Source organism: Delphinapterus leucas, chromosome X (assembly GCF_059928025.1).
Source record: "Delphinapterus leucas isolate spDelLeu-1000000601 "Yukka" chromosome X, BTC_Dleu_Yukka2, whole genome shotgun sequence".
Taxonomy (NCBI): Eukaryota; Metazoa; Chordata; class Mammalia; order Artiodactyla; family Monodontidae; genus Delphinapterus; species Delphinapterus leucas.
The window spans coordinates 15,677,231-15,965,588 of NC_143150.1; the positions used below are offsets into that span (position 1 = coordinate 15,677,231).

The 288,358-nt window shown below is 43.2% G+C and overlaps 3 protein-coding genes across 9 annotated transcripts; 1 reads left to right on the plus strand and 2 right to left on the minus strand.

Annotated features, from left to right (window-relative positions):
- Positions 1-12,964: 12,964 nt before the first annotated feature.
- On the plus strand, positions 12,965-131,720 carry ARHGEF6 (Rac/Cdc42 guanine nucleotide exchange factor 6). 7 transcript variants are annotated; one of them, XM_022554325.3, is made up of 22 exons: positions 12,968-13,404; positions 14,744-14,827; positions 44,045-44,129; positions 46,303-46,427; positions 48,031-48,232; positions 69,131-69,201; positions 84,717-84,811; positions 88,020-88,115; positions 89,616-89,738; positions 107,722-107,860; positions 110,487-110,546; positions 112,520-112,666; positions 115,678-115,764; positions 116,571-116,649; positions 117,654-117,799; positions 118,859-118,996; positions 120,541-120,561; positions 121,717-121,810; positions 122,928-123,017; positions 125,224-125,323; positions 127,335-127,389; positions 129,283-131,720. In XM_022554325.3, exons 1-22 carry the CDS (start codon positions 13,240-13,242, stop codon positions 129,421-129,423), a joined length of 2,343 nt encoding a protein of 780 aa, XP_022410033.1. In that variant the 5' UTR covers positions 12,968-13,239; the 3' UTR covers positions 129,424-131,720. The 7 variants fall into 7 exon arrangements, with proteins under 7 accessions (XP_089760182.1, XP_022410035.1, XP_022410033.1 ...); XM_022554326.3 differs by having other exon boundaries at positions 12,972-13,404; positions 118,871-118,996; XM_089904056.1 differs by lacking the exon at positions 88,020-88,115 and having other exon boundaries at positions 12,965-13,404.
- A 9,778-nt stretch (positions 131,721-141,498) lies between these two features.
- Positions 141,499-153,697, minus strand: CD40LG (CD40 ligand). Its single transcript, XM_022554277.2, has 5 exons — positions 153,437-153,697; positions 151,468-151,599; positions 147,366-147,423; positions 145,366-145,428; positions 141,499-142,704 (listed from the first exon to the last, which is right to left on the minus strand). The coding sequence occupies exons 1-5, from the start codon at positions 153,590-153,592 to the stop codon at positions 142,328-142,330; spliced, it is 786 nt and encodes a 261-aa protein (XP_022409985.1). The 5' UTR covers positions 153,593-153,697; the 3' UTR covers positions 141,499-142,327.
- A 94,726-nt stretch (positions 153,698-248,423) lies between these two features.
- Positions 248,424-268,545, minus strand: VGLL1 (vestigial like family member 1). The gene is made up of 4 exons (XM_022554216.2): positions 268,344-268,545; positions 256,740-257,159; positions 255,195-255,254; positions 248,424-248,841 (listed from the first exon to the last, which is right to left on the minus strand). Exons 1-4 carry the CDS (start codon positions 268,543-268,545, stop codon positions 248,798-248,800), a joined length of 726 nt encoding a protein of 241 aa, XP_022409924.1. The 3' UTR covers positions 248,424-248,797.
- Positions 268,546-288,358: the final 19,813 nt, after the last annotated feature.

The following is a 288,358-nucleotide window of genomic DNA, read 5'->3' on the forward strand; positions in this document are numbered from 1 at the left end:
TATAGTCACTGCACCTATATAGGCAAGTGAAATATGGCAGAATGTTACCAGTGATTAAATCTAGATGGTGGGGACAAAGGAGATCATCATATTCCTTCAATCTTTCAGTATGTTATAAATTTTGCCTAATAAACTGTGTGTGGGGAGGGGGGAGTTTCATTTTTCGTCCCCCATCCTGACTTCCTGGCTGGAATGCAGACATGATGGCTAGAGCCCAGTCGTTTTTATTTATTTATTTTTTGCTCATCACAATTGCCTTTTTATTTTAATTATGTATGTATTTATTTTTGGCCACAGCTCGAGGCTTGTGGGATGTTACTTCCCCGACCAGGGACTGACCCGGGCCCTCAGCAGTGAGAGTGCGGGGTCCTAACCACTGGACCGCCAGGAAAGTCCCACAATGGCCTTTTTAAAAATAACAGTTTTGTTGAGACATAATTAAGATAGTGTATAATTTACCTATTTAAAGCATACCATTCAATTGCTTTTAGTATATTTACAGAGTTGTGCAACCATCACCAAATCAATTGTAGAATATTTTCTTCACTCCCCCCACCACCACCAAATCCCCCTCATATCCTATTGGCAGTCAATCCCTATTTCCCCTCAACTCTCACCCTGGTCCTAGGCAACTGCAGTTCTGCTTTCTATCTCTGTGGATTTGCCTATTCTGAATATTTCATATAAGTGAGATCATACAATATATGATATTTTGTGACTGGCTTCTTTAACTTAGCATATGTTTTCTGTAAGGTCGGATCTTAACAAACGGCACCGCGAAACAGAGGAAAGCTTCAAGTGAGCTTTATTAGGGAACGCTGCCGGGCGAGGTTCGCTGGTCCGAGAGAAAGGGGCCAGGGAAGTCGCCCCCGGGCAAGGGTTGGGCAAGATTTTATAGGGGCAGAAGGGAAAGGGGTGTGGTGAATCTGGGAGGGCGCAGGGTATTCCTTATTTGGTGGTCTTTTCGGGTATCCTGGGGGACCGTTAGTCCCGCCCCTCGAAAGGTGGGAAGGCTGGGCCGGGTGCAAAGTCCCCAGGTCAGTTCCTGGAACTGGGTGGTCTGGAGAGTTTCGGTCTGATGCAACCTGTGAATCTGATTGTGTTCCCCTGCCTCGGGCCAGTTGGCCTTACATCCCGACATCTTTGGTGTAATGGGGTGGCGTTCTGATCTCTGGCTACTTCATGCTGAATGGGGGCGTCGAAAGGGGAGTCGGGCAACCAGAGGTCCGAGGCTTAGGGGAGACCAGTGGGGGGGTTCTGTAGGAAGCAAGGTGTAAGGACCGAGGAGCATTTGGTTTGTGGCCACCCGGGAGACTTCCTCCATGCGCCTGCGAAGGAGCCTAAGAAAACAGGGAGCAAACGTGAGCAAGATACAGATGAGAATTAAGGGGCCTAAGATTGGTGTTAGCCGGGTATAGAGGGTGGATCGCCACCAATCGGGAATTGGGGAGGCGGACTGTTGGTGTTTGCGTTGGAGTTCTTCTCTTAAGCGATGGAGGGCTTTTACGTTGTCTTCGACGAGTCCTGTTTCATTGATGTAATAGCAGCATTCCTCCTGTAGGAAGAGGCAGGTACCTCCTTTGTCGGCCGTCGGGAGATCCAGGGCTCGTCGATTTTGGAGGGCAACTCGGGCTACTGAGGTGATCCGGCGCTGGAGGGAGGTGATGGAGGCGGCAGAAGCCTCGATGGCTAGCTGGAGTTTCTGTTCTAGGTCACGGGATGTTGAGACACTGTGTGTTTGGGCTCCTCCCCCGATGCCTGCAGCGACCAGGGAGGAGGCGAGAGAGATGCCTGCGACCAGAGGAAGAAAGATAGCTCTTTTTCGTCAGGTAAAGGGCGGCGTGATTAGCGAGGAAAATTCGGCTTGGCTATACAGTGTGAGTTGTGGGACGAGAGTAACGGGGATACATGGGAAGGGGGAGGAAGAATTGATCTCTTTTGTGAGGGAACCATTGCACCACAAAAACATACCTGGTGGTGCTTCAACTGATGTGTTTACCGTGAGGGATGAGTTGCAAAGAAACCCAGTATCAGCTAGATTTGGGCGGCTGCCGTAACAGATGCTGAGAGTTTTTGAATCAAGGAGGCAGCAGGGAAGCCGGGTTCAGGCGAGGGGAGAGATCAAGAGAAATAGCTGGGTTTTCAATGAATAGAAGGTGGAACTCCTGGATGCGGGAGGGGCCCAGGAGGGAGAGAGACTTGCGGCCTAGGAGGTCGACCAGCCGGTGGGAGGAAAACACGGTTAGTGGGTGGGCCAGAGTCAGTTTGAGTGTTTGTTTGGTCAGTTCGGCTGCCGCTGCTAGGGCCCGAAGGCATGGTTGCCATCCCTGCGTGGTTGGGTCTAGCTGTTTGGAGAGGTAAGCCACGGGGCGGTAGGAAGGCCCTACAGGCTGGGCAAGGAGTCCAGTGGCTATTCCGGCCCGTTCATCCACAAAAAGGTGAAAAGGTCTGTTTGGGTTGGGCAGAGAAAGGGGAGGAGAAGATATCAGAGCGTTACGGAGGGTGAGAAAGGCCTGTCGAACGGCGGAAGGAGAGGTGAGGGGTCCTTGAGGGGTTTCTTTAGCGGCTAGATATAAGGGTTTAGCGAGGAGAGCAAAGTTAGGGATCCAGTGTCGGAAAAATCCTATAAGGCCCAAAAGGGAGAGGATTTGCTCCGCTGTTTCCGGAGGCTGGAGTTCACGGATAATCCGGGTGCGGTCGGCTGTTAGACCTTTTGTGGTAGGGGTAAGGTGGAGCCCCAGGTAGGTTACAGAAGATACAGATAACTGATCCTTGGCTGGGGAGACCCGATAACCGCGAGAGCCAAGGTAATTGAGGAGATCTGCAGTATGTTGTCTTGAGAGGCTGAGAGATGGGCTACAAAGGAGGAGGTCATCTACATATTGAAGGAGTGTGCTGGTGGTAAGGAGCAGGAAGTGAGGTCCCGTGCCAGCGCCTGACCGAAGAGGTGAGGACTGTCGCGGAAGCCCTGGGGAAGAACTGTCCAGGTGAGCTGACTGGAAGTATGAGTATCCGGATCCGTCCAGGTAAAGGCGAAGAGGAAATAGGAGTCGGGATGTAGGGGGATAGTGAAAAAGGCATCTTTGAGATCCAGAACCGTAAAGTGGGTTGTGGATGGGGGCATATGGGAGAGCAAGGTGTATGGGTTTGGTACTACTGGGCGGAGAGGAATTATGGCCTCATTGATTATTCGGAGGTCCCGGACCAGGCGATAATCCCCAGAGGCCTTGAGGACAGGCAGGGTGGGGGTGTTGCAGGGAGAGTCAGTGGGGATAAGGAGTCCCTGGTTTAGGAGTCTGCTGATAATAGGTTGTAGGCCCCTAAGGTGAGTCTCAGAGATGGGAAATTGGGGCCTTGATGGAAATTTGGAGAGGTCCTTTAGGCGGATGAGGACGGGGGAATGGTGTGTTGCTATTATGTATGGGCTTACAAGTATCCCAGACCTGGGGACTGATTGGGTTCGGTGTGATTGGAAGAGGGGGATAGGAGGGGGAGGGTTCTAGAGACAGGCCGAGAAGAGGAAGCAGGAGTTGGGAGGAGGGGACCTTAGGGTCAAGTCTAACCAGCTGGAGGGAGGCCCCTAAGTGGAAAAGGACATCTCGGCCTAGCAAGGGAACTGGGCAGGATGGTATGAGTAAGAAGGAATGAGTAAAAGGGAGTCCTTCGATATGACATGGGAGTGGACCGGTCTGGAGTGGGAAGGATGGTTTGCCATCAATACCCATGACCGAGATCTGGGAAGGAGAAACTGGCCCGGAATAGTTAGGCAGGACCGAATCGATAGCCCCCGTGTCCACCAGAAATGAGATGGACTTACCCGCTACCTGTAGCGTTACCCTGGGCTCGGCGAGGGTGATGGGGGGTCTTCGAGTCCGGGCGCCGTCAGTCGTCAGCCAATCCCAGCAGTTCGAGTGGTAATGCCGTTGGGTCGGCCTGCCCCCCGCGTGGAGACGCTGAGGGAGGGCCAGTCGTAGGGCAGTCACTCTTCCAGTGGCCGGTTAGCCCGCAGCTGGGACAGGGCTTAGAAGGGGGTCGGAGATTGGGACACTGGCGAGCCCAGTGGCTTTCTTTTCCGCATTTCAAGCAGGCCCCCGGCGGGGTTGCCTTTTGCGGACCCCGTGGATGCTGTGATCCATGGGAGATGGCCGGCCTTAGGGCGGCTACAAGAGCTTGGGTTTGGAGGGCCACCTTTTGGTGCATCCGAGCCTGTCGGCTGGATTCTGCCTCACGACCAAATCGTCACGACCATTATAGACTTTAAAGGCCATCTTTACCAGATCTCGAATAGGGGTTTGAGGGCCGTCCTCTGCCCGTTTTAATTTCTTTCGGATGTCCGGGGCTGATTGGGTGATAAAATGGGTGGCTAGGACCGCTGCCCCTGCCGGGGTTGTCGGGATCCAGCCGGGTGTAGAGAGTTAAGGCCTCTGTAAGGCGATTGAGAAAGATAGCTGGATTTTCGTTAGGTTCTTGGGTTATCTCTTTTAGTTTTTCAAAATTGACTACCTTATGAGCGGCAGCCTGCATGCCGGCCAGGAGGCATTGGATCGTGAGGTCGCGTTTACGGCGGCCATCTTGGCCATCCTGATAAGTCCAGCCTGGGTCGGTGCCAGGTACGGCAGTCGCTCCGACAGGCATGGAGCTGTCGGTAAGGTGAACCTGATCTGCATGGTTTCGGGCAGCCGTTTGAATTCTTTCCCTCTCGTCAGGGGTCAGAGTAGAAGATAGGATCACAAAGATATCGTGCCAGGTTAGATCGTAAGCTTGAGAGAGGTAGCGAAATTCTTTGATGTAGCGGGAAGAGTCGGCAAAAAAGGAGCCTAATCGCTTTTCTATTTGAACATGAACTCTAACTAATCCTTCCGCTCCTGCTACCTCCCTCAGAGGGCAGAGGAGATTTGAATCTTGGGAGTCGTGAGAGCGTGTATGTGCACTAATTGGCGAAGCAAGGGGCGTGGGAGGAGAAACCGTTGAGGGAGGCGGTGGAACGGTTGGAGGGGCCGGAGCGGGTTCGGGAGGAGGAGGGACCGCTTCAGGGTAGGGTGGAGGTTGGAGAGGAGCTCTGGAGGGGGGAGAGGCGAGAGATTCGGGAGGGTCGGTTAGTGGGGAGGAATCCAAGGGGATTGAGGTTTTGGATGGAGGAGATGTCTGTTTGGCAAGGAGGATTTGAGAGGTAGAACAATTGACGCAAAGGGAGGGGCAGGAGCGCAAATACCAGAAGGCCTGAACTTAGGGGACCTCGGACCATTTGCCCATCCTGCGTCAGTAATTATCTAGATCACGGAGGATGTTAAAATCGAAAGTCCCTTCAGGAGGCCATTTGGATTGATTGTCTAGAGGATATTGTGGCCAGGCCACAGTGGAATAGAAAATAAGCCGTCGGCAACGGAGATCTTGGGAGAAGCCGAGGGCTGTAAAATTGGCTAGGAGACACCCCAGGGGCGTCTTAGGATCTGGATTCGATTGTGAGGTTCCCATGACCCCCAGTCTGTCCCTGAGTGAGTGGAGAGGGAGAGAGGCGTCCCTGGTCGCAGTCTCCAATTCACGGCAGGTCGGAGGGCGGTCAGGCGATTGGGACGTCTCCACAGTTGCCCGAGGCCCGGAGAGAGGACGGAGGAATCCCTGACGTGGCCGCGATTAAGGACAGGGAGTCCGGTGGGCAGGGACTCTGAGGGTCGGAGGGAACAAGGGAGGGGGACTTACCCCGTTTTCTGCCGGATCAGGTGGATGAGTAGAGGTTCCCTGGTTGTCTCCTGGGGGAGGGGAGGAGCGGCCCGCGCGGTAACCTGGGGGGCTTGGTACCCCTCCCGGGTTTCGGCACCAAATGTGAGGTCGGATCTTAACAAACGGCACCGCAAAACAGAGGAAAGCTTCAAGTGAGCTTTATTAGGGAGCGCTGCCGGGCGAGGTTCACTGGTCCGAGAGAAAGGGGCCAGAGAAGTCGCCCCCGGGCGAGGGTTGGGCAAGATTTTATAGGCGAAGAAGGGAAAGGGGTGTGGTGAATCTGGGAGGGCGCAGGGTATTCCTTATTTGGCGGTCTTTTCGGGTATCCTGGGGGACCGTTAGTCCCGCCCCTCAAAAGGCGGGAAGGCTGGGTCGGGTGCAAAGTCCCCATGTCAGTTCCTGGAACTGGGTGGTCTGGAAAGTCTCCAGGTCAGTTTCTGGAACTGGGTGGTCTGATGCAACCTGTGAATCTGATTGTGTTCCCCTGCCTCGTGCCAGTTGGCCTTACATTTTCAACGTTCATCCATGTTGTAGCATGTTTCAGTACTTCATTCCTTTTTATAGACTGAATAATATTCAATTGGATATTTGAGTTGTTTTTACTCTTTGGCTATTATGTATAATGCTGCTATGTATCTTTGTGTGCATGTTCTTATGTGGACATGTTTTCATTTCTCTTGGAGTGAAATTGCTGGCCCATATGATAACTATGTTAACATTCTGTGTCGCTGCCAAACTGTTTTCCACAGCAGCTGCACCATTTGACATTCCCACCAGCAGTGTTTGAGGGCTCCAATTTCTCCACATCCTCACCAGCACTTGTTATTGTCAGTCTTTTTGATCATAGCCATCCTAATGGGTGTGAACTGGAATCTCATTGTGGTTTTGATTTGCATTTCCATGAAGGCTAATGATGTTGAGCATCCTTTCTCGTGCTTATTAGCTATTTGTATATCTTCTTTGGAGAAATGTCTATTCAGATAATTTGCCCATTTTTAGTTCTTTTTGTTACTGAGTTATGAGTTCTTTATATATTCTGGATATAAGTCCCTAGTCAGATATATGGTTTGCAAATATTTTCTCCCATTATGTGAGTTGTCTTTTCACTTTCTTGATGGTGTCCTTTGAAGCGCAAAAATTTCTAGTGTCCATAAAGACCAATTTATCTATTTTTTTCTTTTGTTGCTTGTGGCCTTTGTGTGATATCTAAGAAACCATTGCCTAATCCAAGTTCATGCAAAGAGTCATTTTGAACTATGAGGTGGGAAGCTAAAAATGGTGAAGTAACTAGAGAGTAGAAACCTGGGTCTCTGATGCCTAGGAAGCTGCATGCTAGCCTTGGACTGCCAAATTCTGCATTTGTTTTACATGAGGGTGAGCTAAAGTATCTTATTTAAAAAATCAAGAACCTCTGTTTCCTAAAATACACTATAGAATGAAAGACAGGAGTACAAGAAGATATTTGCAAACACAAATAACTGACATTGGTTTAGTGTCCATAGGGTATGACAAACTTTTTTTTTGGCTGCACCATGTGGCTTGTGGGATCTTAGGTCCCCTACTGGGGAACAAACATGGACCCCTCACACACACCCACCTCCGCAGTGAAAGCATGGAGTCCCAACCACTGGGTGGCCAGGGATTCCTGGTATGACAAATTTTATGTAATTTTATAATAACAAAAAGACAAACAACCTAGTAAAAAGTGGGCAATAGAAATGAGCAAGATTTCACAGAAGAGGAAATATGTGTGGCCAATCAACATATGAAAAAATGCTCGGGAATTCCCTGCCGGTCCCGTGGTTAGGGCTCTGTGCTTCTTCTGGTCGGGGCACTAAGATCCCCCAAGCTGTGCGGAGTGGCCAAAAAAAAAGAAAAGAAAAAAGAAAAAATGCTCAACCTTATTAGCAATCATACAGAAGTAAATTTCACACCCACGAAAATAAAAGAAAATGTAAAAGTCTATAATATGGAGTGTTAGCTATGATATGGAGCAATGGGAAATCATACCCTGCTTTGTGGGAATGCAAATTTGTATAATCATCTTGGAAAACCATGCTTTGAGGATCCCTATGACGCTAAGGATTAATTGTAGTGGGAGTAACTGAATAAACAAGCTGGAAAGACAGTAGCTTGTGGTTAGAAAATGTAGTGTTTGAATTCATGATTCAGGAGGCAGAGAAGTTTATACGATGACAAAGTACAGGGTGTGACCTTGCAAGTGGTTGGCTAAAGTGGAGGTGTGTTCACCGAAGATGATGACGCATGTTAGTCTGGGTCCAATCAGGACAGAGAAACCACAGGGGAATTTTAAGAGGAAAAGTTTAACATCAAGAATTATTAACGATAATAGGGGATTGGATAATAAGAGATTGGCTAGTGAGAAGTAAAGGGAATTCTAGGAATACCAGATATAATATACAATAGCAGACAATATAAAAACAATATATAATAGTCACTACCCATAGAGCGGTGATAACCCCTCTTTCCTTGTACAGCTGATATCCAGGCCTTGTTAGAGGAGTCGCCTGTGGTGCTGAGTCAGTGGAACTTGCTGGACATCCACCCTCTGGAACTTGCTGAAAATGTGCCTCTCTAGGATGTTTCCCGTTCACAGGGGAGGTGTCTCACTAGAGACAATTTGGTACAGAACCACCCAAGGGTAGTGCCAGGGGAAGCTGCTCCCCGCCGTGCATTGAGGAAGCCAGTGCACAGACGGCAAGCACTAGCAAAGGGGGTGGTCTCGGCAGGAGCCCGTGGGGGGAGCACACAGGACACAGCAATTAAAACCCCTTCTTCCTGCCAGGTCTTTCCACCACCATCTACTGATAAAACTTCATATCGCACCATCTGGCAAGGGAAAATATATTGAAAGACCCCAGATCCATTTTCACAGCATAGAGAGGGGCTGAGAGGTACTATATCAATTACAGGTACAGGAGGTCAAGAAACTGAGTGGTCCTGATGTTGTATTGTTGTTCTTGTGAATATTGAAATGACCCAGGTGTTGGCAGAAATTTTGGTGGAGTGTAAGGTTATAAACCAACTTGTTCCTCCAAGTGTGACCTTGGTCCACCTGCCTCAGAATCAAGGGGATGCTTTAATAATATAGATTCCTTTCTCCCATTGTGTATCTTCTGAACTAGAGTATTAGAGAACTGAGCCCCCAAATCTTTTTAACAAGTGCCCCAGGAGATTTAAAAAATCAATTATGAATATTCCAAATTCAGAAAAGTAAAGAAAGTAATATAATAGGTTCCAGTGTACCCAAAAATCACTTTTAACAAATGTTAACATTTGCCTTATTTCCTGTAGGTCTTTTTTTTTTTTGCATTACGCGGGCCTCTCACTGTTGTGGCCTCTCCCGTTGCGGAGCACGGGCTCCGGACGCGCAGGCTCAGCGGCCATGGCTCACGGGTGCAGCCGCTCCGCGGCATGTGGGATCTTCCCGGACCAGGGCACGAATCCGTGTCCCCTGCATTGGCAGGCGGACTCTCAACCACTGCGCCACCAGGGAAGCCCGGTCTTTTTATTTTTAATATAATATTAGCGATTTTGGCTCAGGTTCCACTGTCATGCCTTTCTCCTCCCTCCCTCGCAAGAGGTGATTATTTTTGTACATTGTCGTTTGTAAATCGTGGTTTTAGGTGGTGGAGAGGCTTAGAGAGTTTTTGAGCAGGTATATTACGCTATTAAACAGGCGCTTTGGAAAATCAACCAAAGTGTGCTCTGCCAGAGAGTTCATTAGGATGAGAAGATGGAGGTGGGAAAGCCAATGAGGAGGCAGGTTCAGTGGCCCAGGGTGTGTGGTACTAAGGATCTGAAGTAGAACCACAGACCTTTGCTCTTTTTAAAAAATATGCTCATAATTTATGTTCTACTTTATTTTGGGTGATAGCTATGTATAATTTTAACCTGAAAAAATGTGCAAAAAATACAGTTTGCAAAATAGAGCACATACTGGTCACTTTTTTTTTTTTTAATTTTGGCTGCGTTGGGTCTTCGTAGCTGCACGTGGGCTTTCTCTAGTTGCGGCGAGCGGGGGCTACTCTTCGTTGCGGTGGGCGGGCTTCTCATTGCGGTGGCTTCTCTTGTTGCGGAGCACGGGCTCTAGGCGCGTGGGCTTCAGTAGTTGTGGTGTGTGGGCTCAGTAGTTGTGGCTCACGGGCTGAGTTGCTCCGTGGCATGTGGGATCTTCCCGGACCAGGGATCGAACCCTTGCCCCCTGCATTGGCAGGCGGATTCTTAACCACTGCGCCACCAGGGAAATCCCCATACTGGTCACCAGTTTTGTTTTTTTTTTTTTTTTTGCGGTACACGGGCCTTTCACTGTTGTGGCCTCTCCCGTTGCGGAGCACAGGCTCCGGACGCGCAGGCTCAGCGGCCATGGCTCACGGGCCCAGCCGCTCCGTGGCATGTGGGATCTTCCTGGACCGGGGCACGAACCCGTGTCCCCTGCATCGGCAAGTGGACTCTCAACCACTGCGCCACCAGGGAAGCCCATACTGGTCATCTTTTAACCAATCTGGGCAATATTACTGGAATACAATACGAAGATTATAGAAATTCAAAATTACATTCCAGTTCATAAAACTTGGACTTAAAACATCTTTTCAGAAAGTTCAATGTCTACATTTTAAGGTTACTATGGAATCGATTTCATATTTGGTATTATGTTGTGTGCTTAGGTAAAACGTTTGATAGATTTCTGTATAGCAGGAGGAGAGCAGGTAATGCTGCTCATCAAAATGGATAGACTCTAATATTCATACAATGGAAGAGAAAACTTAGGCTTCTTATTGAATTAAATGAGCCATGGATGCAATTTCATGCAAGTCCAGGATACATTTATTCCACCTTTACTTCTGCCATTTTCTTCTTCCAATCTTGACAAGATAACTTTTGCATAGTATTTTATTTTATTTTGTTTTGTTTTATTTTACTTTATTTTTTCACACTCTTGTGTAAAGCCTGTGCTTTGTGCCACTGTGATCTCCAGTCTTTCAACACCCCACTCTGTTCCCCCAGTTCATCAACTCCTTTCCATTTCCCTGTGTTCCATGGTTAGTCATTTCACCCGTATGCTTGCTACTGTCCTGGAATGCCTTGCTTTCTTGACATTTGACCATACCAACCCTAACTTCCAATCTTTATACTAGTAGAACTGTTTCTTCTGCCTTGAGGAGGTGGAGTTGCCTTTCTGATTATTATTTACAGTAATTTACTATAGCCAGTGTCTAAAATGAGGCGGATTTTCACCCTGATGACCCCAGTGGGCTCAAGGCTATTTTGGACTGGACTGGGTTCCTGAAATTACTCAGGTTTTGTTCTTCACCAAAAAATGTAAGTGATACCTCAATAATACTGCCAGATTTGTTTGTCTATAGAGTACAATTTTGATAAGCAGTCATGAAAACTGGCCAAATGACATATCAAAATATGTTTAAGCAGGTCAGATTTAAGAATTTTATTGATCAACACATGGATTTTGGTTTTATTTCCATTACATAGATTGGGTCATTGGTCAAAAGTCAATTATAACTTCTGATTGACTATACCTCATTTGTTCATAAATATAATTATATCAAACCAAATATTTGGAGGTCAAATCTTTCTTGTAGAACTATTGATAGACACAACAACATGAATGAATCTCAAAGTGATGATGTTAAGTGCAAGAAGCCAGACAAAAGAAAGTTCCATACTGTATGCATCCATTTATATAAGGTTCTAGAAAATGCAAACTAATCTATAGGGATTGAAAGGGGATTGTTCGTTGTCTGGGATTTTGGGGGAAGGGAGGGAAGATGGGGTTGAAAGGGCACAAGAACACTTTTTGGGGATGATGGAAAGATTTATCTGAATTGTGTGTGTGTGTGATTGTATCACGGGATGTATACATATGTCAAAGTTCATTAAATCATACAACTTAAATATGTGCAATTCATTATGTCAATTATATCTCAGTAAAAGTATAATCATTAGCAAGGAAAACATGTTTGTTTTAAGCCATTAAAACATCTACTGTGTACCAGGCATTCTGCTGGGGACAGTGTTCATTAAGGCAGACAAGACCCCTCCTCTAGGGGAGGGTACATTCTGGTGGAGGAGACAGATCGACAAGTGATAATAGTAAAGTCTGGTAAGTGTTACTACAGGGTAAGAAGGGGAAGCCTTGAAAACAGGCAGCAGGATTATCTAAGCTGGTTATTTGGTAGTAGATGCCTAAAACTGTGTTGAAAAGATTCTGAAGCTTAGCAGGATCCCATGCACTAGGAGAGGGTGGTAATGCTGAGTACCATGCATTTGCCCAGATGAGGCTATACTGTTGGCCTTATCATACATTTCCCAATAATATGACTATTTTAACTGGTTATGAAGATGTTTAAGAATAGTTCAGATCTCTTGTTATAGACCAGTTTTTTCCCAGAGCAGGATTTTTAAGGCAGTGTTTCTTATTGGGGAAACATCAACTTTCTAGACTCTAGTGTAGGCAGAGTACAAGTGTTCTTTTGTTCTCAAAAGCTCTGTTTTCAAGTGCTTTTTACCCATTGATGTGACTGTGTCTAAGCCTTTGCTAAGGGTACTGCAGCTGGATTGTGTAGTGGAACCAGGTCCAGAAAAAGAATCACTCAAGAATGCAAGTAAACAGGATGTCAGATGTTATCCTTAGTCTATTTCCCTCAACATAGCTTTTTGGCTGCAAAGTAAAATGCCATTCTTCTAGCTTGTGCTTATACACAGTGATGGCTGACAGCAGGCACAATCTTCCTCTGCTCGGCATGTTGTCACTGTGCAACTCAACATGTTTTGCAAGGCACGATTGTGACATATCATCTCGGTGAGACAGTGTGAGGACATGTGGCCATTTCTTGGAAGAATTTCCCAGCCTACCTTCTTTGAGCCTTGTTGTGCCAGCACAGCTCCCCACGAGGCTCAGATCTGTCTGACCTAAGAGCCAGTTGGCATCTTCCTCCTGACAGAAACCAGATTTTCACTGGGGCTAGATTATATATTGACAGCTTCTTCCCAGACTGGCCCATGAGTATCTCATTTCTAAGGTCCCCTGAAGTGCTGGCTCACCTCTGTTTTCCCAGAGCACTCGCTTCCTTCTCTCTCCTCCCTCCCCAGCAGCCTTCTCACTTCCTTCCTTTACAGCTCTTGCACCCGTTGGTTTTTTGTGTGTGTGTGTGTGTGTGTGTGTGTATGTATTCTTCTTCTTTTTTAATCCCAATGAATTTGTTTTGCAGATTTTGAAAAAGGAACCCAGTGTTATCCAGGACTCTTTTTCCCCCCATTCATTCTATTTCCACATCTTTGAGTGTGAGCTCCGTGGTTTCCAAATCCCATAATTGGAGTGGCTTCCACCGTTGTCTAAGAAAAGTTCTTTTAGAGCTTTGCGCTGCGAGCACGAGAAGAGAACTCGTAAAAAGGAAGACAACAGCAGATGCAATCGCGGATGTGGCTTAGTCCTTGCAGCTGCCCCAGAGAGCTGTTCGGAGTGTACAGTCCTCAGTAATGAATCCAGAAGAACGCATCGTGACATGGCTTATATCTTTGGGAGTATTAGATTCCCCCAAAAAGACCATCTGTGATCCGGAGGAGTTCTTGAAGTCCTCACTGAAAAATGGGGTAGTGCTATGCAAACTGATCAACAGACTTAGGCCTGGCTCTATAGAAAAGGTAAGGGAAATCTGCAGTATCTTTGGGGTTGCTTACCACAAGAGAGCAGCAATAATGTCACTCTGGAGATTTTCGATTGTCTGGGTCACGGGACGCTCCTACTTTAATATCTTTCTAAGACTTCGACTTTCTTTCTGTTTTTGTAGTTGGAAAAAGTCGGAAAATGAAATGTTATCCTTTAGTAATTGGCCACCAAAGATTAGTACGGTAAAAACCTGTTACGCCACTGGTGTGAGGGACAAGGAGAACAGCCATGTCACGAGCTTGCTCTGTCATAGAGATGCATGTTATACCTCCCTGTGTACTGAGGACATGTTCTGAACTTGGGGTACATGTGAGTCTGAGGAAAAAATGGGATGATTTATAAGAGATACAGATGGTGTTTATTGACGGTATGACTAAATTCAGTGTAGATTTTCTTCACAAAGAAATAAAATATCCATTGAAAGAAAGAAAGGCTATTTAGCAACCAGGAGAAATAATCCAAAATGTTACAACACATTCTGTTAAAACAATAGGAACCAAATATATGTTTCAAATGCAACGTGTGTTCAAAGTGAAACTAACCTTACTCTCTTTTAAAAATCCAAAATTGTGAATGTTGGAAACCCATGGTCACGAGGATGTGATTTAAAAAGTGGGCACTGGGACTTCCCTGGTGGTCCAGCGGTTAAGACTCCACGCTCCCAATGAAGGGGGCCTGGGTTCAATCCCACGTGCCGTAACTAAAGATTCCTCATGCCGCAGCTAAGACCTGACGCAGCCAAAAAAACAAAAAACAAACAAACAAACAAAAAGTGGCCACTTTAAGTAAGTTTAAAGGTGGAGCCCTACTATTATTTTCTTAAGGTCAGCAGGGAATGCGGTGCTGAGTACAATTCTTTTGCTTATAATTTCTCAAACTTGAAAAACAGTGATAAAATGGTGGGAAAATGTTGAGAAATGTGATCAAATGTAGAGAACAGTGAAGGGGAAAGTATACTTTTTAATAAATTATCACGAGGAGGACGGAGGGTGGTAATAGGTTGAAAGCAGGAACCAGGATCAAAAAACTTTCAGGGTCTCTCTAATTTGCTATTACTACGCTTTGGCAGAAAGCATGAGAAAAAGTTTGTAAGTAGAGACGGCTTGGGACTAAGGGTTTCGTGACATTTGAAACAAGACCGACCGTTTAGATTTTTGCATCACTTCCTTCAGTGGTTAATTTCTCTTCCTGGATTGACAGCAATGTTGGCCCCGCCTTAAAAAGCCTAGCTTATCTACTTATCAGTGAACGATGCAATGATGTGACCCACATGTGATGACAGTCTCCAAGTGACATTTGACTCTGTTTCCCTAGTACTGTCTGGAGCCCCAAACTGAAGCTGACTGCACCAACAACGTCAATGACTTCCTGAAAGGATGTGCAGCCCTTCAAGTGGAGGTAAGCCCACCCAGGTTGCCTTCCTCGTGGTCATCGTTTTTCACTCTTCTAATGAAGATGGTGTTGTAGTAAAAGTACTTGGTTTATTTTCACTGTGAAACAGAGGAAGCATTTTATGGAAACCATGGTTAAGATCGGTGGTCCCCAGTCGTGGCTTGCTAGTTTGTCTTTTCCAGAAACCAATTCCAAAACAAAACAAAATAAAAATTCAAAATATGTACCTTCTGGATTTCCCTCTGAGCTTCCCCTGCAGGGTGAAAGGGTTCGATCCTTGGTCAGGGAACTAATATCCTGCATGCCACCAAAAAAAAAAAGAAAAAAAGAGCAAAATATGGTACCTTTTATCCTACTGTATAGCACAGAGGACTATATTCCATATCCTGTGATAAACCATAATGGAAAAGAATATAAAAAAGAATGTATGGATATGTATAACTGAATCACTTTGCTATACAACAGAAATTAACACAACATTGTAAAGCAACTATACTTCAATTAAAAACAAAACCAAACCAAAATATGGTACCTTTAAAAAATAGCACCCAAGCCCTGAAAGCAGGCTTCCGGTGCCAGAGCTTGTATGGTGTGAGTCCCTACTTAAGTGGAGCCCAAAGCAGGCCACTGGCTGCTGCAGAGGGTTACTGTAATCCCCCTGAGTTGGGAAGAGTGGAAAGCTTATTGTCACTTTTTCCCACTAACACTTTAGAACAGAGGCCTTGAAAGAACCTGGCCCTGAGGTAGAAATTGTAAATTAAATTACGTTGCATTCTTTTATGTTATGTGGATCCTTACAGTAAGTATAGGGGGTGTTGCTGAAAAGGAGGTGATACTTTCGCCTGTGTGTCAAATTATTTAATGTCTCTGTGCCTCAGTGTTTCTATCTGTAAAATGGACACAATAATAGCTACCTTATGGGGTTGTGGTAAGGATCAAATGAGATACTGCATAATAATTTAGAGCTAAGGCCTCCAACCTCCAAAGATCTATGAAGTAATGTATGTAGAATGCTCAGCACAGGATCAAGGACATAAGAAGTGTGGATGTGCATTAGTAGTATTACTTGTGGAGAAGCATTAGTAGTGGTTTGAGCCTGGATTCGGACATTAGACTGCTCAGGTTCAAATCTCAGTTTTCTCCCACTAGTATGTTTATGACGTTGGGCATGTTACTTTACTATGCCTCTCTGCCTCAGTCTCCCCACCTGTAAAATGGGAAGAATAGCAGCTCCTGTCTCATAGGATTGGTGTGAGATTTCAATGAATTTGTGTCCCGGAAGAGTGCGTGTTACATAGCAAGTCTTCTCCAAGTGTTAGCTATTAGTAGTAGTACAAGTACCTTTGCCCCAGATAAATTTTGCTTCCTTCCGAATTTTTCCTAAAGTTAGCCATAGCATCAAGCTATGCTTGTCTCTGAATATTTTATTCCAGATTTCCCTATTGCCAAATTTTAGCACTCTGTGTGTGTGTGTGTGTGTGTGTGTGTTTGTGCATGGGCACATGAGTGTGTATGGCTTTTGAGGTAGGTGTAACCTAGTCTATATCCCTTATGGAATCATGTCTGCTATGAGCAGATCATGGTATTTTCTTTTTTATTTGATAAATAAAAACATGGTGAGGTTGCCAGTGATTTATGCACTCTGAAGCTGTCAGAAGGTATACCGAGCTTATTTGTGGTTCTAAGAATACTAGATGATACAGAAACATCTCCTGGGGGACTTCCCAGGTGGCGCAGTGGTTAAGAATCCGCCTGCCAATGTAGGGGACACGGGTTCGAGCCCTGGTCCAGGAAGATCCCACATGCCGTGGAGAAACTAAGCCCGTGTGCCACAACTACTAAGCCTGTGCTCTAGAGCCCGCGAGCCACAACTACTGAGCCTGCGAGCCGCAACTACTGAAGCCCGTGCGCCTAGAGCCCATGCTCCGCAACAAGAGAAGCCACTGCAATGAGAAGCCCGTGCACTGCAATGAAGAGTAGCCCCCGCTCTCTGCAACTAGAGAAAGCCCGTGCGTAGCAACGAAGACCCAACACAGTCAAAAATAAATAAATAAATAAATTTAAAAAAAAGAAAAAAAGGAACACCTCCTATGTCTGGCATTGTTGGAGAACGAGTCATTTCACATAAGTGGATTTTTCTGATAACTAATGCTTACTCCATTAATTTTTAGCCACTATGGATACAAATCTTTCTAAAAAAGTATAACATAATTTTCATTTCTTACATGAAAGGCACCAGGCATATTTTGATTTCTTTTTGATAATTCAGGCTGGCCTGAGCATCAGATGAATATTGTAAGGAGGCAATATCTGGCATCATGGTTAAGCACATACCTTCTCTAGTTTGACAGACTTGGGTCAGAGTCTTGACTCTGACTGTGTGACTCTGGGAAAAGTTACTTGGCCTCTCTCTGCTACAGTTTCCTCATCTGTGTAATGGAGACATTAGTAATAACTACTGCATAGGACTGTTTTAAAGATCAAATGAAATAATGCACTTAAAACACACTTCATATGTCACTGCACATAAGACATGCATAATAGCTGCTCACACTGTTATCACTAGGTAGTTTTGTACACAAAATTATGCCTGTAAAAAAAAAAAAGCAAAATTATGTCTGTAAGGGGTGTATAGCAGCCATACCAAGGCACTCCTAGAACCCCGAGGGAAGCCTAATAAAATCAGCACATAAGGAATGAGACTGAAAGCAAAGCTGGTGTGTACTCAAGCAGCCAAGAATACTGACCATCCAGTCTCAAGCTCCCAAGTAGCTAGGGAGACAGACATCAACATAAATATTTGCAAACTTAAAAAAATTAATTATTTTAAAATTGAATATATTTGACATACAACATGGTGTAAATTTAAGGTGTACAATGTGTTACTTTGATAGATTTATATATTGTAATATAACTGCCGTTGTAGCTCACATCACCTAAGTATAGTACAATATTGTTCTCTGTGTTCACTACAGCGGGCATTAGAGCACTACGGCCTATTTGCTACTCCTTGCAAGTTGGTACCCTTAAACAACGTCACTTTTCATACCCTACCCCCACCCCTTGGTAACCACCATTTGACTCTCTGTTTTTTTATGTTTGACTTTTTTAGATTCCACATATAAGTGACACCATACAGTATTTTTCTTTCTCTGTCTGACTTATCTCACTTAGCATAATGTGCTCCAGTTCCATCCCTGTTGTCGCAAATGGCAGAATGTCCTCCTTTCTCATGGCTGAATAACAGTCCATTGTGTGTATATGTCACATCTTTTTTTATCCATTCACCCACTGATGGGTATTTAGATTGTTTCCGTATCTTGTCACTTTAGAGTATCTCTCAGACAGTGCCTAGTATAGGGCATGCTGAATACTTTTTTGTTGACGCTGTAAAACTGTTAATGTATGAAAAGCAAGAAGAGCAGGGCTTGATTATTGCCAAGAACACACTATTATTTATATAAAAAAGAGTGGCAGCTTGAAATGGTCAATTTGGAAATGTAGAAAAATGAAGCTGGAGATGCAGCAGAACACTGACAATTTGAGTGTTGGTTGTGGGGCACAGTGACCACATGAAAGAGCTGTTGCCTTCTGACCCTCTGGGTGGCCAGTTGGCCTCTGCAAGTGACCTCCATCTTTGTGTTCTCATATGGCTACAGTGTCCTAGGGTCTCTAGGGGATCACACAGCTAGCAACTGGTCAGGGAAGTCTGCTGAGACACCTGGGAGACAAAGGTATCTCTGAAGCACCTCCCAGACTTTGATAGTTTCTCTTTTTTTTCTAATTTTCCCCTTTTTCTTTTTTTTTAATTTAACTTAATTTTTAAAAATTATTTTTTATTGAATGAAAAGTCCTTTAAATTCTATAGTGCTTTACAAATTTCAAAAGTTTCACACACATGATTTCATATAATCCCATAATAACCCCTTTTTTTCCCCTCTACCCCTATATTGCCCCTCCCACCTTCCCTCTCCCCACAGGTAACCACTAGCTTGTTCTCTATATCTGTGAGTCTGCTTTTTTTTGGTTTTATTCACTAGTGTGTTGTATTTTTTAGATTCCACATATAAGTGATATAATACAGTATTTGTCTTTCTCTGTCTGACTTATTTCACTTAGCATAATGCCAAGTCCATCCATGTTGCTGCATATGGTAAAATTTTCTTCTTTTTATGGCTGAGTGGTATTCCATTGTGTGTGTGTGTGTGTGTGTATAATATATCACATATTCTTTATCCATTCATCTGTTGATGGACACTTAGGTTGCTTCCATACCTTGGCAATTGTAAACAATGCTGCTATGAACATTGGGGTGCATGTATCTTTTCGAATTCGTGTTTTTGCTTTTTTTGGTTATATACCCAGGAGTGGAATTGCTGGGTCACGTGGTAGTTCTATTTTTAGAGAAACCTCCATACTGTTTTCTACATTTCTACAAACCTACAAACCTAATATACAAACCTACAAACCTAACATACACCTAATATGCAAACCTATAAACCTAATCTACAAACCTAATATATAATGTTTTCTACATTTTCTACATTTCTACAAAACTCTATTTTTGAGAAACCTCCATACTGTTTTCCACAGTGACTGCACCAATTTATTTATTTGTTTGTTTATTTATTTATTTTAAATGTATTAATTGGCTGCATTGGGTCTTTGTTGCTGCGCATGGGCTTTAGTTGCGGTGAGCGGGGGCTACTCTTTGTTGCGGTGCGCGGGTTTCTCATTGCGGTGGCTACTGTTGTTGCGGAGCATGGGCTCTAGGGCATGTGGACTTCATTAGTTGTGGCACGCAGGCTCAGTAGTTGTGGCGCACGGGCTTAGTTACTCCGCGGCATGTGGGATCTTCCCAGACCAGGGCTCGAACCCATGTCCCCTGCATTGGCAGGCGGATTCTTAACCACTGCACCATCAGAGAAGCCCTGCACCAATTTATATTCCCACCAACAGTGTAGGAAGGTTCCCTTTTTTCCACAACCTCCCCAACATTTGTTATCTGTGTTCTTTTTCGTGATAGCCATTCTGACAGGTGTGAGGTGATATCTCATTGTGTTTTTTTTTTTTTTGCGGTACGCGGGCCTCTCACTGTTGTGGCCTCTCTCGCTGTGGAGCACAGGCTCCGAACACGCAGGCTCAGCAGCCATGGCTCACAGGCCCAGCCGCTCCGCAGCATGTGGGATCTTCCCGGACCGGGGCATGAACCCGTGTCCCCTGCATTGGCAGGTGGACTCTCAACCACTGCGCCACCAGGGAAGCCCCTCATTGTGGTTTTGATTTGCATTTCCCTGATGATTAGCGTGATGTTGAGCATCTTTTCATGTGCCTGTTGGCCATCTGCATTTCCTCTTTGGAAAAATGTCTATTCAGGTCTTCTGCCTAGTTTTTAATTTGGTTGTCTGTTTTTTCGATGTTGAGTTGTATGAGCTGTTTATATATGTTGGATATTAACTCCTTATTGGTCATATCATTTGCAAATATTTTCTCCCATTCAGTAGGTTGTCTTTTCATTTTGTCAATGGTTTCCTTTGCTGTACAAAAGCTTTTAAGTTTGATTAGGTCCCATTTGTTTATTTTTGTTTTTATTTCCTTTGCTTTTGCAGAAGGATCCAAAAAAATATTGCTGTGATTTATGTCCAAGAGTGTTATGCCTATGTTTTCCTCTAGGAGTGTTATAGTATCCAACCTTTAATCCATTTTGAGTTTATTTTTGTGTATGGTGTTAGAGAATGTGCTAATTTCATTCTTTTACAAGTAGCTGTCCAGTTTTCCCAGCACCACTTGTTGAAGAGACTATCTTTTCTCCATTGTATATTCTTGCCGCCTTTGTCATTGATTAATTGACCATAAGTGTGTGGGTTTATTTCTGGGCTCTCTATTCTGTTACATTGATCAATGTGTCTGTTTTTGTGCTAGTACCATACTCTTTTGATTACTGTAGCTTTGTAGTATAGTCTGAAGTCAGGGAGCATAATTCCTCCAGCTCTGTTCTTCTTTCTCAAGATTTTTTTGGCTATTTGGGGTCTTTTGTGTTTCCACACAATTTTAAAATTATTTGTTCTAGTTCTGTAAAAAATGCCATTGGTATTTTGATGACAGTATCTTTTGAAACACAAAGTTTTAAAATTTTGATGAAGTCAAATTCATCTTTTTTTCTTTTGTTGCTTGTGTTTTGGGTATCATAGCTAAGAAAACCATTGCCTGGTGCAAGGTCATGAGGATTTACTCCTACATTTTCGTCTAAGAGTGTTCAAGTTTTGCTCTTACATTTAGTTATTTGATCCATTTTGAGTTAGTTTTTGTGTATGGTGTGAGATAGGTGTCCAAATTCATTCTTTTACATGTGGATATCCAGTTGTCTTAACACCATTTGTTGAAAAGACTATTCTTTCCCCCACTGAATTGCTTAATGTAGCTGTGTAGTAAGTTTTCAAATCAGAAAGCATGAGCCCTCCAACGTTGTTCTGCATTTTCAAAATAATTTTGGCTATTCTGGATCCCTTGTGTGCCCATATAGATTTTAGGATAAGTCTGTCCATTTCTGCAAAAAAGCCAGCTGGAATTTTAATAAGGATTGTGTTCAGTCTGTATATTACTTTGGGGAATATTGCCATCTGAACAATATTAAGCCTTCTGATCCATAAACACAGGATGTCTTTCCATTGATTTAGGTCTTTAAAATTTCATTCAACAATGTTTTGTAATTTTCAGTGTACATGCCTTATACCTCCTTGGTCCAATTTATTCCAAAGTATTTTATTCCTTTTGATACTACTACAAATATAATTTTTTTCTTAATTTCATATTTGGGTTGTTCATTGCAAGTGCATAGAAATACAGTTGATTTTTGTATATTGATCTTGTGTCCTTCAACTTTAACTTGTTCATTAGTTCTAATAGTTTATTGGATTCCGTGTGATTTTCTTGTACAAAATCATGTCATCTGTGCACAGAGATACTTTTGCTTCTTCCTTTCCAATCTGGATGCCTTTTATTTCATTTTCTTGACTAATATGCCTGGCTGAAACCTTCTATACAGTGTTGAATGGAAGTGATGAGAGTGGACACCCTAGTCATGTTTTTGATCTTAGGGGGAAGCTTTCAATTTTTCACCATTAAGCATCATGATAGTTGTGGGTTTTCAATGCTCTTTATCAGGTTGAAGGTGTTCCCTTCTATTCCTAGGTTTTGAGTGTTTTTATCACGAAAGGGTGCCAGATTTTGTCAAATGCTTTTTCTGCATCTGTTAAGATGACCACTGATTTTGTCCTTTATTGTACTGATATGTTGTGTTACACTGATTAATTTTCATCTGTTAAATCAATCTTGCATTCCTGGGATAAATACCAATGGATCATGTTGTAGATGCACATAGAGATTTGTGCACATCTGTCATTATTCTTGATGCATCTTTCTTCATAGAAATGGAATTACTATGTGAAAATTTGATACTCTCAAATTCCTCTACAAAAATGCTGACGTTATACTCTTGCCAATAGTGTAGAAAGTGCCTTCTTCATGTCCCTGGTGGCCCTGGATATTATTTATCTTCAATGTTTGCTAAAACGTTGGGTGAAAATGGTATTTCATTTATTGCTATAATTTGACTTCCATGATTCCTAGTGAGTTTGGATATCTTTCATGCCTTTATAGTTCATTTGTATTTCCTTTTCTGCAAAACAAATACATCTTTCTTATTTATTTATTTACAGAATGGAGGGGGCAGGGAGGACACTCAGGCCTCAAGAGAAAATCTTCCAGAACATATGGAAGAATCCTCATGTCTAGGTAGTGTGTCGCTAATGTGACCAGGAAGCCCCTTGACAACACTGTCCTAGCAATGCTAGTTTTGTCTTTGTTCTGCGTTTGAACTTGGCGGGAATCAGAGACAGATACAGTTCTTGCGATCATCTGAGAGTGGCCAGGGTGCTACCTCTCTGATTGCATGGTCCTGGCTACAGCCCCAGGAAGGACTGGTGTGTCTCAGCTCTAGTCCTCTGGTTTTCCTTTCAGCCAGCCTTTCTCCCTGCCTCATCCCCAACAGGTACTTCTGCTTTGTCACCTGCCACCCTTATGACCCACACATTGCCAGGGATACCCTACCCTCTCCTATTCTGCTCCTGGGCCAACCCTACTTTGTAAAAAAGATGTTTTGTTCATGAAGGATATCATTGATTGTATATGAGGCTCAGTTAGTGCTTCTGTCTCTCTTTCTTCCTCCTTCTCTCTCTGCCTCTCTCTCATCAGCTGGTATCAGTATGGCTTTTTCTTTGCCCCCTCCTGTCTCCGTCTCACTGCCTCCGTCTCACTGCCTGCTGTCTGCCTTGTCACTGGAACAGCAGGGGCGCCCTCCGCAAAGTGGGGCCTGTGGGATGGACGATCTGCCATTTCCCAGGGGCTGCTCTCATCATGAGTCAAGGCGAAATCTCCGGTAAGAGAGCTCCGGCTCTAGGAGAGCAAAGCCTCCCTGGAGCCAAGTGCCTGGAGTGAGGCAGAAGGCCAGGCAACAAAGCAGTAGCTGCAGTGGGTAGCAGCAGACCTTCCTTCAGACCCTGAACCTGCCACCTTCTTTCGGAGAAGCCACAGTCCCCTTCCCTTGGCCTCGGTTGACTCATCTGTCAAATGAAGAGACTGGAGTAGTGATTGGTAATGTCTCACTGTTGGACACTGTTTTTAACTGGCCCGTTTCCATCAGTTTCCGCTGGGGAAAGCCTTGTATATTTAGCCGCTCAATTTGAGCTAGTGGGAAGACTAAAGAGGATTTTGTAAGTTGTTGGTCTTTTTTTTTTTTTCTTTCTGTTGAGCCAATCTGACACTCCTACTGGAATTGCCGTGAGGTACATCAAATGACACCCATGACTCTGGCCATCCTAATCTACCGAGTGCATTGTATTTCTGTAAAAACTGGACTTCAAGTAAGGTCGGAAATATTTCCCATCTATCACGAACCTTTTCATTCTCCATCAAAGAGACGATCTGATGTGGGGCCTGTTATCCGAGAGTCCGGGAAGGGCAGCCAGGACAGCTGGGGGAAAGGAGGGATGTGGAGGGCCGCTGGAGAGCGCTTCCTTGCTGGGGTGTCTCAGCGGCTCACCAAAGAGCTTGGGGGGTCCGAGCTGCGTCGGGGGCTGGAGGAGGAAGCGGGCCACCAGGCAGGGCTGCTCTGTGAGGCCGGGATTCCCACCCGAGGCTCTGGCAGAGGCCCGCTACAGGCCAGGCGGCGGCAGCCCGGGGCTCGGGGCCGAACTGGGCGGCAGCAGCATGCGCAGTGTGGCCGCCGCTGCTCCGCGGTTTCTGCTGCTGCCACGGCTACCCGGGCGGCGGCGGCGGCGGCTGCTGCTGCTGCTGCTGCCCTACCCTGCGCCGCTGTCACTTCCAGTTCCTACTTCGGCGATCCAGGTCCGGGTCACTGCTTCCACGCCGCTGGCCCGTCCCTCCAGGCCGCTTTTCCTCCCGAGCTCTGGGCGCCGGGCTGGAGGGGGCCAGCGAGGTACTGAGAGCAGGGTCCGGAGCGGCCGCGAAGGCGGCTTCCCAGGGCAGCCGCTGCCCGTCCGCCGCTGCCCCTCGCGCCCTCGACCGGCTCGCCGCCAGCGCACCCAGCGGGGCGCGTCTCCCGCACCCAGCTTTCCGCCCTCCCAGCGGCCCCGCCGCTCTGGAAACAAGAACTTGAGGGCAAGAATCTGGCTTCCCTTTATATTAAAAAAAAGGGGGGCATTAAAAAAAAAATCCCCGGACTGGAGAGGTTGCGGGCGCTGCACGGAGTTTGGAGACGGGCGCCCCCTCCTCGCCCGCGTCCAGGAGCAAAGTTGCAGCCGCCCCTCCCCGCCCCGGAGAGCCGAGCCCAGCTCTCCAGTTTCGCCCTGGTGGCGGCCGCGCTCGGGGCAGGGTCCCAGCTCCGGCCGGGTGGAACTGTTCCCGCAGCCTTGGCACGGGCTCGGCCGCCCGCTCGCCGGCCCCGTGACTCGGGAGGGCGAGCGGCTTCCCGAAGGCGGCGGCGGCGCGGCTGGACCGAGCGAGCAAGTGGAGGAGCAGCGGGCAGCGGCCGAGCCAGGTGACCTGCCCCGGGGCGAGGGCGTCAGGGGAAGGGAAGCGCGCGAGGGCCTGGGGTGGGGGCGAAGGACCCCGGTTGGAGAGGAGCCGCCTTTCCTCCCCGGGCCGTGGCCGCGGGGTCCGTCCTCCGCCAGGGCCTCGCGGGGCTCTGAGCTCCGGGGTGCGGGGAGCGGGGGCGGGGGCCGCGGGCGGAGAGCTGGGAAGCGCCAAACTTAGGGGCGAGTTGTCCGCCTCTGGCCGCGAGCTTTGCAACAGACCGGATTCCTTCTTTCCCCCGGAACCAGGGCGGTAGTCAACAGTACTATTTTTTTGATACTAACTTGACCTCCCCCCACCCCTCAACCCCCGGCATTTGTACATTTGGGGATATTTTCGGTGTTGAGTACACAGGTCTGTCGCAGGAATGGTCTGTGGATGGGGAAAGTCCTGTGTCTCCAAGGTGTTCAACGTGCCTGTGGTTAATTTCGAGTTTTCATTTTCCAGTCATTTAGGAACCCAACAGGTATGTGAGCGATTTCGTTTCTTAGCTCTGGAGTGGAGAGCCCTTAAGTTTATCTCTGTCTCTTCGAGAATCTTATATTTTAAATTTTGGTTTGATATTGTTTTCGGATCTAGGGGTGAGTCACATGATTTTTTTTTTCTTAATGCGTAGTGGGAGTAAAAATAGAGTCCTAAGGGCATATATTTTTCTATGCAACTATGTATATTTTTGTCAAGAAAAGCTTCACATAAACCAAAAACCATTACAGAATAGGAGACAACTTTTAAGGCAAGATTCTAAGGTGCAAACTGCTTTTCTAACTTATATTTGCCTGGGAACCCCACAATTTGTCCTTGAACTTCCTGTCTTAATTTTTGACATTGACCATGGTAAGAGGAGCTCGGATGACATCATTTGCTCGAGCCACAGTTCTGGTGTTCCGTGACTGAGAGCGCCTGTCTCCAAAATGTAAGGCCTGGACTTGCCCTTGTACTTCAGCTGAGGCATTTCCAAGGATTTCTCTTAAGCAAAGTATTATGCTACATGCCAGGCAGTGCTGCAGTCTCTTCTTACATAAGCGAGCTTCAGGCTGGTGGAGTCTCTGCGTACACTTGGAGCAGTTAATATCAGAGAGTTCTCAGTCTTGGGGAGGGAGGGTGGTGGTTGGTGATTGGAGTTTGGAAAAAAGTAAATTTCCAGTCTTGCCTTTCTTTGCTGCTTCAGTTTTTGGAAAGCTTTCTATTTATCTTATCTGAAACTCACTGTGCCCTTGTAAAGGCTGTAGGAGAGATGGCATTACTTTCATTGGCCAGAGAAACAGAAAAGTTTAGTGAAGCAAAGTCATACAGCTGACGGGTGGTATCATCAAAACTCTCACCTGAATCTCCTGCTCTCAGCCCAGGATTCTGTTTTGTTTGTTTGTTTTTATGAAAACATGACATTTTATACAAAACTGTTTCATTTGGCACATTTCATGGATGGTATGTCTTCCAAGCTATTAATTTTTTCTATTCTTTTTGCCAACTCACATGGCTGGTGCTGTTCTTAGGAGTGAGGACAGGGACAAAGCTTTCCAAAGGAGAGTCTGTGGTTTGTATTTACCTACAGTCTGCCGCCCCTCCGTTCACCTTTCGGGGGTAGCAGGTGCTGAACAGAGTGAGCGACCAGGGCCCAGAAATGTCCGACATTCGTTTGACATCACTAGCCCAAGTATAATATTACTTCAGTCTTTACAAAGAAACTCATTCAGGAGGAGAAATTGGAGAGCGTGAGTTTTGTTCGTTAACAGCAATCTGCTCATCACTGGAACTTAGACACGAAGGAGGAAAAGGAGTTGAGTACCTACCATTTCTCAAGCACCTACGATGTTCTAGGTACTGTGCTAGGTGATTTAAGTATATTATTTTATTTAATCCTCACAACAATCCTGGGAGGGAGGGGATATTGTTCCCATTATGCTGAGGTTTGGGGATGATCCAGACAAATGCCACACACTGCCAGGGCAAAATGGAGCCAGAATGTAATTGTTGATGTACCTTACTTCAGAACTTGTTCCCTTTGCTACGTGCCAGGCTATCGCCCCTGAGGAGCTATTGATAAATACAGGAACGCCTAACCTTGGTTTGCACACATGGCTGCACATTAGAGCCACCTGCGGTGTTTTTAAAAAATACAAATGTTGGGATCTCCCCACACTGAGCTTTTGGGTTAATTGGTCTGCAGTGAGACCCAGGCCTTGGTATTTCTTGTTCTTTTTTTTAATGTTTAAACGAATTTTCTATTGCCATATAGCATGAATTCAGGAAACTGCACAAATCCTAAGTAGAGTTTGATGAATCCTTACAAACTGAACACATCTGTACAGTCAGCACACCGATTAAGAAACACACCATCATCAGCATTCAAAAGCCACCTGCCTTGTGCCCCTTCCCAGTCACTACCCCTCACCAGTGGGCACCACTGCCCTGACTTCTAAGACAATAGATTCCTTTTTTTCTGTCTTGTACTTTATATGAGTGGAATCATATAGTATGTATCTGTTTGTATAAGATTTCTCTCACTCAGGGTAATATTTGTACGAGTTCCCCATGTCATTCTTTCTTTTTTATTGCTAGTAGTATTCCACCATGTGGATGTCCCCTGTTTTGTTTATCCATTCACCTGTTGATGGACATCTGGGTTGTTTCCAGTTTGGAGTTGCTATGAACAATGCTACTATGAATATCCCTGCGCATGTCTTCTGGTGCACATTTCTGCTGGGTTTATGCATAGGAATGGAACTGCTGGGCCATAGGGTGTGTATATGTTTGGCTTGAGTAAGTGCTGCCCCAAAGTTTTCTGAAGTTATTATTTGGTTTTGAAAGCTCCCCAGGTGATTCTAATGCACAGCCAGAGTCGACAACTATTTCCCTGGTTTATCTAGAGTTCAGCCATCTAGCAACCTCTAGTGTCTGCCCCCAAGCTGAGAACCTCCTCAGCATCGGATTGTCTAGGAAATCTCTGCTGGATTGGGCAGTTAGCATCCATTTTCCCATAATCCCTTGTGCCCAGCTACCTTTTCGCTACCTGCCCACTCTCACCATGGTAATCTGTGGACACATTTCCGTCTCTACTAGCCTTGGAGCTTCTCAAAGGCAGGAACCAGAACTTGATCATATAACGCCAGCAATCAGTACAGAACGTGGCACATAGCAGGTGCTCAGTTAATGTTTATTAAATGAATGATTGCTAGAATGACTGAATGGTCGGGGAAGCTCCGGGCTGCAAAAGAGATGCCCCATCTTTGTCCTTAGACTTGTGCACTTTTATTCCTAGGAGACTGCCTCAGACCCTCACTCAGAGCCTAATTACTTTTATTTATTGAAGCCTGTTGGAATTATGGGTAATCTGGTTGCTCATCCCCAAACGGGTTAGAAATAGCAAATTAGATTAAATGAGATAAGGTATGTGGAAGCACTTTGTAAACTGGAAAGCAGCATTTAAATAGAAAGTTGTGATAAAGGGAGAAGAGAAGTTGCTCTAGATTAGACTTGCTGGCGATGGCAGAAAGAGTCTATATCTATGTGTAACATGGAAGCAATGAAATCAGCAGGAGACAAAAACTATAAAAAGCAGACTGCCAAACATAACCATCAGGGCCTTTTTGGTGTGGGATCAGGCAACCCAACACATGCTGTGTGGCCTAGTGGCCAGAATTTGTAACTTTCTCTGCCTTGGTCTGGGTCTGATTCCCGGTCAGGGAACCTTTGTTCTTGAGAAGTAGTATAGTAGCACAGTGGCTAAGAGCTTGAGTCTTGGACTTGAACTAACCTGAGGTAGTCACTTATTAGGTATATGTAATATATATATATAATATATATATTTTAAACTTTTGGCCGCGCCATGCGGCTTGCGGGATCTTAGCTCCCCGACCAGGGATAGAACCAGGGCCCTTGGCAGTGAAAGCACGGAGTCCTAACCACTGGACTGCCAGGGAATTCCCACATTGGGAATTTAGACGAGGATGAAACTTAAACCAGGAACAAAATATCCACCCATTTTGTTTCTCAGGTCTGTGCTTTATTTGGCAAAGATCGCTTGTTTTTGGAAAAACGTTTCTGGAAAATAAAGTCAAAGGTTAAAATCCCCACATATTTTCTAATTCTTAACATCCCTCTTCTGAAGACAAAATAAAGTTGACAGTTTCTGGGAATTTTAGATGAAGAGTGGTGGCGGGCTTGACCTCTCTTGTCATGCGAACAGCAGAAATGTTCATCCTGTCAACATTATTAACCTCTTTCACTCACTAATTGAAGTGTTTTTTTTCTTTTTCCAGACTTGAAATTCTCAGTGCCTCACTTCATAGAAAATAATTTGAATTTAGATTAGAGGGTGTTGAAATGTGTTTAAAATTATTTGTAGGTCATATTTACTGTGTTTACATATTTTATTTGGAAGACTGCATAAAGGCAGTTTAAATTTCAGTGATGTTATAGCCCAGTGATATCCATGGGACACAGACTGGAACCTGTGACTCTAATTTCTGACAATATATGTGTAATCTTAAGAGTTTCATGAACTGGTTATAAGAGTTCCTATTAAGTCTCCAGCTTAATGTCTTGCTGTAGTTCTCAGTGCTTAGTGTGGCCAATTTTTAAGTGCTGAGAAGAATTTGTATATGGTTGCCTTTATAACAACTCAGGATTAGAAATATGTTTGGGGATCCAGTTCTAAAGAGGAACTGGAGAAGACAAAGCAACAGAATTCTTCCGAGACTATGAATTATTCAGTTGTTAACCACAGTAACTTCTTTAGCTACCATTTTTGTGTGCTAATAATAGAAACGGTTTGGATGGATTCCTCTTGGACTTGAAAAATCAGGAAAGCCTTTCACTCTTTTCTAGTCTATGCATAAACTAGGAGAATGTGTAAAAAGGTTATTTTCAGTTTCTCTTATTTACCTGGATGAAATAGTTGGTGTGTCTTTTAAAACAAATGCATTTGTTTTGTAATTACGATAGCTTGAAATTTAAAAATCCACCCCAGAGCAAGATGCTTCCTGATTTAGTTGAATTAAACAATTCAACAAATGGTTTTTTGTTTTTGGTTATGACTGACAAAAACTTTCCCCCTTGCTCCCAGGAAATAAGTAATAAACCTGTTGATTTGGGCATAGTCGAGGGGAGAAAATAAAAATCAATCGCCTCGGGCTTCCCTGTTGGCGCAGTGGTTGAGAGTCCGCCTGCCGATGCAGGGGATGCGGGTTCGCGCCCCGGTCCTGGAAGATCCCACATGCCGCGGAGCGGCTGAGCCCGTGAGCCATGGCCGCTGAGCCTGCGCATCCGGAGGCTGTGCTCTGCAACAGGAGAGGCCACAACAGTGAGAGGCCTGCGTACCGCAAAAAAAAAAAAAAAAAAAAAAAATCAGTTGCCTCTGTACAAAAACAAAACAAAAAGAAACAAAAAAACCCCCCACGATATGTAATACTTAAAAGGGAAAAATATAGTTTCTGAATTGGATTGAATGTATGCTGATAATACCAAAAGGAAGACATTTTATTGCAAAATTTGATCAATTGAATCTTCCTGATGGGAGGTGTCAAAGTTATCTTGTTTTAAATCTAACTCAACTCTAATTTGTTTTTTTTAATTAAATTTATTTATTAATTTATTTATTTTTGGCTGCGTTGGTTCTTCGTTGCTGCGCGCGGGCTTTCTCTAGTTGCAGCGAGCGGGGGCTACTCTTCATTGCGGTGCACGGGCTTCTCATTGTGGTGGCTTCTCTCACTGCATAGCACAGGCTTTAGGCACACGGGCTTCAGTATTGCAGCACGTGGGCTCAGTAGTCGTGGCGCACGCACGGGCTTAGTTGGTCCGCGGCATGTGGGATCTTCCCGGACTAGGGATAGAACCTGTGTCCCCTGCACTGGCAGGCAGATTCTTAGCCATTGCACCACCAGGGAAACCCCTTTAATTTGCTTTTAATGTTGATTCTAATCCAGGCTGTTTCTGGGGGCAACAGAGCACAATACAGCCCTTTATTCAAACCACACAATCTTGGCCACTCTCCCCTACTCCAGCCCCATTCTAATTTGGTCATACGTTATCACTGAGGCGACCCCCCAGGATCAATCTGAGAGGTGAAGACATTGCCAGCACAACATAAGGTATGCAGAGCCATTGGTGATGACCTTGGGGTTAGTACCAAAAGGAAGTACAAGGTCTGGCCTTTGAATTGCAAATGAAGAGTGAGCGCACTTGCCTATTGCTTAGGGCCTTTGCTTACCTACGTTTTTAGAAGAAGTGTATGTCCACTCAGTCCAGAAGCTGCTCCATATCTGCATTTCAGTCTTGGCATTGCCACTTCCTCTGTTGTCATCTGGAAGATGGACTTACAACACCAGACATCTGTCTAATTAGCTCCCCACTTTGTCATACCCTGGCAAACTGGACCCTTCCACACAGAGGGGTGTGTGGGTTCAGAGCTGTGGATCACCCCAGATGACATAATAGTCACGTGTCATTTTTACTGACTTCTTGGCAGAAGATTTACCTTCCTAACTTAGTTCTGCTTAGAGAAAGAGAGTAAAATCCCAGCTTTATACTTTCTTGGGGACTTGAATATTATTACAGAGATCAGACATGTCAGTTGAGGGATTGAATAGGGCAATAGGGAAGAGAAAGAATTAAATTAAGGTGGGAGGAAATGCAGCAGTTTGCAAAGCAGTGAGTGAAAGCGTTATAAGGACTTGTCTCACCCTAGACAATAACATACAGGTTTCCTTATGCTTTGGAAACACATGGACATTACTTTAAGAGGCATCTCGAAGGGGTCAAGCTCTTAACAGCTTTTATGAAGAGCCCGGCCTGTGAAGCAGGCCTCAACACTGAGGAACATTCTGTCTTGTAATTTGTCTGTTCTTCATGGCTAGGTTTCCAGCAAACTGGGGCTACTTACCAATAATTTCTGAGAAATGTATGCAAACCAAGAGAATGCGGTATTTTACTAACAAAAGAAATTTAGCCACTTCTTTGGAGAAATGTGTGTTGTGATAGTGTAAATCAGCATTTTTACTGTAAAATGACCAGTTTGTATTCTTTGATGATATGCTGGTATTTGGGAATGGATTGGGGAAAATCCTGATTGGGGATTAAAAAAATCATCTTCAAGCAAAGAGAACAGAATGAAAAACAACGTTTGACAGTTGGTATACTTGTGGGTGATTTTATTTGCTAGGTTTTATATAGCATCCTTTTTATTTCTTATCTTAAAACAAATTTATGTATTAGTGCCTGGCATATACCAGGTGTTCAGTAAATATTTGTTGAATGGGTAATGAATTTTTAAAAATTTATTTTAGATAGATTGCATATCTAACAGTCTATATGTACATTATCAACAGCTGACTTTATTCATAGAAATGACTCTTTAGTGGATGAAAATAAGGCTAAAAAGAAAGCTGGGTCCTTCCTAATACAGTATTACTCACTTTCTTTATGTCAAGCTGGAGCACCTGTTTCATGTTTTTAAAAGTTAAAAAAAAAAATGAAAGGTATGAGAGATTAGGTGCCACGATGTCATTTGGAAGACCTTCTCTGCCTTTCCAGTGCTCAGGTCACTTCTTATTCCTTATGTTACCCAAACTCTCTCGATTTCACTGGGCTGTCCACGTATGAGATTTGCACATCCAGGACTCTGTAACTTTGATTCTTCCAAATGATCCCAGGTAGTAACTTCACTTCCTTTGGGTGAGGTAAATGCTTTGCCAGCTTTCTTTGCTTCTCTCAATCATATTCTTCAAAAAGAAGCATCTATCTTCCCAAGTGATGGAAAATATATGAGCCCTGATTTATCAAGTTCTACCAGGAAAAAATTACCTTCTCCCTGTCTTTCCTTCTGGGGAAGGTATGGCCAAAGGACAGGTGTTTCTGGTGGAAGAAATAGCTGCTTAAGTTTTTGGTTGAAAGGAAAGAGGAATAGTCAGCAAGTGCTTGTGCACTGTCTACATGGTGAGTACTGAGAATTGTGGAAAAAGGCAGCATGTGTATGGGAAATAGTGGAGTTTCACAGCATGTAGAAGTGGATGGCTAGGTAGCCAAGCTTCCAGAATCTAGAGCATAATACAGAGTTGCGAGAAAGAGAAGCCCTTTGTGTACTGAGGTGTAGTGTTGGGGGAAGACCCCATGGAAGAGAGTGATGGAGGATGGGCTCCTAAGGACTGCTAGGATTCAGACGGTTGAGGGAACTTTTTCATAAGGAGAAGTGTGCATAGCAGAGAGAGGCACAGTGAAGGAAGCAAAGGATTCTGGGGCATACAAAGAGGTGATGATGAGAAACGATGGGCTTGCTAGTTGTGGGACCAGCTTGAGAAGGACTTTGAATGCTGGCTCGAAGAGCGTGGACTTGACCTTGTAGGCAGTTATAGGCTGGGTTACCTTAGGCTGAGAGACGTGGATTTTAACTGAAAGCACCATTCCTGATGGCTTGGCTATCTGAGCTCCCGAGCACCCACCTTCCTGTGTTTGGATGGTTTCCTAGGCACAGATCCTGTTTGGGGTCAGGTGGAGGAAAATTAATTAGTTAATTAATTAATTAGTTGATTGATGTCTGTTAGGCATTGATGGACATCTCTGAAAAGGGCAGACTTGAAAGAGTGACTCACATAGAGACGTAAGCAAAGTGCGCCAAAAGTCTTTGCCGAATGAATGGTTGAAGGTGATCTTGAAAGAAAGAAAGTGGGAGAAACTTTGGTACAACATCCTTCCCACCCGGATTAGCTGGTGGAAGAGGGACTTCAGGTGTGTGATTTGTAGTCTTGCCAATTGCCTATCACCTCTTCTTACTTCTCGTGGGTTACTTTGCCGTGTTTTGCCACATCCCATGTGCCCTGCTGGGACTCAGAGCCTCTTTTAGAGCAAGGGATGAGCAGGTGAATGTGGCTCTTAGTGGCTGTCATTTAAGCTATTTTACAATAAACAGTTAAAAAAAAAAAAGATAGCCCAGCCCAGCCAAACAGTAACATCTCCCAGTTCTTTCCAGTGTCCCTTCTCTATAGTGCTCACATCATGGTGCTTTGGGAGGAGATTTAAAAGGAACCTGTGCTACCTGGGACACGCCAGTAATCGCATGGCAGACGAGTTAATGAAATCCACCACCATGGAGTTTGAAGCATCTTTGGTCATGTCATGGTCACAGGGCTTCAGTCTGCAGATGAGCACAGGTGTATATTATTTTAGATAACAGATGTTTCCTGAAAAGTCACATGGAAATGGATTTTTTTCTTCCTTAATGATATTTCTTTTTGCCTTTACTGTAATTTCGGCAATGCCTTTTCCTCAATTATAATTAATCACCAATTGGCGAGAGCTTCTAAACTTTCATTAACTCATCAAATATTTATCAAGCACCTACTATGTGACAGGCACTCTTCTAGACGTTGAGGATCCAGCCGTGAAAAAGGTTGGAAAGAACTGGCTTCGTGGGGCTTACATTCTAGGTGCAATTTATATTTAAGTTTCTCTGACAGTCCATTCCGTCAAGCCACCAATGAATGACTATTTATCGAGTGTCTCATGTGTTGAATGCTGGACCAGGGCTGGGGGACCCTTTGCACTGCAAACAGTTGGCTTTCCAATGGGAAAGCCAGGGCTAATCTTAACCCTCACAGAATAAATACAGAATATTACAGTGGTAGGTGATTGAGAGTGCATGTGTGCAGCATCTACCCAGACTGCAAGGCTGTAGCTGTTCAGAAGAAAGAGAGGTGAGGGTGAGTCAGTGGAGGACTTTAAGGAAGGCAGCGGATGAGACCGCTGGAGGAGGGGCTCCTGTGCTCATTGCCCTCCTCCCTCCCTCAGCTTTGGGTAGGGCTCATTTAACACCAGTCTCTCCTGTGCATGGAAGTTGTCCCGAAGCGGCTGCTTCTGCTAGGTTCTCGGGCTCCAACCCTAAATCGCAGGAGGCTCCTAGGAAAACAGGGGCTGCAGGAACCCTATCTTCACAGGAGAGTCTCCTCCTTAACTGCCTGGATGGTTAAACAGTCAGGAACTGTCAGCTGTTACACTTTCTGAGCTTATTTTCATGGTCTTCACACGTGTCGCTGGATTCATCACGGGGAGTTCCAAAATAAATAGTACTCGGAGTGTCTAGGGTATTTTTTTCTTTTTAATTCCTCCTTTTTAAATTCCTCCTTTACGTGAAAGGACAAGGAAGAAATATAAGGATGAGGATGTTGATCTGGGACCCCATGTTCAGGCATTCTTCAGTATAAAAATGGATTATTTTCCAAATATGTGTTTTTAAGTTATTGTTAGGAACACAGAACACATTTTCCCATAGAAACAAGGTGCTACGTGGTGATTCTGTTTTCTGGCTGGCCCACAGTGGCTAGTTTAATAACTAATGTGGCTGAACTGTGGATGTCATAGAGACTAAGTGGTGCAGGTGACACTATGTCCCTGGGAAAATGTGTTCCTCATTCCAATTTTCACAACTAAGAAATAAGTCCCCTTCTCCGACGTGGTGGTGGCTTGAAGCTTGGGAAGGACGCCCCCAGCTCTGGCACACAGATGCTCCAGCAGCTGGGGCATCACCCATCCACCCGCATCCCTCAAAACTGGCAGCCAGTGTGGCTCTAGTAACAGAGGCACAGGAGGAGGGGCGGGGGAAGGGCCACAGCGGCCAGCGGGCTGAGAGGCAGCTGGTTCTAAGCCTCTGGCTTCCCACCCTTGGCTTGGCAAATGCTATTGACAAGAGAGATTTCATCTTTCCCTTTCCTTCATGCCTACTCTCTTTTCGGTGAGATTATCCAAAGCCAGTTGTTCTTTCTCTTTTTAATCCTGGGACCATCCCCACCAAGATGCCTGTATCATTCCTCATTCATTCGCCACTTTCCTCAACACTTGCTACTCAACTGAGGATAAATCTCTGTTGTGGAGAAAGCGGTTTTTGCCCTAGGTGAGTGCTAACAAGGAAGAATGGCGATCATAAGGTGGGATACGTTGATGTCAGTGATGCTGAGGAAGCCATCCCGGAGTGGATTTGGGGACTTCTCGATGAGGTGTGAGCAGTGACAATTACGCCAGGTCTTTGCTCCTATTACAGGAGCTCTGGGGAGCTTGACTTCCTAGCTGTGGATGAGATGAGGCCCAAGTCATCTAGAAGCCCGTATTAGTTATCTAAAGTGACTCTATGTAAATCCACAGAGACAAAAGGACATAGATGGTCAAAGCTGTCCACAATTGCAGTTCAAGTTCCACGAGGCAGTGGTGGCAAGTTAAAGCCCGAATTTATATATAGGCCATTTAAAAAATGACATTTTGAGAGATATACCATGTTCTTGGATTGGAAGAATCAACATTGTGAAAATGACTCTACTACCCAAAGCAATCTACAGATTCAATGCAATCCCTATCAAACTACCACTGACATTTTTCACAGAACTAGAACAAAAAAATTCACAATTTGTATGGAAACACAAAAGACCCCGAATAGCCAAAGCAATCTTGAGAACGAAAAATGGAGCTGGAGGAATCAGGCTCCCTGACTTCAGACTATACTACAAAGCTACAGTAATCAAGACAGTATGGTACTGGCACAAAAAAACAGAAAGATAGATCAATGGAACAGGATAGAAAGCCCTGAGATAAACCCACACACATATGGTCACCTTATCTTTGATAAAGGAGGCAGGAATGTACAGTGGAGAAAGGACAGCCTCTTCAATAAGTGGTGCTGGGAAAACTGGACAGGTACATGTAAAAGTATGAGATTTGATCACTCCCTAACACCATACACAAAAATAAGTTCAAAATGGATTAAAGACCTAAATGTAAGGCCAGAAACTATCAATCTCTTAGAGGAAAACATAGGCAGAACTCTATGACATAAATCACAGCAAGGTCCTTTTTGACCCACCTCCTAGAGAAATGGAAATAAAAACAAAAATGAACAAATGGGACCTAATGAAACTTCAAAGCTTTTGCACAGCAAAGGAAACCATAAACAAGACCAAAAGTCAACCCTCAGAATGGGAGAAAATATTTGCAAATGAAGCAACTGACAAAGGATTAATCTCCAAAATTTACAAGCAGCTCATGCAGCTCAATAAAAAAAACCAAACAGCCCAATCCAAAAATGGGCAGAAGACCTAAATAGACATTTCTCCAAAGAAGATATACAGATTGCCAACAAACACATGAAAGAATGCTCAACATCATTAATCATTAGAGAAATGCAAACCAAAACTACAATGAGATATCATCTCACACCAGTCAGAATGGCCATCATCAAAAAATCTAGAAACAATAAATGCTGGAGAGGGTGTGGAGAAAAGGGAACACTCTTGCACTTCTGGTGGGAATGTGAATTGGTACAGCCACTATGGAGAACAGTATGGAGGTTCCTTAAAAAACTACAAATAGAACTACCATATGACCCAGCAATCCCACTACTGGGCATATACCCTGAGAAAACCATAATTCAAAAAGAGTCATGTACCAATATGTTCATTGCAGCTCTATTTACAATAGCCCGGAGATGGAAACAACCTAAGTGTCCATCATCGTATGAATGGATAAAGAAAATGTGGCACATATATACAATGGAATATTACTCAGCCATAATAAGAAACGAAATTGAGCTATTTGTAATGAGGTGGATGGACCTAGAGTCTGTCCTGCAGAGTGAGGTAAGTCAGAAAGAGAAAGTCACATACCGTATGCTAACACATATATATGGAATTTAAGAAAAAAATGTCATGAAGAACCTAGGGGTAAGACAGGAATAAAGACACAGACCTACTAGAGAATGGACTTGAGGATATGGGGAGGGGGAAGGGTAAGCTGTGACAAAGCGAGAGAGTGGCATGGACATATATACACTACCAAACGTAAAATAGATAGCTAGTGGGAAGCAGCCGCATAACACAGGGAGATCAGCTCAGTGCTTTGTGACCACCTAGAGGAGTGGGATTGGGAGGGTGGGAGGGAGGGAGATGCAAGAGGGAAGAGATATGGGAACATATGTATATGTATAACTGATTCACTTTGTTGTAAAGCAGAAACTCACACACCATTGTAAAGCAATTATACTCCAATAAAGATGTAAAAAAAAATGGCATTTTGAAAAAATCAACTATAAACAGGTAATAATTATTTTAGGCCGTGATACCCCAGACTCCCTTTGCTTTGATTCTGTATTATCCAGCAAATTTCTAATTGTAATTTGGCTTACTATGTAGATTTCTCTATTGGGAGAGAGTGATCTGGCCCATAAAATGGGAGTATCCAGTCCTCTTAATGGTTCTTTTTTTTTTTAATTAGTAAATTGGCATTTTGGCTTATGCATTGGCCTTTTGTGAATGTGGTTAATATAAGTCCATTTTCAAGAGACTTGAGAACTGAAGGCCAGATTCTGGACCCTGGAGACCCAGCCGAGATGCTGCCTTTGGGAGCCCCTATTCGGATGATGGACCAACTGGCCTTTTCCTGTGCTCCTTTGGTCAAAGACATCTCTCACTGTCCTGATGCGAAACAGAGCCACAAAGAAAGTAGTGTTGCTTTCCTTAGGTCCTCACGACTGCTCGGCAGTGACAAATCTGGGATGGAGTCAAGGTCTCCTGACCCTCGCATCAGGGCTCTTTTCAGTATACTGATGTTATTGCAGCTACATGCATAAGTCACGTCTTGTTCCCTAAATTGCTGAAATGGAGAGAAAGGAAGGAAATAAGAGAGAAGTAGAGAGCAGGGTTTGCTCCATATCAAATTGAAACAGTTATTATTTAAAACCAGGCAGGGTACACATGCCATCCACTGTATTCTAGTAAGTGGAATACCAGTGGCGAATTGAGTCCAGTTTCTGAGCTGAGAGCATTATTTGTTGCTGACTTGGTGGCTGCTTTTAGTAGGAGCTGAGTGGAAGCATCCCAGGTCATGTCCACAGAGCCAGGAGCACTGCCACCCGGTGAAATATGACTAAGCAGCTCAGATTTGCTTTCTCTGTCGCACAACGTAATGACATTTCCTCCCAAGTTCAGGGGTTAACAGAGGCAGCGTGCTCAGCTGTGAGGATAAGAGAATGTGATTCAAGACGGGCTAAGTTAATTTAAGATCTTATTCAGTAAGAACAAGGAAGAGATGGAATGTTCCTGAAATATTTGGAATTTTTAAAAAAAAATGGGCCTGAAACATAAGCTATGTCCATGTGGTCCCACTGAATCACTTGCTTTGCAGTTGATTAGACTTTAATAGTTGAGTGATGGAGCCTATTGTGATCACTTCAAACCCTATATTAACTTTAAATGAAGTTCACTGAATGGTACTGAAGCCACATGACATTAGAGGCATCACAGGCATCACCCATCACTAGGTATCTGAACTAGCATACGGTATGGCTTCTTCTCTTAACAAGGATGTGGCTGGGGCCGTGACTGGTTACCTCAGGTGCTGAGAGCACGATGCTGAGGAATGGTTTCACTTGGTCCTATAACCATGGGCTGGATGCCGCCCTCCCCCTGCACCCCCCCCCCCGCAGCTAACACCTCACTTATGTGGACGATGGAACCAGATGAACAAATAGAAGTAACTCAGAGCAGCCCTAACCCCCTTCTGGCAAACATGACCAGGTGCCTGCTGGGTCAGGGCTGCCCCTTGAAATGAGAAGGACAGCACATGAGTTAGGCAAAGCCCCTGGGGAGACAGTCTTCTCATATAGGCCATTTTCTCTTTGTCACAATTAGTTGAATTAAGTCATCTTAGAGGTTGTAACAAACTTACTGCGTATGGTACAGATGCTGCAAGGGATTTCATATCGACAGCAGCAAGGGATTTCTTTTTGTGTACAAACATATCGACAGCAGCAAGGGATTTCTTTTTGTGTGCAAACTCACAGATTTCTTTCTCATCTTTTTCATGTCTCATGAAAACATAAAATGTGCATACAGGGCTAAAATGCCTCTTGGAGCACTTTCTTGTGTATTTTTATTGGTTCCATCACTTTCTTGCTTTGTGACTTAACTGCTTTCTCTGAGTCACTGTTTACTTATCTATAAAATGGGGGAAATAATTGTACACACATTACAGGCTTGCTCGGAGAATCAAGGGCAATGAAGACTCCAAGCATGGTGTCAGCATATAGCGCATAGCAAGGGCTTGGTAAGTCAAGAAATCGTAGCTGTAGGACTACCAAGTGGCTGGGGGGAGTGTCTTCTCCTGTGCTTCCTTGCTTTTCTCAGTTTAGGGAAAATGTCATAAAATAGCATACATGTTGAAACTGAAAACTCCTCCAGAAAGGATCTATTTGTAAAGCCATATAAATATTAACTTCTGTGCAGTTTATACTGGCAGATCCCCAATGGTTCAGAATTAACACCTGGTGTTTAGTGGATGGAAAATAGGTTTTGCTGTCATTGTGGATCTCCAAAATGGAAAAATGTGGGGATACATCTAAAAATGAAATGCCTTGTCTGATTTCAGCTGCCGATGTAGGATTAGACCTTAGGCTGGCTCTATGTAAATACTTAAAAAAATCTTGTATGAACTTTAATCCTTGTCTCTCCTATTGCTTACCCAGCGTAAAGTAAATGTTTTTTTGTATTTGTTATACTTGAACCTTGCCTCATCCCATTGCAGGTGTGGGACCTTGAAACCATCGAGCTGTAGTCTAAGAAGCAATCCTTTCTTACCTGTCTGCCTCACAGTAGTGGTAAATGGAGGGAGGGAATCCTGCTGTTCATCTGACCTTCACAGATCCAACTGGAACCAAGCAGCTAACTTCTGCACCAAAATAGGAATCAAGAAAGTTCAGCTAATCTGGGACTCAGTTTCATACCAGAGACACTAAACAGGCGAGTGAGGCTTGCACTGAGTATAGGGAGATGAGTGTCATCGGGACTTTGTATTGTGAAGTCGCATAACAGCGTCATAGTACAAATTTGCATCACCTTTTAACCATCCCACTGCTTTGCAGATAGAAAAGGGGAATTGGTTCTCCATTTTGCACATATAAATGGTTGGGATTAGGCCTAGGCAAGTGGCTTGTATTGGAATCTACTTCTCTTTGCTCTGCCCGCACCCTCTCCATGCTGGGGGAATCTCCCTTGCTTTTTCCCAGTTGGGCGCCAGTGCCCTTAGTTTTTCTCCACATCATCATCTCTAAACTTGGTCTCACACCTCTCGTTTCCACTAAGATGTAAAAGACTGATAATAGCTGAAAGTATTGCACTCCCTCCAAATAATATTTCTATTTTAGTAGGTGACCAATCTCAAGTGCATGGAAGAAAGGTCTGGGGTGGAATGTTCGGTACTGTTCCATGTGAGGCTTGTGAGGGTGCAGTGCCGTAGAGGGCATTCATGGTCCTATCTAACCTTCCATCTGCTTGGAAATCATAACCCTCAGGCATTGCCTTCTCTGCTGGTCCCGAGAGGCCTCTTCCAACTTCTTCCTATGGAGTTCCGAGTGCTTCAGTACAGCATCTGTGGGTAAATTCTAGTGTATTGAGGTTTTCTAAAAAGGGAACTGTGTATAGTGCAGGCAACTTCCCTCAAGCAGACACAGTGCCTCTTGTTGATGCACGTTTCATTTTCTGATCAGTTTATTTGTTCTCAAATTCAGCCAAGTACCAATACAACTGAACACCAGGGAAGTTCAACGTTTGCATTTTAGATTGTAGCATTCAGGAACATATTTGGATCGTAGTGTCATTTAACTCTTTAGTAATATCGACATTCCCCCTTTGCTAGAAGTGTATTAGTGTTTCATTTTTAGATGTGATTGGGCTCTTCAGTCATTTTAAGTTTGAATGCAAAACATTCATTGATTAAATGAATAAAGAGTGTGGGGACTTCCCTGGTGGCGCAGTGGTTAAGAATCCGCCTGCCAATGCAGGGGACACGGGTTCGAGCCCTGGTCCGGGAAGATCCCACATGCTGCGGAACAACTAAGCCCGTGCGCCACAACTACTGAGCCTGCACTCTAGAGCCTGCGAGCCACAACTACTGAAGCCCATGTGCCACAACTACTGAAGCCCGTGTGCCACAACTACTGAAGCCCGTGCGTGCCTAGAGCCCGTGCACCGCAACCAAGAGCAGCCCCCGCTCGCCGCAAATAGAGAAAGCCCTCGTGCGGCAACAAAGACCCAACACAGGCAAAAATTAAAAAAAAAAAAAAAGAGTTCTAAGTCTCAGAAGGGGCACACATTTGCATATATTGTTTATACTGATGCCCCCCCCAAATTTGAAAAAAAATAGATACTCTATATTTTCTTTTTTTTTTTTTTGTGGTACGCGGGCCTCTCACTGTTGTGGCCTCTCCCGTTGCGGAGCACAGGCTCCGGACGCACAGGCTCAGCGGCCATGGCTCACGGGCCCAGCTGCTCTGCGGCATGTGGGATCCTCCTGGACCGGGGCACGAACCCGTGTCCCCTGCATCGGCAGGCGGACTGTCAACCACTGCGCCACCAGGGAAGCCCCGATACTCTATATTTTCATTCGAGAGACCGATTTTAGGTCTTCTAGAATATGTACACAAAGAAGATAAAATTGGGTCTTGACGCGGCTCCCAGAAAACATGAGGATTAGATATGGAGCAAATGTCTCTACCTGACGGGAAGACAGATCCTTCAAAATCCTAGGCTCATTACCAACCATGTCCAACCTGCAAAGGTACATTTTATTCCCATCACCACGTTGGGGAAAAAAAAAGGGTGCAAACTTCTAGACATCCTGGAATGAAATGTTTTTTGAAGGTGTATTTCCATCCAGAAGGTGGGCGTCGGGTTACCTATAGATATATATAGATTGGCATCATTGGCTGGCAGATTAATAGGTTGTGCCTGTGCTTGAGCATACTTCTCGATTCAAATACACGTTTATGAGACTAGAAGACACCTCCATACATTTTAAAACAATGAATACATTTTAATTTTTATATTTTTTAAAATTTTAATTTTTTTTACTGAAATAGGGTTGATTTACAGTGTTTCAGGTGTACAGCAAAGTGATTCAGTTATATATCTATATATCTATTCTTTTTCAGATTCTTTTCCATTACAGGTTATTACAATATATTGAATACATTTTATTTTATTTTTAAAATTTATTTATTTTTATTTTATTTTATTTTTGCCTGCGTTGGGTCTTCATTGCTGCACGTGGGCTTTTCTCTGGTTTGGTGAGCAGGGGCTACTCATTGCGGTGCGCAGGCTTCTCATTGCAGTGGCTTCTCTTGTTGGGAGCACGGGCTCTAGGTGTGCGGGCTTCAGTAGTTGTGGCATGTGGGCTCAGTCGTTGTGGCTCGCGGGCTCTAGAGTGCAGGCTCAGTAGTTGTGGCGCATGGGCTTAGTCGTTCCGCGGCATGTGGGATCTTCCCGGACCAGGGCTCGAACCCTTGTCCTGTGCATTTGCAGGCGGATTCTTAACCACTGCGCCACCAGGGAAGCCCTGAATACATTTTTAAATTAACAATTGTCTTTCAAATAACAACTGCTTGGTGTCTTCCCTAGGGACAGTGGGATATCAGAATGGTGGTTGCGACAGGCCAAGTGAAATATTGTATTTCTTTAATGTTTTGCTGCTGGCAGTTGAGCAATACCAGGAAGGTCAGAGGTCGTATCTGGAATAGTCACCTAAGGCCAGGAAGAACCTATAGGCTTAGGCCGCCCAAGGGTCAAGTCCATGAAGATGAGCTGAGAGGGGCAAGGTCAAGGGGCAGAAAGTTGGGCGACATGGAGTTGGGACCCAGTGGGTGGCCTTTGGGAGGATGGGCTGCAGAGAGGAAGGCCCTGCAGACAGTGCCCTGGCTGAGAACAGTGAATAAACTGTACAGAGGAAAGTGTGTTACAAAGGCTTCCCCTCCTTCTGTAGGTGATGGGCATTGACTGTAACCCAGCACAGAGTTTCCAGTAGCTGGGCTGAGAGTATTGATGGGCTCAGGTCAGAAGAGCAGGTCTGTGCATTTCCTAGTGGGCCCTGGACTCGGCGTGGCTCTCATTTCCCATTACTGCTTCTCTCTGACTCACTGATGGCCCGCCACATGTCATTAGGCAGCTCAGCTGCTGCTTTCATTTCTCCCCCAAAGGTATACAGAGGTTTGGGTCTTGGCTTTTACATTTTTTTTTCTCCTGAGACCTAGAGGAAGTGGCCTTCTGATAGTTTGGTTTGTTGAGTTGAATACTTACAGTGTCTTAACAGTTTCAATTTCCTTTCTCATAGGTATTTGATCCTGATGACCTTCATGCAGGGGTCAATTTCTCCAAGGTTCTGAGCACTCTTTTAGCTGTCAACAAAGCAACAGAAGGTAAGCAGGGCTTGGGACAGATGGGTTCTGGGTGACACATTTGGGTTCACATGTCTCTGATTACCCTAGGAGCCAACTATCTATGGCCAGGATTGTGCGATTGGGGCAGACTTCTCTCCTCCCCCTAAAGAAACCCTGATGGGTGCCAGATACTTTAATCTGTCATAGTTTAGGATTTAAACATAACTGTCACAGAGGTTATTCTAATGCCCTTAATATAATAAGAACCAAGAAACAATTTCATTCAAAGCTATTGAATAGGCAGTGGAGTGTAACAAGACAGAAAATAAAAAGGAAAAAATATCAGTTCCCTTTTTCATAAAGTTTACAAAATGCAGCCGTTACTTCCCTTTCTCCGCCAGAGACATACTTTTTCTCATAGTTTTCTGTATGCCTTTGTCCATGTTAAGGAACCCTTCAGTAACCTTGTGCTGGAAATGAAACCTCAGGTTCATAGTGAGTGAAAAGAACATCATTTATTTAAATGTTTAGTATGCATCACGTTGGCGGAATGAAATATAAATCCTAGTAAATGCGAAGCAAATGATGACAACCTTAAAGTATAACTTCATTCCTTCCGTGATATAGTATCTTACCTACAGCTGGGCAGTAATAACCATAGTTAAAATGTGTTGAGCCCTTACCATGGGTCTCGGCTGTCCTAAAAGCCATCGGTGGTCTCATTCAATCTTTGAAACAAGCCTGGGACCTGTTAGTATTAGGTCCGTATTACAGATAAGGAAAGTCAGGCCCATAGTGGCCCAAGTAGAAAGTAAGCAGCAGACCTGGGATTCAGACCCACATCTGACTGACTCCAGAGCCCTGATGCTCCATCACGGGTCCTGATGCTCAAACCGTTAGAGAGTCAACAGGCTGTGTGCCCAGCACTGCCAGGTGCTACAAAGGAAGTGTAAGACTTGGTCCCTGCCCTGGAGAAAATTACTGTCTATTTAGGGAGACTCAACGTACCCACGTGAAACAATGAGAGAACAGGAACAGACAATATAATCAAGTGCCAAATAGGCTGGAGCATCTAGGAAGCTATCAAGTAATTATAGTTTTAGTCAAAAGAGCTGTATATAATAGCAATAAATGTAAAAATACTTCTCTGAAGTTGTTCTTTTGCTCTCTGGAAGAAAATGCTTTGGAGCTATTGCAAGGCGTATAGCAGAAAGTACAGCTAATTCAAGTAACTATATTTAACACACATGACAACTATCCAGTTCTGGGCAGGGAGGATCGTATAATTCGAACATTATGCCATACAAATTATATGTTCCTTTGCCAAACTCTCCTAGCAAGTTTTACAGTCTCTTCCCTTGCCATAGATATTTATAAAATACAAGGAGGTGAAAGTTAAAACCCACAGCATCAAGGAAATTACTTGGATACTGAGCTTGTCGCCTCGGGAATGTTTGGGCTTTAGACTTTTGCAGTTTATATCTTTTAAGAATAAATGGAGAGGAAAAGAACCCTCATTTGAATTTGTCAGGAAGCCAGCTCTTCCCTTTAGTACGGCTCTCGCCATACTGAAAACACCCAGCTCAGCGCTGGGCTGATTGAATTTCACAAGGTTTCAAGGAAGAGAAGACTCTTGAGTTTGATTTTTTTTAAAAAATAATTCCAGTATCAAGATTGCATCTTTCTCAAACACACATTCTCTCTCATTCTCATTCTCCCCACCCCTTCCCCCAGGCATAAGAGGGATTTTACATTATATGTGCCACACAGACTGTTCCATGTGAGGAAGAAAAGAACCACTCAGTTATAGGCCAAAAAACAAAGCGAGAAATTTGAAATATTTCAAAGTAATAAGAGCCACAAACAGCTGTTTGGTACCCAATATAGTTCTGCCTGGGCTAACAGGGCATACTGTTGCAACGGGTTCAGGAGGGAAGAGTTGTAGGGAAATGGGTTAAGAGAAAATGTGGTTCTGTCGCTGTTTTTCATTCTACTGGAGAGCAATGGCCAGTAAGGTTAAGAAAAAGAAGTTGGCCACCAAAAAGGGAGGCGGGCGGGTGGGGAATGAAATAAGCTCGGCATGTTCATCATAGAGCAGTTAGAATTATGATCAGGTTGCCTTTGATAATGTCCCGTGAAAGATAATATTAAGCTGTAGATGTTTTTCTGACACAAGGGGTTCTCTTTACGGTGCCTTTTCCTCTTTTCACAGATCAGCTCTCAGAAAGGCCATGTGGACGTTCCTCTTCTCTTAGCGCTGCTAATAGCTCTCAGACAAACCCACAGGGAGCAGTTTCTAGCACAGCTCCAGGGCTGCAAAGGCAGTCAAAGCCAGTGGTAAGTCTGGTCCCCAATTCCCCCTGCCTGTTTTAAAATTTGTAAACTTCGATTGCTATCTCGGTTACATCTCCATAGGTGGTGACATAGCCATCCTGTTGTTTGGGGCGTTGTGAGAAAACGAATTTGGAACCTCGCCCCAATTCAGGCTGGCCCATGGGAACAAATCAAAGGCATGTGGGGCAGAGAGTCTGAAAATCGGGGTTGAATCCCCAAAGTCCTGTCCCTTTCTAGAACTGAGCAACTGAGAATGCTATGCAAATGTCAGTCATTAGGGCGACTTCCGGAGGGAAGTTTGCTGTTATTTCCCCTCTCCCCCGGGCTTATTAGGAGAACTAAATAGTGCCTGGCACGTAGAAGGCAATCAATGTATATTACTTGCTCTCATCATTGCCGCTGTCATTTTCTTCTTCTATTTGCATTCCTGTTGAGCCCAGGAAGAGCTCCTATATTGGGATAGCTCGGTTATCTTTGCATTTGGTCTTTTTTTTTTTTTTTGCATTTTTTACATCTTTATTGGAGTATAATTGCTTTACAATGGTGTGCCAATTTCTGCTTCACAACAAAGTGAATCAGTTATACATATACATATGTTCCCATATCTCTTCCCTCTTGCATCTCCCTCCCCCCCCACCCCCCCATGGGAGCTTTCATTTGGGAGGGAGCGCCCTAGCTTCTGCTCTTTTGAGACCTTTATTCCTTGTCAAAATCCACCCACTTGCTTTAAGCCCTCATGAGCTATTACTTCCAAAGTACTTTAATTACTTCCAAAGCACTTAATCTTTTGAGATTGCAGATCTCTTTCAGAAGCTGATGAACACTCTATGGTTCCATACCCCTTGGGCCCTCTCAAATTGTCTGTAAAATCTCCTGTGTGTGAACTTACTGGTCTGTGTTTTGGGTCAAGGCTTATTGTGCTATCAGCTTCTCAAAGGGACATGTGACAGGTTAAGAACTCCAGACTTAGGGAACTGTGAGATATTTGATCTTTGCATATGAATAAGTCTTAGCCAATTTAAGATATTCTTAGTAATTGGAAGGGGGAGGCAGATTTTATGAGAGGAGGTTGGTACCTAATCTTGGTCACGGAATTATGTAAGACTTCGGGTGTTGGGTAGAGGCAGAGTGGGATAGTTTATTACTCTACTTTGTTTCCTGGCTCATTTAAATAAGTATCTTTTGGGACTTCCCTGGCAATCCAATGGTTAGGACTCCGAGCTTCCACTGCAGGGGGCCTGGGTTCGATCTCTGGTCGGGGAACTAAGATCCCCGCAAGCTGAGCAGCGTGGCCAAAAAAAAAAAAAAAAGTATCTTTAGATAATTGGTGGGGGAGAAGGAAATAAAAGCTATGACCCCCTCCAAAATACACATTCTCACAAATGCAAAAGTTTGCCTACAATTTTGAGGGCTTTATTAATCCCCTTCCCCTCATTCCCCCAAGGCCTACCCATGTTAGGCCCATTCCTAAATTAAAAACTCAAGACTGAGATGGACCTGAGGTTTTATCCTTGGTCACCCTACTTTATTTGCCTAAATTCATAGAATATCTGCCCCTGCCTCATTGAGATGAGTGCCTAATCTGGTGTGACTTGTGTTTCTCCAGGAGATGACGGAAAATGGAAGTCACCAGTTGATAGTAAAGGCGAGATTCAACTTTAAGCAGACTAATGAAGATGAACTGTCTGTCTGTAAAGGGGACATCATTTATGTCACTAGAGTTGAAGAAGGAGGCTGGTGGGAAGGCACATTAAATGGGAGAACAGGCTGGTTCCCTAGTAATTATGTCCGAGAAATTAAATCCAGTGGTAAGTCAATCTTTTCAAAGCTTTTTTGACTGTGACTTTTGTACTTTCTTGGTCTTCGGACCAAAAATCTTGTAGTTTTCATTGGTTAACAGAATTGTTTGTACTTGTATGTGTATGTCAAAAATAAGACGAGAACAGAACTGGGAAAAATCTATGATTAGATATCTTGAAACCAAGTTGTACTTAGACTACATCAAGGCAGCAAAACCTAAAAAAGCAAAAGAATTCAAAGCTCAGACAACTGTTCCACCTTAACTATGTCCCCTTCTGTCTACTAATTCTAGCCCGTGTAATATAGTACAAAGCCCTTCCTGCTACTCTAAGGATCACCATGGCAGAATACAACAATAAGAGAGGTCATGTGCTAACTTCCTTTTTTAGCCCTAAGCTCTTCGAGCAGACCTAAGTCTAAATGCCTCAGAGATGTGTAGGAGAAATAATAATCATAGGACTGCAGGAAGCTGTCTGGCCACTTTGATTCTGAAAAAGATTGCCCTTAACTCATTAATGATACCCAGAGAATGCAATCTAATCACTCATCAGTAATCTTTCTAGAACTTGCTTGGGTAATGTACTTCCCTTTTATTATTTAAGAAACTAGGTCCTGGGCTTCCCTGGTGGTGCAGTGGTTAAGAATCTGCCTGCCAATGCAGGGGACATGGGTTCAAGCCCTGGTCCGGGAAGATCCCACATGCTGCGGAGCAACTAAGCCCGTGCGCCACAACTACTGAGCCTGCGCTCTAGAGCCCACGAGCCACAACTATGGAAGCCCGCGTGCCTAGAGCCCATGCTCCACAACAAGAGAAGCCACCGCAATGAGAAGCCCGCACACCGCAATGAAGAGTAGCCCCCACTCGCCACAACTAGAGAAAGCCTGCGCGCAGCAACGAAGACCCACCACAGACAAAAATAAATAAATAAAATAAATTAATTAATTAAAAAAAAAGAAACTAGGTCCTGCCTATATTTAAAAATAAATCCCCCCCCCAAAAATAAATCCCTAGCATTATAAAAAGTCACGATACAGATAAAATAAGGTTCAGTTATTCACATTATTATATCTCTTCACTCTTCAAAGCTATTTACCCAAGGGCTCCTTTTAAGTAGTTAGCGCCTCAGTATACTTTTTCCTTTGGTTAATGTCTTTATTGCTTTTAAAAAAATTAATTTATTTTTTTATTTTTATTCATTTATTTTTGGCTGCATTGGGTCTTCGTTGCTGTGTGCGGGCTTTCTCTAGTTGCGACGAGCAGGGGCTACTCTTCGTTGAGGTGGCTTCTCTTGTTGCAGAGCACGGGCTCTAGGCGCGTGGGCTTCAGTAGTTGTGGCATGTGGGCTCAGCAGTTGTGGCTTACGGGCTCTAGAGCGCAGGCTTGGTAGTTGTGGCACACGGGCTTAGTTGCTCTGCGGCATGTGGGATCTTCCTGGACCAGGGATCGAGCCCATGTCTCCTGCATTGGCAGGTGGATTCTTAACCACTGCGCCACCAGGGAAGTCCCTTTATTGCTTTTTTTAATGCCTCAAAATTAATACTATTATTTAATAAAATTATAGGCTCACTGTAAATAAGTTAAAACTTATAGAAATAGATAATGTAGATAATAAAAATTCCCCTCTCCTTCACCTCCTCCCCCAGATAACCACTGTGAGGAGCTTTTCCCTAAAGCATTTGAGATAAAATTTAGTTTCATGCTTTTCTGTGTTGTGCGTTGGGTGAAGGTGGGGCATTTCCTTTAATGGAATAAGTGTTTAGTAACAGATTTATAATTATATACGTATATGTAGATGTCTTAACAGTTTTTAATTCGCTTGGCCAAAAAGTTCGTTCGGGTTTTTCCGTTACACTGTTATGAAAAACCTGAACGAACTTTTTGGCCAATGCAATATTACTGGGAATTGAGACGTTTCTGTTGAGCCCTGAAGTATTTTCACAGGCTGTGCTTGAAATTTCCTTGGTTTTGATGATTTTCACAGCCGATTTTTACCCCTTGCTGCATCTTTCAATTTGTGTAATCTCATTAGGATCTCTAAATAATTTTACAGATTCACTCTAACTTGGCTTCATCTGTAAAACTAAAAGGAACAGCTCTTGCTTCCTGGCCTGGGAGCCCCAAGCATTGTTTGAGGGGTTGTGGGGGGCAGACAGACAGCACGCACTCCTTATAGTGTCCCTTATTGAGATGCCTTGTAGCCTTATAGCGTATAGTCTGGCCCCTGCCTTGTGGACCAACTGCCCTGAGCTGTTTCTCCTGGTCTTTGGCCCCTTCCCTTAGAGATTTTCCTATACTCTCTTTGGTTTACAACTCAGTTAAGGACTCACCTGGCAGCTTTCTGGCTCCAGTTTGAGCACCTAGGGAACCTAACCCTTAGAAGCATCCTATGCAACTGTCAAGGATAGGTCTGGCTAGCTGGGGCCAGGAAGCCTGCTCGTCAGGGAAGGCCTCAGACTGGAAGAATATGGACCATCTCTCACCTAGTTTATTGCGGTAGCTTCCTAACTGGCATCCCTGCTCCTGTCCTTGTCACCCCTGTAATCTAATTTAAACTCAGTAGATCCAGAGTGATCCTTTCAAAGTGTAACTTGAGTAGTATAATGGCTCCCCATCTCAAAAAGAGTAAAGGGCAAGGTCATTCCCAATAGCCTACAAGGCCCTCCAGGATTTGGCCTCTGGTGGCCCCTCTGGCCTTCTCTTTAACCTCTCTCCCCCTCACTCATCACACTTCAGCCACACTGGCCTCCTGGTTGCCTGTTCCAGACAGGCTCCTGCCTCACCTGCTGTCCCTCCACCTGGAATGCTCTCCCCAGATATCAGCACAGCTGGTTCCCTTACCTACTTCAGGTCTTTGCTCACTCGTTGGCTTCAGGGTAGCACCTTCCCCGGTCACCCAGGAGAAAATTGAACCCTATTCCCACTGCCCCTATCCCCCTTCCCTTTTGTAGGTTTTTGTTTACCATTTCTTTCTATCTAACATAGTGTACATTTACTTATTTATTTCATTTACCATCTGTATCCGACCATTAGAATGTAAGTACCACAAGGGCAGAGATGTTTTTTCTGTGTTGTTGGGCTCAGTAAATATTTGTAAAATCAATGAATATTGTGGGGCACTTCATTCAATTCTTTTTTTTAAAAAATAAATTTATTTATTTATTTATTTTCTGCTGCATTGGGTCTTCGTTGCTATGTGCGGGCTTTCTCTCGTTGCGGTGAGTGGGGGCTACTCTTCATTGCAGAGCGTGGGCTCTAGGCATGCGGGCTTCAGTAGTTGTGACACGCAGGTCAGTAGTTGTGGCTTGCAGGCTCTAGAGCACAGGCTCAGTAGGTGTGGCGCACAGGCTTAGCTGCTCTGAGGCATGTGGGATCTTCTCGGACCAGGGATCAAAAGGTCATTCAATTCTGTTTAGCTTGTTCATTGAGCATCTCCTGGGTACTTGGTGGGGAGGGGGCTATAAAAATCTGTCCTCATGGACCCTGCCCCCAAGGAGCTTACAGTCTAGTAGTCAAGATAGGTGTGTACACAACCAACTGTGACAGGATAGGACAGAGTCACACAGACAAAGCTCTACGTACGAAGCTGTTGGAGGAGTAAAGAAACGATGTGATTAACAATAACCTCAGAGGAAAAAAGCACTTGATTTGGTTCTTGAATGATGAAAAGAGGCTTATGATGGGCAGAGGGTTAGAAGGAGTCACTAAGTTAAAACCGGGAAGTAGGGAAGCATGGAGTGGGTGGTAGGAGGATTTGGGCTGAGGGTCCGGTGAGTGAAGAGAAGGGGTGGGGCCTTGAGCTGGACCTACATTAAGAAGGGTGTCAATGACAAGCTGTAAGCAGGGGGTTGCATGTGGTTTAGGGACATCTTTCTAGTGGTGGTGTTGGGGCTGGATGGCAGGGAAGTGGTGGGGATAACCAATGAGGATGTGAGGAAACCAGTGAAGACTACTGCTGAGGTCCCAGCAATCCAGATAGTGGCGTGGGTGACTTTGGCGACAGTGGAGAGGAAGAGAAAGTGGATGGATGCAGTAGATATTGTGAAAATAGAATCAAGAAAACTGGCTGATAATCAGCTATGAGGAAAAGGGAAGAGGTGAGCATAACGCCAAGTCTAGGGGTCCAGCTTGATGGTGAGCTCCTTAAGGGCATGCGATGTCATCCACTTAGCCAGCCAGCAGAGGACTAGGATATCAGTCTCCGACCTGGGCACCGGTCAGGCACAGAAGCCTAAGACATGCCCCTTGCCCTCATGGGGCCCTGCCATAGTCTAGTGAGGGGAAGATCTCATTAGCATATTGAATGATAACTTCCAAATACAGGGTACTCTGGAGAGTGGTGAGCAGAAGAGGGGTGCCTAACTCATCCTGACATGTAGGTCAAAGGGAAATTATTCATCTTTGTATACCTTCCTATCTCCATAGTGCCTAATGCAGTGCTTTAGACATACATGCTGAACTCCATGAATAGAGAAGATGGGAGAAGGGTGTGTGTGTGCGCGTGCGTGTGCGTGCGTGCTGGGGGGGTAATTGGTACTGAAGATGATGAGTTGTTTTGGACATGTTGAGTGGAGGCACCAACGAGTCATCATTCTGAAGATTTCTAGCAGGTTGGCAGTATGGATTCGGAGCACGGGAGAGAGAGAAGAGCTGCAGGTGAAACTGACAATGGACAGTATGAAGTGGTGGATGATGAAGCGTCAAATACATAGCAGATCATCAGTGGACAGAGAGAACACGGTGGCTGGAGAGGTCGGGAGAGGCTTCCTGGAGGAGATAGGGCTTGAGCTGAACCCTCAAAGACACAGAGACTGTGTGGATAGGCCCAGAAGGACAATCTAAGTTGTAGTGATTGGTTGGGGAGATCAAAAACCATGAAAGAGCTGTGGTAGGTGAGCAGAGCGAGTTTAGGGGACCGTGGAAGAGATGAGCTAGGTGTAATGCAAAGGTCTTGCTGGGAAAGTAGGTGCCAGGTCTTTGCTGACTTGAATTCTTTCCCACCCAAGTCTTGCCTCCACAAAACAGTAAGAAGGCCAAAACCTACCTAGGATGCTGCTGAAGGACAATATAAATTCAATGTTGTGCTGTTTTATGCTTGGTCTAGAAAATACTTGTCAACTTTGGAATTTCTTTCCACGAAGTCCATACTGCTATGTAAGCTCAGGAAAGAAAATTTATTTTTAAAGAGTTAAAAAAATGATTTCTAAGTTAAATGCCTAGCTCAAAGAAACGAAACCTTCAATTTGGAGTTTTAAACTCCTCTGCCATACAACTTCTGGGTCCTTTATGAAGTGGAATCAGGCATGGAACCATCTGCTTACTATTGGGGCAGATGTGTAACACTGAGGTCACTCAAGTAGTCAGGAATTCTGACATACTTGTTCATGGTAGCCTGGGCTACCATTCAGGCTGATACTACAGGTTCTTTAGGATTGTCTTAGAAACCAAATGAAGCAACCCTAGCCCCAGACAGCCCTTAACCCTGCAGATGGCTGTGCCATGGAGAGCTGTGCAGTGTTTTCTTCCCTTGACAAGAGCACTTCATGCTCTGGAAGTTGGCCCTTGGGGAGTGGCCTTTTACGTTTTAGATTCTACTGTAACTTTTGTCTAGAGATAATTATGGCCGAAGCCCTGGGGACATCTTCTTCCTCTCTTCAGGAGGAGGTTGATTTCTGAGGACCTACAGAACCACCAGTGTAATAGTGTAGAAAGTTAAGAAATAGAATATTTGAGTATAATGTTTTACACACACACACACACACACACACACACACACACAAACCTTTCAACATGAGCTTAAGACTGAAGATAGAGTAGGTTTTTGTGACCATGATGATAAAAGCCTCTCACCAAGGATGATGGAACCCGGACACTGGTGACATTAGGAAGCCCTTGTTACCAGTCAATTTCTTGTTACATGAGAAAAGTAAACACGATTTTGACTAAAAATATTTTTTTCAAGGATCTTCATGGAAAATACTTGTATGAATAACTTAGTCATTGTATAAACTACAGAAGATATATTAAGGGCCCTTGCTCCTTTATTTCATTTGAGTCAGATACATTATAAATAAGAAAATTAGCCATTTATCCAATTTTCAGTCCTTTTCTTCAAAGTCAGTGGTAACTTGTAAATTAACTTGTTTATACATCAAAGTCATGTCTGCCACTACATCAGTAAGGTAGTAAATTATATCTCTCTTTTTTAAAAGTTTTAATTAATTATTTAGTTTTGGCTGTGTTGGGTCTTCGTTGCTGTGTGTGGGCTTTCTCTAGTTGCGGTGAGCAGGGGCTACTCTTTGTTGCGGTGTGCAGGCTTCTCATTGTGGTGGCTTCTCTTGTTGTGGAGCACAGGCTTTAGGCACATGGGCTTCAGTAGTTGTGGCACGCAGGCTCAGTAGTTGTGGCGTATGGGCTTAGTGACTCCACGGCATGTGGGATCTTCCTGAACCAGGGCTCAAACCAGTGTCCCCTGCATTGGCAGGCAGATTCTTAACCACTGTGCCACCGGGGAAGTCCCTATATCTCTTTTTTTATTTGTGTCTTTGTTACCGAGAGAGGCTACATGTTTTGTCAGGACTTTGCATTAAAATTTTCCTGGCAAAATGTCCATGCCAAGAAAATATTGAGGCAAGTATGATTGGAGCAGATATTTTAAGCAAGTTCTGTTTTCTGCAACTGATTCAGTTAAGGGATCATTAAATCCTTCTAAAACTTCTTCTCAGGTAAATATAGATGTCAAGTGAGGGGATTAGGTAGATGGCTAATTAAATTTGTATTAAGGCAGATTAAGAAATGACTCTTCCTACTTATTAAAATCCAAAACTAGGATTGGGCTTTATATTTAGACTTCCTGTTTTAATCTTCTGGGTGTATCACATAGATGCTTCATGTCCAGAGAAAGCTAGTTATCACTAGATTTCTTTTTGACCTGTCACCACCAACAGGCATAGGAATCTGTACCTCAGCAAGGGAGGGGAATGGATCGAGAGTTAATGGGAAAGGGATCTTTACATCAGAAGTAGGAGGTTTGGGCTTCCCTGGTGGCACAGTAGTTGAGAATCCGCCTGCCAATGCAGGGGACATGGGTTTGAGCCCTGGTCCGGGAAGATCCCACATGCTGCGGAGCAACTAAGCCCGTGCGCCACAACTACTGAGCCCACGTGCCACGGCTGCTGAGGCCTGCGCACCTAGAGCCTGTGCTCTGCAACGGGAGAGGCCACCACAATAAGCCCTTTGAATTCTTCACTACGTTGACTGATTTTTTTTTTCCACTGATTGAATTGAATTGACCAGTTTTTTAATGGCCTTAGAAACACCATGTAAAAGGTTTATGTTTTCATGTTAGGTCATATCAGGGAGGAAGAAATTTTCCTCTAACCCTTCTTGGTTCTTCTGTCTGGTCTGAGAACTAAGCCAATATGAGATATTAACAGGAGGAAATCCAAGTTTAATAACAAGTATACATGGGAGAGACCCAGGAGAACTGAATAAGTCGCGAAAATGGTGAAACCCTCACCTTAAATGCCAACTTCAGCTAAAGACAAAAGAGGATGTTGGGGGTAGGGGTTTGGGACTTCAAAGGGGCGGGAGGGCAATTGACATAGAGATGGAAAAGCAAATGTTTGGTAAATAAACGTTTGCTGGGCCAGACAGAGACAGTGGGACACAGAGTGGACTCTGATCTCTGAGAGTTGCCCCCCTCATACCCAGCACACGTTCTTTGCATATGTCTCTGCTGATAGCTCTGTTCCAGGAACAGGCCCTCTACCTAAATTCTCTAGCCAGCTAAGGGGGTGGTGAAAAGAAAGACTTCCTGAGTCTTTAGAGCCTTGATTGTTTTCAGCTCAAAATAATCCACATGCCAAAGAGACATTTTGGGGTGACAAATTTTGCTCCCCTCCTGTCACTTTGAACCACCCCCAGGGACTGGACTTGTCTCCTCTGAACGTCCACATTCTTATTCCTTCTCTGCGTGTTGCCGAGGGTGGGTTTCAGCTAGGACTGCACGTGGCGGGAGTAGGCAGTGGTGGAGGGCAAAGGAGGTACAAGAGGCAAGAAACAGTCACTGAAACCTAGTGCTGGTGTTTTTCTCTTTGCATCCACCCCTTGAATTTTTTTCATGGGGCCAGTTGTTTGGAAGGACTACATTTGTTTTTTTTTTTTTTTTTTTTTTTTTTTTTTGCGGTACGCGGGCCTCTCACTGCTGCGGCCTCTCCCGTTGCGGAGCACAGGCTCCGGACGCGCAGGCTCAGCGGCCACGGCTCACGGGCCCAGCCGCTCCGCGGCATGTGGGATCCTCCCGGACCGGGGCACGAACCCGTGTCCCCTGCATCGGCAGGCGGACTCTCAACCACTGCGCCACCAGGGAAGCCCTGGACTACATTTTTAAAGACTTTCTAAGGTTGTCCTTCCAGATGTCTTCCTTCTTCTCTTTGTATCGATTCCCCATCCTACACCAAGGCTGCAGGGACAGCCCGACCTTCTAGCACTTCGCTGAGTGAGAGTGGTGAGAGCAGGCATCCTTGTCTTGTTCCTGATCTTAGGGGGAAAGTATTCAGCCTTAGGTCTTTCACTGCTAGTTAAGATGCTAGCTGTAGGGTTTTTATAGTTGCTCTTTATTGAGTTGGAGAAGTTCCTCTTTATTCCTTTTTTTTTCTGGAAGTTTTTTTTTCTTGAATGGGTGTTAAATTTTGTCCTGTGCTTTTGCTGCATCGATTGCTATTATCATGTGATTTTTCTTTTTAGACTATTAATACCATGGGTTTCATTGATTGATTTTTGAATATTTAACCAACATCCATGAGATGAATTCTATGGTATACAATTCTTTTAAAATATCACTGAATTCTGTTTGCTAATTCTTTGTTATCGTTTTTTGCATCGAAATTCATGAGGGGTATGGGTCAGCGGTTTTCTTTTTTGTACTGTCTTTGTCTGGTTTTGGTGTCAGTGTAGTTAATAGTGACTTTATAAAATGAATTGGAAAGTGATCCCTTCTCTTTTTTTTCTGTAAGAGATTGGGAATAATTGCTATGGCTTCTTCCTTAAACATTTGGTAGAACTCTCCACTGAAACCATATGGGCCTGGAGATTTCTTTTTTCCACAGTTTTAAATTTATAACTTCAATTTCCAGAATAATTATAAGGTTATTCAAATGGTGTATTTAATATTGGGTGAACTGTGGTAGTTTTGGTTTTCTGAGGAATTGGCTCCATTTCATACCTAATTATCAAATTTATGTGTTTTAAGTTGTTCATGGTATTTCTTTATTATCTTTTGGGCATCTCCAGAGTCTGTAATGATATCCCCTACTTCACTCCTCCTATTGGTAATTTGTGTCTTCTCTCTTTTTTCCTCTGTCAGTCTTGCTAGAGGTTTGACAATTTTATTTTATTAAAATTTTTTTTTTCGCTGTAATATTTTTTTTATTGAAGTGTACTTGATTTGCAATATTGTGTCAGTTTCAGGTGTACAGCAAAGTGATTTGGTTATATGTATATATATCTATATTCTTTTTTTCGATTCTTTTCTGTTATAGGTTATTACAATATATTGAATATAGTTCCCTGTGCTATACAGTAAATCCTTTTTTAAATATATTTTATTCATTTATTTATTTATGGCTGTGTTGGGTCTTTGTTGCTGCGCGCAAGCTTTCTCTACTTGCGATGAGTGGGGGCTACTCTTCCTTGCGGTGTGCGGGCTTCTCGTTGCAGTGGCTTCTCTTGTTGCAGAGCACGGGCTCTAGGCGCAGTCTTCAGTAGTTGCAGCACGCAGGCTCAGTAGTTGTGGCGCACTGGCTTAGTTGCTCCGTGGCATGTGGGATCTTCTCGGACCAGGGCTCAAACCCTTTTCCCCTGCATTGGCAGGCGAATTCTTAACCACTGCGCCACCAGGGAAGTCCTACAGTAAATCCTTGTTAACAATTTTATTGATCTTATCAAAGCACCAGCTCTTTTTGCATCTTGTTCAGCCACCCAGGAATCTCCGTGGCAGCCACTGTTTTCTTTCAATTCATGTTTCTCTGTTCTACTTCACATAGTTAACATTTTTTTTCAGTTACAGTGACCAGTTTCTGTGGCCTTTCCTTTCCTCTTCTGTCTTGGCAGGCTCTCCATTACTGTTTACCCTTCCTTTTGGCCTTGCTTTCAAAAGGTGGTCACATCTTGCTGGTTTCTCTAGAACGTTTCATTTTTATCAAGACTGGTTTACATCATAATTGCACAAAACAACCGAGTTCTAAGTAGCATTAAGGGTACATTGTAGAAAACTTGCCTAATAAAAACCGGAAAGAATTTGGTAACTGTCGATTTTGAATATGCCTACGAGTGCAAAACCATGGTGTGCTGGGGGGAACACCATGCTGGGCAGTACAATACTTGGGTTCAATTCCTGACTCTGTCATTTGCAATCTCAAGTAATAGGCTGGGTGGCTCTGCATTGCTCAAATTTACCCAGTAAAGCCTTGTGAAGCCACCATGTGGATCCAGGCAGACCTTGAAGTTGCATGAAGCTTTCCAAACCTGGTTATGCCCCAGTTTGGGGGCATTGAGGAGTGCCAGATTTGGCCCTCATTGTTGCCTTTTTGTTTTATTTACACTTTACCCAGCCCGGCCCAGCTGGACAGTTCACTGTCACAGGAGCAGTACTGCCTTGAGCATTGCCATTTCTACAGCTGTGCTTCTGGCATCTTCCCTGCCTAGGAAACTCTCTACTGTCTTCTCTGCCTATTTGAATTCTAGCTCCCCTCCAGGGACAGATCAAGTACCCCCTGCCCAGCAAGGTCTTCTCTGACCATCCCAGATAAAACTGATGATCCCTCTAAACTCCGGGGGGAACTACTGCTCATGCCATTGACCGGGCCCTTCAGTAGCTTCATCTCTGGACGTCCTGTTGGTTAGGAGCACAGGCTTTTGTCAAGACACACCAGGGCTTCAGTCTTGGCTCTGCCATTTCCCAAATTCATGCCCTTAAGCAGCTGACGTCACTTTCCTGCACCCTAGTGACCTCCTCTACAAAACGAGATCATCTCTGCCTTACAGGGTAGTTGTAAAGATCAAATAAAATGTCTTAAAAGCAGTTAAGTGCCAAATAAACATAAGGGATATTTTAAATATAATAAAAATTAGAAATTAAAGTTAAATGGGAAAATGTTCATGAAATAATGTTGTAATAGGAGGATTACAAAGCTGTAGGCGAAGTAAGAAAGATCTATGTGTGTTTGTGTGTGTGTGTTCACAAACACATGTATAAAAAGAATGGGAACACTAATATGTATAAAATAGATAACTAACGAGAACCTGCTGTATAGCACAGGGAACTCTACTTCACTTCGCTGTACAGTAGAAACTAACACAACATTGTAAAACAACTATACCCCAATAAAAAAAAATCTATTTTAATAGCAAAAAAAAAAAAAAAGAATGGGAAGACGTACTTCAAAATGTTACTCTGGATGATGGTTAGCTCTGGGTGATGGGTTAATTGTTGGTTTTTCTTTTCTATATTTTGCATTTTTTAGGGTAGGAATATAATAGATATAAAACTAGAAAATATTGTTTTTAAAAAGAAAAAAAATCAAGTCCTGATGATAATATTTGGTTATTTATACTCCACCATACATCAGAAAGAGTTGGTTTAAAATTAATTAATTAATTAATTTTATTTATTTATTTGGCTGCATTTGTTCTTCGTTGCTGCGTGTGGGCTCTCTCTAGTTGCAGCGAGCGGGGGATTCTCTTTGTTGTGGAGCGTGGCTTCTCATTGCAGTGGCTTCTCTTGTTGCAGAGCACAGGCTCTATGGACATGGACTTCAGTAGTTGTGGCACACGGGCTTGGTAGTTGTGGCTTGCGACCTCTAGAGTGCAGGCTCAGGAGTTGTGGCGCACAGGCTTAGTTGCTGTGCAGCATGTGGGATCTTCCCGGACCACGGCTCAAACCCATGTCCCCTGCATTGGCAGGTGGATTCTTAACCACTGCGCCACCAGGGAAGTCCCCAGAAAGAGTTTAAAGCAGCATACAATATAGCAAGATAAAAATGGAACATAAAACAAAATGAAGCAAAGGAGAAAATGAGGGTAGGGAAGACAGTCTGTAGTGACACTGTTAAACATTTATGATCGCTGTCTTGTATTTTTATTAAGTGGTTTCTTTTTTTTAAAATAGATTTTATTTATTTATTTATTTATTTTTGGCTGTGTTGGGTTTTCGTTGCTGCGCACGGGCTTTCTCTAGTTGCAGCTAGTGGGGGCTACATTTCTTTTTTTTTTTACATCTTTATTGGAATATAATTGCCTTACAATGGTGTGTTAGTTTCTGCTTTATAACAAAGTGAATCAGTTATACATATACATATGTTCCAATATCTCTTCCCTCTTGCATCTCCCTCACCCCACCCTCCCTATCCCACCCCTCCAGGCGGTCACAAAGCACCGAGCTGATCTCCCTGTGCTATGCAGCTGCTACCCACTAGCTATCTACCTTACGTTTGGTAGTGTATATATGTCCATGCCACTCTCACACTTTGTCACAGCTTACCCTTCCCCCTCCCCATATCCTCAAGTCCATTCTCTAGTAGGTCTGTGTCTTTATTGCTGTCTTACCCCTAGGTTCTTCATGACATATTTTTTCTTAAATTCCATATATATGTGTTAGCATATGGTATTTGTCTTTCTCTTTCTGACTTACTTCACTCTGCAGAACAGACTCTAGGTCTATCCACCTCACTACAAATAGCTCAATTTCGTTTCTTTTTATGGCTGAGTAATATTCCATTGTATATATGTGCCACATTTTCTTTATCCATTCATCCGATGATGGACACTTAGGTTGTTTCCATCTCCGGGCTATTGTAAATAGAGCTGCAATGAACATATTGGTACATGACTCTTTTTGAATTATGGTTTTCTCAGGGTATATGCCCAGTAGTGGGATTGCTGGGTCATATGGTAGTTCTATTTGTAGTTTTTTAAGGAACCTCCATACTATTCTCCACAGTGGCTGTATCAATTTACATTCCCACCAACAGTGCAAGAGGGTTCCCTTTTCTCCACACCCTCTCCAGCATTTATTATTTCTAGATTTTTTGATGATGGCCATTCTGACTGGTGTGAGGTGATATCTCATTGTAGTTTTGATTTGCATTTCTCTAATGATTAATGAAGTTGAGCATTCTTTCATATGTTTGTTGGCAGTCTGTATATCTTCTTTGGAGAAATGTCTGTTTAGGTCTTCTGCCCATTTTTGGATTGGGTTGTTTGGTTTTTTGTTATTGAGCTGCATGAGCTGCTTGTAAATTTTGGAGATTAATCCTTTGTCAGTTGCTTCATTTGCAAATATTTTCTCCCATTCTGAGGGTTGTCTTTTGGTCTTGTTTATGGTTTCCTTTCCTGTGCAAAAGCTTTGAAGTTTCATTAGGTCCCATTTGTTCATTTTTGTTTTTATTTCCATTTCTCTAGGAGGTGGGTCAAAAAGGATCTTGCTGTGATTTATGTCATAGAGTGTCCTGCCTATGTTTTCCTCTAAGAGTTTGATAGTTTCTGGCCTTACATTTAGGTCTTTAATCCATTTTGAGCTTATTTTTGTGTATGGTGTTAGGGAGTGATCTAATCTCATACTTTTACATGTACCTGTCCAGTTTTCCCAGCACCACTTATTGAAGAGGCTGTCTTTTCTCCACTGTACATTCCTGCCTCCTTTATCAAAGTTAAGGTGACCATATGTGCGTGGGTTTATCTCAGGGTTTTCTATCCTGTTCCATTGATCTGTCTTTCTGTTTTTGTGCCAGTATCATACTGTCTTGATTACTGTAGCTTTGTAGTATAGCTGAAGTCAGGGAGCCTGATTCCTCCAGCTCCGTTTTTCGTTCTCAAGATTGCTTTGGCTATTCAGGGTCTTTTGTGTTTCCATACAAACTGTGAAATTTTTTGTTCTAGTTCTGTGAAAAATACCAGTGGTAGTTTGATAGGGATTGCATTGAATCTGTAGATTGCTTTGGGTAGTAGAGTCATTTTCACAATGTTGATTCTTCCAATCCAAGAACATGGTATATCTCTCCATCTGTTTGTATCATCTTAATTTCTTTCATCAGCATCTTATAATTTTCTGCATACAGGTCTTTTGTCTCCTTAGGTAGGTTTATTCCTAGATATTCTTTTTGTTGCAATGGTAAATGGGAGTGTTTTCTTGATTTCACTTTCAGATTTTTCATCACTAGTGTATAGGAATGCCAGAGATTTCTGTGCATTAATTTTGTATCCTGCTACTTTACCAAATTCATTGATTAGCTCTAGTAGTTTTCTGGTAGCATGTTTAGGATTCTCTATGTATAGTATCATGTCATCTGCAAACAGTGACAGCTTTACTTCTTCTTTTCCGATTTGGATTCCTTTTATTTCCTTTTCTTCTCTGATTGCTGTGGCTAAAACTTCCAAATCTATGTTGAATAATAGTGGTGAGAGTGGGCAACCTTGTGTTCTTCCTGATCTTAGTGGAAATGCTTTCAGTTTTTCACCATTGAGGACGATGTTGGCTGTGGGTTTGTCATATATGGCCTTTATTATGTTGAGGTAAGTTCCCTCTATGCCTACATTCTGCAGGGTTTTTATCATAAATGGGTGTTGAATTTTGTCGAAAGCTTTCTCTGCATCTATTGAGATGATCATATGGTTTTTCTCCTTCAAGTTGTTAATATGGTGTATCACGTTGATTGATTTGCGTATATTGAAGAATCCTTGCATTCCTGGAATAAAGCCCAGTTGATCATGGTGTATGATCCTTTTAATGTGCTGTTGGATTCTGCTTGCTAGTATTTTGTTGAGGATTTTTGCATCTATGTTCATCAGTGATATTGGCCTGTAGTTTTCTTTCTTTGTGACATCCTTGTCTGGTTTTGGTATCAAGGTGATGTTGGCCTTGTAGAATGAGTTTGGGAGTGTTCCTCCCTCTGCTATATTTTGGAAGAGTTTGAGAAGGATAGGTGTTAGCTCTTTTCTAAATGTTTGATAGAATTCACGTGTGAAGCCATCTGGTTCTGGGCTTTTGTTTGTTGGAAGAGTTTTAATCACAGTTTCAATTTCAGTGCTTGTGATTGGTCTGTTCATATTTTCTATTTCTTCCTGATTCAGTCTTGGCACGTTGTGTATTTCTAATAATTTGTCCATTTCTTCCAGGTTGTCCATTTTACTGGCATAGAGTTGCTTGTAGTAATCTCTCATGATCTTTTGTATTTCTGCAGTGTCTGTTGTTACTTCTCCTTTTTCATTTCTAATTCTATTGATTTGAGTCTTCTACCTTTTTTTCTCGATGAGTCTGGCTAATGGTTTATCAGTTATCTTCTCAAAGAACCAGCTTTTAGTTTTATTGATCTTTGCTATCATTTCCTTCAGTTCTTTTTCATTTATTTCTGATCTGATTTTTATGATTTCTTTCCTTCTGCTAACTTTGGGGTTTTTTTATTCTTCTTCCTCTAATTGCTTTAGGTGCAAGGTTAGGTTGTTTATTCGAGATGTTTCCTGTTTCTTAAGGTAGGATTGTATTGCTATAAACTTCCCTCTTAGAACTGCTTTTGCTGCATCCCATAGGTTTTGGGTCGTCGTGTCTCCATTGTCATTTGTTTCTAGGTATTTTTTAATTTCCTCTTTGATTTCTTCAGTGATCACTTCGTTATGAAGTAGTATATGGTTTAGCCTCCATGTGTTTGTATTTTTTACAGATCTTTTCCTGTAATTGATATCTGGTCTCATAGCGTTGTGGTCGGAAAAGATACTTGAAACAATTTCAATTTTCTTAAGTTTACCAAGGCTTGATTTGTGACCCAAGATATGATCTATCCTGGAGAATGTTCCATGAGCACTTGAGAAAAATGTGTATTCTGTTGTTTTTGGATGGACTGTCCTATAAATATCAATTAAGTCCATCTTGTTTAATGTATCATTTAAAGCTTGTGTTTCCTTATTTATTTTCATTTTGGATGATCTGTCCATTGGTGAAAGTGGGGTGTTAAAGTCCCCTACTATGAATGTGTTACTGTCAATTTCCCCTTTTATGGCTGTTAGTATTTGCCTTATGTATTGAGGTGCTCCTATGTTGGGTGCATAAATATTTACAGTTATTATATCTTCTTCTTGGATCGATCCCTTGATCATTATGTAGTGTCCTTCTTTGTCTCTTCAAATAGTCTTTACTTTAAAGTCTATTTTGTCTGATATGAGAATTGCTACTCCATCTTTCTTTTGGTTTCAGTTTGCATGAAGTATCTTTTTCCATCCCCTTACTTTCAGTCTGTATGTGTCTCTAGGCCTGAAGTGGGTCTCTTGTAGACAGGAAATATATGGGTCTTGTTTTTGTATCCATTCAGCCAATCTGTGTCTTTTGGTGGGAGCAATTAGTCCATTTACATTTAAGGTAATTATCGATATGTATGTTCCTATTCCCATTTTCTTAATTGTTTTGGGTTCTTTATTGTAGGTCTTTTCCTTCTCTGTGTTTCTTGCCTAGAGAAGTTCCTTTAGCAGTTGTTGTAGAGCTGGTTTGGTGGTGCTGAACTCTCTCAGCTTTTGCTTGTCTGTAAAGGTTTTAATTTCTCCATCAAATCTGAATGAGATCCTTGCTGGGTAGAGTAATCTTGGTTGCAGGTTTTTCTCCTTCATCACTTTAAATATGTCCTGCAGGTCCTTTCTGGCTTGCAGAGTTTCTGCTGAAAGATCAGCTGTTAACCTTATGGGGATTCCCTTGTGTGTTCTTTGTTTTTCCGTTGCTGCTTTTAATATGTTTTCTTTGTATTTAATTTTTGACAGTTTGATTAATATGTGTCTTGGCATATTTCTCCTTGGATTTTTCCTGTATGGGACTCTCTGTGCTTCCTGGACTTGATTAACTATTTCTTTTCCCATATTAGGGAAGTTTTCAACTATAATCTCTTCAAATATCTTCTCAGTCTCTTTCTTTTTCTCTTCTTCTTCTGGAACCCCTATAATTCGAATGTTGGTGCGTTTAATGTTGTCCCAGAGGTCTCTGAGACTGTCCTCAGTTCTTTTCATTCTTTTTTCTTTATTCTGCTCTGCAGTAGTTACTTCCACTGTTTTATCTGCCAGGTCACTTATGCATTCTTCTGCCTCAGTTATTCTGCTATTGATCCCATCTGGAGTATTTTTTATTTCATTTATTGTGTTGTTCATTGTTGTTTGTTTCATCTTTAGTTCTTCTAGGTCCTTGTTAAATGTTTCTTTTATTTCCTCCATTCTATTTCCAAGATTTTGGATCATCTTTACTATCATTATTCCGAATTCTTTTTCAGGTAGACTGCCTATTTCCTCTTCATTTGTTAGGTCTGGTGGGTTTTTATCTTGCTCCTTCATCTGCTGTGTGTTTTTCTGTCTTCTTATTTTGCTTATCTTACTGTGTTTGGGGTCTCCTTTTTGCAGGCTGCAGGTTCGTAGTTCCTGTTGTTTTTGATGTCTGTCTCCAGCGGCTAAGGTTGGTTCAGTGGGTTGTGTAGGCTTCCTGGTTTAGGGGACTAGTGCCTGTGTTCTGGTGCATGAGGCTGGATCTTGTCTTTCTGGTGGGCAGGTTCACGTCTGGTGGTGTGTTTTGGGGTGTCTGTGGACTTATTATGATTTTAGGCAGCCTCTCTGCTAATGGGTGGGGTTGTGTTTCTGTCTTGCTAGTTGTTTGGCATAGGATGTCCAGCACTGTAGCTTGCTGTTCGTTGAGTGAAGCTGGGTGCTGGTGTTGAGATGGAGATCTCTGGGAGATTTTCGCCGTCTGATATTATGTAGAGCTGGGAGGTCTCTTGTGGACCAGTGTCCTGAAGTTGGCTCTCCCACCTCAGAGGCAGAGCACTGACTGCTGGCTGCAGCACCAAGAGCCTTTCATCCACACGGCTCAGAATAAAAGGGAGAAAAAGTAGAAAGAAAGAATTAATAGAAGTAGAAAGAAAGAAAGAACGAAAGAAAGGAGGGAGGGAGGGAGGAAGGAAGGAAGGAGGGAAGGAAGGAAAAAAGAAAGAAAGAAGATAAAGTAAAATAAAATAAGATAAAATATAATAAAGTTATTAAAATAAAAACATAATTATTAAGAAAAAAGAACTAAAACAAAGAAACAAACAAAAAAAACGGACGGATAGAACCCTGGGACAAATGGTGGAAGCAAAGCTATACAGCATAAATCTTGCTCTCAAAGTCCACCTCCTCAATTTGGGATGATTCGTTTTGTATTGATGTATTCCACAGACATCAAGTTTATTGTGGAGCTTTAATCCGCTGCTTCTGCGGCTGCTGGGAGAGATTTCCCTTTCTCTTCTTTGTTCCCACACCTTCCAGGGCTCAGCTTTGGATTTGGCCCCGCCTGTGCGTGTAGGTCGCCGGAGGTCGTCTGTTCTTCACTCAGACAGGACGGGGTTAAAGGAGCCGCTGATTCGGGGGCTCTGGCTCACTCAGGCCGGGGGGGAGGGAGGGGCACGGAGTGCGGGGCGGGCCTGCGGCGGCAGAGGCCGGCGTGACGTTGCACCAGCCTGAGGCGCGCTGTGCGTTCTGCCGGGGGAGTTGTCCCTGGATCCCGGGACCCTGGCAGTGGCGGGCTGCACAGGCTCCCCGGAAGCGGGGTGTGCATAGTAACCTGTGCTCGCACACAGGCTTCTTGGTGGCGGCAGCAGCAGCCTTAGCATCTCATGCCCGTCTCTGGGGTACGCGCTGTTAGCCGCGGCTCGCGCCCGTCTCTGGAGCTCCTTTAAGCAGCCCTCTTAATCCCGTCTCCTTGCGCACCAGGAAACAAAGAGGGACGTAAAAGTCTCTTGCCTCTTCGGCAGGTTCAGACTTTTCCGCGGACTCCTTCCCGGCTAGCTGTGGCGCACTAGCCCCCTGCAGGCTGTGTTCACGCCGCCAACCCCAGTCCTCTCCCTGCGCTCCTACCGAAGCCGGAGCCTCAGCTCCCAGCCCCGCCCGCCCCGGCGGGGGAGCAGACAAGCCTCTCGGGCTGGTGAGTGCTGGTCGGCACTGATCCTCTGTGCGGGAATCTCCCCGGTTTGCCCTCCGCACCCCTGTGGCTGCGCTCTCCTCCAGGGCTCCGAAGCTTCCCCCCTCCGCCACCCGCAGTCTCCGCCCGCGAAAGGCCTTCCCAGTGTGTGGGAACTTTCCCTCCTTCACAGCTCCCTCCCACTGGTGCAGGTGCCGTCCCTATTCTTTTGTCTCTGTTTTTTCTTTTGCCCTACCCAGGTACGTGGGGAGTTTCTTGCCTTTTGGGAGGTCTGAGGTCTTCTGCCAGCGTTCAGTAGGTGTTCTGTAGGAGTTGTTCCACGCGTAGATGTATTTCTGGTGTATCTGTGGGGAGGAAGGTGATCTCCGCATCTTACTCTTCCGCCATCTTCCCGGAAGCCGGGCCTACTTTTCGTTGCCGTGCGCGGGCTTCTCTTTTCGGTGGCTTCTCTTGTTGTGTAGCAGGGCTCTAGGCGCACGGGCTTCAGTAGTTGTGGCACGTGGGCTCAGTAGTTGTGACTCACGAGCTCTAGAGCACAGGCTCAGTAGTTGTTGCACATGGGCTTAGTTGCTCTGCGGCATGTGGGATTTTCCCGGACCAGGGCTCGAACCCCTGTCTCCTGCATTGGCAGGAGGATTCTTAACCACTGGACCACCAGGGAAGCCCCTAGATTTATTTCATTTAGAGTGTAAATATATGCCACAGAGTACTGTGGTGTTTGAGAGGGGCTAGTATAGGATATTCTGAAAACTAGTCAGGCCTGTTTAGGATTTTCAGTTCTAATAAAATTGTGGGTTATTGTACTAGATATAGTATTTATTATATAAACTATATTTCTTTAAATACTGTATGACAGAAGTGTGTGTTTACTTACTCATAGAACTCATCAGAAACCACATATAGAGATGTGGCACTAAAATTATTTGAATTATCTAATAAAATCTTAGGGGGTGTTAAAGCAGCTTAGTGTTTGGCTGTGAAACCAAGAAGTCTTATATAGAGGCAGGGACATGCTGCATATTCTCCCAAATCTTCTTTCTTCTCTAGGCCCTTGGTACCTGAGTAATACCACTTTGCAAAATTCAGAGAGGGTATTAGGTGTAGTGAGAATCTATAACCTAAATGGCTTGTTTTTTTGAATTTTATTTTATTTATTTTTTATACAGCAGGTTCTTATTAGTTATCTATTTTATACATATTAGTGTATATATGGGTAAGATGAACTTTGTAAAATAAAGGCATCTTTTTATAGCACAGCATAATGATATTAAAATGATACATAAAAGAAGAATTTTCTGCTAGTTTTCAGTGTATTAAAGATTCTGATTATTTTGTTTTTGGCACAATAGACAGCCCTAAGAAAGGATGGCTGCTATTATTCTTGTATAGTAAGTTGCAAGATACAAATATACATATTTGGTTAGCATTGTCTTTGCTTATCTGTTTTGAATAAGTTGAATGGAGAGGCAGACTGGAGTGAAGAAACAGCCCAAACTGGAACTGAAATTCTTGCCTTGACCCTGTCACTAAGAAAGTCTAGGGCTTCCCTGGTGGCGCAGTGGTTGAGAGTCCGCCTGCCGATGCAGGGGACACGGGTTCGTGCCCCGGTCCGGGAAGATCCCACATGCCGCGGAGCAGCTGGGCCCGTGAGCCATGGCCGCTGAGCCTGCGCGTCTGGAGCCTGTGCTCCACAACGGGAGAGGCCACAGCAGTGAGAGGCCCGCGTACCGCAAAAAAAAAAAAAAAAAAAAAAAGAAACTCTAGCTTGACCAGCTGTAGTTTAGTAAGATTATACTTTCACTTATTTGGGAATGTACATTTCCATTGAGCCTTCCACTTGACAATATTTATAGTATGTTAGTTGCCCTATGTTATAAACTGTTCATCTTACACCTGTATAATATTAACATAATTTAAATGTCTTTTTCACAGAGAGACCTCTCTCCCCCAAGGCTGTCAAAGGATTTGAAACTACTCCACTTACCAAGAATTATTATACTGTGGTGAGTGTTCAGATGATGAACCAAAACTTTCTTGACTCTCTACATGGAGAACCACTGATGTGTTGAGGCGACACCAGTGGAAGACTGGAGAAAGTTGCATTGCAAGGGTCTCCACTAATGACAGTGGAGCTCTTTTATTTGTAGGCTTGTTACAGATGTCTAGAAGTTTTACAACCACTGTACTGAGAAATTCAAGGGTAGCACAAAGGTTCAGAGCAAGGTCTACTAAACTGCAGCAAAAGAGAAATCAGCTAATATGTAGACATTATGGGGAAATTTAGCAGTTAGATCTAGCCTTACCAGATAGTTAGGAGGTGAATTCCCAAGTTCCTCTAATGCAATATGTTTTAAGTGATTGCATACTGTGATTTTATTTTAGAATCAATCAACCAGTTACGATAGCCTCTGAAATATTATCAACCTTGTTCTTGAGGAGAGCCCAAAGGGAAGACTGCCCTTTGGCACAGAGGGAGGAATGAGATGGCTCTGGCTTGAACACAGATATGTCAAAATATATTAGCTATAAATAGGGCATGTGCAATACTCAAAATAAGTTCCCATTTGAAAAAGAAATCGTATCCTTTTCCTTAATCTACTCTCTGCTTTCCTCCATGTCTCCTTTCCAGACTTGGCCCAGTCAGCAATGAAAAGGTCAAGTCATCATGACCTCTAAGTCTCCCTGTCTAGTATCCCTGTCATCTTCCCCATCACAGCTGAAGTACAGTTTCACTTTTCACCCAATGCTCTATGTGCATTTGTACTATGTGCTCCTTTCATTGTGTCCATGGATAAACAGTTTTTATTTTTATTTTTAAATTTTATTTTATTTTTGGCCACACCATGTGGCTTGTGGGATCTTAGTTCCCCGACCAGGGATCAAACCCGTGCCCCCTGCAGTGGAAGTGTGGAGTCCTAATCACCTGGACTGACAGGGAAGTCCCTAAACAGTTTTTAAACCTCTCTATACATTTGGTTTCAAAAAATGGAATTTCATTCTTCAGTGAATTTGCTCTGTAATGATGACATGAACAGTAGTTGGCATGAAAAATCAAGTAGGAGCTTCATAGGTAACCTGGACAATAATCATAGGGGATAATTTTGTCACTGTTCTTCCTCTAACCTTCCGAGGTTAAAACGTTACCCAACAGAGCTAGGCTCCCTTCTCTCTTCATCCCTGATCACTTTTTCTTTTTAAACTGGCAATATTTTGATGCCTTTTTTTCCTACACCTATGTAGCTATATATCATTACATAGTTGCAATCATACTATATACACAATTTGTGTCCTGAGTTGTCACTTAACATTATATCATTTTCAATTATTTATTTACCTTCTATTTCCTTTTTTTCTTCCAGTTTTATTGACATATAATTGACATGCAGCACTGTGTAAGTTTAAGGTGTACAGCATAATGATGTGACTTACATACATCATGAAATGATGACCCCAATCAGTCATTGAATATCCATCATCTCATAGAGTTACAAAATTTAAAAAATAAAAAAATATGTTTTCCTTCTGATGAGAACTCCTCAGGATTTACTCTCAACAACTGTCATAAAGAGCATACAACAGTGTCAATTCTATTTATCATGTTGTACATTACATCCCTAGTACTTATTTATCTTATAACTGCAAGTTTGTACCTTTTGACCACCTTCACATAATTCCCCCCTGCCTCTGGTTCTGACCACTTTTAGCTTCCAGGCGACCCCCAAGGGTTTAATTTTTAACGGAAGGGCACAGTCAAACGGTAGGTGAAAGTGTTACCGTAGCTGCTTCTCCCTGCGGACCTGGAGCACACCATCGCTCTGCTTTCAGTCTCTCTCTGCCTCTGCTGAGTCTACAAATTTAAAATGCTGGGATTATCCAAGGCAGACTAACCTCTGTGATTCTTATGGGCGTTATGTAGACCCCAAATATACTATATACCAACTCTGGACGTACTGTAGTTTCTTTTTTATTTTTTAATTAATTTTATTTTTGGCTGTGTTGAGTCTTTTTGCTGCCCGCAGGCTTTCTGTAGTCATGGCGAGCGGGGGCTACTCTTTGCTGCGGTGCGTGGGCTTCTCATTGTGGTGGCTTCTCTTGTTGTGGAGCACGGGCTCTAGGGTGTGCAGGCTTCAGTAGCTGCAGCATGCGGGCTCAGTAGTTGTGCCTTGTGGGCTCTAGAGTGCAGGCTCAGTAGTTGTGGCGCATGGGCTTAGTTGCTCCGTGGCATGTGGGATCTTCCTGGACCAGGGCTCGAACCCATGTGCCCTGCATTGGCAGGTGGATTCTCAACTACTGTGCCACCAGGGAAGCCCCTGTACTGTAGTTTCTATCACCCATCTCCTGTTGGAGTTCATGTACATTATTTCCAGTTCCTCACAATTATAAACAATTCTGCAGTGAACATCCTATATGTGTAACTTTGGCAAAGTATATAAAGATCTGTGAGGTGGATTCCTAGAAGTTAAATTGTTGAGCCAAAAAATATATATATGTATTTAAATTTTGATAGATTTCGTCTCAAACCAAACTTAATAAAACAGAAGGTCTTGGAGAGCCCATGATGGCCTGGGAAGGAACTGTAGAGCTGTGGTGTAAATATTGCTGAATTATTGAGACCAGTTAGACATGTTGTTGTAACTAGATATGCATGTGAAGGGATTTGGGTTGATTGCTGGTGTTCTTTTCTAATTCACATTTTTGAGTATTTAGGCAAATTTTTAGCAGCAACTAATTCAAAATATGTTCTGAGTGTTCTGATTGCCCTCCCAATCTGTGTTGAATACCTTAGACAAACCAAAATAATTCTAGCTCACCCACAGTATTTGGAGACCTGGAAAATCAAGTTCACCCACATGTAAGACGTCCCCATCTGATCTTTTTTTCTTTGGTAAAAATGTAACAAATTTTATTTCCCATATGATCTTATATTAACTCTTATCCTCTCTAAGAGTCATTAATTGTAGACATTTTCTGTTGCTAGTACTATAAGGGCAGTAGTGACTGATTTTTACTTCATTTTTTTAAAAACAGAAAGTATTTCATTTCTGACTACATAACATTATGTAAACAATGATTTTTTAAAAAATCAGACAGTTCAGGAAAAGTATAAAGAAGAAAATAAATATCACCTGTAATCCCACCACTCAGAGATGATCACTATTAACATCTTGGTGAATCTCATGACAATCTTTCTTTGAGGTAGATGTCTATGTGTGTGTGTGCGTGTGCGTGTGTGTGCACACGTGTGTGCATATATACATATATATTGCCTATGACGTGTGTGTGTGTGTGTGTGTGTGTGTGTGTTTATTTTAAACAGAAATTATGTATTCTTCATTATTTCTCCTTCATGGAGATTTTTCTATTCTCAGACCCTGACAATACTGTCGCTGACCAGACCTGTTCTTATGCTCTTGCATTCAGCGAGTCCTTGCTAGTCCAAATGCTTCCTTTATTTTGGTCATGTGTATTAGTCAGGGTTCTCCAGAGAGACAGAACCAACAGGATCCATATAAAGAGATTTACTGTAAGTAATTGGCTCCCGTGATTATGGAGGCTGAGAAGTCCCACGATCTGCCATGTGTAAGCTGAAGACCCAGGACAGATGGCGGTGTAGTTCAGTACAAGTCCACAGGCCTGAGAACCAGGAGAGCTAATGGTGTAAATTCCAGTCCTTGGGTAGAAGACTGATGTCCCAGCTCAAGAAGTCAGGTAGAGTGAGCAAATTCTCCCTTCCTCCACCTTTTTGTTCTATATGGGCCCTCAACAGATTGGATGATGCCTACACATATTGGGGAGGGCAATCTGCTTTACTCAGGCTACTGATTCAAAGGCTCATCTCATCTGGAAACACCCTCACAGACATGCCCAGAAATATTATTTAATCTGGGCACCTCGTGACCCAGACAAGTTGACACATAAAATTAACTGTTGTATCCTGTAAACTTGGGCAGGATAGAGACCTCTTGGAATTTGCAAGTCTGCAGACGTTCTCTCCCCTTTTTCAGGTTTCCAAGGGATTGTCTGCTGATTTCATCCCCGTTTAGGCCTCGATATGCTTCTGGTGGCACATCAGTTTTGAAATGTTTAGAAGTTCTCCGGTGTCATCACAAGTGGCATGGGGTACCCAACTCAGACCTGCATCTACCATGAGGCATTTTTTTTTTAAAGCTCAAAAAACCTTGGATTAAAAGGAAGTCATCAACAAAATACAAAATATTTAGCACTGAATGATAATGTAAACAGTACATGTCAAAAAGTAGTTTCCTTCCTTCCTGCCTTCTTCAGAGGGGCATGTTTAATGCATCTAACTGAGGCTTGGCCTCTCCTGGCCCGTTGTTTTGAATGAGAGTTTAGCTCATCCTTTAGGGACATGGCAGCCTAGAGGCTTTTGCTGCTCCTGACCTTGGTTCCTTCATTGTCCTCAGAATTCACTGCCATTTGTTAAACTCTCACTACTGAGGAAAAGCATATCATTTTCTCTGAATTATTTTTCTAATAATCTTCTCATTGGCTCTCTTTGCCTATTGTAAGTTGATGTTACATGCCAGGAGGGATTAAAAAATAAATAATAATAATAAGCACAACAATAGAAAATGGTAACTGTGAGAGGTGATGGATGTGTTAATTAGCTTGATTGTAGTGATCATTTCACAATGTATACATATATCAAAATATCAAGTTGTATACCTTGAATATATACAATTTTTATTTGTCAATTAGACCTCAATAAAACTAAAAAAAAAGAAAAGAAAAGAAAGAGGAATCTATGTAGCTTAGTTGTCAGGCTTAATTTGCATGCAGTGCTTAGGTCTTGGCACCCATGGTCTCACTGGGAAGACAGGACAGACATGATGGTATAAGCCACGTGGCAGACAGTGATGTCAAGTTATAAACTGTCCTAAAATGAGTTGCTCCAAATGTGGTTGGGGGATCTTTTGCATTTGAAAGCCCCCAGGGAGACTGTTAAAACTGCAGATATCTGGTCTCCACATCTGGCTTGTTACATCAGAATCTCTGGCAATAGGTCCCAGGAAACAGCATTTTTAACACCCCCTCAGCCCCCTTCTCTCCATCCCCCCCAGGTGAGCTGATACTCACTAAACTAAAATTTGAGAACCAATAAAGGGAAAGGTTGAATGGGAGAGAGGATTGACGCCATGTCAGGACTTAGATAAGCAGAGAAGAGCTGGAAGGGAAGTCAGGCAGGGGGAACCCTGTGAGCACATTCATCCAGGCAAGAATGTGCGTGCCTGCAGTCTGTCCCTGCAGGTCACAGAATGGACTGCGTTCTCTTCTATCCCCATCAAAATGCCTCTCGGAGGGTGAAATTCTTATTTATTGCAACTGGTGCAGCCCAATGTAAGAATGCAGTCCCTCGTGCTGCCACAAATAGGCCAGACTCACAATAATCCTAATATAGGCACACCTCGAAGGTATTGCCAGTTCAGTTCCAGACCATCACAGTAAAGCGAGTTACATGAGTTGTTTGTTTTCCCAGTGCATATAAAAGTTATGTTTACACTTTACTGTAGTCTGTTAAGTGTGCAATGGCATTGTCTTAAAAAACAATGGACACACCTTATTTAAAAAAATTTTATTGCTAAAAAATGCTCGCCAACATCTGAGCCTTCAGCGAGTTGTAATCTTTTTGCAATAGTCACATCAAAGATCACTGGTCACATAACAAATATAATAATAATGAAAAAGTTTGGGGTATTGCGAGAATTACCAAAAGTGACACAGAGACGTGAAGTGAGCAAATGCTGTTGGAAAAACGGCGCCAATAGACTTGCTTGATGCAGGGTTGCCACAAACCTTCCATTTGTGGAAAACCCACAATATCCGTGAAGCACAATAAAGCAAAACGCAATAAAACGAGGTCTGCCTGTACTGAACTCTGGGGATGAGCATCTAGCTGCAAAGTGAGAGATGACATTTCCCTACATCCAAATAGGAAAATATAATCAGTAAGGGCCAGTATTATTTATTTTTTCTAACTTTCTTCTCCTTTATTGTAACGTGTGGCAGATGTCTTACCAGAACCTCCGTGCGGTCGGAATGGTGGGAAGAAATCTGAAACCCGTTCAATCACATCAGAATCCCAGGAAGCCTCCTGTAGTTCTTGCTTCTGCCACCCATCTTCTGTTTACCCCCCTTTTCTCTCTCACTCATCTATTTACCCACTTGCTCCCACCCTGAATTTTCTCTGCGTTTCTAGTGCTTATCTACCCTTCTAAAAGAAACTTTATTTTTTAGAGCAGTTCTAGGTTCACAGCAAAATTGATCCAAAGGTTGGAGATGTCCTGTATACCACCTACCCACACACATGCACAGGCTCCCCCAGGATCAGCATCTCCCACCAATGTGGGACATTTGTGACAACTGATGAACATACATTGACCCATCATTAGCACCAAAGGCCAGAGTTTACATTACCATTCACTCTTGGTGTTGGGCATTCTATGGGTTTGGATAAATGTATAATGACACGTATCCACCATTACAGTGTTGTTCAGAGTAATTTCACTGCCCTAAAAAACCTCTGTGCACCCTCCCTTTTTTAAAACCACCAGCCTAAACTACCTTACACATCTATCCAGTTATTCCTTCTCTATATCCCCTATTCTTTTTTACCTACCCATTTCCTGCCTAACTCATCCATATCTTCCATCTGAGGTCAGGGAGGTGACAAGAGTTTTCAGAGTTCATCTCTGTTTTGCAGAATCTGTCCATAACAGGGCAAGAGTGCTGCTTGTTTTGTGAAAACCAAGGACCTGGAGGGGGTGAAATTGATCACTGCACTTGAATGTAAACAGGCGAGCTCTTCTGCCATATACGTCAAATATGACAAAAATACCGTAGTGTATTACCTTTACCCATCTTCTAGGAGTTTACCAACATGAACCCGTTTTTGCAGGCATCATACTTATCTCAGAATTCCTATAATATGATGGTTTTGCTTAGATTAAGGTTTCCTGGGGCCATTATAATCCTCCTTTATCGTGGGATGTATCTCTGTTTCCAGCTTTTGTTTATGCATTTTAGCCTCTTAAAATAATTTCTTCAGACCTATATGACTTGTTCCCTTATGGAAAACAGAGTTATAAAAGTGAACTCACTCTAAAGCCTTTCCAGGAAATGGAGGAAATATATTTTACTGGAAAATCAATAGCCCAGGATGGAGGTACAAAAGGCCTCCACCTCTTTTTTCTATGGCTTCTCACCATCTGTTTTATTCTGAATTTAGTCAGAGGTTAATTGAGCAAAAGGATAGTCTGTTGTCCTTGTGAAGATGGAGTCAGAGAGGCAAAGGCAATGTCTGGACACAGTCCATTTTAGTATTTGAGTGGATTTCATCTCGATCAGATTGTACTGCTCCGAAGTTGGTTGGCCTGCCAAACTGTTTGCGTTCTGACTCACCACTGAGGCCTTCTGTTTGGGAACACATAGCCTTCTCTGTCTGCTTCCCTTTTTATCCTTTTACAGTAGATGCCCTGTGGCCTGAAAAATAAAGAACCAGTCTCCGCAGTTCATCAGTTGGTCTTCTGAGATTGAGGAAAGCAATAAAAATCCAAGTGAATTTGGGAGAGAATCCCAGGCATCCACCCTGATGAGCATTTCCACTAATCAAACCACAGCAAGGGCAATGCTATTTGGTGCATCATCATTCAAACAAATTTTGCATTATTTAATGAAGGACTCATTAATCACTTGTGTCAATTTAGCTTGTAAAGTCAGCATTTAGCCACCCTCAAGACTTGCAACAATATGAGTTTAGTGTATGTTTCCATTCAGCTCTCCAGAACTTAACTCAAAGGCAGCAGGGAGTGTCTGCCTTCCTACCTCCGTTTGTCCCATATGAGTGGTTCCAGCACAGATGGAACCCTTAGAAAGTGTGCTGCTTCGCCTAGCAAATAAATCCACTGGAGCAGGACAGTTGGCACCTTTCTTGCAACATCTTAGTGCTTTCTCTTAAAGGAACTACCTGTGATAGCATTTTAAAGGAAGTTAAAATAATAAAACTGTTTCAATGGGGGGAGGAATGTTGAATTATAGCAACCATGGAATTAAAGCAGTGATGTTTAATTGTCTTAAAAATCACATTTTTTGATATAAATAATGTCCGTGAATTTTCTAATTTTAAAATTCCCTCAGGCAATGACTGTTTTGTTTCGTTTTCTTTTTTACTTTGTTTTTCTTCTTTTTCAATGGACATTATACTTTGGGTAGTGTGACAGTTACAGACAACAGTGCTTGAAAGCAAGGTTGAGGATGTGAGATGGCTCATTACCAGACATGGTCTCTTTAGAAAAATGTGAACAAAGGAGATGATGAGATGACTTCATTCTCTCCTGAACATAAGTGGGAAGCCAGGCCACCATCCTCTTTTTCCTCCAATACAAATACTGTAGACAAATGTTGCTAAAACGGTAGTCTGCGTATGAGTTTTACCTCTTAATACAATGTGGTACTCTTGAATTCTAGTGCAGCTCTCTCCATTTTTAAGAATAAAAAAATGAATCCTAGTGCTGAGCATGAGTATAAATGATTATTTAACACATTGCAATGAACAGCAGCCCAGCTGGGCAGAGACCGCTAACAATGGACACATTTGAGTTTGGAAGGACACTACTGGATGAGGACTTGGAGTCAGAGAAAAAACAGAAAAGTTTCTATTAACAGATGAGAAATTTGTGCTTTGACTTTAAAATAACAACTATAATGACACATAATTCACACAGCACAAAAATCACCACTTTAAAGTGTACAATTCACTGATTTTTAGTAAATTAACAGAGTTGTGTGATGATCACCACCATCTTACTTTCCAGCATTTTCATCACCCCAGTAAGAAACCCTGTACCCGTTTGTAGTCACTCCCTCCAGCCCTTGACAACCACTAATCGACTTTCCGTCTCTATGGGTCTTCCCTATCCTGGATGTTTCATATAAATTGAATCATACAATATTTGTTCTTTTGTGTTTGACTTCTTTTTTAGCATAATATTGTCAAGGTTCATCCATGTTGTAGAATGTATCAGTACTTCATTTTTTTTTCTTAAAGAAGGAAAGTATTTTTTTAATTAATTAATTTATTTGGCTGTGTCGGGTTTTAGTTGCGGCATGCGGGATCTTCGTTGTGGTATGCAGGCTTGTAGTTGCAGTGCGCGGGCTCTTTAGTTGTGGTGCGCAGGCTCTAGAGTGCACAGGCTTAGCTGCCCCGCAGCAATGTGGGATCTTAGTTTCCCGACCAGGGATCGAACCTGTGTCCCCTGCATTGGAAGGCGGATTCTTAACCACTGGACCACCAGGGAAGTCCCTTCATTGCTTTTAATGACGGAATAAATCTTCCATATTATGGATGTATACCAGGTTTTGTTTATGGACCTTTGGATTATTTCCACTTTTTGGTTATTATTTATAATGCTGCCGTGAAAATTGATGTGCAAATTTTTACACAGACATATGTTTTCATTTCTCTAGGAGTGGAATTACTGGGTCATATAATAACTCTAACTTTTTGAGGAACTGCCAAACTTTTCCACAGCAGTTACAATTTTTGACTTTCCCACCAGCAATGTATGAGGGTCCCAGTTTCTCCACACCCTCACCAACACTTGTTCTTTCTATTTTTTTCTTTTGATTATAGCCACCCTAATGAGTGTGAAGTAGTATTGTGGTTTAGATTAGCATTTCCCTAATGGTTAACTATGTTGAGTATCTTTTTATGCGCTTATTGGCCATTTGTATATCTTCTTTGGAGAAATGTCTATTTAAATCCTTGGCCAACTTTTAACTGATTATTTTTATTGTTGAGTTGTAAGAGTCCTTTATATATTCTGAATAGTAGAACCTTTTCAAATATATGATTTGTAGATATTTTCCCCATTCTGTGGGTTGTCTTTTTACTTTCTTGATAATGTCCTGTGATACATAAAAGTTTTCAATTTTCATGAATTTCAGTTTATCTATTTTTTCTCTTGTTGCTTGTGCTTTTGGTGTCATCCAAGAATCCATTGCTGAATTCAAAATCAGGAAGATTTCCTCCTCTGTTTTCTTCTAAGAGTTTTGTAGTTTTAACTCTTGAATCCATTTTGAGTTAATTTTTGTATATGGTGTGAAGTAGGAGTGCAAATTCTTTCTTTGTATGTAGTTATTCAGTGGTCCCAGCACCACTTTTTTTTTCTTTAAAGAGGGATTGCACAATCAAAGGGTACATGTGTTTTTTGTGTTTGTTTTTTGGTTGTTTTTATTTATTTAATTTATTTTTGGCTGCGTTGGGTCTTTGTTGCTGCACGTGAGCCTTCTTTAGTTGCGGAGAGTGCAGGCTACTCTTCTTTGCGGTGCACGGGCTTCTCATTGCGGTGGCTTCTCTTGTTGCGGAGCACGGGCTCTAGGCGCGTGGGCTTCAGTAGTTGTGGCACGTGGGCTCAGTAGTTGTGGCTCACCGGCTCTAGAGCACAGGCTCAGTAGTTGTGGCGCACGGGCTTAGTTGCTCCTCAGCATGTGAGATCTTCCTGGACCAGGGATCGAACCCGTGTCCCCTGCATTGGCAGGTGGATTCCCAACCACTGCACCACCAGGGAAGTCCCAGCACCACTTTTTATATACCTTTTTTTTAAACTTTTTATTTTGTATTGGAGTATAGTTGATTAGCAATGTTGTGTTAGTTTCAAGTGTACAGCAAAGTGATTCAATTATACATATACATGTATCTATTCTTTATCAAATTCTTTTCCCATTTAGCCAGAACCATTTTTTGAAAAGACTTTTCTTTCCTTATTGGAAGTTCACAGCACTCTTGTCAAAAATAAGTTCACCATGAGTTCATTTCTGGACTCTCAATTCTATTCCATTGGTCTATATATCTATTTTATACCAGTACTAAACTGTCTTGTTACTGAAGCTTTTTAGTAAGTTTTGAAATTGAGAAGTATACACTCTAACTTTGTACATTCTTCTTTTCCAGGATTTTAAGTGTTTGTGAAGGATTGATGTGAATTCTTTAAAATTTTGGTAGAATTAATCAATAAAGCAATCTCATCCTGGGCTTTAACTTATGGGAAGTTGTTTTGAATATTAATTCAATCTCTTTACTTGTTATAGAGATATTCAGATTTTCTACCTCTTTGTGAGTCAGTTTTGGTAGCTTGTGTAGTTTTAGAATTTTTTTTTTTACTTTTTTAGTGATTGCCCTAGAGTTTGCAATATACATTTAGAACTAGTCCAAGTCCACTTTCAAATAACACTGTATTGCTTCACAGGTACAAGTGCAAGTACTTTACAATAACAAAGTGTTCCTAATCCCTCCTTCCTACCCCTTGTATCATTGCTGTCATTCATTTCACTTATACATAAGCACACATAAGCATTTTATATATATATATATATAAAATCTAATACATTGTTTCTATTATTATTTTGAACAAACTGTTATCTGTTTGATCAATTAAGAAGAAAAATAAAAGTTTTTTATTGAGGTGTAGTTGATTTACAGAAAAATAAGTTTTTATTTGATCTTCACTTATTCCTTCTTTCATGCTTTCTTTCTTTATGTAGATCTGTTTCTAACCTATAACATCTTCTTTCTCTCTGATCTTTATTTTTTATTTTATTTTTTTAACATTTTTATTGGAGTGTAATTGCTTTACATTGTTCTGTTAGTTTCTGCTGTATAACAAAGTGAATCAGCTATACGTATACTTATATCCCCATATCCCCTCCCTCTTGCATCTGCCTCCCACCCTCCCTATCCCACCCGAACTTAATTTTTTTAATTTTTAAAAATTTTAAATATTTATTTATTTGGCTGTGCTGGGTCTTAGTTGCAGCAGGTGGGATCTTCGTTGTGGCATGCGAACTCTTAGTTGCAGCATGTGGGATCTAGTTCCCTGACCAGGGATTGAACCTGGGCCCTCTGCATTGGGAGCACGGAGTCTTAGCCACTGGACCACCAGGGAAATCCCTCTCTGAACTTTAAAAAAAAAAAACCCACTTTTTGCAAAGCAGGTCTGCTGGCCAGAAAATTCCCTCAATTTTTGTTTGTCCTAGAAAGTCTATTTTTGCTTGACTTTTGAAGGAAAATTTCACAAGATACAGAATTCCAGGTTGGTGGGGGTTTTTTCCCCCAACACTTTAACTATTTTACACCACTCTACTCTTGCTTGTATGCTTTCTGACAAGTCACGTATAGTTCTTATCTTAGCTTCTCTGTAGGTAAAGTATTTTTATCCTCTGGCTTTTTTCAAGATTTTTTTTCTTTATCTTTGATTTTTCTGGAGTTTGAATATGGTGTGCTTAGGGGACATTTTGCAGGGGGGGGCATTTATCCTGCTGGGTTTTCTCTGAGCTTCCTGGATCTGTGGCTTGGTGTCTGACATTAATTTGGGGAAATTCTTAGTCATTGTCGTTTCAAATATTTCTTCTGTACCTTTCTCTCTTTATTCTCCTTCTGGTATTCTCATCACACATAGGTTACACCTTTAGATGTTGTCCCACAGTTCTTAGATATTTTGTTCCATTTTTCAGGGTTTTTTTCTGTTTGCTTTTCAGTTTTGAAAGTTTCTATTGGCACATCCTCAAGCCCAGAGCTTCTATCCTCAGTGGTCCAGTTTACTAACAAGCCCATCAAAGGCATTCTTCATTTCTATTAGAGTGTTTTTGATCTCTAGCATTTCATTTTTATTCCTTCTCAGTATTTATTCCTGCTTACAATACCCATCTGTTCTTGCATGTTGTCTACTTTTTCCATTCAAGCCCATAGCATATGAATCATTGTTATATTAAAATCCTGGTCTGATAATTCCAATATTCCTACCATATCTGATTGTGGTTCTAATGTTTGCTCTGTCTCTTCAAACTGTGTTTTTTTACCTTTTCATATGCCTTGTAATTTTTTGTTGGAAGCCAGATGTGATGTACTAGGTAAGAGGAACTGCAGTAAATAGGCCTTTAGTAATATGGTGGTAAGGTATGGGGTCAGGGGAAGTGTTCTCAAGTCCTATGATTAGGTCTCAGGCTTTTGATGAGCTTATGTCCCTAGATTGTGAACTGCAGCAGTGTTTCTCAGTCTTTTTTCCCCTCCCTTAGATAGGACAGGATGGCTAGAGGGAGCTGGAGTAGGGTATTTCTCTTCCCCTAAGTATATTAGGCTCTGATAAAACCCCAATAGGTTAGGGTTTGGTAAAATACTTTCTCTCTTGAGGGCAGACCTTGTTATGAAGAACAGAATGCTCTGGTAAATTTCAAAATGGCTACTTTTCCCTTCCCTCTCCTGAAGCACAAGGGAGATTCTCCTCCTATCTTCATTGTGATGACCTGGTACAGCTTCTGGAGGTAAATGTCACAGAAGTGTGGGTGTGCTCCTCTGTGACTGGACCCCCTAGAGTTTTTAACTCTCAGATGTTTCTGCACTGAGCCCCCAGCAATTCATCAATTACAGTTCAGGTTTTCCTACCCTGATACCACTTCCCACGGAGGCTTCTGCTCATGGTCTTCTGGTCCAGCAAGTTATGATTCTCTATCTGCCTTTCTGTCTCTCCAATTTTAAGTGTACCATTTTTGCCTGTGACCTCAATTCCCTGACAGATGTAAGCAAAGTTTTTTTCTAGTTGTTCAACTGTTTACTTGCTTTTAGGATGGAGTGATGACTTCCAAATGCCTTAAATGCTGGACTGGAAACCAGAAGTCCTCTTTCTTCTTTTTGATGTAGGCATTCACAGCTATTTACAGTCTCTAAGAACTGCTTTAACTTCATCCCATAAGTTTTGATGTTGTGTTTTCTTTTTTATTCATCTCAAGATAGTTTCTAATTTCCTTTGTTGTGCTTCGACTTTCTATAGGGGTAACATTTCTGTTCCATTCCTGGATTAATTGCACAGAGCACTGGTACCTCCAGGCCCTTAAATATACACTTACACCTTTAGAGAGTAGGCATTCCTCCCTGAGGAATAGAGAAACTGAAAGTAGACATGAGTGGCTGGGAGGAGGGGCTACAACTTAAGCCCTAGCTTTTGAAGCCACACTGTGGCCTATGTCCTTGTCAACTAGGAGTGATATTGCCCTTCAGGTGACATCTGGCAATGTCTGGACACATTTTTGGTTGTCATAATGGGGTAGGGGGTGGCATGCAACTGACATCTGGTGGGTAGATGCCAGGGATGTTGTTAAACATCCTACAGTGCACAGGGCATCTGCTCACAACAAAGAGCTATCTGCTCTGAAATATCAATAGTGCTGCCATTGAGAAACCTTTTTTAACCCCTTAAATTGGAGGGACTGTTTCCCAGCTCACCCAGCACCTACCTGTACAGTGTCTCACACTTACCTCTTCACAATGGTCCCTGAGGTAGGTGAGATGTCACAATCTGAGATGAACCTTAAAACTGAAGCAACCTGTCCGTTGGTAGCAGAGCCTGGATGACCACCTTCCAGTCCAGTTGTTTCCTAAAAAACCCACAGCTACCTGGACCTCCAATTGCTTTGTCCACTCCACCTGTCAATAGCAGATCATCTTGCACTGTCTTGTGAGTATATGTCTGGCATATTGGTAGGCTAAGGGGCTTCTCCTGGCTAAGAATGCTTCACATTGTCTTGTGAGCCCGTGTTTAATGGCTCCCTCTGAAGACAGAGTAGAAACTCCCTAAGGACAGGCATGGCCTTTGGCACCAAGGAGGCACTCAGTAAATTTGTGTTGAATGGATTAGGAGATATGAGAGAAAATACACCAAAATATTAACTTGGTGATCTCTAGGAGCCTAGAATAAAGGTTATAGCTGCCTCCAGAAGAGGCTGGGAAATGAGGTGTGACCCCAGGGTTGGTGGGGGCAGAGAAGTTGTGGACCTGTACATTGGTTGTTTTGCCGATAGGATTTTCATTTGGCTATCATTAATAATACTGGTAAGCATCATTTTCCTTGTTAAATTCCTCACATTTCAGCTTCTTTTTCTCTTTGAAATGTTCATACTAGCACTTTTTACCTTTATTAAAAAGCCAGCTTTAACTGCTTAAAAATTCAGCGTCCTCAGATTTTGTCACCTAAAGATTTTCTCAAGAACATAATATAAAAAAATCTTTTTTGATGTTTGACATCAGTTATCATGAAATTATCCTGACACTGAATCTCTATGTCTTGAGGTAGCTGGTCTCAATTTCCTCATCCATAAAATGGGAATGATGATCCTTTGTTAGCTGAGACCTTTGCTGAGGATAAAATGATTTAAAGCACATGAAAGCATTCTGAGTAGTACTGTGTAAATGGCAAGGCCCCTCCAATTATGGGTAATTCTGAAAAAATGTGTTCGTATGAGTTATGCAGTATAACCAGTTGTCATGCAATTATTAGAGTAGTTTACTAGAATGAAACAAAGTGCATTCAGATTTTGTGCTCCTTACTTACAGTGCTAGCTGAATAAATAGGACTTTTTTTTCCTGATAATTTGGTTAAAAGATCTAAAACTCTATTTTACCTTGGACTTTTCTGACAGTTACAATACCTTGACCTTTGTTTCTCCATAGGTGTTACAGAATATCTTGGACACTGAAAAAGAGTATGCTAAAGAACTTCAGTCTCTTCTTGTTACTTACTTAAGACCGCTGCAGTCCAATAACAAGTAAGATTTATATTTTAAACCTCTCGCTAAGCAAAGCAAGATAATGTCAGTAGATGGAGTCATTACTCTTACGTCACTGAATAATTGATTTTGCCCTTTAGAAGAATTTCCACAGATCACAGGTTGCCAAGAACATGGTCAGGGCAACAGAAATTGTGCAAGATGTAGCTTTTGGAGAGCTTGGCTTTCTTTCTCTTCTGGCTGTGGAGGGAATGAGCCGATCTGCCTTTCTGTCTGTCACCATTTTTATCTTGTACGTTTTAGAAGTGATACATCTAGTTTTACCTTCCAGAAAAAGGACTTGCTGGTGTTTTTATGCAGAAAGCACAGACACTGGAAATTCTTGTGCTCGCTCTGACCTTGGCTTGCCACGGCAGAAACTCTTTCCCACGCTCCCAGAATGGAAAAAGCGTGGCATTTTGTGAATCTTCCTAAGAGCAATTCAAGCCAGTATTTCACCAGGCAAAAGTGAATGAGAAAGAGGCGTTAAAAATATTCATACCTTATCCTGGTCTTAGAAATCTGAAGGCCTGAATTGAAAACTTACTTTTCACAAAAGAAAAATATTGACCGTTCATTTTTTAGTGCTTGTAGGCCTGGCATATGTAACAAATAATAGCTAACTGCATTTATGTGTGTTTTTTATTTTAATGGATTAAACTTTACTGGAGATTATGATCTATAAGTCAAATGGTAAATTTAGCAGTCGATACATAGAATGGAGGACAAAAACTTCTTCTTGTACCTCAGTTTAAGAGTTTATTTTTGCCAAACAATTGCCTAAACTGTTGGCTTCAGGCTTAAATAAGTTTAATGTATTTAACTATTTTCTCCCTTTTCCTAAATAATGCTTGCTTAGGCATAATGTCCTGTTAAATTTCCTACTCGGTTATTTTCATGGCACTATGGGAATCTTACTTCAGTATGAAAGGATTTTGTATTCCTGTGTTTTGTCAGAGTTTAAATGATCAACAACAAAGTGGCTTTTGTTATTATTATGTGAAACATGAAGTGCTCTGTGAATCATAGCCCTTAGAGCTGAATGGAACCTCAGTGAATCATTGGGTCTAGTGCCCTGGAAGAAATGACTATCCTCATTGAATAAATAAAAAAAAAACAAAGTCCAGAGAGGCTCACTGTCCTGCCCATCACACGGTCAGTCAGTGGCCAGACTCAACCCACTGCATCTCCTGCCACCGAGTAAAATGTGGTTCCGTGTTCTAGAGGTGACAGGCAGAGGAGGAGAGGGGAACTGAAGTGGTAACCCTGGCAGCGAAGATGGTAAGATTTCAAATGGAGGAGTGACTGATTAGCAATCAAGAAATAGTCAAAGGAAAAGAAAAGAGCCACGGCAGAGGAGATGAGAGACCCGAGTCAGAACTGCACTGTTCCCAAGGAAATTCAAAATGCAGTTCTAGTCACTTCCCATTGGTTCTGCCTTGTAGACCCCAAAGTGATTTGAGCAAAGGGGACTGTTTATTGTTTGATCCTGAAAGGTCCAGATAAGCCCCCAGTCAGGTTCTTGCTGCTATGGGGGAACAGCAGCCAGGGAAGCTGGCTAAAGGGTTTCACTTTTGACACCCATGAGAGGGGTTTTCCAGCTTGTGGTTCAGGAGGGCATCAGAGCAGAGGAACTGGGTGCTTTTTATACTCTAGGGGTTACTGGTAACGTCTTTTTGGGTCTTCCTTTTCTTTGTCAGCAAAAATTACTCTCCTGGAAACCCTCCTCTTGTATTATTAAGGAGAAAGAACATGTGGCAGACATTGGCCTTTTAAGTAAATCTTCAGAAAAGTTTTCTCTCAACAAGTGGTTAGGGGCTTCCCTGGTGGCGCAGTGGTTGAGAGTCCGCCTGTCGATGCAGAGGACACGGGTTCGTGCCCCGGTCCGGGAAGATCCCACATGCCGCGGAGCGGCTGGGCCCGTGAGCCATGGCCGCTGAGCCTGCGCATCCGGAGCCTGTGCTCCGCGACGGGAGAGGCCACAGCAGAGAGAGGCCCGCGTACCACAAAAAAAAAAAAAAAGTGGTTAGGAGCATGGACTCTGGAGCTAGAATGTTTGGGTTCAAATTCTGGCTTCACCGTTCACTGGATTTGGGACTCTGGCTGATTTGCTTTAACCTCTCTGTGCCTAGATTTCCCTATGTGTAAAACAGAGACAGCAATAGTACCTACCTCATAAAGTTGTTGTAAGGTTAAGATGAGTTGTTATTTGTAAAATGCTTACCTCAGTGTTAAGCGCTGTATTAGTGCTGGCTCTTGTTTTTATCACCTATTATTTGGTAGGGGAAGAAAGGATGAGAAAATTCTTAGTACAGAGGCACTGGATTAAAATGGTTCAGTTTGTGTTTGACTCCATTCCATTCCAAAAGCAAACAAACACATCAGTACTATTTTCTTCCCTCCTATTTCCGCTCAAGATTTCCTTTAGTTGATTTATGAATAGCACATGTAATGTCTTTCAATTAACTTTCCCAGCTCCTCTAGAGGAGAGTATTCAAAAGTTTTTACACTTATTCCCAGCTATGATGTATTCTACCCATTTAGATACTTAGATATTTTTTGAGATGTATTTGACATATAACATTATATTAATTTCAGGTGTACGGTGTAATGATTCTATATTTGTATATATTGTGAAGTGATCACCACAATAAATCTAGTTAACATTCATCATCACACACAGTTACAAATTTTTTTTTCTTGTGATGAGAACTTTTAAGATCTCCTCTCTCAGCAACTCTTTCCACTATGCAGTACAGTATTATTAACTATGGTCACCATGCTGTACATTACATCCCTATGACTTACTTATTTTATAACTAGAAGCTTGAACCTTTTGACCCCCATTCCACCCCCCTCCCCCCCCTTTGGCGACCACCAATCTGTTCTCTGTAGATGCTTAGATGTTAAGCACTTGTTATTCATTTACTCCTTGCTTTGTAAAATACCTAAATGTCCCTTATAAACACTCATTTTCTTTAGGATCATTATTCTTGTTATGGAAAAGGGAAATCAAGGAAAGAAGCTTTAGAAAGTTGCTTGAGATCAGAGTTGGTGTCAATTAAAAACCTAAAGTTAAAGTATAGGGATTGCTTCCCTTCTCCCATTTGCCAGTTACTAGCAAACTATCAGCTAACTAGACTAGAGATAGATAACTAGAGTCATCCCCAAGTTCTCTTCACTGAAACTACATATATATATTTTTCAGTCTGAGTACTGTGGAATTTACATCTTTATTGGGAAACTTCGAGGAAGTATGCACGTTTCAACAGACGCTCTGCCAAGCCTTGGAAGAATGTTCAAAGTAAGTGTCGCACGTCGCCATCAGGATAGCTAGCAACATTGGGTTTTTTGGTGTGTTTTGTTTTCTTTTAACTGTTGTCTTAGGTAGGGGCACTTGATATTTATGCAGTTATTATGCATTTATACATTTATTCCAACTTTGATAAATTGCCCCAGTACAGAGAAAATCTACTAGGTGGTGGTACTCACAGAGTCAACCCACTAGTTGCTTATCAGGACTCTACATCTGGTCAGTTATTTCTCACTTTATTTAAAAATCATATTGACAAATAAGGTCTGAATCGACCATGGAGGATGCCCTTGTCATCGATTAGATATTTTTCTTTTGTACATTGCGAATTACTTTTCTAAGTAATTTTTTTTTTTTTTTGGCGGTACGCGGGCCTCTCACTGCTGTGGCCTCTCCCGTTGCGGAGCACAGGCTCCGGACGCGCAGGCTCAGCGGCCATGGCTCACGGGCTCAGCCACTCCGCGGCATTTGGGCTCTTCCCAGACCGGGGCGCGAACCCACGTCCCCTGCATCGACAGGCAGACTCTCAACCACTGCACCACCAAGGAAGCCCCAAGTAATATCTTTATGTGAACCACAACGCAGCATTGATGGCTAGCTAGCTCGTTGAAGTGCAGAATGAACTGTGATGATCATCAGGCAATATGTTTCTGGAGCAAGATTCGTTTTCCAAGTAGTGGATCTCGGAGAATTGGTGACTTTCATCGTCTATAGGGAATTTGGGGCAATTGCCTGTTTCTTGAGCTTAATGAGACACGGGTGGTTGTCCAGGGACGAAGCTGGTGAGAACCCCCTGTAAAGAGACCTGAGGAACCACTGCAAATGCTGATAGGGATCCATATTATTGGTATGGAAAGATGGTGACTAAGTGAGAAGAGCAGATTACTATTTAGATTTGTAATCTTTGCTTTTCATTTTATATGGAAACATGTAGAAGAGAGTCCAAGGAATATGCCAACATTGTTATAATAAATATCTCTGAATGGTGGAATTCCGAGTAATTTTTTTTCTTTCTTGTGTTTTTTTGATTTTTCTGCAAACTAAAATGGGTGCCATGTAATTCTAAACATCTGGATGTCACCTTGCCTAGCAACACCAGGCCACCAAGACTACATAATACTCCTTTGTGATGTGTCATTTTTGGATTCAGTTAGTTTTGTCTGTACTTGAACTTCATGCAAATTAGTCAAGAGTATATTTAGTGTGCCTGGCTAAATTTGAATATTATAATTTGAATAAGCATCTTAAAAAACCCTAGTAATTCCAAATAAGTATCTGACCCTATATATTGGAGCTATGTTTGGTGGCTAGAGTTTAAAACAGTGGCCAAGAACTTGCATTTCATAGATAAAATGGTTATAATATAGAAGTTTCTTTTTAACTTTGGCAAAAGAATTCATAAGGTTTGCGTGTTGCCAGGTTTAATTGGAATCATCTTCCTTTATCCCGTTTCCTATTTTACATTCTGTGTTTCACCTGTTTTGCTTACAGGTTTCCAGAAAACCAACACAAAGTAGGTGGTTGTCTACTGAACCTCATGCCTCATTTTAAATCTATGTATCTGGCTTACTGTGCAAATCATCCTTCAGCTGTAAATGTACTCACCCAGCACAGGTAAATCATTAACATTTTCCCCAAAAAGCTGCTTTGCAATGATATCCTTTCCCAGGACTACCTCATTTGGAAATCCAAGATCTCCCACTGAACTCTTGATTATCCCCATTCATCATACCAGAAATTGATTCATTGTTATATGGATTTATTGTCCATTCATGCAACAAATAATTTATTGAGCACCTACTATGTGCAAGGTCCTATAGTAGCTGATGGGGATACAGTGGTGAACAAGGAAGAGAAGGTCCCTTCCCTCATGGAGCATAGACTCTTGAGAGAAATAGACATGAAATTAAATGTTGTAAACATGTTGTATTAGAAAAGGGTAATTAAAAGGAAGCTGTGAGACTTTGAACATGGTATCAAAGTGTGGAGTGAACGAAGGGTCAGGGAAGGCTTTCTTGAAGTAAAATTCTATTCAGAGCCAATGGTTTAGCCTTCCCCATCCCAGTGAATGTTTTATCCAAGTTGCTGCAGAGCTAAGCTGCCTAGGTTCATCTCTTTTTCACTCTCCCTTTGTCTGGTAGAGGAAGTCTCAAGTAGTAATATGGCTAAAAGGCAGGTATCAGCAGGGAAAGGTGGAAGGAAACTAACCCTGTGAACTGGGTGTCAGGTACTCTAAGCAAAGGTCTCTGATGACAATTATACATGAATATAAATTGTTTCAGATTCATGGAGAACAGCAGCACAGTATCTCCTTTAAGAGTCCTTACAAGGGACCCAGATAAGCTCACATCTCTCCTACCCTTCCTTACACTCTGACGACTCACCCTTGACACATTCACTGATACATTCATCTGGGCCAGAATTCTGTAGGATAGGCTTGAAGACACAGTTTGGACTTTGAAGCCATGTGCTATAGGAATCCAGGTGGGACAATAGGAAGACCAACACACAGAGTCTCTTATGACTGAACTCGGAGACTAGATTCAGAACCGACATGATTCTGGAGGCTGCTCAAGACTGAAAAGATTATTCTTCTCTTAATTTGACTTGTACTCCCAGACCCAGGCTGGAACAGTGGGTGACAACAACCCTCAGAAGTGATGGAAACTTTGGCTTTGTCCTGGTTCATTAGGAGCTTGATTGGCTTTATAGAACTGTTATGTAAGGGCATTTTGAAGGTAGAATTCAGTAGGTCCTACTTGAAGGTGAATTTTACTTCCCTGATGAAAGTTGTGAACTCTTGTGGCATAGCAAATATGGAAGTTGGAGTTTAAAGAAAGAGAAGCCATGACTCTGGATTATTTAGGCAAGTGGCTCAACTGCTTAGAGCTAAAAATAACACTGACAATGTGCCAGGCACATGATGTAAAAGCCTATGAGGGAGTTACTATTATTACCATCATCTCTGCTTTACAGATAAGACATTAGAAGCTTAAGTAATCTGCCCAAGTACTCATAGCTGTTAAGTGGTTGAGTCAGAATTAGAATCCAGGTCTGTCAGACTTCTAAAAAAAAATGTTTTTATTAACACATGTATTTCACCTACAAAGTGAATAATCTGAATGCAAACTTAAAGAATTATCATAAAATGAGCACACATGTACCCACCACCCAGCTTAAGAAATAAAATTTTACCGTTTCTTTTTTAATATAGTAACTTTATTGAGATATAATTCACATACCATACAATTCACCCATTTAAAGTGTACAGTTAGGCTTCCCTGGTGGCGCAGTGGTCGAGAGTTAGGCTTCCCTGGTGGCGCAGTGGTCGAGAGTCAGCCTGCCGGTGCAGGGGACACGGGTTCGTGCCCCGGTCCGGGAAGATCCCACATGCCGCGGAGCGGCTGGGCCCGTGAGCCATGGCCGCTGAGCCTGTGCGTCCGGAGCCTGTGCTCCACAACGGGAGAGGCCACAACAGTGAGAGGCCCGCGTACAGCAAAAAAAAATTAAAAAAATAAAGTGTACAGTTAAATTATTTTTAGTATATTCAGAGTTGTGCAAGCATCACCACAATCAATTTTAGAAGATTTTCATCATTCTCCAGACAAACCTATACTCATTAGCTGTCACTCCCCATTGCCAGCCCAAGGCAACCACTAAAATACTTTATGTCACTATGGATTTGCTTATTCTGAACATTTCATTTAAGTGGAATCACACAACATATGGCCTTTTGTGTCTGGCTTCTTTCAGTCAGCATAATGTTTTCAAGGTTCATCCATGTTGTTGCACTTAACAGTACATTGTTTTTTTAAATTGCCATACATACAATGAAAAATATTTCATTGTATGGATACATATTGTTCTTCCATTCACCAGTTTGTGGACATATGGACTGTGAATGGTGCTACTATGAAGATTCATGTACAAGTCGTTGTGTAGACCTATGTTTTCATTTCTCTTGGGTAGATACGTAGGAGTGAAACTGCTGGGTCATTCCACTTTTAGAGGAACTGTGAGACTGTTTTCCAAAGTGGCTACACCAATTTATATTCCTACTAGCAATTTATGACGGTTTCATTTTCTCCACATCCTCACCAACATTTGTTATCATCAGTCTTTTTGATTATAGCCATTCTAGAGGGTATGAAGTGACGATATCTCATTTTGATATTGATTTGCATTTCCCTAATGACTAACGATGTTGAGCATCTTTCATGTGCTTTATTGGTAATTGGTGTACCTTCATTTGGGGAAACGTCTACTCAGATCCTTCGCCTATTGTTAAATTGGGTTACTTGATTCATTACTGAGATATGATTCACATACCATAAATCCACCATTTTAAAGTGTAGAACTCAGTGGTTGTTAATATATTACGTTGCCCCTACATGTGAAGTGGGTCTCTTGTAGACAGCATGTGTACGGGTCTTGCTTTTGTATCCATTCAGCCAGTCTATGTCTTTTGATTGGAGCATTTAATCCATTTACATTTTAGGTAGTTATCGATATGTATGTTCCTATTGCCATTTTCTTAATTGTTTTGGGTTTGTTGTTGTAGGTCTTTTCCTCTTCTTGTGTTCCCTGCCTAGAGAAGTTCCTTTAGCATTTGTTGTAAAGCTGGTTTGGTGGTTCTGAATTCTCTTAGCTTTTGTGTGTCTGTAAAGGTTTTAATTTCTCCATCGAATCTGAATGAGATCCTTTCTGGGTAGTCACCTTGGTTGTAGATTTTTCCCTTTCATCACTTTAAATATGTCCTGCTACTGCCTTCTGGCTTGTAGAGTTTCTGCTGAAAGATCGGCTGTTAACCTTATGGGGATTCCCTTGTATATTGTTGGTTGCTTTTCTCTTGCTGCTTTTAATATTTTTTCTTTGTATTTATTTTTTGATAGCTTGATTAATATGTGTCTTGGCGTGTTTCTCCTTGGATTTATCCTGTATGGGACTGTCTGTGCTTCCTGGACTTGATTGATTATTTCCTTTCCCATGTTAGGGAAGTTTTCTACTGTAATCTCTTCAAATATTTTCTCAGACCCTTTCTTTTTCTCTTCATCTTCTGTGACCCCTATAATTCGAATGTTGGTACGTTTAATGTTGTTCCAGAGGTCTCTGAGACTGTCCTCAATTCTTTTCATTCTCTTTTCTTTGTTCTGCTCTGTGGTAGTTATTTCCACTATTTTATCTTCCAGGTCACTTATCTGCTCTTCTGCCTCATTTATTCTGCTATTGATTTCTTCTAGATAATTTTTAATTTCATTTATTGTGTTGTTCATCAGTGTTTGTTTGCTGTTTAGTTCTTCTAGGTCCTTGTTAAATGTTTCTTTTATTTCCTCCATTCTATTTCCAAGATTTTGGATCATCTTTACTATCATTACTCTGAATTCTTTTTTAGGTAGGCTGCCTATTTCCTCTTCATTTGTTTGGTCTGGTGGATTTTTACCTTGCTCCTTCATCTGCTGTGTATTTCTCTGTCTTCTCATTTTGCTTAATTTACTGTGTTTGGGGTCTCTTTTCGCAGGCTACAGGTTCATAGTTCCCGTTGTTCTTGGTGTCTGCCCCCAGTGGATAAGGTTGGTTCAGGGGCTTGTGTAGGCTTCCTGGTGGAGGGGACTGGTGGGCAGGTGGATTCTTAACCACTGCACCACCAGGGAAGTCCTATCACTTTTTTTTTTGCCTCATGTATTTTGATGTTCTGTTGTTAGGTGCATTCATGTTAAGGATTGCTTTGTCTTGTTGGAGAAATGGCCCTTGTATCTTTCTGTAATTCTCTCTCTTTATCCCTGATAGTTTTCCATGTTCTGATGTCAGCTTTTTCTGAAATTAATATAGCTAATCCAGCTATCTTTTGATTGCTGTTAATATTTCATTTTCCATACCTTTGCTTATAATCTGTCTGTGTCTTGTAGACAATATATAATTGAGTCTTGCTTTTTTAATCCACTTTGAGAATCTCTGTCCTTTAACTGACATATTTGGACCATTCATATTTAAAGTGATTATAGTTATAGTTGGATTAATATCTAAAATGTTTGTAACCATTTTCTATTCATTTCCCTTGTTCTTTCTTTACTGCCCCCCTTTTACTGCCTTCTGTGGTTTTATTATTATTTTTAATTTTGACTGTGACACCCGGCATGTGGGATCTTAGTTCCTCAACCAGGGATTGAACCTCTGCCCCCTGCAGTGGAAGCACGGAGTCTTAACCACTGGACTGCTAGGGAAGTCCTGCATTCTCTGGTTTTAGTTAAACATTTTATATGATTTCATTTTCTCTTCTTCTCTTTGTCTTTTTCTGAAAAAATTTTAGTGATTTCCCTAGAGTTTGTAATATCCATTTACAGCTAACCTAACAGCACTTTCACATAACACTTACCATTTCACAGGTAATGCAGGTACCTTATAACAGAGTATTCTAAATTTTTTCCCCTCATCTCTTATTGTTCTCATTCATTTCATGTATCCATAACATAAAATCACTCAATATACTGTTGCTTTTATTACTTTGAACAGGTATCTATTAGATCTATTAAGAATAAGAAAAAAGATTTTATTTTAACTGCATTTATTATTCTCTGACACTCTTCCTTTTCATGTAGGTCCAAGTTTCCTTCTCTCTGAAACACTTCTTTTAACAATATTTGATAGGAGGTCTACTGGTGACAGTTTCCCTCAGTTTTTATTTGCCTAAGGAAGTTTCATTTTGCCTCCACTTTTTTTCCTTCTATTTTTATTGTGGTAAATAGCATGATGTCCTCAGAGTTCATCCATGTTTTCACATATGACACGATTTCCTTCTCTTTAAAGAGGTATGCATGTGCATACCACATTTCTTTATCCATTCATTCATCAATGGCCATTTATGTTGTTTCACGACTTGGCTGTGGGAATGCAAAAGTCTCTTCGAGACCTTGATTTCAGTTTATTTAGATAAATAACCAAAAGTTGGATTGCTGGATTAAATGGTAGTTCTATTTTCAGTGTTTTGAGGAACTTCCGTACTGTTTCCACTGTGGCTGCACCAATTTACATTCCCACCAACAATGCACAGAGGTTCCAACTTCTTCACATCTTTGCCAGCATTTGTCTTTATTTATTTATTTATTTTTGGATAATGGCCATCCTAATCAGATGTGAGGGGATGTCTCATTGTATGTGTGTGTGTGTGTGTGTGTGTGTGTGTGTGTGTGTTTACAGTAACTATTACACTTCTCTACTTAAATGTATACAGTCTCATGTAGTAAGGGTCATGTATCTCTTTTCCTCAAACAAATACTAATGTAATATTTAATTGAAGTATAGTTTCTGTACAATATTATATAAGTTACAGGTGTACAATATAGTGATTCACAATTTTTAAAGGTTATACTCCTTTTATAGTTATTATAAAATATCATTGTGGTTTTGATTTGCACTTCCCTGATGATTAGTGTTGTTGAGCATCTTTTCATGTACCATTTGTATGTCTTCTTAGGAAAAATGTCTATTCAAGCCCTTTGCCCACTTTTTTTTTTTTTTTTTTTTTTTTTTGCGGTACGTGGGCCTCTCACTGCTGGGGCCTCTCCTGCTGCAGAGGACAGGCTCTGGATGTGCAGGCTCAGCAGCCATGGCTCACGGGCCCAGCTGCTCTGTGGCATGTGGGATCCTCCCGGACCAGGGCACGAACCTGTGTCCTCTGCATCGGCAGGTGGACTCCCAACCACTGCGCCACCAGGGAAGCCCTCTTCTTTTTTTTTAACATCTTTATTGAAGTATAATTGCTTATCAATGGTGTGTTAGTTTCTGCTTTATAACAAAGTGAATCAGCTATACATACACATATATCCCCATATCTCTTCCCTCTTACGTCTCCCTCCCTCCCACCCTCCCTATCCCACCCCTCTAGGTGGTCACAAAGCACAGAGCTGATCTCCCTGTGCTATGCGGCTGCTTCCCACTAGCTATCTATTTTACGTTTGGTAGTGTATATATGTCCATGCCACTCTCTCACTTTGTCACAGCTTACCCTTCCCCCTCCCCATATCCTCAAATCCATTCTCTAGTAGGTCTGCATCTTTATTCCTGTCTTACCCCTAGGTTCTTCATGACCTTTTATTTTTTCCTTAGACTCCATATGTATGTGTTAGCATACGGTATTTGTTTTTCTCTTTCTGACTTACTTCACTCTGTATGACAGGCTCTAGGTCCATCCACCTCACTACAAATAACTCAATTTCGTTTCTTTTTATGGCTGAGTAATATTCCATTGTATATATGTGCCACATCTTCTTTATCCATTCATCTGTGATTGGACACTTAGGTTGCTTCCATGTCCTGGCTATTGTAAATAGAGCTGCAATGAACATTCTGGTACATGACTCTTTCTGAATTATGGTTTTCTCAGGGTATATGCCCAGTAGTGGGATTGCTGGGTCGTATGGTAGTTCTATTTTTAGTTTTTTAAGGAACCTCCATACTGTTCTCCATAGTGGCTGTATCAATTTACATTCCCACCAACAGTGTAGGAGGGTTCCCTTTTCTCCACACCCTCTCCAGCATTTATTTTTTGTAGATTTTTTGATGATGGCCATTCTGACTGGTGTGAGGTGATCCCTCATTGTGCTTTTGATTTGCATTTCTCTTATGATTAGTGATGTTGAGCATCCTTTCATGTGTTTGTTACTTTGCCCACTTCTAAGTTAGGTTATTAGTATCTTTACTATTGAGTTGTAGGAGTTCCTTATTTTTTTTGGAGATTAGACCCTTATCAAATATATGATTTGTAAACATTTTTTCCTTTTCATAGGTTGCCTTTTCACTTTTCTGATTGTTTCCTTTGCTGTGAAAAAGCCTTTTAGTTTGATGTAGTTCCACCTCCCTATTTTTCATTTTGTTAACTGTGCTCTTGGTATCATATTCAAGAAATCATTGCCAAGACCAATGTTTGGAAGCATTTCTCCTGTTTACTTCCAGGAATTTTAGAGCTTCAGGTTTTATGTTTAAGTCTTGAATCCATTTTGAGTTGATTTTTGTGTGTGGTGTGAGGTAAGGTTCCAGTCTCTTTTTTTTTTTTTTGCATGTGCATATTCAGTTTTCCCATTACCATTTGTTGAAGACTGTTTTTTTCTCATTATATATTCTTGGCACCCTTGTCAAAGATCAATTAAACATATATACATAGATTTATTTCTAGGCTTTCTAATTTGTTCCGTTGATCTAGTGTCTTTCTTTGTGCCAACCATACTGTTTTAATTACTGTAGATTTGTAATATGTTTTGGAATAATGAAGTGTGAAACCTCCAACTTTGTTATTTGGGGTTCATTTTGGTTCCATATGAATTCTGGGATTTTTTTTTTCTGTTTCTGTAAAAAAAAAAAAAGGCCATTGAGGATTTATAGGGATTGCATTGAATCTGTAGATCACTTTCGACGTCTGGGCATTTTTAACAGTATAAACTCTTCTGATCTGTGAACATGGGATGTCTTTACACTTGTTTGTTCCTTCTTTAATTTTTTTCATCAATGTTTTGTAATTTTCAGTGTACAAGTCTTTGGTCTCCTTGGTTAAGTTTAGTACTAAGTATTTTATTCTTTGGATGCTATTGTATCAATAAATGAGATTTCTTTCCTTCTTTCTTTCTTTCTGTATTTTTTTGGATAGTTCATTGTTAATGTATAGAAATGCAACTGATTTCTGTATGTTAATTTTGGATCCTGCAAATTTACTGAATTCGTTTATTAGTTTTACCAGTTTTTTGTGGAGTCTTTAGGGTTTTCTACATATAAAATCATGTCATCTGTGAACAGAGATCATTTTACTTCTTCCTTTCCCGTTTGGATGCCTTTTATTTTTCTTTCTTGCCTATCTGGCTAGGACATCCAGTACTGTGTTGAATAGTGTTGAATAGAAGTGACCAAAGTGGGCATCTGTGCCTTGTTCCTGATCTAAAAGGAAAAGGCTCTGTTTTTCACCATTGAGTATGATGTTAGCTCTGTGCTTTTCATATATTGCCTTCTTATGTTGAGGCAATTTCCTTCTATTCTTAATTAGTTGAGCATTTTTGTTTTTATCATGAAAGGATGTTGGATTTTTGTCAGATGCTTTTTCTGCATCTATTGAGATGATCATATGATTTTTATCTTTTGCCCTTTGAGTGTGATGTATCACATTGATTGATTTTTGTATGTCAAATCATCCTTGCATCCTAGGTATATTTCCCACTGGTCATGGTGTATGATGCCTTCAGTGTGCTATTACATTTGGTTTGCTAGTATTTTGTTGAGGACTTTGGCATCTATATTCATCAGGATATTGGCCTATAGTTTTCTTTTCTTGTGGTGTCTTTCTCTGGCTCTTGTATCAGGGTAATGCTGGTCTCATAAAATGAGTTTGAAAGTGTTTCTATCTCTTTAATTATTTTGGAAGAGTTTGAGGAGGATTGGTGTTAATTCATTTTTTTAAAAAAAAATTTATTTATTTATTTTTTGGCCGTGCCACGGGGCATGTGGGATCTTAGTTCCCTGACCAGGGATCAAACTCACACCCCCTGCAGTGTAAGCGTGGAGTTTTAACCACTGGACCACCAGGGAAGTCCCTAGTGTTAATTCATTTTTAAATGTTTTATAGAATTCACCAAGTGAAGCCATCTAGTCCTGGGCTTTTCTTTGTTGGGAGGTTTTTTGTTTTTTTGTTTTTAAATTAATTAATTTTTGGCTGCGTTGGGTCTTCATTGCTTTCTCTAGTTGTGGCAAGCGGAGGCTACTCTTCATTGTGGTGCGTGGACTTCTCATTGCGGTGGCTTCTCTTGTTGCAGAGCACAGGCTCTAGGCACGCAGGCATCAGTAGTTGTGGCACGCGGGCTCAGTAGTTGCGGCACACAGGCTTAGTTGCTCTGCGGCATGTGGAATCTTCTGGGACCAGGGATTGAACCCATGTCCCCTGCATTGGCAGGCAGATGCTGCTTTTTTTTTTTTTTTTTTTTTTCGGTACGCGGACCTCTCACTGTTGTGGCCTCTCCCGTTGCGGAGCACAGGCTCCGGACGCACAGGCTCAGCGGACATGGTTCACAGACCCAGCCACTCTGCGGCATGTGGGATCTTCCCGGATGGGGGCACGAACCCCTGTCCCCTGCATCAGCAGGCAGACTCTCAACTACTGCGCCACCAGGGAAGCCCCCTGGGAGTTTTTAATTGTCAAGCTAGTCCGCGCTCAGACTCTTGCAGTTCATCACAGTTTCCATTTGCGTGGTCCTACCAGTTACTGGCTCCAGTGGCTTCTCCTCAGGGAAGTTGATCTCAGTTCTAATTCTTTGTGTTTGCCTGTCTTTCTAGATTTGGGGGGGGGGGTGGTTTTCCCTGTGATCTCAATTCTCAGTGGATCTAAGAAAAGTAATTGATTTTCAGTTTGTTCAGTGTTTTTCTTGTTGCGAGGATGGTAATGATAATTTCTAAGCTCTTTGGATGTCAGAGCTGAAACCCAATGTCCTTTTATGGTTTTTTGAATTATTTTATTTTATTTTACTTTTTTAAGCAATTTGTTTAACTTACATTTAGTAAATGTATAGAGTTGTGCAACCATCACCACAATCCAACTTAAGAACATTTCTGTCACAGAAGATCCCTTGTGCCCATTCCAGTCAATCCCTGCTCCCACCCCCATGAATTATGTTTTTAGTGTGAGCTTTGAGGCTTTCCATATATATATCTTAACTTGTCTGAATCTGCTTCATGTTTACAGTAACTTAATTCTAGTGAGATATAAAAATGTTACTCCTGGTATACCTCTATTTCCACTTTCCTTTTTGTGCTACTGTTGTTATACACGTTATGTCTATATGTTATGAACCCAATAATACATTGCCATCATTATTATTATTTTAAATTTATTTATTTATTCATTTATTTAATTTTTGGCTGCATTGGGTCTTTGCTGCTGCACGTGGGTTTTCTCTAGTTGCTGAGAGCAGGGGCTACTCTGTTGTGGTGCGCAGGCTTCTCACTGAGGTGGTTTCTCTTGCTGCGGAGCACAGGCTCTAGGCGCGCGGGCTTCAGTAGTTGTGACTCGCGGGTTCAGTAGTTGTGGCTCACGGGCTCTAGAGTGTGGACTCAGTAGTTGTGGCGCACGGGCTTAGTTGCTCCGTGGCACGCTGGGATCCTCCTGGACCAGGGCTCAAACCCATGTCCCCTGCATTGGCAGGCTGATTCACAACCACTGCACCACCAGGGAAGCCCGCCATCGTTATTATTAATATAATTTTCTATTAATGAAACTGAGAGAAGAAAGGAGAGTGAGGATATATTTATAGCATTTGTTATATTAACATTCTTATTTACTGTTTGTGTGAAGTGATACCTCATTGTAGTTTTGATTTGCATTTCTCTAATAATTAGTGATGTTGAGCATCTTTCCATGTGCCTGTTGGCCATCTGTATGTCTTCTTCGGAGAAGTGTCTACTTAGGTCTTCTGGCCATTTTTGGATTGGGTTGTTTGTTTTTTTGATATTGAGTTGTATGAGCTGTTTGTATATTTTGGAAATTAAGCCCTTGTCAGTTACATTGTTTGCAAATATTTTCTCCCAGTCTGTAGGTTGTCTTTTCATTTTGTTGATGGTTTTCTTTGCTGTGCAAAAGGTTAAAGTTTGATTAGGTCCCATTTGTTTATTTTTGCTTTTATTTCTATTGCCTTGGGAGACTGACCTAAGGAAACATTAGTACAATTTATGTCCGAGAATGTTTTGCCTATGTTCTCTTCTAGGAGTTTTATGATGTCCTGTCTTACATTTAAGTCTTTAAGCCATTTTGAGTTTATTTTTCTGTAGGGTGTGAGGGAGTGTTCTGACTTCATTGATTTACATGCGGCTGTCCAGCTTAACCAACACCAGTTATAGAAGAGACTGTCTTTTCTCCATTGTATATTCTTGCCTCCTTTGTCAAAGATTAATTGACCATAGGCCTGTGGGTTTATTTCTGGGCTCTTTATTCTAGGGGTAGTTTTTTGAGACCAGTCTTTGAAATTTGCTGGTTCTCTCTACTGACCTAGCTGGCCTCTTGTGTAGCTTGTTGTTCTTAATTAAGAGGACCAGCCTTTTCTCATTTGCTTACCACCAAAATCTTCATTGCTTTTGCAAGAGACCTTAGGCTTGAATTTCCCCACACTGTTTTTCAACTAGAACCAATTCCTTTGAGGAAAGCTCACTGTTCCTATAGTTTGTCTGCCTCTCCCCCGGGCAAAATCTTTGAGCCACTGCTCTGGGTGCTGGGCAGGGCGGTAGCCTCTGTTCTTCTCTGTTTACCTTTCCCAGCACAGAACCTCTACCCTGCAAGCGAGCTGGGGTGAGGGTAATTTGGTGCCAGTATTTTCAGCCTGCGTCCTCCCTCTCCGTCCAACCTCTCAGCCACACTCACTAGGCATTCAGCATCTTCAACTCAGAGCTGAAGCAGTTGAGATACGCTAGTGAGATATTGTGTCCTTGGGTTGGGAGTTGAGGGCAGAGGGAGCCCTCTCTTGTCCACACTTGCCTGGAGTGGCTTCTGGCAAACTGAGCCAGGAGGAGGGAGGAGGGAGAGAGGGAGAGAGTAGGTCATGGCTCAAATACCAAGCTCTCCCTGTTCTTACTGAGTTTTAGAATATTTTCTTGAATAAATGTTTTCTTCAGTTACCAGATGTCATTGGAACACTTTCTAGAGACTTTAAATGGTTGTTTTTATAGGTTCCACTAGCTCTGCTTGTTTCCCCGGGGGATGGGTCCACATAGCATCTCATGCCACCATCCCCTTCATGCCTCTCCTTGATGTCAGCCTAAAAACTTTTTCCCACTTTTATATTGTCTCAGTTTACAGTTCTGCCACTTAGAAGCTGTGTTACCGAGGGGGATTCACTTAATCTTTAAGCCTTAGCTTCCTCACTCGTAAAATGAGGATAAAATCACCTACCTTGCAGGGCTGGTGTGAGGATTCAATGAAATAATGTATACCAAGTACCCGGCATATAGCACAAGGTACTTGCTGCCACCTCCCATGTCTGCTTTATTCATCTTCTACCAGCTTCTTGTTGTTTTTTAGAAAAAAAATTATGCAGTATTTCAAGCATACAAAGAACAGAGATAAAATAAAGTATACCCACGTACCCACCATTCAGCTTAAGAATCAAATTGTAGCTGCAATTGGAGTCCTGTGTATACTTTTCAATATTTCCTGCTCCTCCCTCCCTCCCCCGAGGGAACCTCAGTCCTGAATTGGTTTTTATTATTTCCAGGAATGTTTTCATACTTCACTACTTATCTTCAATAAAGAAAAATATGGTTCAGAGGCATTTTTCCTGTGATGGCTATGTAAACATCCTGTGTGGATAAGGGTAAATTTCTTAATGCCAATGAAAAGAGATCCCATCATGTTAGCTTGCCATTTATATGAGCACGTATTCTTTTTCTTCTGATCTGAGAACAGCAATTCTGGATAAGTACCAGAAAGAAAGGGTGTACCTCAGATGGCAGACTTGTAGTGTTTAGAGAATTTTCTGTTGTAATTCTGTGTACTAAAATACTACTGACTCTGCATTCACCCATGTTAGGAGTTTAAAGTATAAATAACAGTAGAGATTCCTTCAAACATTATGATTTAAAGTTTGTTGCACAGTTAATTGAAAGATTCTCAACTTTGGGGGGAAATTATTATACCCTGTTTGCTTGATTTTGGTTAGTGATTTTTTAAAATTGAAGTACAGTTATTTACAATGTTTCAGGTGTACAGCAAAGTGATTCAGTGTACATGTATGTACATCTGTGTACACAGCAAAGTGTACAGTGTACATGTATGTATATCTATATCTATGTATAGATATAGATATATATTCTTTTTCAGATTCTTTTCCATTATAAGTTATTACAAGATATTGAATATAGTTCCCTGTGCTATACAGTAGGTCCTTGTTGTTTATCTATTTTATATATGATTAGTGATTTTTTTGGAGAATTTTATAATATCCCTTGACATGATGGAAGACTCACTGGAGTCCCATAGAACTGAATTTTTACCTTAGTGGTTTATTTACATGTAAAGAATGAAAATTAAATTAAAATACTTGGGGTTATCCTCAGAGGTGCTTCTAATATAATCTCAGCTATTTTCTAGGCATCTTGTCGTAATTTATGCTGACATACTAGAGGCAAAGCATACTTGAGTGAAATTCTCAGAAAATTCAGATTAAAATCCTGTTTTTATGAAGGTTTCAGCTGAAATAGGGACATTGGTGGATTTCTGCTAAAGCTGTAGACGCTTAGAGGTGGGAAAAATCTCTGAGTCAGAGCAAGCCTGTTAGGTGAACTTCTTCATTTCGGCCGGCAGGTAGCAGTACCATACTAGAAATGCTTGTGACGATTGACAGTGAGACCAGACGCAGCCTGAAAATTGTATGACTGTGTGTTGGTGCCTTGTGAAAAGTGCAGTGATGCATTATCTGAATTTGGAGATATAAGCAGACCCCAATCTTGATATGTTTGTTCCCCATATTTACATATATTTGAATGACTGCCCCAGTCTTTTGCTCGGCCCTGGGTGAGGTCTTTTGGGATTTCCCCTCTCTCTCCCCTTCTGGCTTGCTACTGTGGCTCTTATTTCTTCCTGGGAGAAACTTCACCCTTACAAAAATACCCACTTCTCTCCCGTGCTTCGTTGTGGCATCCATCCTTTTCACAAGGGAGAGGAACCCGGCGGCGTGAAAAGACAGAGCGGGGAGAGGAGGAGAGAGTTAGCACCGAGGCAGATCTGGACCTCACTTCCGGCTCTATTGCGGCGACTACCACAAACACCACGTGTTCTTTTCCTCTTGTTAGTTTTATTCACTCTCTGTTTACCACTGTTGTCAGCAATGAAGACTTTGAGAAAAACTCAGAGCTGTGTACTTGCTTCCGGGACGAAGCACATAGGAAAAATTCTGAGGCCAGATTCTGTTCTGTCTTTGAGGAACCAGGGAAGGGAGCAAGTGAGACTGACCACAAACAAAAGGTGGTGGGGAGGAAGCAGGCAGCCTAGTCTCTGGGACTGGATCAGTGAAAAAAGGGCTAAGTGAGATCCACCCAACCCAGTGTGAGCGGCATCCCGGGGATTTTCCACTGGCCACGCCCAGCCTCCCAGTTCCTCGTGCCTCACCTCCCCATTCCAGACCACGGTGATTCCCATGAAAGGCTGGTGGCGAGAGAGTGAGGCGAAAAGAGGGGAAAATCTGGTCCTTTTCTAGCTGCTCTAGTTAGAGTTACCATCGTTCAAAGTGGAAATCTATGCAAAGATTCTGCAGAAACACTGTTATATGAGATGGTTAAGCCCTGTAGCGTTATTATAATGTATGACACTTTCCTTCAGTTTTCCAGCCCAACCTAGAATATACCAGAGCCCCATCCACCATGCATTCTCTAGGGGTATGTTGAGTTTCAAACAACATCCATACATTGAAAACTGCTTCTGTGGTATCACATCACATATACAGAACCTGTTAAACTTGAAAAGCACTTCAAGCAGGCTGTATAAAACGTAAAACTGCATTTGAAAGACAGATTGTGTTTTGGTATACTGACATATATTTGCATTTTATATTTGTGTATGATATTAATTTGTGCATTAAATTTATTTGGCTAAGTAAAATGTGTCTTTGAGGATCTATTTATCATAATGGGCAGTGGCTTTATAAGGCAGTTTTGTTCTTTTGTTGCACTAGTCTAATGTTACTTTTTCCCTAATAGCCAGTGTTTTATTCTGAGATAGTGATCTCACGTTATATTGAAAAAATTTTTTAAATTCTTTTGTAATATTTAACAAGCCTAGAAGTTAGAAGGCTGCATGGAAAGTAATAAAGTACACGTTAGCATTTGCTTTTAATTGTTGTAACCCTTGTATCAATTAGAGTAGGACGTTGAGGATGCAGGTAGTTATTTACTCATGGAAAGGAAAAAATAAGACGTTTACCAAATTGAAAAGAAATTAGGAAAGTGATTTTCTCAAAATTACATACTCAAATGCTCTCTCCAACTTCGAGTTATTTTCCTCATTATATTTTATATGTGATGATCATTTTTTAGTCTAAGCCAAATCTGACCCACAGGCAGGTTAACCTGTGTTTCCCTAGTCGCTTGCATTAAGCACTATTTCTTTTTTAAAAATTTTTATTGAAATCTACTTGATTTACAATGTGTTAGTTTCAGGTATACAGCAAAGTAATTCAGTTATACATATATACATTCTTTTTCATATTCTTTTCCATTATGATTTATTACAGGATATTGAATATAGTTCCCTGTGCTATATAGTAGGACCTTGTTGTTTATCTATTTTATATATAGTAGTGTGTATCTGTTAATCCCAAACTCTTAATTTATCCCTTCCCCACCCCCTTTCCCCTTTGGTAACCATAAGTTTGTTTTCTATGTCTGTGAGTCTGTTTCTGTTTTGTAAATAAGTTCATTTCTATCATATTTCAGATTCCACATATAAGTGGTATCGTATGATATTTGTCTTTCTCTGTCTGACTTACTTCACTTAGTATGATAATCTCTAGGTCCAAAACACTATTTCTTCTAGAAGTTCTCCCTGCATTATTCAAGTCAGCTCAGCTCCCACCCTCCTTTTTTTCATGGTTTAGACCTCAGAGATGGTCCATGCCACTGCTGTGTTCCACATCAAGCATCAGACAGTAGTGATTTCCAACAGACCTGGGTATGAACCTTAACGTAGCTATTTACTTGCTTTCACTCACCCTTTCTGAGTCTCATGTTCCTCGTCTGTAAAATGAAGATAACACCTGTGTTGAAATGTTGTTGTGAATATTAAATAAGAACAAATGCATGCAGAGATCTTAGCATGAAAGATTTTTAGTCTTATAAACCCCAATATTTAAGGTTCACAATTTTAGTAGGAAGTAGGTTTTATCTCTGCTTTACAAATGAGTCAGCTGAGGTTGGTAACTGATCAGGGTCACTGAATCTGTTTTATGATTTCAAGTCCAGGGCACTTCCCTCCCCTTGGCTGCTTCTGGAGCAAGACTGCAAAAACTGACAAAACAGGTAGGCTTGATGGTTAGATGTGACCACTCAGATGAGATCTAGCTTCCGTGACATCCCTGTGATTCTGCGTGACTCAAGGTTGCTGTGTAACAGCTGAAACGATGTCTTTTTCTCTCCTGCTCGCAAAAGCCAAGAAGAGGGAGAGTATCTATAATAGGGGTAACCTGCAACCCACCACACCCCCAAACCCCCTAGTAGGTTTTCACTGATAGCAAGTTTCTTTGAACACAACACAACTTTTTGCAACATGCCACAGTTGGGAACCGCTGTCGAAGATGTGTTCTAGGAGAATAAGTAGATCATTTGGTAGTAGAGGGTTCCTCTTGGAGAGGGATGAGAAGATTGGTGGGGCCAGTGGGAATCCAAAAAGTTAAGACTTGATCTTGCAGGCAATTGGAGGTTCCTGAGTAGGAAAGCAACAGGAGTTAAGTGGTGGTTTGCAGGGTGCTTCACAAGCCGGAAATCCTGGAAGCTGGGGGGTCCATTGGACTATTGCAGTGAACTAGACCGGAGAGCTGAAGGCCTGAGCTGAGTCAGTGGCAGTGGGAATGGAAAGGAATAAACAGGCACAAGAAGGCTTGTGACGGATTAGATATGCGTGGGTGAGCAAGGAGGGAGAGGGGTCAAGAGATAAGGCAGGTTTCCTTCTTTAATTCTATGTTGCAGAGATATAAACTAAAATGATCTTGCAGCCCCAGGACTCAGTATCCTATTGGTGGAAAGGAGACAGTCCAGAGGGTGCTGAAGGGCAGAGAAAACCCAGGCTTAGACTTAGACATTTGCACAACATGGTTCCTAAGATATTAATACAGTCTTTTTTTTTTTTTTTTTGGCCACACCTCGCGGCTTGTGAGATCTTAGTTCCCCTACCAGGGATTGAACCCGGGCCCACGGCAGTGAGAGTGCAGAGTCCCAACCACTGGACCACCAGGGAATTCCCTACAGTCTTTTCTTTTTTTTTAAAGCTGAGTTATTTGGGTAGGCTGCTGCACTGTTTTCAGATCCTAGGCTAAGTGATTAGACATGCAAACATGCTGCTATCTGAATTTAGGACTTGATTCTGGCACATTACAATGGGTGTCCCAGTGATAGGGAGCAGCCGGTGATAGGGAGCTCTTGGTGAGTTACTCCCCTTGGCATCTCATCAGCCAATAACTAGAATGTTTGCAGTGACTAAGAAAAGATTTTTTCAAACCTGACGTTGAGGTCATATGATAGATTGTATGCCCCATGCCTCTGGGTGCAGGCTTCTTAAGGGCAGGGGTTTTGGTTTTCTTCACGGCTGTATTCCCAGCAGAGAACAGAGCCTGTCACTTAGTAGATGCTCAATAAATAATTGTTGGATGAGAAAATAAAGCCAGGGATCATAAGTGCCTGGTTCACCACTGTAGCCCAGTGCTGTGTGCCATGCTGATTGAATTGAGTTGAAGTGCGTTGGACAGCATTTGTGCTGGTGATCCAAAATTTATTTGGTTTTCTATGCTGTGAAATACAGGAAAATCATGTTCAGTTGGTAACTCTTTACATGGAATATTAAGCAGTAACAAAACTATATTCGTTCTTTTGCCAGTGATGATCTGGAACGATTTATGGAAAATCAAGGTGCATCTAGCCCAGGTATCCTCATTTTAACAACAAGTCTCAGCAAACCTTTCATGCGACTGGAAAAGTATGTTACTCTCTTGCAAGAGTTGGAACGGCATATGGAGGTAAGGGAAGGCGAGCTATTTTAAGCTCCTGTACAAAGGATGAGCCTCTGCTCTGGAGGAAGCAGCCAGTACCGCCTCCAAACTAGCCTTACTGAGGAGTTCAGAAAAGACCTGGGTTTCAAAATTTACTTGATCCAGTCTTCCCTCTTCCCGGGCTTTTAGTTTTCCTCTTTATGCAGCAAAATAAGAATGGGACATTCTTTTTTTTTTTCCCCCTCTGAAGATTTTTTTTTTACTTATTTTTTCCAGCTTTATTGAGGTATGATTGGCCAATAAAAATTGTATATATTTAGGTTGTACAACGTGATTTTTTAAAGGTGTACAATGTGATGATTTAATATACACATACATTGTAAAATCATGACCACAATCACGTTAATTAACACATCCATCACCTCACATACCTACCTTTTTTTTTTTAGTGAGAACTTTCAAGATCTTTTCTTTTCTTTTCTTTTTTTTAAGCAACTTTGAAGTATACAATACAGTATTATCAACTACAGTCACCATGCTGTACATTAGATCCCCAGGACTTATTCATCTAATAACTGAAAGATACCCATACTTTACTATTAAATATTCATGATCATTCTCCCTCCCCTCTCTTCTCCCAGCCCCGGTCCTGTTGCTTCCTCAAGTCTCTGCTCACTGGTTGACTTAGGTTTGCTTCTGCCCTCTCATCTGTAGATGGTGGTTCTACAGAGAAATCTTCCACCAAGAAACCTTCTGTTGCTCTGATATATGAACCAGCTTTCTTGTGGGAGCTAAACAAAGCAGAACAGCATCAGAAAATGTACAGAACATTTTTCATTATAGACAGGAATGTTTATCCCTAGAGCACTGTGGTCATTCAGCTTTATGACTCTGGATTACAATGGAAGATTCTGGTATTTCTTTAAAGATGAATAAATGGGTCCAGTCTCAGTTTCTCTGTTTACGCAGCCATACATCTCCATCAAAGCCCCCTCACATTTTTTTGTTTAAAAATGCACAGTTTACTTACAACAGCTGTAGCATAGCTGTAGCATAGGTATCACCTTTTCTAAATATTCAGATTTGCAATGAGGCCTGAGGATTGAATATTTTTGCCTCAAGAGCCTAAATCCTCTTTATTAAAAGCCCATCAGCAGGGGTAGCTTCTTGAGCCGCTCTTGTGTGATGGAGCATGGGGGATGGGGATGGGTGAGGAGGGCCCGAGGGGTGAAGCTGCATTTACCCTACTTGTTCTTCCTGTGTCTGGGGAAAGGTTTTGAGGTTTGAAAGGGTTTGATTATCTTTAAAGAGAAAGGTTGCAGGAAGGTGTTGACCTCTGGATGGCTTTCCAAAAGCTAAACCTGTTCCCCGAACCGTTTGTGGTTTGCCCCTCCTTGTTTATCACAAAAATCCAGAAACGCGTGGCCCCAGTTTCTGGAACTGCTCAGTGCTGAAGTGCAAGCAGACACTTCATTTGAGGAAATAAAATCTCAGGTGCTCCCACTGCCTGCATCCTCTGTCTTGGCCCTTCTTGTCTCAGAGCCCGTTTCCTCTCCTCCTCCGCGTGCTGGTGGTCACCTGCCTTTGGCTGCCTTTCGTTTCCCACCATCAAATAATACGTATCCTGAGTACAGGTTCACCATCTGGTGAGACACTTTATCCAGCTTTCTGATCATTGAGTATGGCTGCTGGCTCATGGCAGAGTAGAACTTGAACTTCTCAATGATCAGCCGATTTGCGGAAGGATACATTTATAAAGGAGTACAACCTTTCTTTTCATAAGCAGTGCTGCTCTTGGCTTGGGTCAGACCCTTAGTCTACTCAGCTCTGTATTTTATCACCCAAAGCTGATCGAACAGCAGATTTTGTCTTCCTTTTACTGCAGCTGAATTCCAGAGGTTAGCTGGACATCTCCCTCAAGGAGCCCTACTTTCCCTTAATAAACAGTTATGCAGATGTGGATCCCTCAAAGCCATTTTTGAACCTGTCCACTTTTCAGGGTTGTGAGTACCGTGGAATTGCAGACCAAATATAATCAGCTTGCTTAAGAAGGAGCACATGGTATGAGACCTGGAATTTTTTCCCGGCTGCCATGTTGAGTCTGCTGAAAGAAGATGGAGACGGTGTAGGAAATGAGATTGGATTGAGTTCTCTCTAACCACCACTATGTTTCTACAATTCCCTATCTCTTGTCATTTACTAACAACATGACCTAATGATGCCCCTCCCACATAATTATTATTTATTATCCTCGGTATAACAGCAAAAAGGCAAATGGGAACTCTTGCCTCGATAACTGTACCTAGTATGTTGTTACCAAATATATAATGTGTTCCCAGCCATCTTAATTTCTTCATCACCGAATCATTAGAGGTGCTGAGATTCCAAATGCTCAAATGCTGTTTTATTTTTTAATCTTCAAGTTAGCATACGGTAAAACTGACTTTTTTCTTTTGGGGTACAGGTCTATGACTTTTAACATGTGTATAGATTCGAGTTACCACCACTACTGTCTCGATACAGAACAATTCCATCATCCCTCAAAATGTCTTCTTTGGATCTCTTTGCAGCCACACCCTCCTCCCACCCCTAAGCCCTGCAATCACTGCTCTGTTCTCCTTTAATATTGTTTTAAAATGTATTCCTTTAATAGGATACGCATCCAGATCACCAGGATATTCTGAAAGCAATCATAGCATTCAAAACTCTCATGGTAGGTGATGCTCTAAAATTATAACTCTCCATTTTGTATGCTTTGTTCCTAAAAGAGTGACTTGTGTGTAATGTTTCTTTCCTTCTGCAAAGGTCTCTAGAGTGGAAACAATAAGCTCTAGTGACCGTATCGCAGTGATTGTTTCATTTACTGTTGTCTTCCAAACATCATGCTTACCTGTGAAAGGTTGCCAGGCTGAGGGTGTAAAGCACTCACATTTGAAGTCTCTGCCACATTAAGCATGGCTGTGTAGGTGGGGGGTTTCCTTTTGTCTCTTTGTCTTTACCCCCGTGTTACTCACCTTATGTCTGTGCAACTTGTCCTTCACTGATTGGCATCAATACCGGATTCATCTACTTATGCCCAAAGGTGTGAGTCTATTCTTTGCATATGAAAAAGAAATCCTTCATCAAATCTAAAAGGAAAAAAAAGCGACTAAAATACAATTGCTGTATATAGAGTGCTATCAAAGTTACCTTTTATCTTGAATCTCGAGCACAATGGCTTAATGTCCTCTTGAACCCACTGAGGTAAAACTGCTTGGTGGCATTTTAGGAGGAAAGAAAAGGTTATTTGGGGTGATTGATTAAGTTGAGCTTAATTTTAGACATTTCTGAAGTCCTCCAAGTGATGGGGATCAACGTTTAGTTATTGATTCTTGCTGTAAGGTTGTGATGCAACATTCACCATCACCTCGTTTTTATTGCTGTCGAAAGATCTGTACCTGATGTGTCCACAGTTAAACAGCAAGTTGAAGACCAGCGTGTAAGGTATCAGGTTAAAATTGCTGTTGTAGGTAAAAAATGGTGGAATATTGGCAGTTTGACATGGTTCACCCTAATGGAACAGCCCACTGAAACCCATGGCATTTATACTTATTTGGATCCCTTTTTTTCCCTATGTAAATTGAGTATAAAATGTCTCATTTGAAAAATGATATTTCATTCTAATCATTTTACATGTTGTAAAACTTGCTTTGATGGTTATAGTATACTTATTCCCATTCTAGGCCTCAAAAATATGTGTACAATGAATTTATTTCCTCAAGTTTCCATTTACCTGAAAGGGGCAGCAGAGATTTTATAGAAAACATGCCCCAAAACACTATGATAGTCATTTGGAAACAGGAACATAACTAACCATATGCTTATTTTCATATTCGATTTGGAGTGAATACTGTTAAATTATTTTAAGATAACTTCACATTTTCTGAAGCAGTGAGATATATATGTATATAGTATATACTCTATACAAATATATAGTAGTCATACCCCACGTGTTATTTCTTAGCTTGTATTTTCAGTTTGTATTTGTGAAATTCAGTTGTATCTCTTTTTCCAATCCTTTTAGGGATAAAAATTAGCTTAGTACTTTTTCATAGCAATCTACTACTGGTCCCAAAACAAAGTATAGGGCAGTGCCTATGTTTCATTATAAGATCAGTTTGATTCACTGCAGCAGAAGGAGTTTAATTTTCTCTTTTTCGATAACTCTTGGAGTCATTTTGTAAAGTGAGATGTCACTTGGTTGGAAACTGAGTTAGAAAAATAAAATTGCCTTGTAACAAAGCACGATTTATGCAAAGGTAGACAAGATGGAGAGGAGCTGGAGCGAGCAGGGACACCAAGCAGCAGATCTGAACCTACTGGTCCTGTTTGATGTGATTCTGCTACTTGTCTTCCCTTACTCCTTGTGGGGAGGGAGAGGCAACCCCCTTCCTTCTATCACTTTATCTTGATGTTTTGCAAAATGAGAAATGGCTCTTCCTTACAAAATGTTTAGGGGCTGGAGGCTAGAGATTTAAGATAGTGAATCTTTCCGTCTGTCCGGAACGGACCAGGTGATGGGACTCGTGGTGAGGAATAGGGACTCAGCGGAAATCTGATAGTCAAGAGCCGCTTCTTACTTTAGCCTTGTTTTAGGTCTGTTTCAGGAGAATTCCTATTTCAGTATGTTCTGCTTTGGTTCTGTAGGGGCAGTGCCAAGATCTCAGAAAGAGAAAGCAGCTGGAGTTGCAGATACTTTCGGAACCTATTCAGGCATGGGAAGGGGAGGATATTAAAACCTTGGGGAATGTGATCTTTATGTCGCAAGTAATGGTGCAGTATGGAACATGTGAGGTAAGAGGTTTCAAATCTCAACACCCTTTCTTCCGTCTTTTATATATTTCTTCCTTTATTTCTTCTTCCATCAAGGTCAAATGCTCAGACTTTTCGCATCAGAAACTGAGCACCTGTGCTTTGCCCAGCCCTCTGCTTGGTGCTGCGGGAGCAGTTAAGAGAAAAGAACAGCCATGATCTCTGCCTTCAAAGAACTCATTAGAGACAGATTAAAACCCAAGCTGCAACTAGAAAACAAACCAAAATAGTCAATGCCAGATCATGCCATCCCTACAATAGATTCCACAGAAGTTCAGAGAAGGGAGAGACCAAGAAAAGACTGTATGCAGATAGGACTTGAGGAGGGGGCCGTGAAGAGGGAGGGGGAAGATTTTGTAAGGGAGAGGTCATTCTTATCTCAGGAGAGAGCAGGGATGTGGCCTTTTGTCTTCAGCACACTGAGCCAGCCAGTTTATTAGGAGCAGAGGAAGCATCCTGGGCAGAGTGAAAGAGCGAATTCATTGGGTTCGAGAGAGGCAGGTTGTGAAGAACCTCGGCTGTCAGGCAAGGATAGTTCAGCTGGACGCAGCAGGAAACCATGCGAGGCCTGAGTAGTAGAGAAACAGGGGTGAAACGAAAGGGGTGTTTCTGACAACCTGGCAGCTGTGTGTGTCAGCTAAACTGGAGCGGATGGGGCTAGAGACAGGCCATCTGGGTTGGAAAGTGGTAAGTACCCCCCAGGAAGGTGGTGGCAGAGAGAACGAAACTTAAGGGGCAAATATGAGATGTGTTTAGAAGGGAAAGCCTGTAGGAAGTGGTGAGCCAGAGGCTAGAGGAAATGACGGATGTCATTTCAGACCTGGTAACTTTCAAGTGATGGTGGGTATCCAGGAGGAGATGACTTGTAGGCAGCTGTTGAAACGGTATAGAAATGTGGGTAGGAGGTCAGAGTTAGAGGCAGAGGTTTACATGCCCCTGACAGATGTGCCTTCTTGGGAAGTAAATATCCAGAGAGAAGCACGGAAGCCTGACGATGGATTATGTCTTTTAGGAAGGGGGCGGGGTAGGGGAAGAAGGTTGATTACATCACCTGGTGTGATTTATGGGGTATTACCATCGTCTTCTCCCTCCCCAAACATCTTCCTCTACTCCCTGACAGGTCTCTGTCAGAGATTCATTACTGTGGTTACAAAAGGGGAAAGCGGGGAGGGATAAATTAGGAGTTTGGGATTAACAGATACACACTACTATACATAAAATAGATAAACAACAAGAACCTACTGTATAGCACAGGGAACTATATCCAATATCTTGTAATAACCTAAAATGAAAAGAATCTGAAAAAGAATATGTATCTGAATCCCTTTGCTGTACACTTGCAACATTGTAAATCAACTATACTTCAATTAAAAAATTGGAAAAAAAAAGCAATCTCATTTAAAGTGCAGATACCCTGTGGAAGGTTAATGCAGCGACTCTAACAGTCTTTCATACCTTTGGGATAAACCTCTTGGGTAAAGCAAGGATGAATCAGTGCCGGAAAAAGACGAAGCAGGGACTCCCTGGCTGTGCAGTGGTTAAGACTACACGCTTTCAGTGCAGGAGGCTGGGGTTCAATCCCTGGTCGGGGAACTAAGATCTCGCATGCTGCACGGCGAGGCCAAAAGATTAAAAAAAGAAAAAAAGACAAAGCAGAAGGTAGAGGAGAATCAGGGGAGTGTGGTGTGTCGTGGAAATTCTAGGAGGAGCATTTGAAAATGGTCAGCCTGCTGAGTGCTGCAGAAGGGTCAGAGGTCAAAGAGTATGGAGACCGGGAAGAAGCCATTGGATTTCTCTAGAAGGCAGTGATTGAAGACTTTGAGAGAGCAGCAGGGGTGCTGTTAGAGAGAGATCAATGGAGAGAAAACGAAGGCAGCAAGTAATTTAGCAATAAAATGTCAAGAAATAGGGTGTTATGTCTAAGGAGCCACAGGGGCAAGTGAAAGCTTATGAAATGGACAGGAGATGTACATATGCTAAAGGCAGCAGAAAAAGCCAGTTAGACAGGAGAGGCAGCTGGAAGCAAGAGCAGGAGATGAGACCAAGCAAGAGAAAGATGTGAGAGAACGCAGAACACTTGTTAGAAAAATTAGCCTTGAAAGTTGCTCTTCTCAAGCGGGAGAAAGGAGACGGAGCCAGGCATGAGGATAATTGTAGCTAAGATGGCCGGATGCACGAGCCCAGTGCAATCTTTGGCATCTACTCACTGCATGTCTGTTTAAGGGGTTCAGGGAAGGCTTTGTGTGTAAAATTTCCTTTAGTGCCATTTTAAAAAGTGTTTCCTTCTTTGTTTTATATGGGTATAATAATTATTGTGTAGTTATTGATTAACGGTAATTTTAGGAAGAGTTTACCATACATGTTAGGGCATAATAAATTTCCTATCACCTGAAAACCCCTTTATTTGGCCACTTTTCAAAGTAAAATCATTTTCACTTTGAGAACATTGAGACTTACATTGTGCTCTGGTTGCAACTTGGGCAGGAAGGCATTAACTGTGTGACTTTTCAGGCTTACATGCTTGGGAAACAAGCATGGTTGTTTGTATTTAACTGTTATGTATAGGAAGGACACAGATAAGCTGGGGGCCTATATCCATTTTCAAAGTAAAATTAAATGCGTTTTATACTTTTAAGTTGGGTATCCTTTTTTTTTAAAAAAAAAAATCACTGTGGTGGCTTCCCTGGTGGCGCAGTGGTTGGGAGTCCGCCTGCCGATGCAGGGGACGTGGGTTCGTGCCCCGGTCCGGGAAGATCCCACATGCCGCGGAGCGGCTGGGCTCGTGAGCCATGGCCGCTAAGCCTGCGCGTCCGGAGCCTGTGCACCGCAGCGGGAGAGGCCGCAGCGGTGAGAGGCCCATGTACTGAAAAAAAAAAATCACTGTGTTTCATTGCCTTATATAAGATCTATGTTACAAAAATGATTCCAGAAATTCTTAATAAGCAAAATGTGCAATTTATATTTTTCATTTAATCTTTTTCCTTCCACTTCAGGAAAAAGAGGAGCGGTACCTCATGTTATTTTCAAGTGTCTTGATAATGTTATCTGCAAGTCCTCGGATGAGTGGCTTTATCTATCAGGTTAGTAGATTTCATATAAAGCAAATAGCAAGACCCGTAATGAAAACAGGTTTCCATCCAGATGCAATATTTCCACTCCAGCATTAAAAGCTCCAGCCAGAAAAGACAGAATGTTCTGTCTGACCCTTCATGTAATTAAACAGTTTATAAGAGCAGATGTTCCTTCTCTCAGAGGCGTATGTGTTAGCATGAGTTTATCCTGAATGTCCACTGCTCTGGTTATAAGCTAGGTTATGAATGTGTAAATAAAAATTGAAGTCTGCAACTAGATGAATGAGCAACAGAATTTTCCAGGCCCACATCATATCATTATTGCTGAGAAAATATAAAGTTGAGGCTTGCCCCTATGGTTGTCTTATTACAGTCACATCACGTGACTCAAGTTTCTGAGATGGAAGACATTCAGCTCCTTAGGAAATTCAACTTCCTTTAGTCTGCTCCCAAAACACGGAGTACTGTAAGTTACTGTTGCCTATATCCTATCTTGGCCTAGCAATTACTAATTTTCATGAAATTCGAGTTTCTACTTTGTTTTCTGATTATCAGGAAAATGTGTTAGAAAAGTAAACTGTGATTAAATCCTGACCTTATGATTTAGGGTGTGTTAGCAAAACACAACCCCCATTTTCCCCTTGCTTTCTTGTCTGATTAAAATTTAAAGTGGGGAAACATATTATCTATTGACAGACCAAAGAAATATGTCTCTCCATAATTCACCAGTGATTCCTAAGAGGGTCAGAAAATCTAACAAATAAGCAGAGACATGTATAACCACAGAATTAATGGGGATATTCTTTTTCTGGTAGGGAAAAATACCAATAGCAGGAATGGTGGTGACTAGATTAGATGAAATTGAAGGGAATGACTACACATTTGAAATCACTGGTAGGTAATTTTCTCTTCTTCATGTAGCTACTTCAAACTCTTTTTGAAATGCAGTGGGGTTTAAATAAATAAGTGCTATTATTTTCTGTTATATAATCCGTGAGCAAGTTTTACATGGGCATGGCAAAGCATATTCCATTTCCTGGGTTAATTAGTCTACAGCGATAGCAGGGAAACCTCCTGGTCATTCAAAAGCCTCGGCTTTGCCATTAGTTTCAATCTTCTCTTGTATAAGAGCTACTTGTTAGAGCTAAGAAATAACAAAACGGACCGATGTAAATGTAATTTTCTCTCCCTTCTGTCGTCTGTTCCCTGGTGGCAGAGGAGCCATTTTATCACTAGCCTATGAATTAGCAAGATTTGGGTGTGTTTTTAAAAAGTGCTGAAAAGCCGTGAAACTTTCTTCACAAATTGAGCAAAATGCCACACCTCCATAATGCTCCGTGACATTTTGGCCTCTTGTCCCTTTTGCCAAACCTGTTTGATATCCACCTGATGGTTGCACTTTTTGCACTGACACGACACGATGGCTAACACTGGGATGCTGGCCGCAGGCTTTACCCCCTTCTTTCCCAATAGGGAGCCTGAGATTTGGTGTTGGCCCAGAGATTGGAACCAGTCTTAGTTGGATCTTGCTTCATCTTTGATATTGGGTAAAGCAATACAATATTCTCATTTTAGACTATGAACTAGATGGACCCTGTGCTTACATTTTTGGATTGTGAGTTTGTTTAGCGTGAAGTTTTCTACTACTTCCAAGATTCTGTAAGTGGTAGAAATCCAGGATGGTTTTATAAATCAGATATGAGCATTTATGTCTTTACTTTATTATCAGAGCTTATCTGTTCCTGATAGAGAAGTTTCAACAGGGTTAGCTCATAGGTATGAAAACGCCTGAAAATAGACACCCAAGTCCTAGCTGCAATGAAGTGTGTTTATGAATGAGGCAAGCTCAAGCTCCTCCTTGCCTTTTGTTTCCAAATGTTCCTAATCGGGTGATGCAGGTAACATAGTAGAGAGAACTGTGGTCCACTGCGGCAACAACCAGGACTTCCAGGATTGGCTGGAGCATCTGTACAGGCTGATAAGAGGACCCACCTCTTGCAGTTCCTTATCCAAAACATCATCGTCATCTTGTAGTGCTCATTCCGTAAGTAGTCCGTCTGTCCTGTCCAGGGATTATTGAGTCTCTTGTCAAATCTTGCCTGCTGAGGACTTACAAGAAGTGGTGAGCATGCCCTTAGCCTTTGCATAGTCTGTATTTGTAGGGTTTGAAGTACAGTCAAACCTCACTAATTCTGGTTTCTTGTTATGGAGGGAGACCCATCCCAATGAACAGAGTTTGACTTAGAGGTGTGCAGCTTTGTTTGACAGTATTAAGGTACTCCAACTAACTGCTAGCAAAGTTTTTCTGGCCAGAAGTCCTGCTAAGATGTTTTAATGATAAACAGGATTTATTTTAATCAGCAACCATTACGTTCATGTTAATAACGTGCTAAGTCAAAGGAAATAGTTTACCTTCGTGAGTACTTGAACATCTGCATGCAATCTCATTTATGCATCACGTTCCCTCAGTAACCTTTAAGGGTGAACTTTGAGCGTTGTCTCCTTCCATTTTATCATAAATTTAGAGTTCATGGAATTTGAATTGATGAGATTTTACTGTACTTGCCGAGTGAGATTGAAGATGTGCTGTGTTGTCTGTTAACACTCAAACCTGTGATGCCCAAATTCCAGTTTTGAGCACAGTGTGTGGTGGAAAGAACAAGGGCTTTTGGCATCAGATCTGGGTTCAAATCTTGGCTTTGCCAATTGCTGGCTGGTTACTTCACTTTGCTAAAGTTTGTCTTAAGTTCTTCTTAGGAAATAACCTATTTAAGTGCCTAATTGAGTGCCACACACATGACCAAACTCATTAAATGTTGACTGTTACTCCACTTTCCTCCCTTAGAGGGGAGAAAACACCTGACTTGAATGAAATTCCAGGACAGAGGGAGGGCAGGATCATGGGATGTGGAGTGAGTTTTGTGCTGTTCCTTAGAGACCCCAGAGTCTTGACTGGAAAGCGCCAGTTCTCCAAGTGGAGAACTGTTTTCCCATCTTTTCCTTTCCGGGGCTGCCTTTGTGGATGCAACGAAGCTATTGCTGTTCTCTCAGTGTGTGGCCCAGGGGGTCGGGTTCAGATGGCAGATTGCCAACATCTCATCAGACATTCTCCCAGTCTTTTAGCTCTACTGGACAGCCCCGAGGACCCTTGGAGCCTCCTCAAATTATAAAACCGTGGAGCTTAAGTTGTCTGCGACCTGCGCCTCCACTTAGACCATCAGCAGCGCTAGGTTATAAAGAGGTAATTTTGCTACATATGGTATAAAATGCTTCAGACAAGCCGATTTCGTAGCTTATTACAAAGAGTTCTGTGGGCATGTGCTAGAATTGATGATAGGTGATACATGTCAGTCAATCTTGAATTGCTAGACTCAGTGATTTTTTAAAATTAATTTTCCATTTCCGCATTGTCCATCTACACATATTTCTTGAATATCCACAAGGTTTCTGTGCACTGCCTGAGTTTCCCTGGTCTCCGCCTGGAGTGCCTCTGGCTTGCCTTTATGATTATATGATAATTCTATAAATAGGTCATGATGTACACACATCTCAAACAAATGCTACTTCATTAGCATTGAATTGCTAACCAAGCAGTCCCAATTCTGCATTTGGAATCATTTTGATCTCTTAAACCAAATCAGTAAAAGTCTTATGGGACCAAGCCATGGGTCTGAACTATGAAAGTCTGAATTATTTGCTGCAGTGGAAAGAGAAAAAGAATTTCGTGAAAGGAGTGTCTTTTAAAAAGAGGCTTTTAAGGGACAACCCTAGAGGACATCTGATATTTGGGTAGAATGCGGATTTCAAGGTTTTTTTTTTTTTTTTGTCTAGAAGTGGCAGTCAGGAAATGTCAGTCACTATCTTCCATAACTGTGTGGAGCATTACCTTTTCCATCCAAACGGTGGTTTTTTTTTTTCCCCTAACAAGTTTCTCATCATTTCAGCTTTCGGAAAAGATCCTCATTTATTAGTAACTATTCTTTAAATAGGTCTTACCGAGTGAAGATTTAAGTCTGTGACAATTATGAGACGCATAAGTGAAGCATGGTGTTTTAAATCAAAAACTCAAAGTTGAGCTAAGTCTGCGTCACTCATCAAAACACACACTTGACACAAAAATATATGCTGCATATATATAATTGTTTCACTTAATTGTTGCCTCCAGTTCTTAGTGCAGTAAAAGTAGGACAATATTTGGATATGGGAGGATTTTTTGATCCTTTCAACCTGACATGATAGGAGAAATAATCCTTGAGCCGAATCTTTATTATGTACCTCTATTCAGAATTTGGCCAGGAAACAGCCCCACAGGTTGGCTTTGGAAATTGACCGGTGATTCCTGCAGTTATCCAATTTTCTCCTCTGATTACCTAAACCAGGAGTGCCACTTCATAGTTACCTAAGTCCCCTTTTTAATGATGGATATTTTGTAATTGTCAGTTACTAAGTTCAAATTAAGGTGAGCTTTGAAGGGTAAAGTTGACTTAATCCTTCACAGAACTAATCCATTAAAACTAAGGCATGATCACTTTGTTTCTGCTGGGAGATGTGTATTTCAGTTATTTTCGGCATTTGTTTTTCTGCACAGAACTGTATTCCTTGGGCTTTTGCATGATGATATTGCATCTGAAACTAATGTGGGAAACATGATGATATTCTCTCTGTGTAATTTATGATAACACTAACATTTCAAATGTTGTTTTAGAATTATTGATAAATGGATTTGGTCATTATAACCATCGACCTCTCACGCTCATCTTCTCTTTCTTTACATATTCACTTTAGAGGATGTCTTATATCTTAAAGGTAAGGGTAGAACGATATCTTTGGCGTACAGTGACATCATATAATGCTGTGCTGTAACCTTTGATGAATGAAGCTTTCCTTTATGCTTGTTTTGTCCCTTGTTACAATTGGTGGCTAAAATATGAAGATACAATTCTGACATGTAAGTACTTTCTTCAGAAAAGTAGGCTCTTGTGAAATATGTGCGAAAATGTCATCTTATAATGCCTCTAAAATGTCTGTTTTCCGTGGGTTTTTTTATATGCTGTTTCTATTTTTCCTGTTATTTTTGTCACATGTGAGTTTTTCATGTCTGTCTGTTTTCAAGTCTAAGTGGATCACTGAGGCTAAGTGGAAGAAATTAAATTCTTTGTTGCAGTTATTTTTAAGGTAGTGATTGTTAACCATGCATCCTGTATATACATTGCATGGGAGATTGGAATAAGATGATCACTGTTTACTTGGGTACTTAATGAGCACCTTTTTAGACCTGCTGGTTATTCATATGGCAAAGGCAAATCCAATAATTCATCTCTCTTTTTTCTACTAATTAAAAATATGACTTTATAGATGTATGTTTAAGCTTGCTGTAGGTACGTTATGCCTAACCCTAAATTATTTATCAGGAAATCCTTCATTTGGCTCTTCTCTCTGACTACAGGGAATTTACTTAGTCTCTCTGCCTTAATTTTCCTGTCTCACAAATGGAAATTGATATTCTTCTTTGTGGGACTGTCGCTAAGGAGAATTTATTTAAATAGTTTTGAAGCTCTTCAAAAAGCGGTCCATACCCCATTAATAGTTACAATTGTTATTTCATTCCCTTAAAGCTGTATCAGTGGGGAATATAAACCAAGTTAGGAAATACTGTTATTTCTCTAGGATTGACATCCATTACTTTCTCTGCAGATGGTACCCTAAAGGCATTTGGCCTCCTGGAGAAGCAGCCGCATAAATTCTCTATGGCAATTGAGAGGATAATAGCATTGCCTCGGTTTCATTTAACCTTTTAGAGTTCATTGGAACCATTTTTATTGTGTATAGTATTAAATCCTGATACCCTCCTAAGTGAGACTGTCAAAAATAAGAGAGAGCCATTCTATTTAATTTCATTTGCTTTTTTAATTTGTGTTTTGGGGAAATTTTTAATTCATAAAGAAACCTCTATCCTTACAGGAATCTGGTAAAAGCCCCAAAACGATGAAGAAGTTTCTTCACAAAAGAAAGACCGAAAGAAAGCCATCGGAGGAGGAATATGTCATCCGCAAAAGTATGTGTTTCGTACTTTTAGAAAGTTGGTTATGGATGAGGAATTTTTTGAAAGAAGAGGATTCGAGCAGTATGTTCTCAGCATCGCCTTTGACATAAAGAAAAATGCATGGGAAGGCTTGGCCGCCACCTCTCAGATTTTGCAATAAGCTGTCTCCTGCTGCTTTTCATGTCGTCTTAGGCAGACAAACCATCTATATAGTTTTCATGTTGAACATTTGGCTCTACCTGGTTTAGAACCACTAAAGGGACCCATTTGCTATGGATACATTTTTTTCTTCCCTCTTAGTTTCTGACACCTGAGATACTTGCCTTTACTGAGATCGACTAAATAGGCCCAAAGCCTGAGATCCTCTGGAATTTTAATGTTCAGTGATGTTCTCTGTTAGTCAAGGAAGCAGCCTGCTGGCATATAGAAACAGGGCTGGGTTTAGAGGCAGGCTGCAAAGTCGGTCAGCCAATCAATATGTACACATTTGCCTCTCTGGGAACAAGGTACTCTGGGACACACATGAAGGAGTAAGTGATGTATCACCAAGGGGTGACAGAGCTGTGTGTATCAGTCCGAAATACAGTCTGGATAAATCTTTGCTGGACTCCAGCTTCTGCTTCCCCTACCCCTCACCTCACCCCTGGATGTGCACAGTCATTTCTAGAATGAGTTGGAGGGGGTTGGGGGAATGAGAGGGAGAATCAGTGGCTAGGCTGGCTGGTTGGGAAAAAATGGGTGGGATTAATGGTGGAAAGCTTCCTAGAGAAAGTGAGCCTTGAAATTTGATGGAAAGGAAGGGTGTGGTGTATGGGATGAGAACTGAGGCCAGCACCAAGCCCAGGGCTGGCCTTGTAGCCTCTGAGGCACTGACAGGACCCTCCAATTTCGAACTCCAAGTGGCTTCTGGAGCAGGCCACTTTCGGTGCTGAACTCACTGGTGCCCCATCCCTTTCCCAAGGTGGATGTGTCTCTGCTCCACCATGCCAGCCGGTCAGCTTTTTCTCCTGCCTTTCATTAAGGCCACCGGTCAGAGAAGCCAGTGCCTAGCACCCGAGTGCACTACATCATTTCGAGGGTCCAGAGGCATGTAGCTCCCTGAGGAGTCACGATTCATTACACTTGACAGGTACGGCTGCTCTGGAAGAGGACGCTCAGATTCTGAAAGTGATCGAAGCCTACTGTACCAGTGCCAACTTTCAACAAGGCCACAGCTCAAGTAGGTTCCCCCAAACCACTTTCTCTAATGAGTGATGTTTCTTTGCTACTGCTCACTGCCTCTTAGAAAAAGAGAAAAGCAACCCAGATGGGCTGCAGGGTGTGTAAAGCAGGTGACTTGCAGCAGAGGGGCGGGCACAGGGCTGCATCTCTCAGATAAGCTGGTTTTAGCTACCAAGCGGTTTGTTTACCCACTGTTTCTTTTCACCCAGAGACAAAGAGAAATGCAAGAGTAAAAAAGTTGGAGGTGATAGAAATGAAAATAAATTTTTTTTAAAGTCACTCTCCTTTGAAGTACGCAGATACCTTCACCAACACTAGTTAAAGAGCCCAGAGAGTTCCTGTGTCTGTGAACTGATGCTAATCTCTTCTTATAGGCAGATTTGGAAAGGAAGTCAAAATACTATCTTTGATCAGCTGCATATTTAAGCAAACAGAGCTTCACCAAACTCAAGTTTCAGAGTTGCTCTGAAAATCTGGAAATGTCGCTGCTTAGCAGGGCCTGTTGAGAGTGTCTACAATTTATCAGGGAGCCATTAGGTGAGGGTATTTCCCCCAACAGCTTTCAGGCTACAAACTGAAAGCGAGATAATACTTTCTGATTCATCCTTGTGTTTTTAGAAAAGCCAGGTCACATCGCTTATGTCCTTGGTCTTTCATTATTATGGGCATTCAGGATACCTGGTGTGAGGGTCCTGCATCTGTGTAAGAGATAAGCTCTCCATAATGTTCCATCTGGACAGCCACTGAGCCCTGGCTTGAGTGTGGGCAGGGCTTCCTCAGTGGACTGCCCTGACCGATGCTTCCAAAGTAACATGTCTCTCAGGTCGTCATGGGGAAAGCATTCTATGTGGAAGTTGACACATTTGACTCTGAAGGGGGGACTGTCACACCTTCTGCTTCTCAGACCAAACCTGCCTCTGGCTTTGGGCATGCCCAGCCCTGATAACAAGGCTCGAGGAGTCAGGAAAAGAAAGTGAGAGCAGTTTTTATTGCAAAAACAAGGAAAGAGAGGGGGGCAAGGAGACGCCAGAAGCAGCAGCCCTCATACGAAATCCGACCTCACCTCCCGCCGCCTCCTGTCCTCACACTGACAGAGACGGGAGATTTGCTCAGAGGTGCGGGCAGGCATTCTGGCCTCAAGAGTCTCATTTCCCCCCACCCCCGTCCTCCCTGGCCTCCCTTTTATGTGTGGAAAGTGTCTAGCATAGTGCTTGGCACGTGGTAAGCGTTTTCGCATCCTGGTGACCGACACCCTCCATCCCTCTGCAGCCAGAAGTCCTGCACCCGTAGAAGCGGCCGCTATTGTTTCTCGCTGCATCCAGTCGGTTGGTTAGTCGGCCAGTCTGCTATGCACTTATTAAGCACCTACGAAGTACTGGGCCCCGAGGAAGGCAGAGACACATCCACCTCGGGAAAGGGATGGAGGTTGAGTGAAGGCACTGAGTGTTCACAACTGGAAGGAACTTGGCTTAGAAGAGAGGAAGCCAGTGGCTCTGAGAGGAAGGATCCAGAAGGGACGGGGAGGTTGCAGGTGCAGGAGAGCTGTCTGGTCAGGTCCCATGGCTGCTCTGTCACCTCTTCCATCCCAGAGCCTGGAGATGGTGAGCGGAGAGCAGTAAGGACGCCTGCATCTTTGCTGCTGTTGTGATCATCTCCCCAACGCCCCCTCTACCCTCCATCAAAATGGTCTTCACCGACCCTGCTTCACCCTGTAGGACGGTAAAGAGAACAAATGGGAGTGAGTGATGCTTCTGAGGCCCTTTAAGCATGCTGCGTCCCAGTGCAGTGCTACGTTCTGCATGATTTTTACTCAAATACAAAACCCACAGGGTGTGGCGTGCCGTTCCCCAGAGACGCGCAGGGAGGAATGGTCACTGGCTGGCTCTTTGCACTGGAAGAGGCAAAACAGGAAAAGATGGGGTCTTGGTTGAGGACAGTTCTCACAGCGGCCTTTTCACATTGTGTTTCTGAATACAAAATGTGCCCCTGGCCCCCAGGATTGAATCAGTGTATTTGGCCATTTCGAATTTCTCCCGTCAGGAGGATTTCGTCAGCAGATGTTGGATGACTACTCTCGGGGCGCCAGGCAGCCAGATGCCGTCAACAAAGACCCCTCAAAAACCACAGTAGAAAGGAGCTAACCCCCAACAAATAGTCTCCCCTAGTAAACTCCCTCCCTCGCCTCTTGCCGCCCTTGTCTGTAGGTGCTCGCAAGGATTCCGTTCCCCAAGTCTTACTCCCCGAGGAAGAGAAACTCATCATTGAAGAAACCAGAAGCAACGGCCAGACCATCATTGAAGAAAAGTGCGTAGAGCGGGCTAAACCTTTTCTGATTTTTCTGGGGGCTGGAAAGAAGGTTCTGGCAGGGCAACGTGGCTGTGGCCAAGCCTGCACGGGAGGACAGTCCCTCCTCATCTGAGAATGTGGCCCTCTTGGCTGACTGTGCAGTTGGGAGCCTGGGGAGGGCTGCCCGCCAACAAAGGGAAGGGGAAAGGAGAGGCAGAGGAGGTCAGGAAGGGACTTCAGGGCACGCAAGAATACCACTCCACATGGGGTTTGGAGGCATTGGGAAGGCCGTAGCACCAATTCCCTTGCCCAGAGGGACGCCTCTCACATTTATTGACTCAGGCACTTTATTTTCACATACTTGACCTCATTTAAACTCCTACCGCAATCCTGGGAGATAAACGTTACTTTCACCACTGTTACAGATGAGGAAACTGAGATTCAGGGAAATTATGTCCCTGACTTAGCTTTGCACAGTAGTGAGGGTGACCTAACGGGGGAAAATTGGGTTAAGTGCTTGTATATACTTGAGTCATTTCTGAAGTCAGGCCTAAATTTGCATAGGACAGCGTGTTTCACAGTGCTTGGCATCGTCAATGTATTTTTCCATCTGGTGTATGAAGTGATACGACCAAATGGTACAGCACTTGGGCTCAAGAGAATAACAGCCCTGATTCAACTCCAGATTCTGGTACTTGTTAGCCATGTGACCTGGAGCAAGTTCCATCACCTCTCTGTGCCTCAGTTTCCTCATCTGTAAAATGGGTATGATAGTAATACTTTCAGAGTTTTTGTGAGGTTAAATGGAATAAGAAGTACAAAGGCTGGCATGTGATAATTACTCAATAAATGATGATCGTTATAATTACTATTATTATAGCTATATTAACCCCTACAATGACTTTATGAGGTTTTCAGGGAATGTGATATTATCCCCATTTTGTATGTGAAGAAAATAAGACCAAGAGAGGATGAGAAGAAAACTGGTTACCTAAGGTTAGAGGACTGGCAAGTCGTAGGGTCAGAACTGGAGCCCAGATCTCCAATGTCCTTGTCCAGGGAGAGAGCCAGAGAGGAAATGACTCTTCCACAGTTCTGCCAAGGCGCTTTATCCTTTTTTGGAATATATGGAATCTTTTAGAAATAATGTCCCTGACTTTGTGTTTGTGTCATGTACGATGGTGTAGGGTCAGATAGGTGAGAAGGGCAATGCCATAGCACAGATAGCGTAGGATAGGCAGGGCCTGGTGACACCTCTCATTACAATATGTCAGGTGATGGTCCTTCCTGCCCCCAAGAGAGAAATCAAAACCTTATGAGGAGCCCTAGTCTCTTTTTTTTCTTGACTTTTCTTTCTTTCTTTTTTTTTTTTACATCTTTATTGGAGTATAATTGCTTTACAATGGTGTGTTAGTTTCTGCTTTATAACAAAGTGAATCAGCTATACATATATATATATATATATATATCCCCATATCTCCTCCCTCTTGCATCTCCCTTCCCCCCACGCTCCCTATCCCACCCCTCTAGGTGGTCACAAAGCACCGAGCTGATCTCCCTGTGCTATGCGGCTGCTTCCCACTAGCTATCTATTTTACGTTTGGTAGTGTATCCATGCCACTTTCTCGCTTTGTCACAGCTTACCCTTCCCCCCCATTTTCTTTTTATTTACTTTTAAAAATTGAAGTAGAGTCGATGTACTGTATTATATAAGTTACAGGTGTACAATACACTAGTCTGTTTTATTTTTTTAGTACTTGTCTAAGCTGGGAAGCAAGCAGCAGAGGAGGAGGGAAGTGTAGAAAACGTGCGGTGACACGGTGTTAGAAAGAGCTTGTGTGATGCTGGTTGTTAGCCCGTAAAAATGAGAAACACAAGGACCATTCATAGCAGTATCTCTTCCGATTCACCAGCAAGGCCACCGCTTTTCAGGATCTGTATTTCTATAAAGCTGCTTTTCTTCTTAAGTATCACTTAACAATATCTCAGTGCCATCTATTAATCTATGAACTTTATCTTTGTGTTCTAGGAGCCTTGTCGATACTGTTTATGCCTTGAAGGATGAGGTCAAAGAGCTGAAACAGGTAATGAAATTCGAAAGTCGTTTTCTCAGATCCTAACGGGCCTGCTCCCTCTTCCCTGCTGTGCACTGGTAGATGCCCTCAGGAGAAGGCCAGGAACAAGGTGGTGAGGTGGGGATTCTTAGTTCCCTTGTGTCAGCCAGGTGGGTTTTGTTGATTTTACCACGTGGCCTTGGGTTTCAACTTCTGAAGCTTGCTTATATACCTATTTAGGGATTTACAATAGGATCACAAACTTAGTTACAACTTCATGTTCCCTGACTTTTGCAAACAGAATTTAAGAAAAGATAAGTCATTCACGAGCATGTAAGTGTAAACAGAACCATAAATCATGATTTGTAGGCTCCTCTGCAGATCTGACCCAGTGCTCCATGAGGGACACTCTCCCTTGGGTTTGAGGACTGACTGTACCTGGTGACAGGGTAAAGGATGGATTGAAGGGAGAGAGACCAGAGGCTGGAAGACCACTTAGGAGGTTATTATAAAACTCAGGGTGAGACGTGATAAAGTCCTGAGCTGAGGAGGGAGAGCCGCTCAGGCTACGGAGGAGGGACACAGATGTAAAGGAAGGCACATCGCAGAGTTAGAGCCTTTGGAAAATGGCGCCATGATGCAGGGATTAAGAAAGAGCCAGGGATGGAAGATGAGTCTTTTTACCTGGGTATCTACTTTGTTTTTTTGTTTTTTAATTGAAGTATAGTTAGTTTACAATGTGGTGCCAATCTCTGCTGTACAGCAAAGTGACTCAGTTATACACATATAGACATTCTTGTTTCATATTCTTTTCCATTATGATTTATTACAGGATATTGAATATAGTTCCCTGTGCTATATAGTAGGACCTTGTTGTTTATCCATCCTATATATAATAGTTTACATCTGCTAATCCCAAACTCCCTGTCCTTCCCTCCCTCAATCCCCCTCCCCTTGGCAACCACAAGTTTGTTCTCTATGTCTGTGAGTCTGTTTCATAGGTAGGTTCATTTGTGCCATATTTTAGATTCCACATATAAGTGATATCATATGATATTTGTCTTTCTCTTTCTGACTTACTTCACTTAGTATGATAATCTCTACTTGCATCCATGTTGCTGCAAGTGGCATTATTTCATTCTTTTTTATGGCTGAGTAATATTCCATTGTATATATGTACCACATCTTCTTTATCCATTCATCTGTTGATGGACACTTAGGTTGTTTCCATGTTTTGGCTCTTGTGAATATTGCTGCTATGAACATAGGGGTACACATATCTTTTTGAATTATAGTTTTGTCTGGGTATATGTCCAGGAGTGGGATCCCTGGATCATATGGTAGTTCTATTTTCAGTTTTTTGAGGAACATCCACGCTGTTTTCCATAGTGGCTGCACCAACTGACATTCCCACCAACAGTGTAGGGGTGTTGGGTATCTACTTTGATATGGTGGTGCCCTTCATGGAAATCAAGAGCCACAGGAGGAAGAGAAGTTTGGGGGGTGGGGGAGATACTGAGTTCACTTCAGGGCGTAATGAGTCCGAGGTGCTTGTAACACATCTAAGTTGGCATTGGGGACTGTCAACCTGGTGCTCATGAGCTGAGATGAGGTCAGTACCAGAGAGACTGGGGAGGCGCCTATGTAGTTATTTGAGTTGAAAGAGAAGAGACACTAAGTGAAAAGTGTGTTGAATTAGAAGAGGGCCAGGGCCAGAGCCCTAGAGAATGCTTGTATTATATCTCAAGGGATGGTCAGCGAGAAGTAGAACAATCAAGAGGCTGCCTTGTCTTAGAAGCTGAGGGAGAGGAGCTTGAGGCAGGAAAGTGTTGTCAGTGGTGAAGGCTGCCAAGAGACTGAGCAGGAGGGGCCCTGAGGCGGGGTCCCTTTGTTTGGTAACCAACCAACCTCTTCCCATCATAGGAGAATAAAAGAATGAAGCAGTGCCTGGAAGAAGAGTTGAAATCAAGAAGGGACCTAGAAAAGCTGGTCCGGAGGCTGTTGAAGCAAACTGATGAGTGTGTTCGCGCCGAGTCCAGTAGCAAGACCTCCATTCTCCCATAACCATCACAGTGCGGCTGGCAGAGGGTGCCCGCAGGGCATCGGGAAATGTCCAGCTGAGTGATCTGACTCAGTTTGCTCACTTCTCTGGTTTTTATTTCGTATATTAGTGTCTCTCTCTCTCTCTCTCTCTCTCTCTCTCTCTCTCTCTCTCTGTGTTTGGTTCAGTGTTTGTTGTTGTTTGGTTATTGGTTGGTTGTTTATTTTTTTTTAACAGAGGTCAAAGCAAGAGGGGGTGAACATCTCCCCAGTCTTTTCCATTCAGTAAGCAAAGGGAAGCTAACGTAGGCAAATGACTTACATGGCCTTCAGATGGCTTTCAATTCATAGTGCCTCTTTACCAGCCATTATCTCGGGTCACTCTTTTTGGGCTGGCTGCTGTCCCAAAGTGGCCGGCCATGGCTTATTAAATGTGAACTTGACTTTCTCCCCCAATGCTTTCCTGTTCCTGGCAGCCCCTCAGTACCTGATTTACTGAAGGCAACACTTCTGGAACTCCGACTGGCGTAGGGCGAAAGGCTAACACAGTTTGCCCAGTGATCCGGCTGCCCTTCCCTGGGCCGTCCTCAATGCACACTTTTTTTTAATGACTACCCTATTTTGTCTATAAGACCAAGAAAACCGTAGTGCCCTCCCTCCTTTCGTGTTGGTTTACATTTTAACTCTGTGGGACAGAAGCTCTGGTCACCCATGCCAACACCAAATCCATTAGCAAATTGCACTGGACAGTCCTCCCCTTCAGTAGCAGAGTTGCCCATCTCTTGCCAGTGCATGATAGGTTTTGTCCCTAATCTTCTGCCTTGTGTGTAAGTTTTCTATTTCCCCAGTGCTTTTAGCCAAGCATACCAAGTGGTGTGTCAACTGGTATGTGTGTGCTTTGCTTTTTAAAAATACAGACTGTGAGCACTTTCTTTTTTCTACATCACATATTCAAATTGCGACTTCTCATCCTTCAGTCTACACTTGAGGAGATGTTGTGCCCTAGCAGACAGCTTTAATTCCCTTGATTGCTCTACCATATATGCTGTGAGAAGCTGTGATAGTCATCAGCCTCTTCGAGTAGGACTCTAAGAATTATTTGCAGAAATGTGCTGTTGGCCCAGTTTGTATAGCCGGAAAGAAGGGGCCGCTCTAGTAGCTGTGTGCTGGCTACTAGTGAAGCTGATTATTTGGAACTGGTTTACTCAAGTTGCTTGTTGAATCAAACCCTCGCCTTTGTAAGCATCTGGGAAATTAGAACTGTGATAAGCCAGGTTTAGAAGAGAGTCACAGGAGGGCAACACACATCCAAATTCAGCACAGTTGAAAGTTGGCCTGGGGCTGTAGGACAGAGCAGTGCAACCTGCCCCTGTCTGTCCCAAAGACGGGAAGTTTGGCCAGGTGGAGGAGATCGCTGGAAAGAGAGGCCAAGGACCAGTGGACTGAGCAAAGTTGTCTCCCACATACATTTGATGGGTGCCTATAAATGCGGGTTTTGTGAATGTTGTTTAGGAACCAAACTTGAAGCTTGAACTCCCCAGCTTGTTAAGCCCTTTTCCTTTCTAGTACAGGGTGGGTCTCAGTTCCCATAACTACATGGTACGGGGCTGTTGACTGCTTGCTGCACAGCAGAAATTACACCGTCCACGGGAAATGGACTGTTCCTGCAGATCAATCTCAGCCAACCACACCCAGCTGTCTTTGGAAGCTGAAGACCGAACAAGATTGCTAGGAACGGCTGTTGTTCTGTTTTTAGCCCAACAGTTTAGAGATGCCGTCCTTCATCTCCAAATGGAAAACAACAGTAACAGCAACACAGATCATAGCATCTGCCCTGTCTGTGGTTAGTCAATGGCTTGCAATAAATGTGCAAACTATATCCATAGGAAACATTTTTGTGATTACAAAGTACTTTAGTTGATAAGGTATATAGGATTGTTTAAAATATTGAAAGGTCTTTATTTTAAGGTGACGTGCCCATATGCATGTTTTGGGGACGTGGCCCTTCTGATGAGAGGCCCTGTGTACTCTGGGTAATGTAGCTCGTGCAGAGTGGTGTCCGCACTCCCACTCGATAATCCTATACGGGAAATGAAGCCATGTTAACCTGACGGCAGTGTCTCCATAGTTGTGTTGTTTACAGTACTCTATAAATGGGTCCCTGTTACTCTGTAGTCAAACTGCCGCCCTTCGAGGCCTTTCAGTTCCTCTTCTGTCATGTCCCTTCTCACACAGCTCAAATTTTCTAACTTGTTTTTATTTTGAAGACTTTTAAACTGGACATTTTCAATAAATAAGAATAACAATGCTTTATAAAGTAAGTCCTGTGTTTCTTCTTCATTTTCTTTTTCTTTTTCTTTTTTTTTTTTTGCTAGCTGGTGTGCAGAAAGATTTCTCATGCTGTGTCAGCTTCCTCTTCTGTTTCCCTCATTAGCTATCCATGCTCATCAGGCCCCTGAACCAGCTTCTACCTTTTTCACTCAGGCCAGATGATATTTGTTCCCCACTTTAAAGAGATAATACACCTCTTGAGAGAGAACCTTCTGTAACTTCTCCATCCCTCTCCTCCTGCCCCCAACCTATAAACTGTCTGTACCTCTTCTCACCATTTTCCTTCCAATATAAGAGAAAGAGATATTCACTTTCTTGTTCAAGCTTATCCCTTGATCTTTAGTCTGGTTTCCATCCCTCTTTGTATTTTGCAGGATTTTGTCAATTTTGACCACAGGTGGAATGCTGGTGTCAGCGGTCAGGATGAAAATATTTGCTCCACCCTCAAGATAGATGCACTGGATATTATCTGTTGCTACTCAGCATCCATTCCTCCCCCCACCCACAACCCCAAGGCTAAAAAAGCACCTAGCCCAGACTCCCTTGCAGCTAGGGTTCCGATACAGTGTGGGTTCTGATACATTTTCAGTTCTGCCAATGAGATGCCTTTGTGCAATGTTTGAAAGGCTTCAGTTAGCAGAGGCTATCTTCCTGGGGCTTGTTGGCTGGCAGGAGGTTCCAGGGATATGTCCGTGGCTTCTGTACTACCTATGGGTGACAGACTGTAGTGGCAACAGCATCTTCTGAAACTGGATTTGGATTACACCTACCGTGTTATGACCTTGAAGCCATAGACAGTGGAAGCCCCCTGACTTCCACTTCTGTAGCTGTCTATTTTTTTATTTTTTTTGGCTGCATTGGGTCTTTGTTGCTGTGCGTGGGCTTTCTCTAGTTGTGGCGAGCGGGGGGCTACTCTTCGTTGCGGTGCGCGGGCTTCTCATTGCAGTGGCTTCTCTTGTTGCGGAGCGCAGGCTCTAGGCACACGGGATTCAGTAGTTGTGGCACGTGGGCTCAGTAGTTGTGGCTCGCGGGCTCTAGAGTGCAGGCTCAGTAGTTGTGGCGCACGGGCTTAGTTGCTCTGCGGCATGTGGGATCTTCCCGGACCAGGGCTCAAACCCGTGTCCCCTGCATTGGCAGGAGGATTCTTAACCACTGCACCACCAGGGAAGCCCCTGTAGCCATCAATTTTATAGGCACCTGATATTACCTTTCTGCCTCAGGAAGCCGAAGCAATAGCTGTAACATGGCACCTCCCATGTGCTAGGCTCTGCGCTGTTTTACATAGTTAAGCTCCTGTAACCCTTGCAACAACCCTATGAGGTATTCACTATTGTTATCCCCATCTTACAAGTGAACAAAGGTACAGTGGTTGAACAATATGCTAGTATGTGTGTAGCAGGGATTTGAAACCCTGGTCCGTCTGCCTCTCGAATCCATGCTCTTGCTACTGCATCTCCTCCTCTGCACTTGGTACTTGCCAAGTCAGCTTCTACCTCGGCCATCTACGCTCCTGAAGTCACTGATGAGCTCTTACTGACAAATCCGGGGAGCGCTTTTCAATACCCATCTTGACCTCTCTGCAGTTTCTGACCCTTGCCTCCTTGATAAATCTCTCCTTCCTGGGCTTTCATGATCCCAGCTTTCCTGGCGTTCATTCAACCTTTCTGACCACCCCAAAGTCTCCTTTGCTGGATCTACCTCCTGCCTGTCCCCTGAATGTTGCTGATCCTTGACGCTCTTTGCCTCTTCTCTTCCTTTCTATAGCCTCTTCCTGGACAACCTTGTCTATTCCTATAACTTTATTCATCAAAGTGTAGATGACTTCCTGGTCCATATTTTTCCATCCTGACCTTTTCTCCTGAGCTCCAGACCCGTGGATGCAGCCACCTTGTGGACATCTCAGCTTGGATGTCCTACAGCACCTCAAACTCAGCATGTCCCAAACTGTACTCCTCATTCGTAGTCCTAGATCTGCTCTTCCAATGTTTCCTATCCCAGTACATAGCACCCCTGGCCACTTAGTTGCCCAAACCGGAAAAACAAGTATTGTCCTTTATTCCTTCCTCTCCCTCAACCCTGTATAAATTTATACATTAACCCTTTATACCTTTAGTCATCAAGTCTTACCATTTTTAACTCTGTTGTAACCCCTGAACTTCTCCCCATCCTCCGTTGCCTATTTTTGATGCTTATCATCTCTCCCTCAGACTAATGCATCTCTTTGCCTCTTGTAGTCTAGCCTCTTGGGTGCCAATAGTCTGGCCTCTTTGGTGCCAGTAGAATGATTATCTAAAAGATCTATGTCATTCACCTGTTTAAAAATTTAATCTCTTGCTACTCCCCGCCACACTCAGTAAAGTTGGATCTCCTTGAATTTCTTTTAAGTCCCGTAATATGCCATTTGCCCTGCCTAGAATCCCTTTCCCATCCCTGTCCATCAAGCAAATTCATTCCTTTCCATTTAGAGTCAGCTCAAGTATCTATGTGAACTCCTGATTTCTAAAACGCATGTACATATGTATCTCTGCATGTATATGTGTACATTTATATGTATGTAGTGTGTATGTATGAATTAGGGTTGCCAGATAAAACACAAGACGCTCAGTTGCATCGGAGTTTCAGCTGTATATCAAATAATGTTTTGGTATAGATCATGTCCCAAATACTGCATGGGATATATTTATACTAAGTTTTTCAATGTTTACCTGAAATCCAAATATAACTGGGTATCCTGAATTTTTTTTTAATTTTTTTTTTTGGCTGCGCTGGGTCTTCGTTGCTGTGCACGGGCTTTCTCTAGTTGCGGCGAGAAGGGGCTACTCTTCTTTGAGGTGTGTGGGCTTCTCATTGCAGTGGCTTCTCTTGTTGCGGAGCATGGGCCCTAGAGTGCATGGGCTTCAGTAGTTATGGCACGTGGGCTCAGTAGTTGCAGCATGCGGGCTCAGTAGTTGTGGCTCGTGGGCTCTAGAGCGCAGGCTCAGTAGTTGTGGCACGTGGGCTTAGTTGCTCTGTGGCATGTGGGATCTTCCCGGACCACGGATTGAACCTGTGTCCCCTGCATTGGCAGGCTGATTCTTAACCACTGTGCCACCTGGGAGGTCCCTACCCTGAAATTTTATTTGCTGAGGCTGACAGCTTTAGTACCTACATGTGTATACATAGGCATCTAAACGCATACATTTCCTAGGAGAAGTGACATCCTAATAGCGATGAACACAGCTGTGCCCAGAACTTGGTTTCTAAACGCTATACTCTGCACTGGAACGAGGGCTCCTTGGAGAAATGGCCGATTCTACGGCTGAGGCAGGAAAGGTACAAGATGAGCCTGGAACATCTTGTTCTGCCAGAAAGTAATGCTCAGAAATATGATAGGGGCATGTTACGAAGACACAGGTGCAAACTTGAAGAGGCTCTTACTGGCCAAATAAGGGAAAATTTGAGCACAAAAATACAGTAATGAATTTGAAAACATTGGAAAAAGTAGAAATCTGTGTGTCCATATCGATAAATAAGTAAGTGGGGAGAAAGGGAAGGCTCTTGTTTACAGTACCATGCTGAGGGTTGACTGGTAAACGTGGAAGGAACTCTGGAGTTGGAAAATCCCCGTTTTGCAGCCATCATAGTAAAGACCGATTCAGGCAAAAATTATCACTGGGTGTTAAAATATAGAGGGAAACGTTGATGACGAGCAAGTTACTTGTATGGTCTTAAAGTGTTTCCCCAAAGAGTGCTTACTAGTTGCAAGGTGGAAAATAGTAACTCTAGATAGAGTGGGGAAATTGGACAGCACTTTAACTGAGTGATCAAAATTCACGTCAACAATGAGAGGCAGGGACTTCCCCAGTGGCGCAGTGGTTAAGAATCTGCCTGCCAATGCAGGGGACATGGGTTCAAGCTCTAGTCCGGGAAGATCCCACATGCTGTGGAGCAACTAAGCCCGTGCGCCACAACTACTGAGCCTGTGCTCTAGAGCCTGCGAGCCACAACTACTGAGCCCACATGCCACAACTAGTGAAGTTTGTGCACCTAGAGCCTATGCTCCACAAGAGAAGCCACTGCAATGAGAAGCCTGCGCACTGCAACAAAGAGTAGCCCCTACTCACTGCAACTAGAGAAAGCCCGCGAGCAGCAACAAAAAACCAACACAGCCAAAAATAAATTAATAACTTAAATAATTTAAAAAAAAAACAGTGGGAGGCAAACGGCCGTCAGGTGCCTCCAGATGTGATATGCTGTGAAGGACACAACATCGTTTATGTAGTTTTCCATCCAGGAAAGCATAAGCTGAATTTAATCATGAGGAAACATCAGACAAACTCAAAATAAGGAACACTTTTTCTTTTAAAGGGGACAGATTGTTACTATATTAGTCTAAAAAGTCAATGTCATTAAAGACAAAGATTGTGGGCTTCCCTGCTCAGTGGTTAAGAATCTGCCTGCCAATGCAGGGGACCTGGGTTCAAGCCCTGGTCCGGGAAGATCCCATATGCCACGGAGCAACTAAGCCCGTGCGCCACAACTACTGAGCCTGTGCTCTAGAGCCCGCGAGCCACAACTACTGAAGCCTGCATGCCACAACTACTGAAGCCCATGCGCCTAGAGCCTGTGCTCCGCAGCAAGAGAAGCCACCATAATGAGAAGCCCGCGCACCGCAAGGAAGAGTAGCCCCCGCTTGCTGCAACTAGAGAAAGCCCGCACACAGCAATGAAGATCCAACACAGCCAGAAGTAAATGAATAAATAAATTTATAAAAAAAAAAGGACAAAGATTGTGGAAATGTTCCAGATTAAAGGTGACTAAAGAGACATGACAACCGAATGCAATACCGACCCTAGACTGGATCCCGTGCTGGAGGGGAAAATGCTATAAAAGATATTATTGGATGACTTACCTGAATTGGAATACAAATGGAAGATCAATATCAATGTTAAATCGACTGAAGTTGATAACTGTACCTGTGGTTATAAATAAGAATATCTTTATTCTTAGGAAATACACGCTGAAGTATTTAGGGGTGAAGGCCGTGAGGTACACAACTTACTCTCAAATGATTCAGAAACCACTTTTTATTTGTACTGTTCTTATTTTTGCAACTTTTATGTACGTTTGAAATAATTTTCAAATAAATTAAAAAAAAACCAAAAAGCTCAAGCGTTGCCTCCTCAGGGAATCCAGACTCCATCATGCTGCACTTTATTTGCTTGTGTCTTTTTCCACACTAAATGTTAATTACCTTAAAAGGGGAGAATAGGCTCCTTTCATCCATGTAAATTCGGGGCCTCATACAGGGTCAAGCCCATAGAACCTACTCAAGAAATATTTGTTGAATGAGCCAACTTTCCCCATAATTTGAGGTCTCTGCTGTTTGTCTGGAAGAATTGTGAAGACTTGCCTTTGTGCCAATAGCAGAAGGCCAGTGGGGTTCTAAGCTTTCAGCAACCTCCAGGCCTGCAGGGTCCAGTCTGACCCAGCTCTTGGCAAGCAGGCAACCTCGGCCAAGCTATAGAGCCAGCCCCTCTGGGCAAGCAACTCAGAGGGAAGTTTCTGTCTGCCAAATAAGCACAAAGGCTCTTCCTAGATTGGGCTTCAGCATGTGCTGTTTGACCTGTACACCAAGATTCTTTCTCACACAAGGCCCTCTGCGAGCTGACTCCTACTGCTGCTCCCCTGGACCTTTTATCCAGCTTCACAATCTCTGCTTTCGTATGCTCTGTGCTCTCCCTCTGGTCCTCCTTTCCTCCCTGTGGCCCCTCCTCCCCTCAACGTCCCTCAAGACTCAGTCTGTGCCACCTGTCCTGGAAAGCCTTTCCTGACACCTACCTTGCCCCGCTTGTCCAAGTTACACGTCCTTCCTGTGTATCCCCTGTTACACTGGTCCTGACCCCTGCTGCAGCATTCACGCTGGGCTTTCAACATTTGCACACCTGTGATGCAACATTCCGTAAGCTACTTGAGGGCAGGGACTGGATCATATCCATCAAGTGCATAGCACAGAATGTATCATCCCAATCAGTGTTGGATGGGTTGGTGAATGGATAAAAAACCAAGTCTTTAACTCCTAGTAATAAGAAATGTGAATCAGGGACTTCCCTTGTGGTCCAGTGGGTAAGACTCCGTGCTCCAAGTACAGGGGGCCGGGGTTTGATCCCTGGTGAGGGAACTAGATCCTGTATGCATGCTGCAAGTAAGAGTCCGCATGCCGCAACTAACAGTCCACGTGCCATAACTAAGACCCAGCGCAACCAAAATAAAATAAATAAATAAATAAATAATGTGAATCAGATCGAAGATGTGTTAAAGGTTTCATGTTGGATTTCAAAGAGGTTTACCATCAGAGAGGTACAGAGGATAAGAGTGAGTGATCAAAAATTATTGGACTTTAAGTGGGGTTACATTAGCATGAAAAATATGACAGATAACTGAGTGGAGCTCCAGGAATGGGGAATGGAAAGCAACTATATATTTAACTGGTTTTCTTGAAAGTTGCTGAATTGCCTCTTGGGGTTACTCAGAGAAGTGTGGTATGGAAGGGGGAAGTTTTTTTTAAAATTTATTTTATTGAAGTATAGTTGATTTACAATGTTGTATTAGTGTCTGGTGTACAGCAGAGTGATTCAGTTATACATACATATACATATTCTTTTTCATATTCTTTTCCATTATGGTGTATCAGGGGAATATAGTTCCCTGTGCTATACGATAGGACCTTGTTGTTTATCTTGGAAGGGGGAAGTTTATAAGCTGATGTCCTCTAGATTGAGAATTAGTGATCATAGTTTTGTTTTTAAACCTTCATAAATATCGTAAAGATGGAACTGCTCAAGCCTACTGAAAAATTTGGCAATCCCCAGCCTCCGATGGTTAATCGTTTTTGACAAGGAAACTATAAGAAAGAGTCTTTGCTACACACAGGCCTGCTCTAGTGTTCGGTATGTACTCTAATCTTGCCTTTTTTCTTTTCCTTTTTTTATTTTTTTTGCTTTCACTTTGCTTCAAATTGGGTGTGGTCTTTGGTCTACGACATGGGCAAGGCCTTTCATGTGTACCTGGACCGCCAGGCATTCATTCACCTTGGTCTCTGAGGTTTCAGTCATTTTAAGATGCCATCCTGTTTACCTATGCCACTGGGTGCAGGCTGGTGTGCTGGGGACCACGTGGAGACCCACCTTAGTGCTCTTTATAGGATAATCTGTTCCAGAGAGCAGACTCTGCTGGGGGCTTTCTGGGAATGGTCTCACCAAATCCTCATAAACTTTGCAAAGGATGTATTCTTAGCATCCCCACTTTACAGATGAGGACACTGAGGCTCAGAAGAGATGAAATGACTTGTCTGTGGAGCCTAGATGTGCTTCACAGAAAAAAAGGACATAATAAAAATCATGTCCCCTTTTTGTGTCTCCCAGACTGCTTTAAAGGCCTAAGGCAGTGCAAATTCTTGCTTTAACCAACACACAGAATTATTTCATGGACTCCTGGGTTAGAAGCAGCTCCCGGCATCAGAGGAAACACCTCCACCCTGTAAGTGCTGTGAGCCTAAGTGCGGGGGGGGGGGCAGCGGGGAGGGGAGGGGAGCCACAAGTAGAGAAAATAGCATTCCCGTCTCTCCTAAGGCAGGAAAGCATTTGTAGCCTTGCTTAGAGGAACTGAGGGTTGGAACTTAATGCACTGAGAGGTATCGGCAGAAGAAATAAGTTAATTATTTGGGTCTTTATTCTGAGGTCGTTAAGAAGTAGGGGAGTGGTGACATCAGAACTGTATTTAAGAATTGCTTCCACTGCAGGGGGCACGGGTTCGATCCCTGGTTGGGGAACTATGGTTCCATATGCCACGTGGTGCAGCCAAAAAGAAAAAGAATTCGCTCTCCCCTCTGGCCGCACATGGAGAATGGATGAGAGGGAACAGGGGTGGAGGCAGAGAGTCTAGGAGGCTGTTGTAATCTTCCAGAAGAGAGATGACAGGAGTTTGGACTAGGATCGTGACAGTGGAGACAGAAGGAAGTAGATTAAGAGGTATTTAAGAAATAAGGTTGATGTGTTGGGCTGGTAGGACTGGACGTGGGAGGGAGGGCAGTGAAGAGTCAAGCCTGGTTTCTGGCTCAGGAAGCAGGGGGGGTGAGGCTGCCCTTCACCGGAATGGGCAACACAGAAAGTGGGTCCCATCGTGGCGGGGGGGGAGATCAAGTGTTCCATTTGGATGCCTTGGATTTGACTCCTGGGCCCACCATTCGGAAATGCGGGCAGAAGGGGACACACTCTAGGGGGCAGGTCAGGACTAAAGGCATAACGTCAGTAGCACAAAGGGGGTCATTGAACCCATGCACTGGGAGAGACAGCCCCCTGTGAGCAGGTAGGACAGGAGGAGGAGAGGGGGAGGGATGGGCCCTGGAGCTCTTGGGAAGGGCAAGGGTGACGTTAGGAGGAAGCCATCTGAGGGGTTGAAGGCACTTGGCTATGTGAAGCTGAAGCTTAGGAGAAAGTTCTGGGCTGGGGCTGCGGAACTGGCATGTAGAGGGCAGCAGAAAGCATGGGAGCAGAGGAGCTCGCCTAGAAAATTTGAGTTTCTGCGTCTATAGCATTCCTTCTGATAACAGATATTGTTAGCCATAGCCACATGGTTACTAGAGGTAGAGATGGTCTGGGAGATAATGATTTCCGAAGAAGAAGAAGGGGGCGTGAAGTGCAGGGGCAAGGTTTAAACAGAGGATGTGAGTGTGTAAAGACTATAAAAGGTTTGTCCAGGCTGGACATGAGTTCCCTTCTTATGACCCTCTTGCCTACCCATGTGTGCTCCAAAGTGGGCGCTCAGCTACCCTGAGGGAGGGACATTCATGGCCTGTGTACTGTCTTCTTCCCTCGGGACTGGGCCAAGCCCTCCCATCAGCTAGACCGGGTCCTGGCCTACCTGTGAGAACGTCATGAGCAGTGTCTGCTCGCTGCCCCCCTTCCTTCAAGTCTCCCGTGCCGAGGGCAACGCTGAAGAAGGATCTTTGCTCCAGAGGACAAGATCGCACTGTGGACACATCCCTGACTGAGTCCTCGAATCCACAAATGTCACGAGAGCTCAGACCAAAGTTCTCTTGTTGGAGAAAGTATCCATACACAACCCAGCAAGTCTGTCTAGCACGACTTCAGCCTTGTGTTAGAAATTCATGCTCTAAAGCCTTCCAAGTCACTCAGCCAGGAAGGGACTGTGCCATCCAGAGGACCAAAGAGCAGGGCCAGCGGCCGTAGAGCTGCCCCCAACTCTCCTCACGCCCCTGTCTTATTGCTACAGTCATATTTTTCTGCTTGGACACATGGTATTTGCCTTAAGAAGGGCCCCCTACCGGTAAGGATGACGAAGCCACTCTGGGCTTCTTACGTGAAAAACCCCTCGACTGGAAGTGACAAGACTGAGAGGCCAATGCTTCCCTTCAGTTTGTCCCAGTTCCCTGTCCTCTCACCTAAGGTGGAACCGCCTTGACAGCTATTAAAAAGATAAGCAACTGCTTCTCTTTAAGCTTCGCTTAGCTGTGATTAATCAAGAAAAAACCCAGCCTTTTTTCAATCCTCTGCAACCTTTCCTGAGCAAGTTTTTCACTGGCTCTGCTTTCCTGTCATCCATCAAAGGCTATCGCAGCCTTCCAGGGAGTGTGCTGTCACCAAGATATTTTGTGGTGCCACAAGCTTCAGAACCAAGTTTCTGAAAGTATCACAAGGGTTGGGAACATTCCCTCCAAGTCATCCCCCTCCCCCCTGGCCTGGGGCTTCAGATGCTAAATAACCACAATACTGTTAAGAGATCTTTATTATTCAAAAAATAAATAACAAGATAATCACCAGTTCACTCTGGAAACAATGGGGACTGCAGGTAGATACAATAGATTTCCTTTAAATCCAGTCATTTCTCTGGAAGGAGTGGGAAGCCTCAGAGCTGCCCCCTCTGCCCGCCTACCCCATCGACAGTGGTGGAGATAGGAACAGAGTTGAAATAAGATACTTGATTAGCAACAGCCTGACTGTGTGTGTGTGTGTGTGTGTGTGTGTGTGTGTGTGTGTAGGAGAGAAAGAAAGGATGCGAATGAGTGTCAGGGTGACTGGCGGGGAGCAGGGTTTTCGGTTCTCCACTGCATTATACTTTCTAAAGTCTGCCCCACCTCCATCGTGGCCGCAGGGACCCAGAATCCACCATAATTGAATGTGAGCTGAGGCTCCGCGTTTCCCTCCGGCATCTTCACTGAGAAATCAAATACATTCTCCACTGAAGGACACTGCAGGCAAAGAAACAAAACTAAACTTGGCTAATTTTCTGCTGTTTACTCAGAATTCGAGCTGTGTGTAATGGCTTTGTCTTTTCACAGGACTCTCTGGATGTCTGCATCAGTGGGGTTGCTGCTTCAGAATATAAGCTCTTATGGAACAGGGCTTTCCTCCGCCTGGTAATTCACTCATTGCAGCCCTACATGCCTCGGGATGTATAATAAATAGTTCTCCATGAGGAGGATCCTAGGGTTATAAATAGGCAGTCCAACGGGCTGCGGTGGGGCGGTCTTAAGTGCTTTGCTGGATTGTGAAGACCGCCAGCGTCAGCCCAGCCGCAACCTGCCAGCTTACACCGTTCAGAGCTTGAGTAAGCCAAACGACGTGAAGCCAGTCCCGTGGCTCACCTGGCTTGGGTCAGTCACGTTGACAAACACCGAAGCACCCGGTTGCAATTCAAAGACTCCTCCCAAGTGAATGGATTGCTGCCCACACGGTTTGGAGGAACTGTGGGTATTTGCAGCTCTCAGTAAGATTCTCTCCGATCCACCTGGGGACTTTAGGCAGAGGCTGGCTATAAATGGAGCTTGACTCGAAGTTTCCCGATTGGAACAGAAGGTGACTTGGGCGTAGATGTAATAGAGTCCTTGTCTTTTCACGGCCAGCTGTTTCCCGTTTTCGAGGGTTACCAAGTTGGTGCTTAGGGTGTAGTATCCTTTGGGGGCCCACTGGAGAACTGTAATGGAGAGGGGAAAAATCCGTGGTCAGGTGGAGCATACAGGATTCAGATTCTAACAGACAATATGGTTTCGTGTTGGATACTGGCTTCACATAGGAGTGGAAGTTTGGGTCGTCAGGGATTCTGAAAGACCCATCCAGCCCTCAGTCTATGGAGGAGGCACGGCTGACTTAAGCTTGGGCAAGTCAATCTCCCTGAGCCTCTCAGTTCCTTACCTGTAACACGGGGCTAATATTACAGCCTATTTCAGAGACATGTGAAGATTAACTCAAGTAACAGAGCACAGTGAGTTTCCTTCTCCCCTTGAGAGCTCTTAAAGCCAGTTTGCCCTTGAACTTAAAAGAATGTGAATGACTTAGAAATCCCAGGTCATAAATTACGCCTGCCAAAATACTCAAAGTCCTTGCTAATACTAACTCGTATCTCGCTTTCCTTGAATTTTCCAAAGTCGAAGACTTGCCGATCTCTCTTGCTCAGCCTCAGCACAGAGAAAAGACCCCATTTCTTCCTACCTGATCATGCTCTTGCAAACCCGATCCGCCTCCCACAGCAGGGACTAAAATTAGGCAAGGAAGTATGAAAATAAACCTGTCATTTCACTGTGTGTTTTGATCTCCCATTGTAGTGGGCGCCACCAACTTGAAAGTGCCTGTATTCTTGTGGCTAAGCCGAAGTACCCACCAACGATGTGCCATTTTTCTCGCCTGAGATGTTGACTGGGTTCAAAGTAGTGTGTGCAGCCGATTTCAAATCTCAGCCCCCACAGACAGCTAGACTGCTGGGGGTGGAGGGTGGGGAGAAGTGAAAGTATCGATGCATTTGCTTCCTTGAGCTTTTATTTGAGCTCCTATTTGGTGCTCTTAGGCCTATCAGGGTGCAAGACCCCACCTGTTAAGACTCATCCTTTAGTAATTAGGAAAGGCATCCTGCAAAGCCTGACATTTCTTGGGCCTCCAGATCACTCTAGAAATGCTTCATTATGATGTTTTCACTTTTGGACCATCTGATTGAGAAAACATGGGCAGGTTCCCTATCTTTGAGTCCACAAAGTTTATATTTGTAAGTCCTTACCTAATTTTCATCCTTGCTGTGAGATGTAGGTCAAGTTTGGAGCAGCGTGACCAAGTAGATCTGAGAGGCTTGTGGGGTAAGAAATGTGACTTTCTTCTCACCTGATCCCCTGCAGACCTACTGTGATGCGGACTGTCAACCATGCTAGGACCAACAGTCATCGTGGGCCTTTCGGCAGAATATGTGAGCATTGTGAAATCTATGCAAGGCAAGCTATTCTTCTAGGAGGTGTCTCTGTTGCTGGCATCCATCCAATCTGGATGAGACTGTATCATGTGGATGACCACCCTGGACATACCAGATATGGTTGTGATATTCTCCCATAAGTGTATTTTATGAGAAAGGGGTACTTGGCAGAATTATTAAATATTGTGGGGTAAGTGTTATTAAAAAGGGCTTTATGTTGCTCTTCTGACAGCTAAACTGCAGTGAAGTAGCTAAGGAATGACACCTTCGTTTCTATAGCGCTTGACAGAATAACTTCCTTCTATATTAGCTGATTTGATGCTCAGAGTCACCCTGTGAAGTGAGACAGGAAACTGCTGCGAAGGTAAAGGGACTTGCCCAAGGTCACCCAGCAAGTGGTAGTCATGGTTCTTAAATCTCAGTGTTCAACAACTTTCTATCCAGTGCTCGTTACTCCTGTACCATGATCCAGGATAACTACGTATGCATTATGCCCACCGAGAAGCCCAAGCCACCTCCAAGATGAGGTCCTATCTCCTTTCCTCTCTCTCTCTGTGTCTCTCTCTATATCTCTGTCTCTCTCTGACACACATGCGTGCACACACACGGGCACACACACACACACACACACACTGCTTAGAACTCCGTTCCAGAGCACTGTGTTAAAGTTTTCAAAGACTGCTCTGATGCTCTTGGCCTGCATTTATGTAGATAGGGGATTTTATGCTAGTGTGCATGTTTCCATCCATTTATCTGATGTGCCATATTGTCCAACACCAGCTATCGTGAGGTACAGATTTGGGGAAAAAAAGTCTAAGGGCTAGAATCATGGCAGAACGCATACGGAAAGAAAATCATTGAGAGTTGAAAAGATTACAGTATGTCGTCTGTTGTTACTTCACTGGAAAATCTAACATCCTGGTACCGATTGATCTTTGCAGAATGATTTTACCTTTAATTTCCCTGAGGTTGGCCCCAGTGAAGCTGGGGCTAATCATACAGGGATTGGCAGATGGCAGGAAATACCCCTTGAGGCCCATTTGCATATAGTGAAGAGGGGTTAGGACGAGGGATGCTCCCAGTTAGCAGGTCACTACGTGCCATCTCTTCTGTGTTATCAGAATAATGGTCCCTCCACCCAGTAATTCATCATTTAGAATCAGCCACAGAGCAAGCACCTAATGAGAACGTCAGGATTGCTTCCCACCTCCTTTTGTCCCTTCAAGTCCCATCTGTGCATTTGAGCCTACTTTGAAGACAAGGGCAAATGCACGAGGCGTGTCTGGGTAGCTTTGTAAATTGGCCCCCGGAGGAAGACAGGAGCCTAATTGTTAGGCTGCCTTGCTTTAGCCTCCTGGCCTTCCCCCTCGGGTGGCTGATGCTCAGATGCTTTGGACTTACCAGATGCTGTTTTACTACTGGCCTCACTGATGACATGTGCCGCGATTTGAGGATCCTGATCACCTGAGATGAAACCAAAGACCAACTGTCAGGCCAAAGAAACACAAAACTGGCCACAGAACGATTTGGTCTAGTTCTGTAGCTGGGTCATAGAGACTGTACTTAAATAGGTTATGTGAAAGGAAGGATAAGATGGCCTTGAAATCCCTTGAAACCAGAGGGAAATGTTGGTTTCTAAAATCTGAACAACTGAGTTGGGTATTTACACCGAGCCCATTCTTCCAATCGCCATTCAGTACTTGACTCCGCTTCACATAGACTGACACAGGCTAAAGAAAATGATCTTCATTAAACACATTTTGAATCTTGATTTTAAGAACAACTCCCATCCATTGGTCATCTTAGTGGGCCCAAAGGTCGTGTCTGCACACTTAGCTAGTAAAATGCTTATGGTGTCTGATTTGGTCAAGCACTGGCCACAGTGTTATATCTACCTCTAATTGTTGCTCATGTAAAAGGTTTGCTCCTTAATTACACGTACTGAATCTCCTAAGTGCAGACACGGTGTGGAAGTTGGTTTGTTTTTTTTTTCCAGTAATGAGCCTGGAGCTGGACACTTTGTAGGTGTCCTATGAATAACGAGTCAAGCTGCATGACCTAAATGACCAGCTTTGTTAAGTGTATCATTTTCCCAAAGACTGCTAGGCAGCACCCACATGAACTGTTTCCTCAAATTTCACAGCAATTAACAGACAACATGGTACCACTCAACATATTTTACAGTCATTCTGAAAGCAAAGCCTTCATGGAAATCAGGTGACCCTTTGCATCCAAACCAATGGTTAAAGCAAGCTCTTTGCCTCAGAAAACAGTATCTGTATCTCTGTATGTATGTATGTATTTCTTTGTGTGTATTAAATTTACGCAAGCCGTACCGTCTTTTACACTGACTTTGTGATATAGCAGTTTATCTAACAACACCCATCTACCAACACTCCATTTTCCCCATACTCAGCTGCTCGGGTCACTCCAGGCATTATTGTATTTGGTTTGGGGTGCTACATTCTAAAAAGAACAGAGAAAGTTAGTGTGTCCAGAAAAGGACCTAAACGAGGACAAGAAAAAGCCTGGAAAGGGTCATAGGAGAAACAGTGGGAGACACTGAGAAGGTTTACCCTGGAGAAGAAAAGGCTCAGGGGCCATGACTGTTGTTTTCAACATATGGACAGCTGCTGTGTAGAAGAGGAATTATATACTTTGTTTAGTATGGCTCCAAAGAGCAGAACTCGATTCAGTTAGTGGAGATTATAAGAACAAATTTCAACTCCAGAGGAGAAAAGCCTTCTCTCGAGTATAGAGTAATCTTATTATTATAATTATTAGGGCTTTTCAAAGATGGCCCAGGCTGCTTTATGAGCTAGAAGGTGTCTAGGCATGTTTGATCAGACAGTCAATGGTCAGTGCTGTTGTGAAGGAGATTCGTGATCCGGGGATGGTGCAGGATTTGAGAACCGTCAAGGTCCCTTCCAACCCTGGGATATTTGGGATGCTCTGACATCAAGAACAGGGCAAAAAACAGCGCTGTCACACTGAATCACTCCTGGGTCTCCGAGGCTCCCCTGGCCGTGTTTCCCCGTGAGAAAACTGTTATCGTTGAGTGATGAATGACACCGCTACCAAATGCTGACCGTCTTGTCATCTCATCCTCTGTAGGTGGTACTAGGCTGTATGGTTGCTTTGATTAAGGTGTTGAAAATAATGTGATTTCTTCATACTTGGTATCGTCAGCACTAAAGGAACACAGGCTTCACTATAAATATGTCCATACAACTCCTTTCTAAATCACAGGCACCAGAGAAGGTATTGATTTGGCAATTGTGTTCCTGTTTTATTTCCAGGGCTACAAGTTCCCTGATCCAACACTGGGTTGTTCAGTATGATCGGCCTAAAGCTTCCTTTTAGTTTTTAAGTATTTATAGAAATGGTAAAGAGCAACCTACCTTTGTGCATTTCAAAGTTTTTTTCTTTCTTCTTCACTTCTTTGCTTTGCATTATACCCTAAAATAAGAATCATGGCAAAAGGTCATTTTGACAGGAACTCTGGCGGGGGCTTTGGAGGGAGGTTTCATTCATTTGGCACCTGCCATTACTCTGTTGCCTGTTTCTGGTGAAGATTATCATATAGACTCAGGTTCTGTCATCAATTCCATCCTACCGATTAGGAGCCCATGGCTTTGACAGATGAGCTGACAGCCCAGTAAGCCCAGGGGTGAACCTGGAAACAGAATCTGGGCTTTATTATCTTCCAGTGCTCTCTCCAGACCAATGACTGCCATCCTGACCCCTCCTATGACCCCAACCTCCCTGGCTTTGACGAGTAAAATAATGCTGAATGGGGAGCAGATTCTACCCTGGGAACTGGTATATAGAATATTATTAACATAAACCATGGTGTGTATCTATTAGAATAAAACTGGTCTGAAATCTCTTAGGAAATGGAAATAGTAAGTTTGACCTTGGGAAGAAATCCCAGACTATGAAAATATCCTCAGACTTTTAAAAAAAATTTTGTTGTCCCTGTCAATGGGCTGAAGAGATTCTCTTGTTGCTGGTTGCCTTGTGTGGCCCGTATAGGAAACTCAGGTAATCTCCCAATGTGGCTGATGTTCCAAGCCAAACGCAGCACTTCTTAAGGGGTTTCTTCTCATTAGCAACTGCAGGAAGGCTAGAGGCACTTAAAGAAGCTAGCAGAGAGTGCCATCTACACAGATTGGAAGGTAATAAAGGCTGCTGTTGCCGTTTTAAAGATTTAAAGATACTGAATAAAAGGCACGGTGGGCTTAACGGGCAGGCATGAGGTCACCCAAGGAATCTGAGGCTGAAGCCGACAGTAGAAACTGAGATCACGTTCCGAGGCTGGGCTTAACGCTGTACTCTGAACACAGATAAGGAAGGCAATAGTATTTTCACGTCTTCTGATAATCAAAGTCCTGTGTGCCTTCCAGTTCCTGGAATCAATTTTCTACAGCGCCCTTCCTTTTCGTTCCTCCCCAATAAGGTATTAGTGTTGTTACTGCTGAGGGGTTCCTTGTACGCTCGGCTTGAGTGCCAGATGTGAGGGTGTAAGTCATGGAGCCTAACCGGGAGCCCGTGCCTCAAAACTCTCACGGGGCCGAGAGCTTCAACTTTCCACTTGAGCTGAAGTGTGGCAGTGTGAAAGTGCTGCAACAGGAAAATGTTTGTGAGATAACAAGCAAACAAATGAATATTTCGTGTCTTTTCAAAAGATGGAGTGTGGTGATCGAGGGTGAGATACTTTTAGGCTAGGTGGTTGCATTGGTGTCAGGGCTTGGCCAACATGAAAATGTGAAGTCAGCAAAGTTTGCCCTTTATGCGCCCGGCCTTGCCTTTCTGTGAACTCTGCCCCAGCCACACTCCCCAGGGCCTTTTTACCCCTCTTGCTTCACTCCCCACCTCAACTGAAAGACTTTTGAAAGTTGACTTTCAGAAAATCTGGAATTAGTTATTTCTCTCTTAGTGGGAACTCCATGTGGCAGGGTTGGATAGCTTGACCTTTAACTCGAAAAGGAGATGCTTTGACCTTATCAAAGACACCTCGGGCATTGGTGAGCAGACAATCATGGAACTGATCATTCTAGCAGGGAGCTGGGGGGAGGGAGAAAGTTTTAATGTGTAATTATACTATTTAAAATGCCGCCTTCATCTACTCTAACATCAGCCCCGAATCCCATCTTCCACCCAGAGTGACAGCTTGGTGCGACCTGCCTCAGGAAATAATGAGTTCCCCGTCACTAGAGGTGTTCAAACAGAGATTGAGTGACCTATGGGTAGCGGCTGTGGGGAGAAGAAGCAGCTCTGGGTTGATAATTGGATCTGATGATTTCGAAGACCCCTTCCTGTGATTCAGGCCTTGGGTTGTTCTGGACCAATCAGACTGTGACCCAGAAAGAAAGGCTGCTAACATTAGCTAAGAATATAAATAATCCAGTTTGGGGGTTATTTTGTAGTTGGCCTGTTGGGTTAAAAAAAAAGTCCAAAATATTGTTTTAGAATGAGAAGTTTCGGGGAATGGATATTGGAACGGGGGTCAATCGTTGGAACAGGACTGGGGAGCTGGAGTACTTTGTGTCTGATTGTCGTGCGCATCGTTGGCGCAGATGACGTTGACTCGGACTCCACCCCACAGCACTGGAGGCAAGGGGCTTCCTCTGTTGCACGGAAGGAGCCCTGACGGACATGCCTCAGAAGGTCTGCCTTTCCAGAGTATGAAACTTGGGAGCTGTCACTTTTTTCATGCAAGCATAAGCAAAGAGGCCAAACTGACTTTCTTCCTTACTTTTGTCCTGGGTAGCTGATTTGGGAAGCTTTACATATCCAACCTGAAATACAGCCGGGAGGAATTGGCAGTACAACTGTAAAACTCTCAGTAAGAAAGAGGGAGGGAGGGAAGACACCAACAGCCACTCTCACTGCCTTTGGGGGTAACTGAAGTCTGATCACATAATTACAGGATGTCAGAGCTGGTAGTGCCCTGGTAGATCATCTCAGCCCTCTCATTGGATGGATGAGAAAAATGAGGCCCAGAGAGGTGAAGTCATTTGCCCAAGGTCACACAGCCCAGCACATTAAATATGCTACTTGGATTATTAAGCGTTGTTCTCAAAGTGGCTTTATTCCCATTTAAATTTGCAACACCTTCCAATACCCTGTAATAGTGGCCAGAAGCCTTGAAGAACTAGAGAAACTCAAATCGTTTTCAGGCCTTGCAAGTAAAGAGTTAGGAGTCTTTCTCTAAAACCTAGATTAGTGTAAAGAACCTAAAAGCCAGCAACAGATTTGAGCTTCATTCTGATCCCCGTAGGTGACCCAGGAATAAGCTTTCAGAGTCCTCACTACTGGATTAAAAATGACACACCGGGGACAGTACAGGAGGACAGGAATAAGCTCAGAAATAAGCTCTCAGGTCCTTCACTCCCAGGTCAATTACACATTATCCACATGTGAGAGCTAACTCCTGTTGGTTTCTCCAGATACCCACCCATCTGGCACAGTGCTGCCCTCAGCCTGGATGTGGCCTCCTAGTCACAACCCCCAAGTCCCCTGAGGGCCCAAGGTGTCTGACTCAGTGTTCTGAGGGGGAAACAGGCAGAAAGGCTTCTTGCTGTTCTTCTTCTGGAGGAAGAGCTCCTAGACCCCTTGTCTACAGCGATGGAATTAATGTTGTGGGCATGTCCTCAGTAAACGGTCTAGAAACTCCTGCTTTAGGTACCTATCATAGGCCACTGCGGTTACTTCATGCTGGGCACCAGTCTGTTGGGCTAGAAGGCTTCAGACTTTCTGCCTCAGGTCTTGATTGGCCCTAGAGGGGACTGACTCCATGAGCAGGTGGTATGATACAGGGTCTGGTTCGAGCGGTACTGAGACGGTCCATCGCCAATTGCCCACACCTCTCCTCACAGTAAAAGGAAAAGATTTCACTTACATGGCACCTGAAATCCCATCATGAGAGAAGCGTTCCTTCATATGTTAGAGTCTATCAGTGTTCAGAAGTCCCCACCGCCCCCAGTAAAGGCAAACCCTTAACCTGTGGCCTGACAACGCTGCAGTGGCCAATGGTTATTGCTTCTCTGGGAAATGGGGATCAGACCCTGGGTCCACAGTGGGAAGGCATCAAGGTTTGGATGGAAAGATAAGAAAATTCAAAAAACAAACTTGGTAGACTTCACCCTTTTCCCTGAGGCATCTGCATGTCTGAGCTCATGTGCATGTGTGAATGTGCCCATGAGAGTGTGTATCTTCCCCAGAGAGAGTCTCTTTTGTTCTTCTTAAGGGCATTCCTTTCAACGAGCACACTTCCAACTTTCCTTTCCCTTTTAACCGTAGGATTTTGGCTTCATTTTTGCTTTTTTGATACACATACCCATATATACATGTATGTACATATGTATGGCGATATGTATCTATAGTATATATATAACACATGTTTAAATTTTACATGGTCACGTTTTAGTGTCCCAACCTAGCAGGTTTTCTCAACCAAAACTTTTCAATGACACTTTTCCCAACAACTGAGGTCCTTACCGTGACCAGGTCTTCAAACCGGCTTCGAATTTCCTCACAGTTCAGTAATGATAAGGACCCCTCTCCTTTGCTGCATCGCTGTATCGTTTTCATGAACACAAAATCTTCATGAAGATTCCTTTCATCTTCTATCTATTTATGAAATAACAGGGACATGAGACATTGTACTTCTGTCTGCCTCTACAATCACTTCATGGCCTCAACGACCTGAGGAGGACTTTGCAGATATAAATGGGGCATAATAACAAGTTAGTATACTGGATTACTGATATCTGGTATTAGCAGTTTAAAAAATCTACAAAAGCCAGCAAAGAAAATGTCATGTGGTCTGCAATGCTAGGTAGAAATCACAGCTATTCTAATGAAATTTCATCACAAAGGGTACTTTTTCCCATGTATTGTAGCAGCAACATTCTCTAATGGTCATATTTCCCTTTGCTTCAGTAATGATTGGTCATTATAAACACAGTCTATAAAATAGTTTTCTGCTGAGCTAATTTGCCCACTTAGTTTTAGTGTTTGTGTTGCAGTGCTTTGGTGAAGGTAATTTGCAATGTGTATCAATGACTTGAGTTCTAATTACATCTCTCTCTTTTTAAGTTTAGTATTTGCAGAAAACATTTTCGTTTTTAAAGAAATCATCTTTCATTCCCAAAGGTAATGAGATATTTTATTTTCCGATGTCTTAGAATAAGTAAATATATGGAATTCACTTGTTTAATCAACTAATTCTGTGCCATTTTCTTATATTCAGATTACATTTTTAGATTCAAAACAAGATCCAGCTAGCCGGTGGCTTTCACTGTCATTAAGAGAACACCCAAGTGCCAGGGTAAATTTGAATCTACCCAGGTCAGTATTTCCCCTATAGAGGCTAGGCTTATGTCCAGGCATTTGATTGGCAGAGCCCAGCAGGCCAAACACAAACAAACAAACAAGCAGACCCAGAGCCCTGCTCTTTTCTCGGCAGTGAACCCTAAAATTTGGGTAACCCAAGAATTGCCTCAATTGTTCCAACTCCACCTTATCCCGATAGAAAAACCTCCTGGTCTTAGTTCAAGATTGGCATCCCGATAATGGCCACTCGCACATCCCTGAGAAAACGCAGTCTCCAGATGCTGTGCATCCACAATTCCCACATCTAGACTTTTAGGAACAGCCAAATAATGGACCAAATTTCTCCTTTTCATCTTTGATTGGTATTTTTTCAACACAGCCAATAATGCTTATGAGTGGAGGTGGGTAAACGCATGGAAACAGGATAACTCCTAATGGTTATTTTTCTTAAGAATGCAGAACAACCTGCTAACTTCCTCCACTCTTTTGTTCTGTATGTCCAACTGTTTAAGAACGTAAAACATCTCAGAGGGAAACTGAGCAGCTTGCAACTACAATCAGCATTTGAAGAATTATACAGAGAACGCCACTTTCAGGGACTTACCCATGTCTATGCTAACCTGAAACTATGCATTTTCAGCTCAGATTGATGCTCTCCTTGTCTAGTTGGAGACTTAGAAGAAAAACAGTTGTCTCCATCAGAAAAAAAAGAGTTTACTTTTTAAGCAAAACCTTAGCAAATCATTATAGCTCATGTCTACGTAGTGCTTATTTTGTGCCCGGCTCTGGTCTTAGCTTGAATTTAATCTATGAGGTGGGTACCATTAACATCCCCATTTCTCAAATGTGGAAACTGAGGCATAGAAATGGCAAATAACTTGCCTGGGATCACAGAACTAGTAGGGGACCGAGTCAATATTTGAACCCAGCAGTCTGACTCCAGAGCCAAGGTTCTTGACCAGAGAAAAGAGTAGAACATCTCACTAACTAGACCACAACCACTACGCCACAAGACCACTTATCTATTTGGGTTCTTACCATTGTCCATCATTTGGGTAGAACTAAAACCAACCAACCCACACATCTATAAGAACCCCAAATTTAGTTAATAAAGGCCTACGGTTCATCTTACCTTGTCCAATCTTCTGTGAAGATACACAGCAAAAAGCGCTGACCCAATCATCTGGGTGATAAGAAAAACAGTCAGTAAATACATAAAAATTTTCATACTGACGGGTGGTCCAGTGGCCACAGAGCGGGGAGAAGGTTGGCTGTACGTTTCGATCATGCTGCGTTCGAGTTGAAATGATGTCTTCTGACCGAGAAGGTGGCAGAGGCAGCATGAGAAGACTGTCAAAGTGGCCACCTTACTCAGGATTAGTTAAGAGCGCACAATCGTCGCAGCCCACACTTCCTGGAAAATGTGCTTCGCAGTCTTCTCTCCCAGCAAAAAAAGTTACGTAAAGGTTTTTTTTTTCTTTTTTTTTTTACCTACCCATATCATTCACTTCCAGGCTTTCCCTTTCGTTAGTAAAGAAGAAACAAGTTTCTTCTTCCATACATTCATTCTTGCCTTGAAATGTCATAGACTTCTTAACAGACAATGGCAGTACTTTCCTATCACTGTCTAACGTTTGGGGTTCACCAGTTTCAAGGAAAGAGCCAAATGAATCCACCAGCAATAGAATTATTTCAATTTCAATCTTACTAATATAAATCGGGAACCTGGTAGATGGGGAAAGAAAGAAACATCAACAAAAGCTTGGATTGATTTTGCGACTGGCTTCCCACTGGCTAACTGCTTGTTAACATTTCTTTCATCTTTAAACCCAACGAAGTCCCGGCGGCTTTTCGAGGCAAGTCTACATGGCATAAAGCAAAAAGGAGTGCTGACAATTAGTAAAGAAAATTTAGCTGGAAAGATAATTCAAGAAAAATACCCTTTTCCAAGGCCAAGAGAAGTAGGGTCTTGGGGTAATTCAGGCCAAAACTCTGGGATTGAAGTTAAAGTAGGAATATTAGCTTGATTTAGCCAAGTTGTCTGTCTACACTGTTCCAGTCCATCAGATAATTGTTGATGCCAATGTATCCGTTTGGACTAGGGAAAATAGGCTGCAGTTAAGAGACCTGAATTCTAGCCCTTGGTGTACCAATAAATTGCTGTGGACCTCGAGCCTATCACTCTCCCTCTCCAGATCTCAGTTTCCTCATATCCAAATGGGCAGTTGTACCCACCTTGCTTATCCTCTAGGTTGTTATGAAATCAAGTAAAGATGTGCATGAAAGATGCTTGAAACCCATTAAGATATAGAAAAGCACTCTCACCCTGGGTTTTATGCTATTTGTTTAGCCTATGATATGAGTTTTCCAAATAATTGTCAACTCCTTACATACTAGCAAAAAACAAATGAACAACATCAAAAACACCCAGCGTCTTGACAACGAATTGAATTATTGAAGTGTGTAGAATTACGCATTCCTGAATGGCTTTTGATGGTCTTATCAGATGGCCTTCGAAATAAAAGTAGCTGTGGAAATCCCTACCCCACATCCCAACCTGGTCTAGAAACCATGATAAGATTGCTTTGGTGATTCCTATAAGATTGTTTTGAGACACAAATAGGAAATGTAACAAACTCCTCTGATAGGCATGCTATCTGCATAGTTACCACCTGCTGTCTTCCCCTCCCACGCCCCAGCATCCTGTCCTGGGCGCAGATCTCACTACATCTGCCAAGTAGGTGGCTTCAATGCATGTGATAAACTTTGATCAGTCAAGTCAGAGGCTTCAGTTCTTAGACAAGGAACCTTAGTTCCACTAAAGGAAAATTATCACAAGAACTAAAAGGGGCTCGAGGACTTCTCCAGGAGCAGCTTCATACCATGACACCATGCCAGAGCTGCAAGGAGCCTGTGACCATCAGATCAGTCCAGCCCCGAGAGAGAGGTCGCTGAAGGGACCAGAGTTGCCGACAACGCCACGTTTGTTCACGTGACCAACTTCAAGAGAGAATTGTCCAATCTCCCTGCCTCCACTTCCTGACTCCTGCTTACAATATCCCCCTGAAACTGCTTCCACCATTATTAGCACAATAGTTTGGGCTGAATACTTTTTATTTTTTTTAACATCTTTATTGGAGTATAATTGCTTTACAATGGTGTGTTAGTTTCTGCTTTATAACAAAGTGAATCAGTTATACATATACATATGTCCCCATATCTCTTCCCTCTTGCGTCTCCCTCCCTCCCACCCTCCCTATCCCACCCCTCTAGGTGGTCACAAAGCACGGAGCTGTGCTTCCCACTAGCTATTGATTTTACGTTTGGTAGTGTATATAGGGCCATGCCACTCTCTCACTTGGGCTGAATACTTTTTAGAGTTAATTTTCAGTGACCTTTCCAGTAGTCTGTTGACCTATTATTTTGTTGTCATCCTTCTGAAAACTCTCCCATCTTGCCTCTCAGAATCCTTCTTCATGTGATTCCTTTTTCCCTTGTACCTCTTAAAACTTCGGTATCTCCCATCCTCATGCTCATCCCCTCTCCTCTTCTCATTCTACATGTTTGCCTTGGATGATTCCCATCCATTTTCATGGTTTTCACTATCACCTTCATAGTGATAAACCTCAAATGTATAACTGCAGCCCCGAACTGTGGATTTGTAAGTGCAGCTACCTCTGAATGCGTCCACTTGGATACCCCAAAACCACCCCATATTTGGCATGCCCCAAACTTAACTCATCTCCCCACTCCACTTCCAACCCAGACTTGTTCTCCCTCCAGGCTCTCCCCATCTCAGTGAATGGTACTACTACACCCACATAATTGTCCAAGACTTGGGAGTCATCAAGGATTCCTTCCTCTCTCTTGCCCAGATTACTCCCCAATCCCAGTGGCTTCCTCATCCCCAAAGCTTCTCGACTGCCACCACTCCTTTCTATCCCCCTGGGCAACATTCTAGTCTAGGCCCTCATCCCCTCTCTCCTGCATGACTGAATTGTATGTTCCTAATTGATTGCCTTGCTTCCCTTCCCGCCCCACCCCATCCATCCTCCATACCACCAGAAGAATGTTAACTCTAAATCTTGTAACTGACCGTATTATCTAACCTGATTTTACCCCCCTAAGACGATGCATTAGACCCAGGGAAGCAGGTTGACAGTTTCCTGGCATGTTCAATGTGAATGGGATTAGCTCCGGAATAGCCTGATGGTCCTATAATCCTTGAAGCCTCCTCTTTCTCCCATCCTTCTTCTGCCTGGTCCTCTAGATTGCCGCAACATTGGCTACCTATCCAGCTTCCACATCTTAGCTCTACTTTCTGATTCTGTATCAGATGTCCTTTGTGTGTCTCTCCCCCAACAAGGAGTGGCCTGGCCCTGGTGTTGGGTCCCCTTTAAAAATCTTCAGTTGCCTAATGCATTCAGAAGTGATTTTTAAACTAGGTTACCAAGAAATCTGTAGACCTGGGGAGTACAGGGAAGTGCCTGCAGATAAAGTCAAATACTGACTATCTTTTTCTTAGTTCAGAGAAAGAATTAAGTGAAGGGATTGAATTGTTTCATTTTTCAGTTTTTCTTGCATAAAATTTTCTCAAATCTCTGTCACCCTTTTCTGCTACTGATTTTCTTCTAGCTGATGATTGATCTGCAACAAATAAGCATCAAGGAAAAAACTAAAAAAACAATGGATCACACACATTCTGATGTGACTAGGCTTGTGGTTGTGATTTTATATTGATAACCTAGAACACAGTCAGAGTTTCTGCTAGGAAAGTTATTTCCAGTACATAAGAAAGAGTTAAATATATCAACATTTTGTTTGTTCTACAAAGGGCCTCTCAAGGACTCTTTTCCCTGAACATGTCTGGAAAACCCTAGCCTAGAGGATAGTGTCTCCATTGTAAGCATAGCGCAGGTTCCCACCCCTGCCCACCTTTCTGTCTTCATCCCCCACCACTCACTCATGCTCAGACTTGAGCATCACCCATGTCCAGCTAAGCTTATTTCCCCAAATGTGCTGTGTTTGTTCAAGCTGTTCCCCTATGAACCTCATGACTCCCTCCTTTTTTATCCACTAATGTTGAAGAGATACCTGCTCTGTGAAATGTGCCCTTCCAGCTGACAAGGTGCCCTCTTCTATGCTCAATCTATCATAGAATTTGACACATTACATCATAACTGACTTGTCAGATTTCCCTACCATTAGCTTCTAGAGGAAAGATAATTACAAATCTCAGAATCCCTGCTTCCTGACACATTGTAAGGAATTAGTAAATCTTTGCCCAATTACTTAGTTTTCTTTTCAGGGGATAGAAGGGGAAGTTGTAAAATATTCTAATCTGGTAGAACAGCACTGACCAGGCTCTCTGGGGATACAAATCACAAAATATTTGTTTTACGTTTTCTTCTATTCCTTTAATTATCTCTCTTTCTTCTGGGGTCAGTTCCATTTGTTTATTTTGGTCCTTCTCCTTCATGTTGATAGTTTTCCTCAAATGTCTGGTGACCCTTAGGTGTCTGGTCATATTTATGAATGAAGATCTATGTTAGCTTTTATGGGTGGATGGCATGGGTTTCCTCTACAATTGCGTTGATCTGTTTCCCCCACAAACCTCTCCCCGGAATGGGAGGGCCGACTGTGGGTTCTGTTTAAGTGGGTAGAGCTTGTCAACAGGCAGGTTTCCCTTTAGGTTATGTGGGTTGAGAGGCAGGAAGGCCGGGACCCCCACAACTGATAAAGCAAGGAGGGCTTTTCTCTGGGGGTGGAGACCTTTAGAGGGTTTCGCTCTTGACTGAGGCTGGTTTTCCTTTTGTTTTCTTTTGCCTATTCGTTGTGGAGGTCTCAGCACACTCCCTAGAGTCCTCCTCGGGCAACTTTAGCCTGAGGGCAAAGGCCCAATGTTGCTGCTGACAAAGGGTCCATGGGGGAAGGGAGAGAGGGAGAAAAGGGGTCCACCTGTCCTAGCTGTTCCACTGCAGCTCTTTATTGAGTTGCCATAATGATTCCTTCCCTGCCCACCCCTGCTCTGCATTTACCAACTCTGAGATTGCTGCCTCCTTGAGAGAACCCACTCTTACTTCTGATTTCTTGAATTGCAATGTTTTCTGCTCCGATTTCTCTGTTAGCCCAAATTCATTGGGTTTCTTGCTTCCTGGTATCCCTCAAAATTTATTTCACATTGATGTCACCTTTTCTCGTTTCCCATTGTTGCTGTGATTTCATTCTGTTTACATTTATTTGTGACTGAGTAATACATTCACATGGTTAAATATGTAAGTGATAGAAAAGAGTGTGCAATGTAGAGTCTTCCTTCTGCCTTTTCCTCCTAGTTCTTCATTGGCAACCAGTGTTGTCAGTTTCTTATGTACCTCCCAGAGGTGCTTTTATGAACCTTCAAGCAAATACATAGATATCCTCTGACACTCTTTTTTACACACAGTAGTATACAATATACTGTCTACATCTTTGTTTTTTCATTTAACACTATACATTGGAGATTACTCTACATCAGCAAAGTGCTCCCTTTTTTTTTTGCGGTACGTGGGCCTCTCACTGCTGTGGCCTCTCCCGTTGCGGAGCACAGGCTCCAGACGCACAGGCTCAGCGGCCATGGCTCACGGACCCAGCCGCTCCGCGGCATGTGGGATCTTCCCGGACCGGGGCACGAACCCGTGTCCCCTGCATCGACAGGTGGACTCAACCACTGTGCCACCAGGGAAGCCCAGTGCTCCCTTTTTTTTTTTTTTACAACTGCATAGTATTCCATGTATGAATGACACACCATAATTTAACTAGTCTCCTCTTGATGAACATTTAGGTTGTTTCCAGTCATATGATATTAAACAATGTTGCAACAAATAACCCTATACTTATTCACTTTTCTTTCTATGAGTCTGGAGTTTGGGGGGTAGGGGTCTGGGCTGGACCCATGAATTTGGGGGTTTTATTTGTTTATTTATTTATTTATATAAATTTACTTATTTATTTTTGGCTGCATTGGGTTTTCGTTGCTACGCGCGGGCTTTCTCTAGTTGCGGCGAGCGGGCGCTACTCTTTGTTGCGGTGCGCAGGCTTCTCATTACAGTGGCTTCTCTTATTGTGGAGCATGGGCTCTAGGTGTGCAGGTTTCAGTAGTTGTGGCATGCGGGCTCAGTAGATGTGGCTCGCAGGCTTTAGAGCGGAGCCTCAGTAGTTGTGGTGCACAGGCTTTGCTGGTCTGCAGCATGTGAGATCTTCTCAGACCAGGGCTCGAACCTGCGTCCCCTGCGTTGGCAGGTGGATTCTTAACCACTGCACCACCAAGGAAGTCCTTATTCACTTTTTTTTGTTTTTATTTTTTTAATTTGATTTACAATGTTGTGTTAGTTTCAGTTGCACAGTAAAGTGATTTAGTTATACTTATTCACTTTTTAAAGTTTCTTTTCAGGCATATCTGTGGGATCTGGAAGGCTAAAAATCACGTATATATATATGCTTTTTAACATTGACCGATCAACATGTTAACCTGAACACATCACAAAGGAAGGTAAGCTAAAAGCTATTGCTGTGGCACATGTATACAATGGAATATTACTCAGCCATAAAAAGGAGCAAAATTGAGTTATTTGTAGTGAGGTGGACAGACCAAGAGTCTGTCATACAGAGTGAAGTAAGTAAGAAAGGGAAAAACAAACGCATATACATGGAATCTAAAAAAATGGTACTGATGGACCTAGTGGCAGAGCAGGAATAAAGACGCAGATGTAGAGAATGGACATGAGGACTTGGGGGGGACGGGGAAGCTGGGACGAAGTGAGAGAGTGGCATGGACATATATACACTACCAAATGTAAAATGGATGGCTTGTGGGAAGCAGCTGCATAGCACAGGGAGATCAGCTCGATGCTTTGTGACCACCTAGAGGGGTGGCATAGGGAGGGTGGGATGGAGGGAACATGGGGATATATGTATACGTATAGCTGATTCACTTTGTTGTACAGCAGAAAGTAACACAACATTGTAAAGCAATTATGCTCCAAAAGACGTTAAAAAATAATAAAATAAATAAAAGCTATTGTTTATTTTCCATTTGTCAGATCAATGCATAGAATATTGTCTGTATTATGCACCCTCTTCAAAGCCAGGCCTTACATTTTAAAGCTTCCAATGCAAAGTCCTGTGTGGCCTTGCCGATTTTGGTTGCACCATGTGGGATTCTCCATGCAGGTCTGAAGCAGAAAGCCAGAGATGATGTGATCTCTGCTGCTTCCATCCAGATGCTACACTTGCAGACGAGATTGGTAAGAAGCATTTTCAGGAGACATTTCCTTCAATCAGTTTATTTGCTCAAATTAACATTCACCGAGTGCCTACTGTGGCCCAGGTGCTGAGCTGGATGCTGGGGATACAAAGATAAAAATGATAGTCCCTACCCTGTCAGGAGCTCCCAGTCTAGAGAAGCCAATGAATACATGAGCAGACAACCAGGAAACAACGTGAGAAGTGCCACAGTAGAGGTGAAGACAGAATGCTGTGGGAGTGTTAAGGAAGAGGATCTACACAGCAGGGAAGTAGGATAGAGGGAATGTCCAGGAAGGCTTCCTAGATGAAAATACACCTGTCATAACTTTGTATCCTGACTTCTAGCACCCCACTGACAAATCCCCATGTCCATTGTCTATCTACTGTCCTTGGCTTTTCTAGTCTGGAATCTTCCACCCCTTTTCCTTCTGCAGCTATCTTTCTAGTCGGCTGTACGCACTCTGACATGCCAAAGGCTTAGGAGGAGTAAGGTAGGAGAGGGTTGGTGATAATCATCTCCAGCATGGATGAATGTGGTTGGGGATGGGGATAATTGGAGTGTTGGCCTCGTTTCAGATATTAGTTTTGAGAGTATGATCAGAATCCTCAACCTCTAGCTGCCTACCTCCACCCCATGTCTCCAAGGTGAATTTTCTTGGCAACTGTCTACTCTCTGTTTCTAACTTTTAGGCACCATGACTCCACTCTCCATTAGTGTAAGAAAAAAAGCTGTATTTGTTTATGTGTTTAAATAGACAAGAAACACAGGTAACAGTGGTTACCACTGGCAATACAATGGAGTTTATGGGGAGCAAGTTTTACTTTTTAATCTATACCTCTGTGCCCTTTGCATTATTTTTATTTATTAAAAAACTAAAAAAAAATTTTGGCCACAGCCTGTGGCATGTGGGATCCTAGATCCCCAACAAGGGATCGAACCCCCATCCCCTGCATTGGAAGCATGGAGTCTTAACCACTGGACCACCAGGGAAGTCCCTGCATTATTTTTATAATGAGCATATGTTACTTTTGTAATTTTTAAAACAAACTTAAAAAAATATTTATTTGGTTGTGCTGGGTCTTAGTTGTGGCAGGCGGGCTCCTCAGTTGCAGCTCGTGGCCTCCTTAGTTGTGGCACGCAAACTTTAAGTTGTGGCATGCATGTGGGACCTAGTTCCCTGACCAGGGATCGAATCTGCATCCCCTGCATTGGGAGCGCGGAGTGTTAACCACTGCGCCACCAGGGAAGTCCCTAAAATAAACTTCTTATGGAAGTAAACTTTTACATACAAGAAAAGTGCACAAATCATAAGCTTAATGAATTTTCATAAAGTAAATACACCCATTGTAATCATCACCCAAATTGTAGACTTGTAGATTTTTAATAGTATCTTGGAAGCCCACCTCTTGTCTCCTTCCAATCACCTCCACTTCTCACAAAGGTAACCGCTATTCTGCCTTCTATCACCAAAGAATCGTTTTGACTAAGAGTTCCAGTTGCTCCTTATCCTCACTAACACTTGGTATCATCAGTACTATTTATCTTAGCCATTCTAATAGGTCTGCAGTATTGTCTCATTGTAGTTTTGATTTGCATTTCGCTAGTGGCTAATGATGTTGATCATCTCTGCATGTGCTCACTTGCTATCCACGTCCTCTTGGATGCTAAAATCTTCCATAAATATGGAACATAATCATTTAAGAAAATTGTTGGAAGATAATAACACCATTAACCAGACTAGGGGATATTCTTTGAGTGTACCAATTCTTCTGAGAGGCAGATTAGGGTGGTGGAAATAGCCAGGTTTTGGTACTTGTTGTGGGACCTTAGGCAAATTATTGAACCTCTTTGTGCCTTGGTTGCTTTGTCCATAAAGCAGGGATAATAATAGCTCTTGCTTCATAGGGTTGGCCTGAGGATTAGATGAGAAAATTACGTAAGGCTCTCTGCTCCATGCCTGACACTGGTTCATCAGTGTCTCTCTGCCCTTCTGGCAAACCCTGGAAAGAAGGCATGAAAGAGAAGGTTGTCCTTGAGGCGGTCAACGGCTTAGTATCTGAGGGAGAATGGATGAGTGATTCCTCTTTCTCTAGGTCTAAGGAAAAATACTCTAGAGTTGTGTCCTAGAGTTTCTGTGCCCTCACTTCCTGCTGCTCCCCCCAACCCACCCCCACCAAACAGCAGGAGAAGCCTGCTTTGAAGGGAATTCTAGAAGAAATTCTAGTCATAACTGGGCTCTCAGATGCTACTGCAACCCTTGTATGATTTAAACACCTACTGCTGTGTGTCTAGCAGAGACACAAGCCCCACAGTGCACTGGGGAAGCATCTCAGTAGAGTGAGTGGAGGGGGTTGCGGGTGTATGCAGGAGAAGGAAGGTGACGGCACCAGCGGGTCCAGGAAGGTTCCTGGAAGAGGTGACATCCGAGCCCTGAAGGAATTTTCTGAGTGAGGGAAGAATGCATCCCAGGTACAGGGAATAGCATGTACAAGGCTCCAGAGGCTGGAGACCAGGGGCTCTTTCTCTTCTTGAGGCTGCATTCTTGGGACCACAGCCTTGTTCTGGGCTCTGCACAGCACCTCAGGTTTTTCCATTGTGCCCTTAAGGTGGAGCATCTCCTTATGAAGCCTTTATAGTAAAAACATCCCCTTTGTTCCAGGTTGAAGGGTCTCAGGGATCAAGTGCTGTACAGGCGTGTACATTTTTGGCACCCATCTTTCTTCAGAAATCAGCCTGATATGCTTGAATATATGATACTTGTCTGTGTGGTTCAAGCTCATTTCTTACCTCCCTCACTGCAATCTCAGACTGCCTTCTGCATTTCCTCCAGAGTCCAGGACTTCAATAGGCTGGCTCCTAGCTCCTATGCCCCAAACCCTTCCGCATAGCCTCTCCCTGGGGCCCCTAATCTACCCCTACCCTAAACCTTCTTCTTGACTTAACTTGTTCAGGGTTCTCTCTTCTCTCTCCCCACCCCTCCCAGCTTCTAACTGCTCTCCTCCAAGCTGCCTTCTTCAGCTCTGACCCCAGGCTAGGGCGGTCCCTCCCTCATCCCTCCTGTGGTCCATTCCGACAACCCACTGGGGCTATTTCTGAAATGAGCGCTTCTGCTCCTGACTCGTGTCCTAGGTCTCCTCACAGGAGACTGTCTTCTTCATGGGGACTGACTCAGGAGCCCTCTAGTTCTCCCACCGTGTCTTCTGGGGCCAGCCTCAAGGTTTCCGAAACGGGGAAACTGAGGCTCAAAGAAAGGGGATGACTTACGAGAGTTAGCAGGCGGCAAGTTAGTGACAGAGCAGAGACCACCCCAGGCCTCCAGACTTCCAGCCAATGCTCTTTCCCAGGAATCAGGTTGCCTCTCAGAAGGCTCAGGTCTTCTCACTGCCATCAGCTCCCATCCACCGCCAGCACCGGGCACCCATCTCTCCCAGTACTTCCTTCCTGAGCCACTTCACTAAGACTGAAGCTGACCCGTCCAGGCTTCTGACTCAGCAGCCCAGCAAAGAACATCCAGCCATGTCTGCATCTGATTAAGGAGACACCAGGGGCAGGAAGCCTATTTTTTCCTCTGGCAGGGTGGAGGGTGCAAAAGAAGGCGGGGAGAGTCAGTGAGATGGTAAGATGTCAGGGACCACGGGGGTGGGGTGGGAGGTGGAAGGGTTGGATCAAAAGATTTAGGATTCCTAGTGAAATACATTTGGGTACAGAAATACATTTACTGACTTAGAAGGACCGCTGTGATGCAATGTTAGTGCAAATATCGTGGCAAAAATAGAATGTTCCCATAGTTCTGCTTGTGTAAAAGTAAGTTGAGAGTGTCTCCAAAGTGCCTATGACTGGTAGTTAGCAATTAGCTGTGTGTTGCCCTCCACTCTCTGCATGTTAATTTTTGCCCAGAAGTTAATAGTTGACAATGACCACAACCCTGGAGAGCTGCTGCAACGAGGCGTTCACCTGTAAATAAATGGAGCTGAAAACTTTCCTCCTTCACAATACCCCACAGTGAACAGTGCCATCTTGTCCAGTGTGGATTTAGAACGGCTCCCACAAGAGCACATCTACATCTAATGCAACATCTAATCCAGTCAGGGATTTTGACATCAAGTGTTTTCTGACTGGGAGGAGCAGGAAGCCCTGGGGCCTCCTATTGTCACAGGGTCACTGATGCCTGGAGACCTCTCTCTTGACGTGGGGGATCCAACCGTATCTGAAGCGTGTTTAAATAAGCAACAGGATTGACACTTGTACTGAGTTGAATAGTGTCCCCCTCACATTCTTGTCCACCTGGAATCTGTGAATGTGATCTTAGCTGGAAATAGAATCTCTGCAGATATTAGTTAAATTAAGATGAGGCCATACTGAATTAGGATGGGCCCTAATCCAACGACTGATGTCTTTACATGAAGAGGAAAATTTGGACTCAAATTGAGGAAAGATGGCCATATGAAGATGGAGGTGGAGGTTGGAGTGATGCGGCCACAAGCCAAGGAACATCAGTGATTGCTGGCTGTCACCAGAAGCTGGAAGAGGCCAAAAAGGAGCCTTTGGAGGGAGCATGTCCCTGCCAACACCTTGATCTCAGACTTCTGGCCTCCAGAACTGTGAGCGAATACATTTCTGTTGTTTTAAGCCACCCAGTTTGTGGCACTGTGTTACAGAGGCCATTGGAAACTAACATGACACTTTTATGGAAGAAATAAATGGCCCCACCTTCTGAAATGCTGCTCCAGTCGAGACATGAGGAGAAAGATGCTCATCAACAGAGGACACACTCTTAAGCCTGGTGACTATGTGGTCCCTCTGGTTATGCTCTACAGTGGTCTATATGTGCGTAGAAAAAAGAGTCTGGAAGGCACCCCAAGATTTGTCTTTGGGTGATAAATTTTGGGAGAATGTTATCCTTTTGCTTTAACTTGTCTATATTTTCTAAGTTTCCCACATGGCTATGTATTACTTGTGTAAAAAATATATATCTATATATACCTATCAACTATTTATCCATCTACCTATCTTTAATCACTAGTACGCTCATACACTCACAGAATCTTTCCAAGTTAAATAGCCCCAGAGTACCTTCATTTCTTGTAGATCCAAGGCTAGGAAATACTCCTGAAAAGCCCTGGCAGTGGGGAGAGTAGACAATAATAAAACCCTGTATTTGTGTGGTATTTGATACTCTTCAAAGAGCACACCTCCATCTCCATCAACACATTCAACCCGTTCAACCGCATAGCCCTCTGGTTGATAAAGAATCTGAGACTCAGAGAATTGTCCAAGGTTTCATAGCTAATAACTCATGGGGCTGTGACTAGCACTCATGGTCCTAACAACTCTTCCAGGAGCAGTTTCTAGAATGTAAGATCTATAAAGACAATGCTTTCTGTCTGTCTTGTTCTCCTAGCCCTTGTATCTCCAGCACTTAGAATGGTGCTGGGTATATGGTAGGTGATCAGTACCTTTTTAGTGAATGGATGTAACAAAAGCAAGCTCCTCCCTAGAAGCATTTTCTGCTACTAGGAACATTTTTGTTCAGACCAAGCTGTTGTGCTCCGCAGACGGCAGCAGGGCTGCTGGAGAGGCCCCACTCTCTCCTCAATCCCTGTCCTTCCATATAACCTGCTCCTCTGACCCCTACCCCCAGTAAAGGGTAGCTAATTTCCAGGGCTGGCCTCTCACATCACCTACAGGGTGGCCTCCAAGGGATATCGTTCAAGGTCAGTCTGTAAAGGGCTCCTTGTCCAAAAAAAATGCCACTCAACATAAAGATCCAGGGTCAAGGGGAGGGCAGGCTTTGCCGAGGGGTGGGTTTGTCAGCCTCAGAATGATTTATTTAGTTCTGGGACAAGGAGTAAATAGGACTGGGACAAGGAATAAGACATATCAAGAAATACTCGGGGCTTCCCTGGTGACGCAGTGGTTGAGAGTCCGCCTGCCGATGCAGGGGACACGGGTTCGTGCCCCGGTCCGGGAAGATCCCACGTGCCGCGAAGCAGCTGGGCCCGTGAACCATGGCCGCTGCGCCTGCGCGTCCGGAGCCTGTGCTCCGCAACGGGAGAGGCCACAGCAGTGAGAGGCCCGCGTACCGGAAAAAAAAAAAAAAAAAGAAATACTGACACACAAGGGACTTCCCTGGTGGTCCAGTGGTTAAGACTGTGCTTCCACTGAAGGGGGTGTGGGTTTGATCCCTGGATGGGGGACTAAGATCCCGCATGCTGTGCAGCCAAAAAAAAATAGAAAAGAAATACTGACACACAACACGGGGACTATAGCCAATATTTTGTAATAACTGTAAATGGAAAGTAACCTTTAAAAATTGTATACCAATAAAAATTAAACTGAAGAAAAAAAGAAATATTGACACAGAGAGAGACATGCTCACATAGAGGAGATGGCAGCAAGGTGGATGGAAAAGGGTCACAGTTCAGAAAGAGAACACGAGAAGTACAGAAAATGTCCAAAAGTGAGTCAAGAAGGAAGACTTCTTGAAACAAATGGGAAAAAGGAAGTGGGGTGAGGCAGGCAGAAAACACTCCCACCGCTGCCTGTCATTGAAGCCCAACCCCCAGTTCTCACATCCCCTCCTAAGGATATCCTCCCACCGCCCTCCACACAGGTGACACCTTCCCACAAGGCCTTGTGTGTGTGTGTTGGGGGGCTCCCAGAGGGCAGGCTGCTCCTTGCCCTGCCTGAGAGGGTGTGGGTGTGGCTACTCTCAGGGCTGAGAAGGGCTGGGTTTCCGGCAGCCCAGAAGCCAGCAAAGAAATTGGAGAAGGGAGGGCGTGGGGTCTTCTGAGCACTGGGGTCAGGGAGCAGAGCTCTGGGGACCCCATAGGCTTTCACAATTCTCCCCTTCCTTGACCTTTTCCCACACAGCCAGGACAAGAAAAGAAAGCTTTAAAAGAATTATGGGGACTTCCCTGGTGGCGCAGTGGTTAAGAATCCACCTGCCAATGCAGGGGACACGGGTTTGAGCCCTGGTCTGAGAGGATCCCACATGCCATGGAGCAACTAAGCCCATGCGCCACAACTACTGAGCCTGCTCTCTAGAGCCCACGAGCCACAACTACTGAGCCCGTGGGCCACAACTACTGAAGCCCGCATGCCTAGAGCCCGTGCTCTGCAACAAGAGAAGCCACCGCAATGAGAAGCCCGCACACCGCAACGAAGAGTAGCCCCTGCTCACTAAAACTAGAGAAAGCCCATGCACAGCAACGAAGACCCAACACAGCCAAAAATAAAAATTAATTAATTAATTATTTTTAAAAAGAGCAAGGTTTTAAAAAAAAAAGAATTATGGGCCAATTAACTGAAGTTAAGGAAGTTGCCTTAAAAAGGAACTCTCACACCCCTGCACCACTGTCTTAATTAAAGACCATTCCTGGCTAATTTGCTAGACAAGAGAGTTCACACGTTTGTGATCTCTCTTGTCCAGCAAAAGTGTTTCGAGAGATCACACATTTCTGTGTCCAGGTCAAACCACGTGTATTCTGGGAAAGGATGTCTTCCAGGCTTTGGAGCTCTATGGGAGGACAGTCGAGAGAATATTTGTCTTCTTCTCCAACACTGGATGCTTCTGCCCCCAGCATTCCAAGGTTTACATCATTAGTAGCCACCAGGTACAAAATGTCAATTACCAATGCTCCTATTTTCATACTTCTGAACAAAAGACCTTTCTCAAAATCTACTCCCAACTGGGAGCAAAATTGTCATTTGCAGCTTAGGACGCATAAGACTTTTCCAGCCGTGGGGTGCGTATCCACAAAGTTGGTGAACAAGGAAAATTACTGCATTTTCAGAGTTAGCTCCTCTGAAACCGGAAATGTGAACAGAGCTGACTTAGTGCTAAGACTTTCTCTTACTCCTGTAAGAAAGAGGAAAGGCTGTGTGCAAGGTAGCAGTGATGTGCAAAAACCACAGTAGAGGTTTTGTGAAGAAGAGCAATTGTGGCTTTTGCACAAGTTATTCCTAAACCGAGGCTGGGGACAGCATATGACACCTTTCAAAGCAGCTTCTGGACTGGTATTTCACTGAAATGTAGAAGATCTCTGAGCAAGACCGGAAAGCCAAAAGTCTACGTTTCATGACCTCTGCAGGAAAGTAATCGTTGCATTATGGAACATTCTAGAATGGCAGGCTCAAACCATGGCCCGGAAGAACTGTAGGCCTTTTTGGGTGGGAGGGGGAGAGGCAGGGAAAATATAATTCCCAATTAGGTTTCTGATAGTTTTCCACTCTCTCCCCACCCCCTCACCTAGTTCTGTGCCTCTTCTTATAGCAATCTCCTCTAGTACAGGGGATCTGATTCAATAGCTGGGAAAAGGATGTAGAGGAAACAGAGAAGAAAAATTAATGTCAATCTCAGGAAGTCCAGAACATTTTTTTTTCCTGCGGTACGCGGGCCTCTCACTGTTGTGGCCTCTCCCGTTGCGGAGCCCAGGCTCCGGACGCACAGGCTCAGCGGCCATGGCTCACGGGCCCAGCCGCTCCGCGGCACGTGGGATCTTCCTGTACCGGGGCACGAACCCGTGTCCCCTGCATCGGCAGGCGGACTCTCAACCACTGTGCCACCAGGGAAGCCCAGTCCAGAACATTTTTAACTCAAAAGTTGCCTGCATATATAAAGAATCTGCATCACATACCCATTGTACTGGGAGTGCCCCTAAGTATATCATGTCCCTAGATGTAGCCCTGGAAAAACGCTTCACAGTAAATATTTTAGAACTAATCTATATTTGGATAAGAAGAAGAGAGAAGTTTTGCCAGGTGAACAGAAGGATATCACTAATGAGTAAATAAGTGAACAGGAAGAGCAAAGAATTGGCCTGATAGAGTAGAATAAATTTCTTCTGTCCCTCATGGGGTTCCCTGGGCTGACTTAAGCCCCTATAGGATAAACTAGGAACGTTTGGGGGGTTTTTTGGCCATTGCTCCTTGCAGTGGAAGGACAGAGTCTTAACCACTGGACCTCCAGGGAAGAACAAGGAATGTTTTAAATAGCTAACTCTTCTAAACAGCATTAGAGGGCTTCCCTGGTGGCATAGTGGTTAAGAATCCACCTGCCAATGCAGGGGACATGGGTTCGAACCCTGGTCCGGGAGGATCCCACATGCCGCAGAGCAACTAAGCCCGTGCACCACAACTGCTGAGCCTGTGCTCTATAGCCTGCAAACCACAACTACTGAGCCCATGTGCCACAACTACAGAAGCCCTCACGCCTAGAGCCTGTGCTTTGCAACAAGAAAAGCCACCACAGTGAGAGAAGCCTGCGCACCACAGCGAAGAGTAACCCCCACTCGCCACAACTAGAGAAAGCCCGCATGCAGCAACGAAGACCCAACGCAGCCATAAATAAATAAATAAATAAATAAATAAATAAATAAATTCAAAAAAAAAAAAAAAAAACAGCATTAGGCCCAGACAGCTTCATAAATGAATTCTTTCAAACTTTCAAGGAGCAGGTAATCTTTTCTCTTTTTAAAATACATTTATTTTATTTATTTATTTTTGGCTGCATTGGGTCTTCATTGCTGTGCGCGAGCTTTCTCTAGTTGCAGTGAGCGGAGGCTACTCTTTGTTGCAGTGTCCGGGCTTCTCATTGTGGTGGCTTCTCTTGTTGTGGAGCACGGGCTCTAGGCACGCAGGCTTCAGTAGTTGTGGCGCACGGGCTTAGCTGCTCCATGGCATGTGGGATCTTCCCAGACCAGGGCTCAAACCCGTGTCTCCTGCATTAGCAGGCAGATTCTTAACCACTTTGCCACCAGGGAAGCCTGGAACAGGTAATCTTGTTACTTTAAAAAAAATGTTCTAGAACAGTGAAAAATAAGATCTCCATTTTTAAACCAAAGCCAGCATAATATTAATATTGAGTTCTGACAAAGGAAAAGCCTAATTTCACACTTCAAGGAATTAGAAAAAGAAGAAAAACTAAGTCCAAAGTTAGCAGAATGAAGGAACTAATAAAGGTTAGTGATGATATAAATGAAATTTAAAATAAATAGAAAAAAATCAACAAAACTAAGTTGGTTTTTTGAAACAAGAAACAAAATTGACTGACTCTTAGTAGACTAAGGAAAAAAAAGGTAAGACTCAAATAAATAAAGTCAGAAAAGAAAGGACATTACAACTGATGCTACAGAAATAAAAAGGATCATAAGAGACTAGTATGAAGAATTATACACCAACAAACTGGATAACCTAGAAAAATGGATACATTCTTAGACGCATACAACCTACTAAGACTGAATCATTAAGAAACAGAAAATCTGAACAGACCAATATGAGTAAGGAGATTGAATTGGTAATCAAAAACCTCTCAATAAAGAAAAAAAAGGAACAATCTGATTAAAAAATGGGCAGAGGATCTGAATAGATATTTTTCCAAAGACGTCCAACAAGCACATGAAAGATGGTCAACATCACTAACCATCAGGGAAATGTAAATCAAAACCACGATAAGCCATCATCTCACAATTGTTAGAATGGCTGTTATCAAAAAACAAGAAATAATAAGTGTTGGTGAGGATGTAGAGAAAAGGGGACCCTTGTGCATTGTTGGTTAGAATGTAAATGATGCAGCCACCATGGAAAACAGTATGGAGCTTCCTCAGAAAGTTAAAAATAGAACTATCATATGATCCAGCAATTCCACTTCTGGGTATTTATCGATAGAAAACAAAAACAATAATTCCAAAAGATATATGCACCCTCATGTTCATTGCAACATTATTTACAATAGCCAAGATATGAAAACAACTTAAGGGTCTGTTGATCAATGAATGGGTAAAGAAGATGTGATAAATCTCCCAAAAAAGAAAAGCCCAGAACCAGATGGCTTCACTGGTAAATACCATTCATTCTCAAACTCTTTCAAAAAATTGAAGATAAAGAAATACTCCCAAACTCATTTTATGAGGCCAGGATAATGATACCTGATACTAAAGCCAAAGACACCACAAGAAAAGGAAACTACAGGCCAATGTCCCTAATGAACATAGATGCAAAAATCCTCAAAAAAATATTAGTAGGGGGAAGGATGGGGGAGGGAGGGATAGATTAGGAGTTTGGGGTTGACATGTACACAGTGCTATATTTAAAATAGATAACCAAAATGGACCTACCATATAAAACAGGGAACTCTGCTCAATGTTCTGTAACCTAAATGGGAAAAGAATTTGAAAAAGAAGAGATATATGTGTATATATAACTGAATCACTCTGCTGTACACCTGAAACTAACACAACATTGTTAAAATAAAAATTTAAAAAAAGAACAAAAAAATTAGCAAACCAAATCCAACAGCACATTAAAAGGATCAAACACCATGACCAAGTGAGCTTTATACCCAGGATGCAAAAATGGTTGAACAAACACAAATCAATCAGTGATGGTCCACATTAACAGAAGAAAGGAAAAAAATCACATGATCATCTCAATAGATGCAGAAAAGAATATTTGACAACATTCAACACCTGTTCATGATTAAAAACTCTCAACAAACTAGGAATAGAAGAAAAGTACCTCACCATAATAAAGGCCATATAAGATGAGCCCAAAGCTAACACCATACTCAATGGTGGAAAGCTGAAAGCATTTCCTCTAAGATCAGGAACAAAACAAGGGAACCCACTATTGCCACTTCTATTCAACATAGAACTGGAAGTAGCCAGATTAGGAAAACAAATAAAGGAAAACAAATAAAAAGCATCCAAATCAGAAAAGAAGAAGTAAAATTATCCCTGTTTGCAGATGACATAATCTCATATATAGAAAACCCTAAAAATTCCATTAAAAATAACTGTTAGGGGCTTCCCTGGTGGCGCAGTGGTTGAGAGTCCGCCTGCCGATGCAGGGCACGCGGGTTCATGCCCCAGTCTGGGAAGATTCCACATGCCGCGGAGAGGCTGGGCCCGTGAGCCATGGCCACTGGGCTTGTGCGTTCAGAGCCTGTGCTCCGCAACGGGAGAGGCCACAACAGTGAGAGGTCCACATACCGCAAAAAAACAAAAAAAACAAAAAAACTGTTAGAAGCAACCCAATCCAAACATGGGCAGAAGACCTAGATAGACATTTCTCCAAAGAAGATATACAGATTGCCAACAAAGACGTGAAAGGATGCTCAACATCTCTAATCATTAGAGAAATGCAAATCAAAACTACAATGAGAGGCTTCCCTGGTGGCGCAGTGGCTGAGAGTCTGCCTGCCGATGCAAGGGACACAGGCTCATGCCCCGGTCCAGGAAGATCCCACATGCTGCGGAGTGGCTGGGCCCGTGAGCCATGGCCGCTGGGCCTGTGTGTCCGGAGCCTATGCTCTGCAATGGGAGAGGCCACAGCAGTGAGAGGCCTGTGTACCACAAAAAAAAAACAAAAAAAACTACAATGAGGTATCACCTCACACCAGTCAGAATGGCCATCATCAAAAACTCTACAAACAATAAATGCTGGAGAGGGTGTGGAGAAAAGGGAACCCTCTTGCACTGTTGGTGGGAATGTAAATTGATACAGCTACTATGGAGAACAGTATGGAGGTTCCTTAAAAAACTACACATAGAACTACCATACAACCCAGCAATCCCACTACTGGGCATATACCCTGAGAAAACCATAATTCAAAGAGTCATGTACCACAATGTACGTTGCAGCTCTATTTACAATAGCCAGGACATGGAAGCAACCTAAGTGTCCATTGACAGATGAATGGATAAAGAAGATGTGGCACATATATACAATGGAATATTACTCAGCCATAAAAAAGAAATGAAATTGACTTATTTGTAGTGAGGTGGATGGACCTAGAGTCTGTCATACAGAGTGAAGTAAGTCAGAAAGAGAAAAACAAATACCGTATGCTAACACATATATATGGAATCTAAAAAAAAAAAAAGGTTATGTAGAACCTAGGGGCAGGACAGGAATAAAGATGCAGACGTAGAAAATGGACTTGAGGACACAGGGAGGGGGAAGGGTAAGCTGGGACGAAGTGAGAGAGTGGCATGGACATATATACACTACTAAATGTAAAATAGATAGCTAGTGGGAAGCAGCCACATAGCACAGGCAGATCAGCTCGGTGCTTTTCTTTTTTTTTTTTTGCGGTACGCGGGCCTCTCACTGCTGTGGCCTCTCCCGTTGTGGAGCACAGGCTCCGGACGCGCAGGCCCAGCGGCCATGGCTCACGGGCCCAGCCGCTCCACGGCATGTGGTATCCTCCCGGACTGGGGCATGAACCCGTGTCCCCTGCATCGGCAGGCAGACTCTCAACCATTGTGCCACCAGGGAAGCCCCAGCTCAGTGCTTTGTGACCACCTAGAGGGGTGGGGTAGGGAGGGTGGGGGGGAGGGAGATGTAAGAGGGAAGAGATATGGGAATATATGTATATGTATAGCTGATGATTCACTTTGTTATAAAGCAGAAACTAACAAACCATTGTAAAGCAATTATCCTCCAATAAAGATGTTTTAAAAAAATAACTGTTAGAACTAATAAACAAATTCAGTAAAGTTTCACAACCCATAACACAGAAAAATCAGTTGTATTTCTAAACACTAACAAGAAACTATTGGAAAAGGAAATTAGGAAAACAGTCCCATTTATAATAGCACTGAAAAGAGTAAAATACCCTTAACTAAGGAGGTAAAAGACTTGTCTATTGAAATTAGAAAACATTAATAAAAAATTAAACAAGACACAAACAAATGGAAAGACATTGCATGTTCATGGATTGAAAGACTTAATATTAAAATGTCCGTGTACCCAAAGTGATCAACAGATCTAATGCAACCTTATCAAAATCCTGATGGATTTATTTACAGAAGTAAAAAAAAAACCCCTAAATATCATAAGGAACTGCAAAGGACCCTGAATAGACAAAATAATCTTGAGAAAGAAGAACAAAGCTGGAGGCCTCATACTTCCTGATTTCAAAATATATTACAGAGCTACAATAATCGAAACAGTATGGCACTGGCCTAAAAACAGACATATAGATAAATGGAACTGACCAGAGAGCCCAGACATAAATCCACATATATACTGTCTACTATCTTTGACAAGGGTGCCAAGAATACACAACAGTGAAAGGATAGTCTTTTCAGTAAATGATGTTGGGAAAACTGGATAGCCACAAGCAAAAGAATGAAATTGGACCCTTATCTTACACCATACACAAAAATCAACTCAAGATGAATTCAGAACTTAAACAGAAGACCTGAAACTATAAAACTCCTAGAAGAACACATAGGGGAAAATCTTCACAACATTGGTCTTGGTAATGATTTCACGGATATGACACCAAAAGCACAGGCAACAAATACAAAAATAGACAAGTGGGACTATGTCAAACTAAAAAGCTTCTGTACAGTAAAGAAAACATTCAAAAGAGTGAAAAGGCATAAAATATTTTCAAACCATATATCTGATAAGGGGTTAGTTGCCAAAATATATAAGGAATTATTACCAAAAAAGAAAATAAAAAGTAACAACTCAATCTTAAAAAGGGCTAAAGACTTAAATAGACATTTCTCCAAAGAGGACATACAAAAGCCAACAGATACATAAAAAATTCTCAATGTCACTAATCATCAGGGAAATGCAAATCAAAACCACAATGAGCCATCACTTCACACCTGTCACAATTGCTATTCTCAGAAAAAATAAAAGGCAATAAGTGTTGATGAGGATGTGGAGAAAATGGAACCCTTGCACATGTTGATGGGAATACAAAATGGTGCAGCCATTATGGAAAACAGTATGAAACGTCCTCAAAAAACTAAAAATAGAACTACCATATGATCCAGCAATTCCACTTCTGGGTACATAGCCAAAAGAATTGAAATAAGGATCTCAGGGAGACATTAGCACTCCTATGTTCATTGCAGCAATAGCCAAGATGTGGAGACAACTTAAATGTCCATCGACAGACAACTGGATAAAGAAAATGTGGTATAGACATATAACGGAATACTATGCAGCCTTAAAAAAGAAGGAACTTCTGCAGTATGGGACAACATGGATGAACCTTGAGGAAATTACGCTAAGTGGAAGTAAGTCAGTCACAGAAAGACAGACAAATACTGCATGACTCCACTTATATAAGGTATCTAAAATAGTTAAAATCATAGAATCAAAGAGTGGAATGGTGTTTGCCAGGGGTTGGGGTGGGGGAAATGGGGAGTTACTAATCAATGGGCAAAAGTGTCAGTTAAGCAAGATGAATAAGCTCTAGAGATCTGCTGTACAATATTGTACCTAGACTCACAATAGGTACGCTTTAAAAATTGTGTACACTTAAAAAATTGTTAAGAGGGTAAATCTCACGTTAGGTGTTCTTACCACAATAAAATAAAAAAATGTTAATTAATTTAAAAAAATTTTATTTTATATTGGAGCATAGTTGATTAACAGTGTTGTGTTAAAATAAAATTTTAAAAACCTCACAAAGAACATGGAAAATTGAACTGCCTATCAGTTTCACACTGAATATTTTCTGAAACTATGCTAAGTAAAATACTAGTAAATGGAATCTAGCAGTATGTTAATATACTCATACCTTCACCAAGAGGGACTCATTCAAGATGCAAAATTAGCTTAATGTTAGAAAATCTATTATTCGAACTCCCTTTAGTAACAGAACACTATTGTGATAAATGGTGAAGAAGCAAAACAATTCAACATCAATTTCTGATAATGCTTTTATTTTATTTATTTATTTATTTATTTTTATGCCTCACCACGCAGCATGCCGGATCTTAGTTCCCCAACCAGGGACTGAACCCATGCCCCCTGCATTGGGAGCATGGAGTCCTAACCACTGGACCTCCAGGGAAGTCCCCCTGATAATGCTTTTAGAAGAGAAAGAACAGTGACAGTCTTCATTCATAAGTTAATTTCTATTTCAGCCTTACTATCTCTAACTTCGGGCATGTCACACACTCTGTGTGCTTCAGTTTGCTAATATTTTAAATAGTGATGATAATATATACTTCTCAGTGTCTGACGATTCAGTTATATATATATATATAAAGTGCTATTACACTGTGCTCAGCTCCCCCTCCATCTCTTACTGCCTTTTTTCTCGCCTGTATAACACTCATTCACACTGGGGGCAGCACACTGAGGTAAGGGATATGCTGTCAATTTTCAGTTTTCCTGGTTTCTTCATTTGCACCAGTGGATGTAGAATGTTTTTACTGCCGCTCTAGCTTGTTTGTTCATGCATGGTCTTGTAAACAAAGTAACACTTCCTGACTACCCCTCTATGCTAACTCCTAGACCCTCTTTTAAGAAGGTCTTTAGGAAGATTGTACTGATTGGCTTCACTGGTTGTATTAACCATTGGTTCCCAGCCCTGTTTGCACATTAGAATCACCTGGGCAGCTTCCCCACGTGATGCTACTGAGTAGCTAGAATTGCAAACTGGTGTAGTAGTCACTTCACTCCAAGTTAATTTTACTACCTTTACATAAATTGACATATACAGTCACTCCTCAGTATCCACAGGGTATTTGTTCCAGAACTCCCCTCGGATACCAAAACCCACAGATGCTCAAGTCCTTTACAGTGATCCCCCTCTGTATCCGTGGATGCTCTGTGGTTCTGCATCTGCGGATAGAGGGGGTCAATATTCGGTCAGTGGTTAGTTGAATCCGCAGGTGTGGAACCCTGCGGATTCCACAGATGAGGATACAGAGGGCCGACTGCACATCATTTGATTCTGAAATCAGCTTTGATTCATTACTAAACATTAACTGAATGACTCACAGTACCTAAAAGTTCATTCATTAGAGTGAATGCACTTTCAGAAAGACAGACAACTTAAAAAAAGAGAGGGCAGAGAGCAAGTAACCATAACTTGGAGGAATCTCACAATTAGGTACAAGAAAGAAGAGAAGTAAGGCAGGGTCAAAGAATAGAGAATCAGGATTGGGCAGTACCATAGAAACCAAAGAGGGGAAAAGATGCAAGAAAGATTAAGCTCAAACTTCTTGTTTCCCCTCAAGCACTGCCCACCTGCCCAGCCAAGGAATGTTTTTCTGGGCTAAGCAGCTTGGTTGGACCCTCAGAACAAGAGCCACACTTCCTGGCTTCAAATCCCAACTCCATCATTCTCTAAGCACACAACACTGGACAAGTTACTAAACTCTCTATGCCGTCATCTCATCACCTGTGAAACGGGCCAACAATGGTCCCTGCTCCTAGGGCTATTGTGAGCCCTAAACAGGGCACCAAGAACAGCACCTGGAAAACAGAACATAATGTGCTGAATATTAGATTGTTGTTTCAAAGATCCCCATTGCAGACCCTCATAACACCATGCGTTCCCCTCCTGTAGCATTTGTCCGAATTGTCATCTTACAGTTTCTTTTGGTGATGCATTGTCAGGTCCACCAGGATAAACTCTCTTTTGAATAACTCAAAGCCAACTGATTTGGGACTTTAATTACATTTGCAAAATCCCTTCACCTCTGCAGTATAGTGTAACCTTATCACAGGAGTGATGTCCCATCGTAGTCACAGATCCTGCCGACGTGCAAGGGAAGGGGATTTACAGAAGGCATGTATACCAGGGCATGGGAACCTTGGGGGGCCATCTTAGAATTCTGCCTACCACCGTGATGATTTGATTGATCTTTCTTCCACTAGATCCTAGACTCCACAAGGGCAAGGGCCATTTCTGTTTGGGGGGATGAGTGAGTGAATGAAAAATGAAAGAGAACTAAGGAAAAATAGTTGTGGGGATATGATTTGATTCACCAAAAACTTTACCACTATGGTCAAGAGGGAGCCCTTATAACTTCACAAAAAGTTGTGGAGAGCTGCAAAACTGTATAACCCAGGTGAACATCAAGGCTGAACCCCTCTTTGGGGTTTGTTGTGTTGCCAGAGGCCATGGGAGAGCTGCCTGGGGCTTCTGTTGGCCAAAGTAGTTCCCAAACCCCAGGGTCTCCACAGCCCCAGCTAGCTCCCTGCCAGCACCCGGAACCTAACACCTGGTGCCCCTAAGATCAGGGCACCCTCTGATCTCAAGTGTTTATGAAGAGATCAAGGGCATCCTGAGCAAGGGAAGGAGGGGGAGAAATGGCATCTAAGGCCAGACCTGAGAACTTCAGAGAATGAATTCAATACCTCACCTAGGAGGCACCCAGGCTTTTCTGCTTGGCGTGAGTGGTTTCGCAGCGGCGAAATGGTCTGAACGGTACCGCACTCTGCTGTCCTGCCGTTCACCTGCCCCATTCCTCTCCCAGCCGCTGAAGCCCTGTCCTGGGCCACGACCCAGGATGGGCCCTGGGGTTGCAGTATTTTTTATAACACCTTGATTCAGATATAATTCCCATAGCATATAATTGGGTGCATTTAAAGTGTGTAGTTCAGTGCTTTCTGGTATATTCACAAATTGTGCAACCATCACCACTCTCAAATTCAAGAACATTCCCTGTAGCAGTCATGCCCCATTTTCCCTCTATTCCCCCCCACTCAATTTTGACTAAGGCGGGAGCCCTGCCCCCAAGGCTCTCCCAGTCCAAGCTTCTTGTCCTGGCTGTGCTCCTGACCAGTTGTGTCGCCGCGTGGCCTTCCCTTTCTGGGTCTCAGTTTTTCTTGACGTAAAATGAGAAGTTTGGACCACAGAATGTTCCCCGAGGGTCTCTGCTGTTCCTATATCCTACCCACCAACTGCTGCTGTAAGTAAGCTGTTTATTTAGGCCGACAGCCCAGCATCCCTCTTGCCCCATTGTGCCTTCACTTTCATTCACCTTACCTGCCATATCCCCCTCTCCTTTCACACCTCCTTCATACCCCTCCCTCCAAGAGGCAGCCCCAGCATTAGCTCCTCCAGGAAGCTCTCTTTTCTCTAAACTCCTATGGCAACTGAATCATCTACCACACAACATGGCCCTTCCTTACACAGAGAAAATCTGTGCTTCTTGTTGATGGCTAGGAAACGGTACCAAATATTTTCACTGCATCCCACATTGCCATTCTCTTTCTTCACCCGGTGCCTTGTATTGCTATGTTTTTGAGATTCTTTCCTCTTTGACCCTTGACAAGATACCGCAATACTTCAGAACGTGGGGTGAGAGTGGGAAGGAAATAGGATGGGACGAACATGGGCTGACTACTTACTACATGCCCAGTCCATGCTGAGGAGTTGATGTGCTTTACCTCATTAGAAGCTCCCAGCAGCCACTTGTGAAAAGAATCCAAGCCGGGAAGGGTCCAGTTAATTGGCCAAGCTAGTAAGCAGCCCAAAGCAGATGAAAATCCAAATCTGTCTGATTCCTGGGTTTGTGCTTTTAACCTCTGTGCTACGATGGCTCTCACTACAGTAGAGGATGCTGAAAGGGATGTAGTCAGATAAAATGCAAATTCCTCCTCTAAGTAGTGGGCGTTGGGTTCACTGACAATGGAGAGGAGAAACGGCAGCCCCAGCCCTCCCCATGCACTGCTGGGCACACAGTAGGCCCTCAGCTCCTGTTTGCTCAGGCCCTGGGCCCTCTGTCAAGATGCTCAGATACTAGAGCAGCTTTATGGGAGGGTGTGGCTGCCGCCCTGGATCTCAGTGGAAAAAAGTTTACTTCAAGAGGCTTAATTGCTGTTAAGAATTCATTTTCAGTTAGCCAGGGATTTCTTTAAAATTGTTCTTAAACCCATTTTATTATTTTTCACAGACACCTCTACATTTTAGAATGCTTCACCCACCGATGCCTGATGGAGCTCTGGTTTTCTGATGAGAAAAGTGATAAGTGCTCATTGTGGGAAACTTTAAAATGCAGAAAAATATAAAGGAGGAAACAAGAAGCACCCACAACCCAAAGATAACCACTGATAACATTTTGGAGTGTTTCCTTCTAGGCTCACCAGCTTGCATGCTCTCTCTCTCAATAAAGAAATAAATATGCATACATAATGCATCACTGGACTCCAACTGAATATGTAAGTTTATGACCCCTTTTTCCCCTGAACACTGTGTGGGCGTGAGCATCTTTCTACTTAAGCTGTTTCCCAATTTGTCCCTATGAGGAACTGATTCTGTAAATCATATGTAGAGGGCCCTGGCTCTCAGAGGCAAATTCCATAACTATCAAATACCAAAGCCTAATAATCAAATGAAATCAGCTCCAGTGCCCAGCGGGTGGCAGAGAAATTTGGAGGTTGTCATGGTAGCCTTGGAGTTCTCTTCCATTCATGTGACACTTAATTCTGTAGCACCAGGCACCGGCACTTAACTGTTTCTTTTGTCCTCAGCAAGCACTAGGTATTAAGCTTCTTGGGTGCCCTGTTCCTCCACCCCTCATTTTTTGCAATAAACAATTGCCGGATTGATTCAAATGTATTTTCGAGACTTTTTTTTTTTTTTGTCAATGTAGTAAGCAGCCCTCACAAAATATTTTGGTGAACCTAGTGATTCACTGGATGATCTGTGGGGACCGGGGAAAGCTCTAAGCGGCAAATCTTAGCCACAAAGGTCATATTCCTTCCCGAGAAATGGAGGCACCAGCTCGCACCCAGCAGCCTCCATGTCCCTTTTCCCTACCTCAGGCCCATGCCCTTGGAGCTGAAATCAGGGGCCTCCGTCTGTACCTTATCCTCCTCCTTTGGCTCAGCTGAGACTGCACTGGCAGACACACGGAAGAATGGGCTGCACCGTGACCTCAATTTAGAGAAACTGACGGGACTGAGGCTGATCGTCTCATTCTGGGGTGATTCAGAGTTTCTCTGAGCCTACTCATCGCCAGCCAAGAGCCCAGCTGAGCCCCTCTCCTAGGCAACCTTTTTAGGATGAAGCATTGCTCACCTCGCTGAGATTCTCCGTTTCTGGAAGACTGAGTTAGGCAAGAGAAAAAATCAACTCATGCTGCCAGCCTGGGAACTTAGCTTTACAATAACTGGACAGAAACCCTTCTCTTAAATAAAATGCTGAAAACACATTCTTTAATGATATTGCCAAAGAAAAGAAAGAGAAAAGGAATAAAATGAATCACAAACCTACCTTTCTAGCATAGCCATTGTTGTCATAGTCCCTTCGTCTTTTCTTCACATAAAAATGTTCCTTGTAATTATAGAACCCACATGTTTGTATCCTGTTTTTTTAAACTTACCTTTGTTTTTTAAGCTTTGTTGAGGTATCATTGACAGTGTTGTAAGATACTTAGAGTATATGTCGTGATGATTTGATATACGTATACCTTGTGAAAGGATTCCCCCAGCTAGTTAATTAACACCTCCATCACCTCATGTGTTTATCTTTACTTACCCTTTCCTAATAAGCATTTTTCTATGTTACCCCACATTTTAATAGCCACCGTTTTAGAAGGCAACATAATAGAATGCTTCCTTTAGTAACATCACACCACTGTGAGACTGTGGTTTTTCTCCTATTGCTCTGCAGTAAGCGCAGAGTTAAGAGGTTTAAGACATGGCTGCTGCTCTCAAAGCGTTTCTATGCTTTCTGGTGGAGATAGTTATTTCTTCAAAGACCCTTAAGTTGGAGCTCCAAGGCCTGAGTAGCGTCAGGTTCAGGATTGTCTACACAGGTACCCCTCCATGAGCAATGGAATACATGTGAGTGCCAAGGGACGAGTCATTTTCAGTGACCCACATCTGCCATCTTCTGTATTGGCACCTATATGACCTAGTCCCAGCTAAAGAGCTGTTTCGACGGCCTTGATGTGGGGCTTGTATATGTGGACGCTTCTCCCACACCTTTTAAGCTGGTTGGTGGGTTTGATGGAGAAGGTGACCTGATGGGTTTATACCCTACCTCCTCTGTGGTAACCAAGTGAGAAGATGCTAGCCTCTTGAAGGGTATCACATTACATCTTAAGGTGAGAAGTGGAAACTCTCTGACTCTAAGTGGCTCAGCTGATGGAGGTGTCATCCAGACTCTGTAGTTCTGATAAGGGTTACTGCATTTTGTCACGTCGCTGAAAACTTCCAACCCTACCTTTTACTTCGAGACCAGTAAACGTTTAGACGTTCTTGCAATCTATAATTTGTGTTTGTTGATTTCCACAAGCATTATCAATCCAAATCATTTGCATTGTGGTCCTCTTGGAAAAAGTATGGACCCTCTAAAGTATCCTGAATTTCATGAATAAAGCATGACCTTCATCCAAAGAATCCTTCATCGCTGGCTGCCCGGATTCAGGAAATAACAAAGCTTCCAGCGACAGTATTCTCAAGTGAAAAGAGCCATTTGAACATTTGGTGGCTTTAGCTATTCTGTCCTCTAAACAGCGTACCACGCCTTTAGTTAAAGCTCAGCTTGGCTAAAAATGAGTGTTCTGCACTCTTCTAGCTAACTCTACAGTATGTTTTTATACTGAAGCCAAGATCATGTGTATTTGTGATCTTGGGACTCTGATCAATAGTATGCTGGACCAGTTGAAATAAACATCTTTCCCTGCGGCACCAACCCAGGCACTGGAATACGGGCAGTGCTAAATCAACTGGAAATCAAGGTTTCAACTTTGAATTATAGAAACATTGTGAAAAACAGATGTTACAGAAGGACCCAGGGAAGCAGCCTTCAATGCCATTCCCTATAACCTATGGAGAGGGAGTCTTGAATACTCATATTTTCTCCTCTCTTTAAGAACATCTTCTGGGCCTCTCGCTGCTAAAAGGTGGCAGCTTGTACCCCATTATTGTAAAAAAGACCTTTTCCCATTCGAATTACCTATTTGGCTTCCTCGATAAAATATTTCAGTCGTTTTGTCCACAGCCATTGTCTTCCTCTAATTGCTCTGACTCAAATGAAAATTGACTTTGTGGTTGGAAATTATGTGACATTACCAAGAAAGCTCAGTCAGTACCAGGACTCTTCTCAAACTCCTGTTTGCAAACCCAAGGAAAGACCTTTAGCAGGAAAGGCCAAAATACTGATATGCAAAACAATTATGCGAGGTAGAACTCAAATGATTAGCGAACCTACCCTTCTCTCCGTTGTTTTTTCAGTCAAAGGAACCAGTTCAAGGAAATTTTTAGTGAGGCTACCTACTGATTATTTGTGTTCATGAAGGACAAACAAGTTCTGGAAAATTAAAAGCCAGACAATATCAAAAGTTTATGTTAACTTAGAAGTTTCGAAATTATTTCCCACCAAACTTTTATTTTTGCTTTTCTCCTTGCTCTGGGCCATCCTTTGCTGGAAGGAGAAATATGGCTTTTAGAGCCAGAAAGCACAATACTAGCTGCACTAAGGATCAAAGCAGAAGCTAAGAGCAGCGAAGGGTCCAGGGAGAAAGTCATCCTGTTTCTAAAGGGATGATGGGGATGGTGGAGTAGGTAACAGGTCATAGACTCATGAGATACTGGGTTGAAAGAGACCTTGGAGCAATGGGTTAAAATGCAGATTCCAACACAGGAGATTCTGATTCGGTTTGTCTGTGTTAGGGCCCAGGATGCTATTGGGAACAGGTATCCCAGATGATTGGGCTGCAGCTGGTTCATGCTGATCCCACCTTGAGAAATCCTGCCTTAGCAGGAAGGGGGTACAACCCATTCATTTTTACAGATAAGGAAAAAGAGGCCCTGAGAGGTTGGGTAATTTGCTCAAGGTCCTTGAGAACAAGATTAAGAAGCCAGGTTTCTCAGTCCAGGGCCTTTGCCTCTCTGCTGTGGTCCTAGAGAGAGTTCTTTTCCTTTATTCTGGGCTCTTCACCTGAGTCTGTGTCAATGGCCAAGGCAATCAGGCCTATTGTTTCCAGTTGCGGCTGGTACCTCTTTTCACTACATGCCTCAGACTAGGTGGGCTGTGCTGGGAAGGGAGGGGCATCCACAAAATGGATGTGCCCCCCTGAGCTTCACTGTTCCCCATAAACTGAGTGAATCACAACATAGACTTTCCTGGGGCCAGAGTCCCAGGCTGTGAGGACAAAGTGCTGAGCTCTGTAGTCACCATTGGTTGAACCAGCTATTTCACATCAGTGACCCTGAGCCCTGGAATATATCTGTCCTCTTGAGGACTTGCCCCAGGATACCTGGCCCCTTGGCATATACAGGTCATTAAAAACTTGGATATTTGGTCACCTTACCTATCCAAAAAGAATAATATTAATTGACTGTATATGTAGTGTAGTAGTTTGCTAGACTGCCGTAACAAAGTACCACAGACTGGGTGATTAAACAACATAAATTTATTATCTAACAGTTCTGGAGGCTAGACATACAAAATCAAGGTGTCTGCAGGGTTGGTTTCTTCTGAGGATTATCCTCGTGGCTTGTAGATGACCATCTTCTCTCGTGTCTCCACATAGTCTTCCCTCTGCTTGCCTCTGTGTCCTAATCTCTTCTCATAGGGAACACCAGTCATATTGGATCAGGGCCACACCCACGACCTTTTTTAACTTAACTACTTCTTTAAAGACCCCCATCTCCAAATACAGTCATAAGTACTGGGGGTTAGGACTTCAACATATGAATTTTGAGGGACATAATTTACCCCATAGCATGTTGTCGTTATTTCTTTTTTTAAAAAATAGTTATTTATTTATTCTGGCTGCTCCGGACCTTAGTTGTGGCATGTGTGCAGGATCTAGTTCCCCGACCAGGGATCGAACCCCGGAGCCCCTGCACTGGGACCGCGGTGTCTTACCCACTGGACCACCGGGGAAGTCCCGTCTTTCTTTGTTTCTACAACAAACAGGAATGAGCAACTGATAGTGGAGTGGGATGGGAGCAGTGTAGAGGAGCGGAAGAGTGCAAACAAATCCAAGTACAGGGCTGCCGAGTGAAGGGGAAAGTGTTAAGTAAGAGAACTCAGATCTCAAGGAGGAAATCCATCAATTCAATACTAAAATCATGCACCATATAGTTCTATTTGCACAAAACCCAACATTTCATAAGAATAGATGAATGTTTCATGAAAACTCTCCACATGCATGAATTGATATTATATTTTACTGAAAATATGTGCTCTTCTGAATCCAGAAAAGGATAATCATGCCTTTTTTTTTTCCAATCTTCTGGAGCTTTCCAATATAAAATTCCCCAAAGCTCTTAACTTTCAGGGAAAAAATGGTAACAGATCATCTCAGAAATTAAAAAAAAGATATAACGGCATCAAATATTTCACCACTGAGAACATAATAGAGATGTTATAGACCTCCTATTCAGATGCTCCTAAGATGTGGTTTGCTATGGCTGATCTTGAAAAATTAGAGGTCTTACCTATCAAGGGTGGACTGGCAAGAGGAAGGAGTCCATCATGAGGGGGGGATGGAGAAAAACAACTAATCTTTGTGAACTGCACTATTTTTAAAAAATATTTATTTATTTATTTAGGATGTGCCGGGTCTTAGTTGTGGCCTGCAGGATCCTTAGTTGCAGCTTTCAGACTCCTTAGTTGCGGCATGCATGTGGGACCTACTTCCACCAACCAGGGATCGAACCCTGGCCACCTGCATTGGGAGCGTGGAGTTTTACCCACTGGACCACCAGGGAAGTCCCTAGGAAGCAATTTTAGGTGGAGCCCATTTGTTTCGTGAATGCTGGGTTAGGCTATTTGAATCCAACTAGCTACTGGGGATGTAGGCTTTGCTCAACCAGAATCCCATTTGGGGAAGGTCTGGAGCCCTAGACCAATAGCCTGATGGGTGTCTCTTTGCAAGGAGCCCTGCCCAGGCAGGGTCATTACAAGGGCACAGAGTATCAGGGAGAATTGGAGGAGGGAGATGCTGAAGGAAGGAGTGAGAGGGGCCACCCAAAATACACTGCCAATGTCACCCACTGTTGTGGTTCAGGCCAGCCTCGGGTTTAGAGTTCTATGGGGGAATTAGAAAGTGAGTGCTGAGTCACTTATGCAGAGTTGCTAGAAGACAGAGGTGGGCAATTCTGAGTTTTGGTGTCACAGAGTATGGCTTCTGGTGGGGCACAATCTAACTAATACTCTGGAATTCAACAACAAACACTGGAAAGGCGAAAGAGAAACACTTGGTGCACGGATGTTTTAACTCGTAGGCTTAACCTTCAACTTGGTGCTTCTGCTTTTTTTATGTGGTGGTCTGTCGGCAGGCCAGTTTTTCATCACAGGATCATTCCTTACTTGAAGCAGCATGATAACTTATGGAGTGTTGCTACATACCAGGTTCTAAGTGCTTTACAAACAATAACTCAGTTAATCCATGAGACAGAGGAGGAAATGGAGGTACCCAAAGATGAAGTAACTTGCTTAAGATTATAGTACTAACAAGAATCAGAGCCAAGAACAGAATCCAGGCAGCCTGACTGCGGAGCCTTTGCTCATGATCACTGCAACTTACTCCTGCTTAGTCACTGCATACAAAAGAAGACAGTGGAGGCAAGCAATCCCAACTTTCCAGAACCATTGGGGGAAAACTTTCCTAGAGAGACTCATTTATCACATAGCTGAAGGCCAGCCCTTTATGTGTGGGAACTTACAAATTATACCTGCTGTTGGCTAGAAATCGTCATAAAATGTTACTTTCCAGCAGAAGACTCTAAATACGTGGTTCCATCTTCTCAAAGATTAAATTCAAGACCAACACGATTCATGCGTTCGCTCCTCATTTGAGCGCTTGTGCTGTTCATGCGGCCATTGAAGCCAACAGTGATGGTATGGAGCTCCAGCTGAATGAGCATTCTGGTCTGTGTAGGATGAGAGATTCCCAGTGCTCTGCCCGAATGCTGTAGCAAACCGGTTGGCATGTCTTCAGCTGGAAACACAGATGCCTTAAGGATGACTCCAGAATCAGGGAGACACGGTGATTCATGTTCAAGTGGCTCTGCCACTTACTAGCTCTGTGATCTTGGGCAAGTCAGTAAACTTCAGTTTCCTCATCTGTAAAAGGGGGATAAAGGTACTTTATATCTTCAGGGCTATGAGAGCCCAGTGAGATAATGCAGGGGAAGCACAGTGCCTGGCTCCAGAGTGAGCCTTGTGTTCATGAACCAATCAGAAGCTTCCTTTCATTCTACACAGGAAACCCACCACTCTTAAGCATTGTGTGTCATCTCAGGGGCTCTGGTCTTCCCAGCTCTGTTTGTTTCTGGCTGTATGCTCAGCTCGTAGGTTGTCAGAAAAGCCTCTTCCAGTCCTGAGCCAAGCAAGCCCGGGTCTGTCTGAAAGGGAGCGATAACATGGGTTATTGGTTAACATGGCTGGAGAATCATGCCTTGTACAAGGCAGGCACTCAATGAGCGGTGACTTGAACGGAGTATGCAAGAAGCCAGCTTGTTGATTCACCTCACCCTGCCTTGGTCGTGCCTCACTTTCTCCACCTGCACATGTGCCTAATAATACTCGCCACCTACACACTTTATTGCTATTGTGAGGGTTATTGTAGGCAAAGGCCATAGAGAGCGGGGGATCATTAGAAGATGTACATCTAACAAAGTGGAAACCTTTGAACTTTCAGCTCTGTGGGGTTGTCGTGTGGAGACCTGTTATCTTCATCTTTCAAACTCCTCTTCAGCCTTTCGATTGCATTAGAAGTGAAGTGTTACCTTCCAGCCCCAAGCTGGTGTGTACAGATCCAGGAGTGCATTCTGGCCTCTGGCGGCCAGTACTCCAGCTTACCTCTCGCCAAAAGTACCTTGAGTGACGATGGTGACAATATAACGGGTGCTCCTTATCATGGCCACAGCCATATGCAATTTAATGTACAGGTGGGACAGAGGGTAGTCTTGTTTGCCCTGTAAAAAAATGTACGGAGTCTGAATTATCAAAGGCTATGGGGAGGTGAACAATTTATTTTCAGGAGAACTTGTTTTAAAATCATTTCAGTTCATTATTCTTTCACTCACTTTCCAAATATTTACTGAGTACCTATTATGTGACAGACACTGTTTTGGGCCCTAAAGGATACAGGAATGAACAAACCATACTTGACAGGATAGGCAAATGGTAATCAAATAAATAGATAAATTATTAAGACGATTTTAGATAGTAATGAGACTTATGAAGAAAATGAAAAGGGGTCATTGGTTAGAGAACGACCAGGGTGGGGGAAATGGTTTAGTCGGGATCATTGAGAAAGGTCTCATCTAGACAAGCTCATGTCATTCTGGGGTTTGGGAACTAGAGGTCACAGAGGTTTGGGTGTCCACCACTAGAGATTCCTTAGCCTAGCTGGGATTCCCTTCAAATTGTAAATACAGCAAATTCCCTGGCGGTCCAGTGGTTAGGACTCCACGCTTCCACTGCTGGGGGCCGGGTTCAATCCCTGGTTGGGGAACTAAGATCCCACAAGCTATGTGGTAAGGCCAAAAATAATTTGTAAATCCTACCTAAGGGAGTCACGCTTAGGACCACCAATACCTTCACGTGAATTTGGTGTTGAATCCTTTCCTCCTGTCCAGAGGGACGAAGCACACATGGGCCAGGGGAGTGAGTGGGGCATAGGATGCGGTGGGGTAGAGAGGGAGCCCTTCGTAGTCTCTGCATCATCATTTCCGCCTTCACATCAAGGTGCTTTACCCCTCAGGAACAATCTTTAGATGACGAGCAACTAGAAATTGGTTTGAGAGGTTTCCAAAGCCGTCGACATTGTGATCACTGTTGCCATATCTGCATTCTTCCCTTCCTATCAACAAACACTGGAAAAGCTCTGATTCATGGCGTCGGGCTTGCCATGCGGGCTTCTTGTTCTGAGTCAGAGTGGAAGAGCTCAGAGGCCTTCGGGTGGTAGGGCTTAGTAATGAGGAAGGAAACGGTTACTAGGAAATGAAGAGTTGCACTCATCAAAGTGATCGGCAACCGAAGAATGGTGACTTGGTTCTTTGTTACATGGTGGAATAGAAAAGAGTAGGTGTGTGACAGAACCAGACCCAGATGACCCCGCACTGCTCAAAGGGCCAATGCCAGCTTCCTATGAAGCTGCCTAGGAAGTAGGTGGGGGACGGCCCCAGTTGTATCTCCATGTTGTTTAATTTTGCTTTTCCTGAAATAAGCAATTTCAATCTTTAATTTCCATGTGGAAACACTCCCCACTCTCCCCTGCCCCCAAAATGTGGGTGTGTAGAAGAATAAGACTTTGCGGGCGGTAATCGGTGACCTGAATTTGGAAGTTTTACTCACAGCAGCTCTCCTCTCATCTGCCTTTGAATTGCTCTGTTTGTAATGGCTGCTCACTAAACTGGCATAGCAGCCAAAGTCAGTTGAACATTCTAGAAACATTTGGAACTCAGAAACAATGATATAGAGCACTTATCATATGCTTAGCTGTGTTGGAATCATTTTCTATATAATAACACATTTAATCTTCCAATAATTCCTTAAGGTAGCTCTCCTCTTACTATACCCATTTTACAGATTGGGAAACTGAGGCCCAAGGAGGTTAATTAACTTACTGACCTATGGATAGCAAGGCAGGATCTAAACCTAGGCAACCCCCTTCCACTGCCTATCTCTTAATCATTATGCTATTCTTGTCCCTCCCACTGTCTGTGACGAGTGTTACCCAGCTCTCAGTGTTTCTAGCTGCTCTTGTGTGTTTTTGTTAAACTCTACCTGTGACGCTCATTTCATGTATTATTTATCTTCTCCCCAGCTACTTCCAGAAAAGATTGGAGGTGGTGACTTAGCCTCTAAGGATTCAACACACCTAGAACAATAGTTCACCAAATGTCTGGCTTATAATTATTTGTTACCCACCCACACATTTCCCCCAAGTGTTTTTCATACCTGCCTCTTCCTCAGAGAATCAAGGCTGTCAACTTCTGAAGGCCAAATGAGCACCATAGTACTATCTGGAAACTATGAGTTGGGTGGGCACCATGCCCAGAGGTGGCCCTAGCAGACACTTTACCTTTCAGAGATGACTGATTTCATTTTCAGAAAAGCTGAGCCAAAGCAAAATTTTGCTGAATACTGGGATGAGATCCCAGAGTTCGGCTATTATATAGAGGAAGAAATCCTACCTGGGGCTCTTAGGCAGGACTTGATGCCTTAGCTGGCTTAGCTGTGTTGATGCCTTAGTTGGCTTAGTTGTACCTGGTTAGCTGGTTGAAGCAGTGTGCTTATAATGATAGGGTCATGAGTTTGCTACTAGGGGCAAAGATATGATGGCTGGGTGTGGTTTGGGTCTTGCTCCTAGAGACACTTGCTGAGGGGGAGAATCTGAAATCTTCAAACCAAAGATCCATGTACATTCCCAGAGGAGTAGGTCAAAGTGAAAATAGAAACCAGAGAGGCACATCCTAACTGACCTTTGTAGCAAAATGGGATGAGATAGTCTCTGGGAGCTAGGTGCCAAACTTGTACTTATTTACAATAATCCGCAGGTCAATTTCAAGATGTCTCCTATAGGGGCTTCCCTGGTGGCGCAGTGGTTGAGAGTCCGCCTGCCGATGCAGGGGACACGGGTTCGTGCCCCGGTCCGGGAGGATCCCACATGCCGCGGAGCAGCTGGGCCCGTGAGCCATGGCCGTTGAGCCTGCGTGTCCGGAGCCTGTGCTCCGCAACGGGAGAGGCCGCAACAGTGAGAGGCCCGCATACCGCAAAAAAAAAAAAAAAAAAAAGATGTCTCCTATAAAAGAAAACGCAACAACAGTGCAACCTCGAATTCTATTTCCCCTTCCTCCACAGAGATGTCCTACCACTAGGGTCGTCCGGCACCTTCTTCTCTCCCTTCTTGACCACACTTTTTTTCTCCAATCCCTTCTTAAAATTCACTGATTCCATGATAGTAACCCATAACAAAGGGTTTTTACCTTGGGGAGGATTAAAACCTTGTCTTCTATTCCACGGAGAGAACAGGAGGAAATAAGCTTGGGAGAAGGGGGTTTGTCTGCTTACCATGGGCTCACTCCCAACATCCCCTCTGGTCCTTTATTCGGTGTCACTTCAGCACGTGGATCATTAATTTCGGGTGTATTTCTTGGCATGGTCACCCATTGCTTCAAGATGCCAGTGTCTGTTTTCCATTGACCTGAGTATTTGCGTTTCCTAACAAAGCCCTTTGGGGCGTCTCACAGACCTAAGTCAGGTTTGAAACATTCGAAAAAGGTGAACGATGTGAAACAAAAATCTAGAGGAGTTGTTTTCGAGTTTAAGTAAGCAAATGTCATACATTCCCATCTGGAACGAAGTTGTGCCTGGCATGGGGTAGCGGCGGTTCCCCGGGTGCCTCGTGGCCTTCGCAGGGAGTCCTTTCCACTGCTGCGCCCTCTAAACTACTGGAAGAGTCTATAGAGCCTGGACTGACTGAAGGGTGGCACTAGTTAAAGATGCTAGTCTTCACTGAGTAAGAACCACTCCCTTCACTGAACACTGAGGGGAAGGCCCCTCATCTGAGCACACCAGGAGGTCAAATGAAAGATGAAAATGGTCTCCATTTAAGGAGCACTTGCTGTGTTCTAGGAGCTTCACATGGATTAGCTCTTTTTATCATCACAGCAGCTCTGTGAGGTAGAAAATGTTATGAATGTCCTCATTTTATAAGAAGCCGAGGATCAGAGGGCATAGGGGGCTCAAATGCACGGAGAGGCCACTGGCTGTGTCTTCTGGCACTGTCCTACACTGTCCCTCAGAGGTCCCCAGTGCATGAAGGTGGGACTGGAATCGGACTGTAGGGACCATTTAACCACCACTTGGATTTCCTCGATTCTAAGATACTATTGGGTATCTTAAGAGGCACCATTGGTTTAGAAAGAGCTCTGGGGAAAGAACATAAATCCCATGGCTTTGGTAAATTGCATGACAGTGTCAAGGTTAGGGTCGTGACTCTACCACTTAGTAGGTATGCCCGTGAGACATCTTGGAGAACTGACTTCACCTTTTTGTGCCTCAGATTCCTCAACTGTCAAAGAGGGGATAATCTAATCCCTGGGGTTATAAATGAGTTAATATAGATAAAGCACTTAGAATGACACCTGGCACACATTAAGTTGTATATAAGTGTTAGCCATCATTATTTTCATCATCGTCGTCGTCATCATGTCACCATCATAATAATCACACATTCTGATTCCAGAAATAATGAAATGTGGAAATGTACTTTTTAAAAGTGACAAAATAGAGAAGATATTGATCTGATTCAATGACTGCTGCTATGGATTGTGTAAGATGTCTTCTAATTTCACCAGCTATGTGTCCTAAGCATTAGTCACGTCTGCCACCCCCAGGATCACTTTTTTCCTAAAGTCCAAGGGAGAAGCTTTGCCCCCTCAACGTTTGCTCTTCAGTCGGATGTCCATTGATCAGCCACTTCTCTGGGTGTGGGTCAGCCATTCTCCCACATAGGCCACTGCTCACTGCTGAGCCTGTCACCACGTGGGGCTCTTGGACAATGGTCCTTCCCAGTGTGCTGGGCCCGAGCTCAGAGCTGAAAGTGGAGCAGGCCCCGTTCCCCTTCTAGTCCTCACGAACTCCACCACGCAGAGTTCTGTAGGAGTATTGGAGGGTTGGGGATGAGGGTGACTAGACAGATTACAAAGACGGAGAGAGGATGCAAAACTGTACACTAAAAGTGGCTTTTGCCTTTGTGGTGTTCAACAGAAAAGCATGAAAGAATTAACCCCTCCATAAGGGTCCTTTGTGGACACGTCCCGGTTCCTAGCCTCACTCTGCCCTAGTGAAGGCTGTGGGCTTCCTTTCCAAATAAGGCCCCCATTTTCAAGACGGGAATGACTATCTTCCTGGAGATTCCACCCCATGATAGCAAACTTTGAGCACCTCCTATAGGCCAAGCACTGCTGTAAGCACCTTATCAGTATTAACTGTGGACTTCAACAATTAGGAAATGTGCACATTTCACACTTTAACATTTCTGCCACCAGGAGGTCTCAAAATCAGTGACGTATGGCGTGTAAGGGGTAGTTTGGTTTCTTCTCCTTTAGTGGCACATAAAATAATGGTCTAGGGCTTCCCTGGTGGCGCAGTGGTTGAGAGTCCGCCTGCCGATGCAGCGGACGCGGGTTCGTGCCCCGGTCCGGGAGGATCCCACGTGCCGCGGAGCGGCTGGGCCCGTGAGCCATGGCCGCTGGGCCTGCGCGTCCGGAGCCTGTGCTCTGCAACGGGAGAGGCCACAGCGGTGAGAGGCCCGTGTACAGCAAAAAAACAAACAAACAAAAACAACAAAAAAATAATGGTCTATCCTACAGATGATGATGTCTTAGTCTCAGTGAGACGTGGAAATTTAATCCTCACAATGACTGCATCATGTAAGGACTATTTTTATCAACATTATACAGGTGACATATTTGAGGCTCCAAGTCACACAGCTAGTGAATGGTAATTGTGAACCTAGGCAGGCGGGTTCAAAAGCCTATACTTTTAGGACGTGATCTGCCCCTCTTGGGATCAACATAGGTCCCCACTAATTATCAAGGACGGTCCAGTCTAATTCAAACTGAGGAAGAGGAACATTTTCCAAAGGTTCTCGAAACCTGTCCAGCTGGCCCTGCCAACTTCCACTGTCACCCAAAGCGAGTGCCTGTGTTTTGTTTCCCCTTCTGCTTTCAGACTGTGCAAACCTATCACAGAGCCACCTACTCCAAGAGCTGGTAGAAGCTTTGAAATGGAAAGTTTTTTTCTTTATTTTCGAGGCTGGGTCAAATTCCAGGGCAGGACTACCTCCTACAGTCTCTGAAAAGGGAAGCTGGGTGAGGATTTACTAATTCTTCTGGGGTGTAGAGGTGACAGAACGGGCAGTGTCTGTCCTTCCAGTGGCATGTATTTGTGATATTATTATTTATTATATCTTATCTATTCGATGTGTCTATTTCATCCGCTCATTTCCTGTGAGCTTGTGACAGAAAGAAGGAAGTTTGACACCAGAAGCAGAGATTTATGTCTTCAAACTGTATCTGCATCAAGCAAATAAGAAGCCAGAATACTTCAAAGTGAGGATGGCCCATCCCAACCCAATTTCTAAAAATCGGAGGGAAACAACTATAGAATACCAAATAATTCATGAATTTCAGAGCAGTCTATTCTAAGCGTTTCCAAATGCTGCCAATTTGTGTACTTTCTTTTGCCAGGCAGACCTTTGTAAAACAGGATTTTCACATCACCAGGCAAGAAAACAAGTTCAAGAAGAAACTTAATATTGTATTATTAACATTAATATACCTAACACAGGGATCATGGGACTTCATTCCTAATATAAAGTGAGTGTTGTGGGGAATGCCTTTAAAAGAATACCTCACTGTTCTCATGTTTAAATATCTTGTGATATATATCATATTTTGTACAAAAATGTAAATAAGTATTACTTTTTCTTGTTATATGTTGTACTTTTCAGTGGCAAGTAGAGTGATTTAGTTCCTCCATTTTCAAATTTTGTAATAATGGCTAAATCAGCATATAAACCATATAAATCATATTTTTCATATAAATCATTTTTTTTAGCACCAACTAATTGTGAAAACCATGTAATGTTTTCTACTATTTGCATGAGTGATCCGTAAGCCCATGTTGGAGTGCTAGCTATAGGTTATAATTTTCAAAATATTTAATGGTTAAATACATTTGAAAACTTCTAAAGGAGACACTGAACTTTCAAAAGGAGAGCTGAATAATATAAATTAGCTTCTATGAAGGTCAGCCTTGAAAAAGCTTGCCCTACCGTTGGTTCTTTCCTATACGGCTGCACTGGTCTTTTCCCTATGTTTCTTTACACTATTAGTTTTGGAAACATTTTACTGCTCTGTTTATCCTTAAAAATACTTTGAGATAATACCCTACAAGTTCTACAAATGCAGCTGTGATACGGAACATCACTTGTGGGCCCGTCAAACAAGCTGGGCCACTTTCGAGTTTCCAAAACTAGTTCTGACATACTGGCCACAGCCTGTCCCACATCTAAATGTGCCACTTCCCACAAGCGACAGAAATTGCCCTGTTAAACTCTAACGACTCCTTGGCAGAATCTAACGCCATCATCCACGCATGTATCCCCTTATGCTTTCATTCTTCAAACTCGTGTGGGAAGACCGAGCGCTCTGGGATGGAATTTCACTACCACGCTTGACTACCTTTTGCTGGGATTTTTATCTTTGTGTATTTCATGACTCATCTCGTGATGAAGCAAAGTTAACTGGAAGTTAGGGTGTCTAATATTTTTCCTTCACTTGAACAATTTCTCACTAGTCCAAGAAAAAGTCTTTCTGCAGTTCTGCCACTTTGAGTTTTGGGGAAATGTGAATTTTAGTAGATTCACAGATATGGGCTACTATCACCACAGTAAATTCTAGAATTTTGGAAGTTTCAAGACCTCAAAAAGAAACTCCGTACAGTTTAGCTATCACTCCCCTACCCCACCCCCGCTCCCAGTCCTGGGCCACCACTAATCTTTCTGTCTCTATAGATGTCTCTATTCTGGACTTCCATATGAATGGAATCATATAGTATGTGGTCATTTGTGATGGGTGTCTTTTCCTTAGCATAATGTTTTCAAGGTTCCTCCCTGTTTTTGCACAGGTCATTACTTCATTCCTTTGTATGGCTGAATTATATTCCATTGTATGAATATACCACACTTTGTTTCAACAAATATGCTTAAATAGAGGGAGTGTGGGACTGGCGACAGGGGCTAGGACAGGTATTAGTAGGCCTGATGGATCTTAGGACAATTGTAAGAGTCTCTGAAAATAGACTGGGCACAAGAATATCATGCAGGGTTTGCAAGTCCTTGCAGATAGACAGAGCCCTTTGGTCTAGGTTATCATCAGAGCACAGTTTCCAGGCTTGCTGTACTAGAGATGCTAATAATTTGCCTGCCCACCCACAGGGAATCTGCCCAGCCCATTGCTCCTGTGACCCTAAATGTCCATGAGACCACACCCTTTCCAGTCTTGTCTGATTACAGCTGGATTGGTGGGCATTTGAGCAATGATGGCCTCTTCATAGGCAGGTTAGTGCCCTATGTAGGACTCCTGTGGCCTGGCTGAAGAAGATGAACTTGAGCAATCAGATTCCCCTCTTGGGAATATGGTATTGGGGAGCCGAGAGTCTGAGCCATCATCTAAGATGGTACCTAAAGGCTGTAAGACAGACTTGGAGCTGGACCAAATGTGAGGGACCATCCCTGAGCAAAAGTTAGGAGGAAACAAGTCAAGAGAAAGAGAAGAATGGAACAGATATGCGGAGAGGAGCAGAGACACCAAGAGAGACAACGTAGGCCTCTGGAAGGAAAGTCAAAAATTGCAGCTGCCTCATTTCCTATCCCAGGTCCCACTGTGGCAGCTCTCTTGGGAGTGCCATGAGATCTGTGTCTCCTCACAATAACTTGTGCCCACCTTTCTGCTCCCTCACACACTTTGTTGTTGAACCAGCTTGAGTGGGTCTCTGTTCCTTGCATCCAAAGGAGCTCTGACTGAAATATTAATACGTGAAGAATGGTATGGATAGAGTGAGGGGCTGGGAGTGGGAATGGAGGAGGGTTGGGGCCGTGAAAGTTCAATAGGATGATGGACATTAGCCAGGCAGCCCTGGGGGGATCCGGCAGCATGAGTTGGGAGATGGAAGAGGTGCCTGGTAACAGGTGATAATACAGAGGGGCAGAGGTGCCTCATGTGCTTCCTGTCCAGAGCTATGTGTTCGTGCACTTGCACGTGTGTACACATGTGTGCATGTCTGTGTGTGGTAGGTGTACGGGGGTGGGGCACTAACAGCAAAATCTTTTTTTTAATTTAATTTTTATTTTATGTTGGAGTATAGCTGACTTACAATGCTGTGTTAGTTTCAGGTGTACAGCAAAGTGAATCAGTTATACGTATACATATATCCACTCCTTTTTAGATTCTTTTCCCATATTGGTCATTACAGAGTATTGAGTAAAGTTCCCTGTGCTATACAGCAGGTCCTTATTAGTTATCTATTTTATATATAGTAGTGTGTATGTGTCAATCCCATCTTCCAATTTGTCCCTCCCCGCCCCATCATTCCCCAGTAACCATAAATTTACTTTCTACATCTTTAACAATACTTCTGTTTTGTAAATAAGTTCACTTGTATCATTTTTTTAGATTCCACATATAAGTGATATCATATGATATTTGTCTTTCTCTGTCTGGCTTACTTCACTTAGTATGATAATCTCTAAGTCCATCCATGTTGCTGCAAATGGCATTAGTTCGTTCTTTTTTATGGCTGAGTAATATTCCATTGTGTGTGTGTGTGTATATATATATATATATATATACCATATCTTCTTTATCCATTGGTCTTTGAATTTGAATCAACTTTGTGTTCTTGGATTAAATTCTACTTAGTCTGTTCTCCATATCTATGAGTCTGTTTCTGTTTCATAGACAGATTCATTTGTGTCATATTTCAGATTCCACATATAAGTGATATCATATGGTACTTGTCTTTCTCTGTCTGACTTACTTCACTCAGTATGACAGTCTCTAGGTCCATCCACGTTGCTGTAAATGGCATTATTTCATTCTTTTTTATGGCTGAGTAGTATTCCATTGTATATATGCACCACATCTTCTTTATCCATTCCTCTGTTGGTGAACATTAATGTGTACAGGGCTGGGGTGGGGCACTAACAACAAAATCTTAAACCGAAGGTGAAATAAGCATATAGACCCTGGAGGTCCAGTGATACAAGTGACGGTCACACTCAGCTGGCAGCATGAGCACTGCCTGGCCCTCCTGCCTCTCGTCTCAGCCACGTAGAGCTGCACACTTCATTTAATCATTGGTTGATGTTAGCAGGGACAAAACCATGCTGCTTAGAACTGCCTCTGGTGAGAACAGCTGTTCTAAAGCAGAGAAAAGCTTGGGGAGAAGGGTAAGGGAAAAGTGTCTGATGAAAACATTTTCCTAGATTTTCTTCTTTAGATATGTATCTATGGAAATGTACACAGGCTGTAGTTGTCAACCTATTAAGGCTTCAAAACAATAACTCCAAACTCCTTAGCTAAGTCCTGGGAAATTTTTAGTAACTGGAAGCAGAGGTGATTCCTCAGTCTACTGACATTGATAAGTTTGAACGCCCAGCTTATTGTTCTGAAGTTAGCTGAAGACACATCCTTGGTGCTCTCATGGGCAGGGCAATGCAGTAGAAGAGTCGAAAATCTGGGCCTGGGGAAGCCTCCTGCTTGTGGAGGCAGGACTTGACATCCTTTAAATTTTTTCTTTTAAAAAACGAAGTGCTAGGGCCTCCCTGGTGGCGCAGTTGTTAAGAATCCACCTGCCAACGCAGGGGACATGGGTTTGAGCCCTGGTCCGGGAAGATCCCACATGCCACAGAGCAACTAAGCTCGTGCGCCATATGAGCCTGTGCTCTAGAGCCCACAAGCCACAACTACTGAGTCCACATGCCACAACTACTGAAGCCTGCACGCTTAGAGTCCATGCTCCACAACAAGAGAAGCCACCGCAATGAGAAGCCCGAACACTGCAACGAAGAGTAGCCCCCACTCGCTACAACTAGAGAAAGCCCACACGCAGCAACAAAGACCCAATGCAGCCAAAAATAAATAAATTAATTAAACAAACAAACAAACAAACAAAAAACCGAAGTGCTTTTCTTTTTCATATTCCACAAGTACTACATGTCCATATGGAAAAAAATCAAAACATACACAAAAATGTAAAGAAGATTTAAAAAATATCTGTGGTAACCCCACACACAGATATAGCCACTGGTCACATTATGCTGTATGGTAATTGCAGCCTTTCTTCCCTATATTCACACCACTCTTACTGGCATTCTGCCAGGAGCAGCCCGGCACGTCTGTGGACTCTGATGCACAAAGCCTGGCAGAGAGAAGAAAAAGTTGAAACAACCCTGCCACCTGCTGCCCGACCCGTTCTCCTAAGCAGCTTTTTGGCTTTTTAAAGCTCTTGTTCTTTTTTAAATGCCTATTGTTTGTATTTTTCTAATTACAAAGATAATATGCCCTGGCTATAAAAATTCAAACAATAGAGAAGCGTATGAAGTCAGACGTGAAAGTCCCCCTTCCATAATCCCACTCCCCAGAGGTACCGCTATGATCAGTTCAGTGTGTATTCACACAGATTTTCTTCTATGCCTTTATATACATACATGATTCATTCATTCCATCATTCAGAAAAGTGTTTCTTTAGGGCCTCCTATATGCCGGGTAAGACACTGGGCTTGGAGCTGTGAAAAAAACAAAACCTCTTCCTTTTTGGGGCTTGCATTTTAGTGCAGGCAGACAGGCAGTAAACAAATCAACAAAAAATTCATAATACGCAAGGTGATGATATGGAGAAAGTAAGACAGGATAAGAGAGCTGGGGAGTGCCCAGCAGGGTGGAAGCGGGTCGCTAGTCTACAGATGGTGGAGAAGCAAGGTTCTCAGAGAAGGTGACACTTGGGAAGGGCCCTTAATTAAGTGGAGGCAACCGATGTGGTTATCTGGGGCAAGAGTGAAGACCTGAAGCAGAAACAGACTTGAGAAACATCAAGGGGACTTACTGGCCGGAATGGAGTGACCCGAGGGGAAGGGTAATAGAAGACAAGGTCACAGAGATCACAGGGATGGGGTAGGGGCAGGTGACCCTAGGCCTGAAGAGGCAAAGAGAGGAAACAGCATTACAGGAGCCCCAAGAGAGCTGGAACTATGGAGGAGGGACCCTGTGATAACAGCCACTGGAGGGTTTTGAGGAGAAAAGAGGAGGAACATGGTCTAACTTAAGCACTTTAAAGGCTCACTCCAGCTACTGTTTTGAGAATAGACTGTATGAGGTTAGAGTAGAAGCAGACAAGTGAGTAAAGGTAGAAACAGAGGTCTGAGGCTGGGGGCACTCCAATGTTTAAAGGTGAGAAGGTGAGGAGGAGCCAGCTAAGGAGACTAAGGCATGGCCAGTGAGGTAGGGGAAAAAAAGCCAAGGGGGGGGGCAGAATGTTGATTTGGAAGCTAAGGGAAGAAAGTCTATCAAGGAAGTGGAGTAATTCACTGTGTCAAATGCCACTGATGGGTCAAGGAAGATAAGACTTGAAAACTGACGATTGGATTTGGAAACATGGAGGTCACTGGGGAATGTGGAGGCCATGGGAGAGCATGGAGGTCATTGATGACCTTGATACGAATATGGAATGTGGGAGCAAAAGCCTGATCTTGGTGGGTTCAATAGAGAATCATGGCAGAAACTGGAGACTTATTTTTGCAAACACTAGAAAAAGAGTAGAATGAGAGGGAAAAATGTAACAAGAACTCCACCTGTAGAGCAGGTAGTTCTTCCCAAAATATGGAACTCAAAAGGTAGGGAATGAAAGGGGGTGGAGGACTGTTTTATAGGAGACAAAAGAGACAACTAAATGCAATACATGATTCTCGACTGGATATCAGAGTGAAAAGATAAGAAAAAGTATTATGAGACAGTTTAGGAAATCTTAGTTTGGATTGTTTGTTATTAATATTTCATCAATGTTAAATGTTTCAGGTGTAATTATAGCACTGTGCTTATGTAGGAGAATACTTTGTTCTTAGGAGATACATGCTGATGTATATAAGAGTGAAGTGCTGGTAAAATGTCTGCAATTTACTTTCAAGTGTCCCACAATTTACACCCACACACACCCACATACATAAAGAGATAGACCAAATGTGTCAAAATGTCTTGGGTCATCTGCATCAGAATTCTCTGGGATATTTCTTGAAAATACAGATTTCTGGGATCCTTCAACTCTCTTTCCCTTTTTTCCACTTGCGTATTATTGCAAATATTTGTATATATTTAACTCTTTAAAAGGCTTATGAAGATTACAAAAGTAATACCTAGTAGCTGTAAGGAATAAGAACCCCTCAAACATTAAAGTACAAAATGAGAACATCTCTATCCCCTCAAACTCCCCAGAGGTCATACCCACTGTCAATGGCTTCTTGTGTTTTCTTACAGACTTTACTTGTTCACATATACATATCTTTGACTTTCTTTCCTTTTTTTTCTTTTTTCTTTTTTTTTTTTTTTTTTGCGGTACGCGGGCCTCTCACCGTTGTGGCCTCTCCCGTTGCGGAGCACAGGCTCCGGACGCACAGGCTCAGCGGCCATGACTCACGGGCCCAGCCGCTTCGCGGCATGTGGGATCTTCCCGGACCGGGGCACGAACCTGTGTCCCCTGCATCGGCAGGCGGACTCTCAACCACTGCGCCACCAGGGAAGCCCCTTTTTTTTCTTTTTACACAAATGGGATTATAGTATGCATATTGTTCTGTGTCCCCCTTTTTTCTTCACTTAATATTATATATCAAAGATCTCTACATGTGTTAAGATAGGCTCAAGGACGTATTGTACTATGCAGGGAATATAGCCAATATTCTGTAATAACTGTAAATGGGAAGTAACCTTTAAAAAATTGTATTAAAAGAGACTTCCCAAAAAAAAAAAAAAGAGACTTCCCTACTGGTCTAGTGGTTAAGACTCCGCACTCCCAATGCAGAGCGCCTGGGTTCAATCCCTGGCCAGGGAAATAAATCCCACATGCTGCAACTAAAGATCCCACATGCCACAACTAAAGAACCTGCATGCTGCAACTAAAGATCCTGCATGCCGCAATGAAGACTCCACACACGGCAATGAAGATCCTGCATACCACAACTAAGATCCAGCACAGCCAAATAAATAAATATATAAATATTTTTTAAAAATTGTATTAAAAAAGATTTTTCCATGTGGATACATAGAGGTCTTCCTGCTTTTTATTGGCTTTTTAGCCAAAAAAATCCTCGTTTGAAAGATCCACCATAATTTATTTATCCAAATGTCTATTGATAAATTATCAGGAGCATACAACAATTGTAATTATTTATGCACCCAGCATTGGAGCACCTAAATAAATATATAAGGCAATATTAACAGATCTGAAGGCAGAAATAGACAGTAATATGATAATAGTAGAGGACTTCAATACCCACTTTCAACAATGGGTAGAGTATCCAGACAGAAAAATCAATAAGGAGACCTTGGACTTAAACTACACTTTAGACCAGTTGAACCTAACACACATACAGAGCATTCCATCCAAGAGCAGCAGAATACACATTCTTATCAACTGTACATGGAGCATTCTCCAAAAGTAGATCATGTTAAGTCATAAAATGTCTTAATACAGGGGCTTCCCTGGCGGCACAGTGGTTGAGAGTCTGCCTGCCGATGCAGGGGACATGGGTTCGTGCCTCGGTCCAGGAAGATCCCACATGCCACGGAACGGCTGGGCCCGTGAGCCGTGGCCACTGAGCCTGCGCGTCCAGAGCCTGTGCTCCACAAAGGGAGAGACCACAACAGTGAGAGGCCTGCAAACCGCAAAAAAAAAAAAAAAGTCTTAACACATTTAAGAATACTGAAAGCATATCCAGCATCTTTATGGATCACAATGGTATGAAGTTAGAAATCAATTATAAGAAGAAACCTGGAAGATTCACAAATATGTGGACATTAAACAACTTGCCCTTGAATAACCAATGGGTCAGAGAAGAAATCAAAAGGGAAATAAAAAATATCTTGAGACAAATGAAAATGGAAACACAACTTTCCAAAATTTATGGGATACAGCAAAAACAGCTCTAAAAGGCAATTAGAGTGAAAAACACCTACATTAAGAAAAAAAGAAAGATCTCATAAACAATCTAACTTTACATCTTGAGGAACTAAAAAAAGAAGAAGAAGAAACTAAGCCCAAAGTTATTAGAAGGAAGGAAATAAAAAAGATTAGAGAGGAATTAAATAGAGCCTAAAAAGATAATAGAAAAGATCAATGAAATTAAGAGCTGGCTTTTTGAAAAGAAACAAAATTGACAAACCTTTAGATAGACTAACTAAGGAAAAAAAAGACTCAAATAAATAAAATCAGAAATGAAAGAGGAGACAGTACAACTGATAACACAGAAGTACTAAGGATCATAGGAAACTACTATGAACAATTATATACCACAAATTAGATAACCTATAAGAAATGGTTAGACTCCTAGAAATATGCAACCTACCAAGAATAAATCATAAGAAAATAGAAAATCTAAACAGGCCAATTACTAGTGAGGACATTGAATCAGAAAAAAAAAAAACTCTCCCAAACAAAAAAGTACAGGACCATATGGCTTCACTGGTAAATTCTATCAAACATTTAAAAAAGAATTAATACCAATCCTTCTCAAACTCTTCCAAAAAATTGAAGAGGAGAGAACACTTCCAAACTCATTTTGCAAGGCCAGCATTACCCTGGTACCAAAGCTAGAAAAGGACACTACGAGGTAAAAGATCTGTGCACTCAAAACTATAAGACATTGATGGAAGAAAGATGCTTAATATGCTTTCAGTCTTCTTAAATGAATTAAGACATTTTATGACTTAACATGATCTACTTTTGGAGAATGCTCCATGTACAGTTGATAAGAATGTGTATTCTGCTGCTCTTGGGTGGAATGTTCTGTATATGTGTGTTCGGTTCAACTGATCTAAAGTGTAGTTTAAGTCCAAGGAGACACACAAATAAATGGAAAGAGATTCCATGTTCTTGCATTGGAAAAATTAATATTGTTAAAATTCCCATACTATCCAAAGCAATCCACAGATTCAATGTAATCCCTATCAAAATTCCAATGACGTTTTTCACAGGAATAGATAAAGCAATCCTAAAATTTATTTGGAACCACAAAAGACCCCGAATATCTAAAGAGTTTTGAGAAAAAAGAAGAGAAGAAAGCTGGAGGCATCATACTTACTGATTTCAAACTGTGTTACAAAGCTGTAGTAATCAAAACCATATGATATTGGCATAAAAACAGACACATAGATTAATGGAACAAAGCCCAGAAGTAAACCCAAGCATGTATGGTCAATTAATTTTTGACAAAGGAGTTAAGAATATACAATGGGGATGGGTTATCTTAAAGAGTCTTTAATAAAGTCCATAAGGCTTGCTGAGGCTTTTTAAAAAACTAGATTCCCTATGAGATAATTAGAGGGTGGCCCTTAAGTCTATGTCTAGGTTGACAGGTTTTGCAGGGAAGACGAACTTGAGAAGAGTGGAGGTCCCTCGAGAGTGTAAGTACATCGAAATTAGAAAAAAAAATAATAAAGAGAATTAGGAAAACTTTGGACTTCAAAGGTCATAGATTACTGAGTCAGAACTGAGATTTTTAAGGATTTATATACGCAGTTGATATTTGGATTACTTGTTGATAAAGGTAAGTGGAGAAACTAGAGTTGTTTCCAAGTGTAGGTAAGATATAATGAGAGGATGGAGGTGGAAAGTAGGGAGACCCAGAGAAAAGTGGGAAGGTCATATTGGGCCAAGATGATGGTAATATCCAGCACAACAGATGGTAGCGCAGACTAAAAAAAAAAAAAACAATGGGGAAAGGATAATCTCTTCAATAAATGGTGTTGAAAAAACTGGATAGCCACAGGCAAAAGAATGAAATTGGACCTTATCTTAAACCATACAGAAAAATCAATTCAAAATGGATTAAGGACTTGAATGTAAGACCTGAAACCATAAAACTCCTAGAAGAAAACCTAGGGGGGGTGTGCTTCTTGACACTGATCTTGGCAATGATATTTTGGATTTGACACCAAAAGCAAAAATAAATAAGGGGGACTACATCAAACCAAAAAGCTTCTCACAGAAAAGGAAACCATCAATAAAATGAAAGTGCAACCCACAGAATGAGAGAAAATATTTGCAAACTACATATTTATTAAAGGGTTAAATATGCAAGTAACTCATACAACTCAGCAGCAACCCCTCTCCCCCAATCCACCAATAACCCAATTTTAAAATGGGCAAAGGACCTGAATAGACATTTTCCCAAAGAAGACATACAAATGGCTAACAGATATGTGAAAAGGTGCTCAACATCACTAATTATCAGGGAAATACAAATCAAAACCACAGTGAGATATCACTTCACATCTGTTAGGATGACTATTGCCAAAGAGACAAGAGATAACAAATGTTGGTGAGGTGACGGAGGAAAGGGAACCCTTGTACACTGTTGGTGGGAATGCAAATTGGTATAGCTACTATGGAAAACAGTATGGAGTTATATGAAGGAAACAAAACCATTATCTAGAAGAGATATCTGTACTCCCATGTTCATTGTGGTATTACGTACAATAGCCAAGGTATTGAAATGACTTGTGTCCATCAACAGATGAATGAATACAGAAAAGTGGTATCTATATACAACAGAATATTATTCAGCCTTAAAAAAAGAAGGAAATCTGCCATTTGCAGCAACATGGATGAAACTGGAGGGCATTCTGCTAAGTGAAATAAGCCAGAAAGACAAATACTGCATGGTATCACTCATACGTGCAATCTTAAAAATAAAAAAGTTGAACTCATAGAAATAGATAGTAGAATAGTGGTTGCCAGGAACAGGGAAGTGGGGAAATGGGGAGGGATTGGTAAAAGGGTACAAGATTTCAGTTATAAGATGAATAAGTTCTGAGGATCTAATATATAACATGGTGACTCTAGTTGATAATACTGTATTGTATAATTGAAATTTGCTAAGAGAGTAGGACTTAAGTTTTCTTGCTGCCCCCAAAAATAAATAAGTGAAATAAAAGTTCACTATACGAGGTGATGGATGTCTTAATTAACTTGATTGTCAGACTCCTTTCACAATTTATGTATGTCAAATCACCACACCGTACACTTTAAATATATTACAATTTTATTTGTCAATTTAGCTTCAATAGAGCTGGAAAAAGAGAAGCAAACAAATACACACATACACACACAAATGTCTATTGATATTTGCAAGCTCATGCTTTGTAAGAAAAAGCTTAATGAAGCTACATTTTTCCCATACAGCAAATGACAGGGAGAAAAAATTGCCCAAAGTGAGAAAGGTAGTAAAAACACATCTGTTTATTTAAAGATCAATGGAAAGGGAGAGAATGAGCTACACCCCCTCCCCTGACCTCCATCATTATGTTCATTATGTATGACTGCACTTCAAGGACATTGCAGACCAATCGGAGTGGAGCCTGGGACTCATTTTGGAGCTCTATGCGTTGTTTGAGGAGGACCGCCCGGGTAAGGAGTGCAGAGTGGAGAAAGGATATTCAGATTTGTGCCACAGTGGGGGAAAAGTTTCTCCTCTTTCAATGAAAGAAATAATTACAAACCACCAGCAACAAACAGATCTTCTGAAGACCTTTTAGACTCTGGCTTATTTTTGCACAAATCCTGATCCAACGACTTGTCTGGTGATAAGGACGAAATCAATCTGCAATATCTGTCAGTGCAATTTTTACCTAGGAATTACTAGGAAGCTTTATTTCTTATTTGGTGCCGTGATCTATCTGGTTGGCATATTTGGGAAGAACAAACTGGACATGCTTGGTTTAAAAAAAAATACTGAGAAGCAATAGAATTTTTCCTCTATACCAGAACCTGAGCAAACCTAAGGATTTCAACGGTTGGTTTCGTGTCATTCAGCTTTCTCCCTGGCATATGGTGAGAGGGTTTTTGTTGTCATGAAGCAAACAAAATAGATAATCCTGAGCAGAAAGGAGAAAATTCTCCAGATCATCTAAGGGGCTCAAACTTTCATCACGATCTGATTTTGAATTCCCATTACCCCTACTTTACCTAAGACAAGGACCTTTGCTGTACTTCTCACCAGAAGCAGCAGTCTCTTTTTTGAGATTTCTATTTCAAAGATGAAATCAGTGGTAAGATGGCTTTGCTCTTTTGGTAGCAGAGTTGTGCAATCTTCCTCAACTCTGCAGCTGGAAAGCTGCGCTGTGAATGAGGTCCTGCAATCTCCCCAGCAGGTCCCTTCAACTGGCCTCAAGGAATTCAGAGGAGCCACAGGATGGGGAAGCCCTGGAATTTGCTCCCTAGTCAGAGAATCCCACGTGAGCTGGTTTTGATCTGCAGGATTGGAAACAGTGACCATGAGAGTAGATGGACATAAATTCTACTTGAATTGTGTCAATAATTGGTAAAGAGACCATTCATGGTATTTGCTTGCAAGAATCTTTGCCCAAGTTGATGAGATCAGCTATCTTTTCCGTGAAATTGTGATGATCACCTGCTGATGTTGCTGGAAGCTAGTTGGTATGTTAATATGTGACTTGGCAGAAAGGCAAAGGGGGTGCTTCCCTGGTGGCACAGTGGTTAAGAATCTGCCTGCCAATTCAGGGGACACAGGTTTGAGCCCTGGTCCGGGAAGATCCCACACGCCGTGGAGCAACTAAGCCCGCGAGCCACAACTACTGAGCCCACGTGCCACAACTACTGAAGCCCGTGTGCTTAGAGCTTGTGCTCCACAACAAGAGGCCACCACAACGAGAAGCCCGAGCACCGCAATGAAGAGTAGCCCCCGCTCGCCGCAACTAAAGAAAGCCTGCGTGCAGCAACAAAGACCCAACGCAGCCAATAAATAAATAAATAAAATTTTAAAAAGAAAAAAGAAAGGCAAGGGGGGCAATACCAAGATGTCTCAAGAATGGACTAGTTGATTCCAGGAAGAATCAGAGGCCAATCATTAAAATGATCTTCTAATAGGAAGCTATCAACAAGTTCCCCACTTAGGTACTTTCCAAGAAAAGAGGAGTTACAAATAACAACAAGAAGCATTCCATTCAGATTCTGCTACTGCATACATTCCTTCCAAACCTGGAGTTTTGTTTTTGTTTGTTTTGCCCTAGGAAGAAAAATTTAAAGGAGAGTCTAGACATCATTCAAACACCCACCCTAATTCTGCTGGTACTAAATCCTAACATAAGGTGTACTGAGTTAAATAGTGCCCACCCCCAATTCATGTCCTCTCAGAACTTGACCTTATTTGGAAATAGAGTCTTTGCAGATACAATTAGTTAAGATGAGGTCATACTGGATTAGGGTGGGCCCTAAGTCTGAAGTCCGGTGTCCTTATAAGAAGGTTGTGTGATGACACAGACACACACAGGGAAGAGGGCCATGTGAAGCTGGAGGCAGAGACTGGAGTGATGCAGCCACAAGCCAAGGACTGCTGGCCACCACCAGGGGCTAGGAAGCGGCCAGGACTGCCAAGAGTTAGCAGCAACTACTAAAAGCTAGGAGACAGGTGTGGACCTGATTCTCCTTCAGCACCTCCAAAAAGGGGCCTACCCTGCTTACACTGTGAGTTCAGACTTCCGGCCTCTGGAACTGCAAGAGAATCCATTTCCGTCGTTTCAAGCCCCCCACTTTGTGGTAATTTATTACGGCAACCCTAGGAAATTAATGCATAAGCTGAGATGTTTGGGGAGAATACTACTGCCTGATGAATAAGCCACTTCAACATTCCCCTTCCCCCTTCCTGCACTCATCTGACGACACCTTTTTAAAAAAATAAATTTACTTGTTTATTTTTGGCTGTGCTGGGTCTTTGTTGCTGCACGCGGGCTTTCTCTAGATGCGGTGAGCGGGGGCTACTCTTTGTTGAGGTGCACAGGCTTCTCATTGCGGTGGCTTCTCTTGTTCCAGAGCACGGGCTCTAGGCACATGGGCTTCAGTAGTTGTGGCACATGGGCTTCAGTAGTTGTGGCTCACAGGCTCTAGAGCACAGGCTCAGTAGTTGTGGCGCACGGGCTTAGTTGCTCCGTGGCATATGGGATCTTCCTGGACCAGGGATCGAACCCATGTCCCCTGCATTGGCAGGTGGATTCTTAACCACTGCACCACCAGGGAAGTCCCTGATGATACCTTTGATGACACCTCTACAGACCACCAAGCATTCTTTCTCCATTGAGGAGCCTCCCATGTAGGCAACTTAGGCAATGATTATTCAAGAGATGTGAGTTCAAATTCCAGCTCCACGGACCAGCCGTGTATCTTCAGGTACAATAAATTACATACCTCCTCTGGGTCCAAGATTTCATCAATCCATTGAGGAGGGTGAACCAACCTGGAGGCTCTTTAAAATTCCTTCATGCTCTCATCCTCTGTGCTTTCACTGGAGGATGTTCATTTCCCCCAACAGAGAGTGTGTATAAACTTCTTGAGGTCAAAGATCTTTGTCTTGTTCATTGCTGTTTCCTCTATGAAACTAAGCCACAACTAATGAACCCACGTGCCACAGCTACTGAAGCCTGTGCGCCTAGAGCCTGTGCTCTGCAACAAGAGAAGCCACCGCAGTGAGAAGCCTGTGCACCTCAACAAAGAGTAGCCCCCGCTCGCCGCAACTAGAGAAAGCCCGCGCACAGCAACGAAGACCCAACGCAGCCAAAAATAAATAAATTAAATAAATTAATTAAATTTAAAAAATTTTCTGACTGAGATGGACTTGAGGTCAAGTATAATTCACTTAGAAATCTAACAGAAAACAAATCTGTTCTGGATCTCTTACGCTACTGCAGTGGACTATTTCCACTGTATCTTATTACATTCTATGAGCAGCATAGGAACAGGACAACTTCCCAAACCCAGATTGATTGAGATCAGATGTTCGGATGGGGGGAGGGGGGAGGGGAGAGGGGAAAGGTCAGGAAAGGACAAGGCCCTTCATATCCCCTCCCACCCCTAGGATCACCATCCATAAAATTTAGTTTAGAAGGAATATCAATGTCAGCTTTGATGGAGGAAAGAACTTTAAAAAGCCAGTGTAGTTTGAAGGATGGGGAAGGAGCTTGAGTTGACCATGCATATGCTGATTAAGTGTATTTGGTGATTAAGTGTGGTTTTCTTTTGTTTTGTCTTTTAATGCAGCTAGAGCCTCCTCTTCCATCTCACTGAGAGTTGGCCCAGAGCAACTTACTCATTTGCTGTTAAGGAAACGGAGGCCCAAGTCAGGTGCTGTTGGGTACCTGCTCAACGGCCTTCTCAGCTCCATGTCTTCCTGATAGTGTCTGGCTTTCAAGCCAAGAGCCCTTGATCTCAGGGAAGATGTCCCCAGCCACTGTCGTTACTGGTTCAAGCCAAGCACGGTAAACCCGTCTCTCTTACTGTGTTATGGGTGGCCATGTGGCCTAGTTTGGGTCCATGAGACAAAGCGGAAGTCCACTGGGGGGGTTTCTGGAAAAGGTTTTCCTCTCTGATCAAAGAGAGAGGCATAGAAATAGAAAGTCTCTTCCCTACACCCACTTGCTGCTTTTGGAAGTTGTCAGGTGATTGATTGTGTGATGCTTGGAGCGGCTGAGTGCACTGCTGAGTGGGAGACCGTGCTTACCCACTGAAGGTAGCAGCGTGCAAAGACAGAGAGAAGAGGGTGGGGCTTGAGCTGCGGTCTCTTCACTGGAACTATTTGCAAACTTTTTATTTTGTGAGAAAATTAAACGTATTTGTCGTTTAAACTGGTGTTAGTTACTCTACTCCTTGAAGCCCAAAGCTACCTAATTGATTTAAGACACAAATAAACTGAATGACATGTCCAAGAGCACTCAGGTCATTGGTGTCAGTGCAAGGGCTAGATCTGGAATGAGTGTGGAGTTTGGAATTAAATAGACCCACGCTTTTTTTAAAATTCATTTTATTGAAGTATAGTTGATTTACAATGTTGTGTTGATTTCTGCTGTACAGCAAAATGATTCAGTTATACGTTTATATATATTCTTTTTCCTATTCTTTTCCATTATGGTTTATCACAGGATATGGAAAATAGTACCCTGTGTTATCCATTGTTTATACATTCTGTATATCAGAGTTTGCATCTGCTAATCCCAAACTCCCACTTCATCCCTCCCCCACTCCACCTCCCCCTTGGCAACCACACGTCTGTTCTCTATTAGACCCGTGTTTGAATCACTAATTCACTGTGTGCTCTTGGACAAGTTATTTGATCTCTCTGGGCCTGTTTTTTCCCTCTGTAATATGGGACTAACATGAGCATCCACCTCATGGGGGTGTCATGAGGTTTAAATGAGATCATGTAATGTGGCCAACAGTCAACGAATGTCAGCTTGTTCTGCTTCCTCCTTGACACCACGTCCAGTGCAATCTTTTTTTTTAATTGAAAAAAACATATTTATTGTAAGAAACTTAACTTTAGAACTTTAATGCAGTAAAAATTTTTAAATTAATCTTATTTTTATTTTTCACAAAATGTATTTGAAACAGTGCAATCTTTCAACCTTGTCTTTTCTTTCCTTTAGAACTATATTAGCAGTTGTATTTTCATGATAAAATATTAGCTGCACACGATCTCACAGTACCTAGAGGATTAATTTTATTTCATCGTAAACATTTTAATACATTTACAATGTGTCTCCTCTTGGAAAGTCCCCCAAACAGTAGACTGCTTACTACATTAGTATCCAGAAAAGTTACTGCTGAATGCCTATATCTCTTGCTCTGAAAAATAATAGAGACCTCTTGAAATCTGACGCATCATCCTGAAGATCTTTAAGTGCTTCTTAAAAGTAATCCTTAAATCTCTGTTTTTTTACGCTATTTTCAGACACCTATGACAAAAGCAGATGAATATAAAGAGTGGCTCAGTTGTTTCTACCTGTGAATATTGGAGAGAAAAATGATGTCTAAATAAGAGTAATCTGGGCTTCCCTGTGGCGCACTGTTTAAGAATCCACCTGCCAATGCAGGGCACACGGGTTCGAGCCCTGGTCCAGGAAGATCCCACATGCTGTGGAGCAACTAAGCCCGTGGGCCACAACTACTGGGCCTGTGCTCTAAAACTCACAAGCCACAACTACTGAGCGTGCGAGCCACAACTACTGAAACCCACGCGCCTAGAGCCCGTGCTCTGCAGCAAGAGAAGCCACCGCAATGAGAAGCCCGCGCACCGCAACGAACAGTAGCCCTGACTCACCAAAACTAGAGAAAGCCCGCACGCAGCAATGAAGACCCAACGCAGCCAAAAATAAAAATAAATAAAGTAAATAAATTTTTAAAAAATAACAGGAATTTATGAAGTGGCCATAGTGTTTCTACAGAGCAGGTCCTAACAACATCACACGTGAGCAAATGCACTGTGATCAATTCTTTCCAGTTGTTATCTCATTAAATAGTGCCAACAACCCTATGTGGTGGATTATGTTATCCCCATTTGAGGGATGAGAAGACTGAGGCTTGAGAAGGTCAGTGATCTGTCCAAGATCACACAGCTAAAGTGCTACAGCTGGGATTGGACCCAAGTTCTGTCAGATTTGGGAGCCCAGTTTCTTAATTCCTATACTTTACAGATGGCTAAAATGCCTGCTGAACTTTCCTGAGTTACCACACTTTCTTGAACAACTGGACCTAAACATATGTTGGTTATCCATCATAATACTAGTTAGCGTTTATTGAGCACCTACTATATGCCAGGTAAATGATTTCATTACCAGAACAACCCTGAAAGGTATGTATTATTGCTATAAAAACAATAATAATAACTTTATTTATCATAATAAGTATCAATAGCATCAACATTAATTAATATTAACATAAATGGTAACAGTTATTAATGTTAACATTCATTATTAACAATGCTGATTAATAATATTAGCATTAATTAATAATGTTAACATTGATTATGAATTGATGGTATATATCATAAGTTATTAAGAAGAGTTATATTATTTATTAATTAATAGTATTATGAATAGATATATTGCTTATTATAATAACTTTACAGATGAGGAGAGTGAGGGGCGGTGGTGGGCTGTAACTTCTCCAGGTTTGCACAATTAGTAATGGGCATTCAGTTCCAACACAGCCCAATTCCAAAGCCTGTGTTCTTTCCACTGTAGCATGTAGCTTCCTATTGTAAACAAGAGTAACTGCCATAAGGAAGCTGCTGCAAGTTTAAAATGGAAAGTATATCTATAGTAATATATCTTAAGTGTCTCAGGGTCTTTACATTTCCTTTGTTACCCAAACAACTAGAAGAGTACTAGATACCTAATGGGCACTCAGTGATTGATTGCTTGGTTGATCAACTGAGAGGTTGATAACCAGCAATGATCTGTTACTTGCACACATTTCCTTCTGAAGAAATATTTAAGGGCCTGACAGTGATGTGAATCTCATCATGAATTCCAAGATATGTGCTATATTTTCACAATGGCTGCAGGACAATTTCACAACAATGACAATGTCATCAGTTTGTGAAAGTCTTAAGGATACAGTTGTCAAAAGGAAAGCTGGTCACATCATTTTTTTTTAAGGCTACATACAGCAGTGGCTTTACAAGAGGAAAAATGAAAAGACTAGAGACGATTCTTCATTAGCCCTTCATGCTTAAGTCAAGAAATGGATTTGAATCAAAATAGTTTGTAGAACTAAAATCTTAAGTGTCATGGTCATAACTTTCCAGAAGATATATAACTTGAAATTCTTGACATTTTACATATTCATAAACTTGAAGGGATAGAATGAATGGGGGGTGGGTGTTGATGTGTGTTTCATGAAGAAAATAAACTTTGGTGTTTTAAGAAAAATGCACTGCAATTTCATTTATATAATTTCAGACTGGGGGCCTGTGGAAAACTAGAGAGAAGGAAAATGGAATCCAGTTCTGGCCCAGTTGCTAACTCACTGTGTGACTTTGGGAGCATTGTCCCTTCCCCTCTCTGGAGTTCCATTTCCCCTTCTGTACAATGAAGGTTTGACCTTGTGACCTGTAAAGTCCCTTTCATGTCCAAGTCAGTCCATTCTCTTTCCTTTTACTCTCCAGGTCATTACTGCAGGAGGAAGAGTGGACGATCTTGAGAAAAGCCCCTTTGGTAGCAAATATCCTGTCTCATGAACCTGGAGGACATTATGCTAAGTGAACTAAGGCAGTGACAGAAGGACAAATACCGCCCGATATCACGTCTATGGGGAATTGAAAATAGTCAAACTCATAGAAGCAGAGAATGGAAGGGTGGTTGTCAGGGGCTGGGGGAATGGAGAAAGAAGGAAATATTAGTCAAAAGGTACTAAGTTTCAGTTATAAGATGAATAAGTCTTAACAGGGAACTATATTCAAAATCCTGAAATAAACCATAATGGAAAGGAATATAAAAAAGAATATATATATATATATATATAAATATATAAAACTGAATCCCTTTGCTGTACAGCAGAAATTAACACAACACTATAAATCAACTATACTTCCCCCCCAAAAAAAAGATAAGTCCTAGAGATCTATTGTACAGCATGGTACCTGTAGTTAACAATACTCTATTCTATACTGGAAAACTTGCTAAGAGAGTAAATCTTATGTTTAAGTGTTCTTATCACAAAATAATAATAATAGTGAAGGAGGTGGGAAGAAATTTTGGAGGTGTTGGATATGCTTATGGCAAAGGTTGTGATGATAGTTTCACAGGTGTGTACTTATCTCCAAACTCATCAAGTTGTATATGTTGATATTTAATGTACAGCTTTTTGTATGTCAATCATACCTTAATAAAGTGGTTTAAAAAAAAAAGAAAATACTCTGTCTTGAGTTGAAAGTACTTGGAGACTATAAGGCTCTTCATTCATTTTTGGAGCGAATAACATGTTCCATATGTATATTAGTCATGATTCTTGTGGCTGCCAGACACTTAAACCCAGCTGGATTTTGCTTATGCAAAAAAGGGAGACTTATTGGTTAATGTAACCAAGCCATGGGAAAGTCAAGGACAACTGGAACAAAAGCCTCTGTTAACTGACAGGATTCTCTTTCTCCCTTCCCCCTCCCTTTCTTTTTCTGACTCCCATCTCTGCCTTTCTGAGTGTCAGCCTCATACTCTCAGACTAATTCCTTTCACACAGCTGGATACATGGTAGCTGGCCAGATCTGTACTCACGCCTCCCAGAGTTGATGTCAGAGAGGAATTTCTACTGGCTTTAATGTATTAGAAGTACCAGGAGAGATTTTGATTGGCCTAGCTTGGATCAGGCGCCTGCATCTTTACCAATCACTGTCCAGGCAACAGAGTTTTGAAAGAACATAGCAGTGGTCCTTCAACCGCATGGTGGGAGTGGAGAAAGGAGCACTTTCCAGAAGGGGAGTGCTGCTCTAGGTAGACAAAACACTAGACATCGGCTGCAGTGAGGCTTCATTGTCTTTGATGAAAGACTGCTGAGCACAACCCACAATAACACCAAAAGATTCTATGGCATTTTTATAATCAGGAAATGCTTTGGACTGAATGTTTGTGTCCCCATCAAAATTTGTATGTTGAAATCCTAACCCTTAATGTGATTAGGTCAAGGGGTGAAGCCCTCATGAATGGGATTAGTGCCCTTATAAAGAGACCCCATAGAGATCCCTCATTTCCTTCAGCCATGTGAGGACACACCTAGAAGACACCATCTGTAAACCAGGAAGTGGACTCTCACCAGTCATCAAATTTGCTGCTGCCTTGATCTTGGACTTCCCAGCCTCCAGAAGTGTAAGAAATAAATTTCTGCTGTTTATAAGCTGCCTATTCCATGGTAATTTGTTATAGCAGCCAGAACGGACTAAGGAGAGTCTTGGAAAAGCAAATACATTGCTACCTTGAATGTAAAGGACTGAGGGGTTTATTGTGTTTTATCAGCCTCCTTTCTACAATGCAGATATGACTTGTGATTTGGCAAGAAACATACATTTTCTATAATGTCTCTCAAGGAGTAAGCAACAGAAACTTCATCCATTTTTATTATTCATAACAGTACTTGATACTTACATACTATGGCATTTTCATCAAAGGATCTCAGAACATACAATTAGCAAGTATTAGTCAGTTTTCAGATGGGAAGTCAGAGGTGCTGAGAAGGCAAAGCCAGGCACTGTAAGCCTGCCTGGGATGGTGAACTTCTGGAAAGTACCTTTTCTAACCCTGGCCTACTCAGCCAGTTCAAAGGTGATATGCCCTCCAGTCCAGAAGCGCTATTCCACTCAAAAGTAAAGAAAAGAGGAAGGTAGTGTTTTTATGGAATCAGAGACTCTCAGATATGGCAGAGGACTAGGAGATCAGATGCAGCCTAACCTCCGATCTGTGCATATCCTCTTCCTAGATCATCATCCATCATGAGTGGCCATGCAATGTCTAGAAGATGAACACTATTTAGCTCATTAAGCAACACATTTTATTATTGAAATGGGAAGGTTATTCTTTACATTGGAATTCATCTTCCCCAGGGCAGTGATTCTTTTTTTTTAAATTCACTCTTGAAGGTATGTTCTGTGACTGACACCTACCTAAGTATAGGGATTCAGAGGTGAGTAAGCATTTGTCCCTGTCCTCCAGGATCTCGGAGGAAACGGTGGAGGAAACAGACATATCTGTCAGCGGTAGGTGCTTTAGTGAAGGTGTGAACATGGGATCCCAGAAGCGGATATGCTTCCCAGAGAGGCCAGGGAAGCTCTCCCGGAGGGGCTAACCCCATAGCTGATTTTTGAAAAGATGAGTAGGAATCTGCCAGATGAACAAGGGTGGATCCTGGATGAGGCAGAGGTGAGAATGGCATATGCAAAGGCTCAGAGGTGAACAAGAGAATGACCCATGGAGGGCACCACAGGTAGTTCAGTGTGACTGGAGACATGAGGTTTGAGGTTTAAGAGGCCAGGCTGCAGAGCAAGGTGGGGCCATATGATGAAGGAACCCCATACCATAGCAAATGTGCCATGTTTTCCCTATTAGCTAGTGGGTCTCAGCTTTTCTACGGTCATAGCTTACTGAGAATTGGACTAAAGGCTAGGGGGCCTCTCCCCAGTAAAACGCATGGACACATGCACATGTGAGTACATGCACCTGTGGGTGCATGCACACATACACACACACCACATTTCTTATCATTTCACAGATGCCCTAAGGCTCGTCCATGGATGCAGGCATGTATGCATTCATTCATTCAGTATTCATTGTGGGAATTAGAGGCCAGGAGCCAAGCCCTGGGTTAGGTACTGGAGATAGAACAGTATTATGTGTTGAATTGTGTGCTTCTCCCCACCCCACCCCCAACCAAAAAAGATACACTGAAGTCCTATCCTCCACTAACTCAGAATGTGACCTTATTTGGAAACAGGATCTTTAAAAAGGTAATAGTTAAAATTAAGTTATTAGAGTGGGTCCTAATCCAACATGACAGGTGTCCTTATAAAAGAGGAAAATCTGGACACAGGGAGAAGGCCATGTGAACATGAAGGCAGAGATCAAAGTGATGGCTCTACAGGCTGAGGAACACCAAAGATTGCCCACAAACCACCAAAAGCCTGGAACAGATTCACCCTCACAGCCCACAGAAGAAACTAACCCTGCTCATAACCCTGGAGCTTATACTTTACTGGGGAAGAGAGATCATTGAACAGATAAAAAAATGTATGCAGTGCACAGTGAGAGCAGGAGCTCAGGGGGTTATGGGAATACATAGAAGGGGGCATAATTTAATATTGGTGGTCAAAGAAGACAACCTAGAAAAAATGTCTTAAAAGATGAGGAGAAGTAAGGCATGCTACAGGGTGATGAGGTGGGAAGTGGGTTGTGAGAGGAGAGGATATCCATGAATTCCAGCATCAGAAAGAAGGTCACAATGATTGAATCTAATGTGTAAAGGGGAGAAAGGTCAGAGATGAGGACATAGACTTGGGGTCAGATCTTGGAGATTCTTGTAGGCCAACTTAAGGAGCTTGGACTGTATCGTAAGGGAAATGGTGAGTCATTGAAGGGTTTTAATCAGGGGAATCAAGATTTAGAAAGATCACTTTGGCTGCACGGTAGAGAATGGATTTGAGAGCACCCAGAGTGGCAGCCAAGAGACCAAGTTAGGAGGCTGTTACAGTAGTCCACTGAGAAATGATGATGACTTGGACCAAGGTAGTAGTGGTGGAGGTGAAAAGAGCTAGATGGATTTGGGATATAATTTTGAGTTAAAGCCAATAGAACCTCCAGGTGGATCTACCCTACAGGTAGTTGGAAATACCTTCAGAGATCACCTCTCTTTCATGCATCACTCATTTCTCCCTTCCTATTGCATCAATTCCATAAACATACAAACACATTCTAATAATTCCTATCTTAAAACAAATTCTCTTTTGATGCTATATACTCCTCCAGCTATTACCTGTTAAAGTAAAATTTGTTTTTCAAAGCAAAATTTTTGCAAAAAAATGTTTGCACAGGATTGTCTATACTCTCTCCACTTTCTCATTTCCCATTCACTCTTTTTTCTAAAAAATATAGCTTTATTGAAGCTATAATTCACATATCATACAGTTCATCCATTTTAAGTGTACAATTTAATGGTTTTTAGTATAATCATAGAATTGGAACATTTTCATTCTCAAAAACAAACTCTGTACCCTTTTTCTATCACCCCCATATCCCTCATCCTACCACACCTTAAGAAACCACTGATCTATTTTTTGTCTCTGTAGAATTGCCAATTCTGGACATTTAATTTAAATGTAATCATATAATATGTGGTCTTTTGTGACTGGCTTCTTTCATTTAGTGTAATGTTTCAAGGTTCATCCATGTTGTAGCATGTATCAGTACTTCATTTCTTTTTATGGCTGAATAATATTCCATTGTGCAGACATGCCATATTTTTTTATCCATTCATCTGTTAACCCATTCAGTCTTCAATCTTCCCCAGTTGGGCTTTTATTCCCCACCACGCCACTGAAAATACATTTGTCAAAGTCACTAATAAATTCTACATTACTGAACTCCATAGTCATTTTGCTATTTTCATATTATTCAACCTCTTAAGCATTCAACATGATTGAACACTTCTTTCTTTTTAATTAATTAATTAATTAATTATAATTTTTGGCTGCGTGTGGTCTTTCTCTAGTTGTGGCGAGCAGGGGCTACTCTTCATTGCAGTGCATGGGTTTCTCATTGCGGTGGCTTCTCTTGTTGCGGAGCATGCGGGCTTCAGTAGTTGTGGCACGTGGGCTGGGTAGTTGTGGCTTGTGGGCTCTAGGGTGCAGACTCAGTTGTTGTGGTGCAACGGGCTTAGTTGCTCCGCGGCATGTGGGATCTTCCTGAACCAGGGCTTGAACCCATGTCCCCCGCATTGGCAGGCAGATCCTTAACCACTGCGCCATCAGAACACTTCTTCTTTTTTGAAATAATTTCCTCTCCTAACTTCAGTGAACCATATTTTCCTACTCAACTGGTTACTTTTTTCAGTTTTGTTGCTACTTTTCCCCCTTTTATCCCACCTCTAAATGTTGGAGTGTTCTAGAGTTTGAAGGTTGGGCTCTTTCATCTGTCTGCACTCTCTAATGATTTCATTCAGTCCCATGGCTTTATATATTATCTATGCATGCTGATGACTCCCACATTTTCATCTTTAGTCCAGACCTCGTCTCTGAGCTCCACATTCATATATCTTACCTCTTGTTTAACCACTTCCTTTATATGTCTAAAAGACATTTCAAATTTAACATGGCCAGAGTGGAACACTTGATTCCCTATCATCACAAACATGTTTTTCTTACAGTTTTCCCCATCTCAGTAAATGACTTCACCGTTCAACAGTGGCTCAAGCAAAAACCTAAGAGTCATTCTTAACCCTTCACATTTTCTTCATCACTTACATCCAAACCAATGGGCTATATGTTTAAGCACGGTCCAGAGAAAATAGTCATCCTTGCTTGGACCACTGTAATAGCATCCTCATTGCTCTCCCTGATTATACTCTTGACCCCACTTCAATTTATTCTCTACATCACAGCCGGAGTGATCATTCTAAAATGAAAATCTGATCATGTCATTCAAAATCCTTTCAAAGCCCTCCAAAGCCTTATTACCTATCTAAGTGGAATCCCTTGGAATAAAATCCAATGTCCTCACTATAGCCTATAGGGCCCTACAGGAATGACTCCTGTCATTCTCTTTGATCTCTTCCACTATTACTTGCCTCCTTACTCATGCTGCTACACTTCTTTCCTTGTTGTTTCTCAAATACACTTATCATGTTCCCATCTCAGAGCTTTTGCACTTCTGTTTCCTTTTTCTTGGAGGCTATTCCCCCAGATGTTTGTATAGCTGGATTCTCATTGTATCATCTCAGTTCAAATATTACCTTCTTTTGAGAAGGCATTCCTTGACTACCCTATCTAAAACTGCACCCACCATTTTGTTTATGACAGGGAGGAAAGTACTTTTTAAAAATGAAAATGGTATGGGAAAGTTATACAGTACTACTTCTCTTAGTCCATCAACGAAACTATCCTATAAAATTCTTAGAGATAATAAAAAAGATTATCCTCTAAAATTCTTAGTTAAAGTTAAAATGTATTTGTTATAATAAATATTTCAGATGAACTAGCATCATTTCATGAAGTTGACAGAGAAAACTGTTTCAAAGCAAATTCTGTAAGAAAATATATTAGTAAGGAAAAGGTATATGCATGCCGTTTAGGAAGGTATAATTTGCAGCATAGACCCATTTTAGGTAGAAAGGATAAAAATGTCAACATCAACCATTGTGAGGACATTCTCTTTAGTCAATATAATTTGCCAAAATAGTAGTAACTATAGTAGTAGAACAGTGGGTTTTGAGCTATGTCTCTGGTCTTGGAAAATTGTAGTTGAATAGAAACCCCTGGGACTTCATAGAAGCTCGCAACACTGCAATCAGGTTCCTTTAGGGGTTTCTAAAATCTTGAGAGATGGCCTAAACCCAGAGCAGATGACCACAGGATTATGGCTTCTAAGGGCTCAGAAAACTAACTTTCATTGGAACTAAAGCCCATACATGTAGGCCAAAACCTACATACTAAACTAAGCAGGGCAACTACATGTTAAAATAGAAGATTTAAATAAAATCAAGAGTCTCCTAACATAATAATCAAAACATACAGGGTACAATTTAAAAAATCACCTGTCATACCAAAACCCAGGAAAACTACAATCTGAATGAAAAAAACGATCAATAGACATTAATACTGAAATGAATCTCATGTTGGAATTATCTGACAAGAATTGTAAACCAGATGTCATAAAAATGCTTCAACAATCTATAACAAATTCTCTTGAATTTACAAATTCTCTTGAAACAAATAAAAAAATTATGAGTTCCAAAAAGAGAGGAAAGAGAGAGTGGGACTGAAAAAACATTCAAAGTAGTAATGAATGAAAATGCCCCCCAGTTGATAAAAGATATAAACCTACAGATTCAAGAAGCTGAGCCAATATCAGTTAGGATAAAACCCAAAAAAGTCCACACCAAGACACAGCATCATGAAACTCCTAAAAACTTAAGATGAAGTCTTGAAAGCAACCAAAGAAGATCACAGGATTATAGGTAATCTTATAGGGGACCACCAATTTAAATCACAGTGGGCTTCTTATATGATAGCCTGGAGGCCAAAAGGAAATAAAGCAATATTTTTCAAGTGCAGAAAATACATGTCAATCAAAAATTCTGTATCCAGAGAAATTATCCTTCAGGAACAAAGGAGAAATCAAGCCATTCTCAGATTAAGGAGAACTAAGAGAATTTGCCACTAGCAAACCTTCCTTGAAAGAGTAGCTAAATAAAGTCTCTAAAGAGAAAGGAAATACCGGAAGAAGGCAGGAATCTTCAGGAAGGAAAAAAGAACATGTAATGGGTAAAACTAGAAGTAAACATTATAGACTATCCTTCACCACATGATTCTTTAATTATATTTTATGACTGAAGCAAATGATATAACACTACTGGATATGGAGCTCAATGCATGCAGAGGAAATATTTAAGACAATTATATTTGAAAAGTGAGGAGGGTAAAGAGACCTAAATGGAATTAAAATTTCTGTACTTCACTCAAAGTAGTAAAATGTCAACATTAGTAGTAAAATGTCAACAAAGTAGTAAAATATCACCAATATTGGTAGGTGATAATTTATGTATGTGTGTAGTAATACCTATAGCAACCACTAAAAAAACTGTACAAAGCAATATGCTCAAAAGCGTTATAAATAAACAAAGTGGAATTCAAAAAATTGTTCAATTAACCCACAGGAAGAAAAGAAGAACAAGAAATTGGGCTTCCCTGGTGGCTCAGTGGTTGAGAGTCTGCCTGCCGATGCAGAGGACACGGGTTCGTGCCCCGGCCCGGGAAGATCCCATATGCCACGGAGCGGCTGGGCCCGTGAGCCATGGCCGCTGAGCCTGCGCGTCCGGAGCCTGTGCTCTGCAGCTGGAGAGGCCACAGCAGTGAGAGGCCCACGTACCGCAAAAAAAAAAAAAAAAAGAAGAAGAACAAGAAATAGGGAACAAACACAAACATAAAACAAATATTGAAAAAACAGACTTAAGTCTTAACAATTCAATTATTACTTTAAATGTAAATAGCCTAAATTCAGCAATTAAAAGACAAAGATTAGCAGAATAGATTTTTTTAAATGACCTAACTATATGTTGTCTCTAAGCAATAATCTACAAATATAACAATATAGTCAATTTGAAAGTAAAAGGATGGAAAAAGATATACCTTGCAAATATTAATCAAGAGAAAGCAGAAGTAGCGATATTAATACCAGATAAAGTAAACTCCAGAGCAAGGAAAATTACCAGAGACAAAGAAGGATGTTACATTATGATAAAAGGGTCATTCCATGGAGAAAACCAGCAAAAAACACAGCTGAAAAGTATGTGAGCAAAATCTATAGATATGAAGGAGGACGAGACAAATCCGTAATAATAGTTGGAGACTTCAATACCCCACTCTTAACAATTGATAGAACTGCTAGACAGAAAATCAGCAAGGATATAGACAATGTTAACTCAATTAACCAACAGGATCTAATTGACATATATAGAACATTACAACTAATAACAGCAGAATGCGCTTTTTTTTTTCAAGCACTCATGGGACATTCAAAAATATAACTATATCCTGGGTCATAAAAAACAAAACAAAAAACCCTTAACAAACTTAAAAGAATTAAAATCATACAGCATATGTTCTTTGGCCAAAATCAAACTAGAAATCAATAACAAAGATAAAAGTGAAATCTCCAAACACTTGGAAACTAAGCAACACACTTAATAATCCATGAGTCAAAGAGACAGTCTCAAAGGAAATTTTAAAAACACATAAAACTGAATGAAAATGAAAATACAACATAGCAACATATATGGGTTGGATCTAAAGCAGTGGTGAGAGGGAAATTTACATCACTAAATGCTTACATTGGAAAAGGAAGAAAGTCTCAAATCAATAAGTTAATCTTTTTAAGAACCTAGAAAAAGAAGAGCAAGATAAATCCAAAGAAAGCAGAAGGAAGCACATAATAATAAGAGCAGAAATCAATGACATTGAAAATGGAATCAATAGGGAAAATTAATGAAACAAAAAGCTGGTTCTTTGAAAAAACTCAATAAAATTGATAAACCTCTAGCAAATTTGAAAAGGTACAAAGAGAGAAGACACAGGGCTTCCCTGGTGGCGCAGTGGTTGAGAGTCCGCCTGCCGATGCAGGGGACACGGGTTCGTGCCCTGGTCCGGGAAGATCCCACATGCCGCGGAGCAGCTGCACCCGTGAGCCATGGCCGCTGAGCCTGCGCGTCCGGAGCCTGTGCTCCGCAACGGGAGAGGCCACAGCAGTGAGAGGCCTGCGTACCGCAAAAAAAAAAAAAAAAAAAGAGAGAGAGAAGAAACAGCCAGCATCAGGAGTAAAATAAAAATATCACAGCAGATCCTGTAATCATGAAAAGGATAATAAAGGAATACTACAAACCACTTTATGGCCCTAAATTCACATGCAGGAACTTGTACACAAATGTTCATAGCACCTTTATTTCTAATAGTCCCAAACTGGAAACTATCCATATGTCCTTCGGTGGGTGAATGGTTAAACAAACTGTGGTACAACCATACTGTGGAATACAACTCAGCAATACAAAGGAATGCACCGCTGGTATATGCAACAACTTGGATGAGTCTCAAGGGAATTATGCTGAGGGAGCAAAAGCCAATCTAAAAAGAATAAATACTGTATAAGTCCATTTATATAACATTCTCAGAATGACAAAACTATAATGATAGTTATAGAGAACAGACTTGTGGTTGCCAGGGATGGAGAGAGAGGATGGGTGTGGCTATAATAGTGTAACACAAGAGAGTTTTGTGGTAATTGCATAGTTGAGCGTCTCGATTGTGGTGATGGTTATACAAACCTTCACATGTGATAAAATTGCATGGAGTCTTACCCCCACACTCATACACACACACACACACACACACACACACACACACACACACAGAAACACAAGAGTGTATGTATGTAACTAGTAGAACTTGAATACGATCTCTGGATTTTACCAGTAGCAATTTTCTTGACTTTGATATTGTACTATAGTTGTGTAAGATGTTAACTTTGGGGGAAGCTAGGGGAAGGCTGCTCAGGACTTCCTTGTGTATTTCTTTGCAACCTCCTGTGAATTTATAATTATTTCAACATAAACCATTATAAAAAACATTTGTGCCAAGTGAGAGATTCCATATATGAAGTCCTTCGTCAACTGAGAAGGGCTGCATACATGCCTATTATTAGTGCTATTATTACTCATCTACCTTCCTGGTCCCAGCTTTTCTCCATGTACAACAGCCCCAAAGTGTATTGTCAAAATAAGCAGTTTTGCACATTGTAGTCACTCCACAGAAAACCAAAATACTTTTGTTAACCTAGCTGAAGCTTACAGTCCTCTATCAGGCTGCCTCCCCCTAGTCCTTCTTTGCTCCAAGACAGAGCATTTCTGGTCAGGCCATAAAACACGTTTTTATTAACACAGTAAGAAGCACTTCAATAAGGGTGAGCCTCACGTGTAGTCAGAATAAGAGTTAACCAGAGCACCAGCATCCTCAACTTCAGAGAGTATATATGTATACAATTGTATATGTATAACGGGTGTGATGTTTGTCATTAATTTATAGGAATCCAGACATAATAAGGACACTCTGCTCCCCTGATTTGGAAATCAGCTTATTATGACTTCAAATATTTCCCACTTTACCTGGCCTCAGTTAAGAACACGGGCACTGACATAAGGTAAATGTAGGTCTAAATCCCAGCTCTGACACTTACAGGCTGTGAGAATATGGGCCATTTGTGTTGAATTCGCTAAGCCTCATTTCCTCATCTGTAAAGTGAGGTCTTAATCACAATTACCCAGATGGTTGCTGGCATGAGCCAATGAGATTTTGAAAAATTGCTCAGCATAACACCTTCTGGCATACAGTAAAAACTTAATACACAGGAGTAGCTGTAGTAGTGATAATTATTATTATTATCATTATTATGATTCTTATTTCACCACCCACCTCTCGTGGTGGCCAAGACCTAGAACCTGTGGTTTTAGATGTCACTCGTTATTGTAATTCTGAGTGAGGCTGGTTCTTTCTAACTGCACCCTCTCAAAAACTTTTGAGAAAATCTTCAGGTTTCAAGTAAACCTTTACTTCTTTGGGGTCTACACTGTGGTTTTCACTGAGTTTCATTCTGATATTTAGATTCAGCCAAAGGTAGAGTTCAAAGTGAAATTTAAAGAGGAAATATTCTTTTATGCAACTATAACTGAAAAAAGTTCTGCAAAATGGAAAGTGCTGAGTTTTGGGCAAATTTGAGGTAAGTTTGCTTTCTTAGTCCAGACAACTCTGCCTGTACTGGTGGCGCCATAAGCGTGCAAGAGAGAAACGGCTGTGGGAAGAGAAGAGGCCCCTCCTCTATCCAGTAGTTATCCTGGATATAACGGAGAGAGGGTTGTAGGAAGGGTAAAATGGGACCCTGTCCAGAGGCTCAGTGTCTGCTGGATGCTTTGTCACCTTTAGGCAGTTGCTCTTAGTCAGAGGCAATGTTTGACTGGGGCTGCAGTGGGCAGGGGTCAATGCAAGGGCCTCCTCTCCAACTTCCCAGATGGAAAGTGTCGGGGAGGGGGAAATTTCCTCCTCTCCCTCACTTGAGTTCTTGTGGCTGGGCTAATAATAAAATTGACACAAGACGAATTCACAGGAGAAAGAGAAACAAATTTCAGTTCATGCGCACAGAGGTCTCATAGAAATGGAACGTGAGAAGTGGCCAAAGCAGGCAACTTTTATACTTTTTAGACAATGAAACAATAAATTTGTAAGGAATTGACAGGACAAAGAAATGTAGATTTTGGGTGCTCAATTAGAGAAGAATTTAAACAGAGTATGAGCTTGAGGTAGTCAATGAAAGAAGTAACAAGGTTTGTTTCTACAGTCTTCTTGGCCTGAATTCCCCATCTCTGGTGATAAGCGTGCACCTTTCACATGAGATTTATTTCCTGCTTTCAAGGAGACAGAAAGGAGGTCAGAGTGTCCCTCTTACATTGACTATTTCTTAACTAACTTTAATTCAAAATAATCAATATGCCACTGTGACATTTTGGGGGTTGGCCTGCCTTGAGTCCCAACAGAAGTAACTGTGCAAACACAATAGAACTGTCAAAAGCACATGATACCTTCTACGTAAAGTGTGAAGCATAGGCCAACAGTGTAACTAGTTCTACAGTACTATAGAAATAGATAATTGTTGCAATAGACTGAATGTGTCTCCCCCAAATTCATACGTTGAAATCCTAACCCCCCAATGTGAGGGTATTTGGAGGTGAGGCATTTGGAAGGTGACTAGGTCCATGAAGGTGGAGCCCTCACGAGTGGGATTAGTGCCCTTTAAAAGAGACCCAGAGAGCTCCCTTGCCCCGTCTACCATGTGAGGACACAGCAAGAAGACGCTGTGAACCAAGAATGTCTATGAACCAAGAATCAGGCTCTCACCAGACACTGAATCTGCTGGTGTCTTGATTTTGAACTTCCCAGCCTCCATAAATCTGAGAAATAAATTTCTGCTGTTTAAGCCACCCAGTCTATGGTAATTTGCTATAGCAGCCTGAACAGACTAAGACAGTTGTTTGTGAAGATAGAAAATTAAAACTTGAAAATTCAATAATGTCATACTTAAGTAATCAGCACTCACACAACCTGTTAGTCATACCATTCCCATGACTAAGGCAATGCATTTACCAATGAAAATTCCTTTCTGGGGTGCCTTCTGGGTATAGTGCTATAGACGCACACATTTTAAATGTCAGGCTAAACAGCATTTTGTCTGGAGCAACCAAGAAATAAACCCCTGGGTGAATGGAAGATCCAGGAACATCTGTTCAGGGAAAATAACTGAGCACTCTGGTTGAAGGATCTTGGGAATATAAAATACATTTGGAGGATTATTCTTTGACATTGTCTCTGAGTTTTAATTTTTCAATTTCCATGCAGATTTTGGAATGCATTGTCTGATAAGGGAATTAGGAAGAAAAACAAAGGTACCAGATAAGCCCCCCTCATCCCAGCTAAAGGCACACTTTTGAGTGCTTTTTAAAATTTTTAATTTATTTATTCATTTACTTGGCTATGCCAGGTCTTAGTTGCGGCATGCGGGATCTAGTTCCCTGACGAGGGATGGAAGCCGGGCCCCCTGCATTGGGAGCGCAGAGTCTTAACCACTGGACCACCAGGGAAGTCCCCTCCTGAGTCTTTTCAATATCACTTCTTTCTCTGACCTTTTCTCCAGTCTCATTAGGTTGGGGCCTTATGGGATCTGTAGGAGAGAAATATTTACCACCTCAAGGTGTCTCTTTGGCATGTGGATTATATCGAGCTGAAAACAATCAAGGTCCAAAAAAGACTCAGGAAGAAGCTTTGGCCTTCCCCCTGACTGCCTAAAGAGTGTAGATAGAGGACCAGTTCCAGGCAGGAGGCTACCATCATTGGTAACTATAGTGAGAACTAGGTGTGTAGACAGGGAGGAACCCAGCAAAGTCTGTTATAATTACTCTCTGTGTCCCATTGTCTCTGCACGAAGCAGCAAACTTTTTTTTTTTACAAAATATGTTCTTTTCCACCTCCGTGTGAATTGTCTTTCTCCCCCTTGAAGCCCCAAACCACTACCGTGAGTATCCTCTTTTGTCTTTAGCTGAAGTTTGGTATTAAAGGTGAGGGTTTAATCCATTTTGGGAGTTAGTTTTCCTGGGTCTCTCCCATGTATACGTGTTCTTAAACTTCGTTTGATTCTCTCCTGTTAATCTGTCTCATGTCAATTTAATTCTTAGACCAGCCAGAAGAACCTAGAAGAATCTAAAAGGGTAGAGGAAAATTTCTTCCACCCCAGTAAATCTCACAGTCTCTCGTACCTTTCCCTCACAGTGCACATCACACTAAGAATTAGATAACAAATCGTGTAATTGTGAGTGTAGTGCTTTTCTTCTGCTAGACTATACACTCTATGAGGACAGGCCCTGTGTCCAGTTTGGTCACTGCTTCTGGGACTGCTAGCTCACAACCTGGCGCATAGTGGAGCAATGTCTGCTTATATCACAGACATGCTCAATCCACATTGAGCATAGCGGATGCTCAGTAAATATTTCTGAGTTAATCCGATTTCCCCACCATCCTTGATCTGAACTAGCTTGAAGAGCTTCTGTGCCTTGCAAACAAGAAACTTGAATAGAATGCAAAGGAATCAATGAAAACTCAGTCTCTGAGAAGGCTTAGCCCAGGTTTCTTTCCAAGAGTTTATTTGCAAAGGGGTTCCTTCTGTTTTTAATGAAGGGCCCACATTTCACTCCCAGAGGCTTGGATAACTAGATCTGTTTCCTCTTCTCAGCCGTGGAGTAAAGTGTTACACTACTCCTTCTTTCCTCACCTCCATTCTAGTTTCATTTCTAGGTTGCTAATCTGACCTTTAGTTTTTTGTTGGTTTCTTTTTTTTAAAGTCACCAAATGCAAAGAGAAAGTAGGTATTTTCCCCAGGTATTATTACCAAAGTGAGACCACATCATTTCTTAGAGTCTCTGTAGTTAGAGACCCATTTGCTGTTCAAAGTTCCTGCTCCCCATACAAGTGCCAGAAGGGGATCCATCCTTATCCCAAAGCCAGTTTTCCTCAGAAAAGTTGGGCTGAGATGTTTATATGAATGTAGATTATTGAGAAGAGAATGGTGTGGTTTAAAATTTGCTCAGGAGGGACTCGCCTGGTTGATAGTGATTGCTGATTCCCATAGTATAAATACTCCTACCGTGGTCAATTTCAAGCTACCAGTGTGAGGTCACTCAACACCTACTTGGGAAGAAGTGCCTGAGTATTTATTTATTTTATTTTTGCTGCATTGGGTCTTTTTTGCTGCGTGCGGCATTTCTGTAGTTGTGGCGAGCGGGGGCTACTCTTCATTGTGGTGCACAGGCTTCTCATTGCGGTGTCTACTCTTGTTGTGGAGCACGGGCTCTAGAGCACAGGCTAAGTAGTTGTGGCGCACGGGCTTAGTTGCTCCGTGGCATGTGGGATCTTCCCGGACCAGGGCTCGAACCCACGTCCCCTGCATTGGCAGGCGGATTCTTAACCACTGCGCCACCAGGGAAGCCCGCTTTGAGTATTTATTAGCTTTGTTTTAACTATATTTGCTTTAATTGTAAGTTTACATAATTTAATTTTTAATAGCAGTGTGTTTAACAATCGGTTTGCAAAATTTCTGTTTATCCACGCTCCCGAGCCAGCAGGAGCTCACGCCAGCACATCATTCTCTGTCTCCCAGACTAGGCTGTCAGCTCCTTGAGGACTGAGACCAGGACCATCTTGTCCTCACCGTACCTCCTGCCCCGCAGCTCGGAGGAGACACTCACCCATGTTCCCTGGAAGTAGCCGGGCGAATCCAACCTTTGGTTCCCCCATCGAAGAAGTTCAGAGAGAGCTCGCTGTGCTCTTTAACCACAAAGGTGTTGGGAAGGAAGAGATTTCCCTCTCCCCTTGTAGGTTCTTCTGGCTTAAAACTTAAACTGACACGACACAGATTAACAGGAGAAAATCACACAAAGTTTAGGAACATGTATACATGAGAGAGCCCCAGGAAAACTGAGTAACTCCGAAAATGGACGAAACCCTCACCTTAAATACCAACTTCAGCTAAAGACAAAAGAGGATGTTGGGGGTAGGGGTTTGGGACTTCAGAAGGGTGGGAAGGCAATTGACATAGAGATGGAAAAGCAAATGTTTGGTAAATACATGTTTGCCAGGCCAGGCAGAGACAGTGGGACACAGAGTGGCCTCTGATCTCTAGGTCCTCTTCCCCCAATCCCCTGCCCCCAGCCCATATTCTCTGCAGATGTCTCTGCTGATAGCTTTATTCTGGGAACAGGCCCTCTGTGTACATTCTTTTATTAGGCACTTACGGGGAAGGTGAAAATTTCTTCCTGAGTCTTTCAGGCCTTGATTGTTCTCAGCTCGAAATAATCCACATGCCAAAGAGACATCTTGGGGTGGCAAGTTTTGCTCCCCTACGAAGGTCACTTGGCAAATGCTCTAGAGGAAGCCTTCCGACCTCAGCTAAGAACAAGGTCAGATCTCTGACATATAACACCTCACGACCAGCTTCCTACCCGCTGAGCTACCATGAGGCTGAGGGGCAAAAAGCACCAGCTTTCTTCCTAAGGAAGCAAGCAAGATAGCGCAGTTCTGATCTTAAGGCCAAATTCACACCAAATCCCGTTCAGCAAAAGAGAATTCTTGCCTTTCCAAGCCTCAGACACCGATCCAATTATTTCAAGACCCATTAGAATTCACAGAATTCCAACCCAATGGGAGAATTTAGACATTTCCCTGAGGTTTCTTGGAATGGTTTTGACTACCCCAGAGCACCAGGCCGGCCACCAGCAGGATAGAACCACAGAAATAGTCACAGTATGTTTCAGGCCAAATCCAAGTCATAGTAAGTGTAAAATAATATTCACATGTATGGTAAAATGAGAAAAATTTAAACATAAAAATTCTTCTCCGCCCTTTGGCCTCCTCTCTCCCCCGACTGTGCATTGTGTATCTGCATTATGGATCAAACAAACCTCCCCCATCGAGAGGAAGACCTGCTCAACCATAAAGTGCAACATTCTCTCAGCATCAACAAGACAACTCCTTAAAGAACATTCCTGGGCTTCCCTGGTGGCGCAGTGGTTAAGAATCCACCTGCCAGTGCAGGGGACACGGGTTCGAGCCCTGGTCCCGGAAGATCCCACATGCCGCAGAGCAACTAAGCCTGTGCGCCACAACTACTGAGCCCGTGAGCCACAACTACTGAAGCCCACGCACCTAGAGCCCGTGCCCTGCAACAAGAGCAGCCACCATGATGAGAAGCCCGCACACCACAACAAAGACCCAACGCAGCCAAAAATAAATAAATTAATAAATTTATTTTTTCAAAAAAGATAACATTCCTTCTTGATCTTGTAAAGGTCACATGACCCACCACAAAGGTGCTTAAATCTGGATTACGTAAACTGTCAATAATATGTCATTTGATATACAGCCCTCTGTCTCAAAAAACTTATATAAATTGTGGCTTGACTTCTAACAGGTAGAACAGTCCTCAGAGCCTTCTGAGATGCTCTTCCTGGGTTATAATCCTCAAATTTGGCTCGAATAAAATTTTCCAATTCTTTCTTAGATTGATTAATTTTTCGTCGACATAAGCCTACCTTTCAGGCACTGGTGAAACCTTCTGGAAAAGAACTTTTAATAATCATAGCAATACCTAACACACAATGGGTGCTTCGTACCTCTGTGCCAAGCACCATGTAAGGCCATCCTCACAGACTAATTAATGAGGCCTCACATAAAGACCTCAACTGGTGGCGTCCTCATCTAAATTGTCTGGGGCTGTTCCCAATCCAGTGAGATCAGACTGTGGCTGGGATCAAAAGGTTCTGCTTCATTAAGTGTCAGAATGTTGTCGTGGCTCTCTAAGAAATCACAGTTGGGGGGAAAAGTCTCTCAGGGACTATTTTCCTTTTTGCCAAGATGGCGTCATTCAAACTGGCAGGAGAGGGACTTCTCTGGTGGCCCAGTGGTTGAGAGTCCACACTCCAAATGCAGGGGGCCCCGGTTCGATCCCTGGTCGGGGAACTAGATCCCGCATGCCGCAACGAAGATCCCACGTGCAGCAACTAAGACCCAGCACAGCCAAAATAAACAAGCAAATAAATAAATAATTTTTAAAAACTGGCAGGAGGTGTGGCTTCCTCATTAATGTGCCCAAGTCACCTCGACTCACTCCAGTGAGAAGCACAGCAGGAAGACATCCCGCGGGCTCAGCTTTGCCCCTGTCTGACATCCGTTCAGAGAGTTGAAATCCGTTGGCTTTTCAGGGCAGTGGGTGACACTACCCACGGTCCTTACAGATCTTCAATAGGTTGACATTTCACATCATTTGAATAAATCAAAGTTACAGAGGCGCATTAAGTTGCTGAGTTGGGGAGAAGATCATAGAGAAGTGAAAAAGACATTTTCATTTTCTTGCTGATGAGCAAAATAAGTAAATTTTGAAAAGGAAGTGAGAAGCTTTGTGGGAGGACCCTTCTCAGGGAGAGAGCTGCAGTGGTACCTCTGTCTTGGCCAGTAATAAACTGCTGAGGAAATGTCTCAAAACCACCCACCATGTGCACCCTAAAACCCAACGTGTAGAATTCACATTCTCCCTGGAAAAAAAAGAGCCCTGATTAGGTAAATCCTGACCTTGGAATACAAACTCTCAGTGTCACATGGAAAATTGAATCTGGTTTCCTCTAAGTGAAACTTGAGCCTTGGTCCTCCGTGGCTGTTAATCTTTATTTTTCCTGCAAAAAGAAAAAAGTAGTTTTTCTACCGTTGGTGAAAACACAGGGTATAGGCGCTCTTCTATTTGTATGCAGAAACAACCTAACTCGGCTTCCAAGCTGCTTTTTTTCAAAAGGAGTTTCAATGGAAGCAACCTAGATGTCCATTGACAGAGGAGTGGATGAAGAATATGTGGCACATATATACAATGGAATATCACTCAGCCATAAAAAAGAACAAAATAATGTCATTTGCAGCAACATGGATGGACATAGAGATTATCATACTAAGTAAGTTAGAGAAAGACAAATATCCTATGATATCACTCATGTGGAATCTAAAAATATGGTACAAATGGACTTATTTACAAAACAGAAATAGTCACAGTTGTAGAAAACAAACTTATGGTTACCAGGGGGGAAAGGGGGGAGAGATGACTTGGGAGGTTGGGATTAACATATACACACTACTATATATAAAACAGATAACGAATAAGAACCTACTGTATAGCACAGGGAGCTCTACTCAATACTCTGTAATGGTTTATATGGGAAAAGAGTGGATATATGTATATGTATAACTGACTCACTTTGCTGAACAGCAGAAAGTAACACAACATTGTAAATCAACTATACTCCAATAAAAATGAAAAACAAAAAACAGCAACAACAACAAAAAAGGATTTTTAAGAATTCAGTGAGTGAAAAGAAAAAGCAAAGCAAACAAACAAAAACCCCAAGTGGTCCTGCAATTTGAATCAGAAGTTGAAAAACACGACTGCGAGGCCTCATTCAGGAAGGAAGATCTTTTCATGCGAATCAACTACTAATTATAAAATAGGTGAGAGCAGGCGCTATGAGGGACTAAAAAGGAGGGGGTGGGGCGGTACTACTTCAGCATTTAGTCACCCTGGGCTGGAAAGTGGGCGTTGTAAGATCTGGCACCAAACCCCAGCGAGTCACTCTGTAGCGTGGGTTTCTCTCACTTTGGGCTTTCGGTTTGGACACCACTGGGTGGGGGAACTAAAGTCATTGTAAGACCAAGTTATCACCACTGCCCAGAACCAAGTCAAGGGGAGGGGATTTGTGGTCTAGAAAGTAAACGGAAGGAAAGTGGTCTCAGTGCTGTCTGCATATTAGAATCGCCTGGGGAGCTTTGAAAACTCTGTGTCCAGGCTGCACTCCACATGAATTAAATCAGAATCTCTGGGAGGAAGACTCAGGAATCAGTTGTTTTAAGCGAGTTAATTAATCAATTAATTAATAAGTTACTGTTGATTGATTGATTTACTTATAGGTATCGGTATTTAAAAAAAAAAACTCCTTAGGTGATTTCAAGGTGCAGCCAAGATTGAGAATCATGAATTAAACAGCAATAAAGCATAGCTAAAGTAATAAAGTATTCTAATGTGTGCACAGTCTGTGTTTTTTCAAATGATGCTTTCTCTTATAGTTGGCATGCAAATGGGCGATTAACGTTAGCGTTGGTATCTCGTTTCAGTATTGAAATACGTGTAAAGTGAATACCTAATCAAGGGGCCAGGTCTGGGGCCTGATGTTGAGCAGACAGTAGGCTGGCAAGGCTGATGCCCTCCTCAGAGAGATGGGCTCCTTTGAGCTCATGGGCTGGGCACTTGGTGTGCTTGGCCAATCATTTGCTACCAAGTGATCAAGGTGGCACCAAGGTCTGAGAGCCAGGCAGGCAGGTGGATCTGGGATTCGAGTGGAGACAGTGTGGAGAGGCATTAAACATGGAAGTCCCTGAGATGGGATGGCGCACTAGAACAGACTCAGAGAGGGATGTAGCTTCATTCTGCCCCACGCTAGAGTTCTTTATTCAGGCTCAGGCAGTGGCCACCCTTCTCTTTGGCAGGGGTTTTGGAGTTTGAGGGGAAGGATCTGCTACGGCATGTGCTTCCAGTAGGTCTGAGTTAGTTTCATGTTCGTTGTGTTCTAGTCAACAGCCACCTATCTGACTGAGGACAAAGTTTCGAGGTGCCTAAGATTCTCCTGGCTAGGAGAGCTGTGTGCTGATGTGGTGGGACTGGGTACACAGGGCCATTCCTCCAGGTTGAAGTCCTCGTTGCCTTCAGGGTCTGACTGTTAAGATGGCACCCAGTAAATATTGTATTGCAACTCATTTGAGGACATTCATTCACCTGACAACTCTTCATAGCGTGCCTGATAAATTTCAGGTGCTTGTGAGAGAGGACTGAATCAGCTAAGTGGGGCTTGGGGATGGGGGTGAGGGTGTCCCAGTCTTCTGGGGAAGACAGCTCCAACAGGGCTCAATGAGTCCACAGAACAAGAGGGACGTGATATAGTAAGAGTTCCCAGAGGTACTGAATCTTAGAGAATGAGTTGGCACTCCCTAGGTGAAGAGAGTTGGGAAGGACATTCTAGGCAGAGGAGACAGAGAAGGAAAAGCATGTTTCTATTGGAGATCACATGCAGATCACTGTAGCTGGGGTGTTAAGTGCTTGTTTGTGTGAACTAAAGGAGAAGGAGGGATCAGGCATGACTCCCCAAGAGATTTGACCGTCATACTTTGCTGATGGGGTTGTAAAATGGCAGGGGGGAATGGGGAGTGACTAGTAATGGATAAGAGTGTTGTTAAATGATGCAGAGAAAACGGGTGACAGAATACAGTTTTTTTTTTTTTGGCTGCACCTCCCGGCTTGCGGGATCTTAGTTCCCCAACCAGGGATCGAACCCACGCCCTCAGAGCTAAAGCATGGAGTCCTAACCGCTGGACCGCCAGGGAAATCCTGGCAGAACACATTTCAGAGGGACTGGTGCCTGTGGGACCTCCGGGTACTGATGTTCAGTAGCCAGGTAGATGGTGAGTCTCAAGCTCCTGGGAGAGGTCTTGGTAGGAGATGGTGATTTTGGAGTCATCAACTTGGTCATCAATGGTCATTGATGTTATGGGAAAGGATTCCATCACTGAGGAAGAGGTTGTGGTGTGTGTGAGGGCTGTAGGCCAAGGTAAGATCCCTGGAAAACACTAACATTTAGGGGATGGTAGAGAAAGACGAGCTCATGCAGGAGCCAAAAGAGGAGGCTCAGGAAGATTTGAGGAGAAGCAGCCAAGTGAGAGGACGGATTGTCATGGGATCCCAGAGCACTGAGATACAAAATCCAATGTAAATACTATTATATAATTAAGTCGTTGCCCACATTCCTAGTACCAGCCCATACTGACCCTGTTTTGCCTGTATGGGTAAGATGAATTTTGTGCAATGATAAATTCTCTGTAATTAAAAAGTTCTCTTTAAGAAGAGAATGTTTTCAACAAGAACACCTTTTAATTCTTTTTTCCCCCCTTTTGCTACAAAATGCATTTACAGGCAGACCTCGGATATATTGTGGGTTTGACTCCAGACCATGGTAATAAAGCGAATATCGCAATAAAGTGGGTCGCATGAATTTTTTTTGTTTCCCAATGCATATAAAATTTATGTTTACACTATATCGTAGTCTATTAAGTGTGCAGTAACAATATGTCTGAAAAAACAATGTACATGCCTTAATTTAAAAATACCTTATTGCTAAAAATGCTAACCATCATCTGAGCCTTCACGAGTCATAGCATTGATACTAACATCAAAGACCAACGATCACGTCCACCATAACAAATAGAATCATAATGAAAAAGTTTGAAATATTGAGAGAATTACCGAAATGGGACAGAGACATGAAGTGAACATATGCTGCTGGAAAAATGGCGCCGGTAGACTTGCTCGATGCAGGGTTGCCACAAACGTTCAATTTGTAAAAAACCCAGTATCTGCAAAGCACGGTAAAGTGAAGCACAATAAAATGAGGTCTGCCTGTATTTACAGCCAGATAAAATTCTCCAACTGCATATATGGTACATATTATAAGGTCCTTCTTTGATACGTGTCCTGATAATAAGGACATTTAATACATTATTAAAATGTCTACCAATAAATAAGCCACAAGGATATGTTGTACAGCACAGGAAATATAGCCAATATTCTATAATAACTTTAAATGGAGTATAATCTATAAAAATTTTGAATCACTATGTGTACACCTGAAGCTAACATAATATTGTAAATCAACTATACCTTAATAAAAATTTTAAAAAATACATAGCAAACAAATATCTTTGTCTCTTAAAATATAATTTAATTAAACTGCTAATGTATAAGCCATGCGACTGGTCACTGACATGGGTGGCTTGCGACCCTTCACTCATGAGTCCAGAGCTATGTCAACACATCACCCGACGATGAGAATGTTTTTAACAAGAACATTATAAAAGTCTCTTTTACGAGTCCTGGTCCCTGGTCCCGTTTCCCCCCCGCCCCTGCCCCTAGAAAGACAGAGGTCATCTCTCCAGGGCAGAATTAGTTCCTCCACCCTCTGCAGCCCCGTTATTCCTGCAGGTCCTCTTGGAGACAACAGGAAGAGGTGTGGTCCCCGGAAGACTGAAAAATGAGCTGTCGGCATGGGCTCGTCACACGTGCCCCAAGTTGTCTGCCTCACATGTTGACAGTGATATTGAGTTGACGTTTATTAAGTGCTAACTATATGTCTGGCATAAGCCTTTACTCATTTAGTCCTCAAAATAACCTTACAAGTACAGTTATTCTTCCCATTTCAAAGATGAGGGAAACAAGGCAAAGAGAAGTAAAGTGACTTGCCTGCCGCTGTCTAGCTAGAGCATGGTAGGGCTCTAAGAGCACTTGGCCTTAACCAAGATCTACCGACCTCTCAGGAAGGAGCAGCAGGTAGCAGCGTGGTGCAGGAGTAAAGGGAGTGGATTTGAAGTCAGCCAGTCAAGTCCAAGCTCTGTAATCTAACAGCAGGCTGTGCTACATTTGGCTACTTACACACCCTCTCTGAGCCTGGGTTTCGTAATCTATATCATGGGGATATTAATACCGGCTCTGCGAACCTCACCGGTTTGTTGTGATGAGCAATTGAGATGTGTACTAAGCGAATGCTTAAAACGATAAAGCTCTGTGCAGACGCAAGTAGGTGGTACTCTTATTTTCCCAGAACCTCATTTGGCAGTGGACACAAAGTAGGAGCCTAGAACCGCTGATGGGAGGAACTCAGGGATCCTGATCCACGCTCTCTGGCGACACTAACTGTACTTTTTTTTCCGCACCACGCGGCACGTGGGATCTAATTCCCCCACCAGGGATGGAACCCGCGCTCCCTGCATTGGAAGCCCGGAGTCAACCACTGGACCGCCAGGGAAGTCCCTAACTGCACTTTATTGTAACTCTCTGTTTGGATATCTGTCTGGGACTTGTCATCTCTGTCTCCACAGCACCTGGCTCAGTACCTGGCCCTGAGAGGCGCCTGGTACCTGGTACTAGTTTCTGGGGGTAACAGTGAGAGCGGCAATAGGAGGAGAGGCCCCAGCAGCAGCACTTTGAAGGAATGACTTCAAAGTCATTCCTTCAAAGGAATGACTACAGTCCTACCGCACCAGCCTGTGGCCAGCAGAGGGCAGCAGAGACCCTAGGCCCAGACCGTGTCGGCGCAAGCCCGGGTACCCGGCCAGTCTCCGTGCATCTCTGACATTGCATGGCATTTGGCCTCTCTCCCAAGGGTATAAATTGTGCTCCGTTTGACTAAAATGTTTCCCCAAACCTTAGAAGTTTTCAAATTTCGGCCTGAAACTAGGGCAACAGGAGTCGTTTTAGTCACCAAGGCCATTCCCAAAGTTTGCTAAGCCACCACATCCATGAGGCCTGAAACTCTCCAGGGAGGGACGGTGGCGCTTCCCAACTCCTTCCCACAGAGCTCAATGCGTTTGACAAATGGTATTATCAAATTTGGAAAGAGTTCCTGGCTTTAGAAGATTGAGAACTGGAAACTTCTGTTTCTTTCTTTCCCTTTTTTTAAAATAGTGTATTCAAAGGTCGCTTAGAGAGAGCTGCTGTCTACATATTATTTTGATGTTCTGTCGTTAATAGAAGGCCCCACAAGTCCGTGTTGGGAGTCATTTAAAGTGGTTGAATGGATGGTAATTATTTTAGCTAGCAATGGAAAGTAGGGCCCAGCATACTGGTGAAGTGGCCTGCTTCTACTAATTGATGGGCCAACCTTATTATTTTTTCCATTTGACACCAAAAGGCTGCTGGAACTAATGGCCTTTCAAGAGAAGGCAAAAGCTTTCTATTTATTTACTTTATTCTCTGGCTTTTACAGGGTTCCATTTTAATACCCCTTAATTACTCTACAGCAGTTGAGTGAAGGGGTTAAGAGTAATGGGCTTTGGAGTCAGACAAAACAGGGCTTGAATCCCGGCTCTCTAACAGCTCACCAGCTGCCCGGGCTGGGCCACTTATGGTACCTCTCCAAGCTTCAATTTCCTTATCTGTAAAACAGCAACACTAATTCCTGCCTCAAAGGGTAATTGTAAAGATTCAATGAGATGATGCATCTAAAGCACTTAGCCCAGAGCAGGGTACACTATGAGCGCTCAGTAAATCATAGCCCTTGATATTACTCAAATACTATAAGAATGCTAAAACACACGGGCACGCAATCATGAATTCACACTGAGGACAGTCAATGGTCATGATAAAATGCCCGAAACAAACCCTCATCAAGTAATGAGGTTCAGAGAGATGACGTAATTGCCCAAAGTTGGTAGGAAAGTGCTAGAGATGGACCTTAAGCCCTGTCTGTCTGAGGCTAGAACTAAGCTTCCCATGTCAACTTTGTTCTGGAAGGGCAATCGACTCTTCCCTCCAGCCTGAGATCTCTCAGAACCAGGTTGTAAAAGTCTGCCCTGCGTCCCCTTCAGGGTCCATCCTCAAGTCCACTGCTCTAACTGAGGCTGGCTCCCAGGAAGCCAAGTTACTTGCCTAAGGTCACACAGTTGGCTGAGCAAGGAGACCTGGAGAAAGAGTGGTAAATCCATTATTCCTTAGCCTTGATGTTGTACTTCTGGAACATAGAGTATAATTAATAGTCCAGGCATCCAGTCATTCATAAACATGGCACTAGGGGTACAGTGATGATCAGGGCAGACCCAACTCACAGTCTAATGAGGAAGACAGACAAGGGGATAAACACGGGGTGACCAACACTGTAATGGGATGCCTGGGGAGCCGAGGGAGCTCAGAGGAGGGCAGCTAACCCAGACTTGGGTGGGAGTGAGGGTGTGGGTCCAGGAAGGATCTATAAAGTTCATCTGTTCTTTCTGTTGGCCAAGAGTAACATCAATTGGTCAGTGGCACAGTGCTATTTTCATTCATTTTTTGAACAAACATTTACAGAATGAGGTCCCTGTGCTAGGCACAATAAAATACAGAGATGACTCAGCCCTGGGTATTGCCCCTCTGAAAGCTGGCTCTTTCCTTTAGGAAATGGGTAGCCGTGGTGCTTTGCAGTTTATTCAGAATTATCAACTCCATCAGCTTCAGGTAACAGGTAACGATAACTAAGTCTGAAAAATTCATTGGTTGGATTTCTGCCTGGTTAAAACATCTGTTGATTATTTGTTCTTTTTGCATCACAAAATGTGTTAGTTTGGGGCTTCCCTGGTGGCACAGTGGTTAAGGATCTGCCTTCCAATGCAGGGGAGACGGGTTGGATCCCTGGTCCAGGAAGATCCCACATGCCGCGGAGCAACTAAGCCCGTGCGCCACAACTACTGAGCCTGTGCTCTAGAGCCTGCGAGCCACAACTACTGAGCCCACGCACCTAGAGCCCGTGCTCCACAACAAGAGAAGCCACAGCAACGAGAAGCCTGTGCACCACAACTAAAGAAAGCCCGTGCGCAGCAACGAAGACCGAACGCAGCCCGCCCCCCCCCCAAAAAAATGTGTTAGTTTGTGAGCAGGAAAGTGCACCTGAATTTCTGGAGCTTCCTGCATGGTAATAGGTTATGATATTAACTAATGAAGTCTTGAAGACTGACCTTCACCTTTTGAGGATGAAATCAAACTCAATGTCAGTGATATGAGCAGACATGTTAACATTGAGGTTTGTCTTTTTGGTTTTTGGCTTCCATTTTTAAACTCTAGTTTTATTCCATTTAGAGGCTTGGCATTTTGCACCATAGATTTGTTCTGCTTGTGTTTTTTTTTAACCATATATAAATGGAATCCTGCTACCTTTTCTTTTGGAACTCCAAAGCATTTCTCTTTTCAGTAAAAAAGAAAATATTATCTCAAGGTACCAAGCTCTTCTGACCCGGAGATGGAGTTGCTTCTATCATAATTTCAATAATTCTAGAAGTTACTGAGGTTAAGCCAGTTAGAGTGGACAGATCGCCATTGCGATTAGGTTTGAGGACACAAAATCCTCGTGAAAGGGTTGGGAAATTTTGAAAATGTGTCCCAATTGTCTTCCCCAAAGTCCCTTTTCTGTCATTAGCAAGTTGGATGCAAACTAACAGAAAATGAGAATGTCACGCTATCTTGGCCAGATACTATTTCAATGTATTTCACTTTCCAACTTCACAAAGAATATATTCAGAGTATTTCCAATGAGATCCTCTGCTGTTGCCTTCAGAATATGAGGAAATCGTTACCAGAAAACTAGGTTTCTGTACCATCTAGTGGTGCATCCAAATATATCTGACACATAGTTATTTTTTAAGTGAATTGTTCTTTAAAAGAATCTCTGTGGGCTCAGGTCATTGTGGATTGCTTCATAGAGAGACTCTAGGTGCAAGGAAATGGTCAGCTCCTTCATTCTGGTATTATTATTACGAGCTCTGTTGCTTGACTCCTTACCTTGTCAGGAGAACGATAGATTCGGGTCTGCAATCTAAAGAATCTCGGTCTGCATTGACTATAAGTCGGGGCACGGCGGGGGGGAGAAGGGCCAGCATTAAGCGTGCATTGTTAGAGCATAATACACTGTTAGAGCATAACCTCTCTCTTTTTTCTTTCTGGGACATCATTTAAAAGTTCCCAGAACTAAGAAATTTTTTTTTTAAACTTCAAATGTGGTAGAAAGCACATAACATGAAATTTATCATCTTAACTGTTTCCAAGTGTACAGTTCAGTAGTGTTAAGTATATTCAAAATATTGTGGAGCATATCTCCAGAACATTCCATCTTGCAAAACTGAAACTCTGTAACCGTTAAACAACAATTCCCCGTTCCTCCTACCCCCTCTAACAGGTTTTATCAAGGGATCACTCATAGCCAATCCTTTATGGGTCAGTGTTTTTACTAAAAGGAATAATTGTCGCAAAAACTGCTCCCTCCCTTTCCCTGCCCACTACTTGGGAACAAAAGAATGATTCTGAAGTAGTGACATTTTATCTTTTGTTAACCCCAAATCTCAGAGCTGAGTTCCTGTTTCCCACCATCGTTGCCCGCGAGGGCTGGGAGCAGAAGTTTTGAGACCTTGAAATGCAGGATTCTGTATTCTGTAAAAATAAAAAGTTAAAATTAATTATTGTTTGAATTGAAGGATTAAGTCAAGGGAATTTAAGGCTCACCAGGGAAAAGTTGCAAAAAGATCCCAGTGGAGGAATAGAGAGCACACTTTCCTCTAAAAAAAGGAGAGCTGGTTTGGAATTCTGGCTCTGCAAAGTTTCAAGCTCTATGGCTGCTATGGACTGAATGTTTGTGTCCCCCAAAATTTATATTTTGACCTAACTCCCAAGGTGATGGTATTTGGAGGTGGAGCCTTTGAGAGGTAATTAAAGTCATGAGGGTGGCACCCTCATGAATGAGATTAATGCCCTCATAAAAGAGACCCCAGAAAACACCCTCTCTCCTTCCCTCACCTGAGGACACAGCAAGAAGATGGCTGTTCATGAACCAGGAAGCAGGCTTTCACCAGACAGAGCCTACCTGTGCCTTGATCTTGGACTTCCCAGCCTCCAGAACTATGAGAAATACGTTTCTGTTGTTTAAGCCACCCAGTTTATGGTAATTTGTTAGGAAAGCTCACACAACCTCAGTTTTCTCATCTGCAAGGTGGGAATAACAACTCCACACACACACACACACACACACACACACACACACACACACACATGTCCTTTTGCAAAAATCACAAAGAGGATAATAGAAGCTGGCTATTCCATAACTTGCCTTTCTCAACTAATGATATATCTTAGATGTCTTTCCTTACCAGTGTATATAAATCTACCTGATTCTTTGTACCTGGTCCATAGTGTTCAATTGTACGGATGTATTATCATTTATTTAGCCAATTCTTTTGACAGGAATTGGGATCACTCCTAGTTTTTTTGCTACTAGTAACCATACTGTAATAAACAATTAACCTATTTTAATTATCTATGTATATTTTACAATGAGCTTAAAGTATATGTGTGTGTGTGTGTGCAGTGCATGTGTATACCTCTTGCACTTAATAATATGCATTTTCATGCATAAATATAGATCTATAGCATCATTTGTTTTTTTTTTTGGGCCACACAGTGCAGCATGCAGGATCTTAGTTCTCTGACCAGGGATCAAACCCACACCCCCTGCAGTGGAAGCGCTGAGTCTTAACCACTGGACTGCCAGGGAAGTCTCTATAGCATCATTTTAAGGGCTGTGTATTATGTTATATTGGATGAATGGAACATAATTTGTTTAATGAATGCCCTACTGTTGGAGATTTATGCTGTTCCTGATTTTTCACTAGTATAAACAACGCAATGTTAAACATCTGCGTGCTTAAATTTTTGTGCATTTGTCAAATTATTTTCATTGGACGTACTCCTAGAGGTGAAGTTGCCAGGTCAAGGAGTACACATATTTTTGAGTAGTCATTTCATTTAAAAGGAAAACGCCAATTCTGTCACACAGATTTGCTAAACAGAGGTCCTCAGATATATAGCCTCAGGAAGAAACATTTATATCATGTAGGTCGGTGGTTTCCAAACCTGATGTAGTAGGCAGAATAATAGCCCCAATGATGGCCATGTCCTAGTCCCCAGAACCTGTGAATATGTTATGTTACATGGCAAAGGAAACTAAGGGTGCAGATGGAAGGCTGCTAATCAGGGGGATTATTCTGATCATCTGGGGCCCAGTGTAATCACTAGGATCTTTAAAAATGGAAGAGGAAAGCAAAAGAAGAGAGTCAGAAGAAGATGGGGCTATGAAAGAATGATCAACGAGATGCAATATTGCTGGCTTTGAAGATGAAGGGAGGAGACCATGGGCCGAGGAATGTGGGCAGCCTCTAGAAACTGCAAAGGGTAAGGAGACAGATCCTTCCCTACAGCCTCCGGAAGGAATGCAGCCTCGCAAACACCTTGATTTCAGCCCAGTGAAACCCATGTAGAAGGACTTCTGATCTCCAGAACTGTAAGAGAATCAGTGTGTTGTCTTAAGCCACTAAATTTGTAGTAATTTGCTACAGCAGCAATAGGAAACGGGTACACTTGTTTACACCCAAAACTAATGGCGGGGTGTGGGGCAGGGAGGAGATGGGGGAAAGGTAGGAGAATGGGGGTGTCTCATCCCCAGAGACTCTGATTCAGTAAGTCTAGGGTAGAACTGAGGAGTATTTTTCACCGTGCTCCCCAGGTGATAAAACGCATCGAGTGGGGCTCTCGAGAGGCACTGATATAGACCATATGGCTCTGCAGAAGTAGCCATCTCCTGTTACGTAGACAGTCATTTGCTGGCCTGGCGGATGGTCCAGGTAGCTGATTGAAGATGGAGCTGACCTGGGGCTCCAATCTGGCACCAACCTTAACTCCATGTCCACGTGACAGTGTCAATCAACCTCACTAATCTGACCCCAATCTACCTTTCCAGCTTGATTTTCAACTGCTTGTCAACCCAAATGCTCCACTCCAGTCAGACTAGTCTAATCGTCAGCTATCCAACGAGTCTTGAGATTTATTTGTCTTTGCTCTTAAAATACTGCCCTATTGTCAGCTGGGTCGTCCAGAAAGCAGGCTCCGAGAAAGAGTTAAAGATGTGAGAGGTATATAGGGGCTTGGGGCGAAACATCTGCAAAAGATAAAAAGGGAAGGAAGCAGGGCTTCCCTGGTGGCGCAGTGGTTAAGAATCCTCCTGCCAATGCAGGGGACACGGGTTCGAGCCCTGGTCCTGTAAGATCCCACATGCCGTGGAGCAACCAAGCCCGTGCGCCACAACTACTGAGCCCATGTGCCACAACTACTGAAGCCCGCGCACCTAGAGCCCATGCTCCACAACAAGAGAAGCCACCGCAATGAGAAGACCGCGCACCACAACGAAGAGTAGCGCTGCTTGCCACAACTAGAGAAAGCCTGTGCATAGCAACGAAGACCCAACGAAGACCCAACGCAGCCTAAAATAAATAAATTTATTTTTTTTAAAAAAGGGAAGGAAGCAGAATTGAGGAGGAAGAGACTCAGACTAGGATGCGGATCTGATAAAGTCTCAGCCAACTCAACAGGAACCCTGGAACAAATACTGCCCAATAGAGGAGTCCCATGTTGGGCAGTAATGGCCAGGTCCTAACACTCCTGTCATGCTCAGTCATTGGCTGCCCATGAATAGCATGACTGAAGCAGATCCTAAGGTGCTGATAGTTGGAGGCACTCAGCGGACAGCACTTCTTGGAGCTGAATGGCAAACCCATGGCTGCCAATTCTTCCGTTTTCCAGTTGGCCAGACCCTGTCCTTTCTTTGAGCCCTCCTATGGCAACCGTTGACAGGTCTTGTCAACCACTACATGTATTTCGAAATATAGGCTGTCTGAGCTGGAAATGTCCTTAGGGATCATCTCATTTTACATATTGAGAAACCGAGACCTGGGCGGGGTGGGAGGGTGAGTCATTCAAGATGGCACAGCTAGCTGGTGGCAGAGCCAGGACTGGAACCCAAGTGTCCTAACGCTCAATTCCGGTTTGCAGTTAACATTAAGAAAAGGCTGATCATTTTGAAAGATGAGTGGAGGGTCAGTCTTCACCTAAAACGTAATTGTAACTGCTGTAAATCAAGACTAAACTTGCTTCCAAGTATGCGGAATCATTAAAATGAAGGGAAAAAATAACCAAACTTCTCTTTGAGAAGATCTCTGAGGCTTAGTTTAATCTCAATTAAATTGATAAGAAATAGTGATAAAACTGTAATCCTTATGAAAATTCTATAGCCCATTTCATTTCTATAATCACCACTAATCTATAAAAAATTCAGTGACATACTATTTTAAAATCGTACTAACCTTATTAAAGGAATTCGTACGGACCATTGCATAATTTTGAAAATACAGACGGTTTACAAAATGATTTTCAATTATGTCAAGCTAGAGAAACAGTTATGGAAAGGGCAGAAACTATTGTTTGTACGGGAGAAAGATGTGATATAAAGATTACTTAGCTTTATCTCTGGAGAGGTGACTTTTTCAGCCTTACACGTGATATTGATTTTTAGAATGGAAAACTGCTTCAACACAAGTCTCAATTGGCTTTGCAAACAACATCCTTATTTGGAATTCTTGATAGTCTTTACTACCAGAAAAAGGAAATTGTCACCTTTTGTTTTAGCCCAGGTATCATTCAAGGATGTAAGTTTCCAGCACATTTGGAAACAATTTCCATTCTTTCAGACTGTGAAGTTCAGGAATGAGTTTGGGTTGGGGGAGATGTGGCAGCGGGTGAGTCAGTCAATCCGGCCACTTGTCAATTTCTGAAAATTGTAGAGAAAAATGTGAATGAGGTTTATGGGCTGTAGCCCTATTGGGCCTGACTTTCCAATTTCAAACCTTGATCCATCTGCTAATTCCACCCCCTCCCCAACTAGCATCTCACAAGATTATCAACTAGGAGTGTAGATGAAACCCCAGATAGCACAGGGGGCTGGTGTGTGTGTGTGTGTGTGTGTAATTACCAAGAGTAAAATGCCAAAGTGAGCCAAAGAAATGCTTTTCAAGTTACCTTTTTGGAAGTGAGGTGTGAAAGTTAAAAAGGATGGATCTAGAAAGACAGAAACCAAAGTCTAGGATTAAGTAGATGATCTGGGGAGGGATTTACTTGCCTCAGAGGAGCAGGGGTCTTTCAGAGGCAGGAGACCTTTTCTTCCCTCTTTATTAACGTGGGAAAATTGATCACTGCTTTCAACTTTATTCAAGAAAGAGCTTCCAGGCTGAGGGATTTGCAGGGAAATATTATCAGATTACCCAGGCTACACAAAATGCCAGCCCTCTTGGAATCATTTTTCTTTTCCCTAAATAGCACATTGAGTTCGGTTCTGATGGGCATGTTATCTTCTAACAGATGAATCTTTCTACAGCAAGCCAAGATAAACACACACTTGTTTAAGTGCTGGAATCAGCCTCCACCCTGAATTTTCCCAACCATCACCTAAAATAGAACACGGCTTTTGAAGGCAAATAACTTTGAGAGAAAACGTACTGGTTAAGTTTTTTTTTCTCTTAGTAAATCTCAGAAACCTATGTAACACACTGGAAAAACTGCTCAAGACAAGAGAATTACTGTATTACTGCCAAAGTTACCAATTCACTCGTGCAAGAGCTGTGGTCTTTATTTACACAGCAGATGGGAGAACAAAATATCCAAGAGCCACCCTGATGGTAACCTTTGATAAATATTGTGGTGGAAAGAAAAGAGCCCCGAGATCAGACCCGGGTTCCAGCGCTGGCTGTGTAAACTTGGGCAAGTCATTGGCCAACTCTAAGCCTCGGTATCCACATGTATTAAGTGAAGGTAATCATGTCAATCCTACAGTTGCTGAGAAGTTTGCAGGAGATCATGGATGTGAAAGAATTTAGAATTAAGAATAGCATAATCCCAAAATGTCATTTCATTATTCACCCTTTGAGCTGTTACACGGGAGCAACTGGGGTGTGCGTGGGGAACGCTGGTGGCAGGGGCCTCCAGGGTTGTCAGGGCTAAGTACCGAGTTCACACCGGACCATGAGCTGTCTATCAGATCGGAGAGATGAATGAGTTTGGAGAAATTTGTCATCTCATCTGGAACAATCTGCAGGGAAGTCCTGCTACCAAGTCTTGGACCCACGTGGGCATCCACACTGGTGGCCCCAACGGTTCTGTGCTGAAAAGAAAGTTACTATTTTCCCGATGTCACTAACAGCGGGAAGAGCTACAGGAAAGCTTCCGTGTTCATGGCAGCCAGGCGGGCCCCTGCAGAAGGCTGTCAGGTGCAGATGACCTCCTCCTCAGAGGGAAGGCAGCCAGCAAGTCTTGCAACTCATCCAAGAAACGTTCTGGATACAGAGCTTATTCTAGGCCCCACTTGGGATGGCGTGGTTTGCTTACTAACGACCTGCAAGTTACTTCTCAGATTGCTCAGCCATTCTACTTGGAATCACTTTTTTAGAATTCAGGGATCAAATTTTCCAGGTGACTATCTCGTTCATCAGGCCCAGCCTGAGGCCTTTTCAGCTTCCTTTCAGACTCCAGCCACTCTCAGTGGGTCTTGCCCACCCCATTTCCATTTTGCTTTTTGTAGAGGCAAGAGGGAAGATGGAAATAGTCTGGTTAAGGCTAGAAAGTGTCAGGCTGTTCCTGGAACCTCTATTCAGTTCGAAGAGTGGGACAACCCCATCGGGTACCACGCCGTCAGTCTTGATGTGGCAGACCCAGCTGATGGAGGGTAAGGCGGCTGATTTCTAAGTAGGAGGGCAGTGGGTGCAGGGGGTGTGAGCCTCTATGCTCCCCACCGCGGAACATCTCTTTTAACCATCTTACATGCTTAAAAAGTTAAAAAAAAAAAAACCTAACGTGGGGCATAGGTGCCAAGGAAAAGTATAGAATTTCAGGGAGAACAGAAACTTGCTTTGGACTCAGTGCTCTTTTGTGGCAGAAAGAGATAAGGACGGCGATGTCTCTAGACCCTCTGGATTCTCAGTAGAAAACCATAAGCAGGTTTGGAAAAAGGAATTCTCTTCTTTAAACCGGAGTTCAGTAAAAGAACAGATCTTTTCTTCTCTCTGGAGACTGGCTTTCTGAAAAATAGGATAAGCATGATGAGGAAAGAAGCCAGCTTGGGGTCCAAGAAGCCCAGGTTTGAATTCTGACCTATCTCACCACTCCTAGCTGTGTGACCTTGGGCAAGTTGCCTAGCCTATCTGAGCCCCACTTTCCTCAACTGGTAAATGGGAACACTAATGATCCCTACCTCCTACATGAGTTACACACATGTAAAGCCCTTAGAACAGTGTGTGGCACAGATATGTTCAATAAAGATTAGCTCTTATTTTGTTAAAGAGGCAGTGCCTTTATAGGGAGTAGAATTATTGTGGGGTCATGCTGTAGCTTAGCTTAGTGGGTAAGACCAAGGACAGAGAAAACTGACGCTGACACTTACCTTGACTTTGGGCAAGTGACTTAACCTCCCTAAAGCTCCATGTTCCCATCTGTGAATGAGGATAAAAACAGCACCCGTGGTGTAGGGAGCTATTGGCTCTTATTTTGCCTCACTTCCACGGCTCTTGTCATTCTCTTCACCTTCTAATGATCTTTACTTCGTGCCACTTCAGCCAGCCATTTGCCCCGGTCACACGCTAGACCTCATCATGGCCTACACAGGTAGCATCCTTGCCATCTCAATTTCGAACATCCGCTCTCCAACCACCATGTCACAATGTCATTGGCTTACGTAGTCTTATCACCGCATTTTATATAACCTCATCCTCCAATCCACCAACCTCCACTACCCGGCACCTTCCATCTGCCTCCGTTTCCTTCTCTGAGCAGCTTACATACCCTGGTCCCTTCTTACAATCACTCGCTTGCAAATACCCTCAACTCCTGTTCCTCTTTCTCCACCCATCGCACTCACTCATCAAAATCTCAACCCTGGATGAGCCTCACCGTTTGCCTTCTCTGCATTACACTAACCCAATAGCACTGGCAAAAGTCACCCAAGCCTGTTTCCACTTAAACTGGTGATCTCAGCCTTCACAGTTGACTGAGAAGAGAGAAACCGTGTAATTAGTACATTTCAGACTCCCCACAAACAAGCCTGCAAATCTACTTGCATCTGTGTCCTTATTCTCCTTCTTTTGTCTGCTTTCAATGGCAGAAGGTCCCCTCCTCTTAGCAAATGTCAGTACTTCCACGGGTCCCTTTCAAAACTTCTCAGTGTGGGGAGGGGGAAGGGTAAGCTGTGACAAAGCGAGAGAGTGGCATGGACACATATACACTACCAAACGTAAAATAGATAGCTAGTGGGAAGCAGTCGCATAGCAGGGAGATCAGCTGGGTGCTTTGTGACCACCTAGAGGGGTGGGATAGGGAGGGTGGGTGGGAGGGAGGGAGACGCAAGAGGGAGGAGATATGGGAACATATGTATATGTGTGACTGATTCACTTTGTTGTGGAGCAGAAACTAACACACCATTGTAGAGCAATTATACTCCAATAAAGATGTAAAAAAATTTAAAAAAACTTCTCAGTGACTTCAACTACGAATTTATCCTCATCCTCCTGTCATCCATCTCTTCATCTTTGTATAGGCTGTAATATTTGCCTTCTTTAAAAAAAAAAGACCCACTCCACTCCACTAGTCTCCGTAGCTACCACCTTATTTATTTCTGTTCACCCCCCTCAATGCTAAGCTCTCCGAGAAGCTACTGGCATTTACTGTCTGTCTCCACTTTCTCATCTCCCATTCCCTCTTCAACCCACCCAACCTCGCTTCCATCCACACGCTATAACGAAAACTGCTCTTAACTAGGTTATCAAAATCTTTGATGCCACATCCAATAGAAATCTCCCTGGTCTTCTCTTATTTGATCTCTGGGAAGCCTTTGCCACAGTTGATCATGCTCTCTGGAACTTTCTCCTCTCTAAGTTTCTGTAACACCTCACGCTCCTGGCTCTCCTCCCACCCAGGGACTGCTTCTTCTCAGTATCATCTTCTGGGTCCTTATGTCCTCAACTTGTAAATATTGGCACACTCCAAGACTCTGCTCTCTGCCCTTCTCTCTTCTCTGCCTGGGTGATCATTCAATGGCTTTCAATGTCATTTTATACTGAACAATCTCAGAAGTTTATCCAGACTCCCCTCTTGAACTCCACACTTACACACACAACTGTTGAAGAGGGATATCCGCTTGCACGTCTTGTAGGCATCCAGACTGAACGTGGTCAGAGTTTTGTTCTCCTACAATCTTCCTCATTTCCATACATGTATCCACCCAGTTGCTCAAGCAGGAAACCGAAGAGCTAAACCCCCTCAAATAGATCTCAAATGCATTAACTTCATTTGGCCTCCACTGCTGCCATCTGTTCCAGGCTACCATCCTATGCTTCTGGCCTCCTAACTGGTCTCTTTGTTCCCATCCCTTTCTCCAGTCAATCCTCTCCACAGCAGGCTTCTGCGCCCTTATTAAGTGCAAACTGGGGGCTTCCCTGGTGGCGCAGTGGTTAAGAATCCGCCTGCCAATGCAGGGGACACGGGTTCGAGCCCTGGTCCGGGAAGATCCCACATGCCTCGGACCAACTAGCCCGCGAGCCACAACTACTGAGCCTGCGCTCTAGAGCCCGTGAGCCACAACTACTGAAGCCCGCGCGCCTAGAGCCCATGCTCCACAACAAGAGAAGCCACCGCAATGAGAAACCCGCGCACCGCAAGGAAGAGTAGCCGCCCCCCTCGCCACAACTAGAGAAAGCCAGAGCGCAGCAATGAAGACCCAGTGCAGCCAAAAATAAATAAATAAAATTTGTAAAAATACTTTAAATAAATGCAAATTGGCTCACACTTCAAACCCTTCCATGGCTCACCGAGTCACTTAGAAGAGAAAATCCAACCTCCCACCATGACCCAGAAGGCCCTGTGTCACCCGGCCCCAGTCGACCTCTCCAGGCTGGGCTCTGGCCCGTTCCTCACTCACTTCCGGGCCTGGGCAGGGCAGCTGCCTCCATCTCTACTCCAGCTCTTCCTGAAGCTCACTCCATCCCTCACTTCATTCGGGTCCCTGCTTGCACATCACTTCCACACAGAAGCCTCCCTTGACCACTTTATCCAAAGTTGGTCTCCATCTTTCTCTATTTCAACACTTGGTATGCTTCCTTCATACTTACCATAACTTGCAAATATTTTGTTTTGTCTTCTTTATTGTTTTTTTGGTGGAGTCTACCTTCCCCACTAGACTTAACTCTCTGGGGAGCAGGGGCAAAGACAGTTTTATACACTATTGGATTTATATATGTAAATAAGAGCACCGTGCCTGGCAAATAGCAATGTCAATATTATTATTACCTGTAAAAACTGAAGAAATCAGTGTCTATTTGTACAGATTTAAAAAATCAAATTCACTAAAAATTTCGGCACCGCAGTTTTGGGGAGTCCCCTCCAGAAAGGTCTCTCCAACTAACTACCCTTCCAGCAGATTGCCCTTCTCTCCACAAGGTCTCTGCCTCATGGGTGTGGGACACCTGCATGAGGGGACTAGGCCATATTGGAGGGTAAGGAGGGGACTCGGCCTTCCTTCCTTCCTTCCTTTGACAAATATTTATCTGGAGTCTCACAGAGGAAATCTTTCGGAACTACCAAAATCCTTCCTGAAAGGTTCATCCAGCTCACTTCAAAATCAGGTTAATATATGGGAATTCCCTGGTGGTCCAGTGGTTAGGACTCAGTGCTTTCACTGCCAGGGCCTGGGTTTAATCCCTGGTCGGGGAACTAAGATCCCACAAGCCGCGTGGGCAAAAACAAAAAACACCCCAAAAAACCAAGCCCCCCAAATCAGGTTAATATAAAATATATCAAGAATCAAACATATAAAGAGGCGACCAAGTCCCACGCCAAAGCTACCAACCAGGAAGTGATGGCACAGAATCTGGGCATTTCACGAGCTCCCCCTTTGGTTCTCAGCATCAGGCAAGATGGGGAAACTGGCAGTGTGCCCTCTTAAGAGCATGGGCTTTGAAGGGGTTTCCTGGTCCTTTTATCCACTAGGGAGTCACCCCACTTCCCCGTCCCCACGCCCTGCTGCCTCCTCTGCCCAAAGCCACAGCTGCAGCTTAGCCAATGGGGACGGGGGCTACTGGCATAGCCAGGTACCCATCCCCCACCTCCTGTCAACTACTCCGCATGGAAGGCTCATCCCCTTGGCCCTTTCTCAAGGGAATACTGCTCCTTTGCATGCTTTCCAAGTCTTCTGCGCCCACCCCTCTTATTCCAGGATGGCGTCCTGGCCACAGATGGACAGTGAACCCATATACAGTGAAACAACCGTACCAGTTGCTAATCTTCACTGTTGTACACTTGATTTAAGTTGGAATCGTTTCGATGATTTATGTTTCGTGTAATTTTCGATGCTGATCGTTGTAGGACACGCCAAGAGCAGAGAGAGAATACCTCTGCTGCCTGCTGCTGTGTGATCTTAAGGCGAGTAAGGCCTTTCACCTGTTTGAGACTCAGTCCCCTCATCTATAAAATGGGCATATTCATTCCTTCCTTCAGTCAGTCAATCCCTATTTACTGGCTACCTCTCGTATAAGGCACCTAGGATGTCCTCATACACGTATCACAAGGTCGTTGTGGGGACTGAGCGGGATGCAGTGTGTGGGATCTGGCTCACAGCCATCACCCACAGGTGGTGTTGCTGTTAATTTGGGCCTGTGAACAACGGAAATCATCAAGTTTTTAGTAATTCTAAGGCTTATAATTTTTAAATGTATAAACTCTTAACAAGTACTTAGGAGACTTGATAACCCTGATATCATTCATTAGAAGGCCAGCAGAGCTCATCCCCTCAGGCAGAGACCTCCATGAAGGCTGACAAAGCCGTGCTACCTTAAATCTACCTCCTCACCTGGGCACCGCCAATTCCTCCCTGAGGGTGATTTGCGGCTTGCTTGTTTCTGTTTTACAAAATGGTGTCAAACAAAATTAATTTGTACTCTGTTGGCAGATAGGTTTTTACCATTTCCTTTTTCGATGTTCTTTTGCTGTTTCCAGCGTCTGTGCACTCATTCATCTGACACATATGTACTGACCTCTGCGCCAGGCTCTGCCGCAGGTGCTAAGGATGGGCCGGTTCGCCCCTCAAAGCTTCGGCCCTCGAAGCCCGGACATCCTAGGGAGGCCTATATATCGTGCTCACCCCCACTCCACACCAAACTGTAAAGTGCCTGAGATCTGGGGCCGTGGTGGCAGCTCTTCCCTTGATGCCTCTCAAACACACAGCAGGAGAACAGCTGAAGGCACACAGGATGCCCTCCCAAAAGGCACTTATGCTGTGCCGGGCTCACTGGAGCTAATTTCCATTAGAATGTAAATTCTAAGCATTTACATATATTATTTCAATTAATCCTCACAGAAGCCTGATGAGGTGGGCATTATTTTAATCATCATTTTATAAATGAAGCCACTGAGGTATGGACAGGTGAAGAAACGTGGCTAAGTTCCTAAAGCTAGTAAGTAATGAAGCTGGATTCGACACCAGGTCATGAAAGTCCTCATGTCAACCCCTGAGACTGTCCTCATTTGGCATCACTTTCAAATTGAGCGTGGGCCCAGGCAGACTCCTAGCCTTTGGTATCAGGTGGCATTTTCTCTGACTGCAGAGTCCCGGGGTGGCCCTATGTTCTGGGCTGAAAACTGAACATCTGGGAAAGAGCAGGCTAACCCTCATGAATTTGTTCATTTTCCTGAGTCACCTTGGTTATCTCACTTAAATCCAGCTCAAAGAACTCAATAGAGTTGCTTTTATAGCCAAATTAGAAAATGGGCAAAACATTTTACAAGATACCAGGTGCACGGGCTCTTTGAGACCAAAATGAAACCTATTCTAGGGATGAAAATACTAAGTAGAAATGGGGGTCATTTCACTTGCTGGAGATCCTGGGTTTGTTTTTTTTTTTTTTTTTTTTTGAGTTACTGAAAAAACTTTATTCACAGAGTAAGTGTGAAAATGTCTTTTTATTGGTATTAAAAGGGAATTTTAAGGCTGTAATACCAGCTCTTTATTCCTTAAAGGGAAGCAGTTACTATAATGATGCACTTGGAGCCACACGGCTAGTTAGCACCTTCCCTCTTCATTGGGGAACCATGAAGTCTATTATGTTCCCTCAGGAGGGCAGTTTTCCATGAGAAATTGCTACATTTGTAAAGAACATATTGACCATGATGAAAAGATTTTATCCACATCTACACGATGATGACAAAATTGGACATGACTAAAAGGTTTGGGCAGCCCAATTCTCAGGAACAAAAACTAGAAACAAATGTCATGATACCCATAAAAATGCCTTGATGTGTCTGTCGAGCGTGGGAGATCCTGGTTTTTATGCTACAAGCTTGTTCTCAGGATACAGACATGCTATCGAAGGCAGAAGCAGATACTTACTTTCAACTGCAAGGCTGGAACTGGCAGGTCCGCCATCAGGGGGGAAATAGATTTTCTTACCTAGGAAAATAGAAAACATGATTGGGAATGACATCGGGGACTGGGTTAGAAAGTGCCCAGAAGCCCCCCAGGGAACCCCAAATCGCCTGGTCCTCAATTTATAGACACCTGACATTTTATCAGTTGCTACAAAAACAGAGAAGCTTCTGTTTTGAAGGCCCTGTGGGTTTTGTTCCCATGTTACAGGCAATGTTTCTGATCAAGGGTCACTGACTTCCTCAACAGATCCTGGACCATCGGTCACCAATTAATCCGACAGATATCTGCATTAGTAGGAGAGTCTGAAGAGTCGGTAGCAGTCGAGACTTTAGCGATCAACATTTGTTTGAGAATGTGTCTAGAACTTTCAGGAATTGGATAATGCCTGCATGGTGGCTTTGCCATGATTTGCCTGGCATATAGTAGATGCTCACTAAATCTTTGCTGAATTGGATTTGAACTGCACGGGCTTGTTGTGTTTGGGAGGTGATGATTTGAGCCATCTGTCTTCTAACCATCTGTTGAGGCAGGGCTCTGCTGTGCGTGCACAAGCATATATACGCAGTTGGCCTCATCTGTCCCTCTGAATCCAGCAGGAGCAGGTTTTTGAAAAAGAGGACTAGGGTGGGAATTCTCATAGGTTTCCCAAGCATGACATTTTTATGATTTACTCTTTAGGTACATTCCTAATCAAACTGTGGGAATGATGGAGTGGTATTTTAATGGGAAATTGGTTTTCGACATTAGGATGGAGCACAGCACCTGACCTGGGTAGGGCTAGACTGAACAGGCCCTTTGTGTAATATATATACTTGGTCCGGAAGTAAAAGCAGCTTCTAGCAATTTCTTTTAGGCATGGAACACTAGAACCAGATACGTATGGACCAGGGAGATGGAAAGAAAATTCATCTAGGGTACAGAAAGCCAGAGGATTAAGTATGTGTCGGGTGAGTGAGTAAATGAAATGGTGAATGAGCCTTAAGGATGCTTTCGTTTGTGGAGGGGTGTGGGTCTGGGAGCAGAAGCCCCAGACAGTCAGGCACCGTGACGCTCTCCAGGCAGCAAGGGGGCTGCCTCCACAGTCACTTTGAATTTTAATGTGTGGAGCAGATGGATGGTATAGATGGCCCTTGTTCTTACCTAGGGGTCTGGCATTATTGCAAGTTGCCAACCTGTTTTTTTAGATAGAGTTTTGAGCCTGTAGGTATATCCCTGTGAATGCAGGACCCTAAGATTTTAGGCAGCAGCCCATTTTTCTAGGGTAAGTCCAAGTCAGCAGACCAGGGTGAATACTCTGAGCCAAGTGCATCTGTCTGGCTATCTATGCAACCCTTTAGTCGTTAAACGGTGACTATCGACGCAGCCTAGTGAAGACAGATGGAACTTAAGCAAAACATTCTATCCCTCAGAAGCCCCGTAGCTGGAGTGGCAGCAAGTAGCCTTCACATCCCATCTCACGCCAACTCACTCTCAACCACCTCCAAGTATCTGGAGGCGTTTCCTTACAGTGGGCTGAGCCGGAAGGCAGGTTGAAGAGCAATCCCATGCTTCCGGCCGTCTGGGCAGAGTTGCCATCCTCCCACGAGGCAGATTCCTGAGGATGGGTTAGGCATCTCTCTGGCTGGAGGAGACTTAGGAGGGGCTCATACTTCCCATCAGGCTGGGTCTCTGGATCCGAGTGCCCAGTGGAAAAGGCATGAGGGTAGCCAAGCTCTGGGAAGCTGGAGCTGGCGAGGGAGGAGAAATGCCTCAGCTCGCCAGGCTGAATGGAAGGGCTCCCGGTCAGGGACACTGGATACTGATCCATAGCCATGGGACCAGATCCACTCAAGCTGCAGCTGGCGGCACCATTTGCAAAAGATACTTCCGGCTGTGGCTTTGTCCACTGAGACGAGAAACGCCACTGATTTGGAGGCATGCCACTATCTGGGAAGGAAAGATTTAGAAGACAGGTTTATGTATTGTTTTCAAAATGGAATTAGCTTAATTTATTTCTGGTTAATATATACTATTTTTTAATTGTAAAAAAAGTCACTCTAAGCATAGTATCCAGAGACTGCCATCGTCTACCTTTAGGTGTACTTCTAAGATTTGTCTCTATTCATGTATGCATTGTTTTCACATCACATATTGTTTTCAAGGTCGCTCTTGCATTATTAAAATATCGCAAACATCCTCCCATAGCAAAGAATAGAGCCAACACCAGCTTTTTAAATGGCTGCAGGTATCCCGTCATAAGGCAGTACATCCCTTGTCCAACTAGCCCCTCAAGGAAACTTTTCTAGAAGTAGAATTACTTGGTTAAAGGTGATTGGTGTTTGTTGCCGTTGTTTGGCTTTATTTTATAGCTGGTGCTTGGAACACACCGAATAGGAGGACTCCACAGAACTTTACAAAGGGTTTAATACTTGCTTGCATCACACAACTCTAGGGATTGAAACCCCACTTTCAAGAGAGGTCTGGGGCATGGGGATGTTAACAGACTGGACCAAGTTAGCCAAGCAGATTAGCCAAGTAGGGATCTGAGCTGGAGGAATCAGTGATGGGTAGGGAAGTGGTGGCTTGAACCTCTTCCTGCGAAAGCAAAATGCTCAAGGTCAAGCAGCAACTCAGTTTCTTCTTGCAAAGTTCTTGTGGACAAGCTAGTGGGGATGGAGTCTCCTTTGGTCTCAGAGACACTGTTCAAATTGCGCCTCTAACAGCTGCTGAATCAGAGTTCTCGAAGAGTCTCGGGCAGCCCGTGACATGGACGGGTGTTTTCCCCATTCTCAACACCCACTCAGGAGGAGGGGCGGAGGGAGAGAGCGAACTCTGGCAGATGGCGCTTAAAGCCTGGAGGTTCTTATCTATCCAAGATAATGCAGGGGGCGCATGGGTGTGGCTGTCAGGCCCCCTCCCCCTTCTCCTGCACCTGTCCCAGTGCCCCTGCATGTTCAATTTGCCTGGATTTTGTCTGAGAGGTCAGCCCAGTGAGACTGGAGTGTCCCACCCACCACCGCAGCAAAACAAGCCCTAACCTACACGGCACAGATACTCTGCCCAACTTTTCCCATCGTTCACGAGAGATGGGCGATGGGTGGCTACTTTTAATGAAGCCAAGGGCAAGGAAACATATGAAGATTTGTTCCTGGGGCTGGATGTTACTTTTGAAAACCGTTATCTGCGGGCTAGTAGCAATTCAGGGCGCTGTGTAGCACAAACAGAGTGATTAAGCTGACTTAGGCTAATCACTGTTTGTGCCTCATATTGAATGAGGGTACAGAACATGTCCCAAACACAAGTGAGAAACAATGTGTAGCCTCTGATAGCTGGGCAGTTTCCATCTGAACTGGCTTTACAGATCTCATACATAGGACCTAGGTTTTGAAGGCTTGAAAAGTGGAAGGCAAGGCCCCAGCGTGTTTTGAATATTTTAAAAAACTGCTTCCCTTCCAGAATTCTCTGAGTGAAACGTTAAGGGGAGTGGGTGGCGTGCCTCTGGCCAAGGTCACACTTGGTCACTGAGTGCACCAGAGCACAGTTTGGCTGGGAGTATGTGGCCCAATCCTGAATTCACAGCAACCCAATGGTGGGCCTTGGGAAAGCACCTGGCCAGAGCAGGTTTGGGTGCGATGTCCCGTGGAGCAGAGACCCTAGATTTTGGTGGGCCTCTTTCCCAGGCTGCTTGGGCAAACAGCTTCCAACAACCACGGCCATCTATCCTGGGGACCGCTGGAGTGGCTCCCGGTTGCCACCACTAGAAGTGGCCCTGGTGACACTTCCTTACCCAAGATCCCCCTCTTAGTTACTTGGGAGATGAGAGGGAGCCCTAGGGAAGAGACTGCTGCCTTCTCAAACCCCAACCTACACTAATGAATGGAGAGCGGGCAAGGAGCTCTTTGGGGACACTTAGGGAAGGCTGGATTTTTCTCATTCTTTTTTTTTTCCTTCAAGGTGATACTAGGCAGTGTTTGTAAAATGTTAACCACCTCCTATCTTGTGATGTCTTGAAGTGGATGCGGCTTTAGTCTTTTTTTTTAAATTAAAGTATAATTGGCTTACAATATTATTTTAGTTTCAGGTGTATTTTTAGAGATTATACTTCATACAAAGTTACTATAAAATATCGCCTATAGTCCCTGAGCTGTACATTACATCCTTGTAATTTATTTATTTTGTACCTAGTAGCTTGTACCTCTTAATCCCTTTCTCCTATTTTGCCCCTCCCCCTCCCTCCCAGGCTGGATTTTTCTTTCAGTAGGAATACAAAAGGCTTCCATCCCCTCTACTCCAACTCTGAACATGTAGCCCCAGCCTCTCAGTCCCATCCATGCCTCTAGCATTCCTGAGGCCTCTGGTCCTAAGACAAGGTCCTGTTCAGAGAGCGCAAGTCTCCATTTCCCACCCTGCCCTTTTAGGGTGAAAATAGCTAGCTATTCTCTGGCGTCCTAAGCAAACCCAGAGGCACCACCCATGCCACCCATAGACCCTGCTGAGAACCCCAGAACCTTCTAGAAAGCACCTCCAGGCATCAGAGTTTGCTTCCACCCCAGAGGACCCTCCCTCCACTCTATCCTTGCATGGTGGTCCCGTCTCCCCGTTCCAGACTAGTTTCTGGACACACCAACTTCAATGTCACCCCCTCAGAGAGGCTCTCCCTGAGCTGCCAATGTCCAGGGTGTTAGCCTGCTACTCTCTGTGACTATGCCCTGCTTACCGCTCCGTGGCATAAGCCTAACCTGTGATTCCATTCCCTCCTGCCCTCCTTCCCTCACTATTGGTCCTCCCCACCAGCCAGTAAGCTCTAAGAGGACTGAGATCCCTTCTCTTCTGTTCACCATCACATACTCAGGAACTTGCACAGTGCCTGGCACAGAGTGGGCCCTGACTAAACGTTACTGTAATGAAGGCACACCCACGTGTGCCCTCACACGTGCACAGGCATGCTGGCGCGCACGCACACACACACACACACACACACACACACATGCACACACACAGTCCCCACTAAATCCTTCTCTGTGGACGAGAGCAGCACGCAGAGGGTCTAAGAGCACAGACTTTGAGGCCAGACAGGCTGGGAGTCCAATCCCAGCTCTGCCACCTCCTACGTGTGTGACACTGAGCTTGTCCCCTCCCGTCTCGGAGCCTCTTGGGGCTGTTGTGAGATGGAAGGGGACAATCCATGTAAAGCGTTTGGCACGGTGCCCGGGACCTAGTAGGCACTCAAGAAGTGAGAGCTGTTGCTGTGGTTACTATTAGTATTATTTTGGTTTAGAAACGCAGTGTAGGCTCACATTCACGGGTTTCTCCCCTGGTCTGCAACACTCCACAGAATCAACCAGGAAAAAGCAAATTGGTAATGCATGAGGCCTGAGGAGCCTCCTTGCCCTCAGTCAGCACAGAAGGGAGGGCAGGAAAGGACAGAGCCAAGGCGTCTGGGAAGCAGTGGCAGCCGCAGCGCTTCAGGGCTGACGTGGAGGATGGAGTAGGTATTGGCTATGAGAGAGATTTCAGAAGCCTTGGCTTGGTGTGTACATTCCCAGAAATAATCCATCAGAGGTGGGCAGGAACAACTGTACATCTAGAAGAGCTTTTGTTTATTGCGCACTTACTATGGGCCAGGCTCTTTGTCTAGCATTCTGGATGCATCTCCCGTGAGCTTCACAGGAACCCAGATGAGAAAATAGTGGTTAAAAGAACTCGCCTAAGGCCACACATAGCTAGCAGGTATAGAACTGGCTGATTCTCAGCCTCAGACTTCTTTCACTCGTTCTGTCTCCCATAATTGCAAGAATGCAGCGAGCCTGCACTTTCACACACTCCCGCGGCTGGACGGGGGGCAGATGGGCATAACATTTCTGGGAGCAATTTGTCAGTAGCTATCGAAACCCCAAAATCTGAGTGGCCTCTGATGCAGTCATTCTACTTACAGCAATTTATTTTAAGAATATAAGCAATGATGCCTGCAAAAATTGAGCTACAAGGATATTCGATGTGATATTTACATATAGCGAAAGAGTGGCAACAATCTAAATGTCTGAAAATTTTAATAGATCTGGTACATCTATAAAAAGGATACTCTTGAGCCATAAAATGATGTTGTAGTAGAACATGTAATGGCAATAAAGATACATACGGCTTATTGTCGGTTAAAAAACCAAGTTACAAGCCATGACGTGCAAAATGATATTAGGTTGTAAAACTTAGTATGTGCACATAGATGCACATGTGGTTTTGTGTCCTGAATGCTTCTGTGTTTTCTAAAGTTTCAAAACTTGACACATTATTTTTGTGATTAGAAAAATTTAGTTAAGTAAAAATTTATGAACCCACTTGACTCAGTGAACCTGTCACAGCTGTGAAATAATTGCCCGATTACCTTCCACCCATCTTTTCCTCCTTCTTTGTCCCCTGTCTCCACCTTTAATATAAATGCTGTTTTATGATGAAGTTGAAGCCGAGATCCCTCTGAACACACACACATATCTTGCCCCACGAAGGTCCCAACTTTGACCTGCCCGATGTGCACGCACTGACTCTCCCCTCTCTACCATCTTGGCTGGTGGCACTTGTCTCTGATTCATTCATCCCAGAAACAAAGAGGATATTCTTTGTATTAGCCGATGGCTGAAACAACACCAGAGGCAGAGACAGCTTATGGAGGACAGTCCTGTTCCAGGGCACCCAGTTCAGGGGGGGTGGGTCCTATTCAGTCCCACCCCCTCCTTCATGGCCTCCTGCCTGGGTTACCTAGTCTTTTGCTGATTATCCAGGTTCCCTTTCCCAACTGAAAATAGGAGATTGAACATAGAAAGTGTACTAGTATTTTGAAAGTAGCTAAGAGCTCAGTATCTGGAATCAAATGATCTGGTTGTGAACAGCTGCCCCTTACTAGCTGTGGAATCTTGGACAAGTCATTTGCCTCTCTGAGCCTCAGTTTTCTTACCAGGAAAATGGGCATGGTGAGAATTAACCAATAGGTTGGTCTGAAGAGCCAGTAAGATAATTCACGTGACAGCCCCTAGCAAAGGGTCTGGCACACAGGAAGTGCTCAATAAATATTAGTCATTATAAACATGATTAGTGAGAGTCCTAATAGGCATTAACTCTCTGGCTGGGGTGTCGTCAGGGTCTACAAAGGCAACATAGTGGAATAGTCAAGAGACTGATTCTGGAGTCTGACTGACCTGGGCTTCAATCTCTATCACTCACTGGGCTGTGTGACCCATCCCATCACTTACCCTCTCTGGGCTACAGTTTCCTCCTCTGTAAAGTGAGGCTATTAATACCCACTGTAAAGTGGTTTTGTGAAGTACAGCACGCATGTAGGAAAATGCACAAGTATAAATGTGCAGCTGGGGGGAAACATTTTTCACAAACTGGGTGATGAGTACCCAGATCAAGGAACAGAGTATGACGGTCACTCCAGAAGCCTTCCTCAGTCCCCTTTCCCATCACTAAACCCCTCCAAATGTAACCCCTCTCCTGTCTCCTAACACCATAGATTCTGTTTACACAGCTTTGACCCTTATCAATTGTAGTGGATTTAAAGGACTGAAATGAATGCAGTTACAGCACAGCACCTGGCACCCAGTGTGGCTCCCTGTTAGTTCAGAGTCCTCTCCCTCATTGGGAAGGAAGACACGAAGTCATCAGGGTTCACAGGGGCCATAAACAACTAGCATGACTATACCTCATGTAGATATTCACACTAAAACAGAAACCCAAGACACAGAAGCAACCTAAATGTGCATCGACAGAGAAATGGATAAAGAAGATGAGATACACACACACACACACACACACACACACACACAAATGGAATATTACTCAGCCATAAAAAAGAACGAAATAATGCCATTTGCAGCAACATGGATGGACCTAGAGATTATCATACTAAGTGAAGTAAGTCAGAACGAGAAAGACAAATATATGATATCACTTATATGTGGAATCTAAAAAATGATACAAATGAACTTATTTACCAAACAGAAACAGACTCACAGACTTAGAAAACAAACTTATGGTTACCAGAGGGGAAAAGGGGGGAGGGATAAATTAGGAGTTTGGGATTAACAGATACACACTTCCATATATAAAACAGATAAAAAACAAGGTCCCACTGTATAGCACAGGGAACTCTATGAACTATATTCAATATCTTGTAAGAATCTATAAGGGAAAAGAATCTGAAAAAGAATAGATCCATATATATGTATAACTGAATCACTTTGCTATACACCTCAAACTAATACAACATTGTAAATCAACTATACTTCAATTTAAAAAAATATTTTTAAATAAAAAAGAAAGAAAGAAAGGAAGGAAGGAAGGAAGAAACCCAGCGTTTCTTCCCCACCCCGACTGGATTCTGGAGGGGGCAAGAGAAGGAGACTGGCTATAAAAGACCTCTGAGGGCTCAGGCTGTACGTATACCTTCTTCTCAGCAGCCCTTGAGCATGTTGCCAGGCCTAGGGCTGGGCTCGAGGCTGGGATAGGAAGAATACAGGGTGGTAGTGTACCAGAACCGTGACCCCAGAAATAGTAACTTCTGAAGCTTCTCGAGTTACCTACTCTAAAATCCCCAACGTCCTTCTGAAAGGGAGATAATTCAAAGATACTTTCAGCTTGTGTTTTCTTTTCTACAAGTAGGGCCAGTATAAATTATACCTAAGTAAATAAAAAAGTAACTTTGATTTGAGAAAAGCAGCCAGGAAGTTCAACGGCATTTCCTAGCCATACGGGCCTCAGTGTTTGGGCTTTGCGTATTTGGCCTGACAGAGCACCCTTAGAATGTGGCTGAGCCCGCCATGGGAGCCCATGAATGGAAGCCTGTTCTCCGTGTGGCTTAGCTGAGGCCTCAGTAGGGCCAGACAACCTGGGCCTGGCCTGAAGAGGCTGAGAGGATGCCAAGGGTCAGTAATGAATTTCCCACTATTTTCGAAGCTACGTGCATCTCATGTAACACTTCCAGTGAGAACAACTGGGGACCCGCCTTCTTTCAGGGGACCCTCCCCGGAGGCAGCAGAGCTTATGAGAAACTTGACTCCTAACTGCGATAAGAGAGGCCTTGAGGAAGACGGGCTTTCTCCTTCATTTGTTCAAGCAGCTCAGCTAGACGAACGAACATTGGCCTAGCCCCTACCACGCGCTGCGAGGGAGACACATTCTTCACAGTCCCGGGATCTGTGAGACTCTCACACGGAAAATGCAACAACCCAGAAGGTAGGTGGAGAAGAAAGCTGCCTCTCTGTTTGGCCTGGGAAGGCTGGCTTGGGCAAGATATAAGGCCATGTCCAAGTTCCCTTGGCGGGCAGGGGCTTCACAGAATACAGAGCAAAGTCAGAAGGCATAAGAAACAGGGCAGCAGCCACCCAGCAGAAGCACCTGGACAACTTGGGGGCTGACGGGAGGGGCCTGCTGCTTTGATCCTGATGTTTTGAAGGTGGGCCCTCGTACCCACTGTAGCCATTCAGAAACATGCGTCAAGCCTTCACACCACCACCGCAAAAGTAACTACCACCTACATGGCATTTACTATGTGCCCCTTGACATGCGTTGTCTCAGCGATTCCTTCTCTAGTTCAATAATACTCAGTTTTACAGATGAGGGAACGGAGGCCCAGAAAGATGAAGTGCTGTGCCCTGAGATCACATGGCTGATCAGTGGTGAAGCAGGCCCCGCCTCAGGCTGCCTGGTTCTAAAGCCATACACCAAATGAATCTCTCTCTACAGTGACTCCATAATGGACAGAATCAACACCTTGTGATCCAAGTCACAACTTCAGGGGGCTTCCCTGGTGGCGCAGTGGTCAAGAATCCGCCTGCCAATGCACGGGACACAGGTTCGAGCCCTGGTCCGGGAAGATCCCACATGCCGCGGAGCAACTAAGCCCACGTGCCACAACTACTGAGCCTGCGCTAAGAGTCTGCGAGCCACAACTACTGAGCCCATGTGCCACAACTACTGAAGCCCATGCACCTACGGCCCGTGCTCCACAACAAGAGAAGCCACCGCCATGAGAAGCCCACGCACCGCAACGAAGGCCTGATGCAGCCATAAATAAATAAATAATTTTTTTTTTTAAAAAGAGCTCTACAAATCACAATTTCATTCATTCACGAAATATTTATTGAGCACCTTCCATGTGTGAGACATTAGGCTGGGTACTTGGAAAACATCAGTTAACAGGTTGAGTCCCTGCTGCCACAGAATTCAGAGTCTAGGGGGTAGGAAGAGCTAAGAAACACATAAATATATAATATGCCACATGGTGACAAATGCTAAGAGAAATAAAACAGGGTAAGACAGAGAGTGACAGGGTGGGGACTTCTATTTTTTAAATAGATTGTTCAGGGAAGGCCTGTCTGAAAAGATGACATTCCAATGGAGACTTGAATGAAGTAAGGGGAAGTCATGCCGTTATCTGGGGAAAGAGCATTTCAGGAAGAGGGGAGAGGAAGTGCAAAGGGCCTGAGGCAAGACTGTACTTGTCAAGTTCTACAAAGAGAAAGGAGGCTACACTGGAGTGAGGGAGGTGGGAAGTGGTAAGATATGAGAGCAGAAAGATGACAGGGGCCCAGGCCAGGGAGATCCCCATTAAAGACCTTGGATTTGATTCCAAGTGAGATGAGAAGCTAGTGGAGGATTTCAAACAGAAAAGTCATATGGTACGACTTTCAATTTAATGGTATAGACTGAAGTGGGGCAAGGGCAGCAGCAGGGAGACTGGTGAGAAGGCTGCTGCAAAATTCCGGGGGGGCTTCCCTGGTGGCGCAGTGGTTGAGAGTCTGCCTGCCGATGCAGGGGACACGGGTTCGTGCCCCGGTCCGGGAGGATCCCACATGCTGCGGAGCGGCTGGGCCCGTGAGCCATGGCTGCTGAGCCTGCACATCTGGAGCCTGTGCTCCACAACGGGAGAGGCCACAACAGTGAGAGGCCCGCGTACCACAAAAAAAAAAAAAAAAAATTCCGGGGCGGGGGTGTGGAGACGGCTTCGCAGACCAAGGGGACAGCAGTGGAGGTGAGAACACGTGGTCAGAGCTCGGATATATTTTGAAGGTAGAACTTACAGAATTGTTCGAAGGATTGGATGTGGGATATAAGATAAAGAGAGCAGTTAAATATGACTCCAATTAATTGGAAGGATGCAGCTGCCACTTATGGACGGAGCAGGGTGACGGGGAAACTAAGAGTTCAGCTTGGGACCTGTTTGGTTTGAGATTCCTATTAGCTCTGTGAAATGAAGGTATCAAGTAGACAGCTGTGTAGATAGGTCTGAAATCCAGTCTGGGCTAGAGATACGCATTTGGGATTGACCAGCACATAGACGGTATTTATATAGATGGTATTTAACACCAAGAGGCTGGAAGGGATCCCCTAGGGAGTGAGTGTAGAGAGAGAAATTGTCTGAGATCGGAGTTCTGGGGCCCTCAAATGTTTAGGAGTTGAAGCGTTGAAGAGGAGAGGACATCCAGCAAAGGAGACAGAAGGAGGGTGACCAGGAAGCCAGGAGGAAAAGCATGAGGGTGTGACATTATGGAATCCAAGTGAAGGAGGTATTTACAAGAGAGAGCAATCGACTGCAGCAAACGTTGCTGCTGATGGCTCAGCTAAGATGAGGACAGAGAAGGAACATTTGGCTTTGGAAAGTGGAGGTCCCCGGCTAGCCTGGATAAGAGTGGTTTCAAGGAGTGTTGAGGATGAAAAACAGAGTGGAGTGGATTCAAGAGAGCAGGAGAGGAGAGGAAGAGGATGGAGAGTCCATGGACACCAGTTGTAAGTCTTGCTGCAAAATGAAGCGAAGAGATGTGACGATAAGCCAAGAGTTGGTTTTATCTCAGGTTGGGTTTACAAGGCAAGCAGGATAGAAGAAGTGAGGGACTATGAATTGCTGGCGCTGACAAAGAAGGGATTGTAATATATCCAAGCCAAAGTGTTCAGAACTAACCCAGAGTCAAATACCCAAAGTGAGCAGACTTGTCTAGGCATGAAGAGCCTGCGGTTTTGACCCTTCCCAGGAGCCGGTTAGATCCTGTGAATCCCACTTACCGCATGTCAATTCCCCAAACGACTCAAGAGCAGCCATTCCTGCTGCTGCTCTAAAGCGCTCAGCACACCGTTAGACAGCACACCTCCCCGCCGTCCACCCAGCCCCTGGTGCCCAGCGTTTCCTTTAGGATCTGCTGCTGCTACACCCCCTTCCGCATGTTTCCTGAAGTCCCAAGAGTCTCTGAGAAAATCACGTCACCTGACTGGAAAAGTTATTTCTGGGAGAGAAGCAAATTCTGAAAAGCTATATCAGCTAATACACCCACTCCCTGCCCAGACTGAAAGAGTCTGGCCAGCCAGGGTGTTGGCGTCTGAAAGCAGAGGTCCCACTTGGAGGCATTCAGCACGTGAGCGTGGCACCTTTTGACATAGCTGTCTTGAAATGTGTTTTGAAAAGAAAGAATGCTTATTATTAAAAAAAAAATTACCCAAGAGCTTGTGCAATAGACACCCCTGATGCTGTTAAGGGTGGGGAGAGGGATGCCGCCAGACAGTTCATTTGCCTCCCTCTGGCCCTGGCCCTGCTCCCCAGAGCACCCACTATTAATTGAGAGGAGGCTGGGTGTACACGCGGGGGACACGCATGCTCTTATCACAAGTCCTTTGGTGTTCCTGACCTGTCAGACAAAAGTAGTAGTAATAATAATAATAATAGTACAGATAATGGTGCTAATAATGAACAGTTGTGGCGCTCTTACTGTATACTGAGTAGAGAGCTCAGCACTTAACACAGTTGAGGACATAAGGGAACAGGTATATCAATTTGATTAAACAGTGTCCTTTTTGTTTTCTGGCCGTGCCACACGGCTCGCGGGGATCTTAGTTCCCCAACCAGGGATGGAACCCACGTCCCCTGCAGTGGAAGCACAGAGTCGTTACCACTGGACCATCAGGGAATTCCCTAAACAGTGTCCATTTTCACGGGAAACTTCTGAGAAAAGGGTGTGGCTTCTCACTAGACAGTGTGACGTGCCTTCAGGAAATATACACACGTCTAAGAGCATTGAGGGCATCAGAACTGGTCTTTCCGTGAGAGCCCGATAGGTAATTCCAGCCCCACTCTCCCGACATGCTCACCATTCCTCAGGATCACATCTCCGCTCTGGCTGGAAGGGCTGAGTCCCTGGGGGCTCTTGACATTGCCCAGAGCTCTGGAGAAGTGTTCGTCCACTACGCTGCTAATGTCCCCTTGGAAATAGGTGAAAAGGACACAGCGGGAATTCCATTCAGTCTTGATAGGGCTCTGCATCTGGACGGCGGTCTTCCTCACTTCTTCCATCGTGACACAGGGGAAAGCTGCGGAGCAAACGCAAAATGTCACTGGTACTCTTTTTCCAAGCGGCTTGGCTGTAGTTTGGAGAAGCAGGGTCCTTGAGGGCAAGCAGTTTGCTCCTAAGGTTCGGGCTCTCTCACTGGGGCCCTGGGTAGCTGCACAGCTGCTGAGTTCAGGAAACAAGACAGAGCTCTACCAAGTCCTGAAGCGACCCTCTCTTACAAATGAAAAAGATTGTCTGGGAGCATGATTAGAAGAGCATCAGGAAATGAAAAAGAAAGAGAGGGAGGGAGGGAGGGATGGAGGAAGGAAGGAAGGAAGCAAGGAAGAAAGAAAGAAAGAAAGAAAGAAAAGAAAAGAAAAGAAAAGAAAGAGGGAGGGAGGGAGGGAGGGAGGAGGGGGAGGGAGGGGACACTGACACCAAAGAGTGGAGTAACTTGCCTTCTGGGGAAGTGCCTGCCTCCCACGAAAACCACGTGTAGATCCCCCTGAACAAGGGCACTGAGTACCCCAGTAGAGCTTGGCTAAGCAATCCAGTGGGTACTGACAATTTCAGGTTTCCTAATAAGCACTGCTTTCTACCTTGGCGGCTTCCACGCAGGAGCATCAAACACATCAAATTCTCCCTCCCCTCTGAAGCCATAATCTGTGTTCGATGGGGTCCTGCACCCACCCCCACCCCATCTTAGAAACTAGCAATTACAAACAACACCAGTTCTGAGGCCTCCAGACAGATATACTCTGCCCAGAGTCATTTAGAAAATGTCAGAGCTTTAAATCCAGGTCCAATTGACTCTGAATCCCATATTCTTTTTTTTTTTTTTGGTCGCACCGCATGGCTTGCAGGATCTCAGTTCCCCAGTCAAGGATTGAACCTGGGCCACGACAGTGAAAGCCCGGAATCCTAACCACTAGGCCACCAGGGAACTCCCAGACAGATATACCCTGAAGCAAATGCAGAGAACATTTTTCACACTAATATTTTGTGGTGACATTGGGGAAAAGCGCTCTGTTCACCACGCTTCCTCTGCGCCTAGAACGGTGCCTGATGTCTAGCTTAATACTGAACAAATGCGCAACAGCCGTTGGCTAAATTGCCTTGAACTTGGCCTCCATCATTGGATTCTGCCTGTGAGCTCCTTGAGGGCAGAGGCTGTCCTTTTGGTCACCTCTGGCCATCCAATCCGACTTGCCCTGTGCTCTGGCTAAAGACACCTTGAATCTATTCATTCTGATGCATATAATGCAAATGACTAGAGTTTAACAGCTCTTCTCCCTCCCTAGTCTCTGAGATCCTCGAGGATGGGGGCCATTTCTTATTCATTTCTTTATCTCTAGCACCTGACACTAAGTAAACAATGGGCTGAGTGATGAAATGCCATTTCGTGCAGTAAAAGCACAAATCAAGGGAATCACACCAGTCACAGGTCAGAGGACCTGGGCTTGCCCTTGGCTGGGTGTGTGCCTTTGGGGGAAATCACAGAGCCTCTCTGGGCTTCAGATTCCTCTAGGGTAAAATGAAGAGGTTGGGGCGTATGAATTCTGCAGCCTGTTCTTTTATGGTCCTGCCAGAAGTGCTAACAGATTACGATGAAACATTACGAGGGAACCTGGCAGTGAGCAGAGGACCCTTACTTAAAAGTTCTCCTTTCGGAATCCCAGCCTCAGTCACGGCTGGATTCTCTTGTCTCCAGAAGCCTCTGATTGAGCACGTCGATCTGTTTCCCCCGGGTGACAACCATGCTAAGTAAGCATCACAGGTACTACCTGAAAAATGAATCCACTGTATCCTTATTTCAAAACACATGGGAGCAACCGCTTTGAAAAACTGGCGGTTTCTTCTAAAGTTAAACGTACACTTAACCATATGACCCAGCAATCCCACTTCTAGGCACATGTAACCAAGAGAAATGAAAACAGATATCTGCACAAAGACTTCTACATGTTCTCAGCGGCTTTATTTATAGTAGCCAAAAAGTGGAAACACAAGTGCCCGTCACCAGGAGAATAAATAAACTAGCTGTGACACTTTCATACAATGGAATGTTCGTCAGCCATAAAAAGGCACAGACTACCAATCCACCCAACAGCATGGATGAACCACTAAAGCATTAAGCTGAGTGAAAAGAGCCAGACGCAAAAGACCACATATTGTATGATTCCACTTACACGAAACAGGCACAAATAATCTATGGTGATAAAAGAACAACGGTCGCCTGCGGGGTGGGGCTTGGAAAGAGGTGAGAGGGAACTCGTAGGAGTGTTGGAAATGTCCATCCTGAAGAGGGTGAAGGTTACACGTGGATGTAGACATTTGTCAAAACTCATCAAATTGTGCACTTAAGATCTGTGCATTTCACTGAAGGCAAATTATTCCTCAGTGAAAAAGCACATATTATCGTCAGATACTTGGACTCATAGAAATAAAGCAAAGGTGTAAACCTTGGGCACGTTACGCGGTAAGTCAAAGACTTTCAAGAGGCAAACTTGTAAAAATAGAGAATAAAATGGTCGTTCCCGGGGATGGGGGGCAGGACCAACGTTGTTTAAGGAAACAAACATGCCATGAGTAGTGAATAAGTCCTAGAGTTCTACTGCACGGTGCAGTGAAAGTAGACAACAATATTGTATTATAATCATCAAACTTTCTCAGAGACTGGAACTTAATTATTTCAACCACTAACAAGAAAGGATAATTATGCATCATGATAGAGCCGCTAATTAATAGCTCCGATGGCAATCATAAGACAACATATAAATTTATCACATTAGCGTGTTGTACACCTTAAATCTACAGAATGTTATACGTCAAATATATTTCAAAAAATAGCAAATCAAATAAATAACTAAATAAAGCGACAGTGTTGTGAATGACGAAGTAATGATAAATGTGGACGCAGCCCTTCTTCTAAAGCGGCAGTTTACAGAAGACCTACTCTGTGTCGGAAGCTACAGATATACTTTCTCCAATCTTTACAACCTTCAAGGAGGTATTCTTGTCCCCATTTTATAGATGAGCAAATTCAGGCTTCGAGAAGGGAAATCGAGGGCCCAGGCCACGCAGCTCGGTGGTGGCAAAGCTGGGGTTTGAACTCAGGTCTCCCTGACTTCAGTGTCTGGCCTTTTCTCCCCATCCCTTTCTAACTACCTGGTGGGGCTAACCGTCCGTTCCCCTCCACGGGACTCGCACCAGGACCCTAACCCCAGCTCTCTGGCTCCCCGTCGGGCGTGCTGGCAGGCGGCCCGTGCGCTCTCGCACACATCTTCTGGAAGCCTGTACCGGCAAGGGCCGCTTGGCGCCTTTGTGGGTTTTGCCCTCTTACCCTCTCGTCAGTGGCCACTTCTCTAGCTCAGGCTTGACCCAGCCTGCCACCTCTCTTTGCTAAGTCTCCCTGAAGCCACGAAAAGAGCCGGCCGGACCCTTGGGACATCAGGGCGGTGAAGCACGCTCCCAGCCCCCGTGGTAAGAGACCACAGGCTAGCTCCATAGCGATAGAGCAGGTCAGAGCACCGTCTCAGCGCCCTCACCCGGGGGGCTCAGACCTTACACAACTGCTGATCCTGAATAAACCCCAAGACCTGCCCGTGCCCCTCTCTTTTCCTCACCAAACACATGACACATACTCGAAAGGAAAGCCCTGGGTTACGTCTCTGGATCCAGCTGACAAGCAGTTCTCCGGACTGTACTCAGAGCTCAGGGGCGAGGATCTGTATTTGCGGGCGATTCAAATTCTGAGAACTGTTATCTGATTTAATTCTTTCATCCCCACACGAAGCCTCCTTGAGGGCTCTCTTCTTTATTCGGGAGTGAATTGGTGGGGTGGGTCTGACTTAGAAGGGGGGCCGCAAAGCTGGAACTAATGGGAGGTCAACGAGGCAGAAGAAAGTGTGGGACTTTCCTAGCCAAGATGTTTCTGTATCGACGCCTGGCTTTGTAGCGAAAGTCTCTTGCGGACAAAACCCTCGGCCTTGTCCAAGCTTTGTCACCTGTGCCGTTCGAACAGCAGAACTACAAAAGCCCGCTGTAACTTGCAGTTTCCCCAACGCACAAAATATCAAGACACCAAGCAGGCATCAAAATACTGCCCGGTCTTCTGCACAAATATTTTAACATGGAATCCAAGAGGAACGGTTTGACCTGACTTCTACCAGGCTGCCTACCTTGACGTGCTTACCGCCCTTCTGCGAAATGGTACCCAGCACCCCGGCGGTGGGATGGGGAGTCAAAGAGGTGATCACCTGGAACAAAAACCCCAAAGGGACCGGACTGTATCTCACTGAACAGAGCATGAGATGCCCTCCACCACCACCCCGCCCCCAGCCCCGATTCCTTCCCAGTTGAATTCCCATCCCTCCTGTCTCCCCCAAAGTCCCCACCTTCTCTTACCTTAATTCTCGACCATCGGCGGAGACACAGGAAGATGCTATGGCCGGGCAAACGTACCTTTTGATGGCCGGAGCCGCCTGGCCCGTTTTAGAGCAGGTCAGTGCTGGCCCGAGCAGGGCCTGGCGATCTTGTGCCCTCCCCTTGCTACTTTCTACCCTTCTAGCAGAGCCTAAACGAGGCATTTCCTGCTAGCTATCTATTAAGAATGCAGAAAATGTACTCCAACAAGTCAATCGGGTTGGGCACCTGCAGGAATGAGGAAAATAGGTAGTTCTTTTTTTTTATTTCTTTCTTTTTGCATTAAAAAAAAAGCACTTAGCGATATTGTCTCTTAAAGTGGGCGGCCAATTGTTTGCCCGGAAACCACACACAGAGTAGTAATGTCTGAAGCCTCAGTGGTGGGGCTGGGATCCAAGTGATGTGACTTTCACTCTCTGGAACAGAGAGGAAGTTTGGCTCGTCTCTAGTTTCTTCCTCTCTCCCCTTGGGAAGAGAAGGGGAGCCCAGCCCCCTAGGATTCTGGACTTTCTCAGGCTTCCAGGGGCCCAGAGGGATTGAGGACTTCTCCAAACCGGCAAGAGATGGAGCAGTTCAGGACTCCAGCTGCAGGTTTGGAGCAAAGGAGTCCCAGCCCTCGTCCTGAAAAATCTTCAGTAGTACCTCAGTAAGTGGCACCATCATTCAGACCCCAAAGCCTGGAGCCGTCCTTTGCTTCTCCCATTCTCTGTTTCAATCATATTAATTTAACAGATATGTATTAAACACCTACTCTATACCAGGCCTTATTCTGGGAGTTCTGTTCCATAGTGAACAAAACAGACCGAATCCCTGCCTTCCTGGAATAAATATACACACGTTCTATGTTTGTACGTTATGTGGACTTGTCAGATGGCAGTAAGTACAAGGAGAAATTAATCAGGAAAACGAAGCAGAGACAGAGAATAGGAAGTGTCTCATTTATCCAAGGCGGTCAGGAAAGAATTTTCTGATAAGGTGACGTTTGATCAGAACCCCGGGGGGGGGGACCATGTTGTTACCTGCTTTCCTGATATCTGAGGGAACATCTAATACAAAAGGCAGGTTCACACCTGGCTTGTTCACAGAAGAACGAGGTGGCCAGTGCGTCTGGAGAGGCGGAGGGAGGAGAGATGGGGCCACAGCACAGACAGCCTCTCCCGCCATGCTTAGGCTGTGGGCTTTTCCTCTAAGTGAGAAGGAAACCTGTTGATGGTTTCCATCCTTTCTCGCCACCTCCACCTTGCTCACCCTCGTCCAAACCCCCATCACTTCTCCCCCGGACCACAGCCTCCTAACTGACTCAGTACTTCCACCCTTCGCCCTTTCTAATCCTTCACCCCAAGACAGCCAGAGTGATCGTTTGAGGACACGCATCAAATCCTGTCACTCCTTGTTGAAAATCTTCCAGTGGTGTTTGTTCCTGGCCCGTGACCCGCCCCCTTCCCCTTTGCTGTCTGTCCTCATCTCTTACCACCGTCCCCTTCGCTCCACTCCAGCCCCACTCACTCCTGACTGGTCCTTGAACAAGTTAAACACCCTGTCGTCTTCACACTGACTGTTTTCTCTCCCCGGGATGCTCACCCCCCTGACACCCTCCTGACTTGCCCTCCCCTTCATTTAAACCTGGGCTCAGTCACTTCTTCCGAGAAGCCTTCCTTCATCATCCTATCCACGTCAGCAGCGTCTCCCACTCTCTGTCCTCTTACCCCACGTCCTATTTCTTCACAGCACTTTTCATCTCTGGACGTCATATTGCATATTTATTTATTTACAGTTGGTTGCCCCTTCTAAAATCATGCCTGGTATATGGTAGGGGCTCAGTAAATATTTGTTGAGTGAATGAATGAGTAGTGGAGGGAGAGAAATTATTCAGGTATTGACAAAAATAGACAACCACAATGGTAATGAATCAATATCTGGTGCAGGAGAGCCTGTGATAAGGAACCCTGACTCCATCAGCAAAGGTAGGGTTGTCTTCCTTGTGCAAATAATGTTCCAGCTGAGATCCAAGAGGCTGAGAAGGAGTTAACCACGCAAAGAGGGGAGGGGTGACTGGTCCAAGCGGAGGAAACAGCCTGTGCAGCAGCCCTGTGGCGGGAGGCGCCTGGGAAATATGAGTCACAGGGAAAAGGAATGGAGACAGTGGGAGAGAGCGTGGTGCAAGGTGAGCTGGAAAGGTAAGCAGGGGGCCAGAGCGAGAAGGTCTTTGCAGGCCCTACTGAAGAATTTTGTCTCTTCCCTAAGCAGCAGAAGAAGAGGAAGCTATTTAAAGGTTTTTTGGAGATGCGTGTTGAGGAGAGTGGGGAAGGGGAGGGAGTGGGAAGTGATATAATCAGGTATGCATTTGTTTTCTTTTTTATTTATATTTTATATATCCCACGGCTTGCACAATCTTAGTTCCTCAACCAGGGATCGAACCTGCACCCTCGGCAGTATGAGCGCAGAATCCTAACGACTAGACTGCCAGGGAAATCCCCAGATATGCATTTTGAAAACCTCTGTCTGACCGCAGTATAGAGAAAGGATGAAGGAGCACATGGCCGTGAAGGAGCACATGGCCGTGAATAGACCAGTTGGAGGGCTGCTCGCGTGGTCTAGGGGAAAGATGATGGTAGCTGCATCTGGGGGTTGAGGTGGAAGCAGAGAGAAGTGGATGGACTCAAGATGTAGTATTTAGAAAATAAACTCGACAGATTTGATACCGAATTGGATATAGGGAATGAGGGGTCTCAAGGATAACTCCTAGGTTTGCGGGTTGCATAACTTGATTGATTAGAGCACCTTTCACTGAGCTATGAAACATCGCAGGTGTGTCTTCTTTACGAGAGGAAATAAAGATTTCTGTCTGAACATGTTGATTTTGAGGAATCTTTGAGCTATCTAAGAAGGGATGATAGTAGTCAGCAGGGAGAGAGGTCTCAGTTGGAGCTATAAACTTGGAAGCCGATGTTACGTAGACGGTCATGTTATGTAGACGGTCTAACTCACCCAGGGAGAGTAGAGAGTGAGACATAAAAAAGAACTAAACCACTCTAAAAATACGGGGGGAAGAAAAAGAACAAAGACCTGCTCGTGTAACGGCAACATTTACCGGCCAGGTGGAAGCAATGAGCCAGCAGACATTACTGAGAAAGAATGGCAAAGGAGGGAGGATAAACATCAGGACCCTACAGCCCAAAGGAGAACATGTTTCAAGATGGTGGAACCCATCACCTGGGTCAAATGCTGCTGAGAAGTGGGAGAATCTGATGCCTGAAAAATTTCTGTTGGATTTAGTAGCATGCAAGTCATAACTGACTTTAGTGAGAGATGTTTGCTGGAGTGATGAGGCCAGAGGCAGACTCCAGCGGGGTGGGAGAAGAGGAAAGTACGGACAATGTGAGAAGGACTTTGCAAGAGTTTGGAGGTGAAAGAGAGTGGAAAGATTGAGCAGAATCTGGGAGTGAGAGTATGAGTGGTTGACTGACTTCGTTGTTCATTTTTCTTGAAGGGATAGATTTCGACATGATTAAAGGCCAATGGAAAGGATCCAGTTCAGAGTACGAGACTGAATATACTACGAAAAGAAGGTATTAATAATATAAAACATTGGAGAAAGCAAGAGGAGAGGATGGGATCAAAGTCCAGGTAGAAAGATGGGCTTTAAATACAAGGAGAGACTGTTTTGTCGTAAGAGGAGGAAAGGGGCATAGGATGGTCCCAGACAGACAAAGTTTATTACCTTGGTACCTATGGTAGATATTTATCTACTTATTTTCAGTGGGAGGAGAATTGGACTAGGAGGCAAGAGATCCTGACTTTTGTATAGGATCTTCCCCTAAATAGATTCACAGCCTTGGGGAAGTTCTCATTTCTTTGCCCATTTTTAAAGGAAGAGTGCTCTATTAGATGATCTCTAGGATTTTTTTTTTTTAGGATTTCTTACAGCTGTGCTTATTCTAAGTAAATCAAGAGAATGTGAAATTCAAAATGGTAGAAAATTAACAACCTGAAATGTTTACTTTTTATTGTTTTCAAATGCAGTGCTCACTTCCAGTTCAAGGTGATGGACCTAGGCAATGTATTTAATCTCAACTTCCCTCCCAAATCCCACTAAAATGCCCAAAGAAATATACAAATAAGAAGAAAAAAAATCCAGAGCAGTGCTAGAAAGCCCAAAAAGTTATCACCTTCAGACCAGATAAATATAATGGCTAATAAGTTATTCAGCACTTCCGGTGGGCCAGCTACTGCACTAAACAATTTACATGTATTAAACCACTTAAATAATTCTACAAGGTAGGCGCTATTATTATCCAATTTAAAAAAACGAGTAAACAGAGCCACAGAGAGGTTAAGAGCTTGTCCAACCCAGGCAGTCCGACTCTAGAGTCCGTACGCTAAACCACCATTCTGTGACCTTTCAGGAACAATAGGATATTTCTAGAAATTATACTGTGGAACCCACATCCTGCTAACACAGAAATAGGAGAAGGATATTTGAGAAATAATTATGAATCCTCCAAATAGAGCCCCAGAAAAACTCAGAATTTGCAGGGGCTAGGAGCTAGAGTGAGTCATGGAACAGAGAGTAGAGAAGTTAAAGGTCTGCCAAAGCAGCTGGGCCATTCTCCAACTCTGCGCACAGTGTCTTGCTGTAGTGTTCAGCCCTGGCCATAGCCAGTGAGAGCAGCTTTCTAAATAAAGCCCTTCTGTGCGCAGAAAGGGAGCCCAGCATAGACTCTGTGGTTGGAGAGAGAAGTGGGGTGTGTCCAGGTAATTTGGGGACCACCATAAGGATATGGAAACAAAGGGCATGTTGGCACGGCAGTTAAATCCTCTAAACCACGATACACCCAATAAGACACTTTCCCCACCTCTGACTGCCACCTGTTCCCCATCCATGCTTCATAAATGGGAACCCTCCTGTTGGTACATCCTAACCATTCACCCACACAGCTCTGTCACATTCCGAGAGAAAACCTGTCAGGTGAATAGTGATTCACAATTGCTGAGGACTCCAACCAGGTTACCAAAATGTAGCCAAGTCCTTCATATGAATGGCTTGTCACCAGACATTTCAGGAAAATCAACAGCACAATGGAGAAACACTAGGATGAACAAGAAAACAACTGACTTCTGAGGGAAAAGTTAGTGTGGAGAATGTTTTTAAAATTCTACCTTATATCTTGAGAGATGTCTAAGAGAATATTGCATCCCTAGAACAAAATTAGTCTGCTAAGAAGAAGTAGTCAGAGAATAAGACAGAGTTACAAATGGGAAACAATTGCTGAAATAAAACAGGTCAATCGCAATGGGCATAACTTGAAAATGGTCTTAGTAGCTTGGAAGCCAAGTCATGGAAGATCAGTAGGACAGACTATGGACAACAAATGAGTATTTCATATTTTTATAGGTTTCAAATCAGTAGGAAACAGGTGGATGAATCATTTGATGGTATCAAGACAATTGGCTATTCGTTTGGAAATGAATTAACTTAGAGGCATATCTTAAAGCTCAGTTATCCCCTTTCTCTCCTGCTTCAACTTCTCAATCTCTACTGGATCATTTCCATCATTATCCCAACCACCTCCATTTCCATTCCTTTCTTCCCCTTCGCAGCAACACTTCTTGAACTTGTGGTCCATGGTTGGTCATCATCTCTACATCTTACCTTTCCTTTCCCACCTAAACTCAGTCCAGGAGGGTGTCCATTCTCACCACTCCAACGTATCTGCTCTTGTCAAGGTCACCAATCACCTCAACGTTACTAAATCCAAGGACATCTCTCTGTCCTTGTCTTACTCGACCTCTTAGAGGTGCTTAGCAGGGTTGATCACTTTCTTCTGTTCTTCAAACATCCTCCTCTGGGCCTCCGTGGCACCGCTCTCTCCTGTTTTTCTCTGGCTTTGCTGCCTCTTTCTTCCCAATCTCCTTTGCTCAACTTCTCAACCTTGGGTTACATCAGGGATTGATTAGTTCTGGCCTCTCTCCTCTGATGCTATAATCTCTCATTTGATGATCCCAGCCTCAGAGTCATAAATATCTTCCATGTAACGATGACTCACAAAGTTACATCTCCAGCCCAGCCCTCTCCCTTAATAGGCACCACAAACATCATATGTTGAAAACTGAGCTCTGAATTCCCCTCACTCCAATTGTTTCTCATGTTTTATGCAAAAGTAAATACCATAAGAGTTAAAGATAGAAACATAAAAATTAAACTATTAAAGTACAAAAAAGAATATATAGAAACATATATATAGGAAATATATTACAATAAGCATCATACTGAGATGGGGAAGGTCTTTCTAAGCATGCCACAAAGCTCAGGAGACATAAAGGGAAAGATTTCCCAATTGACACACCAAAAACTTCTGCATGACTAAAATCAACATAAAGTTCGAAGACCGAGGGCAGACTGAGATAAACTACTTGCAGTACTTATCACAAATGACTACTATCTATAATAGAAAAAGAACTTCTACAAATCTTTAAGAAAAGTCAAGCAAGTCAATAGAAAACTTGACAAAGGATATGAAGAAGCAAATCCAAGAGGAAGAAATGTCAAGTGATGAACAGAAGCTTCTCTTCCTTAGTTATTAGGGAAGTACAAATTAAAATGAAGTACCATTTTCAACTATCAGATTGGCAAACACTTTAAAGGTCAATAACACTTAGTATTAACAAAAATATGAGGAAACTGCACAGTTTCACACACCGTTGTAGTGAGTGGTGTTGTGAGTTCAACATTTCTATAGGGCAATTTGGCAGAATCAATCAAAGTTTAAAATATATACATGATTTATAATGCAGCACCACTACTTTATGAAATCTATTTTAAAGAAATACTAGAAGACATTTAAAAATCAACTTGGGGACTTCCCTGGTGGTCCAGTGGGTAAGACTCCATGCTCCCAATGCAGGGGGGCACGGGTTTGATCCCTGGTTGGGGAACTAGATCCCGCATGCATGCCACAACTAAGAGTCTGCATGTGGCAACTAAAAGATCCCACGTGCCGCAACGAAGATCCTGAGTGCTGCAACTAAGACCTGTCACAGCCTAAATAAATAAATAAATATTTAATAAATAAATAAATTACAAAATAAAAGGGTGAATTTTATTTCAAAAGATCAACTTGCATTTAACAAAAACAACGTTCTGATTTATAATGAGATAACTACAAGTCAACTGTGAAGTTTCAACATGAACACTGTTCATCTGTGCAAACCTCCAGAGAGACTGATAACGCTGTTGGCCTTTGCTTAATTTAAAAACAAAACTAAACTAAACCAAACTAAAGAATGTCGATCTATAGAGAGGTACAGTAAAAAATTCTCTTTTTATTGGATGGGTAGAGCCTGCAGCTATTAAATAAGCAAAGGTATTCTCAGGGGGAGGGGGGCCAGGGGATATTTATCTAAAGTATTTATTAAAATTTTATTATAGTTTATGGTAGGAAATGAAACACACTCGCGTCCCTCCTCCTTTGCTCCTTTATTAACGAATTAGGATTCCCATAATCTAAATTCACAGTCCAATAATAGCCAAGTATTATCCAAATCTTTTCCTATCATATTTATTTAGTAAAACCAACACATCCATTAAGACTGCATTATCTAAAATCAGTGTTTCCTTTGCAATGCTCCCCAGCAAAGCGGATGTGTTCATTACAGTTAACAATCAACGTCAATCGCCACGTGATCAATTTAGTTTCAGCTGATACCACCTGAGAAGCGCCCTCCCTCTCCTGTTATTGGCATGCCCGACACTTACGCATCTCTGCAGCTCACATACTCTTCCTATGAAGATTTTCCTGACTACCCCCTGCCGTATGGAGACAGGATCATTGCTTCTTTATGGCCCCACTGCTTCCAGGCCAGCCTTCTATCAAGACCGGCAGCACCAGCAGAACCTGGGAAGCTTGTTAGAAATGCAGAATCTCAGGCTCTACCCCAGACCTACTGAATCACAATCTCTGGGGGTGAGGCCCAGCGTTTTAACTAGTTTTTCAGGTTTCTCACGCTAAAGTTTAAGAAGCACTAACCTAAGTGTACTTGACCAGAGCCTCGTCAGTCTCTGGGTACAAATAAAGTCACATTTACATCACTGCCCAAATGACACTAGCTCCCTCGATCACCCACATTTGCAGGACTCCCAAATCCTTTCCAGGTCTGCTCCCTTCTCCCCATAGTATTTCTGGGAGTGTGTCCACAGTTGATCAGGGCAGCTGCTCACCTCTGATATGCCTGGTCTCCATTGCTGTTCAGTAGGCAACTTTTAAGCCGATAGTTCTGCATAAGCCACTTAAAAGCTAGTCCAGTCCCTCAAGTGAGCAAACTGTGTTTTGGCCTCGAGGTGTGGGTAACTGCTGGTCACAATGGAAGGCTAAACATGTTATTATCTGCCCTACAATTTGCGTTGATCAATTGAATTGCCCAGCCAAAGGCAACTTGTTTGCATCCCTCCAATTGAAATAGCTTACTCAAGGGTTTGGACCTGTAATTATCCTCTCCTCTCTTGTACATCCATTTCTCTGCAGCATCCCATCAGCATACAAGTGATATGTGTGTGTGTGTGTGTGTGTGTGTGTGTGTGTGTGTGTGTGTACACCCACTTTTAAAAAAATACTTCTAGTTCTGGTCTGGCACGTAAGAAGCTTGGAAGTCACCACTGCATCCTAACAATAAGTAAAAAGCTAAACAAACTAAAAAATCAACAGCTCTTCTTAGATTCATAAGAAAAGTGAGGTCACAGGGCAAACCGCTGCTCCCAAATTGAAGAGACTGACTGAATTACAATTTACTAGAGCAGAAACCCCTGAGTGAAGTGGTGCTGGGGCAGGAAAACCTGAACTGTAATCGACAAATTGCTGGAGGCTCAGTATAGACAAGTCTGAGAGATAAAATACTCCAGGGGGACCTAGTCATCAGTGAGTGTCCACATTTTATGAGCTTTACCTCCAGGAGCTCGACCAGGTTCTCACAATAAATATCCGAGAAAAATCCCCTCGTGCTTCCAACAGGCGGAGGGGGAAAGGAACCATTTTGAAATACACCAGAGCACCCTGTTTTTCTTAACAAGGTCTACCCTCAAGAGAGACTAGTTAACCAGAGCCTAACCTACTGGGGTTTTTAGCAGAGCCTAACTGACCTGAGGGAAGGGAAATACTCAACTCCAGCCCCCTCTAGCCATCCTGTCCCACCTAAGGGGGAAGAAAAAGCTGAGAAACACTTGTGAGGTTCACAGTCCAGAGGCATAGGCTCACTAAAAGACTGAGACCTAATCATAGGACTGTAGAATGCCTCCCCTCCCCCAACACCTTACCAGCATACCACTAAAGTCCTATTTATCAGAGTTCCTTTCACCTCATACATCATGTCCAGATTTCAAGAAAAAATTTCAGGGCATACTAAAAGACAAAACACACAATTTCTGGTTTTTTTTTTTTTAAATGATCCTCTCAATAGAGAAAAAAATATTTAATAAATTTCAACACACATTCATAATAAAAACTTCAGAAAACTCAGAATGGAAAAGAACTACCTTAATTTGATAAAGGGCATCTGTAAAACACTGACATAATAATTAATAATACATCAAAACTCACAATTTGAAGAAACAGAGCAACCATTGGAACCAGATACAGCAGGGATGTTGGAATTATCAGACCAGGAATTTAAAACAGCTATGACTAAGTTGCTAAGGGCTCTAAATGGATAAAGTAGACAGTGTGCGGATAGATGGAAATTCTAAGAAAGAACCACAAAGAAATGCTAGAAAAAAAAAAAAGAAATGCTAGAGATCGAAAGCACTGTAACAGAAATGAAGAATGCCTTTAGTGGGCTTATTAATAGGCTGAACACAGCTGACGAAAGAACCTCTGAGCTTGAGGACATCTCAGTAGAAACCTCTAAAGCTGAAAAGCAAACAGAAAAAAAAGACGGGAAAAACCCAACAATATCCAAGGACTGTGGGACAACTACAAAAGGTGTAATACACACGTAATGGGAATATCAGAGAAGAAAGGAATTATTTGAAGCAATGATGACTGAGAATGTCCCCAAATTAATGTCAGACACCAACCCACAGATCCAGAAAGCTCAGACAACACCAAGCAGAAAAAACGCTAACAAAACTACACCTAGGTATATCAGTTGCACACGACAGAAAATCTAAGATAAAGAAAAAATTCTGAGAGAAGCCGGAGGGAAAAAAACACCTTACCTACGAGTAGGAGCAAAGATAAGAATGATATCTGATTTCTCAGAAACCATGCAAACAAGAAGAGAGTGGAGTGAAATATTTCGTGCTGAGAATAAAAGTCTACCAATCTACAATTCTGTTGCCTGTGAAATTATCCTTCAAAAGTGAAAGACAAATAAAGACCTTCTTAGACAAACAAAAATATGAAGGAATTGCTGCCAGTAGACCTGCCCTATAAGAAATGTTAAAAGAAGTTCTTTATTTTATTTTTTGTAAACTATTTAAATTTATTTATTTATTTATTTATTTTTGGCTGCGTTGGGTCTTCGTTACTGTGTGCAGGCTTTCTCTACTTGTGGCGAGCAGGGGCTACTCTTCCTTGCAGTGCAAGGGCTTCTCATTGCAGTGGCTTCTCTTGTTGTGGAGCACGGGCTCTAGGCGTGCAGGCTTCAGTAGTTGTGGCTCATGGGCTCTAGAGCGCAGGCTCAGTAGTTGTGGCACATGGGCTTATTTGCTCCGCAGCATGTGGGATCTTCCCAGACCAGGGCTTGAACCTGTGTCCCCTGCATTGGCAGGCAGATTCTTAACCACTGTGCCACCAGGGAAGCCCTTAAAAGTTCTTTAGAGAGAAGGAAGATGGTATAGGTCAGAAACTCAGATGTTGGGACTTCCCTGGTGGTCCAGTGGTTAAGAATCCCTGCTTCCACTGCAGGAGGCACAGGTTCGATCCCTGGTCGGGGAACTAAGATTCCCACGTGCCGTGTGATGAAGCTAAAAAAGAAAAATAAAAAAGGAAACTCGGATGTACATAAAGAAAAGAAGAGAGGGAATAAGTGAAGGTTAAAACACAATGAAACAAAACAGAAAACCCTTCCTTTAACCTCACATTCTCCTCCAGAATCTGCCCCATTCTCTGCTCTCCTTCACAGCAAAAGTCTTCAAAATAGTTGCCTATGGTTGCTGTCTCCACATTCTCGCTTCCCATTCTCTTCTTAAGCCCCTCCACTTGAATTTACTCTCCAGCACTCTGCTGAAATGGCTCTACACAAAGATCACCAGCCACCTCCAACTTGCCAAATGCAATGATCAATTCTCTGCCCTCCTTTTCACCTCATCACGGCTGATCGCTCGTTCCTTCCTGAAATACCTTCTTCTCCTGGCATCCAGAAACCCACACCCCTCCCCCCCCCTTTTCCTCCTGTATCACTGAGCACTCATTCTCAGTCTCTTTTTCTGATCCCTCCTCCCCTGTCTCAGCTGCAAATGCTCATGTGTCTCAGGGCTGGGTCTGGTCCTCTCCTTTCATCTCCTCACTGTCTCTCCTGAAGGCTCCTCATCCAGTCCCCTAGCTTGAAATATTATCCCTATGCTGATGTCACTAAGTTGAAATCTCCAGCTCCTATGTCATCCCTCAGTTTTAGAATCATACATCAAGTGGCCCATTTGCCCTCTCTCCATGGATGTCATACGAACATCTCTAACTTAACATGGCCTCCTCCCCTCCTCAAACCTGTTCCTTCTCCCATCTTTCTTTCTACAGTTAATAGCACTACCAATCACTCAGTTGCTCGGGACAAAATTCTAGAAAGTCATTCTTTTTTTTTTTTTTTTTAACAGTCTTAATCATTTATTTACAAAGACATGAAGTTGTTTCTATTTGGAAAAATAGACTAAGTGGCACAACTGGAGAAAAAATAGACTAAGTGACACAACTGGAGAATACACTTATAAATAACAAAGCAGATTAAGAAGGAATAGGCACATAGTAAAATAACTTCAATATAGTTAATGTGAACTAGAGAAATTTCCCATTTTAAGTAGCATTGAATCTACCAGCCTCACCACCACTATCATTACTACTAAAAAACAAAAACGCATTTGACTAGAAGGAGAATTGGTTTTTAAATAAGCTTACAGAAAAAAAAAATACGCTTACAGAATAAATTTTGTCAGTATTCTGCCGGGTATTCAGAATCTAAATCATTCGCCAAAGAAGCTATTCTAAAATCTTAAACTTTCTAGTCAAATGAGAAAAGAAAAGTAAAAACAGGAGCAAACCTCACTTTTTTGTTGTTCATCCCTTGAACTATTAATAATTGCATGAAAAGTTACTGCAGGTTATTAGGCATATAAGTCCATAATATTTCCCACTCTGTTAGTTTATTTGAAGCCCGTTACAAGACATGTAGATTCTCAGAGGAAACTTTGTTTACTTCCCATGATTATCAGTCTTCAGGTGAATCACCTAAAATCAGAATGTTCTGCCGTGCCCCTTCCGAATCACTTAATCCCTACCAAATTCCAATTAACGAAAATGATGGCTCTTGGAGACCCTTAGGAATAATTATCCCTTCTACAATCTATAATTTGATCATGGATAATTATGTGATGTAACAATAGAATAATTAGACTTCTTTCTCTCTCTGCATTTGTGTGTGGCATAGTCATGCCACATTTGCTAAATATATTTTTAAATGACCTATTAAAATTAGCTCTATAAATGGCATGGCTAGGAAAGGCTTAGATAATTGCGATGCTGTGGTGCTGAAGGTTGCGTTTTAGTCTCCTTCCTTAATACTGGAAAAAATTAATTCAATAAAAACTTTCATACCAAATTCGTTCAATGGGCTAGACACTGCTGGGAGATAAGTTAGCAAACCTGACATGGAAATCATTACGGATCACACGGTCCTGGAGAAGAGAAAGGCATTCCTCAAAAACCACACAAATAAATACATATTTACAAACTAGGATAAAAGTGATGAAAGAAAAAGCATAGTCTTCTGTGAGTGAGTATAACGGGATCTCAGATGTTTTCCCTGAAACAGCCGTCTGTGAGCTGAGATTCTTTTATTGTTATAAAATATACGTAACTTCACATTTACCATTTTAACCACAATTCAGTGGCATTAAATACATTCACCATGCTGTGTAACCATGGGCACTATCTATATCCAAAAGTTTTCATCTTCCCCAACAAAACTCTGTACCTATTAAGCAATCATTCTTCCTCCCTCCCTCCCAGCCCCTGGCAGCCTCTATCCTATTTTCTGTCTCTATGGATTTGCCCCCTCCAGATACTGCATAAAACTGGAATTATACAATATTTGTCCTTCTGTATCTGGCTTATTTCACTAGAAAGTCATTCTTGATTCTTCTCTTGCCCTCAATCCCCACATCCACTCAATCAGCAAATGCTATCACCTCTCCCAGCAAATTATATCCAGAATGAATGCAGTCGTTTCTCACCATCTCTACTGCTATTCGCCTAATCGGAACCACCATTACCTCTCACCTGGCCCAGTGCAACAGTCTCTCAGGGCTGCCCTTTTCCTCCATTGTTTGTCCTCCTGTCAGCAGTCAGTGTGATCTTTCTGAAGCAGAAATCACATCACGTCACTCCTTTGCTTAACAGCTCCAAAGGCTTTCTTTTGTATAGCCTGTTTCCGACAGTGTGTTTTTCTGTGTTGGAAATTACTTAATAAGTAATAGGGGACTGATGTTGGGATAACACAGAAGTTGTGCCGGTTAACATGCCATTTTTCTAGCATGCTAACATTTTGAAGCGACCTGTGGCCAACTTCCTCACCATTAAAAAGGCCTGGGGCTTCCCTGGTGGTGCAGTGGTTGAGAGTCCGCCTGCCGATGCAGGGGACACGGGTTCGTGTCCCGGTCCGGGAAGATCCCGCATGCCGCGGAGCGGCTGGGCCCGTGAGCCATGGCCGCTGAGCCTGCGCGTCCGGAGCCTGTGCTCTGCAACGGGAGAGGCCGCAACAGTGAGAGGCCCGCGTACCGCACACACACACAAAAAGGCCTGAGCAATATACGAAGACCCTAAGCAAAAAGCAGGAAATCTGCAGAGACTCTCCTTTAGTACTAGTGTGGCTGCTTTAGTGCTTTCAATAGCGGCTGTGGTCTTTTCTGTGGTAAGCTATCTGTCCAAGCTGTGAGTACAGACGAAGAGGAAGATGCTGCAGAGGCATTTCTCCCATGGTTAAATGATGAAAAATAAAAAGGCTATGTCCTGAATCATTTATTTAATTTCACAGAGGATGGTCTTTATTAGAAGTGAATGCCCTCAAGGACTCACATCTTGGAGGAGGAAGCTGACCCAGGGTTTAATACTGTGAAGGATTAACTGGTGGGGATACAGGACACAAATGCCATAGAGACATAACTCCACTATTACTACCGTTGGAATTGCTGTTGCTTTCTGAATGCTCCGGTTACCATGTTCCTTGGGTTTTGAGTGATTTTCCCTAACCCTACATTTTCCCATAAGCCCTATTATTTTTAGCACACATTTTTGCAGAATGTGAAGTTTTTCAGAGGCATCGTTATAATAGAAACATCTGTACTTATAAAATCCAAACTTCTTACCACACCCTCAGTCTCCATGTTATATCTACCTGCAAAATGTCCTGAATCCAATCACTTCTCACCTCTTCCACAGCTACCACCCTAGTCCAAACCACCGTCTTGGCTTGCCCAGACTACTGAAATAGGCTCCTTTCTTCTCTCTTCCTTCTAGTTCGTTCTCTACACAGCAGTAGAGATCCCTAAAAAGATCCCTTTAAAATATAAATCAGATTGCACCAACACTCCGTTTAAAAGTCAACTCTCTTGGGGGGGAGGGATAAATTGGGAGTATGGGATAAACAGATTCACACCACCGTATAGAAAAATAGATAAACAACAAGGATTTACTGTATAGCACAGGGAACTATATTCAATATCTTGTAATAAACTATAATGGAAAAGAACCAAAAACTGAATATAGATATATACATATATATGTATAACAGAATCACTTTGTTCTATACCTGAAACTAATACAATATAGTAAATCAACTATGCCTCAATTAAAACCAAGTCCAAAAAAAGTTTTAAAAAAAAATCAACTCTCTAACTGCTTCCTATTATATTCCAAATAAAACCCATTCCCTTTCCATGGCTCTCAAACCATGCCTCAGAGTCTTTTTGTTTGCTGCTCCCTCTTTCTGGAGCTATCTTTCCCCAGTTCTTCACTTGGCAGGTTCTTTCTCATCATTCAGGCACTGGCTTAAATGTTATCTCCTCAGTGATCTTCCCTCCTTACCACCCTAAAGAATTTTCTCCCCCAACTAAATCGGCTCTAGCACATCATCTTGATTTGACTTGTTCCCAGCATCTACCATCTGAATTTATCTTTCAAAAATATATGCATTGTCTATCTCCCCTCCAATTTC

Coding starts and splice junctions, on each gene's coding strand:
- ARHGEF6 (XM_022554325.3), top strand. CDS start 13,240: ATGAATCCAGAAGAACGCATCGTGACATGGCTTATATCTTTGGGAGTA. Junction 112,667..115,677: donor TGCAGTATGGAACATGTGAG/GTAAGAGGTTTC, acceptor CTTCCACTTCAG/GAAAAAGAGGAGCGGTACCT. Junction 116,650..117,653: donor CTACACATTTGAAATCACTG/GTAGGTAATTTT, acceptor CGGGTGATGCAG/GTAACATAGTAGAGAGAACT.
- CD40LG (XM_022554277.2), bottom strand. CDS start 153,592: ATGATCGAAACGTACAGCCAACCTTCTCCCCGCTCTGTGGCCACTGGA. Junction 151,600..153,436: donor TTCACAGAAGATTGGACAAG/GTAAGATGAACC, acceptor TTTCATAAATAG/ATAGAAGATGAAAGGAATCT. Junction 142,705..145,365: donor CAGTAGTAAAACAGCATCTG/GTAAGTCCAAAG, acceptor TCTCCATTACAG/TTCTCCAGTGGGCCCCCAAA.
- VGLL1 (XM_022554216.2), bottom strand. CDS start 268,545: ATGGAAGAAGTGAGGAAGACCGCCGTCCAGATGCAGAGCCCTATCAAG. Junction 255,255..256,739: donor GCCTTCCGGCTCAGCCCACT/GTAAGGAAACGC, acceptor CTATTTTCCTAG/GTAAGAAAATCTATTTCCCC. Junction 248,842..255,194: donor TTCCAGCCTTGCAGTTGAAA/GTAAGTATCTGC, acceptor CCTATTTTTCAG/AAAGCCAGTCTCCAGAGAGA.